This window comes from Drosophila miranda, chromosome 2 (assembly GCF_003369915.1).
Source record: "Drosophila miranda strain MSH22 chromosome 2, D.miranda_PacBio2.1, whole genome shotgun sequence".
Taxonomy (NCBI): domain Eukaryota; kingdom Metazoa; phylum Arthropoda; class Insecta; order Diptera; family Drosophilidae; genus Drosophila; species Drosophila miranda.
This window is the reverse complement of record NC_046675.1, coordinates 31,339,321-31,616,738: the sequence shown is the minus strand read 5'-3', so window position 1 is coordinate 31,616,738 and position 277,418 is coordinate 31,339,321. Positions and strand designations below refer to the sequence as shown.

General features: G+C 42.9%; 33 protein-coding genes and 1 pseudogene across 55 annotated transcripts in view; 17 read left to right on the top strand and 17 right to left on the bottom strand.

Annotated features, from left to right (window-relative positions):
* LOC108157600 (hexosaminidase D) overlaps positions 1–14,867 on the bottom strand; it is a 21,604-nt gene extending 6,737 nt beyond the window's left edge. Inside the window, exon 1 of one of the 2 annotated variants that reach the window (XM_033389251.1) lies at positions 14,747–14,867. In XM_033389251.1, coding sequence (XP_033245142.1) covers positions 14,747–14,797 — 51 coding nt within the window. In that variant the 5' untranslated portion in view covers positions 14,798–14,867. Of the gene's footprint in view, positions 1–9,843; positions 9,992–14,746 lie in introns of those variants that run through there. The other variant, XM_017289728.2, reaches the window with a different exon arrangement.
* Positions 12,783–19,160, top strand: LOC108156472 (single-stranded DNA-binding protein 2). Its single transcript, XM_033389263.1, has 2 exons — positions 12,783–13,618; positions 15,146–19,160. The coding sequence occupies exon 2, from the start codon at positions 15,725–15,727 to the stop codon at positions 17,066–17,068; it is 1,344 nt and encodes a 447-aa protein (XP_033245154.1). The 5' UTR covers positions 12,783–13,618; positions 15,146–15,724; the 3' UTR covers positions 17,069–19,160.
* Positions 19,161–19,745: 585 nt separating this feature from the next.
* LOC108155617 lies at positions 19,746–21,757 on the top strand. Its single transcript, XM_017286546.2, has 2 exons — positions 19,746–20,802; positions 20,869–21,757. The coding sequence occupies exons 1-2, from the start codon at positions 20,530–20,532 to the stop codon at positions 21,001–21,003; spliced, it is 408 nt and encodes a 135-aa protein (XP_017142035.1). The 5' UTR covers positions 19,746–20,529; the 3' UTR covers positions 21,004–21,757.
* Positions 21,758–21,780: 23 nt separating this feature from the next.
* On the bottom strand, positions 21,781–24,026 carry LOC108155614 (mediator of RNA polymerase II transcription subunit 17). The gene is made up of 3 exons (XM_017286543.2): positions 23,870–24,026; positions 22,054–23,809; positions 21,781–21,990 (listed from the first exon to the last, which is right to left on the bottom strand). The coding sequence occupies exons 1-3, from the start codon at positions 23,956–23,958 to the stop codon at positions 21,907–21,909; spliced, it is 1,929 nt and encodes a 642-aa protein (XP_017142032.1). The 5' UTR covers positions 23,959–24,026; the 3' UTR covers positions 21,781–21,906.
* A 201-nt stretch (positions 24,027–24,227) lies between these two features.
* LOC108155616 (proteasome assembly chaperone 2) lies at positions 24,228–25,128 on the top strand. The gene has a single exon (XM_017286545.2). The coding sequence runs from the start codon at positions 24,312–24,314 to the stop codon at positions 25,053–25,055; it is 744 nt and encodes a 247-aa protein (XP_017142034.1). The 5' UTR covers positions 24,228–24,311; the 3' UTR covers positions 25,056–25,128.
* On the bottom strand, positions 25,044–27,196 carry LOC108155613 (actin-related protein 5). The gene is made up of 2 exons (XM_017286542.2): positions 26,599–27,196; positions 25,044–26,533 (listed from the first exon to the last, which is right to left on the bottom strand). Exons 1-2 carry the CDS (start codon positions 27,100–27,102, stop codon positions 25,082–25,084), a joined length of 1,956 nt encoding a protein of 651 aa, XP_017142031.1. The 5' UTR covers positions 27,103–27,196; the 3' UTR covers positions 25,044–25,081.
* A 27-nt stretch (positions 27,197–27,223) lies between these two features.
* Positions 27,224–28,788, top strand: LOC108155615. The gene is made up of 3 exons (XM_017286544.2): positions 27,224–27,344; positions 27,404–27,696; positions 27,753–28,788. The coding sequence occupies exons 1-3, from the start codon at positions 27,303–27,305 to the stop codon at positions 28,567–28,569; spliced, it is 1,152 nt and encodes a 383-aa protein (XP_017142033.1). The 5' UTR covers positions 27,224–27,302; the 3' UTR covers positions 28,570–28,788.
* A 132-nt stretch (positions 28,789–28,920) lies between these two features.
* Positions 28,921–32,802, top strand: LOC108155612 (importin-13). Its single transcript, XM_033389246.1, has 8 exons — positions 28,921–29,268; positions 29,396–29,892; positions 29,958–30,639; positions 30,701–31,300; positions 31,375–31,572; positions 31,642–31,779; positions 31,839–32,398; positions 32,458–32,802. The coding sequence occupies exons 1-8, from the start codon at positions 29,098–29,100 to the stop codon at positions 32,540–32,542; spliced, it is 2,931 nt and encodes a 976-aa protein (XP_033245137.1). The 5' UTR covers positions 28,921–29,097; the 3' UTR covers positions 32,543–32,802.
* A 2,198-nt stretch (positions 32,803–35,000) lies between these two features.
* On the bottom strand, positions 35,001–40,350 carry LOC117185911 (serine/threonine-protein phosphatase 2A 56 kDa regulatory subunit gamma isoform-like). Of its 2 annotated transcripts, none has more exons than XM_033389249.1 (7): positions 39,483–40,350; positions 37,114–37,648; positions 36,587–36,783; positions 36,190–36,524; positions 35,888–36,118; positions 35,405–35,797; positions 35,001–35,332 (listed from the first exon to the last, which is right to left on the bottom strand). In XM_033389249.1, exons 1-7 carry the CDS (start codon positions 40,329–40,331, stop codon positions 35,017–35,019), a joined length of 2,856 nt encoding a protein of 951 aa, XP_033245140.1. In that variant the 5' UTR covers positions 40,332–40,350; the 3' UTR covers positions 35,001–35,016. The 2 variants fall into 2 exon arrangements, with proteins under 2 accessions (XP_033245140.1, XP_033245141.1); XM_033389250.1 differs by having other exon boundaries at positions 35,405–35,794.
* Positions 40,343–42,280, top strand: LOC117187165 (importin-13-like). The gene is made up of 5 exons (XM_033389257.1): positions 40,343–40,778; positions 40,853–41,050; positions 41,120–41,257; positions 41,317–41,876; positions 41,936–42,280. Exons 1-5 carry the CDS (start codon positions 40,362–40,364, stop codon positions 42,018–42,020), a joined length of 1,398 nt encoding a protein of 465 aa, XP_033245148.1. The 5' UTR covers positions 40,343–40,361; the 3' UTR covers positions 42,021–42,280.
* Positions 42,281–48,456: 6,176 nt separating this feature from the next.
* LOC117187162 (serine/threonine-protein phosphatase 2A 56 kDa regulatory subunit gamma isoform-like) lies at positions 48,457–54,027 on the bottom strand. Of its 2 annotated transcripts, XM_033389253.1 has the most exons (8): positions 53,002–54,027; positions 50,860–51,091; positions 50,574–50,828; positions 50,046–50,242; positions 49,649–49,983; positions 49,347–49,577; positions 48,864–49,256; positions 48,457–48,791 (listed from the first exon to the last, which is right to left on the bottom strand). In XM_033389253.1, exons 1-8 carry the CDS (start codon positions 53,854–53,856, stop codon positions 48,473–48,475), a joined length of 2,817 nt encoding a protein of 938 aa, XP_033245144.1. In that variant the 5' UTR covers positions 53,857–54,027; the 3' UTR covers positions 48,457–48,472. The 2 variants fall into 2 exon arrangements, with proteins under 2 accessions (XP_033245144.1, XP_033245143.1); XM_033389252.1 differs by lacking the exons at positions 50,860–51,091; positions 53,002–54,027 and having other exon boundaries at positions 48,864–49,253.
* A 501-nt stretch (positions 54,028–54,528) lies between these two features.
* LOC117187172 (importin-13-like) lies at positions 54,529–55,745 on the top strand. The gene is made up of 4 exons (XM_033389267.1): positions 54,529–54,543; positions 54,613–54,750; positions 54,810–55,341; positions 55,401–55,745. Exons 3-4 carry the CDS (start codon positions 54,914–54,916, stop codon positions 55,483–55,485), a joined length of 513 nt encoding a protein of 170 aa, XP_033245158.1. The 5' UTR covers positions 54,529–54,543; positions 54,613–54,750; positions 54,810–54,913; the 3' UTR covers positions 55,486–55,745.
* A 14,358-nt stretch (positions 55,746–70,103) lies between these two features.
* Positions 70,104–75,566, bottom strand: LOC117187160 (annotated as a pseudogene).
* On the top strand, positions 75,559–77,529 carry LOC117187170 (importin-13-like). Its single transcript, XM_033389265.1, has 5 exons — positions 75,559–75,994; positions 76,069–76,266; positions 76,336–76,473; positions 76,533–77,092; positions 77,152–77,529. The coding sequence occupies exons 1-5, from the start codon at positions 75,578–75,580 to the stop codon at positions 77,234–77,236; spliced, it is 1,398 nt and encodes a 465-aa protein (XP_033245156.1). The 5' UTR covers positions 75,559–75,577; the 3' UTR covers positions 77,237–77,529.
* Positions 77,530–78,823: 1,294 nt separating this feature from the next.
* Positions 78,824–98,496, bottom strand: LOC117187159 (serine/threonine-protein phosphatase 2A 56 kDa regulatory subunit delta isoform-like). 3 transcript variants are annotated; one of them, XM_033389243.1, is made up of 8 exons: positions 97,627–98,496; positions 90,638–91,172; positions 90,121–90,317; positions 89,724–90,058; positions 89,422–89,652; positions 88,939–89,331; positions 88,593–88,866; positions 78,824–79,340 (listed from the first exon to the last, which is right to left on the bottom strand). In XM_033389243.1, exons 1-8 carry the CDS (start codon positions 98,494–98,496, stop codon positions 79,194–79,196), a joined length of 2,982 nt encoding a protein of 993 aa, XP_033245134.1. In that variant the 3' UTR covers positions 78,824–79,193. The 3 variants fall into 3 exon arrangements, with proteins under 3 accessions (XP_033245134.1, XP_033245136.1, XP_033245135.1); XM_033389244.1 differs by lacking the exon at positions 78,824–79,340 and adding an exon at positions 87,690–87,707; XM_033389245.1 differs by lacking the exons at positions 90,638–91,172; positions 97,627–98,496 and having other exon boundaries at positions 88,939–89,328; positions 90,121–90,286.
* Positions 79,346–84,389, bottom strand: LOC117187431 (serine/threonine-protein phosphatase 2A 56 kDa regulatory subunit delta isoform-like; the record flags this gene model as incomplete). Its single annotated transcript, XM_033390091.1, has 6 exons — positions 83,526–84,389; positions 81,102–81,612; positions 80,574–80,770; positions 80,177–80,511; positions 79,875–80,105; positions 79,346–79,784 (listed from the first exon to the last, which is right to left on the bottom strand). Coding segments are annotated over exons 1-6 (2,577 nt in total), but the record flags the coding sequence as incomplete, so codon positions are not given.
* LOC117187167 (importin-13-like) lies at positions 84,391–86,335 on the top strand. Its single transcript, XM_033389260.1, has 5 exons — positions 84,391–84,836; positions 84,911–85,108; positions 85,178–85,315; positions 85,375–85,934; positions 85,994–86,335. Exons 1-5 carry the CDS (start codon positions 84,420–84,422, stop codon positions 86,076–86,078), a joined length of 1,398 nt encoding a protein of 465 aa, XP_033245151.1. The 5' UTR covers positions 84,391–84,419; the 3' UTR covers positions 86,079–86,335.
* A 1-nt stretch (position 98,497) lies between the features above and the next one.
* Positions 98,498–100,445, top strand: LOC117187166 (importin-13-like). The gene is made up of 5 exons (XM_033389259.1): positions 98,498–98,943; positions 99,018–99,215; positions 99,285–99,422; positions 99,482–100,041; positions 100,101–100,445. The coding sequence occupies exons 1-5, from the start codon at positions 98,527–98,529 to the stop codon at positions 100,183–100,185; spliced, it is 1,398 nt and encodes a 465-aa protein (XP_033245150.1). The 5' UTR covers positions 98,498–98,526; the 3' UTR covers positions 100,186–100,445.
* A 1,539-nt stretch (positions 100,446–101,984) lies between these two features.
* LOC117187169 lies at positions 101,985–103,581 on the top strand. Its single transcript, XM_033389264.1, has 2 exons — positions 101,985–103,278; positions 103,349–103,581. The coding sequence occupies exons 1-2, from the start codon at positions 102,196–102,198 to the stop codon at positions 103,376–103,378; spliced, it is 1,113 nt and encodes a 370-aa protein (XP_033245155.1). The 5' UTR covers positions 101,985–102,195; the 3' UTR covers positions 103,379–103,581.
* Positions 103,582–107,714: 4,133 nt separating this feature from the next.
* Positions 107,715–117,822, bottom strand: LOC117187161 (serine/threonine-protein phosphatase 2A 56 kDa regulatory subunit gamma isoform-like). Of its 2 annotated transcripts, none has more exons than XM_033389247.1 (7): positions 116,922–117,822; positions 109,955–110,489; positions 109,427–109,623; positions 109,030–109,364; positions 108,728–108,958; positions 108,245–108,637; positions 107,715–108,172 (listed from the first exon to the last, which is right to left on the bottom strand). In XM_033389247.1, exons 1-7 carry the CDS (start codon positions 117,801–117,803, stop codon positions 107,860–107,862), a joined length of 2,886 nt encoding a protein of 961 aa, XP_033245138.1. In that variant the 5' UTR covers positions 117,804–117,822; the 3' UTR covers positions 107,715–107,859. The 2 variants fall into 2 exon arrangements, with proteins under 2 accessions (XP_033245138.1, XP_033245139.1); XM_033389248.1 differs by having other exon boundaries at positions 108,245–108,634.
* LOC117187168 (importin-13-like) lies at positions 117,815–130,980 on the top strand. 2 transcript variants are annotated; one of them, XM_033389262.1, is made up of 6 exons: positions 117,815–118,019; positions 129,248–129,478; positions 129,553–129,750; positions 129,820–129,957; positions 130,017–130,576; positions 130,636–130,980. In XM_033389262.1, the coding sequence occupies exons 1-6, from the start codon at positions 117,834–117,836 to the stop codon at positions 130,718–130,720; spliced, it is 1,398 nt and encodes a 465-aa protein (XP_033245153.1). In that variant the 5' UTR covers positions 117,815–117,833; the 3' UTR covers positions 130,721–130,980. The 2 variants fall into 2 exon arrangements, with proteins under 2 accessions (XP_033245153.1, XP_033245152.1); XM_033389261.1 differs by lacking the exons at positions 129,248–129,478; positions 129,553–129,750; positions 129,820–129,957; positions 130,017–130,576; positions 130,636–130,980 and adding exons at positions 118,325–118,522; positions 118,592–118,729; positions 118,789–119,348; positions 119,408–119,780 and having other exon boundaries at positions 117,815–118,250.
* LOC117187163 (serine/threonine-protein phosphatase 2A 56 kDa regulatory subunit gamma isoform-like) lies at positions 120,877–124,067 on the bottom strand. 3 transcript variants are annotated; one of them, XM_033389256.1, is made up of 7 exons: positions 123,826–124,066; positions 123,298–123,494; positions 122,901–123,235; positions 122,599–122,829; positions 122,116–122,508; positions 121,776–122,043; positions 120,877–120,890 (listed from the first exon to the last, which is right to left on the bottom strand). In XM_033389256.1, the coding sequence occupies exons 1-7, from the start codon at positions 123,989–123,991 to the stop codon at positions 120,888–120,890; spliced, it is 1,593 nt and encodes a 530-aa protein (XP_033245147.1). In that variant the 5' UTR covers positions 123,992–124,066; the 3' UTR covers positions 120,877–120,887. The 3 variants fall into 3 exon arrangements, with proteins under 3 accessions (XP_033245147.1, XP_033245146.1, XP_033245145.1); XM_033389255.1 differs by lacking the exon at positions 120,877–120,890 and having other exon boundaries at positions 121,588–122,043; positions 122,116–122,505; positions 123,826–124,067; XM_033389254.1 differs by lacking the exon at positions 120,877–120,890 and having other exon boundaries at positions 121,588–122,043; positions 123,826–124,064.
* A 2,021-nt stretch (positions 130,981–133,001) lies between the features above and the next one.
* Positions 133,002–155,015, bottom strand: LOC108155797 (serine/threonine-protein phosphatase 2A 56 kDa regulatory subunit gamma isoform). 10 transcript variants are annotated; one of them, XM_033389240.1, is made up of 10 exons: positions 154,892–155,015; positions 152,788–153,346; positions 151,889–151,927; positions 151,460–151,637; positions 147,807–148,003; positions 147,410–147,744; positions 147,108–147,338; positions 146,625–147,017; positions 146,285–146,552; positions 144,886–145,408 (listed from the first exon to the last, which is right to left on the bottom strand). In XM_033389240.1, the coding sequence occupies exons 2-10, from the start codon at positions 153,196–153,198 to the stop codon at positions 145,262–145,264; spliced, it is 2,199 nt and encodes a 732-aa protein (XP_033245131.1). In that variant the 5' UTR covers positions 153,199–153,346; positions 154,892–155,015; the 3' UTR covers positions 144,886–145,261. The 10 variants fall into 10 exon arrangements, with proteins under 10 accessions (XP_033245126.1, XP_033245130.1, XP_033245128.1 ...); XM_033389241.1 differs by lacking the exon at positions 154,892–155,015 and adding an exon at positions 153,949–154,041; XM_033389242.1 differs by lacking the exon at positions 151,889–151,927 and having other exon boundaries at positions 154,892–155,012.
* Positions 136,808–137,445, top strand: LOC117187429 (importin-13-like). The gene is made up of 2 exons (XM_033390088.1): positions 136,808–137,257; positions 137,332–137,445. Exons 1-2 carry the CDS (start codon positions 136,841–136,843, stop codon positions 137,443–137,445), a joined length of 531 nt encoding a protein of 176 aa, XP_033245979.1. The 5' UTR covers positions 136,808–136,840.
* On the top strand, positions 142,014–143,349 carry LOC117187171 (importin-13-like). Its single transcript, XM_033389266.1, has 4 exons — positions 142,014–142,122; positions 142,192–142,329; positions 142,389–142,948; positions 143,008–143,349. The coding sequence occupies exons 1-4, from the start codon at positions 142,054–142,056 to the stop codon at positions 143,090–143,092; spliced, it is 852 nt and encodes a 283-aa protein (XP_033245157.1). The 5' UTR covers positions 142,014–142,053; the 3' UTR covers positions 143,093–143,349.
* A 199-nt stretch (positions 155,016–155,214) lies between the features above and the next one.
* On the top strand, positions 155,215–155,848 carry LOC108155800 (ubiquitin-like protein 4A). The gene is made up of 2 exons (XM_017286881.2): positions 155,215–155,361; positions 155,427–155,848. Exons 1-2 carry the CDS (start codon positions 155,314–155,316, stop codon positions 155,769–155,771), a joined length of 393 nt encoding a protein of 130 aa, XP_017142370.1. The 5' UTR covers positions 155,215–155,313; the 3' UTR covers positions 155,772–155,848.
* Positions 155,849–155,904: 56 nt separating this feature from the next.
* LOC108155798 (peroxiredoxin-5, mitochondrial) lies at positions 155,905–156,940 on the top strand. The gene is made up of 3 exons (XM_017286878.2): positions 155,905–156,054; positions 156,258–156,392; positions 156,460–156,940. Exons 1-3 carry the CDS (start codon positions 155,950–155,952, stop codon positions 156,787–156,789), a joined length of 570 nt encoding a protein of 189 aa, XP_017142367.1. The 5' UTR covers positions 155,905–155,949; the 3' UTR covers positions 156,790–156,940.
* LOC108155799 (nuclear cap-binding protein subunit 2) lies at positions 156,924–157,685 on the bottom strand. Its single transcript, XM_017286880.2, has 3 exons — positions 157,554–157,685; positions 157,280–157,497; positions 156,924–157,207 (listed from the first exon to the last, which is right to left on the bottom strand). The coding sequence occupies exons 1-3, from the start codon at positions 157,599–157,601 to the stop codon at positions 157,009–157,011; spliced, it is 465 nt and encodes a 154-aa protein (XP_017142369.1). The 5' UTR covers positions 157,602–157,685; the 3' UTR covers positions 156,924–157,008.
* A 305-nt stretch (positions 157,686–157,990) lies between these two features.
* Positions 157,991–160,435, top strand: LOC108156979 (protein TAPT1 homolog). Its single transcript, XM_017288771.2, has 3 exons — positions 157,991–158,263; positions 158,323–158,933; positions 158,988–160,435. Exons 1-3 carry the CDS (start codon positions 158,065–158,067, stop codon positions 160,242–160,244), a joined length of 2,067 nt encoding a protein of 688 aa, XP_017144260.1. The 5' UTR covers positions 157,991–158,064; the 3' UTR covers positions 160,245–160,435.
* A 3,226-nt stretch (positions 160,436–163,661) lies between these two features.
* On the bottom strand, positions 163,662–164,553 carry LOC108157558. Its single transcript, XM_017289664.2, has one exon. The coding sequence runs from the start codon at positions 164,385–164,387 to the stop codon at positions 163,752–163,754; it is 636 nt and encodes a 211-aa protein (XP_017145153.1). The 5' UTR covers positions 164,388–164,553; the 3' UTR covers positions 163,662–163,751.
* Positions 164,495–166,107, bottom strand: LOC108157557. Of its 2 annotated transcripts, none has more exons than XM_017289661.2 (3): positions 165,986–166,107; positions 164,653–165,782; positions 164,495–164,584 (listed from the first exon to the last, which is right to left on the bottom strand). In XM_017289661.2, exon 2 carries the CDS (start codon positions 165,292–165,294, stop codon positions 164,671–164,673), a length of 624 nt encoding a protein of 207 aa, XP_017145150.1. In that variant the 5' UTR covers positions 165,295–165,782; positions 165,986–166,107; the 3' UTR covers positions 164,495–164,584; positions 164,653–164,670. The 2 variants fall into 2 exon arrangements, with proteins under 2 accessions (XP_017145150.1, XP_017145152.1); XM_017289663.2 differs by having other exon boundaries at positions 164,524–164,584; positions 164,767–165,782.
* A 3,334-nt stretch (positions 166,108–169,441) lies between these two features.
* On the bottom strand, positions 169,442–170,898 carry LOC108154348. The gene is made up of 2 exons (XM_017284614.2): positions 169,634–170,898; positions 169,442–169,582 (listed from the first exon to the last, which is right to left on the bottom strand). Exons 1-2 carry the CDS (start codon positions 170,816–170,818, stop codon positions 169,460–169,462), a joined length of 1,308 nt encoding a protein of 435 aa, XP_017140103.1. The 5' UTR covers positions 170,819–170,898; the 3' UTR covers positions 169,442–169,459.
* Positions 170,899–193,777: 22,879 nt separating this feature from the next.
* Positions 193,778–248,237, bottom strand: LOC108157195 (dendritic arbor reduction protein 1). 4 transcript variants are annotated; one of them, XM_033389158.1, is made up of 5 exons: positions 247,225–248,226; positions 247,003–247,137; positions 200,585–201,265; positions 196,579–196,719; positions 193,778–195,996 (listed from the first exon to the last, which is right to left on the bottom strand). In XM_033389158.1, exons 1-5 carry the CDS (start codon positions 247,919–247,921, stop codon positions 194,561–194,563), a joined length of 3,090 nt encoding a protein of 1,029 aa, XP_033245049.1. In that variant the 5' UTR covers positions 247,922–248,226; the 3' UTR covers positions 193,778–194,560. The 4 variants fall into 4 exon arrangements, with proteins under 4 accessions (XP_033245049.1, XP_017144614.1, XP_017144615.1 ...); XM_017289125.2 differs by having other exon boundaries at positions 193,778–196,719; positions 247,225–248,237; XM_017289126.2 differs by lacking the exon at positions 247,003–247,137 and having other exon boundaries at positions 193,778–196,719; positions 247,225–248,231.
* An 18,983-nt stretch (positions 248,238–267,220) lies between these two features.
* On the bottom strand, positions 267,221–268,717 carry LOC108157267. The gene has a single exon (XM_017289255.2). It carries the CDS (start codon positions 268,647–268,649, stop codon positions 267,300–267,302), a length of 1,350 nt encoding a protein of 449 aa, XP_017144744.1. The 5' UTR covers positions 268,650–268,717; the 3' UTR covers positions 267,221–267,299.
* Positions 268,718–277,418: the final 8,701 nt, after the last annotated feature.

Below are 277,418 nucleotides of genomic sequence, written 5' to 3'. Positions count from 1 at the left end.
GCTAGACTCGTATTTAGTCAAAAAGAAAGAAGCTCCATCTACCTTAAAAAGAATTTCGCAAACAATTTACAGAGTATGGATCCATGGTCTAGCATACACTGGCAGCAGGCCATTCATCGTGGCTGCTCCTGGCTCATGCTCCTGGCTTCTGGCTCTCCCACTGCTGTTTCAGCATTCCCATTCACTGGCTCCAGTGCTGGCTCCGCTTAAATTGCATTCCCTGCATTGCATTTTCAGGCAAGGGAAAACTTGCTCCAACGCAACAGGGGGGCTCAAGGGCAGAGCAGAGCTGGCTTACCGTGGCTTTAAGCGTAAAGCAGCAGGCCGTAGTTGGGCCATAGAATACCCCAACGGAAAGCCAGAGCGGGGGAGTGGAGGTCGATTGCATGGGCATGCAAAATATTGTGTTTTGGGGCCGGCTAGCCCTCTTCAGACCTATCGCAACGAGAGCCATAATCGGCAATTAGGCAATTTAACGCCTTATTAACGTCCATTAGCCAGTGCGCAGCCGACTAATGGCCGACGAGCTGAGGGCCAAACATGGGCCGATGGGATATGCATACCTTTTATCCCCACTGCAGCCTCAAGATGGAGCTCGATGGGCACTCAAATATATTTCACCAACTCGCAATGCAGTGCGCTCTGGGGGCAAGAACAGCTGGGGCACGGAACGGCACGGCGCGGCCCGGATGGAGTGCTTGCTCTGCTATGCATGCTGATGATGCTGATGCACATAGCCGGAGTTCATACCCATTCCCATTCCCATAGCTTCTGGTTAGCGCCTTTAAATTGCCGGCAAAGGATCCAAATGGATTTTCCAGTTGAAGGCAGTCAAGAGAAATAGTCCAATTACACTAGGCAGCAATATTTTTCCATTTACCCATTTGGGAGAGTTTAAGTCAAGTAACCACCATGAAAACCGCTTGAAACCAGGCAAATATTCACTTCTGTTCGGGGGGTATTATAAAGCGCTCAATAACGAAGAAAAGCCCAGAGTTTGAACTCTACCTGAACTCTACCTCTGCCGCCCACACAGACAAAAGGCCCAAAGCCCATACAAAAAAGTTTTCGCTATTGACCCACTTTGAATGCCATAAACAAATTTAATTCCGGCCATAAATGCATTTTGTTTTGTTGCCAAAAAAATTGGCAATAAAATGTATGCCTTTTCCCCCGTCTGTCCCCCGTTTACCCCCCCCCCCCCCCCCCCTTCCCCTGAATAACAATATAATTGGCAAAGCAAATGAAAAATCTAGAGAGGGTAGAAAATATAAAACAAAAGTTGTCGCCGTAATGGTTCGTGCCTGGCATCTGGCATGAGGGTCTATATATGTACATCCTTGATGAAATAGTTACTGCCAGGCCCCACTAGGACCTTCTTCCTTCCCCCCTTCTTAGTAATTTTCCTGAAACTTCCCTTGCTCGTTGGGGGAAGGGGAAAACTTAGCAAAGCTTCAAAATTGTCTGCATTCCGTTTTTTGCTTGGGTCTCTCTGGCCAGGCTTAATAAAAACGTTGTTACCTACTTCATAAGTAGATTATAACTGCAAAAGTTTAGAGCGAAAAAAGCAAAGCATATCATGGAAAATGGAGAGACAGAGAGAGAGCCACAGACCCAGACCCGGACACAGAACGCGTGAAAGGGGGAGTGAGAGAACATCAGGTCTATAACTATGCAACACTTACTCGTAGTTTTGTGCGCTGCAAGGCGCTAAACAGTAAAAAGCAGAAACTGTCACAGCGTCTGCTACCAGCAGCACAAATGGGGAAAACGACAAAAAGGTGCAACGATCGAGGGGCACGACTGCTGTGATACCCCTTAAGGTAAGCCCACCACAAAGACAGGAAAGTCAAACGAAGCTTTGGGCTCTCCACTGATGCTACCTATGGTCATCTCACTTGCTCTTTTGTGTGTTGTATGGCAAGGATATCAGCTGATCTAGTAATTTTCTATAGCCATCCTCTTTGCTCCTATTGCAAGAACTGTCGCTTTAGCTGTTTGACAATGCTGTCGATTACTCTCCTTGATGGAAGGTTCTTTCGAATGACAATGCTCTCGATTACTTTCTTGCGTGTGAGGTTCTTTTGCATGGCAATGCTCTCATTTACGGTCTTTCATAGGAGGTTTTTTAACATGGCAATGCTCTCATTTACGGTCTTCATAGGAGGTTCTTTGGCATGGATATGCTCTCGATTGCTCTCTAACCTAGAAGTTTCTTTGGCATGGCAATGCTTTTATCTGATTTTTCTCTTTTTCCTATAACGATCTCTTGCTTGGCAATACCATTTCGTTTGCTCTGTGCAACAGAATTCCATTTCATTATATACTTCTTCCTTCGGTATAATGTCTTCCTCATGGCAATGCCTCCTCTTAATATTACAGCCTTTCCGTTTGCTTTATTTACCAAAATATTTCTTGCACTACGTTAACAGGAACTCGGGGTCTGTTTGTTTTTGGCCATATTAATTACAGGATGCAACATGCCCCAAGTGTATCGGGGTATGAAAATCACGACAAGGCCACGTAGCCAGAGAGTCCTGCTTGAAAAGGGACACTCGGCAGCTTGGTGTTTATAATTTGAAATGATTTTTTGTACTGCAAACAGCACGGATAAAAGAGCACACAAAAAAGGAAAGCCAGGCAAAAAGAGGGGGAGATTGGACATGAAACGTGTTTGCTGCTTGTCACACAGATTTCTAGACAGAGATTCCTCGAGTGCTATATCATACAAGAAAGGATGCTGCAGAGCAGATATAGGTAGATCTAAGATTGTTCTGTGGCTGATTGCTGGGGAGGCATGGCAATGACTAAGCTCCGCCTTTGGCTGTGGGTTTTACAGCTGGAAATTCAATCAGAACATGTACAAGAATGTTTGCACTGACATATGCTTCGGCGAATCGATTTCAATTGCATTATGGGCATTAGAGTGATTTATGAGTCCTAGAGTGTGTGGAAGACAAATTGATTGAAAAATGGTAAAGTGGAGCAAACAGATGGAAAGGAAACTGCTCTCTTGATTCATTTTCCCCTTGGGTGAGAAGAAAGGAACTGCATTTAAGGCTGAGGGCTGCCTTCGATATTTGTTTAAAGCCAATCGATGGCTTACCATTTCTGTGGGGATGCATTTTCCATCAGTTTTAATCACTTTGGCCTGGCCCAAAAGTCAATGCACACGAATGGATGCAACAGTGCGTATGCGTGATATTTATTTAACGATAAGAATGCAGCAACCGCAGCAAACATTATGCATCATTAAATTCGAATGTCAGCGTAATGTCATGCATATTTATATATATGTATATGCAGAGCAGCTTATGTATTTAAATTCCCCTTTACATATATTTCCGGTCTGTAATTTGTGGCTCACACAAAAATTCGACCACTTTCAACGCCTTTTAATTCCAGTAAAAGCCATTAAAGTCTTTTGTTTCACAGGCAGCAAAATGCCGACTAGCCTGGGAGATACTCACTCGAGTGGAGCACTACCCCCACACCCCAACACGCCACACTTACTCTCTCTCTCTCTCTCTCTCTGGAGTGCATCCGTCTGCCTGCTGTGTGACTGTTGACTCCTTCGTCGCCCTGATGACAGCAAATGACGAACGTTGACAACAAAATGTTTACTAATGCAGACAGACCCAAAACAGTGACAGCCGACTGATGGAGTGGCGCTATATACGAGGAAGTGTTGGCCCACATAGGCAGGCAGGCAGCAGAAGGGAAGGGGAGAGGCCAGAAGAGAAGCCCACCATATGGAGGAGCCCACCTAACAAGGCAGGCTGGCTGGTGGAATGCACTCTGGAACTGAAACTGGGGCCTCGACTACGGGTCGGGTCGAGAGCTCTGATTGATGTTTATGAATTATTAAGTAACTGCACGGAGATCGAGATGAGCCAGAGCTCCCCATTCACGGCATCTATCCCCTCTCCTCTATCTACTGAGTGCATGCTGTTTGATGAACGGCAAACCAGGAAACGCTTTTCCAGAAACCAATCTAAAACCGGATGATAGCTTCAAGACCAAAGAAGGGTCTTACTTAAACAGTTCTAAGGGTATTTGGTGTTAGAGAAGCTGACTTTTGGCCTTACTAAGCCAATAAATGGTCACCGGTTGTTTGTAGGATTGGGCAACGTCTCTACATATTACAAAAAAGGTACAGCGATAGCTTCCAGAAGGACTGTATTACTGTTTCTATCTATATGTTTCATTATTTCCATGGATTCTAGGTAGAAGGCACAATTAGAATTTTTTTAAACTGTTTTGGATTCCAAAAATATAATTTTTTCCATTGTAATGACCCCAACTTTCGGCATCGTTTGTGCAGGTAACAAAACCACTTTTTTACCATTGAAATTGATAGATCATAGCAGAGCTCCCATAGTATTTATCAGTGATTTTTTCTCCCGCAAAAAAAAATGCTTAATGAGCACCCGAAATTCACTTTTTGTCCTCTAATTTCTGTAAGGCACAAACAAAATGGCGCAGCTTTTTCAAATTTTTGACAGGAATCAAATGACAGATGCCTTGTGACAGATGCAGTGTTACCCTATCAAAGAACAAGCGGGAAATTTAAAAGGCTACGAGACAACAAATATGAAGCCAATAATATATCCAGAATTTAAAACAAAGATTGCACTCTTAACAATCTCATCCTTTATAACCTTTTCTAACCTTTTCTTGACACAAAATTCTCTTCTTGATTTTGGAAGTACACCAATATTAAATGAAATACCCCACATACACTTGGGAAATAGTTTAAACTTCAGTTGCAAATCAATTCGAAAGTCAACAAAGTTCAAATGAAACAGGGGAAACGTGTGAGTGTACCTGCACGATTCCACCTTCTACGAAATCTCTTCTCCCTCCACTTGGACCCCCCAAATGCAATTCTAACTTTGCTGCCAATTTTCTGTGTATTTGCGAGTGTGTGCCAAAGGCTAACCAGAACATGTCAAACACTTGAGTCAAGCCAAAAACTTTTGGTCAATTGTTTAACTGGCTGCCGCCAGCCGGTTGTATTTGGTCATGGCTTTGGGGCATTAGTCAAGAGTTGAATCCAGGATTGAGGTGGCCAAAAGTGAGGCAAACTTTTAAGCCAATTTAGAAAATGCTACCATGTATGCCTCGCCCCCGCTTCAATGCTTCATTTTAAACCATTTTAAGCTCTTCTTCGGGGAACAAGTGCCGCAGCTAGTAATTAATCTTTGAGTGGCGCAGAGGCAGAGCCACATAAATCACTGTCTGACGGGGCTGCACGTTGCAGCATGCAACATCTGATGTTGTCGCGCCATACGCTCAACTTTAGTGGAGCCACTGTCGCGCTGTCACTGTCCCTGGCATGTTCTAGGGTTTCACTAGTCGAGTGCTTGTTTTTCTTGTTGCTTCTAATATGTCTTAAAAATTAATTAAGCGCCCGCTGGCTGCCGGAACAGAACAGAAGAACACACAGCAGGGCCGAGAAACAGACACAGCAGGACCGAGAGACAGGCAGGAGATTAGCTGCCAGAACAGAGGCAGAGAGACAACTAAGTCGCTTCAGAAGGAAAGCCATTCTAGCCAGAACCAACACAAAAACCGAGTTTGTTAGATTTTTCATTGAAATTTCCATATTTTCTTGCAGCTTTGGCTTCAGACCGCATTTGCATGAGCCCCTCCTCTCCCGCCCATCATCCCCATTCCATTCCATTCTGCAGTGCAATTAAAATATTTTCACTAATTTAATTTTGGACCAAGCAAACGGGCGGGGGTATTATCATGCAAATTATAACAATTTATACGCATTAAATGCAACAGCGAATAGCCATTCTTTTCTCCTCTGCCCCATTTTGCATAATCACCCCACTACCCACCCCTCTGCGTACATATATATCTTCCTGCCGCTTGTATCCTTCATTGTGTGGTCCCCCCTTTTGGCATTCTGTAAATGCAAATAGAAATGCAAAACTTTTCACATCAAAAAAACACAGCAACAAAACAAACTGAGGAATTCAATTGAAGCACGTCGAAGGGGAAATGCACTTCCTTTGAAGCTAAGCCTATTGAAATATTCAGATTGTAATCATTAATCATAAACCACTCCACACAGGCTTTGGTAGATATTTCACGGGTACAGTCAGAACAAACAACAGACCCAGGAACGCAAAGGAAAGAAACAGCTATAAGGAATTGGAATAGTGGATATGAAACAATGGATTGGATGACATTCAAGTGTTCAAATCTCTGCTTTAAAAGTCCGGGTACAGTCTGAACAAACAACAGACCCAGGAACGCAAAGGAAAGAAACAGCTATAGGGAATTCTAATGAATTGAAATAGTGGCTATGAAACAATGGATTGAATGATATTCAAGTGTTCCAAACTCTACTTTAATTTGTACAACAACTCAAATATTATTCAAACTATTTATTTTCGAAAGGCTTCAAATAGAAAAACTCATTTTGTATGTGCTTTACTAATTACAGCAGAATTTTTAGCAAAACCATAAAATGTTGTAGAGTTTGTTTTAGGAACTTTTGTGGGGCGAACATTCCTTAAACTTAATTACTTACAAATGGCTCGCTTTGTGAGAGCAAAAGAGATTACAAAATGCCAGCAAAATGTAGTCGGAAACTAAAGATTCCTTTCGTTTACCTGACAAACATTATGGCCAAGTTCTAATACCCCCAGATAAAGTTTAAAAACCGAAATGAAACGAGACTGTTCGGGCTGTTAGAGGCATGAAATGAGCCTGGCAAAACTTATGTCTGCGGTCCCAAGGACCAGCAGCTGCAGGAATCCTGCCTATCCTGCGTCTGGTTCTGGCTCTGGCTCTGGCTGTGGCTCTCATTTTGCATGCGAGAAATGTGGCACTGCTTGCAAATGAGATTTCTTCTGTTGTTGCACGCTTAATGCCATTGTTGCACGTTGCACGTATCCTGCGCATCCTGCTGCACGTACCCATTGTTTACATTGGGAATGTTTTCGTTTTGCTTGTCACCGTCTGCTCAGTGGCCCCAACACCCTCCCACACAGCACACACCGAGGACAAACAGGATCTCCTGTCTCCTCCCAGCACAAGGTCTGACTTCAATACGCACTCATGCAGATATAATTTGTGCAAACGCACAGGCACACGCACATACATCCCTTATTCCGCATTCCGCATTCCGTACCCCTCAATCCGCAGACCATATACCCCAATGCGACGTCATCAGCAGAACTCTAAATAACTTTCAAATGAAGCACTATGCAGTGCTGGTATTCGTGACCGCCAAACAAATGGACACCGGAGCGCAAAGGGGGTTCCCAAAAGGAATGCCATCATGGTAATGGAATATTAAAGGATTTGGATTACAAATAAATAAATGAAGAGGGGATATGGCTAATATACTCTTCCTTTATGATCATCCGATCATAAATGCAAATCTTGTATGGCTTATCGTTTCATTTAGTTGTTCCAAATTCCCATATAGTCCGCCGGATGGAGAATGGATCGTAGGTAAACTTACTCTCCCATTCGTTCCCCTAGCATCATTTAGATCTCTCTTTCCTGAACTTTTTCTGGTACTATCACTTCTTCACCCAAATCCTTTCCATATATTCCATTCTCTGAATGGAATTCATTCCATTCCAAACCGATCTAAGTGTCCCTTTCCTGATCTCCACCCAAAAGCCTTCGCTCATTACCCATTTCTGCTCTGTTCCATCCTTTAACCATCTCGGCACTCTATTTACCCCTGCTATTCCCCTGCTTATACGCAGATTGCGTTTCACGCATGGCTGCCAGCGCTCAAAAATGGGCCTCGACGGACCCTGGAACTGGGCCTGCCCACTGGGAAATGTGCCATTGTTTTTAAACTATAAATACACTCACGTATATATGTATGTATGTATTTGGCAAACTTTTTCGTGTTTCTTGTCCATACGTTTTATGAACATTGTAAAATTGTGCTGCCTGATTTTTTGCTCGTCCTTTTCGTCTTTTTGTTTTGTTTTTGTGTGCGGTTGCGGTGGCCAAAGTGTGAATGTGTGAATAAGTGAGTGTGGCTGTTAATGTGTGTGTGTGTGTGTGTGTGTGTGTTAATGAAAAGTTCCCCCAGTTTCCACATGGCTAATGAAATATTTAAATGTAATTTTGGTGCGTTTATCAAAACGACGTTAATTAACTGTGGCAAAATGTTTTAATTAGGACATATAAAATGTATATGGTGCAGGTCCCCCCCCCCCCCCCCCCCCCCCCCCCCCCCCCAAGGAGGAGATCCCTACACAAAAACCAATACTCTTCTGTTCTAAGAGTGGGTCTGACTGGAATTGAAATAAACGTAGCCTACTTTTGCGGGTCCGAACCGAACATGAATCAACGTTTTTCGGTGGCATGGCCGTTTTTCAGGGCAATTGAATTACAAGTGCCACTGCTGCAACCTGCAACGACGACCAAGACTTGCAAGACGGACACCAAAAGCGGAAAAGGCAAAACGGAAACGGAAACGGAAACGCCTGCCATGTGCAGCGGTAGTGGGTAGTGGAGCGAAGGGAGATGGCTTCATAAATCCGGATGGTTGGCAACACCGCAGTAAGCACAATCCCCTTTTGAACTCTTGTGAAATATATGCTTGCCAAAAACCCAGATGCTGCTTCAGCCAACGATACATGCGTGTGGGTTTACGGTGCGGTACGGTTGCGGGGGGTGCGTGGTGTGAGGTGCCGGTGTTCATGTGAGTGACAGAGAAAAATACATGCTCCCTACTTCACTCTTGTTCGCTCTTCCGCTCCGCTTAAACCGCAAGGAACAAAAAGAAAAACAATTTAAATGATAAATCATAACGCTCTCTCTTCGCTATACGTTTGGCGTGGCATAAGGACGTACTCATGCAAGGATGAGGCTGCATGAAAAACCCTTGCGCAAATAAATGCATTAAATTGTCAAGCAATTAGTAATGTGTATGATAGGATAATGTAATGCCATTAATTGAAGCTTAATTCAATTACTCAGAGAGTTATGCGTGCTGTCAGATAGTTTACAGTGCTACAAATGTTTATTAATTCTGATTTGTGGCCCATCTGGGACACACGCAGTCGAATCGCAGTCAAGTCCTTGTGCAGCAACGGCCCCATTCATGCAATGTTCGAAATGTTTTTAATTGAATGCCCAACGCACATGTGGAACGTGCAGTGGGATGCTGACAATTCTGCTGGCATGGCAAAAAAAAAAGGTAATGTTTGGTAGCCAAAAGTCAACAGCATGGAACAGAGCCAGAGAGCCAAAACCCAGAACAGCGTCAGCATCAGCATCAGCCTTAAATCCGTTTTCGATTCCCATTTAGACGGGGATTCACACAAGCACACACATACACATACACTGGAGGATACGGGCACAACAAATGTTGCCCTTGGGAGCTGTCAATGGGTTGGAGAGCCCCTGCTCAAAATGTCGCCCTCAATTTTAACAAAATTAGAAATGCAAAAGGATTACCATTACGATTTGTTCAATAAAATGTGTCAAATAAAAATTGACAAAAGGGAATTGAGAGAGCAAACAAGACAGGGCCTAAGCCCCCCTATACCCCCGCCGTAAAGCGACATTATTCATTTGGTAAACGATGGCCCACAGGAGGCAATCGACTGGGGGACAGCCGTCACCAGTCTGTTCCGTTTGAATGGAGGGCTCCAATATGCAAAATCAGCAAAGTTTTTTAACTTTCAAAAAGGGGTAGGGGAGCGGGAAGTAGATGCCGCATGCAACGCTTAGAACTCGGTCATCACGTGCTCGATAAATGACAAAAAAAAACCCAAAAACCAAAAAAGAGGAATTAGGTATGTTTATTTATAGTGCATTTCTTGGAACGTAACCATTTTGAAACTTAACTGTTTAGGCCGGTGTAGTCACACTATAATTAACTGCATGGCGTATTATAAGTCGCGTGTCGCAAAGCACGAGAATTGCGAAATTGCAGTTCAATAGTCGAGCAAATTGAAGCGCCGCACCACGCACAGCTTTCTCGAACAGTTGCAGTTGCACTAATGTTTATGCCCCAAGACACAGACTACTTTCATTTGGCGGCAAGCTAAAGTTCTTGCGCACTAGACTTGTTTCAAACCCCACCATGTTCCCGCGCACGAGCTCGTTTTTTCAATCTGGCAATAATGGTACTTTTTACAAACATCTGGCTGCATCAATACCTGCAAGGTCTATTAAATGTGGGGTAAGGCAGGCGCCCTCTTTATTGCTTTCTTTGTGTCTCCTTACTTTCCATGTAATATACCTTGGGACATTGCAGCGAGCATTGGCACATCGGCTTTTGGTTATGTTAAAATTTGTATTAGACAAGATCCAATAAAAGCAGTTATTTAAAATAGGCCAGTAAATTAGAAAATAGGTTCATTAATTGGGTAAAATTATGTGAGCATGGCTAGATAGCTAGAAATATTTAATCGAATCTAAATCGAGGATATACAATCATTTATTAGTATATTTATGGTATATTTTGAAAATTAAACCTTTTTTTTGGTATTTATTTGAATTTAGCATGGCTATATGTTCTATATAGCTGGTATTATTCGACGGAAGATCAAAATTGAGGGAATCGTCGTATTTGTTGAATCGGTAATGGCCCGGTTGACAGCATTTAAATCCTTGTCGCTCACATTCAAAAAAAGTTCGATTTGGCGCGCACCACTCGGTATATTTTTCAAATGAGACCGTATATTTCGGTGCTGTTCTGAGGGTCATACTGTAGAAATACTGGTTTTCGCCGCGCTCCCATGGCATTTTTGTAAATTTCATCAATTCATTAATTTAATTTTCAATTTTATATAGAAATCCAATAAAAGGAAGTATTTCGAATAGGCCAATCATGTATAGAATTGATTCATCAATCGAACAAAATTGAGTGGGCATGGCTAAATGTTCTATATAGATAGTATTATTCAACGGAACAAAGAATTGGTCGTTTTTTGAATCGAATTTGAGTTCGCCGCAGTTCGCCCCAGTTCGCTTTTGCAACAATGAGTCTCATTCCATACACAAACATGTTGCTAATTCCATGCACACATACCCTGGGGGAAATGAATGTTATAGAATTGTGAATACGTTTGTCTTCCAAGGCTCAGTAGGTATCAGGATCGACAGAAATATATACAAGATACTAATAATGTACTTGAATATGTCTAAAGAATATCAATTTGAGACAAGGTCTTAATAAATTGCGTTTGATCTTCATATAAAATGAGCGAAATAGGGTGTACAAAGGGCTATACACGCATCACGTCTTCAAATACCAGCAACATTGCGACTGTTTTTTTTTGTTGAACTATTTTGTTTAAACCTTGTTTTAGTCAAAATACAATAAAATCAAGGACTAAAAACTGGCCAGTTAAGTAGAAAATTGATTCATTAATCGTATAAAATTATGTGGGCATAGATAAAGGCCCGGTTGACAACATTTAAATCCTTGTCGCTCACATTCAAAAAAGTTCAATTTGGCGCGCACCACTCGGTATGTTTTTCAAATGAGACCGTATATGAGGGTCATACTGTAGAAACTGGTTTTCGCCGCGCTCCCATGTGGTGTTTTTTAGTGCTAAATGGTATTTTTGTCATTTATTAATTTAATTTTCAATGTTATATAAAAATCCAATAAATGCAAGTATTTCGAATAGACCAATCATGTATAGAATTGATTCATCAATCGTACAAAATTGAGTGGGCATGGCTAAATGTTCTATATAGATAGTATTATTCAACGGAACAAAGAATTGGTCGTTTCTTGAATCGAATTTGAGTTCGCCGCAGTTCGCCGCAGTTTCGCTTTAGCAACAATGAGTCTCGTTCCATACACAATGTTGCACATTCCATACACACTGTTGCGGCAACATTTACTTGAAAACCGTATTTTAGTCAAAATAAAATACTTTAAGATAATTAAAAGAAGCAATCTTGTAGAAAATGCATTTATCTATGGGATAAAGCTACGTGGGAAAATCTATAGCTTGAAATATAGGCAATACCCGATTCGCCGCAGTTTCGCTATTGCAACAATGAGTCTCATTCCATACGCAAACATGTTGCCAATTCCATGCACACATACCCTGGGGGAAATGGATGTTATAGAATTGAGAAAATGTTTGTCTTCCAAGGCTCAGTAGGTATCAGGATCGACAGAAATATATACAAGATACTAATATTGTACTTGAATATGTCTAAAGAATATCAATTTGAGAAAAGGTCTTTATAAATCACGTTTCATCTTCATATAAAATTAACAAAATAGGGTATACAAAGGCCTACACGCAAAATAGTGACTCTTTTTTGGTTGGACTTTTTCGTTTAAACCTTTTTTTACAATAAATACAATAAAAGCAAAGATTAAAAACAATCCAATCTTGTAGAAAATTTATTCATCAATGGGATAAAATTATGTGGGCATTACTGAAAGATTTAGTTTGCCAGCATTATTCAATGGAATATTAAAATTGAGCAATATGAACGAATTTCCCTTTTCGTTTGTTTTGATTGACCTATTTCGCTACTTGTTTTTCGTTTGACTTATTTCGCTAAAACCTCTTTTCACGCAAAACGCAATAAAAGCAAGTATTAAGAATACACCAGTTAAATAGAAAATTGATTCATCAATCGTATAAAATTATGATGGCATGGCTAAATGTTCTATTTAGCTAGTAATATTCAACGGAATATCAAAAATGAGGAATATGTAAAATATAACTTGAATTCGTCAGTATATTTACGGTATATTTTTAAAACCGTCTCGGTATATGTCGGTATATTTCTGAGGGTCTTATCGACAAACCGGCGGGCACACTGCTCTACAACTTGTAGCAAAAACTTGTATTTATACGAAATTTTTGCTGTGTAAAAAGGAAAATTTAACGAATTCAATATTTTAATCGAAGTGAAAATGTGAACGTTGTGTTTGCTTTTGAAATGAAATCCATTTAAAATGCATTTCAACACACAAACTCGCTGTGAAAATTTCGTACAGGCAGAAAAGAGCCGATTTTTAGTGGAAGAAGAAGCAGCACCATCAGCAGCAGCCGAACGGGCAGTAAAAGCAATCGTCGAATACACGGACAAAGCGCAAGGCGAATGAAACTCGTGTGAAGAGAAAACTTGCAAAAATTACAGCAACAACAACAGCAGCAGGCGAAAAAGTGTGTTTAGAAAAGAAATTAAAAACACTCACATATACATACCCACATAAAAACACACGAATACAAGTACACCCCGAAGAGAATTGGTGCAAAAAGCAACAAAAATAAAAACGAAGTAAAATAGCGCGCGGTTTAATAATAAATAATTATATGTATGCGCGCAAAACAAATGAAGAGCCGGGGAGCCGCAAAGACAAATACGAATACGAAAAATCAATGAGATTGTAATAAAATTCCGTATTTTTGCTCCTCCTCCTCCTCTCTCTCTCTCTCACTCGACTCACTCTCTCGCTGTCGTTGTCGTTCTCGCTCTCTTGTCCGCACGAGCGGAGCACTGCCACAGCAGCCTCTCAAATTGTGTGTCTGTTTGTGTTTCTTGTTGATTTTGTGATAAAATTGCAATCAACAACATACACGGTACAACAAAATAAGTGTATTTAAACAAAAGTATTAAAACAAAATAGTAACGAAAGGTGCGTATGCAAGAATAACAAACAACCATCTGTGAGTTTGTGACAGTGTGCAGTGTGTGTGGCAAAAAGTAGAACGTGCGAGAGAAAACCCGCGTACCAAATTTGATGACGTCTCCAACCTAGACACAACGGCAAACCGAATCGACAACAACAATGGTGAAATATCGGTAGTAATGTAGTTTTTTGTCCTACTACTGTTTGCGGGGACCCAGGGACAGAGGAAACGGCAGGGCAGCTCCAGCGACAGAAACGCCAGCAGCAGCAGCGCCAGCAGTGAAGCAAGCAAGCATCAGCCGTTGTAGAAGAAAAGAGAGAGATGGACCGGTATTTTGTAGTCAGTGCAAGCCAGAACAGAACCGAACCTCGGGCTTGGCCCTGCCAGAACAGAACCTCTTCTCTGCCGTCAGTTGTTGGATTTTTAGAGCCCTGGGAACTCACTCTCGAGGTTGATTAACAGCCCGAAAAGGGGAACAGAACAGAACAGCCAGCCATCACATCACAAAAAAGTGTAGCCACTTTGCATGAAGAGCTAGAAAGAAAAAGGTGTACTTGCCTTCCCAGTTTGCTCTTAGATAGCTCTCTGGGTATGGTATGGGTAAACCTTATTTGGTTTCATAATAGATTTCTGATAACATCTGGCCAATGATAACAGCTGACAGTCTCCCAATAAACACCATAAACTATATTCGAGTGAGTTAGAGTGCATGGCTGGAGGCATGCATGCTATTTCACACATGCGAGGCTCACTTCATACGTATTTAATGACTATATTTAAGAGGTTCTGTGGAGTCTCCATTAGATATTCGATATTCGTGGCCCTGGGCCTAGTAACGGATGCACCTGCCTTGTAAAGCCAATTGGCCTTATCGCCACGCGCCCTGTCTCTCTCTCGCGGTGCTGTTGTCACCCATTCAGTCACTCAGTCACTCACAGTGGTGTGTTAATAAAATGGGGAGCAGCAGCTCCCTAGACGAATTTTGATTTGAATAGCCATTTGACAGCGGGAGCCTCATACAGTAGACAGACAGATTACGTTGCCTGCTGCTGCTCTGGCCTGGCCTGGCCTGGCCTTTTGCTACCTACGAAACGACCAAACGGAGCAGCCAAGAGCATCACTCACTCACTCACCTGGCGACGAACAGCGACGCACAAAAGTCTGTGCGAAAAGTTCGCGTACATTTAAAAAGATTCTATCAACTATATTTAAATCGTGCGTGTTTTATATTATTAAATTAACAGTGTTTTCTTTGACAATTTAGAACTAAACGTAAAATATTAACTAAAACTTCAACAATAGATAAGCCAAAGTGAACCATAATTGTTGGCAGTCAGTGTAGCACTTGTGCCGTTTTGTCGACAATGCGCGCGCTCCCTCTCTCGTACTCACGCAAGTACACACACTCATGCACGGACACGCATATAAATACATATATACAAATTTGCAACACACATACATACAATGTCGCTCATTTTGCCCTCTCTCACTCACGCTCTCTTTCTCTCTCTTTGGTTTTTTTCTGTTTTTAGTGGTTGTGCAAGAAGAAGCAGCAACAATCAGGCAAAAAAATACCTGAAAAAAAAATAAACGGTAAAACGAAGAAGTGGCGACACACAGCGGAGAGCGCGCTGAAAGTTTATTGTAAAAAAATCGCAAAAAATTAAAAAGCACAAAGTGTGTTTTATTTTTCATTTGCAAAGAAATACAATAACAACAATTATATTAAAAATGGTGGAAGTAATAGAGCGGCAGAGAACGGCTGCGTGAGCTCAAAGCGCGGCCAATTAAAAAACAACAACAACAGCAGCCGCAGCGAGCACCAGCAGAGCAGCCACTGAATCCAAAAGCAGAGGCAGAAGAAGAGAAGCTGCAGAAGCAGAGCAACAGCAACAGCAAGAGCAGAGCCTCGAAAAAGTACATAAAAATATATAAATTTAAATAAAGTGGAAGTTGGTAGAAGCCAACCACCAGCGAAAGAGCGAAAGCAAACGAAGAAGCAGGCGAAAGGAAAAGCAAAGAAAACCACCTTACCAGCGAGCAGCGACCAGCAAGCAGCAAGCAGAAACATCACATAAACATAAACCACCAAAACCGAAGAGACCAACAAAATGTACGGCAAATCAAAGACATCCGCGGTCCCCTCAGATGCCCAGGCACGGGAGAAGTTGGCCCTCTACGTCTACGAATATCTACTGCACGTGGGCGCGCAAAAGGCGGCGCAAACATTCCTCTCCGAGATCCGATGGGAGAAGAACATAACGCTCGGCGAGCCGCCAGGATTTCTGCACACCTGGTGGTGCGTCTTCTGGGATCTGTACTGCGCGGCGCCCGAGCGTCGGGATCAGTGCGATCACAGTTCGGAGGCCAAGGCCTTCCATGATTACGGATTCGTCAGCTCCGGCTATGGCGTGAATGGCATTGGACCCGGCGGACCACACAACGCCGGCGGTCCGGCGCCGAGCCCTCTGGGACAGATGCCTCCCGGCGGCGATGGCGGTCCCATGGGACCCGGCGGACCTATGGGTCCAAACTTTTTCCCAAATTCAACAATGCGGCCGTCGCCGCCAACGCATGCATCCAGTCCACAGCCGCCGCCGTCACAGATGATGCCCGGCCAGCCGCCCTTTATGGGCGGACCCCGATACCCTGGTGGCCCGCGACCAGGCGTGCGCATGCAGGGAATGGGTAACGAGTTCAACGGCCCGCCCGGACAGCCAATGATGCCGAATAGTATGGATCCGACAAGACCTGGCGGCGGCATGGGTCCCATGAATCCACGCATGAATCCGCCACGTGGTCCCGGTGGCATGGGACCTATGGGCTATGGCGGGCCCGGCGGAATGCGTGGCCCAGCACCCGGACCCGGCGGAATGCCGCCCATGGGCATGGGCGGAGCGGGCGGAAGACCGCCGCAATGGCAGCCCAATGCGTCAGCGCCTCTAAATGCGTATTCATCATCATCACCAGGAAATTACGGACCCGGCCCCGGCTCGAACGGTCCACCCGGACCAGGAACGCCCATAATGCCCTCGCCGCAGGATAACACGCAAGGTGGTCCTGTCGGCGGACCCGGCGACAGTATGTATGCACTTATGAAGCCAGAATTCCCCATGGGCGGCGGCCCAGATGGCGGGGGCGGCGGAGGAGGGCCCGGCGGCATGGGTCCAATGGGTGGTGGCCCCAACTCGATGGGTCCTGTACTTAATGGCGGCGGTGGCCCCGACGGCACCGGTCTGGATGGCATGAAGAACTCACCAGCCAACGGGGGACCGGGAACGCCACGTGAGGACTCTGGCAGCGGCATGGGTGACTATAATCTCGGCGGGTTTGGCGGCCCCGGCGAGAACGATCAAACCGAATCGGCGGCCATACTGAAGATCAAGGAGAGCATGCACGAGGAGGCCAAGCGGTTCGAGAAAGACTCAGATCATCCGGACTACTTCATGCCATAACAACATCATCAACATCATCATCACCAGCAGCAGCAGCAACTTCACCAGCAGCAGCAGCAACAACAGCATCTCAATACGGTGGCAGCCGCTGTGGCAGCTGTTGTGGCAGCAGCTGCATCGAATGGCACGGCGGGCAGCCCCTCGGCGGCATCCATAGCAGCGGCAGCCCTTGGGGCGGCAGCCTCCAATCTGCTCAGTAGTGGCAACAACAATTTCTAAAAACAAAAACAAAAAACCAAGCATAAAACAAAAGCGGTAGTAAAAATCCTTGATACATAAGCATAAAGTAATTAAAATTAATACATGTATGAGAAATAGAGAAACCCTTAAATATAATAGACTAAAAGGCAAACAACAATTTGTAAAATGTAAAACTGTATAACGATAAAAGGATCAAACGGACAAATCTGTTCCCAGTTCCGGTTCCGGTGACTGTACCGCACCCCCACTGCACTGTAATTTCCACTTCTATTACTCGCTGTTGATTTTAGATAAGTTCGTTTTGTTGTTGTATTCTATTTTTAATATTATTTGTCGTAAATTCAACTTGAAAATGTCCCAGAAATGCAGGACAGGAAACAGTGCAGTGAGGTTAGGGCAGAACGAATGACGAGCAGATTGACGTCTGGCAACGCTGTCAGAGCAGCAGAGCAGGAAGCAAGCCCCCTCCCCACCCAGAAAGGGAACGAACAGGCACAGAGAAACCCAGCCGGGAGTAATCATAAAAAGAGAGAAACAAAAGCAAAAATACTTAAAGTAATGTTAAAATATGCAACAAGTCTAGCAAGTCTTCTGTTTAGTTCACACTCTACTCTCTACCCCTCGAAACAGCCGCTCAAAACTGTCTCTCAAGCATCCCTATCCTATCGCCCACTATTTATACCAATTTACTTGCTTACTAAACGAAAAACCCATAATCGCAAATGAATTTTTTGTTAAGCAAGGCGCAACAAAAGATCGCTTATGGCATAAAATGATTGAATGAATGAATGGAATATTTATAACGATATGCATAATACACATAGTTGAGTATATAGCTAGCATTATTGGACATGTATTTGTATAGATTGTAACACACGTTCTTATAAATGCTCTCCCCCAATTGATTTTTGCACAATGGGCACAGTGTCTAGCAGATCGGTTCTTCGCTCGTTCGGCCCCGTTCCGTTCTTGCCCCAAATAATATTCTCTTCTTTAATTCTCATTGTACAAATTGTAAACTTTGCACTTTGCTGCCGCTATTTATTTTATGCTTTCATTCTTTATTCTGTATCTTGTCTGTCGATCTGTTGGTTCGTTTGTTTGCTTAAGGTTTTGTTGTATTGTTTTTTCTTTGCGTTTGCTCTTTCTCTCATGTGTATGGGTATTTATAATTTAACCAAACAACTAAAACGAAAACTGTTATTTAAGTTCCTTTTAACAGCGAGCAATACCATATTTATATATATGCGATATGATATAATATGATATGTGTGACTTCCCCCCTCAGTTTTTGGAGATCGGCAACAGTTTGCACTCGTTTCGATTTCCTCACGGCATTGTGTGCATTAGGACACCATAAGAAACTTATATAGAAATCTATATATACATCAGTATATATATATATATATACATATAGACCAGAAACCGATACAGATTGTAGCCTATTGTATGCACTAATTTATTGCAGAATAGCTACGCGCATAACTATAAGATTTAGCTGTTTAATATGCATATGCAAATATATATATTATATATATTTCTTAAAGGCAGCAAAGGCAACCACAAATGTAGAAACCTAAAAAACCTAACCCCAATGCAACGTTTAATTCAAAAATATCACATTCAATTCAAAAACAAAATGAATGCTGTACAAAACAAACAATATTTATAAAGTACATAGAATATATATAGATATATATATATACATATATATTGTATATGTCTGTGCTTGCATCTATATCCCCGATACAGCACATCTCGCATTCATAATGATGGATGCTATGATGGAGGAGCAGTAGAAGGGAAAATCCACCCGTATAATAGCATTAGATTCGAGGATAATTTATAAGCCCCAAATCAAAAGGAATATAAATAAAGAAAATACATTACATTTCTTTATAATACAACAAACACCACACACATACTAACACCTTCACACACACACACACACGAAACACACGCAAATCAATTGATAAAATAATTTAAAGAAAGAAAAACAAAAAAAAAAAAAATGCGAAAAAAATCTATTTTAAATATTGTATATGTTTAATGTGTCGGAATTTAAAAAAAAAAATATGTACGAGAGACAATTTATAGTATGTGCTGCATTGATTTAAATCTAAACGATGTGGCATGCCGCATCCATGATGCGTCAAGCGAGAAAAACTTAAATAGTAATTAAGTTAAATTTATTTTCTAACGCTTACGGTTTAAGCGTTTCAATTGCTGGATCTATATTAAAAGAATAAAACGAAACAAAACAAAACAAAAAAGCAAGCAAACATATATGTATAATGGCGCGGAATTATAAGTAAAACAAAAGTATAAATGCCCCCCAATCCTGTCCCCCTCCCCCCACCCAAAACAACAAATGAGAAAAACAAAAAAATGGCAAAAACGTAACCCAGAAAAAAAATCAAAAAAAAAAAAACGAAATGAATACAAAACAAACCGATTGAATATGGAAATATGTTTAAATAAGTATTTTAGTGTTAATTATAAAATTTACAAGTACACAACACAAACAAAAACAACAACAATATAATATAAAATGAAATAAAGTTTTAAAACAATATTTGTAAAAAGTAAAAAAAAGAAGATCTAATGTGGTTTTAATTTGTTTTCGAATTGGAAAGCAATCAGATCAATAGATATAAGAAAAAAGAACCCAGACTCTGTCCGTCTGCAACTGTTTTCTCCAAATAATAATGGGCTTTGGAATGGTACTATTTATGGCATTTTCCACTCTTGTAGATAATGGTTTATTTGTTCATTGCAATCACAGCTGGAAATCTGGCGGGGCCGATCTCTTGGAAAAGTTGTCTGTTTTTGTTATAATTGAACAATTTGGCAGCAAAGTGCGTGCGGCATGTTATCAGGCCCGTGTCTCGGTAACCACAGACAGACAGGGCCAATTGGCCCGGCACACGAACATGGCTAATGAATGGACAGTGCAGTTTAGTGTCGGAGGAGAGTCGGGTGGCCAGTCGAGGAATACATTGGGTTGTCGGGGCAACCGGCCCGCTCGATGGGGGCCCATACAAATTGAGCAGTTAATTACACTTTCAGCGGACAGTGGTCAGTACTGATAGGAGCGTTGCGGCTAATGCTGCACAAGGCAAACAAATCGATAAAGCAGCGGCCAGGGAAGGCAAGGAAAAATGCATGTCCATCAAATTGCACTGAAGAAATCAGGCCTTGCAACTTGCAAATACTCGCATTAATGCAACAAAGTGGCGTCGTCCTGTTTCCACACTTGCATGGGACTGGTGCGCACTGCTGTTGGCGCCGCAGGGGACAGACAGCCGCCGGCGGAGACTGTAGCCTCGGTGAACCATTGCCCGACCTATCGACAGATTGCTGGTGCCACAACTGGAGCCGGTTCGGCGCCGGCCAAGCGAGTTCCCATTCTGTTCTCCACCAATCGTGGACTCTATCTGCGTGTCGCCCAACCTGTTGGGGATCAGGAGGTGCTGACACTGCAGCCACGGGGCCAGAACTACAACATCAGTTTCTGTGACCTGGAACGCTGGGTGAGCCAAATAGCCAAGCTCCTGCAAGGCAATCCAGAGATTAACGATTCTTCTGTCTTCTTGCAGAGCACCAATCGGGCCAATGTTGTGAGCCTCGAGGACACCTTCACCATCACGCATCAGCGGAATATGACACCGGAGGTGCACTTGTATCAGCCGAGGCTATGGAACAATCACGTCAGCTACAGCCTGATGCACTGATCCCGACGGAAGCACCTCTCTGGATATAACTATATATTTATTTAACAAATGAAGTCTAATCTACAATACTGAATCTATTGAATTTAAGGAGTACTAGCTGCTGGGGCCTTCGACCGGAAACATGGGGATTTTTTGTTTAGTTTTTAGCAAATTTGTTTTCTTGAGAGGGGTTTCTTAAGTAATCTGTTGGGCGATTTGTTCCAAAAACTGGCAACCTATATAAGAGACTGAATGTATCCAGGAGGAGGCAGGGGGTCCACGTCGTGCCCGTGAGGATGAACGAATGAACGTGCCGGTAGTCTGATGTTGTCAGTTTGGCTAAAGAGTGCCAATTCCGAGAGTTTCTTTTCGTCGAGGTGTAGCCAGATTCAATTTTGTATTCCGTTTGCATTGAAAGAGGTTGGTAAAGAGGATATTGCAAGTCTTATATCTTGGTGGCCTTGTCTGCGAGTTCGTTTCCATTGATTCCTTGGTGGCTGGGAGCCCACAGTATGGTGCTTTTTGTTAAGTGTGAGCTTTTGTCTTATTTCCTGGATTGTGGGTTCGTTGTGATCCCACTTCCGTAAAGAGGATGTTGACGATTGGCTGTCCGTGCAGATCAACAATTTACAAGCATTTTTGGGAGCGAAATGGCAGGGTTTCGGCCGTGAAACTGCGAAGGTCGTTGAGTCGTCTATTGGTAAAATTCTAAACTGCATGTCTTGTTTTTGGCGGCGATGTAGATTTTCCTTTTTTTTGTGGTTGGTTTTTTATAGGTCCAATAAATTAATATAAATATTAGATCGATAGATAACCAATTTATATGTAGCCTTAATTATAATTCTTTTACTATTATAATTCCTTAAACAGAGAACTAAATCGAGTTACGAACAATATTTATAAGTGTTAGGCCCTATTGCCTCCTTAGGCCGTATTGCTGGTGAGTGAGGCCATCAGAAATTCCATTTTGTTCAGGAAACTCTTGCCCTCGATTTTATCAAACTTCACCTGACAAAGATTGAGAAAACATTAGCAAATATTAGAGAATATGAGACTAGAGCTGAGACCTACCTCTTTGAAATTGCCACCCAGATTCTCCCACAACTTCTCCGGCACCAAAGGACTGGGAAAGAAGTCCTGTCGCGGACTTCTCGCTATGTAAACCTTAACATCAATTTGAGGATCGCAGCGTATTTGAACGGCTATCATGCGATCACCATTCGGGGAGGCCAGAAGGCAGGAACTGGCATTGCCCAGAGGCTCCACCTTGCCAATGCCCAGATGATTGCTATTCGAGAGCACCGTCCAGGCCATGCAGCGGGCCAGGCTGACCAAGCAGGAGATTTGATGAGAGTTTATTTGGCAAAGTATCAGGTCACGCAGCTCCTGCGGCTCATAGGACAAGCGCATGACGCGTCCGTCACGACAGATGCACTTCAGTGAACGCTCCTTGACATGGATAACGAGCGAAGTTCGCCCAATGGCATCGTAGCCGTGGGTAACTATGTTGATCTTCACACAGGACATGGTAGGACTGTTCATGGCATTCCAGTGGGAAACAATCTGGGGATCCTTTACATCCCTCGCCAGCGTATCCAGCACGTACTGAGTGCGCTTGCGCATGAAGATATGCTGCGCCTGGGCAATGATCTGCTCCAGTATGGTTTGCGATTTGGTCATGTCCAGGAGCGTTTCACGATCAGCAGCCATGGGACCGGCCAGCATGCGCTTCTTCGTTGGACCCAGTGGAGCACTTGCCGGATGGGGGAACGGATGGTGCGAGTTCTTGTAGTGAACCTCACGCAGCAGCTGGTGAAGGGAATGCTCCAGCACATGATCGTGATCGTTAATCGGAGCCGGTTGGTTGGAGTCAAAGGTGGTGGAGTGGCACAGGGAGATGATCAGTTGAATATTGGGCAGCAGGGTGGCTCGTATCTGATTCCCAATGACCACATGCGGAATAGGCGCCTGCAGCTGAATGGCCTCGCGTGCCAGCTGTGCGAAGAGCTCCTTGCAGAAGAGAACGTTCTGGGCAAACTCCAGCGTCTTCTGCCAAACGCCAACCTGAGCGGTTATGTTAGGACCGTGTCCCATCAGATTCACCTGTGCTGTGCATAGATCCTCTTGGTCTTTTTGCGTGATGACTTTAATGTAGGCTACACCTTGCAGCTCAGCCGGTACAATTACCCTCAGAGCGGAGCTGGCCTTCATCTGCATGCCATTGTTGGTGGCTGTGCTGCTGCTGGTAGTCGAGGTGCTGGCACTGTCGTCGTCGGATGCCTCCTCCGCCTTGGTTACCTCGAAGGTGCCGCTCATTCCGAATTTCGATCCCGCTGTGCGGTAGCTGAGATCTCCTATGATAGCATTGGATACCTTCTTCAAGCGCCAGTTTTGACGCAGGCGCAACAGTTCTATGTGAAAGTCGGATACGTTCCGGCTACGCTGTTCGCTGTGGGCATTGCGAAGACGCTCGGCGCCACTCAGCAAAACCTGGGCCGCTTGTGAGATAGCCTTTTTCCGACTATAAACCTGAACAATGGGCTTTGTATCGTCGCCCTCCTCCAGCAGAGGATCTAGCACCAAATATCGCTTGTCCTTGGCTATGGAAATCACATCGGATAGCACACAGATTTCGGTCAGGGCATCTTTGAGCTTGTTCCGCACGGCATCCCAGGGCCAAAGGCTCTCCTGGAACTGAGTACCATCTTTGTTCTCTTCCTCAGCAGCAGCGGCTGTCTTCTCCTCCTTCTTCAGATCGTCCAGCGATGTTTTGCTGAAGTCTATGCGGGCCGCACACTTGGCCAGGCTCTCGGATAGAGTCGGCGGTCTGAAAAGTTCATCAACAACTTGTTGAGAAAAGCCAGTTTCACTCAAATCGAGCACTTACGGTTGGTACAACTCGGTGCCATCATATCCAATCTCCCGTATCTGGTTCTCGCAAGTGGTTTCCACCGATATATTCACAGAATTGGACATTTTTGTTGACGAATTTGCCGGAAAACATTGGCAAAAAAATGCAAGCAAGAGGTAGAGTTGCCAAGCGTCTGCGATTGCCAATCGATAAGGGAGACTATTAGTAATCGGTTTATTTCAATGATATTGATATTAAAAACATTGAATGGAAATAATGCAATTAAATTATTCAATTTGCGACGAATATTATGCGTAGTTTTTAAGCTTGCAAACCATTTATTTTAGAATAGTAAGCATGCGGTAGAGTTGCCATCAGGTTTATCGTTTCAGTCCGGAACATTTTACAATACTAAAACATTACTTTCATATTTTTTGACTTCTCATTTTGGACTCCAACCGAAATAAATAATATTATTATGTTGTTTCTAAAGAGTAAGGAAGAGACGTTGGATGTGACTGATTACACTGTCATTATACCCAGCATATGTGTGGGAAATGCGGCTCAACTCGCCTGCGACCTGTTGATTGCCTCCAAACAGCTCAAGCGCATTGGATCCGTCACCCATCCAGCGCTCATACCGGTCTTCGGTCCATCTGCCTACCAGCATGAACCCAACGAGAAGGTCTCATCGTGTGAGCTGTACGAGGGAGTCGAGGACAAACTGCTAGTCATACAGTTCCGGGCACCGTGGATCGCGCGACACACACGCAACTTCCAGCAGCAATTGGTGGAGCTCATCAAGAGTGCCAAGCGAGTGATCATTCTCAGTGGCAGCTTTGGCTTTGAGAAACGGGTTATTGAGGAATCGCCCTGGGCCTACCGTGCCAGTGAGAATTTTAAGCTGGCCCACGCTGCCCAGCTTGGTAATCCCGATCTCATCAAGTGGAAGGAGCACACAGGAGAGGCTATCTATGGAGGCGGTAACGCCTTGCAGTTGTTCAAAGCCTTCGATGAGGCTCAAGTGCAAGTCATGCTGCTGTTCCGCTACCTCATAGAGGGCGACAACTCCACAGATGCCAGTCTGATCGTGAGAGAACTGAACGAACTGTGCGAGGACTTCCTTCAGCTACGCGGCGGTGGCGATGGCAGCTTCAAGCTGACCGTCCCCAAATCCTGGAACTTGCTCTTTGGCAACGATGTAACAGAGTTTCTATTCTAGTTGTGTATATTTTGGACAAATAAATGTTAATCTTTCGGTGTAGGATAAAAGAGATTGCTAGCACGATGCTCCCTGAAGTATTCACTGCCGTGTTCCTGGTAATCCTTGCGCGTTGTCAGCGTCTGACCAAAGTTGGGCTGACTGGCCTGGACGCAGGCACCTAGCCAGGCGTTCAGCGTATGATCATCCGATTCGTAAATGGAAAACTTCGACTGGAAAGGACGCATTTCCAGAAACTCCCTGGCCAGACGCTCTTTGAGACCACGGAATTGAGCACAACCGCCGGTTAAATAGACGTGCTCTACCATGCGCTGCTGTTCCTGGGCGGTGAAGAGCTTCAGCACAAAGGCTATCAGCTCCGCCAGGCCCGCCTCCGAGGACCCAATCATGCTTGGCTGAAAGAGAATCTCAGGCACACGGATATCCTCGACACCGAAATGCAATTGATAGTTTTCCGCTGCGCTCTGGGTCTGCACCGCATTGCCATCATCAAAGTTCACGTCGTAGTGGCTGAGAATTTTCTCGAATTCCAGCAACTGCTCGTTGTCGGCATCCGAATCGCTGTCGTCGTTATAGCGATTGATGCGCTTGTACACGTCCCAGTCGTTGTCGTTCATGCCAAAGCCATCGTCCTCCTCCTCGCCATTGGCCTTGCGACGTTTCTCGCTGCGCGCCAGCGTCGAGATGATACGCATCCGCTCCTGTGCGGCATGCGTGTGCCGTTTTCCCTGCTCCTGTCGCTGCTGCTGGCGGGTCTGTTTGCGCTGCAGTAGCTGCTCACGCTTGCTCCGTAGCTCGGCCAACCAATCCGCCTGGGATACGCCCTCGGGGGCCTTTGGCATTTTGTCAATTTTTTCCTGCTGCTTGCTGGGCTTCGGTGAGCTCAGGGGACGTTCCTTGATGCGCTTGATGCGATTACTAATTGTGCTAATGAGCGAGTCCAATTCATCCAGATTGCCAATCTGTTGCTGGGCCAGAGCCAGCTCGAACTTCTGCAGCTTATCCTGCTCATAGAGCTGTCGAAGTTTGTTGTACACAAACAATTGTTGCTCATCCTCGAGCAGCTTTTCGCCCTCCCTGCGATTCTTAATCTCCAGCAGGCGCATCGCCAACTCGCGACGCTTCTCCAGCTTCTGCTCGGCTGTGAGCAAAGCGTTGGTGGCCGTGACCGGATTGTATGGCAGCTGGATCTTCATGATGTGCTCCTCGTAATAGTCCATTTGTCCCCATTTGAGCAGCTCCTCCCTGTAGTCGACAGCAATGTGGCAATGCTCGTGGACCAGCTTCTCCATTCGGCTAATGGAGATGGCATTCAGATGCACGGGATACTTCATTTGCATCAGACACAGCAAATATGTGATAATGTGATAGCCTCCGACATTCAGGCGACGCACATGCTGCAGCTGGAGCTTGCCATTCAACACTGGGATCACGTGGGTGGTGCTGTAGCCAAAGGAGATGATGAGGGCATCCGATACCTGCAAATATAACTCTTTAATCAATCAAATCACACATTTTTGACGGTGGCTGTGGGTGGGTCAACCTTCTTGCGACGATTTTGATAGTGCTCCCAACTGTAGAGGGCATCGATGCCATATGAAACGGCTGGAATGCCATAGCATTCAAAGAGCAGTTCGCTCATGTTCTGGCGGCAGAAGTTGGGATTGGCCAGCGCCTCGGTCAGCACAATCGGATTTGCTATGCTCTGCTCTCCCTCGAAGCCCATTTTGGTGAAAATATAATCAAAGATCTGCTCCTGATGGTTCCAGTTGGTTATGATGTTCCTCTCGAATGGCGACTTTAGATGAGCCCGCACTGCTTCGATGTTGGTTATGTCATTGCCGACTTGTATTTCGGCTGGTACCTCAGCTGCGACTGGAGTCGGGGCACCGTCTGTGGTGTCCGGAATTGCTTCCTTCTTTCTATCTTTGCGAGGTTTGGTCAAGACGTTTCTGAATCGTAGCGCTGGCTCCTTGGTGTTGTTCCAGCCTACACGGCATTCGTATGAACCATTGTCGATAACCAAAACGCGCTTCGGCGAACCCATTTCGATGCTTTTATAAAGGAATTAGCAATTTCAATATGCGGTACAATCAAGGTAAACAAATGCGGCAAACTCAAGTGTTGGAAGGTGCACTTAGCTTCCGACACCATACAGAGCCAATCTTGCTTGCAAGGCATGACAACCCTGAACTATAACTGTAAGTGCAAAATTTTCCGCGTGCATTCTTTTAATTTATTTAAAAAATGTACGTAAAACTTAAGTTGGAGACTGAGGGAAACTCAACGGTGAGCAATAAATAATACTGCATATTTGACACAGTATAATGCCAATAATTTCTTCGCAGCTGCCGCTACTTTTGGCAATAGATGACGATGCGACAGTTTATGAGCTGAAGCAGCTACTGGAGCCGTCCATAGGCATCCCAGCAGATCTGCAGCAGATTTACTCGCTTGGAAAAACCATTGGCGACCAATGCAAGTTGTCTGCAGTCCTGGATTATCAAGTGGCTGAAATCAACGGGACGGCTGTCTCGCTGTACAAAATGAAGGAATTCGTGTGCTTTCTGCAATTCCAGTGCTACAATCAGAAGAAAGGAGAACCGGAGACTAGAAATTTGACCATAGAGAAAGAAAAAAGGTAATTAAACCATTCTCTCTAAATAGAAACGAATGTGTCTAAAATGTAATACTCAGGGCGCGTCTTTCCAAGGAGAATTTGGACTTGCATCGTATGCGACTCGTATGCGATCCAGTAAATACGACAATTGTACCAGAGACAGAGAAAGCTACATGTTCTTCTGGGTGTATTAGAAACGAGCCTCACGGGTCTTATATCACCCAACCTGGAATTGCTAAGGACACCGCAGGTGTGAAGGATACAGCCGAAACAGTAGTTGCATGTAGCGCAAAAAAAAGACTGAGCGAAGATGACGAACTTATATATGCCGGTGTAATGCCAGAAAAGCGTAAATTTGTTTTGGTGATCAATGAAACCGACTCAACGTCTGGATTCGACTCTCTTATGGACCATTTTCATGGGCTCTTTGGCAAATTCGAGGACTGCGATACCCTCCAGTTCAGCGAGAGCGACTCTGTAAATGTATTTGGTAATAATTTAATGATTATATCTGAGGATAAGAAAACCTGTGAGTGGATAGCCAATGGTACAAGCACCATTTATCCCCGTTACAAATGCTTCAGCATTATCGAGTTTTTTGGCTTGATAAAGTGCTCTTTTATACTGCCCATCGTTGGAAAGGACAAGGAATTGGGCACTATTTTCAAACTTTTCGAGCAGCAGAACGTTGGAATAGTGACAGATAAGTGGATTGTGACGGATCGAACTATGTTGGATCCCAAGAGCTATGATTTCGACGAAAAAGCTGCTTCAATCATATTGGATAACCAGGAAGTTGTGCTCTACGTTGATCGTGAGAGTAAAACATCTATTTCCGAGCAGGGCTTCAAGCTTAAATACTGCTTTTGGCGCCTACAATTTACATTCTTTTAAATGTATTTGTTTAAAACCTCCACTTCGTGGTTTAAAAAATTAAATCCGAAAAATAATTAAGGAACGAACAAAAAAAAAACTAACAAAAATAATTTATACAATTTATATTTTTGTAATTAATGCACTGCTTGCTACTTGTTAGTTGGACTACTTGCCTTGAAATGTTTTGACAGATCTTGTATCTTAAATCAATAAAACTTTTAAACTACGATTATTGGATTTTACAAATTGGATTAATAAAATAAGATTTAATTCCGTTTAAATTTTTTTCCCCCTATAAATGCACATTGTGTGTTTGTTTTGTGTCATACCAGAATATCAGCGGCAAGAATTTGTTATGTTGGCAACCCTAATATTCGGTCAATAAGCAAAGAAGAAGCAGCACAAAAAAAACTTCTTCGTGACTAAAAACCGAGTCGCAAAATCCTGGCTAAAAGTCTGGGCCCTGGGCCTTCCTCAGGCAATATCAAAACAAAAAACCAATCAATTGTAGCTAATCGATACCCGGGACAGTTCTAAAACGGCAAAATGGAACGAATCAATTTGGAAAACATTGATATTGCACGTCTGGAGGAGGCTGTTGTCGTATTCTATCGCTCAAACTCCCATGAGCAGGCAATTACGCACGAATGGCTTACGGAGGCCGAGGGCAGCCCGCAAGCCTGGCAATTTTCATGGCAGCTAATGCAACTGGGCAAGGTAAGATATGTACATAGACCTGCGCATCAATTAATTCAATATGTATACTCGTGCATGCAAATGCATACACATGCCACGATGCTTGCACCTACTCAACTCTACTCTAAACTACTCTCTTCCCTCGCAGAGCCAAGAGGTGCAGTTTTTTGGCGCAATCACCCTTCACGCCAAGCTGATGAAGCACTGGAATGAGGTGCCGCCGGAGAATCGCGAGGAGCTCAAGCAAAAGATTCTCGAGAAAATTGTCCAATTTGCTGGCGGACCAAAGATTGTCCTCAATCGCCTGTGCATTGCACTGGGCGCATATATTGTCCACATGCTCGATGAGTGGCCCAATGCCATTGAGGAGGTGATTGATACCTTTCAGAACCAGCGCATACCCAATGTCAAGCCCGACGTCCAGCTCTGGATTATGCTGGAGGTGCTGACGGCCATACCCGAGGAGGCGCAGGTCATACACACCTCAGTGAAGCGGGTAACGTTGCGAGCGGAGGTCGGCAAGCGCGTTCCTGTCATTCTGCAGACGATGGAGGCATATCTGAGGCAGCAAATGAACCGCGTGTGGGATGCAGAGGCCTACAGCAACATGATACGAGCTGTCAAGTGCGTTGGCACTTGGATCAAGTGAGTGAAATGCACATTTCCCTATTGCATGCGGTAATTGTTGACTTGACTCTCTCGCACCGTAGGAACATTGGCTATTCCCTGGAGGCTTGCGTGACCATTACGGCTGTCCTTCTGGAGGTGGTCAACAAGTGCTACTGGCCCGCCGTTCAAACTGGCGATGGCTGCATGTCCGCCGATGAGAATGAGCTGGCCGAGAACTGTCTCAAGTCCATGGTGAACATCATGATCCAGCCGGAGAGCCACAGCTATCCGAAGACGGCCTTTGTTCTGCTGCGAATGTATCTGGACTCGCTGTGTGAGATCACAAAAATGGAATGGAAGCGGGATAATGACAACGAGGACATCATTGTCCACATTTACATGCTGTTTGTGTCCGCCGTGGAGCGCCACTCCTCGCTGCTGCTGAGTGGCGTCATCTCGCCGGATCCGATTCTACCGATTACAGTGAATCGCATGGTGCAGGAGATTTTACACTGCACGGACAAGCCGGGCATCTATCCGGTTGAGGAATCCTGCAGCACCATGGCCCTGGCCTTCTGGTATATGCTGCAGGACGAGGTCTTCGCCATGACAAACGAGGAACACAAGCGCCGATGCTGGGAGTACATAAAACCGCTGTACGCACACTTGACCAGCATTCTGGTGAGGAAATCGGAGCAGCCCGATGAGAAATCACTGGACAGATGGAGCTCTGATGATCTGGAATGTTTTCGATGCTATAGACAGGATATATCCGATACCTTTGTAAGTGCTTACTGAGTCAAATTCAAAGAAACATTGCTCATGCCTCCCCTCCTGTTACTAGATGTACTGCTATGATGTCTTGCACGATTACATATTGGTGATCTTGTCGGCGATGTTGGACGAGGCCATAGCCGATATGCAACGCCATCCGACGCACTGGACCAAACTGGAGGCCTGCATCTATTCGTTTCAATCGGTGGCCGAGCACTTTACCAACGACACTTCGAGACAAATTCCAAATTTGATGCGTGTCCTGAACGAGATACCATACGAGAAGATGAACGTTAAGCTGCTGGGCACGGCCCTGGAGACAATTGGTTCCTATTGCAATTGGTTAATGGAGAATCCCACCTATATACCGGCGGCCATAGATCTGCTGGTGCGCGGCCTCAACTCGTCCATGTCGGCCCAGGCCACGCTCGGTCTGAAGGAGCTGTGTCGCGACTGTCAGCTGCAATTGAAGCCATACGCCGAGCCGCTGCTCAATGCGTGCCATGCCTCGCTCAACGCCGGGCGCATGAAGAACTCGGACTCGGTCCGGCTGATGTTTAGCATTGGCAAATTGATGAGCCTCTTGCCGCCCGATGGCATACCCAAGTACTTGGACATAATAGTCAGTCCATGCTTTGAGGAATTGCAGGCCATTTGCCAATCTGATGGGGTAAGTGCAACCAAAATCAACTGCCCCTGAAATGTATGATTACAAAAAGGTTTCTCATATTCGCATTCCTATAGAAAACTCCCACGGCACGGATTCGCACAATTTTCCGTCTCAACATGATCTCCACTCTGTTTTCTTCATTGAATACCGATTTGAGTGAAGAGGACAAGGAAATACAGATTGTCCAGCCCGTTTTGTTGGTCATGCAAAGAACAATGCCAATTTTTAGGCGCATTGCCGAGATGTGGGTGGAGGAGCTAGATGTTTTAGAGGTATAAAGATTGGTTTAACCCATATGCTGGATGCACATGCTATAAACCATACTCGTTCTTAACTTATAGGCCGCCTGTAGCGCCATGAAGCATGCCATTATGAACCTAAGAAGCAGCTTCCGACCCATGCTGCAGGATCTGTGCTACTTTATTGTGGCCAGCTTCCAGACACGCTGCTGTGCACCAACGCTAGAGATATCCAAGACAGTGCGTAATCTCTCTATCTCTCTATTGGAAATCATTTATTTTAATTTTCTCTTCCGCAGACTATTGTCATGTTTTACAGGGAAGAGGGCTGTAAGCCCTATATGCAAGAACTTCTGCGGGAGTTTATCAAGCACAGCTTCAAGCTATTTGAGAACACGCCACAGCAGAACTTCTCGAATATATCGGACACCATGGAGGCCTTCTTCGGCTGCCTGGCTCAGATTGTGAAGAAAATACCTCAGGCATTGGAAGACAAGACACTGGCCTACGATCGCCTCGTCTACTACGGCCAGCGTTGCATGACGCTGCCCGAAAGCGGTGCCATACGCTGCGGCATACAGTTCATGACACACTTTACGATTCAGTCGCGCAACCACGAACACATCACCGAGGTCGTGTTGAAAACTGGCGAACAGACCGTGTACTTCATCATGATGTGTGTGGGATATTTGACGCCACGCTCGCAGGTGGACAAGTTTGCCGATATCATATTGGCCCTTAACAAAAAGTATCCTGCGGAGCTGGCCATCTGGCTAAAGACCGTGATGTCCGTCCCCCATTTCCCCACACCGCTGTTAAACGATGCAGAAAAGTCGCGATATGTTTCTTTGATTATCAAGTGAGTGTGGCCTTAACATTGATGCAGCAAAGTGATTATAAACGACTTCTGCTTTACAGGGAAAAGGTGAACAAGCGGCTGCTGCAACAGCATCTGTCGGAGATGGCCATCAAGTTGCGCGGACTCACCGAAAAGTTCCAGTAAATATGGAAGCCTGAAGCTATTTAGAGGCCAACCAAATCGCGCACCTTTGCTTTTCAAAACTGGATTCTAAATGTGTTTCTGTCCTGTGTCCCATGTATTTAGACTGTAATTTAGGCGACTCTGTAAATGTTCCTCGACCTTAAGTTGTTGTTACCGCACCTCCCACACCCGCCACCGCCTTAGTTTTTAACATCTCCAAAAACTCTCGACAAGACAAACTTTTATTTATAATTTTACAAAAATTACATGCTTTCATTTACAATTTTTTCCATAGGGTGTATAACTCATTTATATTTATTGTTTGTTTTATATTTTTTTAAATTTTTTTTATACATAAATATTTTATTATTCTTAAAATTTAGAAAGTTTCGATTTTTCACCATTTCCTCGTGTATGAAAAAAATCTGCCTTTCAAATTTTTATGAATCTTTAATCCCCAGTTTTTTTCTAGACCTTGCCATTATTATTATTGTTTTGCAACTTTTCCCCATATCGTGTATGTATCTATAATGCCAAAAAATATGTAAATACATCTCTTTATATAATATATATATATATATATATATATATATATACATATATATATATATATGCGTATGTGTGTCTATAGCTAAACTGAAGCCTTTCGTTTTCTTGGCCTGTGTACAGCACTTGGTAGTGGTAGCAAAACTTTTTTTTGATCCAGCAGCTCCCTGCAACATGCAATCAATATCTTCTCATTTCATTAAGAATCATTTGAGAATGTCCATCCGCTTTTTAGAGACAATGACTATTAAACCAAACAAATGGCTGACACGGATCCAGTATTATATATTTAGATTGATATATAGTATAGAAGTAGTAGCTACGACCAGCAATAGTCCAAGTCTGTTGTTGTTGTTGTTGATGAAGATGATGATGTTGATGTTGCGATGTGGATGATAATATAGAGGGTATTCACTGTGCCTGGGACGCTTAGAAATTGGCACAATCTTTGGGTGGCAGCTCTCCCGATCCTCCTTTTCTACACTCCTGCTCCGAGCATCCGGCGGTGTCACAGTAAATACCTCCCCCCAAAAAAGAAACTACACCAAATCTCTGGGCATTCCTGGGATCAATAGGAATACGATTATGGATACCCGTACCCCCACATATATATATATAAACATATATATATATATATATATATATATATATATATATATATATATATATGTAATACATACAAAAATACACTCATTTACATACATATACATATATGATGTATGTATGTAACGCATCATTCTTTTTAGGCTTTCATTGTTTTAGGTGTGTGTGTTTATCGTACATGTATGTATGGATAGGTAAGCTGCTAATTGCTAGGCTACTCATATAAATCGCGTATATTATAAACTTTAGCTGTGGAGAGAGCAGAGCTATATGCGCCATGTATGCATTGTAGTTAAAGATATATGTATGTATGTATGTATATATTTGTATATGGTTTGTGTGGTATGGTATTATGGCTACATATGTAGCTATATGTAGGTCGAAATATGCAGTAGATGCTCAATCATGGTGGTAAACACAGCTACGCCTTAAGTTACGACAATTCAATTCAACTGTACATTTATATATATGTTTTTTGCTTAGTTTTCGTTTTTTTGTTTCACGTTTTCACTGAAATGGTAAGAGCACAAATTGGATTCTAATATTATTGTATATGTTCCGTTTGTTAAACACTAGGCAAACAGCAACAACAACAACAGCAAATTCATGCAAAATAAAACAGTATAGAACTAGTAATCATTTCTTCCCTTCGGGCATGCTCGAAATAATATTTGTATCATTCGCAATCAAATATTCTGGGATTTGTCTGATCTTTATTGGTACTATGCATTTTTCATTATAGATAAGTATTTTATATTGTATTTATATAAAGAAATTATGTATTTAATCTTGTCCACGCGCCCTCGCACTAAGCCCCAAGCGTGTGTATGGTTGTGTTTCTAGTGTGTTAGAGCGTAGGCACAGTGGTTCAATCCGGTATGGTAGTTGAATATTAAAATGGTTTCCATTTCAGTTCAGAAGTATTTGAATGCTTGATATTTATACAAATGTTGGTTTGAATATGGAACTACACTTCGCTAAATATTTATGTATATTTTTCCCGCCCAATTTCGATGAGTTTCTGAACCACTGTGCGTACATATGTTTGCTCAGAATTAAAGCCGTATAGACAGAGCGAGAGAGGAGAGAAGAGTATTTGTTGTGCTTATGAATTCGAGTTTAAAGACAGTGAGAGAACCAATAAGAGATAATAAATAAATAGACAAAAGTTAAAGATATACAAATATGTATTTTGTTTTTTTTTTGTTTGTTTGTTGTTTAAATGACATGAGTGTGATTAATTTTAACAGACATTCGTTCGATTAGAATTAGAGTTAAATTAGAGTAGGTGTTCGCTGGGCACAGCTCACAGCAGACGCCATGGATCAGATCACACATTGGCGGGATTAGTAGTTGTTTAGTGTGGTTAGTGTGGCAAGTGCCTGTCTCACCTCTCGGGGCTCCTGCAGCGACGACTGTTTCTGTGGTGGTAGCGGCGGCGGTGGCTGGCGCGACTGCTGCAGTAGCTGATCGTACGTTAGATCATTCTCATTGTTTTGATCGTACAGATTTTGACTATCGGTTAGCTGCTGCTGCTGCTGCTGCTGCTGCTGCAGGCGGCTGTTATTGAAATAGCTCGACCTGGACCACCCTGGATTGGTCCTGGCCAGGCTCTCCACCTGCTGCCAAAGCTCCTCCCGGTGCGACAGCTTCTCCCGCTCCCTGTCGAAAGACAACAACAATCATATGATTAGATATACAATATTAGGAGGTGTAGTAGTGTGCTGTCCGTACATCTGCTTATCTTGCTTGTAGTTCTTGCTGCACTCGTCGAACAACCGCTGATCCATCTCCATGAACAGCTTGAGCGCATTGTAAATGAGACCGTGTATGGTCTTGTTCCAGTGCGTCTTGGAGTTGCGATTCAACGCTGGGAACATTATTGGCAGTATAACCGCCGAATTGTCCGCTATTAGGGACATAATGTACTCGTTGTTCCAATAATACAACGCCCGTTCGGCCACCTGAAAGTGCGGCGAGGAGACACACTTGGCTATCTGACGAAACAGCGGCACCATCACCTTCTGGAACTCGGCCGGCTCGATCACATCCAGCAGCTCTTCCACCTCATTCAAGAACATCACCTCCTTGGGACTGTGCGTCTTCGGCCAGAACTTAAGCAAACTTCTGCATGGGATGGGGACAATAAATCAATTTTAATGTGTTTTACATCTCATGCTCACGGCATGTTGTGCGGAAGTTGGGCTCAACACTCACTTGATGACCGCCTCGGACAAACTGGGATCCTTCTCGAGGAACTGCACCACACAGTAGGTCAACTGTGGATGATAGACCGAGAGGCTCTTGGCTTTGTTCAATGGCAGCAATACCTTAAGTAAAAATTGTTTATGCTTCTCTTTGAGCGGTAGAGCAAAACCATTGATAATGCTGCCCGATATCTCCAATAATTCGGCTATGCCATTATGATGTTCCGTCTCATAAATAAATCTAAATAAAACAAAAAAGACAATGGTTTAGAGAGGATTGGGATAGGATCGGATATACGGGGGGCGAATCACCTGTAAAAGACATTGTTGATCTGCTTTCCAATAAATGCTCTCAAACCCAAGAATTTTCCATAGATGCGATGTAAAACAGTCGATAGGAAATCACGTTCACGTGGATCCTCCGAATCGAATAAATCCAATAATTGTAATACAAATTGATGATCAATATAACGCTTAGCAATATTTGGTTGGAAATCCGGTGACTCCAAGAAACGCAAAAACAGCTCGTATACCAATTGAAGGTGTGGCCAAGACGACTCGAGCGTTGGCTCATCCTTTTCGGGATCAAATTCGGCACCATTCGGATTTGATGATGGCGGCAGTGTCCGGAATAGATTCACAGAAAACTACACAAAAATGTATTTATTATGGAGAGGATAGAGTTTGGTATGGTATCCTAAATACTAACCATATTGATCGCCTCCGGATAGATAATTTCGGTAATGATGCCATTTTGGTTTGTGAGAAAATCGACCATCTCGTGCAGAGCCGCACGCTTCACCTCCTTGAATTTGAGGTCGCTCAGCGGCTCGGAGAAATCGAAAAGCGTGCAACATTGTCGTATCTTTTGGATGAAAAGCTCTTCCCGTTCACTGGCGGCCGTCTCTGCGAAATCCACAATAAAATTTATCAAAATATTTTACGTTTTTGTTATATATGCTGCTCTATCTACACATTGAATAATAATGAAAAATATTATAATCCTACGAAAAACGTCAAAGAAATCAACAGCAAATCGATCAACAAAAAGTAAGGCAAGGCGAAACTCAAAATGTATCAAAAATTCAATGAAGATCAGATAAAGGATCAAATTCTATGGGCCACCAAACCGAATGGCCATGTCGACCAGGTAGATGTGGTAGGTGCTTCTATCACTTTATCTGCGTGCCGCATGGCCATTGGCTTGGAATTAGCTGGAGCTGGAGAGATAGCAACCTCGCAGTGCAGGCAGTGCCAAGGCAACCAAAGCAGTGGGCGGCGAATGAAACAGATTCCGATCGCGTGCACGTCCTGGACTGCCCGTCAGCTGTTGCAACGTTTGTGGGGATTTGAGGCCCTGATGATGATGATGTTGCGACGAATGACCAATAATTCCAGCCATTCCGCCACCGCCTGTGACATCACCATTCTGATGTATGCCCAGCGTAGTCGTTGGCAGAATAACAACTGCAGATGTGGATGTGGTTGTTGCTGTCGCTGTTGCTGTCACTGTTGCTGTCACTGTTGCTGGTGCTGTTCCACTGCCATTGCGCTGGCCAATGCCCAGGGAGATGCTTATGCCTCCCACCAGATTCTGTGCCACCGTTGGACGGAGCTCCTCGGCTGGCGGCACGGGCACCTCCTGGCCTTCGGCGGCAGCCGATGGCAGGGTCGAGGATGCTGCTGCCGCTGCTGCTGCTGCAGCACTATTTCCCACACTCTTGGTGGCATTCAATATGTTCTTAATGGCTGCGGCCGCACTCACGGGTGACTTGGAGGTAGATGAGGTAGCGATGAAATGAGAGTAGATTGATTTTTTTTTAACATTTTTTGTTTTGTGAATCAGATTCTGTTTGTGTCTGTGTGGGTGTGCAGAATATTTTTTTTTTTTTCTATATTCATATACTTATTTATTTGCTCTATAATATATACTATACAATTTATATTTAACTAAATTTAACGGACAAGAGTATGTTGGGACTAGGGGCCCGCGGACTGCGGTACTGCCGCAAAGCATTGCTTCGCAGTGGCGTGGACACCTACTCCGTCTGCTCCTTCCGCCTTCTCTCCAAGGACCTAAGCGTTCGCATCACGCTAGAGGCGAACTCCGCGGCCGCTTCCCACACCTTCGGGTCTGCCAGCATCAGCGGCACCAGAGTCTCGGTGCTGACCCTAGACCCTGCTGCTGTCTCCAATGTCTGACGCTCGAGGTCAAACCTGTGGCAGTCGAAGAGGACGTGGCGAGCGTCCTCCTCTATGCCTGTGCCACACTCGGGGCACCAGTCCTCTGTCTCGTGGCCGAAGCGCTTGAGGTAGCCGCGGAAGCAGCCATGTCCGCTCAGTGCCTGGGTAAGGTAGAAATCCACCTGGCCGTGCTTCCTTTCAACCCAGCATGCTATGCTTGGGACGAGGGTGTGGGTCCATCGGCCTTTGGGTGAGTGGTCCCATCGAGTCTGCCATCTGTCTATGCTGGTCCTTCTGGCGGCGTCCTTAATTTCTGCTTTGGAGCGTACCTCGGCTGCACTGTCCGTCATAGCATCATGGATCTCCTTCCTCTCCCTTATCAGCTCCCTGAGCGGAACTTGCCCGGCAATGACTAACGCGGCTTCTTCTGAGATGGTCCGGAACGAGCACGCGATCCTAATGGCGCACAGTCTGTACGTTGCCTCCACTCCTCGCATGTAGCTCCTCACCTTCGCGGCTTCTGCCCACACCGGTGCGGCGTAGAGCATCTGCGACGTCACGACGCTCGTCAGCAGTTTCCTCTTTGCCTGCTTTGGCCCTCTGGTGTTTAGCAGCATCCTGGATAGCGCTCCCGCGGTCCCACCGGCCTTCGTGTGGACGTATTCCAGATGCTCTTTGAAGGACAGGCGCGTGTCGATGAGGACTCCAAGGTACTTGATGGACCTCTGCGATTCGATCGCGGTCCCACCAACCTGCACTCTGGCGGTCTCGACCACTTTACGGCTGGATATCAGGACCGCCTCCGTTTTTTGGGCCGCCAGCTCCAGCCACGCGGCGGCTAGCCACGCCTCGACGGCTTGTATGGCGACGTTGGCAAGCTCCTCCACTGCGGCAAGTTCCTTCGCTACCGCCATTATTGCGACGTCGTCAGCGAAACCCACCAGGTTAGTGTTGGCTGGCATCGGGAGCCGTAGCCTAGAGCCCTGACATGTGTCCATTGTCAGCACCCTATTGCTGAAATAGCTGCGCGCTATATTCAGTAGGTAGCCCGGGATGTTGAAGGACCTCAGTGCCTCCAGCGTCCGGGTCCAGTCGGCCGAGTTGAAGGCGTTCCTTATGTCCAGTGTCACCACCAGACAATAGGACTTGGTTCCGCCTCTCCACCTAGTCCCAGCAATGGCTTCCTCCGCCGTTTGTACGACCCTCAAGATGGCGTCCAGCGTCGACCTCCCTTTCCTGAACCCGTATTGGTTCTGGGAGAGACCGCCTGCTGCTTCGATGGCTGCGCTCAGCCTCGCACCGATCTCACCCTTTCGAAGACTTTTCCCATGGAGTCCAGAAGGCAGATGGGCCTGTAGGAATGGGTGTGCAGAATATGTGTGGATGTGTGTGTGTGTGTGTAATAACGGAGCGCTGCAAACCTTGCTGGCCGCAATTGAGCCGCCTGCATTATTGGTGGCAGATGATGAAGCAGATGATGAGGACGCGGACGATGCTGCTGAGGCGGCTGCTGTGGCCGCAGCTGCTGCTGCAGCCGATGTGGCCGCCGAGAAGTGTTGCGCCAATGTGGATACAAGCGAATTTCCACCACTGGCTGTGCTTCCTGCCGCTGCCGCTGCCGCTGCTGTTGTTGCTGTTGCTGGTGCCGTGTTCTTCGACATCCCTGCATTTGAGGACAGCGACAACGATGATGTGGAGGACTGTGAGCCAAACGGCGACGAGGCTATCAGAGCGGCGGCTGCTGAATTGGCTCCACCACCATAGGTGGCCGCTAAGGATGAGCACGAGGCCGAGGAATTGGCAGCGGCCGAGGCCAACGAGGAAGAGGCCGCCTGCGAGAGCGAGGACAATGCCGATGCCGACGAATTGGAGCTGGTGGACGAGGACGATGGCGACGAGGATGTTGTGGTGGTTACTACTACTGCGGCTGCCTCTGGCGGCGACAGGGGCATCTTTCGACCCTCGAACTTGGCCTTCAGTTCCTCCACGCTGCTGAATTTGAATTTACTGCTACCCTGCGCAGACGATTCCAGCGACTGTTGGTGGAACGATGGCGACTTGGGTAAGCGTATGCCCAAGGCATAATATCCAGCGGCTGGTGGCTGATCCTGTTGCTTCTGTTGTGGTTGCTCTTTGCTGGAGGAGGAAGCAGAAACAGATTGGGATGATTCCTCCTGCTGTTGCTGCTGCTGCTGTTGTTGTGACTGCTGCTGCTGCTTCTGCTTGGGTCCGTTGAGGTTACCCGTCAGCAACATAGCACCGAATACCATTTCATTAGTGCCCCACAAATTCCAAATTTGATGCGTGTCCTGAACGAGATACCATACGAGAAGATGAACGTTAAGCTGCTGGGCACGGCCCTGGAGACAATTGGTTCCTATTGCAATTGGTTAATGGAGAATCCCACCTATATACCGGCGGCCATAGATCTGCTGGTGCGCGGCCTCAACTCGTCCATGTCGGCCCAGGCCACGCTCGGTCTGAAGGAGCTGTGTCGCGACTGTCAGCTGCAATTGAAGCCATACGCCGAGCCGCTGCTCAATGCGTGCCATGCCTCGCTCAACGCCGGGCGCATGAAGAACTCGGACTCGGTCCGGCTGATGTTTAGCATTGGCAAATTGATGAGCCTCTTGCCGCCCGATGGCATACCCAAGTACTTGGACATAATAGTCAGTCCATGCTTTGAGGAATTGCAGGCCATTTGCCAATCTGATGGGGTAAGTGCAACCAAAATCAACTGCCCCTGAAATGTATGATTACAAAAAGGTTTCTCATATTCGCATTCCTATAGAAAACTCCCACGGCACGGATTCGCACAATTTTCCGTCTCAACATGATCTCCACTCTGTTTTCTTCATTGAATACCGATTTGAGTGAAGAGGACAAGGAAATACAGATTGTCCAGCCCGTTTTGTTGGTCATGCAAAGAACAATGCCAATTTTTAGGCGCATTGCCGAGATGTGGGTGGAGGAGCTAGATGTTTTAGAGGTATAAAGATTGGTTTAACCCATATGCTGGATGCACATGCTATAAACCATACTCGTTCTTAACTTATAGGCCGCCTGTAGCGCCATGAAGCATGCCATTATGAACCTAAGAAGCAGCTTCCGACCCATGCTGCAGGATCTGTGCTACTTTATTGTGGCCAGCTTCCAGACACGCTGCTGTGCACCAACGCTAGAGATATCCAAGACAGTGCGTAATCTCTCTATCTCTCTATTGGAAATCATTTATTTTAATTTTCTCTTCCGCAGACTATTGTCATGTTTTACAGGGAAGAGGGCTGTAAGCCCTATATGCAAGAACTTCTGCGGGAGTTTATCAAGCACAGCTTCAAGCTATTTGAGAACACGCCACAGCAGAACTTCTCGAATATATCGGACACCATGGAGGCCTTCTTCGGCTGCCTGGCTCAGATTGTGAAGAAAATACCTCAGGCATTGGAAGACAAGACACTGGCCTACGATCGCCTCGTCTACTACGGCCAGCGTTGCATGACGCTGCCCGAAAGCGGTGCCATACGCTGCGGCATACAGTTCATGACACACTTTACGATTCAGTCGCGCAACCACGAACACATCACCGAGGTCGTGTTGAAAACTGGCGAACAGACCGTGTACTTCATCATGATGTGTGTGGGATATTTGACGCCACGCTCGCAGGTGGACAAGTTTGCCGATATCATATTGGCCCTTAACAAAAAGTATCCTGCGGAGCTGGCCATCTGGCTAAAGACCGTGATGTCCGTCCCCCATTTCCCCACACCGCTGTTAAACGATGCAGAAAAGTCGCGATATGTTTCTTTGATTATCAAGTGAGTGTGGCCTTAACATTGATGCAGCAAAGTGATTATAAACGACTTCTGCTTTACAGGGAAAAGGTGAACAAGCGGCTGCTGCAACAGCATCTGTCGGAGATGGCCATCAAGTTGCGCGGACTCACCGAAAAGTTCCAGTAAATATGGAAGCCTGAAGCTATTTAGAGGCCAACCAAATCGCGCACCTTTGCTTTTCAAAACTGGATTCTAAATGTGTTTCTGTCCTGTGTCCCATGTATTTAGACTGTAATTTAGGCGACTCTGTAAATGTTCCTCGACCTTAAGTTGTTGTTACCGCACCTCCCACACCCGCCACCGCCTTAGTTTTTAACATCTCCAAAAACTCTCGACAAGACAAACTTTTATTTATAATTTTACAAAAATTACATGCTTTCATTTACAATTTTTTCCATAGGGTGTATAACTCATTTATATTTATTGTTTGTTTTATATTTTTTTAAATTTTTTTTATACATAAATATTTTATTATTCTTAAAATTTAGAAAGTTTAGATTTTTCACCATTTCCTCGTGTATGAAAAAAATCTGCCTTTCAAATTTTTATGAATCTTTAATCCCCAGTTTTTTTCTAGACCTTGCCATTATTATTATTGTTTTGCAACTTTTCCCCATATCGTGTATGTATCTATAATGCCAAAAAATATGTAAATACATCTCTTTATATAATATATATATATATATATATATATATATATATATACATATATATATATATATGCGTATGTGTGTCTATAGCTAAACTGAAGCCTTTCGTTTTCTTGGCCTGTGTACAGCACTTGGTAGTGGTAGCAAAACTTTTTTTTGATCCAGCAGCTCCCTGCAACATGCAATCAATATCTTCTCATTTCATTAAGAATCATTTGAGAATGTCCATCCGCTTTTTAGAGACAATGACTATTAAACCAAACAAATGGCTGACACGGATCCAGTATTATATATTTAGATTGATATATAGTATAGAAGTAGTAGCTACGACCAGCAATAGTCCAAGTCTGTTGTTGTTGTTGTTGATGAAGATGATGATGTTGATGTTGCGATGTGGATGATAATATAGAGGGTATTCACTGTGCCTGGGACGCTTAGAAATTGGCACAATCTTTGGGTGGCAGCTCTCCCGATCCTCCTTTTCTACACTCCTGCTCCGAGCATCCGGCGGTGTCACAGTAAATACCTCCCCCCAAAAAAGAAACTACACCAAATCTCTGGGCATTCCTGGGATCAATAGGAATACGATTATGGATACCCGTACCCCCACATATGTATATTTAAACATATATATATATATATATATATATATATATATATATATATATGTAATACATACAAAAATACACTCATTTACATACATATACATATATAATGTATGTATGTAACGCATCATTCTTTTTAGGCTTTCATTGTTTTAGGTGTGTGTGTTTATCGTACATGTATGTATGGATAGGTAAGCTGCTAATTGCTAGGCTACTCATATAAATCGCGTATATTATAAACTTTAGCTGTGGAGAGAGCAGAGCTATATGCGCCATGTATGCATTGTAGTTAAAGATATATGTATGTATGTATATATTTGTATATGGTTTGTGTGGTATGGTATTATGGCTACATATGTAGCTATATGTAGGTCGAAAAATTGCGTCAAATTCATACTAATAGCGCGTCCTTTGATTTCGATGCCATCGCGTTTACCGAAACCTGGCTTAACTCCTCTGTCAATGATCATGAAATTTTCATTGATAGTTACACTATTTATAGAATGGACCGCCCATCTTTTGCAGGTGGGGTTCTGATTGCAGTTAAATCTGTTTTCTCATCTGAGTTATTCCCATTCAATAACATTCATGGAATTGAATTTGTTGCAGTCAAAGTTCGTGTTGGCTCCGCATTTTTCTATTTAACCTGCTCTTACATTCCTCCCAGGTCTGATGCTGAGCTTTACTTACACCACCTCTCAGCAATTAATAATGTTGTTTCTGCATTAGGGTGCAATGATCGAATTATTGTCATGGGGGACTTTAACCTCCCATTTCTTTCTTGGCTGCCTTGTAATGACGCTAACCTGTTGTTTCCCAATTGCCATAATGACTTTATCAATGGGCTAACGGATAATTCCCTTGTCCAAATTAATGCCGTTAAAAACATTAGGGACAGACTTCTTGACCTCGTTTTTGTTAATGATGGTTCTCTTTCTACGGTATCTAGAGCAAGCCCAATATCTCTCCCTGAAGATCCTTACCATCCAACTTTGTTGATATCACTGGAGTGTACACAATCTGGAGGTGCTGACAGTTCCATGGCTCCTTGTCACATAAAGTGTTTTCGCAAAACAAACTTTATTGATTTAGATCTACATCTCTCGCGTGTTGATTGGTCGTTTCTTTATTCATTACCGAACATAGACGCAACTGTTAACTCGTTTTATAGTTCTATTTACTCCGCCCTTAATACGTTTGTTCCAGATATCACTGTACCTGTATCGTCCAAGCCTCCCTGGTTCTCCAAGTATTTGTCATACTTAAAAAATAATAAATCCCAGCTCTATAAAAAGTACCAGAAGTCGGGCTCCACGTCGGCCTTAGCTCTATACTCCTCCGCTCGCTCTCTGTTCCTTGCCGTCAATAGTCAGTGTTATAATCATTACCTTTCACAATGTAGTAGTAACTTTCGTAGTGATCCTAAAAAATTCTATTCGTTCGTTAACTCTAAGCGCAAGTCAAACGTTTTTCCTCCGTCCCTTCATTACCAGAACAAAAGAGAAGCTTCTGCTGTTGGTATTGCAAATTTATTCGCTAACTTTTTCCAAACAACGTACTCGTCTCATATTTACAACGCATCCACTCCGTATCCGTACCAGCTACCTCAAGCTAACAGCATTTTTCTGCCCTTTTTCGAGGAAAGCGTTGTTCTGGAAGGTTTGTCATCTATGGACATATCGTTTTCTGCGGGTCCAGATAAGGTACCAAGTTGCATCTTAAAGCACTGTGCCCAGTCCCTTTTCAAACCCTTGACCTTTCTCTTCAACCTCTCCTTGGAACAGTCTTGTCTCCCAGTAATTTGGAATGAGTCCTACATCATTCCGCTTCTCAAAAAAGGTTCAAGATCAAACATTGAAAACTATCGTGGTATCGCAAAGCTTTCCGCCATCCCGAAGCTTCTTGAGTTCCTGGTCACCCGGCAACTGCAACATCTTTGTTGCAGCTTGATATCTCCGTCGCAACACGGTTTTTTCAGACATCGTTCAACATCGACTAACCTTCTTGAGTTTTCTAACCTAATCCACCGTGGTTTTCAAATTGGTTTGCAGACGGATGTAGTTTTTACGGACTTCAGCAAGGCATTCGATTCTGTGAACCATGCTCTGCTTATTCAAAAGCTCTCTTTATTAGGGTTCCCAACGAATCTTCTAGATTGGATTTTGTCCTATCTCTCTAACCGTACTCAACGTGTTTTGTTTTCTAACGTGTTGTCAAATACTGTTAATGTTACTTCAGGTGTGCCACAGGGAAGTCATCTGGGCCCGCTTCTGTTTATTTTATTTGTGAACGACCTTCCTCAAGTTATAACATACTCTACTACACTAATGTATGCTGATGATGTCAAAATCTGTCTTTCTTACTCTGATTGGTATTTGCACACACGCCTTCAACTTGATCTAAGTGAACTACTATTGTGGTGTTCAACTAATCTTCTTTTTCTGAACCTTTCCAAATGCAAACTTATGACATTTTACCGTCGCGCTCCTCATTTTGTCTCATATGTTCTAGGAAATCATGTCCTTGAGCGAATTTCGAGTTCAAATGACCTCGGAGTCCTTTTTGATCATAAGATGTGTTTCAACACCCATATAGCTGAAACTGTAAATAAAGCTAAGGGTGTTTTAGCGTTCATCAAGCGTTGGTCCAAGGAGTTTGACGACCCGTACGTTACGAAACAACTGTACATCTCGTTAGTCCGTCCTATATTGGAGTATTGTTCTTGTGTGTGGAGCCCGCAGTATAAAGAGCAGCAGGCTGTTATTGAATCCGTGCAAAAGCAATTTTTAATTTTTGCCCTTCGGAACTTTAACTGGGACTCGGGTAGAATCTTGCCACCCTACCGGTCTAGGCTAAATCTTATTGACCTGCCGTCGTTGCACCATCGCAGAATATGCAATGGCGTAATGTTCGTGCACAAGCTCCTTCTTGGGACTGTTGACTCCCAAACTGTCTTGGGTCAGATTGACTTGGCCGTTCCATCTAGACCTACCCGTACTTTTAGGCCTATCCGTCTACCCATATGTAGGTCTAATTATGCTGATCATGAACCTTTTAGGGTTTTATGCCATAATTATAACTCCCTCTGTCAAACCCTATCCCCTGAACTGTCTCTTAAACTAATTGCATGCAATATTTATAATCATTTAAATTTAGCTAACTTTTAACTTATCTTTTTCCGCCTTTAGTAACTAAGCACCATTATTAACAGATAATTTGTTAATTTAATAAATAAATAAATAAATAAATATGCAGTAGATGCTCAATCATGGTGGTAAACACAGCTACGCCTTAAGTTACGACAATTCAATTTAACTGTACATTTATATATATGTTTTTATACCCGATACTCAAAATGAGTATTGGGGTATATTAGATTTGTGGTAAAAGTGGATGTGTGTAACGTCCAGAAGGAATCGTTTCCGACCCCATAAAGTATATATATTCTTGATCAGCATCAATAGCCGAGTCGATTGAGCCCTGTCTGTCTGTCCTTCTGTCCGTCCGTCCGTCCGTCCGTCCGTCCCCTTCAGCGCCTAGTGCTCAAAGACTATAAGAGCTAGAGCAACGATGTTGTGGATCCAGACTTCTGTGATATGTCACTGCTACAAAAATATTTCAAAACTTCGCCCCGCCCACTTCCGCCCCCACAAAGGACGAAAATCTGTGGCATCCACATTTTTAAAGATACGATAAAACCAAAAACGCAGAATCGGTGAGGATGACCATATCTTCTACAGTGCAAAATCTGAACCAGATCGTATAATGATTATAGCCAGAATCAAGAAAACAATTTCATTCTTTCTCGCTCTGTCTCTCTCTAACACACAGGTTTCATGGTCGGTTTTGTCAATTGCAAAATATGAGTTCAAGGATCTCAGAACCTATAAGAGCCAGAGCAACCAAATTTGGTATCCACACTCCTGTGATATCGGACCTTGACCGTTTCGTGTCCAAATTTCGCCACACCCCCTTCCGCCCCCGCAAAGGACGAAAATCTGGGGCATCCACAAATCTCAGAGACTATTAAGGCTAGAGTAACCAAATTTGGTATCCGCACTTCTGTTAGATCTCACTATAAGACGTATATCTCCGAATTTCGCCCCACCCCCTTCCGCCCCCACAAAAGACGAAAATCTGTTGCATCCACAATATTGCACATTCGAGAAAACTAAAAGCGCAGAATCATAGATAATGACCATATCTATCAGATTGCTGAATCTGGATCAGATCGGATCATTTTTGTAGCCAAAAGCAAGAAATCAATTTTCAGTGGCTACGCAGCGCCCGACGTCACGCTCAGACTGATTTTCTGTCTCTCTCGCACGCACTCCTTGTCGTGTCGTTTAATATTAGCGGCGTCTGCCGGAGGAGAGCCATACTGACTTAGTATCGGGTATAACTGTAGAGTTGCGGTCTCCGCAGCAACTCACAACGTTCCCCCTCGTTTGTTTAGTTTTCGTTTTTTTGTTTCACGTTTTCACTGAAATGGTAAGAGCACAAATTGGATTCTAATATTATTGTATATGTTCCGTTTGTTAAACACTAGGCAAACAGCAACAACAACAACAGCAAATTCATGCAAAATAAAACAGTATAGAACTAGTAATCATTTCTTCCCTTCGGGCATGCTCGAAATAATATTTGTATCATTCGCAATCAAATATTCTGGGATTTGTCTGATCTTTATTGGTACTATGCATTTTTCATTATAGATAAGTATTTTATATTGTATTTATATAAAGAAATTATGTATTTAATCTTGTCCACGCGCCCTCGCACTAAGCCCCAAGCGTGTGTATGGTTGTGTTTCTAGTGTGTTAGAGCGTAGGCACAGTGGTTCAATCCGGTATGGTAGTTGAATATTAAAATGGTTTCCATTTCAGTTCAGAAGTATTTGAATGCTTGATATTTATACAAATGTTGGTTTGAATATGGAACTACACTTCGCTAAATATTTATGTATATTTTTCCCGCCCAATTTCGATGAGTTTCTGAACCACTGTGCGTACATATGTTTGCGCAGAATTAAAGCCGTATAGACAGAGCGAGAGAGGAGAGTGAGAAGAGTATTGGTTGTGCTTATGAATTCGAGTTTAAAGACAGTGAGAGAACCAATAAGAGATAATAAATAAATAGACAAAAGTTAAAGATATACAAATATGTATTTTGTTTTTTTTTTGTTTGTTTGTTGTTTAAATGACATGAGTGTGATTAATTTTAACAGACATTCGTTCGATTAGAATTAGAGTTAAATTAGAGTAGGTGTTCGCTGGGCACAGCTCACAGCAGACGCCATGGATCAGATCACACATTGGCGGGATTAGTAGTTGTTTAGTGTGGTTAGTGTGGCAAGTGCCTGTCTCACCTCTCGGGGCTCCTGCAGCGACGACTGTTTCTGTGGTGGTAGCGGCGGCGGTGGCTGGCGCGACTGCTGCAGTAGCTGATCGTACGTTAGATCATTCTCATTGTTTTGATCGTACAGATTTTGACTATCGGTTAGCTGCTGCTGCTGCTGCTGCTGCTGCTGCTGCAGGCGGCTGTTATTGAAATAGCTCGACCTGGACCACCCTGGATTGGTCCTGGCCAGGCTCTCCACCTGCTGCCAAAGCTCCTCCCGGTGCGACAGCTTCTCCCGCTCCCTGTCGAAAGACAACAACAATCATATGATTAGATATACAATATTAGGAGGTGTAGTAGTGTGCTGTCCGTACATCTGCTTATCTTGCTTGTAGTTCTTGCTGCACTCGTCGAACAACCGCTGATCCATCTCCATGAACAGCTTGAGCGCATTGTAAATGAGACCGTGTATGGTCTTGTTCCAGTGCGTCTTGGAGTTGCGATTCAACGCTGGGAACATTATTGGCAGTATAACCGCCGAATTGTCCGCTATTAGGGACATAATGTACTCGTTGTTCCAATAATACAACGCCCGTTCGGCCACCTGAAAGTGCGGCGAGGAGACACACTTGGCTATCTGACGAAACAGCGGCACCATCACCTTCTGGAACTCGGCCGGCTCGATCACATCCAGCAGCTCTTCCACCTCATTCAAGAACATCACCTCCTTGGGACTGTGCGTCTTCGGCCAGAACTTAAGCAAACTTCTGCATGGGATGGGGACAATAAATCAATTTTAATGTGTTTTACATCTCATGCTCACGGCATGTTGTGCGGAAGTTGGGCTCAACACTCACTTGATGACCGCCTCGGACAAACTGGGATCCTTCTCGAGGAACTGCACCACACAGTAGGTCAACTGTGGATGATAGACCGAGAGGCTCTTGGCTTTGTTCAATGGCAGCAATACCTTAAGTAAAAATTGTTTATGCTTCTCTTTGAGCGGTAGAGCAAAACCATTGATAATGCTGCCCGATATCTCCAATAATTCGGCTATGCCATTATGATGTTCCGTCTCATAAATAAATCTAAATAAAACAAAAAAGACAATGGTTTAGAGAGGATTGGGATAGGATCGGATATACGGGGGGCGAATCACCTGTAAAAGACATTGTTGATCTGCTTTCTAATAAATGCTCTCAAACCCAAGAATTTTCGATAGATGCGATGTAAAACAGTCTTTAGGAAATCACGTTCACGCGGATCCTCCGAATCGAATAAATCCAATAATTGTAATACAAATTGATGATCAATATAACGCTTAGCAATATTTGGTTGGAAATCCGGTGACTCCAAGAAACGCAAAAACAGCTCGTATACCAATTGAAGGTGTGGCCAAGACGACTCGAGCGTTGGCTCATCCTTTTCGGGATCAAATTCGGCACCATTCGGATTTGATGATGGCGGCAGTGTCCGGAATAGATTCACAGAAAACTACACAAAAATATATTTATTATGGAGAGGATAGAGTTTGGTATGGTATCCTAAATACTAACCATATTGATCGCCTCCGGATAGATAATTTCGGTAATGATGCCATTTTGGTTTGTGAGAAAATCGACCATCTCGTGCAGAGCCGCACGCTTCACCTCCTTGAATTTGAGGTCGCTCAGCGGCTCGGAGAAATCGAAAAGCGTGCAACATTGTCGTATCTTTTGGATGAAAAGCTCTTCCCGTTCACTGGCGGCCGTCTCTGCGAAATCCATAATAAAATTTATTAAAATATTTTACGTTTTTGTTATATATGCTGCTCTATCTACACATTGAATAATAATGAAAAATATTATAATCCTACGAAAAACGTCAAAGAAATCAACAGCAAATCGATAAAAAAAAAAGTAAGGCAAGGCGAAACTCAAAATGTATCAAAAATTCAATGAAGATCAGATAAAGGATCAAATTCTATGGGCCACCAAACCGAATGGCCATGTCGACCAGGTAGATGTGGTAGGTGCTTCTATCACTTTATCTGCGTGCCGCATGGCCATTGGCTTGGAATTAGCTGGAGCTGGAGAGATAGCAACCTCGCAGTGCAGGCAGTGCCAAGGCAACCAAAGCAGTGGGCGGCGAATGAAACAGATTCCGATCGCGTGCACGTCCTGGACTGCCCGTCAGCTGTTGCAACGTTTGTGGGGATGTGAGGCCCTGATGATGATGATGTTGCGACGAATGACCAATAATTCCAGCCATTCCGCCACCGCCTGTGACATCACCATTCTGATGTATGCCCAGCGTAGTCGTTGGCAGAATAACAACTGCAGATGTGGATGTGGTTGTTGCTGTCGCTGTTGCTGTCACTGTTGCTGTCACTGTTGCTGGTGCTGTTGCCAATGCCCAGGGAGATGCTTATGCCTCCCACCAGATTCTGTGCCACCGTTGGACGCAGCTCCTCGGCTGGCGGCAAGGGCACCTCCTGGCCTTCGGCGGCAGCCGATGGCAGGGTCGAGGATGCTGCTGCCGCTGCTGCTGCTGCAGCACTATTTCCCACACTCTTGGTGGCATTCAATATGTTCTTAATGGCTGCGGCCGCACTTACGGGTGACTTGGAGGTAGATGAGGTAGCGATGAAATGAGAGTAGATTGATTTTTTTTTAAAATTTTTTGTTTTGTGAATCAGATTCTGTTTGTGTCTGTGTGGGTGTGCAGAATATTTTTTTTTTTTATATTCATATACTTATTTATTTGCTCTATAATATATACTATACAATTTATATTTAACTAAATTTAACGGACAAGAGTATGTTGGGACTAGGGGCCCCGCGGACTGCGGTACTGCCGCAAAGCATTGCTTCGCAGTGGCGTGGACACCTACTCCGTCTGCTCCTTCCGCCTTCTCTCCAAGGACCTAAGCGTTCGCATCACGCTAGAGGCGAACTCCGCGGCCGCTTCCCACACCTTCGGGTCTGCCAGCATCAGCGGCACCAGAGTCTCGGTGCTGACCCTAGACCCTGCTGCTGTCTCCAATGTCTGACGCTCGAGGTCAAACCTGTGGCAGTCGAAGAGGACGTGGCGAGCGTCCTCCTCTATGCCTGTGCCACACTCGGGGCACCAGTCCTCTGTCTCGTGGCCGAAGCGCTTGAGGTAGCCGCGGAAGCAGCCATGTCCGCTCAGTGCCTGGGTAAGGTAGAAATCCACCTGGCCGTGCTTCCTTTCAACCCAGCATGCTATGCTTGGGATGAGGGTGTGGGTCCATCGGCCTTTGGGTGAGTGGTCCCATCGAGTCTGCCATCTGTCTATGCTGGTCCTTCTGGCGGCGTCCTTAATTTCTGCTTTGGAGCGTACCTCGGCTGCACTGTCCGTCATGGCATCATGGATCTCCTTCCTCTCCCTTATCAGCTCCCTGAGCGGAACTTGCCCGGCAATGACTAACGCGGCTTCTTCTGAGATGGTCCGGAACGAGCACGCGATCCTAATGGCGCACAGTCTGTACGTTGCCTCCACTCCTCGCATGTAGCTCCTCACCTTCGCGGCTTCTGCCCACACCGGTGCGGCGTAGAGCATCTGCGACGTCACGACGCTCGTCAGCAGTTTCCTCTTTGCCTGCTTTGGCCCTCTGGTGTTTAGCAGCATCCTGGATAGCGCTCCCGCGGTCCCACCGGCCTTCGTGTGGACGTATTCCAGATGCTCTTTGAAGGACAGGCGCGTGTCGATGAGGACTCCAAGGTACTTGATGGACCTCTGCGATTCGATCGCGGTCCCACCAACCTGCACTCTGGCGGTCTCGACCACTTTACGGCTGGATATCAGGACCGCCTTCGTTTTTTGGGCCGCCAGCTCCAGCCCCGCGGCGGCTAGCCACGCCTTGACGGCTTGTATGGCGACGTTGGCAAGCTCCTCCACTGCGGCAAGTTCCTTCGCTACCGCCACTATTGCGACGTCGTCAGCGAAACCCACCAGGTTAGTGTTGGCTGGCATCGGGAGCCGTAGGACCCCGTCGTACATGACGTTCCAGAGCAGAGGTCCCAAAACGGAGCCCTGCGGGACTCCGGCTGAGACTTCGTATGCCCTAGAGCCCTGACATGTGTCCATTGTCAGCACCCTATTGCTGAAATAGCTGCGCGCTATATTCAGTAGGTAGCCCGGGATGTTGAAGGACCTCAGTGCCTCCAGCGTCCGGGTCCAGTCGGCCGAGTTGAAGGCGTTCCTTATGTCCAGTGTCACCACCAGACAATAGGACTTGGTTCCGCCTCTCCACCTAGTCCCAGCAATGGCTTCCTCCGCCGTTTGTACGACCCTCAAGATGGCGTCCAGCGTCGACCTCCCTTTCCTGAACCCGTATTGGTTCTGGGAGAGACCGCCTGCTGCTTCGATGGCTGCGCTCAGCCTCGCACCGATCTCACCCTTTCGAAGACTTTTCCCATGGAGTCCAGAAGGCAGATGGGCCTGTAGGAATGGGTGTGCAGAATATGTGTGGATGTGTGTGTGTGTGTGTAATAACGGAGCGCTGCAAACCTTGCTGGCCGCAATTGAGCCGCCTGCATTATTGGTGGCAGATGATGAGGCAGATGATGAGGACGCGGACGATGCTGCTGAGGCGGCTGCTGTGGCCGCAGCTGCTGCTGCAGCCGATGTGGCCGCCGAGAAGTGTTGCGCCAATGTGGATACAAGCGAATTTCCACCACTGGCTGTGCTTCCTGCCGCTGCCGCTGCCGCTGCCGCTGCTGTTGTTGCTGTTGCTGGTGCCGTGTTCTTCGACATCCCTGCATTTGAGGACAGCGACAACGATGATGTGGAGGACTGTGAGCCAAACGGCGACGAGGCTATCAGAGCGGCGGCTGCTGAATTGGCTCCACCACCATAGGTGGCCGCTAAGGATGAGCACGAGGCCGAGGAATTGGCAGCGGCCGAGGCCAACGAGGAAGAGGCCGCCTGCGAGAGCGAGGACAATGCCGATGCCGACGAATTGGAGCTGGTGGACGAGGACGATGGCGACGAGGATGTTGTGGTGGTTACTACTACTGCGGCTGCCTCTGGCGGCGACAGGGGCATCTTTCGACCCTCGAACTTGGCCTTCAGTTCCTCCACGCTGCTGAATTTGAATTTACTGCTACCCTGCGCAGACGATTCCAGCGACTGTTGGTGGAACGATGGCGACTTGGGTAAGCGTATGCCCAAGGCATAATATCCAGCGGCTGGTGGCTGATCCTGTTGCTTCTGTTGTGGTTGCTCTTTGCTGGAGGAGGAAGCAGAAACAGATTGGGATGATTCCTCCTGCTGTTGCTGCTGCTGCTGTTGTTGTGACTGCTGCTGCTGCTTCTGCTTGGGTCCGTTGAGGTTACCCGTCAGCAACATAGCACCGAATACCATTTCATTAGTGCCCCACAAATTCCAAATTTGATGCGTGTCCTGAACGAGATACCATACGAGAAGATGAACGTTAAGCTGCTGGGCACGGCCCTGGAGACAATTGGTTCCTATTGCAATTGGTTAATGGAGAATCCCACCTATATACCGGCGGCCATAGATCTGCTGGTGCGCGGCCTCAACTCGTCCATGTCTGCCCAGGCCACGCTCGGTCTGAAGGAGCTGTGTCGCGACTGTCAGCTGCAATTGAAGCCATACGCCGAGCCGCTGCTCAATGCGTGCCATGCCTCGCTCAACGCCGGGCGCATGAAGAACTCGGACTCGGTCCGGCTGATGTTTAGCATTGGCAAATTGATGAGCCTCTTGCCGCCCGATGGTATACCCAAGCACTTGGACATAATAGTCAGTCCATGCTTTGAGGAATTGCAGTCCATTTGCCAATCTGATGGGGTAAGTGCAACCAAAATCAACTGCCCCTGAAATGTATGATTACAAAAAGGTTTCTCATATTCGCATTCCTACAGAAAACTCCCACGGCACGGATTCGCACAATTTTCCGTCTCAACATGATCTCCACTTTGTTTTCTTCATTGAATACCGATTTGAGTGAACAGGACAAGGAAATACAGATTGTCCAGCCCGTTTTGTTGGTCATGCAAAGAACAATGCCAATTTTTAGATGTTTTAGAGGTATAAAGATTGGTTTAACCCATATGCTGGATGCACATGCTATAAACCATACTCGTTCTTAACTTATAGGCCGCCTGTAGCGCCATGAAGCATGCCATTATGAACCTAAGAAGCAGCTTCCGACCCATGCTGCAGGATCTGTGCTACTTTATTGTGGCCAGCTTCCAGACACGCTGCTGTGCACCAACGCTAGAGATATCCAAGACAGTGCGTAATCTCTCTATCTCTCTATTGGAAATCATTTAATTTAATTTTCTCTTCCGCAGACTATTGTCATGTTTTACAAGGACTTCTGCGGGAGTTTATCAAGCACAGCTTCAAGCTATTTGAGAACACGCCACAGCAGAACTTCTCGAATATATCGGACACCATGGAGGCCTTCTTCGGCTGCCTGGCTCAGATTGTGAAGAAAATACCTCAGGCATTGGAAGACAAGACACTGGCCTACGATCGCCTCGTCTACTACGGCCAGCGTTGCATGACGCTGCCCGAAAGCGGTGCCATACGCTGCGGCATACAGTTCATGACACACTTTACGATTCAGTCGCGCAACCACGAACACATCACCGAGGTCGTGTTGAAAACTGGCGAACAGACCGTGTACTTCATCATGATGTGTGTGGGATATTTGACGCCACGCTCGCAGGTGGACAAGTTTGCTGATATCATATTGGCCCTTAACAAAAAGTATCCTGCGGAGCTGGCCATCTGGCTAAAGACCGTGATGTCCGTCCCCCATTTCCCCACACCGCTGTTAAACGATGCAGAAAAGTCGCGATATGTTTCTTTGATTATCAAGTGAGTGTGGCCTTAACATTGATGCAGCAAAGTGATTATAAACGACTTCTGCTTTACAGGGAAAAGGTGAACAAGCGGCTGCTGCAACAGCATCTGTCGGAGATGGCCATCAAGTTGCGAGGACTCACCGAAAAGTTCCAGTAAATGTGGAAGCCTGAAGCTATTTAGAGGCCAACCAAATCGCGCACCTTTGCTTTTCAAAACTGGATTCTAAATGTGTTTCTGTCCTGTGTCCCATGTATTTAGACTGTAATTTAGGCGACTCTGTAAATGTTCCTCGACCTTAAGTTGTTGTTACCGCACCTCCCACACCCGCCACCGCCTTAGTTTTTAACATCTCCAAAAACTCTCGACAAGACAAACTTTTATTTATAATTTTACAAAAATTACATGCTTTCATTTACAATTTTTTCCATAGGGTGTATAACTCATTTATATTTATTGTTTGTTTTATATTTTTTTAAATTTTTTTTATACATAAATATTTTATTATTCTTAAAATTTAGAAAGTTTCGATTTTTCACCATTTCCTCGTGTATGAAAAAAATCTGCCTTTCAAGTTTTTATGAATCTTTAATCCCCAGTTTTTTTCTAGACCTTGCCATTATTATTATTGTTTTGCAACTTTTCCCCATATCGTGTATGTATCTATAATGCCAAAAAATATGTAAATATATCTCTTTATATAATATATATATGCGTATGTGTGTCTATAGCTAAACTGAAGCCTTTCGTTTTCTTGGCCTGTGTACAGCACTTGGTAGTGGTAGCAAAACTTTTTTTTGATCCAGCAGCTCCCTGCAACATGCAATCAATATCTTCTCAAGTCTGTTGTTGTTGTTGTTGATGAAGATGATGATGTTGATGTTGCGATGTGGATGATAATATAGAGGGTATTCACTGTGCCTGGGACGCTTAGAAATTGGCACAATCTTTGGGTGGCAGCTCTCCCGATCCTCCTTTTCTACACTCCTGCTCCGAGCATCCGGCGGTGTCACAGTAAATACCTCCCCCCAAAAAAGAAACTACACCAAATCTCTGGGCATTCCTGGGATCAATAGGAATACGATTATGGATACCCGTACCCCCACATATGTATATTTAAACATCTATATATATATATGTAAAGGACAGTGTATCAAGCAGTTAGCACTATCCCATCTAAATTAACATTTGAACTTAAGATACCATCGATAAGACCTAACCGATATAACCAGACTTAACCGATGTTTAAAAGACCTAACCGATAAGGGGTTATCGATACGGGAGTCGGTTGTTGGAAGTAGAAGCAGAAAGTTGAACAAAAAGTCGGAAGAACAGACTCATTAATTGCACATCTTAAATCATACACTTTGTACTCTTTTTCGAAAAACACTATTAATAAACGATACATTATTATTAATCTTACATTTGGGGGCTCGTCCGCGTCGAATACAGAGCTCGGAGTGTGTGAAAAAGAAAAACAGAAGAAAGCAGAAGCTGATGCAAGAAGAGGATTGTTGAAAAGTTGTTAAAGTTGTTGTTTGTAGCTACATAAAGTTGTAAAGTTGTTGTTGGTGGCTATAAACATTAAGTTGAACAATCCAAATTCTGTGAGCCTAACAGTAGACACGGAGTTTAATAAAAGATCGGTCGTTTAATTCGGTTGGAAAATTGTGAAATTCATTGTCGCGCCGCAGCGTCGCCTTGTCCGTGCGCAGTACGTACACAAGCAGAAAAAACACGCACAGACACGTTGTGTGTGATACACACTTATAAACAGAAAAGACAAGCACTCGTCGGGTACACAGACACAAGTCGAAAAGAGCCGCAAAATGATGCAAACACCGCCGCCGTTGCACTGGAAAGAGAGAGAGAAGGAAGAAGCTGTACCAGGAACGTCGCGCCCGAGTGCAAACGAGATGGAAGATTTAGAAAATGCAGAAAACAATACTGATGACAAGATTGATCAAATGATCAATGCTAAGTTTGAAACTGCTTTGCGATGAGCAACGAGAAATGAAGATCGCTCCAGATAATTTTACAAAAGTTGTGAGCGATTGTGATGGAAAATCGGTTCCCATAGAAAAATGGTTTGAGATATTCGAAAAAAATGCCGACGCATATGAGCTTACTGAAAAGCAAAAGTATGTGCAGGCCAGAGGAAAAATGACCGGTGCAGCTAAGCTTTTCCTTGAAGCTGAATGCGTGTGCACCTATGAGGAACTCAAGAACGTATTATTGGATGAATTCACATGTAGCTATAACAGTGCAGACATTCATAAGCTGCTGCAAGAAAGAAAGAGGAAGAGTAGTGAGTCGATGCACGAGTACTTGCTGCAGATGAGAAAAATAGCAGCAGTCGGACATGTTGAAGACGCGGCTGTTATAAGCCATATTGTGAACGGTCTGGACATAAGAAACGAGTATAAGTATGCCATGTATCGCTGTAAGACCTTCAGGGCCTTGAAAGAAGAGTTCGATATCTATGATCGTTTGAACATATCGGAGAAGAAGGGCAATAACGAACAGCATAAAACGAGTTTCAAGCAGCAAAGTGGGCAAAGCGGTAAAAAAGAATATTGCTATAACTGTGGATCAGGAGAACACAAACGCAAAGACTGCAAAGCCGAAACGAAGTGTTTTAAGTGCAATCAGAATGGTCACATTTCGCGTAACTGTCCTTATGAAGCTGATAAAGTTGATAAAGTTCGCGTCATTTTGGATCGCAGTCGCATGAAAAAAATTCAAATAAACGGCATTGTTGTTGACTGTCTTGTGGATACAGGGTCAGATGTAACCATAATCAAAGAGAGTATGTTGAAGACCATGAAAAACGTTAAACTTTTGAAGTGCACAACTATGTTGCGCGGTCTGGGTCAGATATCAACAAAGCCTGTTGGATACTTTAATGCAGAAGTTACCGTGGATAAGTTGCAGACCACACAGAAGTTTTTAGTAGTCCCCAGTAGCCAGATTGATTTCGACGCACTTTTGGGGCATGATTTCATTAAAAAGTTCCGTTTCGTCGCTGATATGCAAGGATACACGTTTTTGAAGCATGACGCAGATCCTGTGCCAACAGATGAGCATGCTCTTATATATAATGTAACTGAAGAGTCATCCTTTGTAGCTCCGCCGCAATATCGAAAAGACGTTGAACAGATGATAAGAAACAGTTACCAAAGGCCCACAGAAGTTGCAAAGCAGTCTCCAATCCAACTGAAGATAGTTCCCGACGGAGTAATCAAGCCGTTTAATCACTCACCGAGTCGTTTATCAACAGACGAAGCCAGTGCCGTAAAGAAGCAAGTCGAAGAATGGATCGAGCAAGGAATCGTGCGCAAGTCGTCTTCAAATGTAGCGAGCAGAGTTGTCGTCGTGAAGAAAAAAGATGGTACACTTAGAGTTTGCGTAGACTACAGGAAGTTAAACAGCATGGTATTGCTGGACTGCTTCCCAGTCCCGATCATGGAGGAAGTCTTGGAAAAGCTGCAGTCGGCTAAGTGGTTTACCATAATGGACCTTGAAAACGGATTTTTCCATGTGCCTATGGAAGAGCAAAGCAAGTCGTATACGGCCTTTGTTACAAAGGAGGGATTATTCGAGTTTAATAAAGCGCCTTTCGGATTCAAGAACTCGCCAGCTGCGTTCATTCGGTTCGTAAGCTATATTTTTCAAGAATTAATCAACTCTGACATTATGCAGCTTTATATGGACGACATAATTGTTTACGCCGCGTCGCCCGAGGTATGCATGAGGAAGACAAAGTTGGTCCTGGAGACAGCTGCGCAGTTTGGCCTAAAGATCAAGTGGAAGAAATATAGCTTCATGCAGCCACGCATTAGCTTTCTGGGCCATATCATTGAGGACGGGAGAATCTGGCCCGGCAAAGAGAAGACAGCAGCTGTCAGTCGGTTTGCTACGCCCAAAGACATTAAAGCAGCTCAAGCATTTCTGGGACTCAGGCTTTTTCAGAAAGTTCATCCCTGGCTATGCACAAGTTGCCCGGCCGCTCACGAATCTACTCAGGAAGGAAGCAGTTTTCAACATTGGCGAAGCAGAGCAACAATCGCTACAAACCTTAAAGAATCTGCTTGTAATCGCACCTGTATTACATTTATACTCACGAGAAGGGCCAACGGAACTCCACACGGATGCATCCAAAGAAGGTTTCGGAGCAGTTTTGTTGCAGCAGTTTGATGGCAATTTCCACCCGATTTACTATTGGAGTAAAAAGACTACACAAGCCGAGTCCAAACGTCACAGTTACTATTTGGAGGTCAAAGCTGTATACCTCGCACTCAAGAAGTTTCGTCACTACCTGTTGGGGATCAAATTTGATCTTGCCACTGACTGTGCGGCGTTTAAGCAGACAACAACGAAAGCAGATATACCCAGAGAAGTTTCCCAGTGGATTCTGTATATGGAGGACTTTACATTCAAAGCAGTACACCGCCCAGGGGACAGAATCAGACACGTGGACTGTCTCAGTCGTTTTCCGCAGACATGCATGTTCGTGACGACGGAGCTAACAGCTCGGATAAAGAAAGCACAGCAGGATGACGATTTCATCAAAGCCACAGTTGAGATCCTGAAGCAGCACCCATATCAAGACTACAAGCTTAAAGGAGGTCTTCTCTTCAAATCTGTAAATGGCAATGACGTTTTGGTGGTTCCAAGGCTGATGGAAAGGGAAATCATTCAAGGATCGCATGAAGTTGGTCATTTCTCCACAGCGAAGACAATGCACTCAGTTCAGCAGCAATACTGGATTCCGCACCTTGAACGGAAAGTAAATAAGTTGATTACTAATTGTATCAGTTGTATAATTTTCAGCAAAAAGTTGGGCAAACAAGAAGGCTCTATCTATCTTCATTGCATTGACAAGGGTGACACACCACTATACACGCTGCACGTTGATCATTTAGGACCAATGGATGCGACAGCCAAGCAATACAAGTACATTTTTGCTGTGGTATGTAGCGCTTGTAGCAGGGAATGCTGAGTTTTTTGTGGCGCCATCTAGTGCTCAGAGTGGCAGGCGAACGACAGGTCAAGGGAAAACCAAAAAGACGGTAACAGGTCAAAACGTCAGGCTATCTCTGTTGAAAATGCATCCAGGGACCTGTTAGAGGATTTGCCGCCAGAACGTTGGCGTCCCTATCGGCTATTCCCTCGTGAAAGTCAATTGAGTCGGTTGCGTATCGGTCCGACGGAAAGGAAAACCAAGAATTTAGTGAAGAGAAAAACTCTAGGGAATCTAAATATCTAAATCCAAGATTCGACTGCGAGATTCTTGGTTGAAGGCGAGTGGGCTATTCAGTCGTCAGAAGCCGTATAGCGCTGAGTCCGGTTGGGGTAAGTGCTGCGGGAAGAGAAGAGAAGGGCTAAAGGAGAATAAAGAGTTGTCCCATTTGTAGTCTTGGCGCTTAGTAAATCGAGTTAATCAGTGCGGATTCGATCGTCCAAGGAAGCCAGCCAGCAAACAACAACAGCCGCAAGCCTAACAAAGTGGCGTTTAAACCTTTGGGATTGTCTGGAAAGCGCTCAGCCATCGGAGAAGCGAGCGTGGAAGCAGAGGGAGAAGACATTTGGGGAACGCTCGGTCCCCCCAAGCGGCTAGCTTCCCGAGGCGTTGGCGTCGGCACTTTAGTAGTCGAGCGCGACGCGGCAGATAAGGAGGGCCCGTCCCTTGGTCGCGAGCAGATCGGCGGAGAGAAAGTGTTAATCTAGCACCGTCGGAGATTGGCCGTTTGGCCTTTTTCTTTGCTTTCGCGTAAATTTCACCTGCAGAAGCAGGGGAAAGAATTTGAGCTGTTCCCGTTCGCCCAGGAGGTGGAAAGGAAACATAGATAACAGTCGGGAGAAAGAGAATAGAAAAAAAAGAGGAAGCAACGGATTGACGGAGTAATTGTATTCGTGTTTGTAAATGTGTAATTAATTATGATTTCTGTGCGGAGTTAATTAGGAGAGATTTAGATTTGATTCCGGTAGTGGCTTCTCGTGACTCTCGCCGATCTGCAAATATGATTTCCCCCAACCTTGTGCCCATTTAAGTGTTCTTCCACCACAGCAGCTTTAGGTATTCATCGAGGAAAGCGCTTTCGCCGATGGAGCCATAAACTGGAGAAAAGGTATGAGTGGACTTAAATTCTATTATTAATAAATACAACTTGAAACAAGGGAACTAGGGCCGGTCGGTGAGTGAGAGGGAGAAGTGCCCACTCGAATTGGTTTCGTAACATTACGGAGTCAGCAAGCAAGTTAGTTTGTCCATTTCGGACTTATTTAGTATATCGTTGGTATGACACATAGCCAAGTATTTGTAGGAATTTTATACATATATTTCATTTAGCTACTCTTTTAATGTGGGTGATTATATTATGGTATTTGCGGGTAATGTTAGTGTTTTAGCCAGTAAGTGAATAAACTTTATAATGTATTAATCTACCGATTTGCTTTCGCTGGCAAATTCCCCATGTAGGACGCCCCGGACAAAGGGGCCATTCCATCATTAAATCGAACGGTTTGGAATGGCCATGGTAGGGTGGGCGACACGACCTCGACAACACCAGAGGCGGAGTTGAGATACCTTTCCAGCACACATCCACAATTCTATTCAGGGATAAACAGTGTCTCCCGGTTAAGCATTTTCGTCGTGACACGCTACTTCATTCGCGGTATAATGCGTATAGGCCACCAGCAGGAGGGGGGCAAGAACATCACTCCAATAGCCGACGAGCAGAGGCCGGAAACCCAAAGCGTGTGCTTCCCTTCGCTGAATGACAGCTAGCCTGGCAGGATTTATATACACAGACGTGCGTAGATGACACGTTACAGGTAGATGCATTCTCCAAGTTTGTGTGGCTGTTCCCAACTAAGTCAACAGGTCACGAAGAAGTTGTGAAGAGGCTGAGAGATTGGTCATTTGTGTTTGGTTTTCCCAAGCGCATAGTCAGCGACAGAGGAGCAGCGTTTACATCCAACGCATTCAGCGAGTTTCTTAACGAGAACAAAGTCGAACATGTGTGTACAACGACAGGTGTGGCGAGAGGCAACGGTCAGATTGAGCGGGTGAACCGTTCAGTTTTGGGTATCATCGCAATGCTCTCAGCTCAGGAGTCAACGAAGTGGTACAAGCATGTGCCACAGGTCCAGATGGCGATTAATTCGCATGTGCATTCTACGTTGAAGTCGTCGCCATTCGAGGTCATGTTTGGGACAAAGATGCACAGACAAGCTGAAAGTCGACTATTGGAGGTGCTCAACGAGGAGTTGGTTACGCAGTTTAACAACGAGCGCCAAGAACTGCGTGACCAAGCGAAACAAAACATTGAGAAGGCGCAAGAGGTGTACAAGCGCTATTATGATAAAAAACGACGACCTGAGCACGGCTACAGACTAGGAGACATGGTCGCGATCAAGAGGACGCAGTTCGTCGCAGGACGCAAGTTGGCCAGCGAGTATCTAGGCCCATATGAAGTCACCAAGGTAAAGCGGAACGGTCGCTACGACGTCAGAAAGGTTGCTCAAGTCGAGGGGCCAAATATCACAGCAACGAGCAGTGACAATATGAAGCTATGGCGTTTTGTCTCAGAGAACGATGATATATTATCATCTGGGACAGATGAAGATGAGCAGGAGGGCCGAATGTAAAGGACAGTGTATCAAGCAGTTAGCACTATCCCATCTAAATTAACATTTGAACTTAAGATACCATCGATAAGACCTAACCGATATAACCAGACTTAACCGATGTTTAAAAGACCTAACCGATAAGGGGTTATCGATACGGGAGTCGGTTGTTGGAAGTAGAAGCAGAAAGTTGAACAAAAAGTCGGAAGAACAGACTCATTAATTGCACATCTTAAATCATACACTTTGTACTCTTTTTCGAAAAACACTATTAATAAACGATACATTATTATTAATCTTACATATATATGTTTTTTGTTTAGTTTTCGTTTTTTTGTTTCACGTTTTCACTGAAATGGTAAGAGCACAAATTGGATTCTAATATTATTGTATATGTTCCGTTTGTTAAACACTAGGCAAACAGCAACAACAACAACAGCAAATTCATGCAAAATAAAACAGTATAGAACTAGTAATCATTTCTTCCCTTCGGGCATGCTCGAAATCATATTTGTATCATTCGCAATCAAATATTCTGGGATTTGTCTGATCTTTATTGGTACTATGCATTTTTCATTATAGATAAGTATTTTATATTGTATTTGTTTGTACACGGAGCGTTTTCCGCATTAATGTTAATTCACGGATGGGGGTGTGTTAGTTTTTTCTGCAAACGAATCAAAGTCTATACAAGAAAGAGAAAAGTCGATCGATCCAGTTGAGTATTAGGGAATAACTATTTATTACAAATCTTAGTGCTTGAGTACTGGGCATAAGAGAGAGAATACAGTGGTGAATTTAGTACAATTATGGTGAGTAAATACAATAAGTGAGCGTAGGCTCTCTATTTTACGAGGGTCATTTGAATACTTGTTCCTTAAAGGAGTTTGACCGAACATCCCGGCCCCGTTGAAAGGACTGCTTTCAAACCACCGGAAGAATTGCCAACTTGTGTATTGGCCTGCAACATGTTCCATTTGCAGTGCGGAGGTGCACCACCCGTACAAGTCCATCCTTCCCAAGCACAGTAGACTGCACTCGGCCTAGTTTCCAGCGTAGCGGTGGCAGGTTGCCCTCATGGATGATGACCAACGTGCCCTCGGTGAGGTTCGTTGAGGGTGCTGTCCACTTCGTGCGCGATCGTAATTCGTTGACATAGTCAGCAGACCATTGCTTCCAAAACCGTTGCTTGACGGCCGTAATCGCATCGTAGCGGTCCATACTTGACAGCTTGATATTCTCGAGGGACCTTTCAGGTAGTGATCGCAATGATTCGCCAACCAAGAGATGACCAGCCGTGAGAGTGCTATAGTCATTTGGGTCTGACGAAAGCGGCGATAGCGGGCGCGAGTTGAGGATCGATTCTATCTCGACGACGACAGTGCTCAACTCTTCGAAGGTGAACCTGGTGTTGGCCAGCGTACGATTTAACAGCCCCTTTGCACTCTTGACTGCCGCTTCCCAAAGGCCTCCGAAATGAGGTGCCCTGGGGGAATAAAATGGAAATTAATAAAGTCAGATGCGCAAAATTTATAGATTGCATCTTGGGTCTGCTTTAAAAACATAAACTTTTTTAGTTCCTGCAGTTGATTCGATGCCCCTACAAAGTTAGTGGCATTATCGCAGAAGATGTCTGTCGGCAGCTTGCGACGACCTCCCATCCGTTTCAATGCGTTTAAGAACGCCTTTGTTGACAAATCAGAGACTACTTCGATGTGAACGGCCTTGGTGAGAAGGCAAACGAACACGGCTATGTATGATTTGTAGGTCCCTTTCCTCGAATGCGTAGATATGTGTTGATGGGTCCACAAAAGTCAACTCCACAGCGTTCAAAGGGTCGAGCCGGAGCGAGTCGCGTAGGCGGTAATGAGCCCATGAGTTGTTGTAGCAGCTTCGGTCTGTAGCGAACGCAGTGTACACAGGAGCGAACAATTCTACGTGCCAAGTCTCTGGCGTTAACGATCCAATACTCCAAACGAATGAGAGCGACTAGGGCTTTAGGTCCAGCGTGATAGTTCCGAAGATGCAAATGGCGAATATAGTTCCATACAAATTTGGACTGACTAGGCAGCAGCAACGGATGTTTTTGACCGTCTTGTAGGTCTGAGTATTCCAAACGTCCACCAACCTTGATAAGTTCGAATCCGTTCACGACTTCTAAAAAGGGAGTAAGAAACTTTAAGCTGCTTTTTAATGGTTTTTGCTTCTGAAGTAAACGGATGTCCTCTACAAAATGAGTTTGTTGAATGTTCCAAATAAGGCAATGTGAAGCAAAACGAAGTTCATCTGGCGTCGGTGAGGTTGTGGTAAACGTCGATTGCTTCCGACATCTCCTTATGAACCTAATCATCCAAGCAATGAGACGCAGACTGTGAGTGTACGAGCTGATATTATCGACGATGTTGAGGATATTATTTGTCTCGTGTACGGCAGCAAACAAACTTTTCCGATTCTCCGAGTTAACCACGTCCATGTCAATATCAAGTTTTCCACCAGTGGCGGGCCAGCTTAGTGAATCTTCGACTAGAAACGTAGGACCCGAAAACCATGGAGACTTAATCAACTCGCTCACGTTACAGCCTCGCGACAGAATATCAGCAGGGTTTTGATGTGTTGGCACATAGCGCCATTTTCCATCAGACGTTAAATCCTGAATATCGGACACTCGATTTCCAACAAAGGTCGATAAGGTGACTGAGTGTTGTTGCAACCAATGCAATACGAGCTGTGAGTCGCTCCAAAAATAAGATGTGATAGTGTGTTTACTGAATATGGCCTTGACTTTGTTATACAACTGAGAAAGTAGATGTGCGCCGCATAGTTCAAGCTTCGGAAGAGACTGTATCTTCACTGGTGCTACTCTAGACTTAGAAGTGAACAATTTCACTGTGACCTGTCCAAGCGAATTCTCCGTGCGCACATAAACACAGCAGACGTATGCATGTTCGTTTTGTGGTAGTGGGATAGACTTCCTTTGGATTAAATGTGAAACTAAATGCATCTCTTCGTTGATGCCAAGTTAAGCCGAGTGTGCTGCTGACTGAGTTTTCTGAAATGTTTAATTCCTTGGTAGATTCGTCTTCCATCACGCCTGGATGATTTGAATGCCACTTGCATAATGGAAACTGACCACGAGCGAGAGTTGATGTGATTTCAGTTTTTAGTTTGAAGAGTGTATCTATATCACCAGCCCCACACAAAAGGTCATCAACATAAAATGCAGTTTTAACAGCAGCAGCCCCTAATGGCCATGCATCCTTACAATCCTCAGCCAAGTAATGCAAACTACGAGTTGCGAGAAATGGGGCAGACGCAGTCCCATATGTCACTGTATTGAGTTGGTAGGTTTGAAGATCCGTATTTGGAGATGCTCGCCACAAAATGTACTGGAATTTTCTATCCTTCTCACTCACAAGTACCTGCCTGTACATTTTTGTGACGTCGGCTGTGATGCCGAACCTATGCATGCGGAACCGCAGCAATTGCAAGTACAACTCATCCTGAATGGTAGGGCCGACTAAAAGTAGATCGTTAAGTGACCTTTGAGATGTTGTACGGCAAGAGGCGTCAAAGACAACTCTGAGCTTCGTCGAGGTACTGCTTGGTTTCAGAACGAAATGGTGGGGTATATAATAATGCGGTTCTTCCAAGTTAGGATTCAGTACGAGGGACATATGGCCGAGACTTTCATATTCCTGCATGAACGAGATATACTGCGAGCGAATTTCCGGTAGACGAGCGAGACGTCTCTCAATGGCAAAAAATCGAGTTCGAGCTGTATCGAAGGAACTTCCAAGACAACTTGGATCTTCTTGAAATGGCAAGCGAACGACAATCCGCCCACTGGCATCCTGATGTGTTGTGTCCCTGAAATGGTCCTCACAGCGACGATGATTTGTGAGCATTCTAGCGCTTGGATCGACAAATGAGTCCACTTTCCATAATTGCTGCAAATTCTTGTCGATCGACTCTTCTACAGTCGCCAAGCACAATGGTGGCTGTCTGTTATATTGCCGCTGGTACCTCCCAGCAACAACCAAACCAAAAAGAGTCTTCTGCAAAGTGGGACGATTTGGACCAATGCGAATCTGGCCAACAGCTAGAGCTCCATAGAAGGCTTCGGTCCCCAGTAACAAATCAATACGTTTAGTCCTATAGAACGATTCGTCAGCCAATAGAGTGTTAGCTGGTAGGTTCCAATTCGATATGTCGATCTCACTATCTGGCTGGTAGGCAATATGGGATGTGATTCCAAGCTGGAGAGTGAGCTGATAGCCGGAAATACGTGACTTAATAGAGGTAGTCGTACGAGCCTTCAAACTAGTAAGGGAGTCTCCTATACTGCGAATTCCAATGTGGTGTTTTTCACGACGAAGGCGAAGCTTTTGTGCAAAGGTTTCGGTTACAAAATTAACCTGAGAGCATGAATCAAGCAACGCTCTACCGAGTTTGTATTCACCTGTGGCATCCTTTACCAAAACCATAGCTGTTGCCAACAAAATTTGATCATCTGCTGCGATCTCCATATGAGAATGTGAAGCAGCTTGATGAGCTGTTTGCCAGGAGGGTTGCGCTGATTGGAGTACCGGTTCAGTAGTTGAAGATTGTCCTGCTGATGATTGGGGTGGCTGTTGCGGCTGAGAGTGATGCAAAGATGAATGATGGTTCCGATTACAGGATTGGCAACGATGAGTCGATGAACATTGCGCCACTCTATGACCATTTCCAAGACAATTGATGCAGAGACCGAGGCGTTTTGCATTGTCGTACCGTTGGTTGCTGTTCATAGCCTTGAACTGAGCGCAATTAGAGATCTTATGGCCAGAACTAGAACAAAGTGTACAAGACGGATTAGTGATAGCAAACGACGAGTTTATTTGGTGATTAGAATGACGATTTGACTTATTGGATTCAGCCTTTCGTTTTGACGAAGTAGCAGCCGAGTTTCCAGACGAATGGAGAAACTGACAGTGGCGTTCCAAAAGCTGTGTGCATGCTAGCCAGGTTGACAGAGTTTTGTAGTCCTGCGATTCCTTCCACTTGTTCCGAGTTTGCTGATCACACTTTTCCATTATAATATATATAACCATAGCGTGAACAATATTCTCAGGTTTGCCGATGGACTCAGCGAGCTTAATATAGCGGATGCCTTATCCACTAGGCTGTGAAGCTGCTGACTGTTTGACCTTTCCACAGGTTGTAGTGCAAACAATGCCTCAATACCTTCTAAAAATATAAGAGTAGGATTATCAAAACGGCCTTTGAGTTTTGCTAGGGCCTTCGGATAGTTTTCGCTTGTAACCTGGAATGCCTGAATTGTATCTAATGCCGGCCCCGTGAGGCAGGTCAGCAAATAATTAAACTTTTCTATATTAGACAATCCAGACTCACGCACAACAATTTGCTCGAACGAGTGAATAAAATTCTTATAGTTTGCATATGTTCCGTCGAAAGTGGGTAGCGACAACCTTGGTAACGATGACTTCACTGGCGGTGGGTGGTAGTCCGGCGCAACAATGCTGGCGTTCAGATCTCCTCCCATTTTTTCCCTTATGGCTAGCTTGATTGCTATGTATGTATCCTCCAAATCTGCCCGTCCTTCATCATTCGGACTAAGGTCTTCAATATTAGCTTGGACATTTAAAACATTCTTGAAATACGTTTCTAAGATGTTCAACCGATAGCGAAGCTCATCATTGCATATCGGGGTTTCCGATTTAGCATCTACCACAGATTTGATCCGAGTTATATTTCGTTTTATATTGCTCCGTTGGCGTTTTAAGTCTTCGAGCGTCATCATTTTGTTGTGTAGTGTAATTACGCTGACACAGAACTAGAGCTTCCAAAAATAACAACAACAAAAAAACGCAGCAAGCAGCAGCAGCTAGAGCACAAAACCAACGGTGAAAGCAAAAGCAAAAGTTCCAGCAGCGGCAACGAAAGCAAAACGAAAGTGAAGCGGTGGAATTCCAATAGAAAGAATGCGTTGATCGATGGACCAAAGCAGGTAGCTGCAAAGCGAACGAACCGAGAATGCAAGCGCCGTTGAATGCGTTGTGGGTGACAAGCGAATGATAAAATTAAGCGAGAACGGCGAGAGCAAGGCGAGGACAACGATCCCGCGATCTAGACGAACAATTCTGATACGGTTTTCGGAACTTTCGATTGCAGCTGCGAGACGAGCGAATGTTGTAATTGTTGCCTTTGTAGATTGCGATTAGTTTAATTGTTCACAGAAGAATTAACATAACACACATGCCTCACGTTGGGCGCCAAAATGTTTGTACACGGAGCGTTTTCCGCATTAATGTTAATTCACGGATGGGGGTGTGTTAGTTTTTTCTGCAAGCGAATCAAAGTCTATACAAGAAAGAGAAAAGTCGATCGATCCAGTTGAGTATTAGGGAATAACTATTTATTACAAATCTTAGTGCTTGAGTACTGGGCATAAGAGAGAGAATACAGTGGTGAATTTAGTACAATTATGGTGAGTAAATACAAAAAGTGAGCGTAGGCTCTCTATTTTACGAGGGTCATTTGAATACTTGTTCCTTAAAGGAGTTTGACCGAACAGTATTTATATAAAGAAATTATGTATTTAATCTTGTCCACGCGCCCTCGCACTAAGCCCCAAGCGTGTGTATGGTTGTGTTTCTAGTGTGTTAGAGCGTAGGCACAGTGGTTCAATCCGGTATGGTAGTTGAATATTAAAATGGTTTCCATTTCAGTTCAGAAGTATTTGAGTGCTTGATATTTATACAAATGTTGGTTTGAATATGGAACTACACTTCGCTAAATATTTATGTATATTTTTCCCGCTCAATTTCGATGAGTTTCTGAACCACTGTGCGTACATATGTTTGCTCAGAATTAAAGCCGTATAGACAGAGTGAGAGAGGAGAGAAGAGTATTTGTTGTGCTTATGAATTCGAGTTTAAAGACAGTGAGAGAACCAATAAGAGATAATAAATAAATAGACAAAAGTTAAAGATATACAAATATGTATTTTGTTTTTTTTTTGTTTGTTTGTTGTTTAAATGACATGAGTGTGATTAATTTTAACAGACATTCGTTCGATTAGAATTAGAGTTAAATTAGAGTAGGTGTTCGCTGGGCACAGCTCACAGCAGACGCCATGGATCAGATCACACATTGGCGGGATTAGTAGTTGTTTAGTGTGGTTAGTGTGGCAAGTGCCTGTCTCACCTCTCGGGGCTCCTGCAGCGACGACTGTTTCTGTGGTGGTAGCGGCGGCGGTGGCTGGCGCGACTGCTGCGGTAGCTGATCGTACGTTAGATCATTCTCATTGTTTTGATCGTACAGATTTTGACTATCGGTTAGCTGCTGCTGCTGCTGCAGGCGGCTGTTATTGAAATAGCTCGACCTGGACCACCCTGTTTTGGTCCTGGCCAGGCTCTCCACCTGCTGCCAAAGCTCCTCCCGGTGCGACAGCTTCTCCCGCTCCCTGTCGAAAGACAACAACAATCATATGATTAGATATACAATATTAGGAGGTGTAGTAGTGTGCTGTCCGTACATCTGCTTATCTTGCTTGTAGTTCTTGCTGCACTCGTCGAACAACCGCTGATCCATCTCCATGAACAGCTTGAGCGCATTGTAAATGAGACCGTGTATGGTCTTGTTCCAGTGCGTCTTGGAGTTGCGATTCAACGCTGGGAACATTATTGGCAGTATAACCGCCGAATTGTCCGCTATTAGGGACATAATGTACTCGTTGTTCCAATAATACAACGCCCGTTCGGCCACCTGAAAGTCCGGCGAGAAGACACACTTGGCTATCTGACGAAACAGCGGCACCATCACCTTCTGGAACTCGGCCGGCTCGATCACATCCAGCAGCTCTTCCACCTCATTCAAGAACATCACCTCCTTGGGACTGTGCGTCTTCGGCCAGAACTTAAGCAAACTTCTGCATGGGATGGGGACAATAAATCAATTTTAATGTGTTTTACATCTCATGCTCACGGCATGTTGTGCGGAAGTTGGGCTCAACACTCACTTGATGACCGCCTCGGACAAACTGGGATCCTTCTCGAGGAACTGCACCACACAGTAGGTCAACTGTGGATGATAGACCGAGAGGCTCTTGGCTTTGTGCAATGGCAGCAATACCTTAAGTAAAAATTGTTTATGCTTCTCTTTGAGCGGTAGAGCAAAACCAATGATAATGCTGCCCGATATCTCCAATAATTCGGCTATGCCATTATGATGTTCCGTCTCATAAATAAATCTAAATAAAACAAAAAAGACAATGGTTTAGAGAGGATTGGGATAGGATAGGATATACGGGGGGCGAATCACCTGTAAAAGACATTGTTGATCTGCTTTCCAATAAATGCTCTCAAACCCAAGAATTTTCCATAGATGCGATGTAAAACAGTCGATAGGAAATCACGTTCACGTGGATCCTCCGAATCGAATAAATCCAATAATTGTAATACAAATTGATGATCAATATAACGCTTAGCAATATTTGGTTGGAAATCCGGTGACTCCAAGAAACGCAAAAACAGCTCGTATACCAATTGAAGGTGTGGCCAAGACGACTCGAGCGTTGGCTCATCCTTTTCGGGATCAAATTCGGCACCATTCGGATTTTATGATGGCGGCAGTGTCCGGAATAGATTCACAGAAAACTACACAAAAATATATTTATTATGGAGAGGATAGAGTTTGGTATGGTATCCTAAATACTAACCATATTGATCGCCTCCGGATAGATAATTTCGGTAATGATGCCATTTTGGTTTGTGAGAAAATCGACCATCTCGTGCAGAGCCGCACGCTTCACCTCCTTGAATTTGAGGTCGCTCAGCGGCTCGGAGAAATCGAAAAGCGTGCAACATTGTCGTATCTTTTGGATGAAAAGCTCTTCCCGTTCACTGGCGGCCGTCTCTGCGAAATCCATAATAAAATTTATTAAAATATTTTACGTTTTTGTTATATATGCTGCTCTATCTACACATTGAATAATAATGAAAAATATTATAATCCTACGAAAAACGTCAAAGAAATCAACAGCAAATCGATCAAAAAAAAAGTAAGGCAAGGCGAAACTCAAAATGTATCAAAAATTCAATGAAGATCAGATAAAGGATCAAATTCTATGGGCCACCAAACCGAATGGCCATGTCGACCAGGTAGATGTGGTAGGTGCTTCTATCACTTTATCTGCGTGCCGCATGGCCATTGGCTTGGAATTAGCTGGAGCTGGAGAGATAGCAACCTCGCAGTGCAGGCAGTGCCAAGGCAACCGAAGCAGTGGGCGGCGAATGAAACAGATTCCGATCGCGTGCACGTCCTGGACTGCCCGTCAGCTGTTGCAACGTTTGTGGGGATGTGAGGCCCTGATGATGATGATGTTGCGACGAATGACCAATAATTCCAGCCATTCCGCCACCGCCTGTGACATCACCATTCTGATGTATGCCCAGCGTAGTCGTTGGCAGAATAACAACTGCAGATGTGGATGTGGTTGTTGCTGTCGCTGTTGCTGTCACTGTTGCTGTCACTGTTGCTGGTGCTGTTCCACTGCCATTGCGCTGGCCAATGCCCAGGGAGATGCTTATGCCTCCCACCAGATTCTGTGCCACCGTTGGACGCAGCTCCTCGGCTGGCGGCAAGGGCACCTCCTGGCCTTCGGCGGCAGCCGATGGCAGGGTCGAGGATGCTGCTGCCGCTGCTGCTGCTGCAGCACTATTTTCCACACTCTTGGTGGCATTCAATATGTTCTTAATGGCTGCGGCCGCACTCACGGGTGACTTGGAGGTAGATGAGGTAGCGATGAAATGAGAGTAGATTGATTTTTTTTTAACATTTTTTGTTTTGTGAATCAGATTCTGTTTGTGTCTGTGTGGGTGTGCAGAATATTTTTTTTTTTTTTTATATTCATATACTTATTTATTTGCTCTATAATATATACTATACAATTTATATTTAACTAAATTTAACGGACAAGAGTATGTTGGGACTAGGGGCCCCGCGGACTGCGGTACTGCCGCAAAGCATTGCTTCGCAGTGGCGTGGACACCTACTCCGTCTGCTCCTTCCGCCTTCTCTCCAAGGACCTAAGCGTTCGCATCACGCTAGAGGCGAACTCCGCGGCCGCTTCCCACACCTTCGGGTCTGCCAGCATCAGCGGCACCAGAGTCTCGGTGCTGACCCTAGACCCTGCTGCTGTCTCCAATGTCTGACGCTCGAGGTCAAACCTGTGGCAGTCGAAGAGGACGTGGCGAGCGTCCTCCTCTATGCCTGTGCCACACTCGGGGCACCAGTCCTCTGTCTCGTGGCCGAAGCGCTTGAGGTAGCCGCGGAAGCAGCCATATCCGCTCAGTGCCTGGGTAAGGTAGAAATCCACCTGGCCGTGCTTCCTTTCAACCCAGCATGCTATGCTTGGGATGAGGGTGTGGGTCCATCGGCCTTTGGGTGAGTGGTCCCATCGAGTCTGCCATCTGTCTATGCTGGTCCTTCTGGCGGCGTCCTTAATTTCTGCTTTGGAGCGTACCTCGGCTGCACTGTCCGTCATGGCATCATGGATCTCCTTCCTCTCCCTTATCAGCTCCCTGAGCGGAACTTGCCCGGCAATGACTAACGCGGCTTCTTCGGAGATGGTCCGGAACGAGCACGCGATCCTAATGGCGCACAGTCTGTACGTTGCCTCCACTCCTCGCATGTAGCTCCTCACCTTCGCGGCTTCTGCCCACACCGGTGCGGCGTAGAGCATCTGCGACGTCACGACGCTCGTCAGCAGTTTCCTCTTTGCCTGCTTTGGCCCTCTGGTGTTTAGCAGCATCCTGGATAGCGCTCCCGCGGTCCCACCGGCCTTCGTGTGGACGTATTCCAGATGCTCTTTGAAGGACAGGCGCGTGTCGATGAGGACTCCAATGTACTTGATGGACCTCTGCGATTCGATCGCGGTCCCACCAACCTGCACTCTGGCGGTCTCGACCACTTTACGGCTGGATATCAGGACCGCCTCCGTTTTTTGGGCCGCCAGCTCCAGCCACGCGGCGGCTAGCCACGCCTCGACGGCTTGTATGGCGACGTTGGCAAGCTCCTCCACTGCGGCAAGTTCCTTCGCTACCGCCACTATTGCGACGTCGTCAGCGAAACCCACCAGGTTAGTGTTGGCTGGCATCGGGAGCCGTAGGACCCCGTCGTACATGACGTTCCAGAGCAGAGGTCCCAAAACGGAGACCTGCGGGACTCCGGCTGAGACTTCGTATGCCCTAGAGCCCTGACATGTGTCCATTGTCAGCACCCTATTGCTGAAATAGCTGCGCGCTATATTCAGTAGGTAGCCCGGGATGTTGAAGGACCTCAGTGCCTCCAGCGTCCGGGTCCAGTCGGCCGAGTTGAAGGCGTTCCTTATGTCCAGTGTCACCACCAGACAATAGGACTTGGTTCCGCCTCTCCACCTAGTCCCAGCAATGGCTTCCTCCGCCGTTTGTACGACCCTCAAGATGGCGTCCAGCGTCGACCTCCCTTTCCTGAACCCGTATTGGTTCTGGGAGAGACCGCCTGCTGCTTCGATGGCTGCGCTCAGCCTCGCACCGATCTCACCCTTTCGAAGACTTTTCCCATGGAGTCCAGAAGGCAGATGGGCCTGTAGGAATGGGTGTGCAGAATATGTGTGGATGTGTGTGTGTGTGTGTAATAACGGAGCGCTGCAAACCTTGCTGGCCGCAATTGAGCCGCCTGCATTATTGGTGGCAGATGATGAAGCAGATGATGAGGACGCGGACGATGCTGCTGAGGCGGCTGCTGTGGCCGCAGCTGCTGCTGCAGCCGATGTGGCCGCCGAGAAGTGTTGCGCCAATGTGGATACAAGCGAATTTCCACCACTGGCTGTGCTTCCTGCCGCTGCCGCTGCCGCTGCCGCTGCTGTTGTTGCTGTTGCTGGTGCCGTGTTCTTCGACATCCCTGCATTTGAGGACAGCGACAACGATGATGTGGAGGACTGTGAGCCAAACGGCGACGAGGCTATCAGAGCGGCGGCTGCTGAATTGGCTCCACCACCATAGGTGGCCGCTAAGGATGAGCACGAGGCCGAGGAATTGGCAGCGGCCGAGGCCAACGAGGAAGAGGCCGCCTGCGAGAGCGAGGACAATGCCGATGCCGACGAATTGGAGCTGGTGGACGAGGACGATGGCGACGAGGATGTTGTGGTGGTTACTACTACAGCGGCTGCCTCTGGCGGCGACAGGGGCATCTTTCGACCCTCGAACTTGGCCTTCAGTTCCTCCACGCTGCTGAATTTGAATTTACTGCTACCCTGCGCAGACGATTCCAGCGACTGTTGGTCCTCCTCCTCGTCGTCGGCCAGCTGGTCTAGGCCGCTGTGGAACGATGGCGACTTGGGTAAGCGTATGCCCAAGGCATAATATCCAGCGGCTGGTGGCTGATCCTGTTGCTTCTGTTGTGGTTGCTCTTTGCTGGAGGAGGAAGCAGAAACAGATTGGGATGATTCCTCCTGCTGTTGCTGCTGCTGCTGTTGTTGTGACTGCTGCTGCTGCTTCTGCTTGGGTCCGTTGAGGTTACCCGTCAGCAACATAGCACCGAATACCATTTCATTAGTGCCCCACAAATTCCAAATTTGATGCGTGTCCTGAACGAGATACCATACGAGAAGATGAACGTTAAGCTGCTGGGCACGGCCCTGGAGACAATTGGTTCCTATTGCAATTGGTTAATGGAGAATCCCACCTATATACCGGCGGCCATAGATCTGCTGGTGCGCGGCCTCAACTCGTCCATGTCGGCCCAGGCCACGCTCGGTCTGAAGGAGCTGTGTCGCGACTGTCAGCTGCAATTGAAGCCATACGCCGAGCCTCTGCTCAATGCGTGCCATGCCTCGCTCAACGCCGGGCGCATGAAGAACTCGGACTCGGTCCGGCTGATGTTTAGCATTGGCAAATTGATGAGCCTCTTGCCGCCCGATGGTATACCCAAGCACTTGGACATAATAGTCAGTCCATGCTTTGAGGAATTGCAGGCCATTTGCCAATCTGATGGGGTAAGTGCAACCAAAATCAACTGCCCCTGAAATGTATGATTACAAAAAGGTTTCTCATATTCGCATTCCTACAGAAAACTCCCACGGCACGGATTCGCACAATTTTCCGTCTCAACATGATCTCCACTCTGTTTTCTTCATTGAATACCGATTTGAGTGAAGAGGACATGGAAATACAGATTGTCCAGCCCGTTTTGTTGGTCATGCAAAGAACAATGCCAATTTTTAGGCGCATTGCCGAGATGTGGGTGGAGGAGCTAGATGTTTTAGAGGTATAAAGATTGGTTTAACCCATATGCTGGATGCACATGCTATAAACCATACTCGTTCTTAACTTATAGGCCGCCTGTAGCACCATGAAGCATGCCATTATGAACCTAAGAAGCAGCTTCCGACCCATGCTGCAGGATCTGTGCTACTTTATTGTGGCCAGCTTCCAGACACGCTGCTGTGCACCAACGCTAGAGATATCCAAGACAGTGCGTAATCTCTCTATCTCTCTATTGGAAATCATTTAATTTAATTTTCTCTTCCGCAGACTATTGTCATGTTTTACAGGGAAGAGGGCTGTAAGCCCTATATGCAAGAACTTCTGCGGGAGTTTATCAAGCACAGCTTCAAGCTATTTGAGAACACGCCACAGCAGAACTTCTCGAATATATCGGACACCATGGAGGCCTTCTTCGGCTGCCTGGCTCAGATTGTGAAGAAAATACCTCAGGCATTGGAAGACAAGACACTGGCCTACGATCGCCTCGTCTACTACGGCCAGCGTTGCATGACGCTGCCCGAAAGCGGTGCCATACGCTGCGGCATACAGTTCATGACACACTTTACGATTCAGTCGCGCAACCACGAACACATCACCGAGGTCGTGTTGAAAACTGGCGAACAGACCGTGTACTTCATCATGATGTGTGTGGGATATTTGACGCCACGCTCGCAGGTGGACAAGTTTGCCGATATCATATTGGCCCTTAACAAAAAGTATCCTGCGGAGCTGGCCATCTGGCTAAAGACCGTGATGTCCGTCCCCCATTTCCCCACACCGCTGTTAAACGATGCAGAAAAGTCGCGATATGTTTCTTTGATTATCAAGTGAGTGTGGCCTTAACATTGATGCAGCAAAGTGATTATAAACGACTTCTGCTTTACAGGGAAAAGGTGAACAAGCGGCTGCTGCAACAGCATCTGTCGGAGATGGCCATCAAGTTGCGCGGACTCACCGAAAAGTTCCAGTAAATGTGGAAGCCTGAAGCTATTTAGAGGCCAACCAAATCGCGCACCTTTGCTTTTCAAAACTGGATTCTAAATGTGTTTCTGTCCTGTGTCCCATGTATTTAGACTGTAATTTAGGCGACTCTGTAAATGTTCCTCGACCTTAAGTTGTTGTTACCGCACCTCCCACACCCGCCACCGCCTTTGTTTTTAACATCTCCAAAAACTCTCGACAAGACAAACTTTTATTTATAATTTTACAAAAATTACATGCTTTCATTTACAATTTTTTCCATAGGGTGTATAACTCATTTATATATATATATATATATATATTATATATAAAGAGATGTATTTACATATTTTTTGGCATTATAGATACATAAACAATAAGCTAACAATATGCGTATGTGTGTCTATAGCTAAACTGAAGCCTTTCGTTTTCTTGGCCTGTGTACAGCACTTGGTAGTGGTAGCAAAACTTTTTTTTGATCCAGCAGCTCCCTGCAACATGCAATCAATATCTTCTCATTTCATTAAGAATCATTTGAGAATGTCCATCCGTTTTTTAGAGACAATGACTATTAAACCAAACAAATGGCTGACACGGATCCAGTATTATATATTTAGATTGATATATAGTATAGAAGTAGTAGCTACGACCAGCAATAGTCCAAGTCTGTTGTTGTTGTTGTTGATGAAGATGATGATGTTGATGTTGCGATGTGGATGATAATATAGAGGGTATTCACTGTGCCTGGGACGCTTAGAAATTGGCACAATCTTTGGGTGGCAGCTCTCCCGATCCTCCTTTTCTACACTCCTGCTCCGAGCATCCGGCGGTGTCACAGTAAATACCTCCCCCCAAAAAAGAAACTACACCAAATCTCTGGGCATTCCTGGGATCAATAGGAATACGATTATGGATACCCGTACCCCCACATATGTATATTTAAACATCTATATATATATATATATATATATATGTAATACATACAAAAATACACTCATTTACATACATATACATATATGATGTATGTATGTAACGCATCATTCTTTTTAGGCTTTCATTGTTTTAGGTGTGTGTGTTTATCGTACATGTATGTATGGATAGGTAAGCTGCTAATTGCTAGGCTACTCATATAAATCGCGTATATTATAAACTTTAGCTGTGGAGAGAGCAGAGCTATATGCGCCATGTATGCATTGTAGTTAAAGATATATGTATGTATGTATGTATATATTTGTATATGGTTTGTGTGGTATGGTATTATGGCTACATATGTAGCTATATGTAGGTCGAAATATGCAGTAGATGCTCAATCATGGTGGTAAACACAGCTACGCCTTAAGTTACGACAATTCAATTCAACTGTACATTTATATATATGTTTTTTGCTTAGTTTTCGTTTTTTTGTTTCACGTTTTCACTGAAATGGTAAGAGCACAAATTGGATTCTAATATTATTGTATATGTTCCGTTTGTTAAACACTAGGCAAACAGCAACAACAACAACAGCAAATTCATGCAAAATAAAACAGTATAGAACTAGTAATCATTTCTTCCCTTCGGGCATGCTCGAAATCATATTTGTATCATTCGCAATCAAATATTCTGGGATTTGTCTGATCTTTATTGGTACTATGCATTTTTCATTATAGATAAGTATTTTATATTGTATTTATATAAAGAAATTATGTATTTAATCTTGTCCACGCGCCCTCGCACTAAGCCCCAAAAAAGGATTTCCTTTTCTTTTCCTCGTTTTGTGCCTTTGTACGTGTGCGTGTGTGTGTGTGTTTGTGTATTGTGTTTGTGGATCGTGGACCTTGTTTGGGTTCATCTCGAAAGCCTCAAGCTTTGCTTCAAAACTTTGTGCAACGCCAGCGTTTTTTTGAGATTTGTTGTTCGTGGTGGATTTTGGTTGTGTTCTTGACCAGGGGATTTGTATTTGTTTGTTCTGTATCTGTTTCTGTTTTCTCAGTAATTGCTTCCGTCTGGCGGCGGCGTTGTTAAGAACTCATCTTGTCGCTTGTGCTCGATTAGGGCTCGCACAGTGCCGCTGTCCGTGGGCAGATCGGATTTTCGCCTCAGCAATGGCTTCTCCTTGTTCCGTTCGCCGCGTATCTGTGAGTAACGGAAGTGGGGTAGGCCAAAATATATGTAAAGTGCCCGCTACAACAGGTACAGCATACGTGTTTCGCAACACGGACAAGTGACGACAAGTGATCCATCTCCATGAACAGCTTGAGCGCATTGTAAATGAGACCGTGTGTGGTCTTGTTCCAGTGCGTCTTGGAGTTGCGATTCAACGCTGGGAACATTATTGGCAGTATAACCGCCGAATTGTCCGCTATTAGGGACATAATGTACTCGTTGTTCCAATAATACAACGCCCGTTCGGCCACCTGAAAGTCCGGCGAGAAGACACACTTGGCTATCTGACGAAACAGCGGCACCATCACCTTCTGGAACTCGGCCGGCTCGATCACATCCAGCAGCTCTTCCACCTCATTCAAGAACATCACCTCCTTGGGACTGTGCGTCTTCGGCCAGAACTTAAGCAAACTTCTGCATGGGATGGGGACAATAAATCAATTTTAATGTGTTTTACATCTCATGCTCACGGCATGTTGTGCGGAAGTTGGGCTCAACACTCACTTGATGACCGCCTCGGACAAACTGGGATCCTTCTCGAGGAACTGCACCACACAGTAGGTCAACTGTGGATGATAGACCGAGAGGCTCTTGGCTTTGTGCAATGGCAGCAATACCTTAAGTAAAAATTGTTTATGCTTCTCTTTGAGCGGTAGAGCAAAACCAATGATAATGCTGCCCGATATCTCCAATAATTCGGCTATGCCATTATGATGTTCCGTCTCATAAATAAATCTAAATAAAACAAAAAAGACAATGGTTTAGAGAGGATTGGGATAGGATAGGATATACGGGGGGCGAATCACCTGTAAAAGACATTGTTGATCTGCTTTCTAATAAATGCTCTCAAACCCAAGAATTTTCGATAGATGCGATGTAAAACAGTCTTTAGGAAATCACGTTCACGTGGATACTCCGAATCGAATAAATCCAATAATTGTAATACAAATTGATGATCAATATAACGCTTAGCAATATTTGGTTGGAAATCCGGTGACTCCAAGAAACGCAAAAACAGCTCGTATACCAATTGAAGGTGTGGCCAAGACGACTCGAGCGTTGGCTCATCCTTTTCGGGATCAAATTCGGCACCATTCGGATTTGATGATGGCGGCAGTGTCCGGAATAGATTCACAGAAAACTACACAAAAATATATTTATTATGGAGAGGATAGAGTTTGGTATGGTATCCTAAATACTAACCATATTGATCGCCTCCGGATAGATAATTTCGGTAATGATGCCATTTTGGTTTGTGAGAAAATCGACCATCTCGTGCAGAGCCGCACGCTTCACCTCCTTGAATTTGAGGTCGCTCAGCGGCTCGGAGAAATCGAAAAGCGTGCAACATTGTCGTATCTTTTGGATGAAAAGCTCTTCCCGTTCACTGACGGCCGTCTCTGCGAAATCCATAATTAAATTTATTAAAATATTTTACGTTTTTGTTATATATGCTGCTCTATCTACACATTGAATAATAATGAAAAATATTATAATCCTACTAAAAACGTCAAAGAAATCAACAGCAAATCGATAAAAAAAAAAGTAAGGCAAGGCGAAACTCAAAATGTATCAAAAATTCAATGAAGATCAGATAAAGGATCAAATTCTATGGGCCACCAAACCGAATGGCCATGTCGACCAGGTAGATGTGGTAGGTGCTTCTATCACTTTATCTGCGTGCCGCATGGCCATTGGCTTGGAATTAGCTGGAGCTGGAGAGATAGCAACCTCGCAGTGCAGGCAGTGCCAAGGCAACCGAAGCAGTGGGCGGCGAATGAAACAGATTCCGATCGCGTGCACGTCCTGGACTGCCCGTCAGCTGTTGCAACGTTTGTGGGGATGTGAGGCCCTGATGATGATGATGTTGCGACGAATGACCAATAATTCCAGCCATTCCGCCACCGCCTGTGACATCACCATTCTGATGTATGCCCAGCGTAGTCGTTGGCAGAATAACAACTGCAGATGTGGATGTGGTTGTTGCTGTCGCTGTTGCTGGTGCTGTTCCACTGCCATTGCGCTGGCCAATGCCCAGGGAGATGCTTATGCCTCCCACCAGATTCTGTGCCACCGTTGGACGCAGCTCCTCGGCTGGCGGCACGGGCACCTCCTGGCCTTCGGCGGCAGCCGATGGCAGGGTCGAGGATGCTGCTGCCGCTGCTGCTGCTGCAGCACTATTTCCCACACTCTTGGTGGCATTCAATATGTTCTTAATGGCTGCGGCCGCACTTACGGGTGACTTGGAGGTAGATGAGGTAGCGATGGAATGAGAGTAGATTGATTTTTTTTAAACATTTTTTGTTTTGTGAATCAGATTCTGTTTGTGTCTGTGTGGGTGTGCAGAATATTTTTTTTTTTTTTTATATTCATATACTTATTTATTTGCTCTATAATATATACTATACAATTTATATTTAACTAAATTTAACGGACAAGAGTATGTTGGGACTAGGGGCCCCGCGGACTGCGGTACTGCCGCAAAGCATTGCTTCGCAGTGGCGTGGACACCTACTCCGTCTGCTCCTTCCGCCTTCTCTCCAAGGACCTAAGCGTTCGCATCACGCTAGAGGCGAACTCCGCGGCCGCTTCCCACACCTTCGGGTCTGCCAGCATCAGCGGCACCAGAGTCTCGGTGCTGACCCTAGACCCTGCTGCTGTCTCCAATGTCTGACGCTCGAGGTCAAACCTGTGGCAGTCGAAGAGGACGTGGCGAGCGTCCTCCTCTATGCCTGTGCCACACTCGGGGCACCAGTCCTCTGTCTCGTGGCCGAAGCGCTTGAGGTAGCCGCGGAAGCAGCCATGTCCGCTCAGTGCCTGGGTAAGGTAGAAATCCACCTGGCCGTGCTTCCTTTCAACCCAGCATGCTATGCTTGGGATGAGGGTGTGGGTCCATCGGCCTTTGGGTGAGTGGTCCCATCGAGTCTGCCATCTGTCTATGCTGGTCCTTCTGGCGGCGTCCTTAATTTCTGCTTTGGAGCGTACCTCGGCTGCACTGTCCGTCATGGCATCATGGATCTCCTTCCTCTCCCTTATCAGCTCCCTGAGCGGAACTTGCCCGGCAATGACTAACGCGGCTTCTTCGGAGATGGTCCGGAACGAGCACGCGATCCTAATGGCGCACAGTCTGTACGTTGCCTCCACTCCTCGCATGTAGCTCCTCACCTTCGCGGCTTCTGCCCACACCGGTGCGGCGTAGAGCATCTGCGACGTCACGACGCTCGTCAGCAGTTTCCTCTTTGCCTGCTTTGGCCCTCTGGTGTTTAGCAGCATCCTGGATAGCGCTCCCGCGGTCCCACCGGCCTTCGTGTGGACGTATTCCAGATGCTCTTTGAAGGACAGGCGCGTGTCGATGAGGACTCCAAGGTACTTGATGGACCTCTGCGATTTGATCGCGGTCCCACCAACCTGCACTCTGGCGGTCTCGACCACTTTACGGCTGGATATCAGGACCGCCTCCGTTTTTTGGGCCGCCAGCTCCAGCCCCGCGGCGGCTAGCCACGCCTTGACGGCTTGTATGGCGACGTTGGCAAGCTCCTCCACTGCGGCAAGTTCCTTCGCTACCGCCACTATTGCGACGTCGTCAGCGAAACCCACCAGGTTAGTGTTGGCTGGCATCGGGAGCCGTAGGACCCCGTCGTACATGGCGTTCCAGAGCAGAGGTCCCAAAACGGAGCCCTGCGGGACTCCGGCTGAGACTTCGTATGCCCTAGAGCCCTGACATGTGTCCATTGTCAGCACCCTATTGCTGAAATAGCTGCGCGCTATATTCAGTAGGTAGCCCGGGATGTTGAAGGACCTCAGTGCCTCCAGCGTCCGGGTCCAGTCGGCCGAGTTGAAGGCGTTCCTTATGTCCAGTGTCACCACCAGACAATAGGACTTGGTTCCGCCTCTCCACCTAGTCCCAGCAATGGCTTCCTCCGCCGTTTGTACGACCCTTAAGATGGCGTCCAGCGTCGACCTCCCTTTCCTGAACCCGTATTGGTTCTGGGAGAGACCGCCTGCTGCTTCGATGGCTGCGCTCAGCCTCGCACCGATCTCACCCTTTCGAAGACTTTTCCCATGGAGTCCAGAAGGCAGATGGGCCTGTAGGAATGGGTGTGCAGAATATGTGTGGATGTGTGTGTGTGTGTGTAATAACGGAGCGCTGCAAACCTTGCTGGCCGCAATTGAGCCGCCTGCATTATTGGTGGCAGATGATGAGGCAGATGATGAGGACGCGGACGATGCTGCTGAGGCGGCTGCTGTGGCCGCAGCTGCTGCTGCAGCCGATGTGGCCGCCGAGAAGTGTTGCGCCAATGTGGATACAAGCGAATTTCCACCACTGGCTGTGCTTCCTGCCGCTGCCGCTGCCGCTGCTGTTGTTGCTGTTGCTGGTGCCGTGTTCTTCGACATCCCTGCATTTGAGGACAGCGACAACGATGATGTGGAGGACTGTGAGCCAAACGGCGACGAGGCTATCAGAGCGGCGGCTGCTGAATTGGCTCCACCACCATAGGTGGCCGCTAAGGATGAGCACGAGGCCGAGGAATTGGCACCGGCCGAGGCCAACGAGGAAGAGGCCGCCTGCGAGAGCGAGGACAATGCCGATGCCGACGAATTGGAGCTGGTGGACGAGGACGATGGCGACGAGGATGTTGTGGTGGTTACTACTACAGCGGCTGCCTCTGGCGGCGACAGGGGCATCTTTCGACCCTCGAACTTGGCCTTCAGTTCCTCCACGCTGCTGAATTTGAATTTACTGCTACCCTGCGCAGACGATTCCAGCGACTGTTGGTCCTCCTCCTCGTCGTCGGCCAGCTGGTCTAGGCCGCTGTGGAACGATGGCGACTTGGGTAAGCGTATGCCCAAGGCATAATATCCAGCGGCTGGTGGCTGATCCTGTTGCTTCTGTTGTGGTTGCTCTTTGCTGGAGGAGGAAGCAGAAACAGATTGGGATGATTCCTCCTGCTGTTGCTGCTGCTGCTTCTGCTTGGGTCCGTTGAGGTTACCCGTCAGCAACATAGCACCGAATACCATTTCATTAGTGCCCCACAAATTCCAAATTTGATGCGTGTCCTGAACGAGATACCATACGAGAAGATGAACGTTAAGCTGCTGGGCACGGCCCTGGAGACAATTGGTTCCTATTGCAATTGGTTAATGGAGAATCCCACCTATATACCGGCGGCCATAGATCTGCTGGTGCGCGGCCTCAACTCGTCCATGTCGGCCCAGGCCACGCTCGGTCTGAAGGAGCTGTGTCGCGACTGTCAGCTGCAATTGAAGCCATACGCCGAGCCTCTGCTCAATGCGTGCCATGCCTCGCTCAACGCCGGGCGCATGAAGAACTCGGACTCGGTCCGGCTGATGTTTAGCATTGGCAAATTGATGAGCCTCTTGCCGCCCGATGGCATACCCAAGTACTTGGACATAATAGTCAGTCCATGCTTTGAGGAATTGCAGGCCATTTGCCAATCTGATGGGGTAAGTGCAACCAAAATCAACTGCCCCTGAAATGTATGATTACAAAAAGGTTTCTCATATTCGCATTCCTACAGAAAACTCCCACGGCACGGATTCGCACAATTTTCCGTCTCAACATGATCTCCACTCTGTTTTCTTCATTGAATACCGATTTGAGTGAAGAGGACATGGAAATACAGATTGTCCAGCCCGTTTTGTTGGTCATGCAAAGAACAATGCCAATTTTTAGGCGCATTGCCGAGATGTGGGTGGAGGAGCTAGATGTTTTAGAGGTATAAAGATTGGTTTAACCCATATGCTGGATGCACATGCTATAAACCATACTCGTTCTTAACTTATAGGCCGCCTGTAGCGCCATGAAGCATGCCATTATGAACATAAGAAGCAGCTTCCGACCCATGCTGCAGGATCTGTGCTACTTTATTGTGGCCAGCTTCCAGACACGCTGCTGTGCACCAACGCTAGAGATATCCAAGACAGTGCGTAATCTCTCTATCTCTCTATTGGAAATCATTTAATTTAATTTTCTCTTCCGCAGACTATTGTCATGTTTTACAGGGAAGAGGGCTGTAAGCCCTATATGCAAGAACTTCTGCGGGAGTTTATCAAGCACAGCTTCAAGCTATTTGAGAACACGCCACAGCAGAACTTCTCGAATATATCGGACACCATGGAGGCCTTCTTCGGCTGCCTGGCTCAGATTGTGAAGAAAATACCTCAGGCATTGGAAGACAAGACACTGGCCTACGATCGCCTCGTCTACTACGGCCAGCGTTGCATGACGCTGCCCGAAAGCGGTGCCATACGCTGCGGCATACAGTTCATGACACACTTTACGATTCAGTCGCGCAACCACGAACACATCACCGAGGTCGTGTTGAAAACTGGCGAACAGACCGTGTACTTCATCATGATGTGTGTGGGATATTTGACGCCACGCTCGCAGGTGGACAAGTTTGCCGATATCATATTGGCCCTTAACAAAAAGTATCCTGCGGAGCTGGCCATCTGGCTAAAGACCGTGATGTCCGTCCCCCATTTCCCCACACCGCTGTTAAACGATGCAGAAAAGTCGCGATATGTTTCTTTGATTATCAAGTGAGTGTGGCCTTAACATTGATGCAGCAAAGTGATTATAAACGACTTCTGCTTTACAGGGAAAAGGTGAACAAGCGGCTGCTGCAACAGCATCTGTCGGAGATGGCCATCAAGTTGCGCGGACTCACCGAAAAGTTCCAGTAAATATGGAAGCCTGAAGCTATTTAGAGGCCAACCAAATCGCGCACCTATGCTTTTCAAAACTGGATTCTAAATGTGTTTCTGTCCTGTGTCCCATGTATTTAGACTGTAATTTAGGCGACTCTGTAAATGTTCCTCGACTCCTTGTTGTTACCGCACCTCCCACACCCGCCACCGCCTTAGTTTTTAACATCTCCAAAAACTCTCGACAAGACAAACTTTTATTTATAATTTTACAAAAATTACATGCTTTCATTTACAATTTTTTCCATAGGGTGTATAACTCATTTATATTTATTGTTTGTTTTATATTTTTTTAAATTTTTTTTATACATAAATATTTTATTATTCTTAAAATTTAGAAAGTTTCGATTTTTCACCATTTCCTCGTGTATGAAAAAAATCTGCCTTTCAAGTTTTTATGAATCTTTAATCCCCAGTTTTTTTCTAGACCTTGCCATTATTATTATTGTTTTGCAACTTTTCCCCATATCGTGTATGTATCTATAATGCCAAAAAATATGTAAATACATCTCTTTATATATAATATATATATATATATATATATATATATATATATATATATATATATATATATGCGTATGTGTGTCTATAGCTAAACTGAAGCCTTTCGTTTTCTTGGCCTGTGTACAGCACTTGGTAGTGGTAGCAAAACTTTTTTTTGATCCAGCAGCTCCCTGCAACATGCAATCAATATCTTCTCATTTCATTAAGAATCATTTGAGAATGTCCAGCCGCTTTTTAGAGACAATGACTATTAAACCAAACAAATGGCTGACACGGATCCAGTATTATATATTTAGATTGATATATAGTATAGAAGTAGTAGCTACGACCAGCAATAGTCCAAGTCTGTTGTTGTTGTTGTTGATGAAGATGATGATGTTGATGTTGCGATGTGGATGATAATATAGAGGGTATTCACTGTGCCTGGGACGCTTAGAAATTGGCACAATCTTTGGGTGGCAGCTCTCCCGATCCTCCTTTTCTACACTCCTGCTCCGAGCATCCGGCGGTGTCACAGTAAATACCTCCCCCCAAAAAAGAAACTACACCAAATCTCTGGGCATTCCTGGGATCAATAGGAATACGATTATGGATACCCGTACCCCCACATATGTATATTTAAACATCTATATATATATATATATATATATATATATATATGTAATACATACAAAAATACACTCATTTACATACATATACATATATGATGTATGTATGTAACGCATCATTCTTTTTAGGCTTTCATTGTTTTAGGTGTGTGTGTTTATCGTACATGTATGTATGGATAGGTAAGCTGCTAATTGCTAGGCTACTCATATAAATCGCGTATATTATAAACTTTAGCTGTGGAGAGAGCAGAGCTATATGCGCCATGTATGCATTGTAGTTAAAGATATATGTATGTATGTATGTATATATTTGTATATGGTTTGTGTGGTATGGTATTATGGCTACATATGTAGCTATATGTAGGTCGAAATATGCAGTAGATGCTCAATCATGGTGGTAAACACAGCTACGCCTTAAGTTACGACAATTCAATTCAACTGTACATTTATATATATGTTTTTTGCTTAGTTTTCGTTTTTTTGTTTCACGTTTTCACTGAAATGGTAAGAGCACAAATTGGATTCTAATATTATTGTATATGTTCCGTTTGTTAAACACTAGGCAAACAGCAACAACAACAACAGCAAATTCATGCAAAATAAAACAGTATAGAACTAGTAATCATTTCTTCCCTTCGGGCATGCTCGAAATCATATTTGTATCATTCGAAATCAAATATTCTGGGATTTGTCTGATCTTTATTGGTACTATGCATTTTTCATTATAGATAAGTATTTTATATTGTATTTATATAAAGAAATTATGTATTTAATCTTGTCCACGCGCCCTCGCACTAAGCCCCAAGCGTGTGTATGGTTGTGTTTCTAGTGTGTTAGAGCGTAGGCACAGTGGTTCAATCCGGTATGGTAGTTGAATATTAAAATGGTTTCCATTTCAGTTCAGAAGTATTTGAATGCTTGATATTTATACAAATGTTGGTTTGAATATGGAACTACACTTCGCTAAATATTTATGTATATTTTTCCCGCCCAATTTCGATGAGTTTCTGAACCACTGTGCGTACATATGTTTGCTCAGAATTAAAGCCGTATAGACAGAGCGAGAGAGGAGAGTGAGAAGAGTATTTGTTGTGCTTATGAATTCGAGTTTAAAGACAGTGAGAGAACCAATAAGAGATAATAAATAAATAGACAAAAGTTAAAGATATACAAATATGTATTTTGTTTTTTTTTTGTTTGTTTGTTGTTTAAATGACATGAGTGTGATTAATTTTAACAGACATTCGTTCGATTAGAATTAGAGTTAAATTAGAGTAGGTGTTCGCTGGGCACAGCTCACAGCAGACGCCATGGATCAGATCACACATTGGCGGGATTAGTAGTTGTTTAGTGTGGTTAGTGTGGCAAGTGCCTGTCTCACCTCTCGGGGCTCCTGCAGCGACGACTGTTTCTGTGGTGGTAGCGGCGGCGGTGGCTGGCGCGACTGCTGCAGTAGCTGATCGTACGTTAGATCATTCTCATTGTTTTGATCGTACAGATTTTGACTATCGGTTAGCTGCTGCTGCTGCTGCTGCTGCTGCTGCTGCAGGCGGCTGTTATTGAAATAGCTCGACCTGGACCACCCTGGTTTGGTCCTGGCCAGGCTCTCCACCTGCTGCCAAAGCTCCTCCCGGTGCGACAGCTTCTCCCGCTCCCTGTCGAAAGACAACAACAATGATATGATTAGATATACAATATTAGGAGGTGTAGTAGTGTGCTGTCCGTACATCTGCTTATCTTGCTTGTAGTTCTTGCTGCACTCGTCGAACAACCGCTGATCCATCTCCATGAACAGCTTGAGCGCATTGTAAATGAGACCGTGTATGGTCTTGTTCCAGTGCGTCTTGGAGTTGCGATTCAACGCTGGGAACATTATTGGCAGTATAACCGCCGAATTGTCCGCTATTAGGGACATAATGTACTCGTTGTTCCAATAATACAACGCCCGTTCGGCCACCTGAAAGTGCGGCGAGGAGACACACTTGGCTATCTGACGAAACAGCGGCACCATCACCTTCTGGAACTCGGCCGGCTCGATCACATCCAGCAGCTCTTCCACCTCATTCAAGAACATCACCTCCTTGGGACTGTGCGTCTTCGGCCAGAACTTAAGCAAACTTCTGCATGGGATGGGGACAATAAATCAATTTTAATGTGTTTTACATCTCATGCTCACGGCATGTTGTGCGGAAGTTGGGCTCAACACTCACTTGATGACCGCCTCGGACAAACTGGGATCCTTCTCGAGGAACTGCACCACACAGTAGGTCAACTGTGGATGATAGACCGAGAGGCTCTTGGCTTTGTGCAATGGCAGCAATACCTTAAGTAAAAATTGTTTATGCTTCTCTTTGAGCGGTAGAGCAAAACCAATGATAATGCTGCCCGATATCTCCAATAATTCGGCTATGCCATTATGATGTTCCGTCTCATAAATAAATCTAAATAAAACAAAAAACAGAATGGTTTAGAGAGGATTGGGATAGGATAGGATATACGGGGGGCGAATCACCTGTAAAAGACATTGTTGATCTGCTTTCTAATAAATGCTCTCAAACCCAAGAATTTTCGATAGATGCGATGTAAAACAGTCGATAGGAAATCACGTTCACGTGGATCCTCCGAATCGAATAAATCCAATAATTGTAATACAAATTGATGATCAATATAACGCTTAGCAATATTTGGTTGGAAATCCGGTGACTCCAAGAAACGCAAAAACAGCTCGTATACCAATTGAAGGTGTGGCCAAGACGACTCGAGCGTTGGCTCATCCTTTTCGGGATCAAATTCGGCACCATTCGGATTTGATGATGGCGGCAGTGTCCGGAATAGATTCACAGAAAACTACACAAAAATATATTTATTATGGAGAGGATAGAGTTTGGTATGGTATCCTAAATACTAACCATATTGATCGCCTCCGGATAGATAATTTCGGTAATGATGCCATTTTGGTTTGTGAGAAAATCGACCATCTCGTGCAGAGCCGCACGCTTCACCTCCTTGAATTTGAGGTCGCTCAGCGGCTCGGAGAAATCGAAAAGCGTGCAACATTGTCGTATCTTTTGGATGAAAAGCTCTTCCCGTTCACTGGCGGCCGTCTCTGCGAAATCCATAATAAAATTTATTAAAATATTTTACGTTTTTGTTATATATGCTGCTCTATCTACACATTGAATAATAATGAAAAATATTATAATCCTACGAAAAACGTCAAAGAAATCGATAAAAAAAAAAGTAAGGCAAGGCGAAACTCAAAATGTATCAAAAATTCAATGAAGATCAGATAAAGGATCAAATTCTATGGGCCACCAAACCGAATGGCCATGTCGACCAGGTAGATGTGGTAGGTGCTTCTATCACTTTATCTGCGTGCCGCATGGCCATTGGCTTGGAATTAGCTGGAGCTGGAGAGATAGCAACCTCGCAGTGCAGGCAGTGCCAAGGCAACCGAAGCAGTGGGCGGCGAATGAAACAGATTCCGATCGCGTGCACGTCCTGGACTGCCCGTCAGCTGTTGCAACGTTTGTGGGGATGTGAGGCCCTGATGATGATGATGTTGCGACGAATGACCAATAATTCCAGCCATTCCACCACCGCCTGTGACATCACCATTCTGATGTATGCCCAGCGTAGTCGTTGGCAGAATAACAACTGCAGATGTGGATGTGGTTGTTGCTGTCGCTGTTGCTGTCACTGTTGCTGTCACTGTTGCTGGTGCTGTTCCACTGCCATTGCGCTGGCCAATGCCCAGGGAGATGCTTATGCCTCCCACCAGATTCTGTGCCACCGTTGGACGCAGCTCCTCGGCTGGCGGCAAGGGCACCTCCTGGCCTTCGGCGGCAGCCGATGGCAGGGTCGAGGATGCTGCTGCCGCTGCTGCTGCTGCAGCACTATTTTCCACACTCTTGGTGGCATTCAATATGTTCTTAATGGCTGCGGCCGCACTCACGGGTGACTTGGAGGTAGATGAGATAGCGATGAAATGAGAGTAGATTGATTTTTTTTTAACATTTTTTGTTTTGTGAATCAGATTCTGTTTGTGTCTGTGTGGGTGTGCAGAATATTTTTTTTTTTTTTTATATTCATATACTTATTTATTTGCTCTATAATATATACTATACAATTTATATTTAACTAAATTTAACGGACAAGAGTATGTTGGGACTAGGGGCCCCGCGGACTGCGGTACTGCCGCAAAGCATTGCTTCGCAGTGGCGTGGACACCTACTCCGTCTGCTCCTTCCGCCTTCTCTCCAAGGACCTAAGCGTTCGCATCACGCTAGAGGCGAACTCCGCGGCCGCTTCCCACACCTTCGGGTCTGCCAGCATCAGCGGCACCAGAGTCTCGGTGCTGACCCTAGACCCTGCTGCTGTCTCCAATGTCTGACGCTCGAGGTCAAACCTGTGGCAGTCGAAGAGGACGTGGCGAGCGTCCTCCTCTATGCCTGTGCCACACTCGGGGCACCAGTCCTCTGTCTCGTGGCCGAAGCGCTTGAGGTAGCCGCGGAAGCAGCCATGTCCGCTCAGTGCCTGGGTAAGGTAGAAATCCACCTGGCCGTGCTTCCTTTCAACCCAGCATGCTATGCTTGGGATGAGGGTGTGGGTCCATCGGCCTTTGGGTGAGTGGTCCCATCGAGTCTGCCATCTGTCTATGCTGGTCCTTCTGGCGGCGTCCTTAATTTCTGCTTTGGAGCGTACCTCGGCTGCACTGTCCGTCATAGCATCATGGATCTCCTTCCTCTCCCTTATCAGCTCCCTGAGCGGAACTTGCCCGGCAATGACTAACGCGGCTTCTTCTGAGATGGTCCGGAACGAGCACGCGATCCTAATGGCGCACAGTCTGTACGTTGCCTCCACTCCTCGCATGTAGCTCCTCACCTTCGCGGCTTCTGCCCACACCGGTGCGGCGTAGAGCATCTGCGACGTCACGACGTTCGTCAGCAGTTTCCTCTTTGCCTGCTTTGGCCCTCTGGTGTTTAGCAGCACCCTGGATAGCGCTCCCGCGGTCCCACCGGCCTTCGTGTGGACGTATTCCAGATGCTCTTTGAAGGACAGGCGCGTGTCGATGAGGACTCCAAGGTACTTGATGGACCTCTGCGATTCGATCGCGGTCCCACCAACCTGCACTCTGGCGGTCTCGACCACTTTACGGCTGGATATCAGGACCGCCTCCGTTTTTTGGGCCACGCTCCAGCCACGCGGCGGCTAGCCACGCCTCGACGGCTTGTATGGCGACGTTGGCAAGCTCCTCCACTGCGGCAAGTTCCTTCGCTACCGCCACTATTGCGACGTCGTCAGCGAAACCCACCAGGTTAGTGTTGGCTGGCATCGGGAGCCGTAGCCTAGAGCCCTGACATGTGTCCATTGTCAGCACCCTATTGCTGAAATAGCTGCGCGCTATATTCAGTAGGTAGCCCGGGATGTTGAAGGACCTCAGTGCCTCCAGCGTCCGGGTCCAGTCGGCCGAGTTGAAGGCGTTCCTTATGTCCAGTGTCACCACCAGACAATAGGACTTGGTTCCGCCTCTCCACCTAGTCCCAGCAATGGCTTCCTCCGCCGTTTGTACGACCCTCAAGATGGCGTCCAGCGTCGACCTCCCTTTCCTGAACCCGTATTGGTTCTGGGAGAGACCGCCTGCTGCTTCGATGGCTGCGCTCAGCCTCGCACCGATCACCCTTTCGAAGACTTTTCCCATGGAGTCCAGAAGGCAGATGGGCCTGTAGGAATGGGTGTGCAGAATATGTCTCTTAATTTTATTAAATTTTATAAGCCTGGGACTTAACTAAAGCTAGACAGGGAGCTGTATTGAGTTGGAGAGACCGGCAAGAAGTTCCGGGTCTCTGCGGGACGGCCGCGAAGCATTGCTTCGCAGGGACCATGGTTCCTCCTAGCCACTCTCGTTCCTTCGGCGCTCGCACCTACGCAGCTCCTTCATGGCGCCGGCTGCAAAGTTGCTCCAGGCCGACCATACCATGGGGTCTTCCACAATCTTCTCGATCAGGTTGTTCGGCGTGATCTGCCCGCCGGCGGCTCGCCACAACTCCTCCCTAATAAGTGAGAAGCGCCCACATTGAAAAATGATGTGCTCAGCGTCTTCAGTGGCGTCGCCGCGCCACGAGCAGTTCGGCGAGTTCTCGTGGCCGAACCTCCAAAGGTAATGGCTGAAGCAGCCGTGTCCGCTCAGAAGCTGTGTGGAATGGAAATTGACCACACCGTGTCGCCTGCCGATCCAATATCGGACATCCGGAATCAGGCGGTGTGTCCACCGTCCTTTATCAGAGCCGTCCCAGCGGCTTTGCCATGCTCTGAGGCTTCCTTCACGGGCCTGCTTGCGCGTGTCTCTCCTTGCCGCGCCGGCCCGGATGGCCTCGGCCACGGCCCTCTCCTCAAGCACCAGAAGGTCAATTGGAAGGACACCCGCCAGGACTAGGGCAGCGTCGTCGGATATGGTCCGAAAGCCGCAGCAGATCCGGAGCGCGCAGAGGCGATGAGTGGCTTTTACGCCCCTAGCGTAGCTGGCAACTTTAATTCCATCCGCCCATACGTCTGCTGCGTAGGTCATGGCTGAGCGGACTACACTGGTCAGCAGAATCCTCCTCTTCTGCTTCGGGCCACGGGTGTTCAGCAGTATTCGGAACAGCGCCCGACTCGTGTTTGCCGCTTTCTCCTGGACGTAGCTTAGGTGTTCACGGAAACTGAGCCTGGTGTCGATCATCACGCCCAGATACCGAATGGCTCGTTTCGACGATAGTCTCTGGTCGCCAACCCTGATGTGAGCGGTCTCCACAGTCGAACGGGTGCTCACCAATACTGCCTCGGTTTTATGAGCGGCTATCTCTAGTCCCGCAGAGCGGAGCCAGTCTGCAATCAGCTGGATTGCGGTGTCACAATTTGCTTCGACAACGTCCAGGTGCTTGGCCACCACCGTCAGGGCGACATCATCTGCGTAGCAGGTTAGCTGACATCCGCCTGGAAGAGCTAATCTCATGACTCCATCGTAGGCAATGTTCCATAATAGGGGACCCATCACTGATCCTTGGGGAACTCCTGCCGTTATGCCGTGAGTCTGCGCGCCGGCCTCCGTATTATACTCCAGCAGTCTCCCCGCGAAGTAGCTCCTTACGATTGCCTGAAGGTATTGGGGTACACCGCGCCGGTTAAGTGAGTCCAGGATGCACTCCCACTTCACCGTATTGAAGGCGTTCCTGATGTCTAGGGTGACAATCAGGCAGTATTCCTTCTTGCCGCCCTTCCATCGAGTTCCCTCCACTGCCTTGGAGGCTATGTCAACTACCCTGCCTATGGCGTCCACCGTTGACCTCCCACTCCTGAAGCCGTATTGGTTTGGTGAAAGTCCCCCAGCATCCTCGACGGCGTTGTCTAGTCTTCTACGGATTATCTGTTCCAGAGTCTTCCCCAGCGGGTCGATTAAGCAAATCGGTCGAAACGAGGAGGGATCGTCCGGCGGCTTTCCTGGCTTTGGCAAGATCACCAGGTGTTGCAACTTCCACTGCGGCGGAAATAGTCCTTCCCGCAGGCACTGCGTGAATGCTTTAGCAAACTCGTGCGGGTTGTATGCCATCGCCAGTTTTACCGCACGGTTGGGGATTCCATCAGGGCCTGGAGCCTTCTTGGCCTTTAAGCTTTGGGCCAGGGCGACGATTTCGTCCTCCGTGACCGGTTCGACCGAGTATGCAGGCTGGTGTGCGACGGCACTGCTGGCAAGACCGTGAGCCCCGGATGGGAACAATGCCTCAACAATCGTCCGCAACTGGTCTGGGTCAGACGGCGACCCCGCGTTGCTGCCATGAATTCGCTTCATTACCGTCTTGTAGGCACGTCCCCACGGATCCTTCTCGGCTGAGTCGCAAAGCTGCAGGAAGCACTCCCTCTTGCTCTCCTTGATGGCGTTCTTTAGGGCTTTTCTAGCTCCGCAGTACTCCGCCTGTAGCCTTGGCCAGCTAGTGCCACTCCTTCTGCGAGCCCGTTGATATCGCCTTCTAGCTGACAGGCAAGTGCGTCTGGCCTCCTGGATCTCGTCATTCCACTAATAGGTCGGCGATTGCTTACCCTTGAATGGCCTCTTGCGACTCATACTGGCATCGCATGCGAGCAGTAGGGACTCCAGAAGCTGGTTGACCATCTGTTGAGCTGAGCCTCCGACCTCCATATTCCTCAGCGCCTCCAAGAACCTTGGAATCCGCATTGATTCGGGATTGTAGGCTGCTCTCCGGCTTGTCTGCGTTGCCCTGGTCAGTCTGCAACCACCTTCTCCGCCTATCGAGAACACCACTGCCTCGTGGTCGCTGGCCGTATAGTGGTTCCCCAGGCGCCAGGTGGACAGAGGGGAAAGGCTGCTAGAGGCGAATGTAAGGTCGATGACTGACCCAGAGCCACCCCTGTTGAAGGTATTCGCGGTCCCCTGATTCAACAATGCTACGTCCAACGCAGCGAAGGCCTCAAGCAGTGCGTGTCCCTTGTATATGGCGTCCGAGCTGCTGCTTCTGGAGATGTCACTGCCCCACTCCTGGGCCCAAGCATTGAAGTCGCCAGCAATCACATTTGGTTTGTGGTGCCTGGCGTCGTCGGCCAATTCGTCCATCGCCGCAGCGAAGCTATGACGGCTCAAGCTTGGGGGGAGATAGCAGCTGTAAATCCATAAGTTCCCCAGTTTTGCCCTGACGAAATGTCGGAACTCAGCGCACACTGAGGGCCGCAGAGGAGGCTTACCGCAAGCCCATATTGCTGCTTTTCCTGAGGAGCTTTGGACCCAGAATCCATCCTCGGGGGAAATGTATGGTTCGCTAATTATTGCAACGTCCGATCTCATTTCACGCACCGACTGAGAGAGCAGATCTGTGGCAGCCTCGCAATGGTTTAGGTTTATTTGGTAAAACCTAACCATGTCCAGCGTTTTGACTTGCCTTCTCTTTGGGTGCCATGGGGCACCTGTGGCTACCAGCTACGTGTGAGTGGGGCTTGCCCTTTCCGACACAAAGGAAGCATTTTGCCTCATTGTGGCAGTCGCTTATCTTGTGCACCTCAGACCCACAGCGGAAGCACCACCCGCTTCTGTCTACAGAGCTTTTGCAATTAAGTGCAACGTGGCCGATCTCAAGGCACCTGAAGCACTTTAACGGCAGATTTCGCTCCCGTATGCGGCAGACGGACCATGCCACTTTAACCTTACCAACGGATAGCGCCTTCGTCGCAAGGGTCGCCGGCAGGCAAATAATAGCCCGCTGGGTACCACCAAAGCCTGGGCGCAAACTCTTAATGGCGTCCACATCGAGTGTAATCCCCATTTGCTCGCTGAAGGCCTTCCTCACGTCCTCCGAGGTAGCCATCTCATCCAAGTCGAGCATCTCTAGCCTCGTCTGCTGGGTGAGTGCTCGCGCCTCCGCCTTGCCTCCTAGGACAGTGCCTATGTCCTCGCGAAGCAGCTGCGCGGTCTCCTTCGAGGCGTCTTTGAGCTCCAATAGAAGAGCACCTTTGGCTGTTCGCTTCACTCTGCTCACACTCTCGCCGACCTTCTTCATCTTCTCGCTCTGGTTGCGGGTGACGAGGTTAAGGATCTCCGCGTAAGTCATTTCCCCTTTTGGCTCGATGATAATAACATCCGGACGGGGACTTGGCTTCCGGGCGTGCGCTCTGCTCTTAACCTTCTCCCATTCACCTTCGGTAGGTGCAGCTGATTCGGTCTTCCTTGCCGGTTGTTCGCGGGACTGCAACGTGGGATGGCCACTCATATTGTTTCTCCGCTTCGGCGAGCTCCTCGTCGGCTTGTCCAGCTTCCTTTTCGGCGCATCGTGTTGAGGGGAGCACTGCGTCTCCTGATCACGCCGCTCCACCCTCTCCTTCCTCTGAAACTTTGCGTCGAAGCTGTGAAGCGCGGACTTTTGCATCCTCACCACGTTCTGCGCCAACTCTTTCATCTCCTTGTTGAGATAACGGGCGTCCCTCAGCATCTTCGACAATTCCGTCGACTTTTCTACCAGCGAAGCCAGGATCGACCGCAGATCTCCGTCGGCCTTTGGTCCTGTACCGCTTTTGTCTGTGGAAGCACTGCTGAAGTCAAAGGGATTGACAGGGACTTCTGCTGGTGCAGACACAGTCAGTGCTGGCAGCACTCTAAGGGGCGCCTTAAGTGGAGTTCCGGTACCAAGGCTTAGCTGGGCCGGCTTCTCAACTGCCTGCTCCCTGGGCCAAATGCCTCGGGGCGTCTGCCACTGTGGTGGGGAACGCTGCAGGCTAGTTCTCCTCTCAAAGACCCGCTTTTCCTCCTCCTCCATTCTTCCTGTTTGTAACTGCCAAATACTCGATTTTGAAATTAGAAATTTAAAATTTAAAATTTGTGCAGAATATGTGTGGATGTGTGTGTGTGTGTGTAATAACGGAGCGCTGCAAACCTTGCTGGCCGCAATTGAGCCGCCTGCATTATTGGTGGCAGATGATGAGGCAGATGATGAGGACGCGGACGATGCTGCTGAGGCGGCTGCTGTGGCCGCAGCTGCTGCTGCAGCCGATGTGGCCGCCGAGAAGTGTTGCGCCAATATGGATACAAGCGAATTTCCACCACTGGCTGTGCTTCCTGCCGCTGCCGCTGCCGCTGCCGCTGCTGTTGTTGCTGTTGCTGGTGCCGTGTTCTTCGACATCCCTGCATTTGAGGACAGCGACAACGATGATGTGGAGGACTGTGAGCCAAACGGCGACGAGGCTATCAGAGCGGCGGCTGCTGAATTGGCTCCACCACCATAGGTGGCCGCTGAGGATGAGCACGAGGCCGAGGAATTGGCAGCGGCCGAGGCCAACGAGGAAGAGGCCGCCTGCGAGAGCGAGGACAATGCCGATGCCGACGAATTGGAGCTGGTGGACGAGGACGATGGCGACGAGGATGTTGTGGTGGTTACTACTACTGCGGCTGCCTCTGGCGGCGACAGGGGCATCTTTCGACACTCGAACTTGGCCTTCAGTTCCTCCACGCTGCTGAATTTGAATTTACTGCTACCCTGCGCAGACGATTCCAGCGACTGTTGGTCCTCCTCCTCGTCGTCGGCCAGCTGGTCTAGGCCGCTGTGGAACGATGGCGACTTGGGTAAGCGTATGCCCAAGGCATAATATCCAGCGGCTGGTGGCTGATCCTGTTGCTTCTGTTGTGGTTGCTCTTTGCTGGAGGAGGAAGCAGAAACAGATTGGGATGATTCCTCCTGCTGTTGCTGCTGCTGCTTCTGCTTGGGTCCGTTGAGGTTACCCGTCAGCAACATAGCACCGAATACCATTTCATTAGTGCCCCACAAATTCCAAATTTGATGCGTGTCCTGAACGAGATACCATACGAGAAGATGAACGTTAAGCTGCTGGGCACGGCCCTGGAGACAATTGGTTCCTATTGCAATTGGTTAATGGAGAATCCCACCTATATACCGGCGGCCATAGATCTGCTGGTGCGCGGCCTCAACTCGTCCATGTCGGCCCAGGCCACGCTCGGTCTGAAGGAGCTGTGTCGCGACTGTCAGCTGCAATTGAAGCCATACGCCGAGCCTCTGCTCAATGCGTGCCATGCCTCGCTCAACGCCGGGCGCATGAAGAACTCGGACTCGGTCCGGCTGATGTTTAGCATTGGCAAATTGATGAGCCTCTTGCCGCCCGATGGCATACCCAAGTACTTGGACATAATAGTCAGTCCATGCTTTGAGGAATTGCAGGCCATTTGCCAATCTGATGGGGTAAGTGCAACCAAAATCAACTGCCCCTGAAATGTATGATTACAAAAAGGTTTCTCATATTCGCATTCCTACAGAAAACTCCCACGGCACGGATTCGCACAATTTTCCGTCTCAACATGATCTCCACTCTGTTTTCTTCATTGAATACCGATTTGAGTGAACAGGACAAGGAAATACAGATTGTCCAGCCCGTTTTGTTGGTCATGCAAAGAACAATGCCAATTTTTAGGCGCATTGCCGAGATGTGGGTGGAGGAGCTAGATGTTTTAGAGGTATAAAGATTGGTTTAACCCATATGCTGGATGCACATGCTATAAACCATACTCGTTCTTAACTTATAGGCCGCCTGTAGCGCCATGAAGCATGCCATTATGAACCTAAGAAGCAGCTTCCGACCCATGCTGCAGGATCTGTGCTACTTTATTGTGGCCAGCTTCCAGACACGCTGCTGTGCACCAACGCTAGAGATATCCAAGACAGTGCGTAATCTCTCTATCTCTCTATTGGAAATCATTTAATTTAATTTTCTCTTCCGCAGACTATTGTCATGTTTTACAGGGAAGAGGGCTGTAAGCCCTATATGCAAGAACTTCTGCGGGAGTTTATCAAGCACAGCTTCAAGCTATTTGAGAACACGCCACAGCAGAACTTCTCGAATATATCGGACACCATGGAGGCCTTCTTCGGCTGCCTGGCTCAGATTGTGAAGAAAATACCTCAGGCATTGGAAGACAAGACACTGGCCTACGATCGCCTCGTCTACTACGGCCAGCGCTGCATGACGCTGCCCGAAAGCGGTGCCATACGCTGCGGCATACAGTTCATGACACACTTTACGATTCAGTCGCGCAACCACGAACACATCACCGAGGTCGTGTTGAAAACTGGCGAACAGACCGTGTACTTCATCATGATGTGTGTGGGATATTTGACGCCACGCTCGCAGGTGGACAAGTTTGCCGATATCATATTGGCCCTTAACAAAAAGTATCCTGCGGAGCTGGCCATCTGGCTAAAGACCGTGATGTCCGTCCCCCATTTCCCCACACCGCTGTTAAACGATGCAGAAAAGTCGCGATATGTTTCTTTGATTATCAAGTGAGTGTGGCCTTAACATTGATGCAGCAAAGTGATTATAAACGACTTCTGCTTTACAGGGAAAAGGTGAACAAGCGGCTGCTGCAACAGCATCTGTCGGAGATGGCCATCAAGTTGCGCGGACTCACCGAAAAGTTCCAGTAAATGTGGAAGCCTGAAGCTATTTAGAGGCCAACCAAATCGCGCACCTTTGCTTTTCAAAACTGGATTCTAAATGTGTTTCTGTCCTGTGTCCCATGTATTTAGACTGTAATTTAGGCGACTCTGTAAATGTTCCTCGACCTTAAGTTGTTGTTACCGCACCTCCCACACCCGCCACCGCCTTAGTTTTTAACATCTCCAAAAACTCTCGACAAGACAAACTTTTATTTATAATTTTACAAAAATTACATGCTTTCATTTACAATTTTTTCCATAGGGTGTATAACTCATTTATATATATATATATATATATATTATATATAAAGAGATGTATTTACATATTTTTTGGCATTATAGATACATAAACAATAAGCTAACAATATGCGTATGTGTGTCTATAGCTAAACTGAAGCCTTTCGTTTTCTTGGCCTGTGTACAGCACTTGGTAGTGGTAGCAAAACTTTTTTTTGATCCAGCAGCTCCCTGCAACATGCAATCAATATCTTCTCATTTCATTAAGAATCATTTGAGAATGTCCATCCGCTTTTTAGAGACAATGACTATTAAACCAAACAAATGGCTGACACGGATCCAGTATTATATATTTAGATTGATATATAGTATAGAAGTAGTAGCTACGACCAGCAATAGTCCAAGTCTGTTGTTGTTGTTGTTGTTGATGAAGATGATGATGTTGATGTTGCGATGTGGATGATAATATAGAGGGTATTCACTGTGCCTGGGACGCTTAGAAATTGGCACAATCTTTGGGTGGCAGCTCTCCCGATCCTCCTTTTCTACACTCCTGCTCCGAGCATCCGGCGGTGTCACAGTAAATACCTCCCCCCAAAAAAGAAACTACACCAAATCTCTGGGCATTCCTGGGATCAATAGGAATACGATTATGGATACCCGTACCCCCACATATGTATATTTAAACATATATATATATATATATATATATATATATATATATGTAATACATACAAAAATACACTCATTTACATACATATACATATATGATGTATGTATGTAACGCATCATTCTTTTTAGGCTTTCATTGTTTTAGGTGTGTGTGTTTATCGTACATGTATGTATGGATAGGTAAGCTGCTAATTGCTAGGCTACTCATATAAATCGCGTATATTATAAACTTTAGCTGTGGAGAGAGCAGAGCTATATGCGCCATGTATGCATTGTAGTTAAAGATATATGTATGTATGTATATATTTGTATATGGTTTGTGTGGTATGGTATTATGGCTACATATGTAGCTATATGTAGGTCGAAATATGCGGTAGATGCTCAATCATGGTGGTAAACACAGCTACGCCTTAAGTTACGACAATTCAATTCAACTGTACATTTATATATATGTTTTTTGTTTAGTTTTCGTTTTTTTGTTTCACGTTTTCACTGAAATGGTAAGAGCACAAATTGGATTCTAATATTATTGTATATGTTCCGTTTGTTAAACACTAGGCAAACAGCAACAACAACAACAGCAAATTCATGCAAAATAAAACAGTATAGAACTAGTAATCATTTCTTCCCTTCGGGCATGCTCGAAATCATATTTGTATCATTCGCAATCAAATATTCTGGAATTTGTCTGATCTTTATTGTGTAGCAAGGTAATAATTAGTGAGGCATTCAACTAGTATTTAAAATAGCATACAGCGCGCATTGGTATTTACCGCACCATCGATACACTCGGTGGGAAATACCAATAGTGAGATATCGGATAAGAAACATCGAGAAGAGAGTGAGGGCACTTTGTAAATGGCGATTGTGAGAGACGGACGCGCAGCTAATAAAAAAGAGTTACATTAAATCACCGGGTTTGTGTTTTTATACCTATACCGTTCACTCACGCACCGATATTGGTCACTACAATTCCCGGGTTAGACGGCCTACAATTTCAGAAGTGGGATACGATCAATCGCCGCCAGTGAAAAATAGCGAAAATTTTTATTATCTCGTCCGTCGAAGACGCCATCGCTGAAAAAAAACATGTCGGACTTGGTCGGCACGGAGGAGTTCTCGGCCGCCCAGCTGCGCGAATGGCTGGAGTACCTCAATCTACCAAAAGGTGGAAGCAAAGCTGCCATGGCAGCGAGACTTAACGAAATACCAGTAGAGCTGCGGGGACAGGGACCACCGGCAGCCGAAACATGCGAGAACGAGAGGGAAGATGAGGCGGCCGCAGATCAAGACTCGACGAAGAGCGAACGCAAAGAGAAGAACGAAAAAGCACCGCAAGCGCCTGGGCACAACAACAACCATGGCGAATATCGAGCAGAGGTTGAAATGTTAAAACTGCAAATCGAGCTGCTGAAGCTGCAGAGCGAGAGGGAGAAGGAAGGGAGAGGAGAGAACACAACACCAGCCGCCAGCAATGACGCTGGCGTCATGTTGCTAAATGCCGCCAAAGACATGTTGCCAACATATCATGGCAACATTTCTGGAAACAACGATGACGTCACAACTTGGATCGCGCAGTTTAAGGCCGTCGCAAAAGTGAACAAACTGAAGGATGAGAAGCTACTAATGCTGCTAATGTCGAAGCTTAAGGACAAAGCATTGGTGTGGCTGCATTCGAGTCCGGAGCACATGTCGCTGCCAATCGATCAATTGTTGAACGTCATGGAAGACACTTTCCATCCCAAGGAAAGCAAACTGTTGCTCCGTCGCAAGTTCGAGTCCCGTTCATGGGCACGTGGCGAGGAGTTCTCGATGTACTTCAACGCCAAAGTGTCGCTGGCATCCCGCATAGTCATTGACGACGAGGAGTTTATTGACGGAGTCATCGAAGGTATCCCAGATGTAGGCCTGCGTAGGCAAGCCCACATGCAGTGCTTTGGCGCTCCATATCAACTACTCAAGGCGTTCGAGAAGATCATGCTGCCAAAGAAGTACGGTTCAACTGAAGGGGCAAACACTGGAGCCTCGCCAACACCCATTCGCTGCTACAACTGCAACTCTTTGGGCCACGTGGCAGGGGAGTGCCGCAAGCCCAAGCGCGAAAGAGGAGCGTGCTACGGATGCGGCAGCATGAGTCACCAGGTGTCACACTGTGACGAAAAGAAGTACAAGGTACATAACGATTATATATACAAATTTAATATATACATTAGCAATTACAATAACAAATGCTTGTCCTTAAATTGCCTCATCGACTCAGGGAGCCCAATAAGTTTTATGAAGTTATCGTGTCTAGAGCACCAGTCGGAAAATAACCTAAATAAAGTGGAAGAGCGCTCACGATTAAGTTCGAACGAAATCAAAGAAGATGATTTAAGTTTATATAAGTTTAACAAAGACAAGAAAAACAGAGAAATTGAATTTATTTTGAATAAAAATGCGGATTACGCTTATGTTGGACTAAATAATAGCAAACTTAACATCTTTGGTAAAATACCCAGTTTTGTAATTATTAACAAAAATCGAATCAACTTTGAATTACTAGTAGTGGCAGACGAGTCGATGGGCTATGAGGCTGTGTTAGGTAGGGATTTTATGAATTTATGCAAATTTAAAATTGTAAGTGACATTTGCAAGGAGAAGGAGAGTGAGACAAAAAACGAGTGTGAAATAAAAAATGAGTGTTTAGAAAAAAATGAGTGTTTAGAAGAAAATGAGTGTTTAGGAGAAAATGAGTGTTTAGAAGAAAATGAGTGTTTAGGAGAAAATGAGTGTTTAGGAGAAAATGAGTGTTTAGAAAAAAATGAGTGGAAAATAGAGAATGAGTGTTTAGGAGAATATGAATGTGAAGTTAAAGATGAGGGTGTTAAAGAGAATAAGCATGAAGTAGAAAGTGGAGGCAAGGTAGAAAATGAGTGTTCTGCAATGGTTGAGTGTCTGGAAGACAGCGATACCTGCGAGAGCGTAAAAACCAATTTCAACGAACTACCAAGCCAGTATCCAGACAAAGAAAACGACTGGGAGTTGAAAGTAGGGACAGATTGTAGCCAAGAACTCGCAGGACGACTTAAATACATGTTTAGGACAGCGTATGTAAACGCAGAAAGACCAAACTTACCACAAACCAAGTGGGAAATGAAGTTGAATTTCGAACACGAAAAACCGTTTCATTGCCCACCTAGAAGACTGTCGTATAGCGAAAAAGCCCAAGTACAGAAAATGATAGACGAATACACAGAAAAAGGTTACATCAGAACCAGTGAGTCAGAATACGTTTCGCCTATAGTACTGGTAAAAAAGAATTCGGGAGAGTTGAGACTGTGCGTCGATTATCGCACACTTAATAAAGGTATGATAAAGGACAATTACCCAACACCTCTGATAGACGACCTACTAGATAAACTGTCAGGGAAAAGACTTTTCACCAAGTTAGACCTGAAGAATGGATACTTCCACGTATTTATGCATAAAGATTCAGTTAAATACACATCGTTCACGACCCCCATGGGACAATACGAATGGTTGAGGATGCCGTTCGGGTTACGAAATGCATCGGCGGTGTTTCAAAGATTCACAAACAACATTTTTGCAGATATGGTAAAGGAAGACAAAGTTATAATATACATGGACGATATTATGGTAGCAACTAAAGATAGTGATAGTCACATGGAAATTTTACAAGAAGTGATGAGACGATTGGTAGAGAATAAACTTGAATTAAGGATTGATAAATGCGAATTCTTACAGTCAGAAGTTAAGTACCTGGGCTATTCCATATCGGGTAACGGAATTAAACCAGATACGAAGGGATTACAGGCAGTAAAAGGGTTCCCAGTCCCCACGAAAACGAACGAAGTGCAGAGTTTCTTAGGGTTATGTTCTTACTTTAGACGGTTCGTAAAAGATTTTTCTACGAAAGCTAAGCCCCTTTATGATTTGGTCAAAAAAGACAGGAAGTTTGAATTCGGTATCGTAGAACTAGAATGTTTCGAACAACTCAAAAGTAATTTGTTGGAAGCACCGATCTTGGCACTTTACAATCCCAGAGATCCGACAGAATTACATTGCGATGCAAGTTCGTTAGGTTTCGGGTCAATTCTAATGCAGAAGAAGGGTGATGGCAGAATGCACCCGGTGTTTTATTTCTCCAAGCGGACAACAATTACCGAAGCAAAATACCACAGCTTTGAACTGGAGACACTAGCGATAATTTATGCACTACAACGGTTTAGAGTATACGTGCAAGGCATACCCTTCAAAATAGTGACAGACTGCAACGCGCTAACTATGACTCTAAACAAAAAAGAACTCAATCCACGCATTGCCCGCTGGGCGTTAGAGTTACAAAATTATGACTACAAGTTAGAACACAGGTCAGGAAGTAGAATGCAACACGTAGATGCGCTAAGCAGAGCCGTTCAGATACTCACGGTAGACACAAACACCTTTGAAGAAAATTTAATTATATGCCAAAACAGGGATAAAAAACTGATGGAGCTGAGAGAAACGTTACAGAAATCAGAACACAAACATTATGAGATGAGAAACGGAATAATATACAGGAAAAAAGATAACAATACTATCCTATTCTGCGTACCCGAGGAAATGGAAGGCCACGTACTCTATAAGTACCACGATGAACTAGGGCACGTCGGTATAGACAAGATGACCGACGCTATATCGAAAAGCTACTGGATCTCAAACGTAAGGTATAAAGCCAAGCGACACATTGAAAACTGTCTAAAATGCATAGCGTACTCAGCAAAACACGGAAAAGAGGAAGGGTTTTTACACAACATACCAAAAGGGTCAGGACCATTCGAGGTAGTACATATCGACCATTTCGGGCCAGTCGACAAAGGCAGGGCCAACAAACATGTTTTAGTAGTAATAGACGCGTTCACCAAATTCGTAAGACTTTATACGACCAAAACCACTAGCACAAAGGAAGCAGTAATTGCAATGAAAGATTATTTCCGAGCTTACAGTAGACCCAGATGCATTGTGTCAGACAGAGGAAGCTGTTTCACGTCAAAAGAGTTTGAAGAATTCTTAGAACAGAGCAATGTTAAACACGTAAAGATAGCAACAGGGTCGCCACAGGCCAACGGGCAGGTAGAAAGGGTGAACAGAAGTTTGGGACCCATGATTGCAAAGCTTGTTGACCCGGAAAAAGGATTACATTGGGATATGGTAGTGGAAACAGTAGAACACGCGATGAACAACACAATTCAAAGAACAATTAATGAACACCCGAGCAGAATGTTGTTTGGGGTCGTACAAAAAGGAAAGGTTTCAGATTTACTAAAAGATCATCTAGACGAACTAACCGAACAGCGGGCAACAAGGGATATAGAAAAGATTAGAGCAGTAGCAGGCACTCATCAGGAAAAAATACAGTCTTATAACAAACAAGCAACAAATTCAAAGCGAAGGGAGCCACACGTGTACGTAGATAATGATCTAGTTATGGTGAGAAATTTCGACACTCATACAGGGGTGTCTAAAAAGCTTATCCCGAAGTTCAAAGGACCTTATAAGATATCAAAGGTGTTAAAAAATGATAGGTATTTGCTAGAAGATGTAGAGGGGTTTCAACAATCAAGGATCCCGTATAAAGGAGTTTGGGCGGTGGCAAATATGAAGCCGTGGATTGAAAATGGTAATAATGCAAATGTCACAGGGAATCAAAATGAAGAAAATGATTGTAACACGTAAACTTAGAATATTAAGAGTAAACCACACCCAACTGTAATAAATCAACCTATCTAGAAACTAAATTAAATGTAAGGAGTTCAGGAGCACTCCGGTCAGGATGGCCGAATTGTAGCAAGGTAATAATTAGTGAGGCATTCAACTAGTATTTAAAATAGCATACAGCGCGCATTGGTATTTACCGCACCATCGATACACTCGGTGGGAAATACCAATAGTGAGATATCGGATAAGAAACATCGAGAAGAGAGTGAGGGCACTTTGTAAATGGCGATTGTGAGAGACGGACGCGCAGCTAATAAAAAAGAGTTACATTAAATCACCGGGTTTGTGTTTTTATACCTATACCGTTCACTCACGCACCGATATTGGTCACTACAATTCCCGGGTTAGACGGCCTACAATTGGTACTATGCATTTTTCATTATAGATAAGTATTTTATATTGTATTTATATAAAGAAATTATGTATTTAATCTTGTCCACGCGCCCTCGCACTAAGCCCCAAGCGTGTGTATGGTTGTGTTTCTAGTGTGTTAGAGCGTAGGCACAGTGGTTCAATCCGGTATGGTAGTTGAATATTAAAATGGTTTCCATTTCAGTTCAGAAGTATTTGAATGCTTGATATTTATACAAATGTTGGTTTGAATATGGAACTACACTTCGCTAAATATTTATGTATATTTTTCCCGCCCAATTTCGATGAGTTTCTGAACCACTGTGCGTACATATGTTTGCTCAGAATTAAAGCCGTATAGACAGAGCGAGAGAGGAGAGTGAGAAGAGTATTTGTTGTGCTTATGAATTCGAGTTTAAAGACAGTGAGAGAACCAATAAGAGATAATAAATAAATAGACAAAAGTTAAAGATATACAAATATGTATTTTGTTTATTTTTTGTTTGTTTGTTGTTTAAATGACATGAGTGTGATTAATTTTAACAGACATTCGTTCGATTAGAATTAGAGTTAAATTAGAGTAGGTGTTCGCTGGGCACAGCTCACAGCAGACGCCATGGATCAGATCACACATTGGCGGGATTAGTAGTTGTTTAGTGTGGTTAGTGTGGCAAGTGCCTGTCTCACCTCTCGGGGCTCCTGCAGCGACGACTGTTTCTGTGGTGGTAGCGGCGGCGGTGGCTGGCGCGACTGCTGCGGTAGCTGATCGTACGTTGGATCATTCTCATTGTTTTGATCGTACAGATTTTGACTATCGGTTAGCTGCTGCTGCTGCTGCTGCTGCTGCAGGCGGCTGTTATTGAAATAGCTCGACCTGGACCACCCTGGATTGGTCCTGGCCAGGCTCTCCACCTGCTGCCAAAGCTCCTCCCGGTACGACAGCTTCTCCCGCTCCCTGTCGAAAGACAACAACAATCATATGATTAGATATACAATATTAGGAGGTGTAGTAGTGTGCTGTCCGTACATCTGCTTATCTTGCTTGTAGTTCTTGCTGCACTCGTCGAACAACCGCTGATCCATCTCCATGAACAGCTTGAGCGCATTGTAAATGAGACCGTGTATGGTCTTGTTCCAGTGCGTCTTGGAGTTGCGATTCAACGCTGGGAACATTATTGGCAGTATAACCGCCGAATTGTCCGCTATTAGGGACATAATGTACTCGTTGTTCCAATAATACAACGCCCGTTCGGCCACCTGAAAGTGCGGCGAGGAGACACACTTGGCTATCTGACGAAACAGCGGCACCATCACCTTCTGGAACTCGGCCGGCTCGATCACATCCAGCAGCTCTTCCACCTCATTCAAGAACATCACCTCCTTGGGACTGTGCGTCTTCGGCCAGAACTTAAGCAAACTTCTGCATGGGATGGGGACAATAAATCAATTTTAATGTGTTTTACATCTCATGCTCACGGCATGTTGTGCGGAAGTTGGGCTCAACACTCACTTGATGACCGCCTCGAACAAACTGGGATCCTTCTCGAGGAACTGCACCACACAGTAGGTCAACTGTGGATGATAGACCGAGAGGCTCTTGGCTTTGTGCAATGGCAGCAATACCTTAAGTAAAAATTGTTTATGCTTCTCTTTGAGCGGTAGAGCAAAACCAATGATAATGCTGCCCGATATCTCCAATAATTCGGCTATGCCATTATGATGTTCCGTCTCATAAATAAATCTAAATAAAACAAAAAACAGAATGGTTTAGCGAGGATTGGGATAGGATAGGATATACGGGGGGCGAATCACCTGTAAAAGACATTGTTGATCTGCTTTCTAATAAATGCTCTCAAACCCAAGAATTTTCGATAGATGCGATGTAAAACAGTCTTTAGGAAATCACGTTCACGTGGATCCTCCGAATCGAATAAATCCAATAATTGTAATACAAATTGATGATCAATATAACGCTTAGCAATATTTGGTTGGAAATCCGGTGACTCCAAGAAACGCAAAAACAGCTCGTATACCAATTGAAGGTGTGGCCAAGACGACTCGAGCGTTGGCTCATCCTTTTCGGGATCAAATTCGGCACCATTCGGATTTGATGATGGCGGCAGTGTCCGGAATAGATTCACAGAAAACTACACAAAAATATATTTATTATGGAGAGGATAGAGTTTGGTATGGTATCCTAAATACTAACCATATTGATCGCCTCCGGATAGATAATTTCGGTAATGATGCCATTTTGGTTTGTGAGAAAATCGACCATCTCGTGCAGAGCCGCACGCTTCACCTCCTTGAATTTGAGGTCGCTCAGCGGCTCGGAGAAATCGAAAAGCGTGCAACATTGTCGTATCTTTTGGATGAAAAGCTCTTCCCGTTCACTGGCGGCCGTCTCTGCGAAATCCATAATAAAATTTATTAAAATATTTTACGTTTTTGTTATATATGCTGCTCTATCTACACATTGAATAATAATGAAAAATATTATAATCCTACGAAAAACGTCAAAGAAATCAACAGCAAATCGATCAAAAAAAAAGTAAGGCAAGGCGAAACTCAAAATGTATCAAAAATTCAATGAAGATCAGATAAAGGATCAAATTCTATGGGCCACCAAACCGAATGGCCATGTCGACCAGGTAGATGTGGTAGGTGCTTCTATCACTTTATCTGCGTGCCGCATGGCCATTGGCTTGGAATTAGCTGGAGCTGGAGAGATAGCAACCTCGCAGTGCAGGCAGTGCCAAGGCAACCGAAGCAGTGGGCGGCGAATGAAACAGATTCCGATCGCGTGCACGTCCTGGACTGCCCGTCAGCTGTTGCAACGTTTGTGGGGATGTGAGGCCCTGATGATGATGATGTTGCGACGAATGACCAATAATTCCAGCCATTCCGCCACCGCCTGTGACATCACCATTCTGATGTATGCCCAGCGTAGTCGTTGGCAGAATAACAACTGCAGATGTGGATGTGGTTGTTGCTGTCGCTGTTGCTGTCACTGTTGCTGGTGCTGTTCCACTGCCATTGCGCTGGCCAATGTCCAGGGAGATGCTTATGCCTCCCACCAGATTCTGTGCCACCGTTGGACGCAGCTCCTCGGCTGGCGGCACGGGCACCTCCTGGCCTTCGGCGGCAGCCGATGGCAGGGTCGAGGATGCTGCTGCCGCTGCTGCTGCCGCTGCTGCTGCTGCAGCACTATTTTCCACACTCTTGGTGGCATTCAATATGTTCTTAATGGCTGCGGCCGCACTCACGGGTGACTTGGAGGTAGATGAGGTAGCGATGAAATGAGAGTAGATTGATTTTTTTTTAACATTTTTTGTTTTGTGAATCAGATTCTGTTTGTGTCTGTGTGGGTGTGCAGAATATTTTTTTTTTTTTATATTCACATACTTATTTATTTGCTCTATAATATATACTATACAATTTATACTTAACTAAATTTAACGCACAAGAGTATGTTGGGACTAGGGGCCCCGCGGACTGCGGTACTGCCGCAAAGCATTGCTTCGCAGTGGCGTGGACACCTACTCCGTCTGCTCCTTCCGCCTTCTCTCCAAGGACCTAAGCGTTCGCATCACGCTAGAGGCGAACTCCGCGGCCGCTTCCCACACCTTCGGGTCTGCCAGCATCAGCGGCACCAGAGTCTCGGTGCTGACCCTAGACCCTGCTGCTGTCTCCAATGTCTGACGCTCGAGGTCAAACCTGTGGCAGTCGAAGAGGACGTGGCGAGCGTCCTCCTCTATGCCTGTGCCACACTCGGGGCACCAGTCCTCTGTCTCGTGGCCGAAGCGCTTGAGGTAGCCGCGGAAGCAGCCATGTCCGCTCAGTGCCTGGGTAAGGTAGAAATCCACCTGGCCGTGCTTCCTTTCAACCCAGCATGCTATGCTTGGGACGAGGGTGTGGGTCCATCGGCCTTTGGGTGAGTGGTCCCATCGAGTCTGCCATCTGTCTATGCTGGTCCTTCTGGCGGCGTCCTTAATTTCTGCTTTGGAGCGTACCTCGGCTGCACTGTCCGTCATAGCATCATGGATCTCCTTCCTCTCCCTTATCAGCTCCCTGAGCGGAACTTGCCCGGCAATGACTAACGCGGCTTCTTCTGAGATGGTCCGGAACGAGCACGCGATCCTAATGGCGCACAGTCTGTACGTTGCCTCCACTCCTCGCATGTAGCTCCTCACCTTCGCGGCTTCTGCCCACACCGGTGCGGCGTAGAGCATCTGCGACGTCACGACGTTCGTCAGCAGTTTCCTCTTTGCCTGCTTTGGCCCTCTGGTGTTTAGCAGCACCCTGGATAGCGCTCCCGCGGTCCCACCGGCCTTCGTGTGGACGTATTCCAGATGCTCTTTGAAGGACAGGCGCGTGTCGATGAGGACTCCAAGGTACTTGATGGACCTCTGCGATTCGATCGCGGTCCCACCAACCTGCACTCTGGCGGTCTCGACCACTTTACGGCTGGATATCAGGACCGCCTCCGTTTTTTGGGCCACGCTCCAGCCACGCGGCGGCTAGCCACGCCTCGACGGCTTGTATGGCGACGTTGGCAAGCTCCTCCACTGCGGCAAGTTCCTTCGCTACCGCCACTATTGCGACGTCGTCAGCGAAACCCACCAGGTTAGTGTTGGCTGGCATCGGGAGCCGTAGCCTAGAGCCCTGACATGTGTCCATTGTCAGCACCCTATTGCTGAAATAGCTGCGCGCTATATTCAGTAGGTAGCCCGGGATGTTGAAGGACCTCAGTGCCTCCAGCGTCCGGGTCCAGTCGGCCGAGTTGAAGGCGTTCCTTATGTCCAGTGTCACCACCAGACAATAGGACTTGGTTCCGCCTCTCCACCTAGTCCCAGCAATGGCTTCCTCCGCCGTTTGTACGACCCTCAAGATGGCGTCCAGCGTCGACCTCCCTTTCCTGAACCCGTATTGGTTCTGGGAGAGACCGCCTGCTGCTTCGATGGCTGCGCTCAGCCTCGCACCGATCACCCTTTCGAAGACTTTTCCCATGGAGTCCAGAAGGCAGATGGGCCTGTAGGAATGGGTGTGCAGAATATGTCTCTTAATTTTATTAAATTTTATAAGCCTGGGACTTAACTAAAGCTAGACAGGGAGCTGTATTGAGTTGGAGAGACCGGCAAGAAGTTCCGGGTCTCTGCGGGACGGCCGCGAAGCATTGCTTCGCAGGGACCATGGTTCCTCCTAGCCACTCTCGTTCCTTCGGCGCTCGCACCTACGCAGCTCCTTCATGGCGCCGGCTGCAAAGTTGCTCCAGGCCGACCATACCATGGGGTCTTCCACAATCTTCTCGATCAGGTTGTTCGGCGTGAGCTGCCCGCCGGCGGCTCGCCACAACTCCTCCCTAATAAGTGAGAAGCGCCCACATTGAAAAATGATGTGCTCAGCGTCTTCAGTGGCGTCGCCGCACCACGAGCAGTTCGGCGAGTTCTCGTGGCCGAACCTCCAAAGGTAATGGCTGAAGCAGCCGTGTCCGCTCAGAAGCTGTGTGGAATGGAAATTGACCACACCGTGTCGCCTGCCGATCCAATATCGGACATCCGGAATCAGGCGGTGTGTCCACCGTCCTTTATCAGAGCCGTCCCAGCGGCTTTGCCATGCTCTGAGGCTTCCTTCACGGGCCTGCTTGCGCGTGTCTCTCCTTGCCGCGCCGGCCCGGATGGCCTCGGCCACGGCCCTCTCCTCAAGCACCAGAAGGTCAATTGGAAGGACACCCGCCAGGACTAGGGCAGCGTCGTCGGATATGGTCCGAAAGCCGCAGCAGATCCGGAGCGCGCAGAGGCGATGAGTGGCTTTTACGCCCCTAGCGTAGCTGGCAACTTTAATTCCATCCGCCCATACGTCTGCTGCGTAGGTCATGGCTGAGCGGACTACACTGGTCAGCAGAATCCTCCTCTTCTGCTTCGGGCCACGGGTGTTCAGCAGTATTCGGAACAGCGCCCGACTCGTGTTTGCCGCTTTCTCCTGGACGTAGCTTAGGTGTTCACGGAAACTGAGCCTGGTGTCGATCATCACGCCCAGATACCGAATGGCTCGTTTCGACGATAGTCTCTGGTCGCCAACCCTGATGTGAGCGGTCTCCACAGTCGAACGGGTGCTCACCAATACTGCCTCGGTTTTATGAGCGGCTATCTCTAGTCCCGCAGAGCGGAGCCAGTCTGCAATCAGCTGGATTGCGGTGTCACAATTTGCTTCGACAACGTCCAGGTGCTTGGCCACCACCGTCAGGGCGACATCATCTGCGTAGCAGGTTAGCTGACATCCGCCTGGAAGAGCTAATCTCATGACTCCATCGTAGGCAATGTTCCATAATAGGGGACCCATCACTGATCCTTGGGGAACTCCTGCCGTTATGCCGTGAGTCTGCGCGCCGGCCTCCGTATTATACTCCAGCAGTCTCCCCGCGAAGTAGCTCCTTACGATTGCCTGAAGGTATTGGGGTACACCGCGCCGGTTAAGTGAGTCCAGGATGCACTCCCACTTCACCGTATTGAAGGCGTTCCTGATGTCTAGGGTGACAATCAGGCAGTATTCCTTCTTGCCGCCCTTCCATCGAGTTCCCTCCACTACCTTGGAGGCTATGCTTCCACCGTTGACCTCCCACTCCTGAAGCCGTATTGGTTTGGTGAAAGTCCCCCAGCATCCTCGACGGCGTTGTCTAGTCTTCTACGGATTATCTGTTCCAGAGTCTTCCCCAGCGGGTCGATTAAGCAAATCGGTCGAAACGAGGACGGATCGTCCGGCGGCTTTCCTGGCTTTGGCAAGATCACCAGGTGTTGCAACTTCCACTGCGGCGGAAATAGTCCTTCCCGCAGGCACTGCGTGAATGCTTTAGCAAACTCGTGCGGGTTGTATGCCATCGCCAGTTTTACCGCACGGTTGGGGATTCCATCAGGGCCTGGAGCCTTCTTGGCCTTTAAGCTTTGGGCCAGGGCGACGATTTCGTCCTCCGTGACCGGTTCGACCGAGTATGCAGGCTGGTGTGCGACGGCACCGCTGGCAAGACCGTGAGCCCCGGATGGGAACAATGCCTCAACAATCGTCCGCAACTGGTCTGGGTCAGACGGCGACCCCGCGTTGCTGCCATGAATTCGCTTCATTACCGTCTTGTAGGCACGTCCCCACGGATCCTTCTCGGCTGAGTCGCAAAGCTGCAGGAAGCACTCCCTCTTGCTCTCCTTGATGGCGTTCTTTAGGGCTTTTCTAGCTCCGCAGTACTCCGCCTGTAGCCTTGGCCAGCTAGTGCCACTCCTTCTGCGAGCCCGTTGATATCGCCTTCTAGCTGACAGGCAAGTGCGTCTGGCCTCCTGGATCTCGTCATTCCACTAATAGGTCGGCGATTGCTTACCCTTGAATGGCCTCTTGCGACTCATACTGGCATCGCATGCGAGCAGTAGGGACTCCAGAAGCTGGTTGACCATCTGTTGAGCTGAGCCTCCGACCTCCATATTCCTCAGCGCCTCCAAGAACCTTGGAATCCGCATTGATTCGGGATTGTAGGCTGCTCTCCGGCTTGTCTGCGTTGCCCTGGTCAGTCTGCAACCACCTTCTCCGCCTATCGAGAACACCACTGCCTCGTGGTCGCTGGCCGTATAGTGGTTCCCCAGGCGCCAGGTGGACAGAGGGGAAAGGCTGCTAGAGGCGAATGTAAGGTCGATGACTGACCCAGAGCCACCCCTGTTGAAGGTATTCGCGGTCCCCTGATTCAACAATGCTACGTCCAACGCAGCGAAGGCCTCAAGCAGTGCGTGTCCCTTGTATATGGCGTCCGAGCTGCTGCTTCTGGAGATGTCACTGCCCCACTCCTGGGCCCAAGCATTGAAGTCGCCAGCAATCACATTTGGTTTGTGGTGCCTGGCGTCGTCGGCCAATTCGTCCATCGCCGCAGCGAAGCTATGACGGCTCAAGCTTGGGGGAGATAGCAGCTGTAAATCCATAAGTTCCCCAGTTTTGCCCTGACGAAATGTCGGAACTCAGCGCACACTGAGGGCCGCAGAGGAGGCTTACCGCAAGCCCATATTGCTGCTTTTCCTGAGGAGCTTTGGACCCAGAATCCATCCTCGGGGGAAATGTATGGTTCGCTAATTATTGCAACGTCCGATCTCATTTCACGCACCGACTGAGAGAGCAGATCTGTGGCAGCCTCGCAATGGTTTAGGTTTATTTGGTAAAACCTAACCATGTCCAGCGTTTTGACTTGCCTTCTCTTTGGGTGCCATGGGGCACCTGTGGCTACCAGCTACGTGTGAGTGGGGCTTGCCCTTTCCGACACAAAGGAAGCATTTTGCCTCATTGTGGCAGTCGCTTATCTTGTGCACCTCAGACCCACAGCGGAAGCACCACCCGCTTCTGTCTACAGAGCTTTTGCAATTAAGTGCAACGTGGCCGATCTCAAGGCACCTGAAGCACTTTAACGGCAGATTTCGCTCCCGTATGCGGCAGACGGACCATGCCACTTTAACCTTACCAACGGATAGCGCCTTCGTCGCAAGGGTCGCCGGCAGGCAAATAATAGCCCGCTGGGTACCACCAAAGCCTGGGCGCAAACTCTTAATGGCGTCCACATCGAGTGTAATCCCCATTTGCTCGCTGAAGGCCTTCCTCACGTCCTCCGAGGTAGCCATCTCATCCAAGTCGAGCATCTCTAGCCTCGTCTGCTGGGTGAGTGCTCGCGCCTCCGCCTTGCCTCCTAGGACAGTGCCTATGTCCTCGCGAAGCAGCTGCGCGGTCTCCTTCGAGGCGTCTTTGAGCTCCAATAGAAGAGCACCTTTGGCTGTTCGCTTCACTCTGCTCACACTCTCGCCGACCTTCTTCATCTTCTCGCTCTGGTTGCGGGTGACGAGGTTAAGGATCTCCGCGTAAGTCATTTCCCCTTTTGGCTCGATGATAATAACATCCGGACGGGGACTTGGCTTCCGGGCGTGCGCTCTGCTCTTAACCTTCTCCCATTCACCTTCGGTAGGTGCAGCTGATTCGGTCTTCCTTGCCGGTTGTTCGCGGGACTGCAACGTGGGATGGCCACTCATATTGTTTCTCCGCTTCGGCGAGCTCCTCGTCGGCTTGTCCAGCTTCCTTTTCGGCGCATCGTGTTGAGGGGAGCACTGCGTCTCCTGATCACGCCGCTCCACCCTCTCCTTCCTCTGAAACTTTGCGTCGAAGCTGTGAAGCGCGGACTTTTGCATCCTCACCACGTTCTGCGCCAACTCTTTCATCTCCTTGTTGAGATAACGGGCGTCCCTCAGCATCTTCGACAATTCCGTCGACTTTTCTACCAGCGAAGCCAGGATCGACCGCAGATCTCCGTCGGCCTTTGGTCCTGTACCGCTTTTGTCTGTGGAAGCACTGCTGAAGTCAAAGGGATTGACAGGGACTTCTGCTGGTGCAGACACAGTCAGTGCTGGCAGCACTCTAAGGGGCGCCTTAAGTGGAGTTCCGGTACCAAGGCTTAGCTGGGCCGGCTTCTCAACTGCCTGCTCCCTGGGCCAAATGCCTCGGGGCGTCTGCCACTGTGGTGGGGAACGCTGCAGGCTAGTTCTCCTCTCAAAGACCCGCTTTTCCTCCTCCTCCATTCTTCCTGTTTGTAACTGCCAAATACTCGATTTTGAAATTAGAAATTTAAAATTTAAAATTTGTGCAGAATATGTGTGGATGTGTGTGTGTGTGTGTAATAACGGAGCGCTGCAAACCTTGCTGGCCGCAATTGAGCCGCCTGCATTATTGGTGGCAGATGATGAAGCAGATGATGAGGACGCGGACGATGCTGCTGAGGCGGCTGCTGTGGCCGCAGCTGCTGCTGCAGCCGATGTGGCCGCCGAGAAGTGTTGCGCCAATGTGGATACAAGCGAATTTCCACCACTGGCTGTGCTTCCTGCCGCTGCCGCTGCTGTTGTTGCTGTTGCTGGTGCCGTGTTCTTCGACATCCCTGCATTTGAGGACAGCGACAACGATGATGTGGAGGACTGTGAGCCAAACGGCGACGAGGCTATCAGAGCGGCGGCTGCTGAATTGGCTCCACCACCATAGGTGGCCGCTGAGGATGAGCACGAGGCCGAGGAATTGGCAGCGGCCGAGGCCAACGAGGAAGAGGACGCCTGCGAGAGCGAGGACAATGCCGATGCCGACGAATTGGAGCTGGTGGACGAGGACGATGGCGACGAGGATGTTGTGGTGGTTACTACTACTGCGGCTGCCTCTGGCGGCGACAGGGGCATCTTTCGACACTCGAACTTGGCCTTCAGTTCCTCCACGCTGCTGAATTTGAATTTACTGCTACCCTGCGCAGACGATTCCAGCGACTGTTGGTCCTCCTCCTCGTCGTCGGCCAGCTGGTCTAGGCCGCTGTGGAACGATGGCGACTTGGGTAAGCGTATGCCCAAGGCATAATATCCAGCGGCTGGTGGCTGATCCTGTTGCTTCTGTTGTGGTTGCTCTTTGCTGGAGGAGGAAGCAGAAACAGATTGGGATGATTCCTCCTGCTGTTGCTGCTGCTGCTGTTGTTGTGACTGCTGCTGCTGCTTCTGCTTGGGTCCGTTGAGGTTACCCGTCAGCAACATAGCACCGAATACCATTTCATTAGTGCCCCACAAATTCCAAATTTGATGCGTGTCCTGAACGAGATACCATACGAGAAGATGAACGTTAAGCTGCTGGGCACGGCCCTGGAGACAATTGGTTCCTATTGCAATTGGTTAATGGAGAATCCCACCTATATACCGGCGGCCATAGATCTGCTGGTGCGCGGCCTCAACTCGTCCATGTCGGCCCAGGCCACGCTCGGTCTGAAGGAGCTGTGTCGCGACTGTCAGCTGCAATTGAAGCCATTCGCCGAGCCGCTGCTCAATGCGTGCCATGCCTCGCTCAACGCCGGGCGCATGAAGAGCTCGGACTCGGTCCGGCTGATGTTTAGCATTGGCAAATTGATGAGCCTCTTGCCGCCCGATGGCATACCCAAGTACTTGGACATAATAGTCAGTCCATGCTTTGAGGAATTGCAGGCCATTTGCCAATCTGATGGGGTAAGTGCAACCAAAATCAACTGCCCCTGAAATGTATGATTACAAAAAGGTTTCTCATATTCGCATTCCTACAGAAAACTCCCACGGCACGGATTCGCACAATTTTCCGTCTCAACATGATCTCCACTCTGTTTTCTTCATTGAATACCGATTTGAGTGAAGAGGACATGGAAATACAGATTGTCCAGCCCGTTTTTTTGGTCATGCAAAGAACAATGCCAATTTTTAGGCGCATTGCCAAGATGTGGGTGGAGGAGCTAGATGTTTTAGAGGTATAAAGATTGGTTTAACCCATATGCTGGATGCACATGCTATAAACCATACTCGTTCTTAACTTATAGGCCGCCTGTAGCGCCATGAAGCATGCCATTATGAACCTAAGAAGCAGCTTCCGACCCATGCTGCAGAATCTGTGCTACTTTATTGTGGCCAGCTTCCAGACACGCTGCTGTGCACCAACGCTAGAGATATCCAAGACAGTGCGTAATCTCTCTATCTCTCTATTGGAAATCATTTATTTTAATTTTCTCTTCCGCAGACTATTGTCATGTTTTACAGGGAAGAGGGCTGTAAGCCCTATATGCAAGAACTTCTGCGGGAGTTTATCAAGCACAGCTTCAAGCTATTTGAGAACACGCCACAGCAGAACTTCTCGAATATATCGGACACCATGGAGGCCTTCTTCGGCTGCCTGGCTCAGATTGTGAAGAAAATACCTCAGGCATTGGAAGACAAGACACTGGCCTACGATCGCCTCGTCTACTACGGCCAGCGTTGCATGACGCTGCCCGAAAGCGGTGCCATACGCTGCGGCATACAGTTCATGACACACTTTACGATTCAGTCGCGCAACCACGAACACATCACCGAGGTCGTGTTGAAAACTGGCGAACAGACCGTGTACTTCATCATGATGTGTGTGGGATATTTGACGCCACGCTCGCAGGTGGACAAGTTTGCCGATATCATATTGGCCCTTAACAAAAAGTATCCTGCGGAGCTGGCCATCTGGCTAAAGACCGTGATGTCCGTCCCCCATTTCCCCACACCGCTGTTAAACGATGCAGAAAAGTCGCGATATGTTTCTTTGATTATCAAGTGAGTGTGGCCTTAACATTGATGCAGCAAAGTGATTATAAACGACTTCTGCTTTACAGGGAAAAGGTGAACAAGCGGCTGCTGCAACAGCATCTGTCGGAGATGGCCATCAAGTTGCGCGGACTCACCGAAAAGTTCCAGTAAATGTGGAAGCCTGAAGCTATTTAGAGGCCAACCAAATCGCGCACCTTTGCTTTTCAAAACTGGATTCTAAATGTGTTTCTGTCCTGTGTCCCATGTATTTAGACTGTAATTTAGGCGACTCTGTAAATGTTCCTCGACCTTAAGTTGTTGTTACCGCACCTCCCACACCCGCCACCGCCTTTGTTTTTAACATCTCCAAAAACTCTCGACAAGACAAACTTTTATTTATAATTTTACAAAAATTACATGCTTTCATTTACAATTTTTTCCATAGGGTGTATAACTCATTTATATAATTATATATATATATATTATATATAAAGAGATGTATTTACATATTTTTTGGCATTATAGATACATAAACAATAAGCTAACAATATGCGTATGTGTGTCTATAGCTAAACTGAAGCCTTTCGTTTTCTTGGCCTGTGTACAGCACTTGGTAGTGGTAGCAAAACTTTTTTTTGATCCAGCAGCTCCCTGCAACATGCAATCAATATCTTCTCATTTCATTAAGAATCATTTGAGAATGTCCATCCGCTTTTTAGAGACAATGACTATTAAACCAAACAAATGGCTGACACGGATCCAGTATTATATATTTAGATTGATATATAGTATAGAAGTAGTAGCTACGACCAGCAATAGTCCAAGTCTGTTGTTGTTGATGAAGATGATGATGTTGATGTTGCGATGTGGATAATAATATAGAGGGTATTCACTGTGCCTGGGACGCTTAGAAATTGGCACAATCTTTGGGTGGCAGCTCTCCCGATCCTCCTTTTCTACACTCCTGCTCCGAGCATCCGGCGGTGTCACAGTAAATACCTCCCCCCAAAAAAGAAACTACACCAAATCTCTGGGCATTCCTGGGATCAATAGGAATACGATTATGGATACCCGCACCCCCACATATGTATATTTAAACATATATTTAAACATATATATATATATGTAATACATACAAAAATACACTCATTTACATACATATACATATATGATGTATGTATGTAACGCTTCATTCTTTTTAGGCTTTCATTGTTTTAGGTGTGTGTGTTTATCGTACATGTATGTATGGATAGGTAAGCTGCTAATTGCTAGGCTACTCATATAAATCGCGTATATTATAAACTTTAGCTGTGGAGAGAGCAGAGCTATATGCGCCATGTATGCATTGTAGTTAAAGATATATGTATGTATGTATGTATATATTTGTATATGGTTTGTGTGGTATGGTATTATGGCTACATATGTAGCTATATGTAGGTCGAAATATGCAGTAGATGCTCAATCATGGTGTTAAACACAGCTACGCCTTAATTTACGACAATTCAATTCAACTGTACATTTATATATATGTTTTTTGCTTAGTTTTCGTTTTTTTGTTTCACGTTTTCACTGAAATGGTAAGAGCACAAATTGGATTCTAATATTATTGTATATGTTCCGTTTGTTAAACACTAGGCAAACAGCAACAACAACAACAGCAAATTCATGCAAAATAAAACAGTATAGAACTAGTAATCATTTCTTCCCTTCGGGCATGCTCGAAATAATATTTGTATCATTCGCAATCAAATATTCTGGGATTTGTCTGATCTTTATTGGTACTATGCATTTTTCATTATAGATAAGTATTTTATATTGTATTTATATAAAGAAATTATGTATTTAATCTTGTCCACGCGCCCTCGCACTAAGCCCCAAGCGTGTGTATGGTTGTGTTTCTAGTGTGTTAGAGCGTAGGCACAGTGGTTCAATCCGGTATGGTAGTTGAATATTAAAATGGTTTCCATTTCAGTTCAGAAGTATTTGAATGCTTGATATTTATACAAATGTTGGTTTGAATATGGAACTACACTTCGCTAAATATTTATGTATATTTTTCCCGCCCAATTTCGATGAGTTTCTGAACCACTGTGCGTACATATGTTTGCTCAGAATTAAAGCCGTATAGACAGAGCGAGAGAGGAGAGTGAGAAGAGTATTTGTTGTGCTTATGAATTCGAGTTTAAAGACAGTGAGAGAACCAATAAGAGATAATAAATAAATAGACAAAAGTTAAAGATATACAAATATGTATTTTGTTTTTTTATTGTTTGCTTGTTGTTTAAATGACATGAGTGTGATTAATTTTAACAGACATTCGTTCGATTAGAATTAGAGTTAAATTAGAGTAGGTGTTCGCTGGGCACAGCTCACAGCAGACGCCATGGATCAGATCACACATTGGCGGGATTAGTAGTTGTTTAGTGTGGTTAGTGTGGCAAGTGCCTGTCTCACCTCTCGGGGCTCCTGCAGCGACGACTGTTTCTGTGGTGGTAGCGGCGGCGGTGGCTGGCGCGACTGCTGCGGTAGCTGATCGTACGTTGGATCATTCTCATTGTTTTGATCGTACAGATTTTGACTATCGGTTAGCTGCTGCTGCTGCTGCTGCTGCTGCAGGCGGCTGTTATTGAAATAGCTCGACCTGGACCACCCTGGATTGGTCCTGGCCAGGCTCTCCACCTGCTGCCAAAGCTCCTCCCGGTGCGACAGCTTCTCCCGCTCCCTGTCGAAAGACAACAACAATGATATGATTAGATATACAATATTAGGAGGTGTAGTAGTGTGCTGTCCGTACATCTGCTTATCTTGCTTGTAGTTCTTGCTGCACTCGTCGAACAACCGCTGATCCATCTCCATGAACAGCTTGAGCGCATTGTAAATGAGACCGTGTATGGTCTTGTTCCAGTGCGTCTTGGAGTTGCGATTCAACGCTGGGAACATTATTGGCAGTATAACCGCCGAATTGTCCGCTATTAGGGACATAATGTACTCGTTGTTCCAATAATACAACGCCCGTTCGGCCACCTGAAAGTGCGGCGAGGAGACACACTTGGCTATCTGACGAAACAGCGGCACCATCACCTTCTGGAACTCGGCCGGCTCGATCACATCCAGCAGCTCTTCCACCTCATTCAAGAACATCACCTCCTTGGGACTGTGCGTCTTCGGCCAGAACTTAAGCAAACTTCTGCATGGGATGGGGACAATAAATCAATTTTAATGTGTTTTACATCTCATGCTCACGGCATGTTGTGCGGAAGTTGGGCTCAACACTCACTTGATGACCGCCTCGGACAAACTGGGATCCTTCTCGAGGAACTGCACCACACAGTAGGTCAACTGTGGATGATAGACCGAGAGGCTCTTGGCTTTGTTCAATGGCAGCAATACCTTAAGTAAAAATTGTTTATGCTTCTCTTTGAGCGGTAGAGCAAAACCATTGATAATGCTGCCCGATATCTCCAATAATTCGGCTATGCCATTATGATGTTCCGTCTCATAAATAAATCTAAATAAAACAAAAAAGACAATGGTTTAGAGAGGATTGGGATAGGATCGGATATACGGGGGGCGAATCACCTGTAAAAGACATTGTTGATCTGCTTTCTAATAAATGCTCTCAAACCCAAGAATTTTCGATAGATGCGATGTAAAACAGTCGATAGGAAATCACGTTCACGTGGATCCTCCGAATCGAATAAATCCAATAATTGTAATACAAATTGATGATCAATATAACGCTTAGCAATATTTGGTTGGAAATCCGGTGACTCCAAGAAACGCAAAAACAGCTCGTATACCAATTGAAGGTGTGGCCAAGACGACTCGAGCGTTGGCTCATCCTTTTCGGGATCAAATTCGGCACCATTCGGATTTGATGATGGCGGCAGTGTCCGGAATAGATTCACAGAAAACTACACAAAAATATATTTATTATGGAGAGGATAGAGTTTGGTATGGTATCCTAAATACTAACCATATTGATCGCCTCCGGATAGATAATTTCGGTAATGATGCCATTTTGGTTTGTGAGAAAATCGACCATCTCGTGCAGAGCCGCACGCTTCACCTCCTTGAATTTGAGGTCGCTCAGCGGCTCGGAGAAATCGAAAAGCGTGCAACATTGTCGTATCTTTTGGATGAAAAGCTCTTCCCGTTCACTGACGGCCGTCTCTGTGAAATCCATAATTAAATTTATTAAAATATTTTACGTTTTTGTTATATATGCTGCTCTATCTACACATTGAATAATAATGAAAAATATTATAATCCTACTAAAAACGTCAAAGAAATCAACAGCAAATCGATCCAAAAAAAAGTAAGGCAAGGCGAAACTCAAAATGTATCAAAAATTCAATGAAGATCAGATAAAGGATCAAATTCTATGGGCCACCAAACCGAATGGCCATGTCGACCAGGTAGATGTGGTAGGTGCTTCTATCACTTTATCTGCGTGCCGCATGGCCATTGGCTTGGAATTAGCTGGAGCTGGAGAGATAGCAACCTCGCAGTGCAGGCAGTGCCAAGGCAACCGAAGCAGTGGGCGGCGAATGAAACAGATTCCGATCGCGTGCACGTCCTGGACTGCCCGTCAGCTGTTGCAACGTTTGTGGGGATGTGAGGCCCTGATGATGATGATGTTGCGACGAATGACCAATAATTCCAGCCATTCCGCCACCGCCTGTGACATCACCATTCTGATGTATGCCCAGCGTAGTCGTTGGCAGAATAACAACTGCAGATGTGGATGTGGTTGTTGCTGTCGCTGTTGCTGGTGCTGTTCCACTGCCATTGCGCTGGCCAATGCCCAGGGAGATGCTTATGCCTCCCACCAGATTCTGTGCCACCGTTGGACGCAGCTCCTCGGCTGGCGGCAAGGGCACCTCCTGGCCTTCGGCGGCAGCCGATGGCAGGGTCGAGGATGCTGCTGCCGCTGCTGCTGCTGCAGCACTATTTCCCACACTCTTGGTGGCATTCAATATGTTCTTAATGGCTGCGGCCGCACTTACGGGTGACTTGGAGGTAGATGAGGTAGCGATGAAATGAGAGTAGATTGATTTTTTTTAAACATTTTTTGTTTTGTGAATCAGATTCTGTTTGTGTCTGTGTGGGTGTGCAGAATATTTTTTTTTTTTTTTATATTCATATACTTATTTATTTGCTCTATAATATATACTATACAATTTATATTTAACTAAATTTAACGGACAAGAGTATGTTGGGACTAGGGGCCCCGCGGACTGCGGTACTGCCGCAAAGCATTGCTTCGCAGTGGCGTGGACACCTACTCCGTCTGCTCCTTCCGCCTTCTCTCCAAGGACCTAAGCGTTCGCATCACGCTAGAGGCGAACTCCGCGGCCGCTTCCCACACCTTCGGGTCTGCCAGCATCAGCGGCACCAGAGTCTCGGTGCTGACCCTAGACCCTGCTGCTGTCTCCAATGTCTGACGCTCGAGGTCAAACCTGTGGCAGTCGAAGAGGACGTGGCGAGCGTCCTCCTCTATGCCTGTGCCACACTCGGGGCACCAGTCCTCTGTCTCGTGGCCGAAGCGCTTGAGGTAGCCGCGGAAGCAGCCATGTCCGCTCAGTGCCTGGGTAAGGTAGAAATCCACCTGGCCGTGCTTGGGATGAGGGTGTGGGTCCATCGGCCTTTGGGTGAGTGGTCCCATCGAGTCTGCCATCTGTCTATGCTGGTCCTTCTGGCGGCGTCCTTAATTTCTGCTTTGGAGCGTACCTCGGCTGCACTGTCCGTCATGGCATCATGGATCTCCTTCCTCTCCCTTATCAGCTCCCTGAGCGGAACTTGCCCGGCAATGACTAACGCGGCTTCTTCTGAGATGGTCCGGAACGAGCACGCGATCCTAATGGCGCACAGTCTGTACGTTGCCTCCACTCCTCGCATGTAGCTCCTCACCTTCGCGGCTTCTGCCCACACCGGTGCGGCGTAGAGCATCTGCGACGTCACGACGCTCGTCAGCAGTTTCCTCTTTGCCTGCTTTGGCCCTCTGGTGTTTAGCAGCATCCTGGATAGCGCTCCCGCGGTCCCACCGGCCTTCGTGTGGACGTATTCCAGATGCTCTTTGAAGGACAGGCGCGTGTCGATGAGGACTCCAAGGTACTTGATGGACCTCTGCGATTCGATCGCGGTCCCACCAACCTGCACTCTGGCGGTCTCGACCACTTTACGGCTGGATATCAGGACCGCCTCCGTTTTTTGGCCCGCCAGCTCCGCCCTGGCGACGTTGGCAAGCTCCTCCACTGCGGCAAGTTCCTTCGCTACCGCCACTATTGCGACGTCGTCAGCGAAACCCACCAGGTTAGTGTTGGCTGGCATCGGGAGCCGTAGGACCCCGTCGTACATGGCGTTCCATTGCAGAGGTCCCAAAACGGAGCCCTGCGGGACTCCGGCTGAGACTTCGTATGCCCTAGAGCCCTGACATGTGTCCATTGTCAGCACCCTATTGCTGAAATAGCTGCGCGCTATATTCAGTAGGTAGCCCGGGATGTTGAAGGACCTCAGTGCCTCCAGCGTCCGGGTCCAGTCGGCCGAGTTGAAGGCGTTCCTTATGTCCAGTGTCACCACCAGACAATAGGACTTGGTTCCGCCTCTCCACCTAGTCCCAGCAATGGCTTCCTCCGCCGTTTGTACGACCCTCAAGATGGCGTCCAGCGTCGACCTCCCTTTCCTGAACCCGTATTGGTTCTGGGAGAGACCGCCTGCTGCTTCGATGGCTGCGCTCAGCCTCGCACCGATCTCACCCTTTCGAAGACTTTTCCCATGGAGTCCAGAAGGCAGATGGGCCTGTAGGAATGGGTGTGCAGAATATGTGTTTTTTTTTTTTTTTTTTTTTTTTTTTTTTGTTGTTGTGTGACTACATGAAAGCTTCATGCCGACTCAGCCGAAGCCGAAGTGAGGGACTCTAACCGCTCTAAAACCAACCACACCTATCCCGGATCCCGGCGGTACTGTCGCGAGATATTACTTCGCCGGGGGGAGATGCCCGTAGGGCTCTTCTCTTAATAATCTCCTTTATCTCCTTGCATTGCGTGCTCTTTCTTCGCGACGCAGTTTGGTAGCCATAGTTACGGCCATGAATCTAATCGAGGCCCAGTTTCCTTCCGACTCCAGCAGGCATTCTGCCAGGTTTGACACCGCTGGCATTCTTCCAAGCTTGTTGCTTAGATCCTCTCGTTCTTGCCGAAATCTTGGACATTCGAAGAAGCAGTGCTCTGCGTCTTCGATGACCCCTGCGCAGACCACGCAGAAGGGGTCGTCCTCGTGCTTAAACCTATGCAGGTAGGCTTTAAAGCAACCGTGTCCTGTCAGCAGTTGTGTCAGGTGATACTCCACTTGTCCATGGCTACGGTTCAGCCAACTCTTCAGGTCTGGGATTAGCCTATGGGTCCATCTCCCTTTTCTGCTGTTATCCCACGAATCTTGCCATTGCAGGATTGTGCGCTGCCTTAAGGCACCTCTGGTGTCCTGGTCCGTAGTCCCCAGGGTTCGCTGTGCCCTGATTCCTGCGGCTTCTCTTGCCAGCAGATGGATGGGAATCATTCCTGCTACCACAAGTGCGGCGTCTTGGGATACCGTTCTGAATGCGCAACACACCCTCAGGGCACACAGCCTCTGGACTGCGTTGCATTCTCGGGCATAAGTTTTATGCTTCATTGCATCAACCCATATTGGTGCAGCGTACATTAGCGTTGAGCCAACTACGCTCGCTAGTAGCTTTCGCCTTGGCTGTTTCGGGCCTCCGGTGTTGGCCATGATGCGGGATAGGGCCACTGCCGTCTTTCCTGCTTTGCTGCTTGCATACGCCATGTGATGCTTGAAGCTGAGTCTGTGGTCAATCATGACCCCCAGGTACTTCAGGCTTGGACTGGAGCTAATAGTGCAGTCTCCTACTCGGATCGTGGCCGTCTCCACTACTTTCCTGCTGCTTATGAGCACCGCCTCCGTTTTGTGGGTGGCTAATGAGAGATCCCTCCCTGATAGCCATGTTCTGGCTCTCTCTACCGCGTCGTTGCAGATTTCTTCCGCCGCTTCTTTCTGTTTTGCCACTACGACTATTGCTATGTCGTCGGCAAAGCCTATCACCGTGGCGCCCATTGGCATATCCATCTTGAGGATTCCATCATACATGATGTTCCACAGCAGCGGGCCGAGGACCGATCCTTGGGGAACTCCTCCAGTGATTTGGTGCTCACGTGTCCCTTTATCCGTCTCATATATTAGCACTCGGTCTCTTAGGTAGTCCGCGATGATATTCTGCAGATACGGCGGTATTTGAAAGTTTCTCAATTCTTCTAGTATGTGATCCCAATTGGCAGAGTTGAATGCATTTTGGACATCGAGTGTTGCCACTATGCAATACTCTTTGGTCCCGTACATCCATCGGGTGCCATCGATAGCTCGCTTTGCTATCTCACATACCTCGCCGATTGCGTCCACCGTGGACCTGCCTTTGCGAAACCCGTGCTGTCTCGGTGAGAGCTGACGCGTTACTGCCTTCTCCAGCCTGGTGTGGATTATGCGCTCGAGGATCTTACCCACTGTGTCGAGCATGCAGAGTGGTCTATAGGATGATGGCTCCTCGGTCGGCTTGTTCCCCTTGGGTAAGAGGACTAGCCGCTGTCGCTTCTATGGTCTGGGGAAGGTCCCTTCGGACATGCACGCATTGAATAAATCCACGTACATTTGTGGATTGGTCTCAATAGCCGTGCGGAGAACGGCATTTGGGACCCCATCAGGTCCTGGTGCTTTGCCGTTCTTGATCCGTTGTAGAGCTTCGAGGACTTCTGCTCCCGTGGTGGCTTCTATTTCAGGTGGCGGTATTCTATCCATCACCCTCTGGGCTGCCACTTTCTCTGGAAATAGGGTTTCTACTATGTTAACATAGCAGAATATGTGTGGATGTGTGTGTGTGTGTGTAATAACGGAGCGCTGCAAACCTTGCTGGCCGCAATTGAGCCGCCTGCATTATTGGTGGCAGATGATGAAGCAGATGATGAGGACGCGGACGATGCTGCTGAGGCGGCTGCTGTGGCCGCAGCTGCTGCTGCAGCCGATGTGGCCGCCGAGAAGTGTTGCGCCAATGTGGATACAAGCGAATTTCCACCACTGGCTGTGCTTCCTGCCGCTGCCGCTGCCGCTGCCGCTGCCGCTGCTGTTGTTGCTGTTGCTGGTGCCGTGTTCTTCGACATCCCTGCATTTGAGGACAGCGACAACGATGATGTGGAGGACTGTGAGCCAAACGGCGACGAGGCTATCAGAGCGGCGGCTGCTGAATCGGCTCCACCACCATAGGTGGCCGCTGAGGATGAGCACGAGGCCGAGGAATTGGCACCGGCCGAGGCCAACGAGGAAGAGGCCGCCTGCGAGAGCGAGGACAATGCCGATGCCGACGAATTGGAGCTGGTGGACGAGGACGATGGCGACGAGGATGTTGTGGTGGTTACTACTACTGCGGCTGCCTCTGGCGGCGACAGGGGCATCTTTCGACCCTCGAACTTGGCCTTCAGTTCCTCCACGCTGCTGAATTTGAATTTACTGCTACCCTGCGCAGACGATTCCAGCGACTGTTGGTCCTCCTCCTCGTCGTCGGCCAGCTGGTCTAGGCCGCTGTGGAACGATGGCGACTTGGGTAAGCGTATGCCCAAGGCATAATATCCAGCGGCTGGTGGCTGATCATGTTGCTTCTGTTGTGGTTGCTCTTTGCTGGAGGAGGAAGCAGAAACAGATTGGGATGATTCCTCCTGCTGTTGCTGCTGCTGCTTCTGCTTGGGTCCGTTGAGGTTACCCGTCAGCAACATAGCACCGAATACCATTTCATTAGTGCCCCACAAATTCCAAATTTGATGCGTGTCCTGAACGAGATACCATACGAGAAGATGAACGTTAAGCTGCTGGGCACGGCCCTGAAGGAGCTGTGTCGCGACTGTCAGCTGCAATTGAAGCCATACGCCGAGCCGCTGCTCAATGCGTGCCATGCCTCGCTCAACGCCGGGCGCATGAAGAACTCGGACTCGGTCCGGCTGATGTTTAGCATTGGCAAATTGATGAGCCTCTTGCCGCCCGATGGCATACCCAAGTACTTGGACATAATAGTCAGTCCATGCTTTGAGGAATTGCAGGCCATTTGCCAATCTGATGGGGTAAGTGCAACCAAAATCAACTGCCCCTGAAATGTATGATTACAAAAAGGTTTCTCATATTCGCATTCCTACAGAAAACTCCCACGGCACGGATTCGCACAATTTTCCGTCTCAACATGATCTCCACTCTGTTTTCTTCATTGAATACCGATTTGAGTGAAGAGGACATGGAAATACAGATTGTCCAGCCCGTTTTTTTGGTCATGCAAAGAACAATGCCAATTTTTAGGCGCATTGCCGAGATGTGGGTGGAGGAGCTAGATGTTTTAGAGGTATAAAGATTGGTTTAACCCATATGCTGGATGCACATGCTATAAACCATACTCGTTCTTAACTTATAGGCCGCCTGTAGCGCCATGAAGCATGCCATTATGAACCTAAGAAGCAGCTTCCGACCCATGCTGCAGGATCTGTGCTACTTTATTGTGGCCAGCTTCCAGACACGCTGCTGTGCACCAACGCTAGAGATATCCAAGACAGTGCGTAATCTCTCTATCTCTCTATTGGAAATCATTTATTTTAATTTTCTCTTCCGCAGACTATTGTCATGTTTTACAGGGAAGAGGGCTGTAAGCCCTATATGCAAGAACTTCTGCGGGAGTTTATCAAGCACAGCTTCAAGCTATTTGAGAACACGCCACAGCAGAACTTCTCGAATATATCGGACACCATGGAGGCCTTCTTCGGCTGCCTGGCTCAGATTGTGAAGAAAATACCTCAGGCATTGGAAGACAAGACACTGGCCTACGATCGCCTCGTCTACTACGGCCAGCGTTGCATGACGCTGCCCGAAAGCGGTGCCATACGCTGCGGCATACAGTTCATGACACACTTTACGATTCAGTCGCGCAACCACGAACACATCACCGAGGTCGTGTTGAAAACTGGCGAACAGACCGTGTACTTCATCATGATGTGTGTGGGATATTTGACGCCACGCTCGCAGGTGGACAAGTTTGCCGATATCATATTGGCCCTTAACAAAAAGTATCCTGCGGAGCTGGCCATCTGGCTAAAGACCGTGATGTCCGTCCCCCATTTCCCCACACCGCTGTTAAACGATGCAGAAAAGTCGCGATATGTTTCTTTGATTATCAAGTGAGTGTGGCCTTAACATTGATGCAGCAAAGTGATTATAAACGACTTCTGCTTTACAGGGAAAAGGTGAACAAGCGGCTGCTGCAACAGCATCTGTCGGAGATGGCCATCAAGTTGCGAGGACTCACCGAAAAGTTCCAGTAAATGTGGAAGCCTGAAGCTATTTAGAGGCCAACCAAATCGCGCACCTATGCTTTTCAAAACTGGATTCTAAATGTGTTTCTGTCCTGTGTCCCATGTATTTAGACTGTAATTTAGGCGACTCTGTAAATGTTCCTCGACCTTAAGTTGTTGTTACCGCACCTCCCACACCCGCCACCGCCTTAGTTTTTAACATCTCCAAAAACTCTCGACAAGACAAACTTTTATTTATAATTTTACAAAAATTACATGCTTTCATTTACAATTTTTTCCATAGGGTGTATAACTCATTTGTATTTATTGTTTGTTTTATATTTTTTTAAATTTTTTTTTTACATAAATATTTTATTATTCTTAAAATTTAGAAAGTTTCGATTTTTCACCATTTCCTCGTGTATGAAAAAAATCTGCCTTTCAAGTTTTTATGAATCTTTAATCCCCAGTTTTTTTCTAGACCTTGCCATTATTATTATTGTTTTGCAACTTTTCCCCATATAGTGTATGTATCTATAATGCCAAAAAATATGTAAATATATCTCTTTATATATAATATATACATATATATATATGTATATATATATATATATATGCGTATGTGTGTCTATAGCTAAACTGAAGCCTTTCGTTTTCTTGGCCTGTGTACAGCACTTGGTAGTGGTAGCAAAACTTTTTTTTGATCCAGCAGCTCCCTGCAACATGCAATCAATATCTTCTCATTTCATTAAGAATCATTTGAGAATGTCCATCCGCTTTTTAGAGACAATGACTATTAAACCAAACAAATGGCTGACACGGATCCAGTATTATATATTTAGATTGATATATAGTATAGAAGTAGTAGCTACGACCAGCAATAGTCCAAGTCTGTTGTTGTTGTTGTTGATGAAGATGATGATGTTGATGTTGCGATGTGGATGATAATATAGAGGGTATTCACTGTGCCTGGGACGCTTAGAAATTGGCACAATCTTTGGGTGGCAGCTCTCCCGATCCTCCTTTTCTACACTCCTGCTCCGAGCATCCGGCGGTGTCACAGTAAATACCTCCCCCCAAAAAAGAAACTACACCAAATCTCTGGGCATTCCTGGGATCAATAGGAATACGATTATGGATACCCGTACCCCCACATATGTATATTTAAACATCTATATATATATATATATATATATATATATATGTAATACATACAAAAATACACTCATTTACATAAATATACATATATGATGTATGTATGTAACGCATCATTCTTTTTAGGCTTTCATTGTTTTAGGTGTGTGTGTTTATCGTACATGTATGTATGGATAGGTAAGCTGCTAATTGCTAGGCTACTCATATAAATCGCGTATATTATAAACTTTAGCTGTGGAGAGAGCAGAGCTATATGCGCCATGTATGCATTGTAGTTAAAGATATATGTATGTATGTATGTATATATTTGTATATGGTTTGTGTGGTATGGTATTATGGCTACATATGTAGCTATATGTAGGTCGAAATATGCAGTAGATGCTCAATCATGGTGGTAAACACAGCTCCGCCTTAATTTACGACAATTCAATTCAACTGTACATTTATATATATGTTTTTTGCTTAGTTTTCGTTTTTTTGTTTCACGTTTTCACTGAAATGGTAAGAGCACAAATTGGATTCTAATATTATTGTATATGTTCCGTTTGTTAAACACTAGGCAAACAGCAACAACAACAACAGCAAATTCATGCAAAATAAAACAGTATAGAACTAGTAATCATTTCTTCCCTTCGGGCATGCTCGAAATCATATTTGTATCATTCGCAATCAAATATTCTGGGATTTGTCTGATCTTTATTGGTACTATGCATTTTTCATTATAGATAAGTATTTTATATTGTATTTATATAAAGAAATTATGTATTTAATCTTGTCCCCGCGCCCTCGCACTAAGCCCCAAGCGTGTGTATGGTTGTGTTTCTAGTGTGTTAGAGCGTAGGCACAGTGGTTCAATCCGGTATGGTAGTTGAATATTAAAATGGTTTCCATTTCAGTTCAGAAGTATTTGAATGCTTGATATTTATACAAATGTTGGTTTGAATATGGAACTACACTTCGCTAAATATTTATGTATATTTTTCCCGCCCAATTTCGATGAGTTTCTGAACCACTGTGCGTACATATGTTTGCTCAGAATTAAAGCCGTATAGACAGAGCGAGAGAGGAGAGTGAGAAGAGTATTTGTTGTGCTTATGAATTCGAGTTTAAAGACAGTGAGAGAACCAATAAGAGATAATAAATAAATAGACAAAAGTTAAAGATATACAAATATGTATTTTGTTTTTTTTTTGTTTGTTTGTTGTTTAAATGACATGAGTGTGATTAATTTTAACAGACATTCGTTCGATTAGAATTAGAGTTAAATTAGAGTAGGTGTTCGCTGGGCACAGCTCACAGCAGACGCCATGGATCAGATCACACATTGGCGGGATTAGTAGTTGTTTAGTGTGGTTAGTGTGGCAAGTGCCTGTCTCACCTCTCGGGGCTCCTGCAGCGACGACTGTTTCTGTGGTGGTAGCGGCGGCGGTGGCTGGCGCGACTGCTGCGGTAGCTGATCGTACGTTAGATCATTCTCATTGTATTGATCGTACAGATTTTGACTATCGGTTAGCTGCTGCTGCTGCTGCTGCTGCTGCAGGCGGCTGTTATTGAAATAGCTCGACCTGGACCACCCTGGTTTGGTCCTGGCCAGGCTCTCCACCTGCTGCCAAAGCTCCTCCCGGTGCGACAGCTTCTCCCGCTCCCTGTCGAAAGACAACAACAATCATATGATTAGATATACAATATTAGGAGGTGTAGTAGTGTGCTGTCCGTACATCTGCTTATCTTGCTTGTAGTTCTTGCTGCACTCGTCGAACAACCGCTGATCCATCTCCATGAACAGCTTGAGCGCATTGTAAATGAGACCGTGTATGGTCTTGTTCCAGTGCGTCTTGGAGTTGCGATTCAACGCTGTGAACATTATTGGCAGTATAACCGCCGAATTGTCCGCTATTAGGGACATAATGTACTCGTTGTTCCAATAACACAACGCCCGTTCGGCCACCTGAAAGTGCGGCGAGGAGACACACTTGGCTATCTGACGAAACAGCGGCACCATCACCTTCTGGAACTCGGCCGGCTCGATCACATCCAGCAGCTCTTCCACCTCATTCAAGAACATCACCTCCTTGGGACTGTGCGTCTTCGGCCAGAACTTAAGCAAACTTCTGCATGGGATGGGGACAATAAATCAATTTTAATGTGTTTTACATCTCATGCTCACGGCATGTTGTGCGGAAGTTGGGCTCAACACTCACTTGATGACCGCCTCGAACAAACTGGGATCCTTCTCGAGGAACTGCACCACACAGTAGGTCAACTGTGGATGATAGACCGAGAGGCTCTTGGCTTTGTGCAATGGCAGCAATACCTTAAGTAAAAATTGTTTATGCTTCTCTTTGAGCGGTAGAGCAAAACCAATGATAATGCTGCCCGATATCTCCAATAATTCGGCTATGCCATTATGATGTTCCGTCTCATAAATAAATCTAAATAAAACAAAAAACAGAATGGTTTAGAGAGGATTGGGATAGGATAGGATATACGGGGGGCGAATCACCTGTAAAAGACATTGTTGATCTGCTTTCTAATAAATGCTCTCAAACCCAAGAATTTTCGATAGATGCGATGTAAAACAGTCGATAGGAAATCACGTTCACGTGGATCCTCCGAATCGAATAAATCCAATAATTGTAATACAAATTGATGATCAATATAACGCTTAGCAATATTTGGTTGGAAATCCGGTGACTCCAAGAAACGCAAAAACAGCTCGTATACCAATTGAAGGTGTGGCCAAGACGACTCGAGCGTTGGCTCATCCTTTTCGGGATCAAATTCGGCACCATTCGGATTTGATGATGGCGGCAGTGTCCGGAATAGATTCACAGAAAACTACACAAAAATATATTTATTATGGAGAGGATAGAGTTTGGTATGGTATCCTAAATACTAACCATATTGATCGCCTCCGGATAGATAATTTCGGTAATGATGCCATTTTGGTTTGTGAGAAAATCGACCATCTCGTGCAGAGCCGCACGCTTCACCTCCTTGAATTTGAGGTCGCTCAGCGGCTCGGAGAAATCGAAAAGCGTGCAACATTGTCGTATCTTTTGGATGAAAAGCTCTTCCCGTTCACTGACGGCCGTCTCTGCGAAATCCATAATTAAATTTATTAAAATATTTTACGTTTTTGTTATATATGCTGCTCTATCTACACATTGAATAATAATGAAAAATATTATAATCCTACGAAAAACGTCAAAGAAATCAACAGCAAATCGATCCAAAAAAAAGTAAGGCAAGGCGAAACTCAAAATGTATCAAAAATTCAATGAAGATCAGATAAAGGATCAAATTCTATGGGCCACCAAACCGAATGGCCATGTCGACCAGGTAGATGTGGTAGGTGCTTCTATCACTTTATCTGCGTGCCGCATGGCCATTGGCTTGGAATTAGCTGGAGCTGGAGAGATAGCAACCTCGCAGTGCAGGCAGTGCCAAGGCAACCGAAGCAGTGGGCGGCGAATGAAACAGATTCCGATCGCGTGCACGTCCTGGACTGCCCGTCAGCTGTTGCAACGTTTGTGGGGATGTGAGGCCCTGATGATGATGATGTTGCGACGAATGACCAATAATTCCAGCCATTCCGCCACCGCCTGTGACATCACCATTCTGATGTATGCCCAGCGTAGTCGTTGGCAGAATAACAACTGCAGATGTGGATGTGGTTGTTGCTGTCGCTGTTGCTGTCACTGTTGCTGTCACTGTTGCTGGTGCTGTTCCACTGCCATTGCGCTGGCCAATGCCCAGGGAGATGCTTATGCCTCCCACCAGATTCTGTGCCACCGTTGGACGGAGCTCCTCGGCTGGCGGCACGGGCACCTCCTGGCCTTCGGCGGCAGCCGATGGCAGGGTCGAGGATGCTGCTGCCGCTGCTGCTGCTGCAGCACTATTTCCCACACTCTTGGTGGCATTCAATATGTTCTTAATGGCTGCGGCCGCACTCACGGGTGACTTGGAGGTAGATGAGGTAGCGATGAAATGAGAGTAGATTGATTTTGTTTTAACATTTTTTGTTTTGTGAATCAGATTCTGTATGTATCTGTGTGGGTGTGCAGAATATGTGTGGATGTGTGTGTGTGTGTGTAATAACGGAGCGCTGCAAACCTTGCTGGCCGCAATTGAGCCGCCTGCATTATTGGTGGCAGATGATGAAGCAGATGATGAGGACGCGGACGATGCTGCTGAGGCGGCTGCTGTGGCCGCAGCTGCTGCTGCAGCCGATGTGGCCGCCGAGAAGTGTTGCGCCAATGTGGATACAAGCGAATTTCCACCACTGGCTGTGCTTCCTGCCGCTGCCGCTGCCGCTGCTGTTGTTGCTGGTGCTGGTGCCGTGTTCTTCGACATCCCTGCATTTGAGGACAGCGACAACGATGATGTGGAGGACTGTGAGCCAAACGGCGACGAGGCTATCAGAGCGGCGGCTGCTGAATTGGCTCCACCACCATAGGTGGCCGCTAAGGATGAGCACGAGGCCGAGGAATTGGCAGCGGCCGAGGCCAACGAGGAAGAGGCCGCCTGCGAGAGCGAGGACAATGCCGATGCCGACGAATTGGAGCTGGTGGACGAGGACGATGGCGACGAGGATGTTGTGGTGGTTACTACTACTGCGGCTGCCTCTGGCGGCGACAGGGGCATCTTTCGACCCTCGAACTTGGCCTTCAGTTCCTCCACGCTGCTGAATTTGAATTTACTGCTACCCTGCGCAGACGATTCCAGCGACTGTTGGTGGAACGATGGCGACTTGGGTAAGCGTATGCCCAAGGCATAATATCCAGCGGCTGGTGGCTGATCCTGTTGCTTCTGTTGTGGTTGCTCTTTGCTGGAGGAGGAAGCAGAAACAGATTGGGATGATTCCTCCTGCTGTTGCTGCTGCTGCTGTTGTTGTGACTGCTGCTGCTGCTTCTGCTTGGGTCCGTTGAGGTTACCCGTCAGCAACATAGCACCGAATACCATTTCATTAGTGCCCCACAAATTCCAAATTTGATGCGTGTCCTGAACGAGATACCATACGAGAAGATGAACGTTAAGCTGCTGGGCACGGCCCTGGAGACAATTGGTTCCTATTGCAATTGGTTAATGGAGAATCCCACCTATATACCGGCGGCCATAGATCTGCTGGTGCGCGGCCTCAACTCGTCCATGTCGGCCCAGGCCACGCTCGGTCTGAAGGAGCTGTGTCGCGACTGTCAGCTGCAATTGAAGCCATTCGCCGAGCCGCTGCTCAATGCGTGCCATGCCTCGCTCAACGCCGGGCGCATGAAGAACTCGGACTCGGTCCGGCTGATGTTTAGCATTGGCAAATTGATGAGCCTCTTGCCGCCCGATGGTATACCCAAGCACTTGGACATAATAGTCAGTCCATGCTTTGAGGAATTGCAGGCCATTTGCCAATCTGATGGGGTAAGTGCAACCAAAATCAACTGCCCCTGAAATGTATGATTACAAAAAGTTTTCTCATATTCGCATTCCTACAGAAAACTCCCACGGCACGGATTCGCACAATTTTCCGTCTCAACATGATCTCCACTCTGTTTTCTTCATTGAATACCGATTTGAGTGAAGAGGACAATCTTTCGTATCTTTCGTAGTGATCAGACGTGTTTTTGTTTTGCGCTCCGCATTTTTTCCTTTTGTTTTGAATAAACAGCCGGTGTTTTCCTAACTAAATTCTTATTATACTTCCTAACCAGACAACAATCTGGAAACCTATTCTATTACGCGAGTGCATGCCTTTTGATTTGTGTTAAAACATTATTTAACTTTTTATTTTTCGGCGTCGGCTTGTGTTTGTGCTTGTGTTTGTGTTGTTGCAGTGAGTGAGTACGCATTACATTGCATTGCAGTCCGCTCTCGTCTGGTAGCTTTTGTTGTTTTATCACTCTCTCGCTATCACCTCAACTTCAATAACTGTTCTTTCTCTCTCGCTCTTTAAACTTTCTGAGCAATAGCGCTCTCTGCTTAGTAGCTCTCGCTATAACCGCTCTCCACTCTGCTCTCTTTTTTTTACCAATTCCGCTTTGAGCGTTGTCTGGCACATTGGTCTGATACCAATTTGTTTTGCAAATAATAGTATATATATAAATAAATAATAAAATAAAATGGAATACGCTGTGGTCTGTGCCAAAAAAAGCTGTAAGAAGCAGATCACCCACGATCAGCCGAATGTCCCCTGCTGGCTCTGCGACAGCGTAGTGCACGCAAAATGCGCTGGATTTTCTGGCCTCGTGAGTGATGCTATAGCCAAACGTAATGGCTTGCATTACAGTTGCGAGGCATGCCGTGCGGTGGAGAAAGACATGGTGGCTTTCATGAGGCAGACGCGGAGTGGCTTTAAGGAGCTGACCGTTGGTTTTAAAAACCAATACGATCGGCTCCTAGCCATGGAGGCTCAGTTTAGCGGTTTAAAACTGCTGAATGAGTCTCCGAGGCGCAAAAAGGTCACTCCGCGGGATCTGCAATTGCCAACCGTCACTCAGCCGTGCGCCGCCGAAAAACTGACTCCGACCACTCCAAGTGTGCAGCAGTTGATCTCGTTTGCCACTCCAAGGGCAACGACAGCTGCTGGCGACGCAGATTCGGTAGCCGAATTCATCGCCTCGGAGAATGTGCAGCCAAGTACGTCTGCAGCGTCCGTGTCCGTGGTGTCCGCAAGTTCGCTAGTTGTCCCGTCTATACCGATCCCACCAGTAAATAGACGTTCCGGACCTCCGGATATTGCCACCACAGGTACTAGGCCTGTGGTGACTAAACCACTGGTGGGAGTCCCACCAAAACGACAAGTTTTTGTTTCACGGCTGGCCCCTGACCTCACATCTAATGATGTAATTGCTTTTATTCAAAGCAAAATAAAAGCCGTGGGTTTAAAGGTGGAGAAATTTAACTTCTCTTATGCCAGGGAGATAGCCTCGTTTAAGATAAGCATCTCCCCAACTCAATTTGACACCATTTGCTCCGCCAAATTTTGGCCGGAGCATTTGGTGGTGAAGGAGTTTAAGGCTAAGAAGAAGAATAGGCCCCCCATATCCCTTCCAAACCTTTCCAGTGTGCCACCCTCAACCTCAACCTCAACTTCCTCTTCCTCAACTTCCCGTCTTGCTTCCACCTTTCCAAAAAACTAACTTCTCTTTTAGTAACCTATCAGAATGTAAGAGGCTTGCGTAGTAAGCTCAGCATTCTTTTCCGGGATAGTGTTGCATTTGCTTCCCACGTTATTGTGTTTACTGAAACCTGGTTAAAGCCGGACATTCTTAGTTCCGAGGTTTTGGCAGGTCGGTACACAACTTTTAGAAAGGACCGTTCGTCTCGACGGGCAGGGGGGGTTCTAATTGCAGTGGACTCTTACTTCACGTCGGAACACTTCACAGTCCAAGTTCAACAGGAACTGGAATTCCTGTGTGTAAAACTGATTCTTCCCGCTTTCGCTATATTCATTACTTGCTCGTATATCCCACCTTCTTCGGATATTTCAATTTATGAGCAGCACTTGTCCGCTTTAACCGCTGTTTCTTCCGCGCTATCTGATAAAGATCGTATGATAGTTCTTGGTGACTTCAACTTGCCAGGAACTGTTTGGTCTTCGGTAAACGAGTCTAGTATCCTAGTGCCCATGTCACGACATGACTTTGTTGACGGCTTGCTTGACCTATCCCTGTCTCAAGTCAACCATGTGAAAAATTCCTTGGGTCGATTGCTTGATCTGTGCTTTGTATTGGATCCGACCATAGTGTTGTTAACCCGAGCCCTTCCGCTCACTATACCTGAAGACGCCTACCACCCTACTTTCGAGGTGTCGCTAGATATAGGACCAACTGTATTGGATCGGTCGAGTAGGCTGCCCGAACGTGTCCGCTGCTTTCGTAAAGCCGAGTTTGCGAAGCTTAATAACCTCATTAGGGATTTTGATTGGTCCGCTTTGTACTTGTGCACTGATATCATAAAAGGCACAAACATTTTTTACAATGCTCTTGGCACATTTTTCGATTCTTGTGTCCCGCTTTCTTGTCCGACTAGATCTGGAAAACCCCCTTGGTTTACCAAAGAGTTATCCAGTCTAAAAAACTTAAAATCAAGACTTTATAAAAAATTTCAAGAAGTGGGTTCTCCTACTTCTCACTCTCGCTATGTATTAGCTCGGTCAAACTTTTCAGTTCTTAATGCTCAATGCTATAAGAACTACCTATCTCGATGCAGAATACGTTTTTCTCAGGACCCTAAACAGTTTTACAGCTTCGTAAACAGTAAGCGTAGAACGTCCGCACACCCATCCTCGCTATCATTTTGTAATACGTCGGCAAATAATGATCAGGCAATTGCCGATCTTTTTGCCCAATTCTTCCAAACCACCTATTCTGAGGAAAGCTACTCTGGTCATCCGTACCCATACGGTTTACCGAGGTCGAACGGCATTTTCAGTCCCTTGTTAAATGAATGTTCCCTACTTCATGATCTTCGACTAGTTAAGCCGGTGTTTTCACCGTGTCCAGACGGGGTTCCAGGTTGTGTACTCAGGTACTGCGCCGAGGCTCTGTGTGGACCTTTGCTTAAACTATTCACCCTATCCATTGATTCTTCTTGCTTCCCCCCGATCTGGAAGGAATCGTTTATAATTCCTCTCCATAAAAAAGGTAGCAAGTCTGATGCAAAAAATTATAGAGGTATAGCAAAGTTATCCGCTATTCCTAAAATGTTTGAGAAGGTTTTAACTCCGCACTTGCAACATCTCTGCAAGTCACTTATATCTCCAACTCAGCATGGATTTATAAGGCGGCGATCAACCACCACGAACTTGTTAGAGCTTACCTCTTTCATTGTTAAAGGCTTTCAAGGTAACTTACAGACGGATGTTATTTACACCGACTTTAGTAAAGCATTCGACTCTGTAAACCATTCCCTTTTAGCGCATAAACTTGACCTTTTAGGGTTTCCGCCCAACCTCCTGAGATGGATTTCTAGCTATCTTTGTTCTAGGTCTCAAAGAGTCCTCTTCAAAAACTCCCTCTCTTTCCCAGTAAAGGTTTCTTCGGGAGTACCACAAGGCAGCCATCTAGGCCCCTTACTCTTCACACTCTTTATTAATGACTTACCTTCAGTATTAACATACTCTCGAGTACTTATGTATGCGGATGATGTTAAACTCTGTGTCCAGTACAAGGACATTTCATTTCATTCTCGCTTGCAATCCGATCTCAATATCTTTCAGTCATGGTGTTGTGCAAACTTGTTACACCTTAATGCCTCGAAATGCAAAGTTATGACATTTCATCGTTCTAGCCCTTTGTTGGCTCCCTACACCCTATTTGGTGGTTCTCTTGAGAGAATTACCCTGGTGGATGATCTGGGTGTTATGTTAGACCCCAAGTTAAAGTTTTCCGAACACATTTCTACCATGGTAAATAAGGCCATGGGCGTGCTTGGGTTTATAAAGAGGTGGTCAAAGGAATTTGACGACCCCTATATAACAAAGACTCTCTATACCTCGCTTGTTCGTCCGATCTTAGAATACGGCTCCTGTGTATGGTGCCCTCAGTACAAAGTACACCAGGACCGTATAGAATCAGTACAGAAAAACTTTTTACTCTTTGCTCTGCGGGGCCTTAACTGGGATGCGGGTGTAAGACTCCCATCTTACTCTAGTAGACTACTATTAGTAAACCTCCCATCCTTAGTTAACCGTAGAAAAATGCTTGGTGTGATATTTATGCACAACTTGATCAGGGGTGACATAGACAGCCCTGATCTGTTGAGCCGCATAAACTTCACGATTCCTATTAGACTGACTAGAAATTTTATACCGTTGTTCCTTCCACTTTGTAGATCGAATTATTTCTTGCATGAACCGTTTAGGGTCTTATGCTCGGATTATAATTCCCTCTACCATATTATATCCACCACTAATTCTCTTCCTCTTATTAAATTATTAATCCTTACACACCTTTCTATTAATTAGTAACTGTAGTGGTATTTGTACTTTGATTGCATGCTTAGTTTCTTAGTAAGTTTAGTACTAATTTTCCTCGAATGTTAGTCTAATAGCTATCTTTCTTGCATGTTCGCGTTTGGTTCGGCTACGCACCGCGCGTCATGCGGCAGCGCCCCTCGGTCGGTTGGGCGGGAGGAGGGCTGCGTTTTGCCTGGGATCCGCGCGTAAAAAAAAAAAAAAAAAAAAAATACAGATTGTCCAGCCCGTTTTGTTGGTCATGCAAAGAACAATGCCAATTTTTAGGCGCATTGCCAAGATGTGGGTGGAGGAGCTAGATGTTTTAGAGGTATAAAGATTGGTTTAACCCATATGCTGGATGCACATGCTATAAACCATACTCGTTCTTAACTTATAGGCCGCCTGTAGCGCCATGAAGCATGCCATTATGAACCTAAGAAGCAGCTTCCGACCCATGCTGCAGAATCTGTGCTACTTTATTGTGGCCAGCTTCCAGACACGCTGCTGTGCACCAACGCTAGAGATATCCAAGACAGTGCGTAATCTCTCTATCTCTCTATTGGAAATCATTTAATTTAATTTTCTCTTCCGCAGACTATTGTCATGTTTTACAGGGAAGAGGGCTGTAAGCCCTATATGCAAGAACTTCTGCGGGAGTTTATCAAGCACAGCTTCAAGCTATTTGAGAACACGCCACAGCAGAACTTCTCGAATATATCGGACACCATGGAGGCCTTCTTCGGCTGCCTGGCTCAGATTGTGAAGAAAATACCTCAGGCATTGGAAGACAAGACACTGGCCTACGATCGCCTCGTCTACTACGGCCAGCGTTGCATGACGCTGCCCGAAAGCGGTGCCATACGCTGCGGCATACAGTTCATGACACACTTTACGATTCAGTCGCGCAACCACGAACACATCACCGAGGTCGTGTTGAAAACTGGCGAACAGACCGTGTACTTCATCATGATGTGTGTGGGATATTTGACGCCACGCTCGCAGGTGGACAAGTTTGCCGATATCATATTGGCCTTTAACAAAAAGTATCCTGCGGAGCTGGCCATCTGGCTAAAGACCGTGATGTCCGTCCCCCATTTCCCCACACCGCTGTTAAACGATGCAGAAAAGTCGCGATATGTTTCTTTGATTATCAAGTGAGTGTGGCCTTAACATTGATGCAGCAAAGTGATTATAAACGACTTCTGCTTTACAGGGAAAAGGTGAACAAGCGGCTGCTGCAACAGCATCTGTCGGAGATGGCCATCAAGTTGCGCGGACTCACCGAAAAGTTCCAGTAAATGTGGAAGCCTGAAGCTATTTAGAGGCCAACCAAATCGCGCACCTATGCTTTTCAAAACTGGATTCTAAATGTGTTTCTGTCCTGTGTCCCATGTATTTAGACTGTAATTTAGGCGACTCTGTAAATGTTCCTCGACTCCTTGTTGTTACCGCACCTCCCACACCCGCCACCGCCTTAGTTTTTAACATCTCCAAAAACTCTCGACAAGACAAACTTTTATTTATAATTTTACAAAAATTACATGCTTTCATTTACAATTTTTTCCATAGGGTGTATAACTCTTTGTATTTATTGTTTGTTTTATATTTTTTTAAATTTTTTTTATACATAAATATTTTATTATTCTTAAAATTTAGAAAGTTTCGATTTTTCACCATTTCCTCGTGTATGAAAAAAATCTGCCTTTCAAGTTTTTATGAATCTTTAATCCCCAGTTTTTTTCTAGACCTTGCCATTATTATTATTGTTTTGCAACTTTTCCCCATATCGTGTATGTATCTATAATGCCAAAAAATATGTAAATACATCTCTTTATATAATATATATATATATATATATATATATACATATATATATATATATGCGTATGTGTGTCTATAGCTAAACTGAAGCCTTTCGTTTTCTTGGCCTGTGTACAGCACTTGGTAGTGGTAGCAAAACTTTTTTTTGATCCAGCAGCTCCCTGCAACATGCAATCAATATCTTCTCATTTCATTAAGAATCATTTGAGAATGTCCATCCGCTTTTTAGAGACAATGACTATTAAACCAAACAAATGGCTGACACGGATCCAGTATTATATATTTAGATTGATATATAGTATAGAAGTAGTAGCTACGACCAGCAATAGTCCAAGTCTGTTGTTGTTGTTGTTGATGAAGATGATGATGTTGATGTTGCGATGTGGATGATAATATAGAGGGTATTCACTGTGCCTGGGACGCTTAGAAATTGGCACAATCTTTGGGTGGCAGCTCTCCCGATCCTCCTTTTCTACACTCCTGCTCCGAGCATCCGGCGGTGTCACAGTAAATACCTCCCCCCAAAAAAGAAACTACACCAAATCTCTGGGCATTCCTGGGATCAATAGGAATACGATTATGGATACCCGTACCCCCACATATGTATATTTAAACATCTATATATATATATATATATATATATATATATGTAATACATACAAAAATACACTCATTTACATACATATACATATATGATGTATGTATGTAACGCATCATTCTTTTTAGGCTTTCATTGTTTTAGGTGTGTGTGTTTATCGTACATGTATGTATGGATAGGTAAGCTGCTAATTGCTAGGCTACTCATATAAATCGCGTATATTATAAACTTTAGCTGTGGAGAGAGCAGAGCTATATGCGCCATGTATGCATTGTAGTTAAAGATATATGTATGTATGTATATATTTGTATATGGTTTGTGTGGTATGGTATTATGGCTACATATGTAGCTATATGTAGGTCGAAATATGCAGTAGATGCTCAATCATGGTGGTAAACACAGCTACGCCTTAATTTACGACAATTCAATTCAACTGTACATTTATATATATGTTTTTTGCTTAGTTTTCGTTTTTTTGTTTCACGTTTTCACTGAAATGGTAAGAGCACAAATTGGATTCTAATATTATTGCATATGTTCCGTTTGTTAAACACTAGGCAAACAGCAACAACAACAACAGCAAATTCATGCAAAATAAAACAGTATAGAACTAGTAATCATTTCTTCCCTTCGGGCATGCTCGAAATCATATTTGTATCATTCGCAATCAAATATTCTGGGATTTGTCTGATCTTTATTGGTACTATGCATTTTTCATTATAGATAAGTATTTTATATTGTATTTATATAAAGAAATTATGTATTTAATCTTGTCCACGCGCCCTCGCACTAAGCCCCAAAAAAGGATTTCCTTTTCTTTTCCTCGTTTTGTGCCTTTGTACGTGTGTGTGTGTGTGTGTGTGTGTGTTTGTGTATTGTGTTTGTGGATCGTGGACCTTGTTTGGGTTCATCTCGAAAGCCTCAAGCTTTGCTTCAAAACTTTGTGCAACGCCAGCGTTTTTTTGAGATTTGTTGTTCGTGGTGGATTTTGGTTGTGTTCTTGACCAGGGGATTTGTATTTGTTTGTTCTGTATCTGTTTCTGTTTTCTCAGTAATTGCTTCCGTCTGGCGGCGGCGTTGTTAAGAACTCATCTTGTCGCTTGTGCTCGATTAGGGCTCGCACAGTGCCGCTGTCCGTGGGCAGATCGGATTTTCGCCTCAGCAATGGCTTCTCCTTGTTCCGTTCGCCGCGTATCTGTGAGTAACGGAAGTGGGGTAGGCCAAAATATATGTAAAGTGCCCGCTACAACAGGTACAGCATACGTGTTTCGCAACACGGACAAGTGACGTTACATGGTGACTGGTGTGACGTTACGAGTGAGTTACGTTACGTTAACGATATAGGAAGTGCGTAGAAGAAGTTTTTGGCTTTTGGTGCCCCCCTTACAGATGGAACAACACAACTACGAAATGTACACCCACTAACTGATGAAAACTCCTCTTTTCGGTTTCATATGTTACAAAGTCCAATTCGAGATCGTGTGGGTGGGGGTGGGGGTGTGTATGGTTGTGTTTCTAGTGTGTTAGAGCGTAGGCACAGTGGTTCAATCCGGTATGGTAGTTGAATATTAAAATGGTTTCCATTTCAGTTCAGAAGTATTTGAATGCTTGATATTTATACAAATGTTGGTTTGAATATGGAACTACACTTCGCTAAATATTTATGTATATTTTTCCCGCCCAATTTCGATGAGTTTCTGAACCACTGTGCGTACATATGTTTGCTCAGAATTAAAGCCGTATAGACAGAGCGAGAGAGGAGAGTGAGAAGAGTATTTGTTGTGCTTATGAATTCGAGTTTAAAGACAGTGAGAGAACCAATAAGAGATAATAAATAAATAGACAAAAGTTAAAGATATACAAATATGTATTTTGTTTTTTTTTTGTTTGTTTGTTGTTTAAATGACATGAGTGTGATTAATTTTAACAGACATTCGTTCGATTAGAATTAGAGTTAAATTAGAGTAGGTGTTCGCTGGGCACAGCTCACAGCAGACGCCATGGATCAGATCACACATTGGCGGGATTAGTAGTTGTTTAGTGTGGTTAGTGTGGCAAGTGCCTGTCTCACCTCTCGGGGCTCCTGCAGCGACGACTGTTTCTGTGGTGGTAGCGGCGGCGGTGGCTGGCGCGACTGCTGCGGTAGCTGATCGTACGTTAGATCATTCTCATTGTATTGATCGTACAGATTTTGACTATCGGTTAGCTGCTGCTGCTGCTGCTGCTGCTGCAGGCGGCTGTTATTGAAATAGCTCGACCTGGACCACCCTGGTTTGGTCCTGGCCAGGCTCTCCACCTGCTGCCAAAGCTCCTCCCGGTGCGACAGCTTCTCCCGCTCCCTGTCGAAAGACAACAACAATCATATGATTAGATATACAATATTAGGAGGTGTAGTAGTGTGCTGTCCGTACATCTGCTTATCTTGCTTGTAGTTCTTGCTGCACTCGTCGAACAACCGCTGATCCATCTCCATGAACAGCTTGAGCGCATTGTAAATGAGACCGTGTATGGTCTTGTTCCAGTGCGTCTTGGAGTTGCGATTCAACGCTGGGAACATTATTGGCAGTATAACCGCCGAATTGTCCGCTATTAGGGACATAATGTACTCGTTGTTCCAATAATACAACGCCCGTTCGGCCACCTGAAAGTGCGGCGAGGAGACACACTTGGCTATCTGACGAAACAGCGGCACCATCACCTTCTGGAACTCGGCCGGCTCGATCACATCCAGCAGCTCTTCCACCTCATTCAAGAACATCACCTCCTTGGGACTGTGCGTCTTCGGCCAGAACTTAAGCAAACTTCTGCATGGGATGGGGACAATAAATCAATTTTAATGTGTTTTACATCTCATGCTCACGGCATGTTGTGCGGAAGTTGGGCTCAACACTCACTTGATGACCGCCTCGGACAAACTGGGATCCTTCTCGAGGAACTGCACCACACAGTAGGTCAACTGTGGATGATAGACCGAGAGGCTCTTGGCTTTGTGCAATGGCAGCAATACCTTAAGTAAAAATTGTTTATGCTCCTCTTTGAGCGGTAGAGCAAAACCATTGATAATGCTGCCCAATATCTCCAATAATTCGGCTATGCCATTATGATGTTCCGTCTCATAAATAAATCTAAATAAAACAAAAAAGACAATGGTTTAGAGAGGATTGGGATAGGATCGGATATACGGGGGGCGAATCACCTGTAAAAGACATTGTTGATCTGCTTTCTAATAAATGCTCTCAAACCCAAGAATTTTCCATAGATGCGATGTAAAACAGTCTTTAGGAAATCACGTTCACGTGGATCCTCCGAATCGAATAAATCCAATAATTGTAATACAAATTGATGATCAATATAACGCTTAGCAATATTTGGTTGGAAATCCGGTGACTCTAAGAAACGCAAAAACAGCTCGTATACCAATTGAAGGTGTGGCCAAGACGACTCGAGCGTGGGCTCATCCTCTTCGGGATCAAATTCGGCACCATTCGGATTTGATGATGGCGGCAGCGTCCGGAATAGATTCACAGAAAACTACACAAAAATATATTTATTATGGAGAGGATAGAGTTTGGTATGGTATCCTAAATACTAACCATATTGATCGCCTCCGGATAGATAATTTCGGTAATGATGCCATTTTGGTTTGTGAGAAAATCGACCATCTCGTGCAGAGCCGCACGCTTCACCTCCTTGAATTTGAGGTCGCTCAGCGGCTCGGAGAAATCGAAAAGCGTGCAACATTGTCGTATCTTTTGGATGAAAAGCTCTTCCCGTTCACTGGCGGCCGTCTCTGCGAAATCCACAATAAAATTTATCAAAATATTTTACGTTTTTGTTATATATGCTGCTCTATCTACACATTGAATAATAATGAAAAATATTATAATCCTACGAAAAACGTCAAAGAAATCAACAGCAAATCGATCAACAAAAAGTAAGGCAAGGCGAAACTCAAAATGTATCAAAAATTCAATGAAGATCAGATAAAGGATCAAATTCTATGGGCCACCAAACCGAATGGCCATGTCGACCAGGTAGATGTGGTAGGTGCTTCTATCACTTTATCTGCGTGCCGCATGGCCATTGGTTTGGAATTAGCTGGAGCTGGAGAGATAGCAACCTCGCAGTGCAGGCAGTGCCAAGGCAACCGAAGCAGTGGGCGGCGAATGAAACAGATTCCGATCGCGTGCACGTCCTGGACTGCCCGTCAGCTGTTGCAACGTTTGTGGGGATGTGAGGCCCTGATGATGATGATGTTGCGACGAATGACCAATAATTCCAGCCATTCCGCCACCGCCTGTGACATCACCATTCTGATGTATGCCCAGCGTAGTCGTTGGCAGAATAACAACTGCAGATGTGGATGTGGTTGTTGCTGTCGCTGTTGCTGTCACTGTTGCTGTCACTGTTGCTGGTGCTGTTCCACTGCCATTGCGCTGGCCAATGCCCAGGGAGATGCTTATGCCTCCCACCAGATTCTGTGCCACCGTTGGACGCAGCTCCTCGGCTGGCGGCAAGGGCACCTCCTGGCCTTCGGCGGCAGCCGATGGCAGGGTCGAGGATGCTGCTGCCGCTGCTGCTGCTGCAGCACTATTTCCCACACTCTTGGTGGCATTCAATATGTTCTTAATGGCTGCGGCCGCACTCACGGGTGACTTGGAGGTAGATGAGGTAGCGATGAAATGAGAGTAGATTGATTTTTTTTTAACATTTTTTGTTTTGTGAATCAGATTCTGTATGTATCTGTGTGGGTGTGCAGAATATGTGTGGATGTGTGTGTGTGTGTGTAATAACGGAGCGCTGCAAACCTTGCTGGCCGCAATTGAGCCGCCTGCATTATTGGTGGCAGATGATGAAGCAGATGATGAGGACGCGGACGATGCTGCTGAGGCGGCTGCTGTGGCCGCAGCTGCTGCTGCAGCCGATGTGGCCGCCGAGAAGTGTTGCGCCAATGTGGATACAAGCGAATTTCCACCACTGGCTGTGCTTCCTGCCGCTGCCGCTGCTGTTGTTGCTGTTGCTGGTGCCGTGTTCTTCGACATCCCTGCATTTGAGGACAGCGACAACGATGATGTGGAGGACTGTGAGCCAAACGGCGACGAGGCTATCAGAGCGGCGGCTGCTGAATTGGCTCCACCACCATAGGTGGCCGCTGAGGATGAGCACGAGGCCGAGGAATTGGCAGCGGCCGAGGCCAACGAGGAAGAGGCCGCCTGCGAGAGCGAGGACAATGCCGATGCCGACGAATTGGAGCTGGTGGACGAGGACGATGGCGACGAGGATGTTGTGGTGGTTACTACTACTGCGGCTGCCTCTGGCGGCGACAGGGGCATCTTTCGACCCTCGAACTTGGCCTTCAGTTCCTCCACGCTGCTGAATTTGAATTTACTGCTACCCTGCGCAGACGATTCCAGCGACTGTTGGTCCTCCTCCTCGTCGTCGGCCAGCTGGTCTAGGCCGCTGTGGAACGATGGCGACTTGGGTAAGCGTATGCCCAAGGCATAATATCCAGCGGCTGGTGGCTGATCCTGTTGCTTCTGTTGTGGTTGCTCTTTGCTGGAGGAGGAAGCAGAAACAGATTGGGATGATTCCTCCTGCTGTTGCTGCTGCTGCTGTTGTTGTGACTGCTGCTGCTGCTTCTGCTTGGGTCTGTTGAGGTTACCCGTCAGCAACATAGCACCGAATACCATTTCATTAGTGCCCCACTTGGTTTAATGGCCACCCAATCGAACCGCATTTGTCTACCCCCGCGAATTGCCGCTGAGAGACCGACACCGACAACGAACGACAAAACACACACAAATTGTTACACACTCTATGAAATATGAACGTGAAGAGGACTTTAAGCATGAATGTTTAGCATCTGTAATGGAACTGTAATATAGATAATGATAAGGATTAATGCCATGTGCGATCGATTATGAGTGTGGGGCCGGGGGGGACAAACACAAGACAACACGCACGCACACACACACACAAAATGAATATGAAAATGGAAATGAAAACCAAGTGCATGTCAAAAAAAAAAACAAAAAATGAAATGCGGCAACGCCTCCACCGCCGACAATTTTCAGGGAAATTATTATTTTTTTTGAGACACCACTTACAGTGCTCCGGTGGGCAGAGCAGGGCGGAGAGGAGAGGCAGAGGAGAGAGTAAAAAAAACGTAGAAAAACACAAATATATCCAACTAATATCTAAAATTGTTGCTGCTCGCCGGATGAAAGTCTGGAAACGTAAATTATCTTCTTTTTTTTTTTGGAAACTGCTGGCTGGCTGGCACGACGCAGAGCTGCTCGTCGACTGCGCGCTGCCGGGCTATCGGAAAAATCAATAAATTTGTGGGTGGGACGGAACGGAGCAGAGCGGAGCGGAGCGAGAGTATAATGGGATACCGACGCAATGGCAATGGCAACAGTGGCCGCTGAACAACACTTTTGCCACAACAGCGCACAGCAACAACAACCACAGAAAACAATAATATTAACCAACACACACGAATTTGTTTATACGATTTGTATGTCAACAGGCGGGCAACAACCGCCCAAGCAATTAGCAAAAAGGTAAAGTCAATAACAATTTGATGAAGGCTACGCACAAGACAGACAGACACACACACACGCACAGAGCAAGCAGAGCATGAGACAACCAGAAAAGGAGAGCTATAGAGAGTGAGAGAGACTTGGCGCAGCAAGAGCGTGGAGACATTCACTGGAGTGCGCGGCGCGCACACATCAAAGAGAGATGAGATGTAATTGAGAGCTGTCTGCAAAAGCTCTATACATGCGTGTATGTGTGCCTGTGTGCGGGTGGTTGTGCGTCAGTGTTGCCACCCACCTAATCAGACGGCAATGGCACTCCCTTGACCTTTAACGTGGTACGTACGTGATTAATAAATAATAAACCAATTGCAACAGCTGAGCAAAAACAATTAGAAGAGAAACAAAAAAAAACCATAACAAAGCTGAGTTTCGTTTTCGGTGTGACCGAAGTCTGGTGGCCAGAGACTTGCTGGATTTTTTTCTTTTATAGAGAGTACGACTAACTTTATTTACAGTGTGCGATATGTGTATGGACATGTGATACCTAATTCCATTGGACTGCATACATTTAATCAGCACCTGCCCATAAAAGTATGCTACATCCCCAGGATATTTTTCAAGGTTAAAACTCAAAAAAAAAATCTCCAAGCTCTGTGTCACTAGTAACACTAATTAAAACTAAGTTATGCCCTTAATTTACTCACTCTCGTTTAGGTAGCTGAGTGGCGTCAATTCACAATTTTTGGACACATTGTAACGGGAGCTGCCTTGGCGTTTCTCCTTGCGCACCAGCGGCGTGCCGGTGGTTAGGTTTAGACCCTTGGTGATCTGCGTTGGCGGTGGCGCATCACGCGGGGGCGTACTGTCCCTGTCTTTGTTAGCCTGAAAGAGTGTACAGCATTAGCAAATCGTGGCTACATAAATCGTATGGTATATTGGTAGTAATTTGGTTTCCTTACTGAATAAAACAAACAAAGAAAAAAAACTAGGTAACAAAAGAAAGCAAAATGCATCAGATATTAAATATTTAATTCTTAACATAGCACTTGCAAAAATTACGAGTACGCCTAGAGTAGATATCATCCGTTGAAGTCACCGTATCACCGTCATTTTTTTTTTTTAAGAGCATTTACCTTGGTCTTCGCGAATCCTTGCCGCCTAAGTCGCGCTGCCTGTGGGTGTGTTTTATTCTGAGTTTAGTAATGCCAAACAGATAAATGTGCACACGGGTTTGGGGGGTCGGAAATTGGTTGGCTGCTGGTAGCTAACACGGTACTACGTAAGGATCATATTTGTGTGTTATTTTTACAAACATTTAGAAGTCAGTCACAAAGTATTTTCGTTGCTTCTAAGGATACCTTTTCTATTTAAATGTGGGGAGAGGTGGCTTCTTCTTAATCCGATATTATGCTAAATATACTCTTCAGGATTGTAGTAAGGAGGGTGTCCACTGATGATCTAAAAGCACGCAAGGGTCCACTCTAAGGCAACTAAAATTTCCCCCTATCGATTTCCATGCATGTTTCTATAATCGATTATTAATATTTGTGATCCCCGCGATTGATGGCGCTTTTGATAGATTCGATTTTGATTTTGATTTGTTATCCAACAGCATTTCCACAATTGGCAACCTTTTGAGAGGGCTAATTGGTGTCTTGGTCATTTGGCTTGTTCGGTGGGCGGGAAGAGGTAGGGGGTGGCTTAACACACATCATTTTTCAGCGATAAGATTAGATATAGTTTGTTAAGGTTTTCGACTTTGCGGCACAAGGAAGTATTGTACTTTATGGAGTGGGCATAACACATACATATGTACACAAACACATCCATATATATATATATATATATATATATAATATATGTATTTACATTGATTTTATAATGTTTTATAATTTACGTCAAATAACTGTTAGGCACAAGGCATGCGTAGAGGTAAGGTGACGATAGGCGATAGGCAATAGAGAGAGAGAGAGTCAGAGAGTAGGTGGTGGTGGTGGTGGTGTAGACAATGCATTCGCTAGACACGACTCACCTCGCTGCTGATGGGTACACCGCCGCTGGTCACCACAAGGGGTATGGCTGACGTTGTAGTTGTTGTTGTTGTTGCTGCTGGTGTTGGTGCTGCTGCTGCTGTTGTTGTTTCTGTTGGTGTGGCTATTGTTGCTGTTGTACTAAAGTTACTGTTATTCTCTTTGATACCGTTAGTGGCCGATGTCGCTTTGACTATGCTACCGCTGCTATCGGCGCTGACACCGACGCCGACGACGCCGCCGCTGCTGCTGTTGTTATTGTTATTTGTGACTTTCGGCGTAGCTGCAGATGATTCTGCTGACGATGCTGCTGCTGCTGCCGCTATTGTCGCTGCTGCCGCCTCTGATGTGGTTGCTGCTGACGATGCTGCTGCCGCTGTCGTTGTTGTTGTTTCTAACGCCTCGTTATCCATAATACGCTGCTGTGTCAGCTTTAGCTCTTCCGATATTCCTTATAGCTCTTACCAAAAACCAAACCAACCGAAAAACATAAAATAACAAACAAATATGACAGCTGGGCCGGCCGGATCAATTGATTGCTATCTGAAAATTATATTTGCACTGTGAAGTGTTGGAAAGAGAGAAATTAACGTAGCAATTAACCAAAAGAAACGGACAGAAAAAAAACAATAAAATATCATGCTACAAAATTCATGACACACACGCATACACATACATACATACGCTTTTGGTTGATTACCAATAAAGAATCATGGCAATCGGTTTTTGGAACTTCTTATTCGAAACGCAAAAGTTTCTCTGCTAACTGGATCACTGTCCAGCACAAATGGCGGAAAACCGCTTCGAATCAGATCAGAACAGAACAGAACCCAAAGTTGTCACAAGAAGTCCCCACTGTGGCCGCAAATTAATGCCCATGCCATGCCATGCTATGATTTTCTAGCAAACAAAAATCCGGTTCTAAACGGTAATAAACATGTTCTCAAGCTTCTTCCACACACAACATGCACTTGGCCCCCGGAAGAGACGAGACTCCACTCCAATCGACTCCACCAAAGAGGGCTCTGCTGGCTCTCCACTGGCTAAGAGGGCAGGTGTCGCCTCCGGGGCAGAGCTGAATCATTAGCTTCTGTCTTCTGTCCCTTCTCCGAACACAAACAACACAGTAATGAACAGACATTTTAATTTTTTGCACAACTTACAGCAAAACGGAAATAAATAACAAAAATTCCATAACACACAGGCAAAACGTCAGAATGAGAATCAGAAAACAGAGAAACAGAGAGCGATACGGACGAGCAACAAGTTGCGAAGCAATGGCCGTCGTCGAATCAGAGTTGCCAGACAGAGTTGTCATGCGAACGAGCGTGAAGAGCATTTTTTGGGTGGTAGTGGTGGTGGTAGTGCTGTTGGTGTGCGGAATAGCGGGCGGGGGATTGTGGGTTGGTGGGGGGGTCGGGGTGTGCTGGGATGGCATTCTTTAACACAAAAATATTGTTAAGCGCAAAGTTTTCATATACTCATACTTTTAGTGGTCCCCCTTTAACCCAGAGCGAGAGAGAGAGAGATAGCAAGTGAGAGAGCGCCGCCAGAGAGTAAAAATAAAATTAATGTGTACTATGCATAATTAATAGTTTGTGTTGCATCAAGACTCGAAACTCAATTAATAGATGGGTGCAAAAAGCAAATGAGGGGGAAATATATACTCAAATTGTGAATGTCAAGGGTTTTTTTTGGGATGGTATGGTATGGTGCTCTTGGACGAGCAGGAAATCAGGGGATCGGCTCTATTTACCGCCAGAAGCTGCAAGAACTTGTTCAATTTGCCCCTGCTGAGATTCAGGCTCGAGAACATCAAACTTATCGCTGATAAAAGCCGTTTCTTTACGTAAAAATGCGAATTCTAACAAAACGCACGCACACACACACACTCGCAAACACACGTACGCACACACACACTTGCTGCTGCTGCTGGTACTCTCGCGTTAATTCACTCGAGGCTATGTATTATTTGCGCTTCACTTTTTCATTTGGTGCGCTGCAATTTCTTCTGATTGTGATTTTCACATGCGAATTTCACAAGCTCTCTCGCGAAATATCGCACTTCACAGCACGGCGTACTATCAGCAGCGGGGTCAAGTTCACCTTTTCTTCAAGAACACACAACATCAACGGCTTGTTTAACTATATTTAATATTTTATGTAAACTGTTTTATTCACGCAACGTTGTCGAGCCTGCTCAATAGAAAATAGAGGTGCCAGGGCTGTGCACTCTAGATCGGGCTGCCAGAGGGTCACAAAATTCGATAATATCCGTGTCAATTGTTTTCCCAGCTTTCACATAAATAATACTATGCATTAAAAAATGTCCCGAGCTAGTTGCAGTGATTAGACTTACATAATTTAACTAGTTTTTGCCATCAAACCAGGGCGGCAACAACCGCTGCTCAGAGGCAACTCTGAATGTGAAACCAGCTGGCAGCACCGTCAAATTATTGTTGCTATTGGCTGTGGAGGCGATGTGTTTATTTTTAATTAATAAGTTTTAATTAATTAAACCTTTTGAAATGCAGATAATAATTAAAGTTCTTACGGGCAAGGACTGCACGCTCGAGGTGAGTGACGAATAATAAATACGAGTACGCATGAATTTGCCCTACTTTTCGTAATTTTTGCACAGGTCTTGCCCACTAACACCATTTTGGAGGTGAAGCAACAAATTGAGACAGAACTAAAAATAACTGCGGCAAATCAGAAGCTACTCCTGATGGGACGTCCCCTGAACAATGATCTGACAATTTCTTCGTATGCAAACATCAAGGAAGGCACCAAGATCAATCTGGTGGTGATGAAGCCCAGCCTGCGCGACTGCATCCTTCGCGGCTTTCGCAAATTCTACAACGAGCAGCAGTCGGAGCGCCTGACCAACGAATTCATGGCCGATTTCGAAAGGAAACTAAAGGAGCACAGCCTAGACGACCTGGAGCGTTTTGCCGAAAGCACAATAGGCAAAGTGGAAACATAAACTTGACCCCCCATTCCTCAAACCCCATGTATATTTATTTCAAATGTGTCAGTAAAAACACTTGACTGAGAAGAATATTTCCTTGTTTTTACTCCCGTCTGGCAACCCTGATTCCGGCCTGCAGCGGAACCATTGACAGCAGTGTGCGAAGGTAGAGCGAAGAAGAGCAGAAAAGAGAATGCGAGTGCTGTCGTGCAAATTTCTTGGCAGAGTTGTTAACTCCACGCTGTCCACCGTCAATCCAGTGAGATCTTTTTCCAGAAATCTTCCAGCCATGGTGAAAGTAAGTTGTTGCCGCAATCAAATCATCCCTCTTCCCACACAGATGTGGGGCCGGGGTTCAATTACATAAGGCAGTACCCTATCCTTAAATATTGATTCGATGCGGAAGCAAGAATTGCACGAATGTGCAGCGCTGCGCTTCAAGGTTACGCACGCTAACATTTCTTTCTCTCGATGTGCGTGTGTGTGCGGCTGCTATTTTAGGTTGGAGATGCTCTTCCCGCAGTGGATCTGTTTGAGGATTCCCCGGCCAACAAAATCAACACCGGCGACCTGGTAAATGGCAAGAAGGTGATCATCTTTGGTGTGCCCGGAGCATTTACACCCGGCTGCTCAAAGGTAATAACACATTGGCCTTTTGCCGAAAATTGGCAAGCATCGAATAATCAATATCATTAAATCACAGACACATTTGCCGGGCTATGTGAGCTCCGCCGATGAGCTGAAATCCAAGCAGGGAGTCGACGAAATTGTCTGCGTGTCGGTGAACGATCCGTTTGTGATGTCTGCCTGGGGAAAGGAGCACGGCGCTGGCGGCAAAGTGCGCCTCCTGGCCGACCCAGCCGGTGGCTTCACCAAGGCTCTAGATGTTTCCATTGATCTGCCCCCACTGGGCGGTGTTCGCTCCAAGCGTTATTCGCTGGTCGTTGAAAACGGCAAGGTCACCGAATTGAATGTGGAGCCCGATGGCACTGGTCTCAGCTGCTCCCTGGCCAACAATATCGGCAAGAAGTAATCAGAGAGAGAGGAAAACCAACTATTAACGCTTCCAAAAATACTTGCAAAAATCACTCAATTAGTAGGACTCTGGGCCTAGGGGAAACGATATCAATTCTATCTTGGAAAGAACTATGTAGAACATATAATATATGCGATTAGACAAGTTATATCCTAAAGTGTTTGCTTTAATATCTAGGGAGGGGGGGGCTCTTAGTCTTATCTCTATATCTTAGGGCTAGCGGTTGTCGGTGTTGGGTGCAATCTTTAGCGAGAGCAGCTTGCCATAACCGCCACGTCCGGCGTCGTAGTCTGTGCGATATTCGTCTCGCACCTGGCCGCCGGTTTTGCCGCGGCCATATTGACGGCCCTCAATGAAGCCGGCATCCCAGTCGACACGAATCAAGCGATCGTCCAAGCGAGTTCCATTCACAAATCTGCAAGAAAGAGAAAACACACTCATTCCATGCAATTTCTTTTGTTGTTGTTTTCAACAGACGCCTGCCTACCTCATGGCGGACTCCGCTTCGCTTCGGATGTAGTACTCCACAAAACAGAAGCCGCACGGTGTCTTCTTGTATTTGTCCAGGCCCATTACGATTAGCCGCACATCGCCGCAGCGGGAAAACAGTTCGTGGATTTGTTCTTCAGTTGTGTAGAAACTCAAGTTTCCCACGTACAGTGTGCAAGAATCTTTCAGAGAACGCTCCTGCTCTGAGCGTGAGCCCTGTGGATTGGCCAAATATGTGAGAAACGGTTCCATGCAACGCAAATAAAACCCACCTTAAAGTGCTGATCACGGTAAGAGCTCAGTTCTACAGAGGTCGCCATATTTGTGAGTAAAATTAAAAATTAAAAAAAGTAATATTTTTTGTGCCTGTCTTTAGAGCAGTGTGACCGCGTCCGACCCTCAGAAATATACCAAAATATACCGTCTCATTTTCAAAATATACCGTACATATACTGACGAATTCAAGTTCTATTATACATAGACAATTGTATACCCTATTTCGTTAATTTAATATTAATATTAAGACCTTATCTCAAATTGATATGTCTTAGACATATTCATGATTAGTGTCTTGTAAATATATCTCGATCCCGATACCTATAATTGGTTTCTGTAAAAAGACAATAAGCTGTAACGTATCGTTGACATAGCTTTCAAACAGAGACTGAATGTTGTGGTATTCTTTGGTATTTTGAAAAACGCGCTAGAGTATTTTGTCATCTATTATTCTCCCAGTTCTTGGCTCGTTGTTATTATTAAATATATGGATATACTTCGTACTTAATGCAAAATTCAATCAATTCGGTAGGCAACAAGCGACAGCTGCGATTCCGTGGCGATGTCAGTGCCAGCTGTCGCGTGGAGGAGCTCCATCAGCTCCAAGAAGAGAATAGACAACAGAAACCAAAGCAGCTGCCGCTCTCCCAGGATGACGTTGCAGCGGCGACGGCGTCGTCGGCGGCCCAGCAGCGACTCCAAAGTGGTAAAAACCATTCATATTCTTGCAATTCTCATACAAACTGATCCTTGTGGATGTTTTAGGACCCACAGAGACCGGTACGACAACCTTTCTGGACTTTTTCAAAGTGGAAATGACACGCGGATACATGCTGGAACACGACGAGGAGCGGTATGCGGCTCGACGCCAGAAGATCTACAGTTTCATGAGGATACCGCGCGACCTGGAACGCTTCATGATCTATGGGATAATGCAGTGTGCCGATTCTTTTTTCTACATACACACATTTCTGCCCGTCCGCTTCCTGTTGGCCGTCTGGGCTTTGGTCACAAGGACAGCGGCACGGATTTGCCGGCTACGCAGCAGCGGACAGCGTTTATTGTCACCCGCCGAGATCTGTGATCTGCTGAAGGGTGCCATCTGGATAGTAGTGACGCTAATCATGCTGCTCGTGGACACGAATCGAGTGTATCACATCATTAAATCGCAATCGATTATCAAACTGTATATATTCTACAATATGCTGGAGGTGGGCGATCGTCTGCTGTCGGCCTTTGGCCAGGATACCATGGATTCTCTTTTCTGGACGGCAACTGAACCAAAGAACTCCAAGCGGGAACACTTTGGTGCCTTCACGCATGTTCTATTGACACTCGCCTATGTGCTTCTGCACAGCGTTCTAATCATGTTTCAGGTGGGTTCTGCACAGCTCTACTTATATATATATTTATAGATTTGTTTCTTATAGGCAACCTGCCTGAATGTGGCTCTCAATTCGAACAACAAGGGCCTGCTGACCATTATGATATCGAATAATTTTGTGGAGCTCAAGGGTTCGGTTTTCAAAAAGTTCGACAAGAACAATCTCTTCCAATTGACGTGCAGCGATGTCCGGGAGCGTTTCCATCTATCCGTTCTACTGTTTATCGTGATTATTCAGACCATGAAGGAGTTCGACTGGAGCTTCACGCAGTTCTATGTGATGGTGCCCGACTGCATAGCGGTGCTCTTCACGGAGATACTCATTGACTGGGTGAAGCATGCCTTTATCACGCGTTTCAACGAGCTGCCCGAGGGCATATATCGCGAGTATACGACAAGTCTCGCGTATGACATGACCCAGACGAGGCAGAAGCACGCCTTCTCGGACCATTCGGACTTGGTGGCACGCCGGATGGGCTTCATACCATTCCCGTTGTCTGTGGTGCTCATCAAGGCCATCTATACGGCCGTATCGTTTCACAATCTGGCTGCGTGGCTGCTCTTCCTGCTGGCCTATCTGTTTGCCCTGGGCCTGAGGATCTGCCTTACGATCTGTGCCCTGGGCAAGGCCTGCAAACTGATGAAGGAGCATCAAACGGAACGCAATAGTTCCACGCCAAGCAGTATGACTAATATGCCTTTTGTTGGCGGTGCAGGCAGCGGCAATTCTGTGACTGGACAGCCATTCCATCACCCTCATCCGAATCACAATAACAACAACAACAACAGCACTGCTACCAAGCCGCCGGCGTCAGCCAACGCGACGACAAGCGTCATTACATTGACCCCACCAAATGCTGCCACACATCCGCACGACATGAGCCTTAATTTCTCGCGTTCATCGGTGCAGTCCACGTCCACACCCAAGAAGGCCGTCAGCGAGGAGGAGCTGGATGTTACCAACTCACTGGAGCTGTGGGCCACAGTTCTCTTCTCCAACAGCGATGTTGATCTGGACGATGTGTGCCTCAACGAGCAAGTGACCAACACCAATGCCGGTTCCGCCGTCCAGGAAGTCTACCAGGAGCAGGATCTGGCACGCAGCCAGCCGGATATGCAGCAGCTGAACGATTCTGGATCGTCCGGCGATGCCAGCAGCTCAATGGCCACCAAGCAGGCGGCCAAGCGTCCGCCCAAGCGCACACACAAACGCTCCGAATCGGAGCCGCTCATCCCGAGTCTGGCCGAAAAGCCGGGAGCTTCTGGGGGGATGGCTGGCAACAATCAAACGACACAGCTCTAGCCATAAATCGATGCTAAATTATTAACTTTTGATTTTATCGTGTGTTTAATTGCGTTTTTGATTTTTTTTGTAAAACAATTTAGTTGCCGTTTTGTAATAGAATACGTAAGGATAAGAGAAATGGATTTAGTTATAGTTTTATTAAGGAAAATATGATTGAATATGATTAAAAATATGATGAAGCAACACAAGGCGCCCTAGAAACATTTTTTGTTCCCAGGATTTGTTCCCTAAACCAGTTTTCCCAGAAAGTACATATATAAATGCCTTGTTCTGGGCGAGTGAGTTTTTGGAACTGCCTAAGGCGGATTTGAAATTGACTACTGCGAGATATCGTTGCCTGATGGATCCATTCGATCCATTCGAGCTTCTGGCTTGCCGTTTGTTGGATAAATCCGATTTAGGTCTAATTTTTCAGTCATCTTTTGAGGCCCTGCCTGATTGCAAGGGGGATGAGCAGAAGGATTCAAGAGCGCTTTAAGGAACGCCCTCCCACTGGAAAAGATGATAAAAAGCAAGTGGATAAGTCTGGTGATCAGAAGCAGGGCATACTTTAAAATGAAAGCATTTTTTGGGTCTGGAAATTTGTATTTTTTCTGCATAGGGATTGTTTTTGGTATATCGATGCTGTATCGATTTATACATAATAAATTGAAAAAGTGTTTCGATTTATTTATCGTTTGAGTGTACGCTTTCGATTAAAAGGTTTCTGATATCGTTTAACGCTTATCGAGGAAATAGCTTGAAGAGTTTATCCATTTATTTATCGTTTAAGCGTAAGATTTCGACGAAAGGCTTCCGATATCACTTATCGCTTATTTAGGAAATAACTTTTTTTTTCCATTTGTTTATCGTTTAAGCGTAAGAATTTGATAAATGGTTTCCGATATAAATAAAATGAATTGTTAAGCGTTTATCGATTTTCCTCGCTGGTCTGTAAGGTTAGGATACATTTTTTGGATATTCTTATATCATTTGATGATAAAATCTGACAAAATATAGAAATTTCCCTGGAACATAGACGTAAAACATCAAAAGGAATATAAATACTTCAAAGAAAGACACTGATTTATGTATCGTTTTTATATAGGCCTTTGACTATCGCTTATCTAGGAAATAAAGAGATTTAATCGATTTTCTAATCGTTTATGATAATAAACACTCTCAAAATAATCAAAAGGAGTCTACATAGAAAGGAAGACATCGATTTATTTATCGTTTATATCTAAGCTTTCGATAAAGCTTTTTAATCGGGTATTCCCGAATCATTCTAGAACTATAGAATCGACCCTCTCATATCCAAGCAAAACATCAAAAGGAGTACCATATCGATTAATTTAATTATTCACGGCTCTCAGAAAAGTTTTGTGCTAATATTTGATTGGCATTCCTGGCAACCTTTGGCCTTATACTAAGCTCCACTCCCACCCACTGGCCTGGCGTTGAACAACAAATGGATAAGTTTACCCACAGAAATCCTCAGGGCGAAAATTGCTTTCAGCTTAGCGAGAAATTGTTTTCTGGATTTGGCTAAAAAAAAAATGGCTCTCTGTGTGATGGTGCGGTTGGGGGGGGGTTTGGGTGCTCGTCTTGGTTTTCATGAATGAAAATGGTTTCTCGCGTTGTTTGTGTTTGCACGCGTAGAAAAATCAACAAGCTGCAAAAAAGGGAGCGAACGGTGGGCACCCCCCGAGCCCCCCGTCCCCACCGGCTTTCAAAAGATTACACGCGCGTGCACGCACAAGGGCGCTCCATACATCTGAGGAGAGGGCGATGGGCTAGAGCGTAGCTAGCTGGGAGGCGTTTCGTTTTTATGAATGAAATTTTACGCTGACCTTGGATGAGCGCATCGCGCGGTTGCGTCAGTGCCCTGACAAAAAGGGGAACACTTTCGAAAAGCGGCCCCCCCACTGCCTGCAGGCCAGGCGCATGCTCACCAAAACGCTCGAAAATAATTCCCCTGATATCCCCTGGCTAGGCTTTTTTTCATTCATTCATGAAAACTCCTGCTTTCTTTTCATGAATGGCTCTGGCTCTCGCTCTCCGTTTCTCTTTGGCCTTCAAGGACACGCCGCTCCCACAACGATGGCGTCCTTATTGATTTTCCCTTTTGCATTTCCACATTTTTCACATTCGCTTTCTGCGTAGGCGATCCGTGCGCCGCGGCGCACGGGTTTAATGTAACATTTTCATTTTTTATGGGCTTCCTCGCATTTAAAGTCGGGCGCCCTGTGGTCTGTGGGTTGAAAACCTGAGCAAATTGCCAATGAATTATTGTGGTCATTAGGTGGGATTTCTTGCATAATCCTTAGGGGGGCGGCTGTGGCCCGGAGTAGGGTAGCTTGGGCATCTGCTTTGTTAGGGAATTTGGTGGCATTTCTAAAGGAATTTATTCTCTGGCTGACAGGGCGGATGCTTATTATTTTTTTTACAAGATGTGGGAAGTTTTCAAATAGCATGGCAATAATTTAATCCTTTTTCAAGTTCTTTCAGATGCTCCGAAGCTATGGAAATTATGTACTTATGAATAAGAGCTCATCATAGAGCTGCTTAAAAGCCATTATGTACCTCATTATGGACAAGAAATTGTGTTAACCTTCAGGCACAAGCCTGTACAAAAATACCTTATGAAAATTAGAACTTAAATAATTTCAATATTGGCTTTTTGGATTGCTATAAACGGTTTCTAGAACTGCAATTCATTAGTTAATAATTTCTTAGATTTTACAGCTTTTAATATTTCATATAAAATTTCCTTAAAAGTACAACTTAAATAATTTTTAAACATCTTTTTAGCGTCTATATTGTATTTTTCGATTGCTATAACTGTCTCTAGAACTAAAATTCATTATCTAATAATTTCTTAGATTTTAAAGCTTTAAATGTGTTTAATAATCCTATATGCTTACTCTCTTAAATCCTGCTCCCCCAGGAGCTGTAAAAACTTTGGCAAACTTGACGCCTGACGTCTTGATTGCATATCAAATGTGTGAGTGTGTGCCTTGGGTCAATAAGCATAGTTTTGTGGTAGAGCCAGAGCCGGAGAGAGAGAGAGAGAGTAAGAGAACCTTCAATAATATCCGGCCGGCAGCCGGCAGCTTCTTGGCATGCGTTAAAAATAGCCTTGAGAAAGTCAAGAGCAGGGAGAAGAAGAGTACAACCCAAGCAAAGGAAAGTGAACGCGTTGTTTTATGAATGAACGAAAGGCCAGGCAGGCACCGCTCCCAATGCTTCACCTTGCTCTTGACTGCCGCTTTACCCCATAATTTATTGATTTTTCTTTTGGAGGGGGCATGCGCACTGGGGGCAGCTCCAGCTTCAGCCAGCCATCCAGCCAGCCAGCCAGCCAGCTGCTTATCTGTGACACATTGTCGTCAATGGAGCGCCCTCTCTGCACGATGCACCCCCAAAAAAGACTGTTGCTTCTCCACTGACGTCATAGGAGCAAGGAGGCAGGCTTTAATCAGACACAAAGGAACAGAGAAATGAATGGTGTGGGCATTAAGATTAGATATGGATGCGGCGATCATGGGAGAATTCACGGAACCAGTGATAGCGCTCGAGGTGCAACTGCACCGACTCCCCAAACACATACAAGTGTACGGGCATAAAGTCGTTCTGCTCATCGTCGTCATTCTCATTTTCGTCATCATACAGATCAGCTTCATCGTCCGAGTACTCCTCATACGATAGCAGGACATCGACAACAATCAGGCAGTGCAGCAGGAAGATGACACTGCAGACCAGAGAGCACACCGCCTGAGCGCGCAGATAATCAAAGAAGGGATGCACTGGCTTCTCTGGCATATTGGGATCATCCATGTGAATATACATCATGTGGAAGTCCTCTTCGGCATCCTTCAGCGTCAGCAGCGAGATAGTCACGTACAGTATGCAGCCGGCCATTGACCGCAGGATTTCCTCGATAGCGCTGGCCGGGTTTCCAGTGCATATATTTATGCTGGCAAAGAGTACCAGCACGGTGAAGGCATAGAGTATGACCGTGTAGAAGTAGTGCGTCACTTGGTCCATCACCGGAAGGAAGCTCAGATCGTGGACCATGAAACCACTTATATGGAAGCCCATCAGAAAAATGTTGGCCACCGTCTCGGCGGTATAAAATACGAAGAGTAAAGGTCGCATGGTGGATCGATTTGTATGGGCCAGACACAGGGCCTGACAGACATCGCACGGCAAGCTTTCATCCCAAAGGAAGGCAGCTCTGATGCTCCTTGGATGTTTGTCTGCTTGGCTGCTCCTGCTGACACATCCACAGCTGGTTGGGTAGGTCTGTCGCTGACAGATTTGTCGTCAATAGGCGGCTCGCGTCATGGGCACAGCTGCAAGAACACAAAATCATGTATAAAAAGGGGCAAGAGGACCTCCCCATCCAAGTACAAGTACATACAAATACAATGGAAGGAGATTAGAGACTCATGCGTCCACCACTCGAGAACTCACGAAACCAGCGATATCGTTCGAGGCGCTCCTGTACATATGCACAACAAAAATACAAACGTACGGGTATATAGCCCTCTTCTGAATCATCGGATGCGTCATACACCTCCAAATCATAGTCCGCCTCCTCATGCGACAGCATAACGTCAATGACAATGAGACAGTGCATCAAGTAGATGATGCAACTGACCAGGGAACACACCGCCTGAGCGCGTAGATAGGCAAAAAATGGATGCACAGGCTTCTCCGGTAGATTGGGATCCCCCATGCCAACGTACATCATATGGAAATCATTCTCCACATCCTTTAGTGTCATCAGCGACATAATCAAGAACAATATACAGCCGGCCAGTGAGCGTAGGAACTCCTCCAGCAGGACTGCCTTGTGGCCAGTGCTCGCACTAATGCTGGCAAATGCTGTGATCACGGTGAAGACATAGAAGGTCACCGTATAGATGTAGTATGTGGTCTGATCCTTCAGTGGCAGGAAGCTCAGATCCAGCGACATGAAGCCGCGTATATGGTAGCCCATCAGTATTATGTTGACCACCGTCTCGACGGTATAGAACAGGAAAAGTACTGGCCGCAGCATCGTACGTCTAGCGACTTCTATAGGCAGTATTGCAGGGCACTCCTCTGACAGATCTCGCACAGAATGTTTGACAGGGTCCGACACGGCACGACACGACACGCTTTTGTGTTTTGTGGGTCCGTCTCGTCTCAGTTTGAAAGTGCTGCCAGCCTGGGCTCATCATAAAAAAAAACCCACTTCACATTTGCTGCTGCTTCTTGGTGCTTCTGTTGTTGCGTCTGTCTCCAAGTGCCGCGCTGCCGTTTGCCGTCGTGGTTTTGCTGGAAACAGTAGCAACATTTTCTTGGCAGTTTGATGCTGTTGACTGCTGTTGACGGCGATTATGTTGATGACGCGAGAGACCGCAACGAATTTACGCGCAATTCTCCACCGTGCTTCAGCTCAAGTGTCGAGTAAGCATTTAAATATACGTCCATACAATACTGGCGCCAAAATGTTAGTATGCCAAGGCTTATCTTCTGAATTGAATCGTCCCCCATCATCGATATCTGCAACGGGAAATCTTTATTAAGACTTGTTTATGATATTTCGTACGCTTTACTAGTAGTTTCTTTATATTTTTTCGTATCATTTGTAATTTTTAGTCCCGAAACGGTTGTTGACATCTTACAAGCGCTGCACATCGTTGAAATGTACTAATGCCTTTTGTACCAAATACCAATTCTATTTTCAGTGCCAGGTCCACTTGTACCTTAATATTGGCCCATTTTTCTTCCTAATTTATTTACGGCTTGTCAAAAAGGCGTGCTTTTGATCTTTCATACAAGCTTTTGCTCATATTTTCTTCCCTTAAAGCTCTGCTTGTTTATTAACTAGTGCTGTGCATTCCTAGAAATACTACACCCTAATTAAATACCAGTTCTATTTTTGGTATTGTTGAAAAGGGCGCGTAGTCCGCGTGGCGATCCGTTTAAATTTGTTCCGAAATTCGAATATTTTCGCATTGGGGTAAATTAATCTTGGCCAAAAACACAGAAGCCACACTTGCAGGCAGCAAAGGAACACAGTGGCTGCTGCAATTTTGACAAGCGAACAGCGTTAAGCGAGTTTAAGTGGTTGCCGAGGAGAGCCACAAAGGCTTTTTCGTTTTTGCCTTTATCCCCCAGTCAAAATTCCAGGGATCACAAATGAGAGAGGGCCCAGCCCCCCTGCCCCCATTTCATTCCCTGCACAGTAGTCACTTCTCCGCCGTCAAGTTGAACTTAAGCGCGTGTGTGCCCCTGAATGTGTCCCTCGCCGCAAAGTCGTTTTTTTTTCGAGTGATTTAGTGAGTGCGTTCGACGGCCATCTTGAAAATGTTGTGCGTGTAATTAGGCCTAGAACTAAACGTAACCCAAAAATGTGAACCCCAAAATAGAGGAAAGAAGGCCCAAAAATGTAAGTCTGAAAACACACAAATCTTAAGAATATTTAAATGCGCCCTCCCCGCCCCTCGCTCTCACAATTAGGAGAGCCCAAAATCTTATGTAATCTGCAAATTGCTCGCGTTACGCCCCTGCCAGGAGGGGCATGGCAGTCGGCAAATGCGCCATTACATACAGTTAAATGCAAGTGCATAAATAACAATTATTGCGGCGCAGCAACAATAATAGGCCCGGGCAGCGCTCTCAGGTGTCAATTGTGGGTCTCTGAAACGTGACCGGCGGCCATTTTGCCGCGGCCACTGCACCGCTGATCGCCATACATATGTATATCGGCGGCATATAATGCCCGTTGATTATTATGTTTACACTTGGCTTGCAGTTATGCGGGGCCGCAAAACGCTGGCCAAGATCTGCCTGGTGCTAGTGTAGTCCCCCAGTAATGATCCCCGCCCGGCCAAAAAAGAAATCTCAATGCAAATCAACGGCAATTAATAATTCATCGCCCGCTGGGGCCTCCTTCCATGGCGCGTCATGGCAATTATGCGGCCCAGGTCGTGAGAGCGGCGGAGAGAGTGGGACACACATAGAAGCTGCGAGCACAAGGAAACGGTAACACAATGCAGGCTAGAAAATTGTATGTGCAAGCGAGAGGGTGGATATACAACTTACACAGCCACACACCCATACTGATTGAAGGAGAAAGAACCGTTTATTTAGAGGTGACAACTTGTTGCGAATTTTGGTATTTTCTTTTTTTTGGCATAATGCGTGGGTGGTATTTTTACTGATCGATTGTCAAACGGTGCTGTAAAGTACAAGAATTCAATATCAACACAAGATAAAGCGGGCTAATGCATTTTTTTGAAATTAATAAATTTATATAAACTAACTTAATAACTTTACAATCCCCCCTCGCATATCAAAGTAAATCTATTCCTATATTCAATAAAATAAATTTAATATGCAAAACAGCCGGACAACAGCTACAGCAGCAGCAGCAGTACAAACTGCTCCAGTGGCCCGCCTGTCGTCCAATATCAGCATATTTGCAATAAAATATTTGTCTGGCGTCGCTTTCCGTTTGCTATGAGAGTGGTACTGGGTCCGCATATATGTACATATGTATGTATCTATCGTACGAGTACAAGAGGTAGGCCAAACAGTGGGTCGTCCAGTGGCCGCCGCCTGGTGGCCGTCGCGGCTACTGCAAATTATTTATTTGCACCTTTCGCCGCCATCGTCTGACTGGCCTCAACTCAACTCTCCACTACTTCCTCTTCCCTCCTTCTTGGCTCCTCATCGAACCACTGCGAACTGCATTTCCATTTGCTTATCAAATCGCTTGCAATCGAACGAATGAGAAATGCAGGGCAAATATAAATATTAGCTGGCTGGAATCGGCTGCCACAAGGAGACGTTGCTGCAACGGGGAGGGGATCTAAGACTGGCGTATGAAATTAGGCGCTGCCAATGCGCCGCCAGCCATTCCCGACCTGTCCGATATATGAAAAGTGTGAAAACGAATTAGTGGCCGAGCTCAGTGGAACTGCAAAGGCGCGCCCCAATAAAGGGGAAATTGAGGGCCGAGTGCCCAGAAAAAGTGGTCGCAAACGTTATTCAAGTTTTGTGTCTAGAGATTTCTTATTGAGGGGCAAGGAATTTTAATCTTTAAACTATTTAGAAGTCTAAAGATGCAATATCCACCGAATCATCGAAAAGATTCCGATAGGCATCGATGAAAAGTCTCCAAAGATTGAATTTCCAGTTGTTTTCTGGAATTTCAATCCTTAAACTCTCTACGTTATTCAACACTCTTTCACTTCTCGTTAAGTTATCGAATCACCGAAACAAGTTTGATAGGCATCGATTATAAGTCTCCAAAGCTCGAATTTCTCGTTTTTTCAGGAATTTCAATCCTTAAACTTTCTACCTTATTCAACACTCTTTTACCACTAGTAAAGTTATCGAATCCAATAACAGATTCTTTTCATATCGAATATTTCCGCAGGGATTTACTGTCGCTCTACCATCAGATCTATTTTCAGGAATTTCTATCCCTAAACTCTTCACGTTAATCAACACTCTTTTACCGCTTGATAGGCATCGATTATAAGTCTCCAAAAGATCGAATTTCCAGTTGTTTCCCAACTTTTCAAATCGAATATTTGTGCCCATTAATTTATGGCCGCTCTTCGATCACAACTCTTTTTTATATGCCCGAAACAGCTGTCTTCGAGCAACTTTCAACACACATGTCGCTGCGTCGTGCCCCACAAATGCCAAACCAGAGAGAACCAGAGTTAAATTGTCACTTGCACATGGGCGCCGAATAATTATAACAATGGGTGGGCTCCCCCCTCCCCCCTTCCCCCCCCTCAAACGATAGACGCAACATTGGAGCTGTAAACTGCATCGTGTTCACAAATTTGTTTGGCATTCCGCCGCCCAAACCCAAACGCAGCCTAGACGCCAGGCCGTATCTTGTTTTTTTTTTGGACATAGTCCGTCCGGGTCCATCGTCACATATGACAAATTTTGTTGTTGAAAATCGTGTAGAGCCGTGTGTTGCGTGTGTGGCTTTTGTGGGGAGTGCGTGGCGTGGCGTGGCGTGGCGTGGCGCATGCGTGGAGTCGGTGACTATGACAAATCGCCACATGGCAGGCGGCCAATTAGCAAACCAGAGAAGAGAATTACCAACTCCATAGAAGAGAGAGAGAGAGAGAGAGAGAGACTGGTTTCGGTGGTGCCACCTGATAGACTTAAGATAAATGATACCCCCAAGGCACACGGTCCAAGCTCCTTTATTCCGTTCTGGCGATGGGTGGCGTCTTGAACGTGAACTGAACGTGCTGCAATGGTCGATAGTCGGTCTTGAAGAGCTCCACCTGAAGGACATTCCCGCGGTCGGACCAAAAGTTGCGATACTACAAAGAAAATACACATCAGAAATCTCCAAAGAAGCTGGGGGCACACACATTTTTCTTATATGCCTCCCAGATGTCGGGGGAACCCTTGAATTTGATCTTCAAAGGATATGAACTCTTGTCACGGCGTCGCAGCTTGTAGACACTCTGGAGTAGCTCTACTGTCAGATAGGGGCAATGGATGAACACGAGCTGCTTCAGTTTGGCATTGGCCTGGACAAAGTCCAAGACGTGTTCGTTCAACAGATTCGGACAATGGCAGAATACGGCATGTTTGTGGGTCACAGGCAGTCCCAGATCTAACATTTCCAGATTGCCAAAATTGCAATCGATCAGCTCCAGGCCGTCCATGAAACGACAGCGCGATAGCTCCAAGGGTATCAGCTCCTGGGCGCTGTTGATGAAGCTACAATTCAGGCGAAAGATACGCAAATAGTCCTCCCACTGGCGAATGATGTCCATCAGGGTCTTCATTGTGTCCTTGGATTCGGTGAGCTTCTTAATCTCCAGAATATGCAGCTTTGGCAGCCTAAAGATCTCCCCTTTGTTGTCCAGAAATACAGACTGATTCACCATCAGGTTTTCCATATGCTTGCACTGTGAGATGCCCACGAGATCGGGCGAATGAGAGCCCACAAAGTGTAGCAACTTCAGGGGCAGGTCACTCGACAGAATGTCCTTTAGGACCCAGGTCTCTACCTCGCCGTGGAAGCGCAGCTCCTCCAGCATCTTGAACTGTTCAATGAAGCAGACCTCCAGCGGCGAATGAATCTCCAGGGAGCGGAGATTTTTCATCAGCGCCGGCAGGGCATAAAACGGCCACTGGGGGAATGTGGTGGTGCGGCGCTGCACGGCCGTGCCCCACGTTATCTGGCAACGCTTGACGCTCGGCAGCTCCCTGATGCCCGCCTGGTCCAGGATATTCATCTCATGCTGCAGCTGTTGGCTGCGAAAGTGAGCACTGCGAAAATCCTCAAACATTTGCTGTATAAACGTCTGCAGCGAAGAGCCACGCATCTTCAGTTCGAGCTTCTGCAGATCCAGACAATGGTATTGCCGCCTCCAGATCGCATTGCACGCATCGGGCACGTTCTTGTAGACCCTCCCGAGGATCACCTGCTTGCTGACGTCCAGCTTTTTGATGATCGTCTGAACCTCGGCCAGCTTCTGTTGATCCGTCGTCGATTCGCTGGATAGTCTTTTTTTAAACTTTGGTTTAGTGCCAGTCGGTGCCATCCTTTGGACCAACAACAAGTGTGACGTTTTTTGTGTGTACTACTGCCCCAGACCCTGATTATCATGTGAATTAACACAGTATTTGAGTGGAAAATATATTGCTTACTGGGTTTCGTTCGCTGATCTCCATCTCTCTCGATCTACAAGGCCGGTCTTTTAGGAGCCTTTTCCTTGACGATTTTCAAAAGAAAAATACCCTTTCCCTCTGGAGTACCGCAGTTTCGGCTTACTGCTGTTTTTAATAGCTTTTCCTTGACGATTTTCAACAGAAAAATACTATTTTCTGATAAATTATTCAATTTTCTATAAGATTGTCTACCTTTTTGAAACGTGACTTTATGGCCCTTTTTTTTACAATTTTATAACATCGAAATGGTCTCTCCTAAAAACTACACGTCTCTGTGTCTCCCATACTACCGATATTATTCGTGAGAGCTGCATATAGCAGTATTTTTTCCAATAAAATACTAACAATTTTTATTTTTAAAATAAAATACTAAGAATTGGTATTTTTCCAATCAAATTCTAAGAATTGGTACTTTTCAAATAAAATACTAAGAGTTGGTATTTTTCAAATAAAACTCTAATTGGTATTTTTCAAAAAAATACTATGAATTGGTATTTTTTCAATAAAATACTAAGAATTGGTGTTTTTCCAATAAAATTCTAAGAATTGGTATTTTTCAAATAAAATACTAAGAATTTATATTTTTCTGTTATCTTCTAGGATTTTCCAAATATTTTCCAGTATTTTTCTAAGAAAATGATTAGAAAACCAAAAGAACATTTAATTTCACTAAGAAATCAATGAAATGTGATAATAATTTCAACCAAAATTGTGGTATATACAAAAAAAAAAACCCGCACTCAGATATTTGATGCATTTTTTACTTCTCCTAAAATCTAATCCGATTCGTCTAATTTTTTTTTTTTTTTGTGTCCATTAATCAATTCCCAATAAAAGTAAATACTAAATTTTTTTGATGTCATATTCATAAAATTAAAAAAAAGATATATATTTCCAAATAGTAATTTGATCAAACAAAGGAAAAAAATTCAGTAAAATTATAAAAACGATTTCTTCAACAAAAACTAAATGTTTTCCAATAGTTTATATTGTTTTCTATTGACTAATAATAAACAATATTAGTGAATAATTTTTGTCTCTTATTGTTTGTATTCCCAAAATTGCCTATCAGCTAGGCCGAAATCCTGTGCCCCCCACACTCACATTCTGCCCGACAATCTGGTCTATTGCTACAATTTCCCTACTCGTACGATATATCGTTGTAGTTCTAAAGGGGGGGAGGTGTGTGGGGAGGGGGGATTGGATTGCTTTTACCACCCTGCTGCGATCAGGCAACTAACGAGCCATGGATATGTTTTCATTTCAAACTGATTTTGTTTTATGGCACCCCAGGCATGGGGTCGCCTCCAAACCCGAACCCGAACCCGCACCCGACCTGAACCTGAACTGATCGACGGGGACACCATCCACTTCCAGGTGCTTTTCCAGGTGCTGCTGCGGCACTTCTTGAAGCTCTCTCTGTCGCTGGCTTTCCACCAAACCTCTCTCTCGCTGGCTCTCTGCTAATGAGCCGCCAAGTTGCTTGGGTTCTTATTTATGGCTCGTATCGCGGGTCTTTTGTTTCCAAAATATTTTGCTTTGGCATCAATTAAGAGATTACCAACAAAAAAACAAGTTTCACCAACGAAAAACTAGTTAAAAAAATAAATATGAAAATTGAAATGTTTTATTAATATTTTTCAACAGCCTGGACGCCAGTTAATTAAATTTTTGTCTCGGTTTTTGCTGACACTTTGGACACTTTGCTTGGCCATTGGGTGGTTCCACATCCCAGACGTAGATGGGATTAGATTTGGATGGAGGGGATCTCTGACTTGAAATACAGGCGACAAAATGTTTCGCTAATGAAGTGGCTAGCGGCTTGCGGGATTTATAGAAACCTGGGAAATATCCATTCAACAAGCGCTTTACATTTTACAACTCTCAACAGAAACAAAAAACATTTATGGCCTTGTCGGGTGGGACTAAACTGCAGAAACATAGCCACAGATACAACAGCATAAACATAGATACATAGCTACAGATACAGATACGAATACGGATACGGATAGTCTTGCTGCCTGCTGCCCGCATTTTGGGGCGTTTACATTTGCGTTTTTTTTCGTGTCTTGCTTTTTGCTTTGAACTCGTTTAAATGTCGGAAAGTCTTTTTTTTTTGTTTTTGCTTGTGGTTGATTTTTCTGCCTTTTTTCCTGGCATTTGTGTAAATATTTTAATTATTTTTGCGAGGAAACGCCCCTTGAAATACTTGTAGATTTCACAAGTTCTTGATGTGATTGAGGATTGCAGAACTTTTTCGAAGAAACGATAGCTTTATTCTCTCTTGAGATAATAATAAAAAAATAATAAAAAATGTACTTAATTAATTAATAATAAATGAAACAAATAAATCATAATATTAAATACAAAAATAATATTAAAAACAAAATAATTAATTAAAAAAGTATAAAAATAAAAAAGATCCAAAACAATTAAAAAATTCTCCAAATAAAAAATAAATAAATACAAATAAAAGATATTTATATAAATACAAAATAGAAAAATACAAAAATAAATATAAATTAAATTAATAAAAATTCATAGAAAATTAAATTGATAAAAAAGAACTACAAATAAATAAAAATTACATTAAAAATATAAAAGGAAAAATAATAAAAAATGAATGCAAATTAAATAGCAAAATAAATAAAAAACTAAAAAAAAAAATAAAAACTAAAAATAATAAATAACAACTAAAAAAATTAAATAAAAGCTAAAAAAAATATAACATAAAAATAATTATATAAATTTAAGTTAAATTAATACAAAAAAAATTTATAAAATTCTCATAAAAATACTAAAAAGATTTTAATTTTTGTACCTTTTTCAACGATAGATTATTAAAATGAATAAATTAAATACGAACCGATTCTGTTTCACTGAATTTTCTGTCCCTAAAATGCCTTCGGTTTATTTGTCGATGAAAAAACATCTCGTGTGACGCCATTCTTCTTCTTGGAGGGACCTGCAACGATGCTTTCTCATTAGCGGCTCATTAGTACGGCCAATTGACGCCTCCATGCCCCCCACAAAGTGGCATCCGTTTGCGGAAAGAGAAGGGACACCTCGTTTGCGATTGAGGGGGATTGAGGGGGCAAGGGAGTGGAAAAGCTGATTACAATGCGCAGCCAATCACCCAGAGAATCCCTCTGGCCGGTCGACGTTCGGGGCTGCAATTATTTGCACGCAAATAAACAATTCAAAACATCTCTGGGGCGTTTATCACTGGCCTCTCTTGATGGCCTGGCTGGCTCTGTTGGCGTTTAATTTTACGGCTTTATTAGCAGGGGCCCAACCGCTCACTCGGTCGCTCAGTCGGGTCCATGCCCGGTAATTTGACGGCCCCCAGGGCTACCACCTGCATTCAACAATTTTGAGCTACTGTCCGACGAGCCATCGGTGCAGCGATGGAAGTGTGTCTTCAATGGAGGAATGGGGGACGATTGGGGGGAATTGTGTGTTTTTTGGTTTGTTAAAATTAAGAGAACTAGAATCTGATTGAGATGTGGGATAATTACAGCCGAAATGTTTATTTTTTGCAGAGGAAATCTTAAGCTGAATTTAGTGGAATTTTCTACCCACTTTAAGGACATTTTTTCTGGTCATTGAACCCTTTTTTTTGGCAATGACTTCTTGAGACTTGATCGCACATTTTCCTTATCAATCACGTGGTATCTACGGACATTTCGTTTGCTCTTCATTCCATGCCCCTCGTTAAGTTTTGATTTATGCACTCAATTTCTGTGCAGGAATGTTTATCCCCCCGATTATTGCTGGGCATTCAATTGCGTTAGTTTATGCCGAAAGCAACATTCAATAATAATAATAATGATAGCAGCTCCATGGATTTTATGTGCAAAAGGAAGACACTCGGTAAACCGGACTCTGGCGGCGGCGGCGGCGGCCCCCACAGTCGGTAGGGGATTGTCTAGCAGGCGTCTGCGTGTGGCATTTATGTCCAACTGTCAGGCGTACAGATGACAGGCCTTAAGACTGGGTGACAATGTTGCCCTGAAAGACACGGGACAGGGTCTTCCTTTTAGTCCTCCCCTACTCTTACTCCTTTCCTGATCTTCCTTCGTTTGGGGCTTCCCTACTCTCTCCCCTTTCTTGATCTTCCTTCTCTTGAGGCCTTCCTTTTCTTGAGGCCTCTCTACTCCTTCTCTTGAGGCATGTCTACTCTCCCCTCTTCTGATCTTCCTACTCTTGAGGCTAATTGCCATTTACACCTAAAAACTGCAATCAAATGGGATACCTTTCTGAGGCTTTAACTAATTTGGGAATGAAATCTAGTGAAGAAAACTCTTGCTAGACTTGGTGATGCCCTGGAAAAAGGTTTGAGCTATTAAACGATCCATTTTGATTAATAGAGCATTAATTTGTAGTACCTTTACTTGAAAAAAGAGATCAGAGAGCCCTCTATCAGTGTTTGCTATTCTCTAGAGTGACTAAGGGCTAAATTTCGCCAAAATTCAAAAGCTGTAGACCTGAAAATGTGTAGAAATCTTCCTTTTTTTATATAAGAATATTTAAATGATATAATTTTTCTCCAGATCCATATTAAAGATATATTTTCAGGGATTAATATACAAAAAAAATTTAATTATTGCCCTAAAAACGTATTAGGGTAACAACTGTCGGTTCTAAGACTTACGCGCCATGCAGCAGCGCCCCTCGGTTGGGAAAAAAGCTTCGTGTGAATAAAAACCAAACTGCAGAACATTTCTAATGGAACTTCTAGACATACCCCCCTCTGCCACCCTATAAATCGTTTTAGAGATATGTATATAGACATCATCAAAAAGTGGACTTTAAAAAATAAAAATAAAAACTAAAAAACGTATCTCATTTGTGTAGCATTTACCATTTTTGATGGGTTTCGAAACAAAAAAACCCATTTTTATGGGCCATGTCCAATAGGGCTTTCAATCGTTAATTTTTTTGGGGTGTGGGGGGAATTCACCAATAACAAAATACCAGAAAAACGTTTACATACGTTATAAAAATTCCTTACATTTTTTTTTTTTTTTTTTTTTTTTGGCTTGGACATAAAACAAAAGAAAAATTCTAAAGCGAAGACAAAGGCCGGACCTCGATTAATAACTAATTTGCGATCAATATCGATCAACGATAGTAAATTTTATCGTTCGATTGTAAAAAATCAACGGCCTGCTGTGTTATTGGATCAATTATTCCCAGAGGCAGACGCCTAGAGAATGGAAAGAGGGGGGAGCCCAGAGCGGAGCAGTTCTCTAATGAACACATTACATAAAATGTTGAGTTTTATGCCCCACTTGGAGATCTTTTTACTCCACTCTTGTTTTTTACGGGGACGCGCCAATTAGAAGGGAAGGGCTTGGAACGCAGAGAACGGAATGGGGGTCGGGTCTCCCTCTTGTTTTTAATGGTCAATGTGCCCGGGCCATGTCTGGGTCTGTGGCTTTTATTGTCTACCGGGCTACTGATCTGTATCTGTATCTGGGCTGGCATTACTCATGTTACACCCAGCACACAGACACACACATAGAGACAAGAAATTGTGGCCGCCTGATCTGATGATCGAACCTGGTCATTACTTGATTGAAGTTCAGTTTTTGCGGCCAGTGGAAAATCGATACGAGTAAGCGATACACACAGATCAGAGATCTGTTTTTCCATAGGAAAAACGTATAAAAGTTACCATAAATTTCCATTTCCACCTGCTTCATAATTTCACATTTTAGTGGATTTCCAATAATATTTGACAGCGAATGTGGGGAATGGTTTTCCCTATACAGAAGGAGGCAACATTTTCTCTCTTTCGGCAGATCCTAACCTCATCAATCATCCATCATCCATCACTGTGCTCCCCTAAAATATATCTATTCGCTAATAATCGCGCATGATCTTTGATTACTCATTTCCGGTCGCCTGGCAAAGCAAAGATTTACTCGATTTGTGGATACCCTTTGAAGGAATGTATTTCAACTTTATTTATCCGTTAGATACGTGTATCTTTCTAAGCCAAAAAAACCAAAAAGAAACTCAAGTATGGCAGCAAAAAATATGTAAGAAAAAGAAAAGAAATTGCGCTCAGTCATTACGCTAAAGCCGAAAGAGGCCCAGAGACGGAGAGACCCAGAGACGGGGAGGAGGAGGGACCCAGAGACGGGGACAGAGACCCAGAGACGGAGGGACGGGGAAGGAGAGACACAGAGAGGCCTAGAGATCGTCAAGTACTCAATAATTCATACAAAAAAATTGTAGAAAAAAAGCCGGAAAGATTTATAGCTTTGGTTGAACGAAGCTGCGGATGCCCTACAAGATGGTTATACGGAAGAAATTCGGATTATTAAAAAAAATCTGTTTTTGTGCCTCTTAATTATATAAATGGAAAAAAGTTTGAAAGTATTCTCGAAAAAATATAAAAAAATACAAAAATATACAAAAATATAAAAAAGTATAAAAAAGTCTAAAAAAAATATAGAAAAATTATAGATAATAATAATAATAATAAAATATATAAAAAAAAAATTTGTTCCTCAAAAAATTATAAGAAATCATGGAATTCAGAAAAAATACTGTCTCTTCAAAGGATGAAAAGATTCCTAGAGGGGTCCAAAATGGACTATGGAAAAGTGATGTCCCATTTTTTTGCCACGGGACAATCATTATACCCCCCCTCTTTAAAAGGGTATAACGTTGATCAATACAAGAGACACTACGAGACATCTTACGTATAGAGCAGAGAGGTAGAGATGGAGATAGAGGTGGACAGAGGACAGGGGACAGAGTAGGGAAGTCGACAAGTAAAAGAGCAAAACGCGCAACAACACAACAAGAAATTGAAAAGCCACAAGTCATCTCAGCTGGTGGCTTAAAAGGCGCGTGCTAAGCCATTCATATTCATAAAAAGAGCCACAGCGCGAGACCCGCAAGAGACCAAAAAAAAAGTAAAGAAAAAAAAAAGTAAGGATTGGCCACCAGACCCCCAGACCCCCAGACCCCCAGACCTCTAGAGCCACAGACCCCCAGACCTCCACAGACCCAGGGGGCGGGGAGGGGTTAGTGAGGAGGCTGAGGGCGTGAATGTGAGCCAGAGCGACAGCATCAGAATCCAGAATCCAAAGAGATCAAGCTTGAAACTGGACTGAAGACTGGAAGAACGAAACATAACGAAAGCAAACGGACCTCCAGAAGGTAGAGGACAGGGAACGCGATGTTGGTTCCAGTTCCGCAAATGTCGCCAGGCGACAGCATCAACCATCAACTGAAACATCAGCCTCCATATAGTACGATACTCGTTGTAGAAAGCAGCACTGAAGACTGGAAGACTGTAGAAAGAACAGAGATAGAAGACTGTAGAAAGAGCAGAGATGGAAGATTGAAGACTGTGGAAGGAACAGAGATAGAAGACTGGCAGACTGTGGAAAGAACAGAAAGACTGCAAATATATGTAGATGAAAAGACTACTCTTCTACTTTTGTGTCGTGTATTAATAATATTATTTGGTATACTCTCACAGAAAGCATAGGCATGTTCTTTGATTGGATAGTGAAAGATCGAAGTTTGGTTGAAGATCTCCCAAGTAGTTCATTATTTTAAGTGCGTAGTATAGTATTTTTCATAATATTTTCTAGTCCTATTCTGGTATTTTGACAGTATTTGTTTCTGTTATTTTCTAATGTTTTCTAATATTCTAATAATATGCTAGTATTATTCTAGTCATTTTCTTGTATTTTCTAGTATTATTCTAGTATTTTTCTAGAATTTGTCTGCCATTCTTTATAAATAAATCTATCCAGATATTAGAGATGTTCTAATTTTGGTTTATAACTTGAAGTATTTTTTCTGTTATTTTCTAGTATTTAGTATTAGTAAATTAGTATCTAGTAATCTGGAACTTTCTAGTATTTTCTGGTATTTTCCAGTATTTTTCTAGAATTTACCTACTATTTTTTATAAATAAATATATCCAGATTTGAGCGATTTTCTAGTATTCGCTTATAACGTATAGTATATTTTCTGGTATTTTTCTAGTATTATTTTAGTATTTAGTATTAGTATTTTAGTATATAGTATTCTATTACTTTCTGGTATTTTCTAGTATTTTCTGGTGTTTTTAGTATTTTTCCAGAATTTATCTGCCATTCTTTAAAAATAAATATAACCAGATTTAAATGATTTTTTAGTTTTTGTTAATAATTTTCAGTATTATTTTCTGGTATTTTCCGAGTACATATCCCAGAACTCCAAGCCGCCCATTAAGGGTATTCAAAGATCTCTTCTAAAATCTTTTGGTTCTCCTTTCATATTTTTGTGTGTCTTTTTTTTTTTCGTTGTATCTGTTTGCGTTTTTTTTTTAGGGATGGGCATATCCGATTTTTGTTACAGCTAAAAACTTAACGGACAGACGGACGGACGGACGACTGCTGTGACTGTGAGGCTGTGCCTCTGACTGTGGCAGTTGCTGTGCCTGTGTTGTGCCTGTGCCTGTGTTGTGATTGTTGTGGCTGTTGCCGTTGATGTTTTTATCTTGTAGTCAGTCCGTCACAGTGGTTTTTGTTGTTTCCACCGATTGTTGTGCCTCTCTGTGGCTGTTGTTTGAGTTGCCTTTTGGCGTTTGGTGGGGGAGAGGGATCTCTGATTTACCCCGTTTGATTGATTGGATTAGGTACTTATGTTATTAATTTACTTCTATTTATAAACAAGCAAACGGACAAAGGCCCAGCAGTCGAGTCGAGAGCCCACTCTAGGGCCATGTAGTTTTTCAATTTTCATTCAAAGAAACCCCATGAATGAATGAGCGAATGAATGGCTGAATAGTCGAAGCTTTTTGGCTTGACAAATTCGGAGGAGATTAATGCTTAATTTCCGGTGGAGAGACAGGGAAACTAATTTCTACACCGGGGTTTTCCTAGGCTTTTCCTGTGCCGTTCCTTTCTTTTTGTCAAGTGTAAAGAAATTAATATTTCATGGGTTTCGGAAGGGTTCTTATCAAACGTCTGCCAATCGGAAGACCAATCAAACAATCAAACAATCAAATCGTTTTCAACACTTTAACATAATTGTAAGTTATTTTCGCCCCACCGACCCTGCCCCTGCCCCGGCCAGCATTTGCATTAATCGATTGTTTCTTTTCGCGCGATAAGCATCGTCGCCCTGGAGAAAATTTTAATTTTCATTAATTGAGGCAAACGAGAAACGGTACCACAGAAAAACCAGCCAACTTGATGGCTGATAGGAGATCTTCTTGGACACAAAACAGCATCAGGGATCGCCATCGGCATCGCCAGCGGCATCTTCTCTCTGTCTCTCTTGTCGCTGATAAGCATCGCAGAGGAAACACCGAATTGTAAAAAGAAATCAACAGATGATCACACACTCGGCTGGTGGTCGTCGTACGCTCTGAGGGCCCTGGTCAAAATGTCAAACTACTCGGCTGCAAAGCGGCCTCATTAGCAGGCAGCGGCAGCAAAAGCAAAAGCAGCAGCGTGGCATGAAGTGTGGAGCAGCAAAGGCAGCAGCGTGGCATGAAGTGTGGAGCACCCAGAGAGAAGGAGGGGGAGCGACGCCTGAAACAGGTGTAAATGTAAATAATCTCGTGGACACTAGACATACCACATGGGGGCCGCTATATGGCAGATTGTCGTTAAATCGTTGTCGAGGAATTTCTACAAAATATTTATCACAAAATCAGAAATTGATTTCTGTCTATTGAGATCGAAGCACAACTGTTGCGTGTGGCTCCCACAAGACGCTTTCGATGCGGCCCGTAATGGCTAAGAAGACTGGCTAAAAGGAAGGCTGGAATCAGGCATGCTGTCTGGATGCTAGTCTTAGTTTTGGTGACGTGTCCGGGGGATGGGTTGCCGTTTGCCTGTTGCCTGATTATTGCCTTTGGCGTCACGCCTTTGGGGTCCAGAGGAAGGCAACGACATCCAGCAGCAGCAGCAGCAGCGGCAGCATCATGTCGTGTGGCCCTGTCCCTGTCCCAGCCAAACCCTTTTTCTATTTCCGCTTGGGTCTTGCTTTTGAAGGAGAACATTATTTATCGGCAAACCGAAGGAGAAGCAATCAGCAAGAGAAAAAAAAGGTAGAAAGGAAGTTGGCGGATGTAGATCTACGATTTTGGGATTATATTTTTGAGGATTATGAATGATGATTGGTATACGAAAATCCAAGAGAAAATTGGAATGAAAAAAAGGGAAACATTGGGGAGTATTTAGAGCACGTTTTGGGGTACATTTTTGTGGGTTTTTTTGGGTGATTTCTAAGGGAAATATAAATTCCTCCCTTTCCTACTCCTTGTCTCCTCTCTTCAGCAGTCTCTTCTCCTACTCCTTGGCTCCTTCTATGCCGCTCTTTTATCCTCTTCTCTGCCTCCTGCTTTACCTTTTATTCTATTCTTTTCTTTTGCTTCAGAAATTTGTAAATGAGACTCGAAATCGAGGCATAAAATTAAAGGAAAAAGGAACAAAAACAAGCCAACAAAAACGGCACACGGCAGTCGTAAAGTAAATGATCAGGGCCCCAAAAGGGGTGGGGGGACCGCGGAGGGGCTTCCACTGTAGAATGTAGGTCCCCCCTCCCCGTCAGCCAAGCAGCATCGATGCTGGAAGGGAGGAGGAGCGGCGAGGGGCGACCCTTTTGCGTGTCTGTTGCTTTGGTGACATTCTCGCTGTTGAATTGTTGTTATGGGTTTTTGCCTGTTCGGACGGATCCTCTTGTTATACCCTAAAAAAGGGGTCACAGTGGTTGTTTAGAATCAAGAAAGAGATGGATTTTCGACTGTTCTTAAGAGCATGGTTCTTATGCAGAGTGAAGCACTACTTTTAGAGCCATCTAGAGGAAATTTCTCGAGGTTGTCTTTTTTACCCAACGCGGAATTAGAAATTTTATTCTCTATTCTTTATTGTATTTATTGTTTATTGTATTTTATTTTTAGTAGTTTTAATTTGTAGCATTTTATTTGTAATATTTAATGTGTAGTAGAATTTTGTATATGTATTTTTTTTTGGTATTTTACTTGATACTTTTATTTTACTTAGTTTTTTTTTTAACTTTAAAAGTATTTTTTAGTACTTTCTTTTTAGTTTATATTACTTTTTAGCGTTTAAGGGTAATTTTTATTAGAATTATTATTATTTATTATTTTTGTATGGTATTTTTTAATGTTTTTTTTTTTCATTTTATTTAAATTGGTTTTATTAATTTACATTTTTTATTTTATTAAATTTTTGATATTTATTTAGTTTTTTTAATTTTATTTAAACATTTTTATTTTTTTGTTAATTTATTGTAGATTATTTAAATTTTTGTATTTTGTTTAAGTTTTTGTATAGTATTTTTTAATTTTTCATTAATTTTTTTTTTATTATTTTCTAGTATTTTCTTCTTAGTTTATTTTAATTTTTTAGTGTTTCATTTTAATTTCTTAGTCCTAAGTTTTAATTTTGTAGTGTTTAATTTATAAATTTTTAATACATTATTTATTATTTATTATTATCTCTTTAAAGTATTTTGTAAAAAATTTTTTTTACCATTTTATATTTAAAATGTAGAATATTAGTTTGTTTTAATTATTAAATTTAAAATTTTAAGAATTTTCTGAATTTCTTGAACTAATTTCGTATACGATCTTTAAGAACAATGCATTAAGAAGGGTATTAAAAGGTCCAGCTATCGCCTCCATTCTTATTGGTGTTCCTCCTGCTGTTGTTGCTGGTGTTCTTCTTGTTGGTTTTCTTGGTGTTGTAGATGCCGCTTGTCATTTTCAAAATTATATGTCACACTTTTGGCGTTAAAACAGGCACACGACAGAACCGAACCAAAGCGAACCCCGGGAGAGACGTCGAGAGAGATCCGCAAGCGACCCGTTTCAGAGTCCTGATTTTTATTGTCATGTTTTGATCTTTTCTTATTTCTTTTTTTGTGTGTAGCTGTCTCTCAGAATCGGAGTTGGAGTTGAACTTGAAGTCAAGGAATGCGCATAAAAGTTTTTAGTATGCTGTGGGCCACGACCCAAGCCGACTTCAAGCCCAATTTGAGGTTGAAGATCGGTAGATGGAAAATACTGGTACCTCTCAGGCCCAGGCCCAGACACAGGCCCAGGCACAACTCAATTGAAGCGTTAAATATATTTGTTTATTCAAAGAAATCATTCTTCAAGACAATGGAATCATAAATAAAACCTTTTGATCCACTTGTTGCATTTGGTTTAGTTTTTTTTCTGTTCCCAGTGGCTAATGAAGCGTTTAATTTGGAAATTAATCAAAGTCTCTGGGAAATGTCGAGGGAGGGCTGAGTGGGTGGTCTTTTGTCTTTGTCTTTAAGGCTGTCCATCAATTTGCCTGAGTTTTGACATTGATATGACGACGGGCCCCCGACATACAGGTTAGTTTTTGGGGTTTGGTCAGTCTGTTTATGCTGGTTGACCCACAAAAACATTTATATATACGACCCGTGGAGGGGAAACCTTTCGACAACTCGTTAAAGTTGTCAATAAGTGCACCATTTTCGGCTTCTTATCGCGCCCAATCGAAAAACCAAAACTCAATTTCCCCCATTCGAAAAAAAAACTTGGTCTCTCTTGGACAATTTAAATGCTAATTCCTCTTCGGCTGGGGAACCCTTCGTTTTGTTTTGGTATGTTGTGATAATTACCTCAAGTTATTTTTATTTATATTTCTCTAGATAATACTCATTTTCTTTGTGGAGTTTGAGGCTTTTTTTTTTTAGGGGGAAGAAGAGCAGATGAGTTTTGTTATCTTATGAGCTTTTACATTAAATACCGTTGGGAAATTTGTAAAGAAATGTTAATTTCCTTAAAGCGTCTGTGTGTGGTCCCCCGAACAAAACTAATTGGTTTCAAATGGCTGGAAATACTTCACGAAAGAAAGGGAAGCACTGAGAGTCGAAGATTTTGGTACTCTGTAAGTAGGATTGTTGGCTTAGCCACGCAGAAGGAAATACAAATCCAAAGGTTGTTTAAAATTTGTTGTATGAAGTATTTTCAAGAAAATACTGCCTTTCCACCGATTGTTTGCTGTAGAAATTTCCCATAAACAATCATACTAAGCATTCGTCGAATGGAAAATGTTCGCTCAAATTGTGTTTAGTATTTTTCTGATAAAATACTACAAAATACTAAAAAAATACCACAAGTATATACCAAAAATAATGTAATAATTTTTTAAAATTTAAAATGTTTCCATAAAATTCTCAAAATGAGTTTAGGATTTTTCTGATAAAATACTAAAAAATACTATAAAAATACTATAAAAATAATAAAACTAAATGCAAAAAATATGTAATACATTTTTTAAAATATAAAACTTTCCCATAAAATACTAAATATACAAAAAAATCTAAAAACACAAAAAATACAAAATAATAATTTAAAATATATAATATTTAAAATACCGATTTTCGATACAATTTTCCCATTAAATAAATACTCAAAAGTACTACAAAATACCAAAAATACTGAATAATCTTTTTTAATTTATATTAGAAAAATAAAGTTTATAAAATACCGTTTTTCCCATAAAATTTTCCCGTAAAATACTAAAAAATACCAAAAATAAAATTTAAAATTGCATATTACAAGAACAAATTCTTTTAAATACCGTTTTTCCATAGGTTTAAAAAAAATACTAAAAATACTAGAGGTCTAGACTTTAGCCAAAAATTAAAAAAAAAACACAACATTTTTTCTTAATTTGAAGTAAGTTTTTTGGAATTTAAATACAAATCTTCTTATATGTATCAGTGGGAAATTTGACATTTGGTAGGGAAATTGTAAATATTTTCAGCAAATAGTCCAAAGATTTATTTAAAGCGAACGATAAAAAATAAGAGATATCAGCGGAGGCACCATGATTCGCACTAAAACAGAAAATACAATGGGAAATGCTTTCATCTCTGTTAAAAAATCATAAAACCCTCTCAGCGCAGGGTATTTGAAAACCAAATTCCGTAAATAAATTTCTGCCTAAATGGTAGATAAAAATATAAGTAGCTAAAGCTAAAGCAAAAGCAACGATGCTCCCAGAAGAGAAGGAGGTGGAAGAGGAGGAGATGCTCCCAAAGGAGAAGGAAATGGAAGAGGAGGTGATGTTGCTCCAAAGAGAAAAAAGGAGGATGCTCCACCTTGTGGACCCCAAAAACCAGAGACCCAGACGCAGATGCAGATGCCGATCGGAGTGGAGTGGAGGCTAAGCAAGTTATTAGAATTCTTGTCACCTGGTGGCCGCAACAGAACAAATTTACATGGCTACAAATAATTGCAACAGCAATTTTCCATTTCCATTGCCACACAAATTGCCAAGGACGTGAGAGTGTGGCATCTCGAGATGGAAGGGAGGGGAAGGGAAGGGGAAATACTACGAGTAAATTGATTTTTACACTCGAGATTTCGAACGTTTCTTCGCCTAAGGACAAACAGAGAGAGAGAGAGAGACGGAGGCAGATTAGCACTGACCAACACATGTTGCCAGTTGCTGTTGCAAGTGTTGCAGTGGCAGTGGCTGTTGCTGCCGCTGCTCATCAAGGAACGACGCACGCAAGTTGTAGCTACAAGTTGTACATGGTAGCCAGCCAAAGAAGGTACTGAAAGAAGTGGCAGGAACAGGGACAAGGGACAAGGATTCCTTCCAGCAGCAAACACTTTTTCAATGTACCTTTGTTCAACGGCATGTTGCAATTTTAATTGAATCAGCCATTAATTAATTTTCATCACAAAAAGCAGAAGATGTGGCGAGGATTTCAGGGAGAGACCTTCAACAGAAGACACACATAAGATGGCGATAAAATGATCAAAGATCTGGCTTTTAGAGGATCCTAAATAACATTCTTTTTAATTATTCTTTTGGGGATACAAATATAGAAGTTCTTCAGAAGGAAATGCATCCAAAGCTGCCTGGAAAGGAATACTTAAGTATCCTAAAGCTTTGTATCCATCAGATTAGATTGCCTTTCATCTCAAGAGTACCTCTTCCATCTCGAGCTCTCTAGTTACCTTCTTTAATTCCTTCATAAGATTGATCTTTTTTTGATCTCAATTCGCAAAAGGTGAGAGATGCCTGAAATATCACTTGTGGAGCTCTTTCTCTGCAGGCATCTCTCTTTGGCCGAATGCAAATCCATGGCCCATGTAGCGGCAATAATTTCATGATTGATGGCCGCGTAGTTCAGTTAACGGCGCAGCGCGGCGGCTACCGATCGCAGAGACCCCGTCTCTGGGGGTTTCGATCGAAGAGAGGATAAATAATAATAGACTTGTGGGCCAATTGTGCTAACATGGCTGATGGTTAGCGTAATAATTCATTGGCTACTCCTCGCAGGAGGCCGGCATGGGTTGGAAATTGGGGGGGCCATCATTAGGCAGTCAAAACGGCTACTGAATTTGTGATCGCCACGAAAAAAAAAGAAACATCATCGATCTTTTCACAGAGAGAGAGAGAGAGAGAGAGATCAAGAAAGGCAGCAGGCCAGGAGGTAGGCATGAACTTGCTGGCATCTATCGCTGTGGATCTATCTATCTGTAAAATTGGGGCGTGTCATTCAACGATTGACGGCCACTGAGAGTCCAGACTCCCGACTCCTGACTCCGCAATCACGATAATCGAACATTAATTGTGAATCAATAAATGCACGCCTGCGTGGCCGGGGCGTGGCCCGTTGCCGTTGCCCCAATGGCTGGATAATTGGCTCAAATGTGCGCAAAATGCGTTGCCAAGTTTGTTTAAAACAACATTAATTAGTGATCCATAATTGCCACAACCAGAGAGCGACCCAACAGAGAGACCAGAGCCACAGCCAGATTTAAGATTAATTGGAATATGAAGATATGGCAAACGATTTTCAATGTGACAACCATTTCACCCCCCCTCTTCCCCCCTCCCCTACGCCATTCGGGAAAGTCTCGACGGTCGGACGGCCGGCGCTCAGATCATAAATTTTCGCAATTAAAATGCACATGCCACAATTTAGTGATGGAAGAGTGTACAATTTAAATTAATATCAAATATATAAAAAAAAATAAAACAAAATTAAATAGTTCTAAAAATAAAAAAAAGTATAACAACAATAATTTAAAAAAATAAAAAAGGTAACAAATATATGTAAAAAATAAAAAAAAATTAAAAATAAATGTAAAAAATGAAAAATATGAAACATAAATGTAATATATATAAAAAAAAATATAAAACACAACAAAATATAAAATAGAATACATACAAAAAATATATATATGATGCATAAATAATTTAAAAAAAAATTAAATATAAAATATACAATATATATATATGTATATAAAAATATTAAATATAAAACATACAATATATGCAAAAAAAAATATAAATATTATATTATAAATAAGTTATTATATTATTATAAATATTATATTAAAATAATAAATATTATTATTATAAAATATTAAAAACAATTAAATATAAAAAAAAAAAAAAAAATAAATATAAAATATAACAAAAATTAAATATAAAACATAAAAATAATTAAATTTAAATATAAAAAAAATATTAAAATGAATATATATATATAAAAAAAATTTTATAAATATATAACATATATTAAATATATTAAATATTAAAAAATAATTAAACACAAAATAAAAAAGTAAACATGTATGCACAAATATGGAAAATACTGTGTTAAAAACATCCTTTATTGTGGATCCATGAAGGGATGTATTCTATGATTCGATATTTCCCAACTATTGCGATAGTTAAACTTCCACCAAACTGCAACAATCGCCAAAAGGCTGATGATTCTTTTTTGAGAAGATTCAGGCATATTAAACCCCTTAACCATCTTTAAACATCGCCAAGAGACATAACTATCGCTATAGTTAAGCCCCGGCTCACGCACCCATCTCTAACCAACGCCAAAAGGCAACTGTAGATGGCGCTAGAGGAGGAAAAAATCACCAGGCTGAAGGCAGGAGGGAGGCAGGCGGCAGGAGAATTGTTAATTGCTGGGGTGTGGAGTGGTAGAGTGATGGCGGGGTATGGCGGAGTGCCAGAGTGATGGAAGGGGAGGGACTCTGGCTGGTGGCAGAGCGAGAGGAGCGTACAACCGATAGACCGAAACTTAATTGATGTCTGGGTGGACGCGCGACTTGCGGTATGTCGCGGCTATCTATTTAATGTTTCGATTTTAATTCTGTGCCACTTCCTGTCCGCCGTGCAATAATTACCCCAAAGGAGAGAGGAGAAGGCCGCAAACGTGCTGCAGCAGGAGCAGCAGCAGCCCCACAAATATATACGATATATCTCAATGTTGGGGCATTTCTTTTATGGGAAATTATTGCTATTTTTAATGCAAATGCGCTAATTACAAACACTGATAAGAGGAGAGGCCGTAGCCGAAGCCGAGGCCGAGTCCAGCCCCAAAGCATTAATCAGGCATACCAAAGAGTCGGGACTGCAGACCATCCCCATACCCATCTCCGATCCCCGATCCTAGTATCGAGTGTCTAGCGGCGCCTTTGGGCCTCTTTGCGAAACGAACGCCCGCGGCACAATGCGACCGGCGTGACAAAGTGGCACGCTTCCGCAAAAATGTGTCTCCAAAGTGGATCGGTGGCTCGCTCTGGAACGAGTCTCGAACAAAAAGAAGAACCGAAAACAAATTAAATTGATCTAGTTTCTTTATGGCCAAGAAAAGCTTCTGTGCATCCACCACCACCACCCCCCCTGTTTCCCCTTTACAGGAAAAAAGAAGACCCAGACGACAACGATGAGGATGAAATATGTGGCCATAGATACGCATACTCTGGAGAGGAGTATCTCTCTTTTTTTTAGGTAAAGGTAGAGCCGCAAGCAGGGCCCTTATGCAGGCAGCAGGCAGGCTGTTGCTGCTTCTGATGATGCCACTGCTTCTGCTACTAATGCATCGGCAGCACTCATGATGTATTAGTTTTGATTAGGGCCACAGATCTGGGCGAAGAGCAGACACCAGCCAGTAGTCCCCTGAGCGGAACTTTCGCTGATCGCCGGACCATAATATATTTTCGAGGGCTTTTCAATTAGTCAAAATGTCATAGACAGTGCGATATGGCGGGGTTTATTAATAGCCCAACGGGCTACTGACCAACGAACAGAGGTCCCTGACCTCAGGAAGTTACTGCCAGAGTTGTGGAATGCCTTTGAAGCTAAGAATTTGGATGGAATGATGGTAAATTACCTTCCGAAGGGAAGTTTCATTGTGGACTTAAGTTTTTTATTTTTTTTTCCATGTTTCATTTCGATTTAAACAAATCTAGCACTTATTAAAAAATGCTCCTATATTTTTGTTTAAAAGATTTAATTATTATATTTGTTTTAAATTCAATAAAATAAAATATATCTTTTGTTTTATTTTATCTTAAGTTTATAAGGATTTTTTTAGTAATAAATTTTGTTATTTTTTATTCGAAACTAGGAAGCAAGCCCTTCGTCCACTCCCACAAGACGACCCAAAACTTTTTAATATTATATATATTTTTAAATATATAAATATAAATATATAAATATATTTATTTTTTATTAATTTATTTCTTAGTTTATATGTACATAAATATGTACATATATTAATTTAAAAACTTATTTTTTTTAATGAATTTATTAATTTTTTTTAATTAACCATTTTTTTATTGTTTTCTTCATTTTTTACTGTTTTCTTATGAATTAATTTTTTAATTATTCGATTTTTTTTTTAAATTTTTAATAGAATTAATTTTTTATTTTAATTAATTTGCTATTTAATAATTTTTTTATTTCATTTATTTATTATTATATAATTTCATCATACCCTCTACATACGAAAACGATCAATTTATTTTCTTTTTTTTTTCGTTGTGCAACGCGTAAAAAAAAACCGGAAAACGAATTACCAGCAAAAAACTTTCGTCAGTACTGCGATATATTTAATTTGATTTTTGAGGGTGGGATCAGTGTGTCAGGGCACGAGCTCTGGCTGTCGCGTGTCGTGTTGTGTGTTGCATGTACCATGTGGCATGCAAAGTTTGAACTTGGCTTAACTGCTGGCAATTCTATTTATTTAGGAAATAAATCACACTAACGGCAACTCATTAGCAGTTAAGCAAAAAAGCAAAAAGCTGAAAAAAAAACCAAAAAGAAAAAGATATTGCTCGCAAGGCACTAGAGAGATTGTCTGCATGACATTCCCGGCGTAGCCGTCGATCGGCTGCTGGCAGTCCTTTATGCTGGCTCCATGCGGTCATGGAGTGGAGTCGACTCTCGGGGGGCTTTTGTAGAGTCCGGTTTTTGATAGTCAACAACTGAGTGACGGCGCGGTTCGGCGACACCTCTCGCCAGGTGATAGCCAGAGGCCACCTCTCTCTCTCTCTATCGCTCGCCCTCTCTCCCTCTCTCTCTGTCTGTCTGTCTGTCTGTCTGTCTGTCTGTCTGTCTCTTCTGTGGGGCAATCGAATGACTCTCTCTCTATCGAATGACAACTCAAATGCAATCGAATGACTCTCAAAATATTAGCGATAAAAAATGAAATGTTGCCGCTTATCAAAACGAAATCAATTTGGTGGCATATCTGGGATCGTGCCACATCTAAACACCTAAACATGTCAAATCGGTGGCACTTAAGACGACATCTACACAGATGCCACATGAGACGGTCGACGGTTCATCACCTGGCGGCCTAAAGGATGCAAAAATAATTTTGTTTGCGCCTGTCATAAGCGTTGCTGAAAGAAGACTGGGGCACACACACACTACAACAACAACTGTGGCATGCTTGGGGCTCAAATTGTACCGCAAGCACACAAATCACACAAGCCGTACCTCCAGCTACAGCTAGAGCTAGAGCTAGAGCTAGAGCTGGAGCTCCTCTGTTGATGATTGCCTGCGAAAGACAAGAATTTCTAGTTTCGGTCAAGGCAGAACGAACCTTAACTGTGGCAGCCAACCGCAAGAGGCAGAGCGGTGGGGCGGGGGCAGAGCATGAAAGCATTTTGCATTTTTTTTTGCCCTAAAGAAGAAGAGTCTTTGAGTTCCACTGGAAGGTGGCGAGGAAAGAACTGAAATTTCACGAAAAAAGAGTTAGTCATGTACATGACATGTATGTTGTAAGGCATCGCGCCCTAAAGAAGAAGAGTCCTTAAGTTCCAGTGGAAGGTGGCAAAGAAAGAACTGAAATTTCACGAAAAAAGAGTTAGTCATGTACATGACATGTATGTTGTTTGGGCAGCTTACGCCTAGCCATGGCGAGCGGGAGCATTGGAGAGCCTGCTGTAGAGCATTCCTCATTCCATAGTTTCTTTCAAGTTGATTTTCCTTTTTGCATTTTTACGATAGAATTGCGCTCATAACTTTGGCAGCGCGCTTCCCCGAGACATTGGCTGGCTGCTCGTCTTTTAGAAGAATTTTTAGACCCCGACATGCGCCTGTCGCTGCTGGCAGCCCAGTGCCAGAGCAGCAGCAGCAGCAGCAGGTGAGCGGCAGAGCAGCAGCTCTCCTAAATGAAAACAGAAGAGATCTGCGAAAAGGAGAGGCTTTTCTGGTCAATCGACTTTCCGCTTGGCGGCGGTGGTGGTGGACTTTGGGAACATTTCATTAGTTTTGAGTGCTGGCATATATCGTCCATGGCCATGTCCATGGCCATGTCCGTGTCCACATCGTTGTCCATGTCGTCGTCGTCGTCGTCGTCGTCTCCTCTGGAGCCACTGTGGCTATTATTTTCAATTTTATTGCGCTTTTTATTGGGTCTGCATTTCGATGGGTCCCAAACGAATGCCAAACTAATTTATATGACCAGCAAACAGACCCCAACAAGAACAGAAATACACACACAGTAGATCTTTTGTTTAAATTTTAAATTTAGTTTTCATTTAATTTGCTTTCAAAAAGTGTTTTCTGCCAAATTTATGCATATATTATTATTGTGTGTGTTTGTGTGTGTGTGGTATATAATTCGATTATTATTGTATATATCGAACTTATGCTAACTCCAGGATATAGATAATTATATAGAAAAAGAACTGATATATATCGTATATATAGAGAGAGGATCCTACATCTAACCCAAACAACATTCGATCTAAACACAAAGACAGTCTTAAACAATGAGAGAGCCTTAATGTTTAATGAATATAATATTCGTTTCGTTTATAGTATATTTAATGTGCACACACATGAGAAAAACATTCACTTTTATCTAATTTTTAACACACACCAAAAAATACACTTTTTGAGCATTTGAAATATATTTTTTTGTGTTTTTTTTGTGTTTGGCTTTCTGCTTAGCTAAGCGAATAATTGTTGTTCTAGCTAAATGAATGCATCAATAAAATACATTTATCCCAAGTGTTGAGTATTACATTTATCTATAAATATGGAAGAAAAACTGTCCATAAGCAACGGGTTTTTTTTCTTTCTTTAAGTTGTAAACACACACATTGAAATGTACATCTAAATGGAACTTTTAAGCGGTTTTTATTCTTTTTTATTTTTTTTTTAACACTGAACCATGCATTAAATCAGCGGTGGGTCTGCATTCTGGGTCCCTAAGATCTTTCTGCCTATTTTGTTTTTGCATTGTCGGTCCCGTGTCGTCCCACCGCTGCCTTAAATTAACAAATATATTTTTTTATATATGTATGTATGTAATCACAACGTTTAAAATTTCAAAATCCTTATGTGTGTGTATTTTTTTTAAGCTTCTTGGGTTTTTTTTTGTAATTTCTTAATGGCACATAAGTTTCACACATTTATTTGTTTGGTTTGTAGGCATTTTTTTTGTATGCGGGAATGAGGGGTATCAGAAACGACAAACTCTCAATACAAATATATATAGAACAAGATCTTGGCACTGCCCTTAAATCCACATATTTCTATAGAAATACTATTATCCTACATACCTTAAATTCTACACTTAATCCCCTTCTAATTTGTGTCTTTCAGTTAGCGGCTATGCAAGTATATATATTTTTCAATATAAATTGTTTTGCCTAAAAAATATATGTAGATTTCAAACCATTCGTTACATTCGTATTTCAGCACTCCCTCTTATATCTTATATTTAGCACAAGAGTTTCATTTTTGTAGTATTCGTTAGGCCTTATTTTCACAATAATCTGAACATTCAACATCCTAAATATATGTGTGTATACGTGTGTGCTACCGATGTGCGCTGCTGCATAACGCTTGACCAGGCTCAGCTTCATTTTCAGCTAGAAACTTATCAAAGATTCCTATTGTCTAACACTTATGGAGTTTTTCGATATTTAAAAAGAATGCAAAAACCAAAAATTAATTGCTTTTTAAAAAATTGTTATATATTTTGTCAAAATTAAATTTAAAACTAAATTGTATATAAAAATTAACTCAACTTATGATCCAAAAAATTGTAACAACTAATAAGAAATTGTTTTCTACAGTATATTGAACATTTATAAATTAAAAAATAATAATAATAAAATTAAATAAAATAATCATATCTGATAATTTTTTTAAATTGATTTCGAATCATTTTTTAGGAAGTACAATGGGCAACATTATGTCAAACAATGTTCGCTTTAATTTTGTAAATTTCTTTTAAATTTATAATGCTTAGAGGAAAGAAAATGATATGCTAAGATTTTTTATTTAGTTATTTGTTCGTGTGTTAAAACCTAAATCTATACCTTTAAGACAATAAGTTAATCATTATAATCGATATATATTTTGTATTTATAATTATTTTTAAAATGCAATAAATTAGTGTGTGTTTTTGTGTGTTAGCATTTTTTAAAAATGAACATTAGCTAAAGGCAAAAGGCGAAAGGATTATAATTTTTAAAATTATTTTGTGTTGTGTGTGATTTTTGTTTTTTGTTTTTTTTTTTAGTTATGTAAGGAAATTAAAATTAATAATTATTACACATGAGATCACAGTATTAGAGACATAAGTTAAATATTTTCCCATTTTTTTTTGTATATTTTATATTTTGTATTATTTTTTATATGTTTATTCATCAATTCGATTATTTTCGATAGTTTATCGATCACTTTTTCATCATAAATCCATCGAATAAATAATATTCGATAACATTTCGATCGAAATAATTATTTTTTCGATCACCACGTACTGTATTTTCGATATTTTGATATATCGATCGATATCGATATTTTTGATCGATAACTTTCGATCACTTTAAACAGCATTTTGCTTGTGTTTTTTTTTGTATGGTTAGTAAATCTGTGTGTGTTTTTTTTTCCATTGATGTGTGATATATATTAACTATCGTATGTTTTATCGTAGCATATGGTTTTTCTTTAAGATTTAATGTCTTGAAAATTGATTTCTCCATCTAGCACAACCCCTGGATTACAACTACAAACTAGTAAGATTATTCAGCATCAGTATCAGCGATTGATTGATCAGATCTCAGAGGATGGATTGTCCTTGTAGTACTCGTGATTGGCCCACAGATGATTGAATTTCAGGGGGCTCGATAGCGGCGATATGGTGCCATAATCGGAGGTCAACTCAAACGGGAATCCACTCTCATCGATGGCCAGCGATAGATCGAGATGGGGCTGCTGCAGGGACTGTAGATTCCCCGAGCCGGCGGCTGGTGGCTTCGGATCAATAGATGATGCTGAATTCTCTAGACTCTACATGCTCGCACTTGAGGTGACAATCGCCAGATCGGCGGCATGCAACAGATGATGATGCGGATGCTGGTATTGCTGCTGGTGGAGATGCTGTTGCTGCTGCTGTTGCAACTGTTGTTGCTGCTGTTGCTGCTGCTGTTGGAGCTGTGTTTGCTGCTGTTGCTGTTGCTGCTGCTGCTGCTGTGACTGCTGTTCGCCCCGTGACTTGGACTCCTTCTTGATGCGCTGCTTGAGATGGACCTTGGCATGGCGCTTCTTCTCGTCGGAACGGGCGAATTTTCTGCCACAAATGTCGCAGCTGAATGGCTTCTCGCCCGTGTGGGTACGTATGTGGGTGGTGAGGTGATCGCTGCGGCTGAAGCTCCTCATGCAGATGCGGCACTGGAAGGGCTTCTGGCCCGTATGGATGCGTATGTGGCGGGTGAGCTCGTCCGAGCGCGAGAACCTCCGGTCGCAGTTCTCCACGGGACAGGCATAGGGACGCTCATGGACGGGCGTTTTGCTCGGCCGATTCGGGTACTTGCGCGGCTTGACGGGCACCAGTTTAAGCGGCACAGTGCTCTGCTGATAAACCTGGGACAGTATCTCGTGCCCCTTGCTGGTGGAGGGACTATATTCGGCCAGTTGCACGGCAGCAGCCGCTGCTGCGGCGGCGGCGGCAGCAGCTGCAGCTGCGGATCCACCAGAGGCCCCAGAGTAGCCCGTCCCATTGGAATTGGGCTGCATGTCGGGATAGGTCTCCTGCTTGGGGATGAGCACACCCAGGGCGGCATTGCTGGAGCTGGCCGAGGATGTGGGCCCCGGCAGGACAAGATTCTGTTGCTGTTGCTGCACCTGTTGCACTTGCTGCACCTGTTGCTGTGGCGCATAGTCCGCCGGAGAGTCCAGCCATTGATATTTCGGCGTAGACACGCTCGAGAGCTGTGAGCGCACGGCATACTGCTGCTGCTGCTGTTGCAGCTGGTCGTGGCTGCTCTGGAGCTCAGCCAGGCTGGCGAATCCCGCCGTGGACACCGAGGGACCCGCATATGTGGGCGGCGGTTGCTTCAGCAGCAACGGTGTGCAATCCATGGACAAGCCCAGGAGTTCCGCATGCTGGGCGGCGGCAGCTGCTGCCGCTGCCCGTCCATCATCGTATGGCGAGGGTGTGGCTCCGGCAGCTTGTTGCTGTTGCTGCTGCTGCTGCTGCTGTTGTTGTTGTTGCTGTTGCATGGTGGCGTAGTGTGCGAACATCGGTGGCTGGAAGAGCGACTTGTCCGGCGAGGGGAGGCCCCAACTGTTGCCCAAACTATTTGATGGCGGCGACATCTGTCCGGGTAGGACACTCAATTGTGGGGAAGGAAGCTGTTGTTGTTGTTGCTGCTGTTGCGCCTGATGCTGCTGCTGTTGCTGCTGTTGGGCAGCCGCGGCTGCTGCTGCGGCATTCATTGCGTTTCCTGTTGTGGTGAAAATGCCACGATATGAGATTTTGCCAGTTTGTTGTTGTTGTTGTACTTGTTGTTGAAAGTGTTGGTGTTGTTGGAGTTGCTGTTGTTGTTGGTGTTGCAGCTGTTGCTGTTGATGTTGGTGTTGCTGTTGTTGCTGTTGTTGCAGCTGTTGTTGAGATTGTTGGTGTTGTTGTTGAGTTTGTTGTTGTTGCTGTAGATGACTATTATGATGATGATGATGGTGGTGATGGTGGTGATGATGTGGCAATTGTTGTTGTTGATTTTGTTGTTGGTGTAATATTTGGTGTTGTTGTTGGAATTGATGTTGCTGATGCTGCGGCGGGGAGCTGCTGTGTTGTGGCTGTTGTTGTTGTTGTTGGTGAGAGTTGTTGTTGTTGCTATGATGCAGCTGTTGTTGTTGTTGTTGGTGTTGTTGAGTGTTAACTGGCGAACCAACGCTCTCTGTTGTTGTGTGGTTGTTGTTGTTGCTTTCGCTTGTTGTCTGTTTTGTTGTAGTTGTTGTTGTTGCGGATGATGTGTTGTTGTTGTTGTTGTTGTTGTGTTGTGGATACATATTACAACTATTATTACTTGATTCTTCCTTAACGATAGTCAATGCTGGCGGCGTACTACGCTCCTCCTTCAACGGACTACAAACGGATGATAAAACAGGACTCCCCACCGATAGCGCCACTTGAGGTTCCAGCGAGAGATCCTCTGAAGCAATAGAGCCTGCAAAATGGATACAGAAGTGCAAGAAACGAATTAGTTTTGTTTGTTTTTGTATATATATTTTAAGAAAAACACTTCCTTGACAATCTTTTTTGGAATGGATGGATTGGCGGCTACTCCTCTTACCATTACCCCTGCCCCCGGGGCCTGCCCGCCACTGCCACTGCTGTTTCTGCTGCTGGATTGCATGGGTGCGATATCAATCACAGTTCGCTTGAATGGCATTGGCATTGGGTAGCTACTGGAATACTCGGGGAGTACTTTGCAGCTGGGCTGCGCTTTGATTTCGCGGAAATCGAACAACACGGGAGGTCGGCATCATCGCTCATCGCTCATCGTGCAGCAGCAGCAGCATCTTGGCCACAAGAAGAAGCCAAAGAGAGACACAGAAAATGTTGCACTTGGGGCAAGGCAAAAGTGTCGGGCGAGAAGACTAATTACGCGACTGCCCAGCACAGTTTTTTTTTGTTTTTCCTTTTTTTCTTCTGTGCTTCACGATTCTTGTCATTAATGCCGCCTGTGGACTGTGCGGCTTTAGCCTGGATATTGATTGAGTTGCAGTGTGCAGTGCGCAGTGCGCCTAATGTGCAGCGACATCAATCTGCTTGCAGTCCGGGGGGACTTAGAGGGGGCACTGGGGGGCCGGCTGGGGGCATTGTATGTGCGCTTGAATTCACAGAATTTTTAGCGATAACAAAATCATCCTATTGTTTTACGAGCACAACAATATATATTGCAAGCCTCATTAATGCTGTCAGGGCAAATTATTATTGTCCCAAAAAAAAAACTAAAGAAAGAAAGATTTCTGGAGCCAGACTTTCCCTCACATCTCTCTGTCTCTCTAGGGGCAGAGAGCGATCTATACATCTCTCTTTTTTGGACACATGACTAACTAATGCCCTCTTCTGTTTCAAGTCCCCAAATCTCTTGCCAATTTTGGCGATTAAAAGCCGCTCTGTCATTGTCATGCAAATTGTTTAATGGATTTTCATTTGAAAACTCAACCATGTCTATGATTTCTGTCTCTGTTTTATTTTTGTTTCTCTTTAGTTGTGTTTTTTTTTGTTTTGGCTTTGGTCAGCGTTTGTTTTTTTTTTGTGCGTGGGGGCACAGAATTTATGAGTGACATTTTTTTGGCTTCTGTCTTTATAACCAAAAACTTATTTTATTTCGAAAAAACATACGAAAGATATATGCGATTTTATGCATTTTCAATTGATGCAAGAAAATCTGTATAGAAAAATGTATCTAAGGAGTTGACTGTATAGAAAACTGTATCTTTAGAGTAAATTTGTCTAGAAAAGTGTATCTTTAGAGTAAATTTATCTAGAAAAATGTATTTTAAGAGAACATTTGTCGAGACAAATGTATCTTTAGAGGTAATTTGTCTAGAAAACTGTATCTTTAGAGTGAATTAGTATAGAAGAATGTTTCTTTAGAGTAAATTTGTCTAGAAAAGTGTATCTTTAGAGTAAATTTGTATAGAAAAATGTATCTTTACTGTTAATTTATCTATAAAAATGTATCTTCAGAGTAAATTTGTCTAGAAAAGTGTATCTTTAGAGTAAATCTATCTTAAAATATACATCCCCAATGAAAGCTTATCTCCACAGTAAATCTGTCTAGATACAAATTATTTTAGACTAAATCTAACTACAAAAATTTATCTTTGGAGTAACCAGGCTAGAAAATTGTGTCTTTAAAGTTAATCTCTAAGTCTGTCATGAAAAAATGTATCTCCAAAGTGAAAATCTGTCTGGCAAAGAATGTATCTTCGTACGAACGAAAGAGAGAACAATTAAACCCAATTGTTTTTGATAGCAGCAGCAAATCTAGTATACTTTATTTGCTTTGCCTTAATTCAATTAGAAATGCAGCGACATATATGTCTCTGGAAAGATACATATGTACATATATACATATAGTCGTGTGTGTGTGCGATATCCCTCGTATCTTGAGTCGCGTTTCGCGCGAGTGAGAAAATTGCTCTCGAAACATTGACACTGAACGGAAATGTTTAATACATGCGCTGCTATTGTTGCTATTGCCTTTTTGCTTTTATTGCTGTTCTAGAGATTAATTAAAATTGGTTGTTCCTATTACTATGCAGTCCCATCTATAAGAAATATCTGAGCGATGAGAATGAGGGAAAAAACAAAATGCAATAAAAAGTGCAAACAAAAGTAAGATAAATTATAAAATGATTAAAAGAGAAAGGAATAGAGACTAACTTTAGGGGAGATTAAACGGTTTTCATACACTAAAATATATGGGCATTTATGATCTTATGGGTTCCAGTCTATGTACTATGAAAAGAGGGACAAATTTGGGTTTGAAAGCTCTTCAAAGTGAAAGGAAACTATTCTGGAATTTTCTCATAATTTTTGTATATAAAATTAATTTAGTTTTATTTTTTGTATTATTATTTTTTTAATTGTTGTTTTTTTCTTAGTTTTCACGGAATTTTTTTCGAGTTTTTGTAAAGATTTGTTGTTGCTATTTTCGTCTTTTTGGACATTTTTTTTATACTTAAAAACATTTTTTTTATAATAATTTTTTTGTTTTTTACATAACTTTGTATTTTATTATAAACTTTTTTTTTTTTTGTAAAAATTGTATTATTGATTATAATTTTTTATATTTGTTAAATAATTGTATATTTTTATATGATTTTTTATTTGTTTTATATATATATTTTTTTTGTATTACATTTTTTCATTTTTTGTTATATATGTATGTAATTTATTATTTTAGTTAAATAATTTTTTTTTTAATTTATTTTTTTTTTTAATAATTTTTTTTTTTTATATTGTTTTTTTTTTTTATAATTAAATTTTTTTTCATATTCATATCCCTACAAAAGTCGTCTTCAAGCCACAATACCCTCTATTGAAAGTGTATCCCGAGACATTTATGACATAAATTCACTATAGTCTATATAGAGATATAGCCATTTGGGATGTCAACATTTTTATTAATTTATATTTACGGCCGCGTAATCAAAATGGAAAGAAACGATGTATAAGACTCTTGGAGACCGGAGACCTCTTAACATGCCCCATAATTTAATAATAACAACAACAAAATTATTAACACAAAAATAAAAGAGAAAAAAAACCAACAAAAAATGAAAAAATAAATAAATCAAATAAATCGAAAACAAAAAAAATCTCGAAAATTGGTACTTGACTGAAATTTTGAAATGTTTGCTTTAGATTTTGAACTTGTTTTTGCGGGGCGGAGGAAAGAAAGGAAAAGCCAAGAGAAAGAGAATTCAAGCCGAAAGATACGACAATTTTGCTTCTCTTTTTTTTTTGCATACTTCCATTTGAGGCTGATTTATGTTGAGTCTTAAGACTGACAACGGATTAGTTGGTGGACTCTAGACTCCCAGCAGCAGGAACTGCAACTGCAACTGGCTGTGCCACTGCCACATGTGGCAGCTGCTGCTGCTGCTGCAACAGCATCCATTAGCAGGCCGATAAAGAAACGAACTTCAAGGCGAAACAAACAAAAAAGGAGGGTCTATAAATGTTTTCGAGGGTTTTTTCGCTGAAGATTTATGCTTACAGATTAGGGTATATATATAGCCTATAGGTAATATCTGTTTAAACTATTTTATGGGCGAAAGTTTGGCCAAAAAGAAGGAATCTCTCAGCTGAGAAAAACTATGGTTTTGGGAGCCTTCAAGTGAAGCTTTGAAGTTTGTTTGTAGGACCTAGACTTTGCAAGCACTGCCTATCGGGGCACTCAACATTAGAAGCCCTAAAAATTGGCCTAAAGATAGCCCTTTTGGGGGGGGGGGGGGGGGGTTCCTTGGCTTCAAAGGCACTCCTTTCTCTCCCTGTCTTGGGCTAACACTTACCGGTTATTGGAGGCGGCTCCGCCACTGTGGATGGCCCAAAGAACGAGGGTATATCGCTGGATGTGGTCACCGGGGTGTTCAGATCGCCCGGCAGTGCCTCGATCAGATGCTTGTGCCCCTCCGTGTGATCGCCCGTGGTGGCTGTGACAGGACTGCCGCCGTGTTGGCTGGTATTCAGCAGGCTCAGATGCGAGGCCGAGTTGCGACCACTGCTGGCCGTGGCACTCGGTTGCACGGCCACGTTGCTGGGACTGCCGCCCTGCGTGGGTGTGGCCGTTTGATTGCGAGCCCGTAGAACGGAATTGTTGGGACTACTGTTGTGCTGTTGATGATGATGATGGGCAGCTGCAGCTGCAACAGCCGCCGCCGAAGCTGTGGTATAGTGTTGCAACAGCGACGACGATGACGATGATGATGATGTGGAGGCCGCTGCCGAGGTCTGTCCAAACTGGGCCGGACTCAGATACGAGGCTGAGGCAGTGCCCGCACCACCTGCCGATGGACTGCTACTCTGGGCGGCAGTGGTCGTCTTGTAGAGGCACGTGTCGAAGCTCAAGACATTAAAATGGGCCGCAGCGGCCGATTCGGTGAGCAGGAATGAGCAGTGATGGGTTGGCGTCACCAGGGTTTCAAGCCCTTCCATGATCATGGCCGCTGATGGAGTTCCAGGGGCTACGCCGCCTAAAAAGAAAGGGAAAGGAAAACCATTGATTAGTTAAGGAGATGGCAAAGAAATCAATTGATTTGCCATGACAGCTGTTCAATTGCATAACAGCAAAAAAAAACGATCGTCTAGCAATTGGAAAAAAAAAAGATACGTACTGTCACCCACGGTCGGGCAGCAATTAAATTAAAATCGATTAAGCACTTGCCCCGGGCCTGAGAAGTAGAACAGTTGTGGCTTTCCCACAATCTCCCACAGGGCGACTCCGGGGGTAAAAGTGGGTCATCTATGGGTCATTCGCTGCGTATGACCTTATGCAATCCCCCCCACCCCACCCCCTGCTTATGCAATCGCCAAAACTCCAACTTAATTAGAGAGGCTGATCATTTATCGTATGAAATGTCTCCATAAACTTGGCTTATAATTGTTGTATCTTATGGATGTTTATCACAAATAAACTAACCGAAAGATCTCTGTGAAACGAGTCGGCCAGCTCCTCACTCTGTCCATGGATGTGTGGCGTCATCGTCGGAGGAGACCGCGCCGCTCTCGAGTGTTGTTTGGCGAAGGCAAAAGGCTTGACCGCGTTGATTTGCATTACAAGTGCACTTGTGTTGACAGGCAGCTATGCGCCAAAATAACTACCGTGCCACAGCGACGAAGAAGATGCAGACAAGGCAGATACCCATTGAAGAAGGTCACCAGAGGTGCACTGCCACCTCTGTACAGGGTATGGGGCAGCCTCTAAAGCTTTTGGCACTTTTCCTTTTTTTATTTACATTTGATTTCACGCATAATTTCCATGGCAAAGAGTGCACTCGAGACACACAGCGTCCGAGTGAAATTACATTCAAAAAAAGCTAAAGCCACAGACAGAGATACAGAGACACAGAGACACAGATACACAGACACCCGCAGATACGTAGATACATTTGTGTTAAGCCCAGCGCGTGCTGTGCCGTATCTTTTGTGCGGCTCTCGAGTTCATTCATAAAATTATGCGCTGGAGTCAATAATTTTTACAGTCGATCAAAGATTTGTATCTGTGCCTCCTGCCACATGAATCATCCAGCCCGAAACGCCGAAAACAGAGACTGAAAACTGGTTGTGGGAGATTCTAAACTCCTTCTCCTGCTGGTTTCTGGGTTTTTTCTTGGTCTTTGTCTTGGTCGAAACTCTCCGGGTCTCTGGGCCGCTGGGCCGCTTAATAACTTGGCTAACAATTGACACTCCCTTAAATGAAATGAACAGAAAACAGAGAACCTCTGTATATAAACCAAAGCTGTGTAGATGCCACAGTGGGAATTGGCTAAGAGGGAAATGGAGTAAGAGTATCTGCTCTAAAGAGTATCTAAAGTGGCCTCTAAGACCACAAGAAGTGTAGGTTGGGCTTGGAATCGTTTAAGACCTTTTAGAGTATGTATTTTCCTGTTCAGAATCATATTTTTTGGGTTATCTTGAGGTTGCACCACGTGTGCTGCGATATTTGCACTGATTTGTGCCTGCAAACTCTCACTCAAGCGATCTTCAAGCGTCTAAAACTATAGATAATTCAAAGATGATCGTCTAGACCCCTCATCAGACCTTTTTCTCCCTTCCAGCCCCACTTCTTTTCATCTGGCAACATTTTCTCTTTCGATCTTTATGTTTTATAATCCGGATCTTGCTCTCAAATCTAAATGCCGCCTTCCCCTTTAGCCACTTGCCACTGTCTGTGTCTGAAGCCGAAGCTGAATCCGTATTTACGTTTATGTATATTGTAAATCTTGTGTGTGTCGCCCCCCAGCCCTCCCCCCCTCTCCGGAGACCGACTCTGTCGTGTCTTTTCTTTCACTCTGCATATTTTTGCATAGCATTTTTCTTTATTTTTGTGTAGTAGAACGGACGGACGTCAAGATCTTTTGCCCATGAATGAATATTGGCAGAGACAGAGCGAGGGAACAGCGAGATAGATGGATGTGTAGATACATTTAACGGCTCCGATGAGGAAGAAGAAAAAACAACAAAAATTTTTATGTTGATATTATTTTAATTAAGTTTCTGCGGAACCGGTTGCCACGGCGACGGCTACGGCTACGGCGACTCTTGGGGCCAGAAATATCTGTAGTTACGCGCTGGGGTTCTATGGTACGGCCGAGAGTGTTAACAATCCGATAGATGGGGCGCCAATTTGTTTGCTTTGGCAAATGAGAGGAGAGGTATCTCAGCCGAGGTAGGGAGTATCTTTCAGGGGAGAGGAGTATCTTTCAGGGGAGAGGAGCATCTTTCAGAGGAGAGGAGTATCTTTCAGGGGAGAGGAGTATCTCCAAGAGTACAGGCACGTATCTGTGAGGCCACAGCTGCTCTGTGTGACCCAGAGATCTCCCCTTACCGACACCCAAGAAGCTGCAAAGACGGTGTTGTGTTTTCATTGGGACCCCCCCTCCATTGGGGGATTAAAGACGCGTCAAGATGCCGCGACCTTTGGCTACTTAACGGCTCCAAAAATAAACTACAAACTATTATTTATTTTGCTGTGTTATGCCATATTTGGTGGATTTTGGCAACCTTGAGAATTTTTTAATATTAAAAAATAAAAAATAAAATAAAGAAAAAGAAATTTGAGAAACAGAGGGAGAGAGAAGATCATTAGTCAAATTGTATGTGTATCTGTGTGTTGGGGGTAAAAGTATCTTGCAGATACATAGATAGAAAACATGCAAGTTGCATGCGACACGAAAAAAAAAACGATGATGGAATGAGAGGAGAAGCAGGAGACGGAGGCGGCAACAAAGTCCATCATTCACACAGCGGGATACCCCTCATGCATCTCCCCCTTCCCCCTGCTCCGAGAGTCCAACAAGTTAACATGGAGAACAACAAAAACCATACGATGAAAATGTATCTTTTGCATGCGTAACACTTTGTCACACTTTTCATGCCAACAACACGGCCCTGGTTCGGCGGCGGCGGCGGCCGCGACTACGGGTTCGGGTTCGTCGCTTGTTGCTGTTTTCCTCATGAGAACAATTAATGAAAATAAACAGCCGCAGGCCCAGACACGAAAAAAACCAACAGATGAAGAGTATCTAAGGCGAAACGAAGCACCGAAGCCAGAGATACACTTGAAAGATACATTAAATATGCAAAAAAAGAGTAAAATGCCGCTATAGATACACAGGAAAATGTATCTTTTGTGGAAGAAATGTGAAAAACAACTGAAACTCCAACAGATTGTTGAGTTTTAAGGGAATGTCTTTAAGAACAACAAAGTTTTCACCGTAAAGGGTACTTTTTTAATTGATTTTTGCAGAATTTTTCCGATAAAATGTATCTTTTGTAGAAAATAAGTCAAAAACACCTGAAATTCCAACAGATTGTTGAGTTCTATTGGAATATCTTTAGGAACAGCAAAGCTTTCACCAGAAAGTATTCTATTTTCATAGATTTTCTTTTGTAGAAAATAAGTCAAAAACACCTGAAACTCCAACAGATTGTTGAGTTTTAAGGGAATATCTTTTGGAACTACCAATTTTTCACCACAAAGTATTCCCATTTAATTGATTTTTGTTCGATTATACCAATACACATGCCTTATGGTGTATCTTTTGTGGCAAAACAAGAGTATCTTTGAAGTTTAGTCACAAAACGTTAGACCCCCTCTCTCTGGAGAGTATTCCATGAGGGATTCTATGTATATTTTTATAAAGTTGTGTCTTTCGCTTGTTGAAAATCATTTTAGTGGGCACTTAAATGAAAATTGTCTTCTGTTTGACTTGGCAGCAGACGGAAACTCCCGACGGCCCAAAGCTTAAAGCCTGGCCACTTAGCGGTGGAGCGGGGGAGAGGCGTGGGGTGGTTGGGGGCATGTCAAAGTGCCATTTGGCGCAACCTGCGGCGGTGCGGCAACAAGTGTTAAATGAACTCTGGTGGCCACTCCCCCCACTCCACGCGCCACACTCTGATGTGTCGGCATTTTTCGTTTTGATCTCATAATTATTTTGTTAAATATTGCGGTAAAAACAAGGTTTTCTTCCTTTTTCGTTCGGTTATGGGCCAGAGCTGGCATGTAAATCATTTTGCTAATTGTTTTTCCATTTTCCAAACCAAAGAAGGAGTACGAAATCCATTAGTTGCTCGAACGGGAAAGGGGGGGGGGGGGCACGGTAAGGCATATAAAAGATACAAATACGAATACGGGACACGGAACACTGCATTATTTGCCATTAAATTGTAAAAGCAGCTGAAACGAGCAGCAGAGATTTGCTCTCTGTCTTTAATTGAGCGTCAACTTGTACGACAATAATTTAATTACAAAAATTCTGCACTGCACTTTAGATACATAGTTGCAGGCCATAAAGCTGTCTGTCTGTCTGTCTCTCAGGTGCAGATATTTTTATTATGCGTTAAATGAATTTTTATATATCTTTCAGCGACACAAAATCTAAGCAGAAAATAAAGATACACAAGAGGAAAAGAGCAGTGGCAATGGTTAGATACAAATATTATGAGATTTTTTTTTCGAAATGGAAGGCAACAAAATTTTTAAAATTTATGGAAAATGGTCTAGAAATTTTAATAATTTTTTTTTACAAAGTAAAATAAATATCAGATTTTTTTCTATACGAAAAATCACATCAAAAATGTATCTATAGCACAGATAAATTCCTAAAAAATCTAACACTTTTTATTATATTTTTTAAACCTTCAAACACACATATATTTCTCATAGTAACACTTTTCCACCAACAACTTGCCACCGAAAAATCATTTTCCCTACAATCTACCAAAAAATTATCTTTCCATCAGTTTTATTCCATAAAACACACACACATCACACATAAAATTTATGTGGCCTTTGAATTTCCATAAATTTAATTTGTTTTTCCTCATAATTCAATGGAAAATATTGTTTTAGACAAAGGAAAACCCACCTGGATCGCAATGGCACTTGCAGAAGAATTCAAAGGGTTTTTTTGTTTGTTTTTTGTCTTGCCCTCTTGACAAGCGGCTTTCCTACAGCTTTTCTTAGGCTTTCGCTTTTCCTTGGCTTTTCTTTGTTGCTTTTAGTTGCCTAGGCCCAAAAGGTTCTCAATTCTCTCACACGACACACACGAGGAGGCGGGCCAAGAAATCAATAAAATATTGCACATCTAAACATATTTTCATTCATGGAAATTATCCTTTCACTTTTACTTTTGATAACGACAATTTTCTCTCTCTTTTTATATATATATATTTTTTTTTGCGAGAGACACTTTTTTTTGCTTTCACTGCACAAAGAGATTTTATTTGATTTTATTTTATTGGATATTTTATTATTTGTGGGGCTTTTTTTTTAGATATGATTTTCCGTTGGATTTTTCTTGATGGAGCTTTTTTTTGTTTTGTTTCTTTTTTTTGGTATTCCCAACCGTCGCGTTTGCTTGTTCGAACACAACTGAGGCACGAGATGAGCCCTCTTTCGGTTTTTATGAATGAAAAACTCAACAAACAACGTACGTGGTACGTGGTACGTGGTATGCCTGCCTGCCCCTACTGGCGGCACGCGCCCCACAAAACAAAAATCGAACTCGAAACGGGAGAGAGCCAGAGCAACCGTCGGCTCGACCGACGTCATTGTAAATACATATAGAGCCAGCCGGCCGGTTTTCGGTGCCGGATCCAATCGTAGGTCTGGTTGCCTCCCTTTTGTTGCAGCCATTTTTCATTGCGCAGGCGCAGAACAGCCAATCAACAGTTTGCCAGGCCCGCTCTGTCGCTCTCTCGCACTCTTCCGCTCTCCCGCTCTCCCGCTCTCTTTCTGTGGTGGACTTTTGTGCGTGGTGAATTTTCGAGTTCGAAAAACCAGCAGCACGCTGCCTAGCTGTCTCTCTCTTACGCTTGGCTTTTGAGGTAAAAATAAAACAACAGGTACCCCCTCCCCACCCCCACACACACACACACACACACAGGAGTATCTGTATTTTTTGGCGGCTGGCAAATGTTATGATTTCCCAAAATACGTCATCACTGCGGCCCATTAGACACACGGCAGCACAATTTCTGCATCGACGTAAACACCCAAAAAAAAAAAAAAAAAAAAAAATCATCGAAGAATTGTGTTTTTGCATTCGGCTCCCAGACAGCGGCACAGGGTTATTTAAACAATAGTGATTCACTTGACCATTTATGGACACGGTTTTCTGGCAGGCAGCAGGCTGTCTAGAGGTCTGGAGGTCTAGAGGTCGCACTACCGGGGTTAGGGTAGGACCAAATGTTGACCCAGAGTTGTTGAAGAGTTCCTTGATGTGTGAAGTGGCTTTTAGTTGGTGGATTTTGTGCTAATTGAGGGCCTTGGCTTTCGCTGGGTATTTTCTGTTGATTTTGGCGCTGAATTTAAAGGTTCAAGGCCACGAAACGTCGTCATATGTTTCACTCTTGGCTGTTTTTATACATTTTCCATGTTTTAACTTAGTTTTAGTTGATTTTTTCAAGTGTTGAGGTACATTTTCCATGTTTGAAGTCTGTTTTAGTTGATTTTTGGGTGTTATGTATCTAGCAGATACTTATAGTGAGCTTAAAGAAGGCATTTGTTGGGAACTTGTTGCTGTACTTTTTTGTTTGATTTAAGGTGTTTTGGGGGGAGGTTTGGGCACCTTTTTAGGTGGTATGTGGCTTGGAGTGACCAAGAATTTGCCTCTCTAAAAATTCGATTAAAAGATATACAAGCTTAAGTTTCGTTTTCCGCTTGAGATACCAGAAAAATCTGGGATTTTTAGGGCCTTGTTTTGGTGTGATTCAGTCAATGTTCCGCCGAATGAGTTGCGTGGGAAATTGTTACAAAAAAAGAACAAAAACAGAGCCAAAATTAAGCGCGGGTTCAGTGCACATAAAAGGTCTTGAATATTATTGAATTGTTGTGGTTCATTAAGTCCCAAATTGATTGAACTTTCCACCTCTGAGACCCCCTTACCGGTTTGATATTCAGCAACGAAGATATTCTGATGGTTTGTGTTTAAATGTTTTGAAATAGAACCCAAAACTTTTATTTTAAACAATTTCTATATGATCTTGACCCATAAAATATATATTTTAATCATAGAAAAAAATGTATGCCTTTTAAACCTGTGTTTTCAATTTTTAAAAAGATATTCCTTTATCAAAAAAGCACTTCCGCAAAACCATAATTATAATTTGAATTTTACAAATTTGTAAACAATTTCTATATGATCGGGAACCATAAAAATATATATTTTAATCATCCAAAAAAAATTATTCATTTTTCCACAGATATTCCTTTACCGAAAATTATAATTTTAATTTTACAAATTTTTAGTGCCTTTTTGCTATATGCCTTTAATATTTCGATCTATATATTTGTATTTTTACCTGTATTTTTAATTTTCAAACAGATATTCCTTTACCGAAAAAAGCACTTCCGCAAACCATAATTTGTAATGCCTTTTTGCTCCATACCTTTAATATTTTCCCCTTGAAAATCTACACTACGAGCACTCGTAAAAGACTTCTAAGCTTTGGCCTTCCTTTTTTTATGATCTACTTTTTCGGATCATCATTTTTCACGCTCATAATCTGAAAACTGAAAAATATGCTCTAGAATTATGCCAAAAATATAGCTTCCTTGTTGGCCAGAAACCGCATTTTGCATTTGTCTAAATGCCAATTTTCCGTCGAAAAACTGCATTTTGACAGCATTTTGAGGAATTTTTGGAATTTCATAGACGTACTCGTATGTTTATTATTCGGGGCGCACATTGTAAATGGAAACAGCAGACAGACAGACAGACAGACAGACAGTAGTTTTTCTGGAGGTTAAGGACAAGGTTGCACATACAGATACGAAACATAAACAAAAGAGAGATTGTGTGCGAAAAAGAGAGAAGGAGGGTGTATTGGGGCATACGGCACGCGTGGTTCATCGGTCAGATGATCGAGATACAGATACATAACCCAGACACGGTTTTTTTTGAGGTGGGAACAGCACACGCCATGACCTAAAAATAAACACCTGGGAAACGTCAGATACAGATTCACAGCCACAGCCAAAAAATAGAACTTTGCCTCATTTTCGTGCAAGTTTTAGCCAAACAAAAAAGGAAAACGACTAGCTGTGGGTATATATGTATATTTTTAGCCCTCACAAAAATACTCGATAATTATACAGTGTCCAAGGGTTTGAGGTGCGATCGAGAGAATGGTCTGCCGTCTGCCACCTGTAGACCTGAAGGAAAACTCATTAGCCTATAAATAGATATATTCGCGTAACGATTTTCATCAACGATTCTGTTGTTCTTGTGTGACGTGTGAGAGGAGGCCCAGCCCCTGACGAAACACCCACAAAAATAGTTGAAAACAATTTTATAAATACATTTTTACTAGCAGTGGGCCAATTATTGGCCGACTGGCTGGCTGTCTTTCAGCCAAAGATGGACATGAACGGGGTTGGATCGAGGGTGGACTTAAGATCCGCAGGTGATGACTGGAAGCTGTCTCTGACTGCACCTCTTCCTCAATTTGGTAGCACAGGCAGCACACCCAAGACAGGCAGGGCATTAAATTTGCTTACATTTGTGGCTGTTGCAAAGTAATTGACGGAAAAAACGAAGGTACGATGATGGTGAGGGGTTTAAGAACGGCATAAATGAGGTACAGAATAGATAGATGGAGGAAGTACCTTTAAGGAGTGGAATCTTGGGGAATACTAAACAATATATCTTTGAAATTGTAGCTTTTTATTTGTATTTTTGAAGAAAAGGTGGAAATATATGCCCCTAATTGACATATAGCTTTAAGATGTGGCACTCAAATGTCTGTAAACTTATGAGATAAGCTCTGGAGAATCCTTGTACACCGTTTTAGAGGTATTTGTGTCCCCTAATTGACATATATCTCTAAGATATGGCACTCAAATGTCTGCAAATTTATAAGATATGCTCTACAGAATAATTGTACACCTTTTTGGAGGTATTTTTGTCCCCTAATTGACATCTATCTCTAAAATATGGCACTCAAATTTACGAGATCAGCTCTAGAGCATCATTCTGCACCTTTTTAGAGGTGTTTTGGAGGCTTTTTTACGTGCATTTGCCTCTGTAATAGCTTTAGATACAATTTAGGGATATATATGGTCTACATTGACCCACTTAAAGATGAAAAATGTACAAAAATTGAATCTTTTTCCTTGTAAGTTGTGTGTTTGCTCTTAAAAGATAGATTTGGATGAGTTTTTTCAACCCAAAAACTATTTTCGAACCTTTAAAGAGGGTTTTGGTATAGTATTTTCCTTAGAAACCCCTCAGATACACTCAAAAGATACTTTTTCTTTGGAAAATCCACCAAAAAGCCAATAAAATCTGCTTTTAACCTCATTTGTTCTGTTTTTTCTTGGGGCCTTAGATCTATATGAATATCCATTAATGTATTGATATCTCTATATCTGTCTATATGCCAATTGTATCTGTGTGTGTTTGTGTGTGTGTTTGGTGTGTTTGCTGTATCTTGTGTGGGTTTCCTCAGGCCGTGTGTTGTTATCTCATTGAGAACGTTGCCAGAGCCAATGCGTGGGTCAATGGGGAGACCAGACCGCAGACGACTGTTGCCTGTTGATGAGGCAGAGGCGTTAGATAGTCGCAAGTCGCAAGTCAGATGACACATGGCACGCGCCTAGCCACAGATACACAGATACATACAACAAGACAAACATTCGAGAGGGGCGCATCAATGCCAAACCAGAGTTCCACTTTGTCTGTCTCTCTTTCTCTCCCTCTCTCCCTCTCCCTCTCTGGGGTTTGTGTCTCTGTCTTTTAGCCAAGGTCCGTGTCTGTTGCCATAAATGGTGAAAAGTTTTTGTGTTTTGTTAGGGCAACTTTTGAGTTACAGCCACGGGGAGGGCGGGGCGGAGCAGGGCAGGGCTGGGGGGCATGGCGGCTCGCGTAGCGTAGGTTGTAATTAAAAGCGTATTGACTGTGGCAGCATTGCAACCTGTTGTCTCTCTCTATCTCTAGCTATAGCTCTCCCTCTCCCTCTTGCGCCTAGCTCTTATATACTTTTCAAGTATTTTTATACATAGATACACTCTGCAGAAGAGGGTATTTTCGTTTGCAAAGGCAGCACAGACCCGGTAGGATTTGTGACTCTGGAAAGTATGATATATGATTGATGGATTGACTGATTGGCAACCAGTTTATATACCAAACGGGCCACCTCCTCCAAGCTTTCTTTTATGGAAAAATTTATTCACTAACTGGCTTGCAAAATTTTATATTTCCTTCAAATTTACCTTTTTTATTTCCTTATATTTGACTTTTTTATTTTAATAATTTTTATTTATATTATAATTTTTTTTAAATTTGTAATTTTAATTTTCCATATATTTGACCTTTTTATTTTAATTTTCAATATATTTTTATTCTAATTTTTTATATATATTTTTATTTTTCGTATACATATTTTGTGTAAATTTTCATCTGATATTCCTGTTTATTTTTGTTTTTTTTTTTTAAATTTGTTATACTTTCTTTGAAACTTTTCTTTTCTTTGTATATAATTTTTTTTTATTTTTGTTTTTTGTCTTGTTTTCATTTTATATTAATATTATTTAGTTTTTTGTATTGTTTAATTTTTGATATAATTTTTTAATTTTATATAATAATATTTAATTTTTTTATTTAATGATTTCGTTAAATTTAAATATTTTTAAATTTAATTTTTATTTTTTAAAATTTTATTTGTATGTTTCTTTTTGATATAATTTGTATTTTCTTTTTATATAATGATTTTTTGTATATACATATATATATATATATATTGTATTCTTTTTTAATATTATTTGTTTTTTTTTTTTTATTAATTTTTATATTTTTTCTTTTGTTATATTCAAATTTTCACATAAATAGAAAAATTTGATCAATATCAGTAGAGGGAAAACTGTGTTTGCTACCAAAACTTTTCCTAATAAATGTCAAAAATTTGGAATTTCACGCTTGATGTTTTTCCAGTAATATTTTTATCGTAATAGTAAGTCCATTTTAAACCCCTACCATAGAAAAAAGTATCTCCAAGTTCGACTCTCGAAATCAGTTTATTTTTTCTGTATTTTTCGTTGTTTTTCTATCTATTTTTCCATTGGCAAGTCTTTGGGATTGCCTTCGGAAACACAAAAATACAGAAATTGTTTTGTTTTCAATTGCCAGTCAGCCAGCCACCAATCGGGGGCTTTGGGGCTCCCTTTTGTTGTTTTCTAGTGGATTGACGATTGAAAAACACTTGACTGCTGGCTGACGCTGCTGCTGCGCATTACGCAAGAAATGAATAAAAAAAACTTCATTTTGTTCGTCTATGGAGACGAGGTGAGAGCCATAAACCAATGGCCCCAAGTGGGCGTCCCCCCGGGAGTTGAGGTGTGAATAAATTTATATAGAAAAAAACAGTATATATATATGTGTATTTTTTGGGGAGGGGAGGGGGTTTTATATGTGCTGTGACCGTTTTGATAATGCTTAAATTTCACATCTTGTAAATTGTCAAAAAGTTTTTTTTTTTAAATTTTATTTGACTTCCATTTCGTATACGAGTATTTTCATAAATAAATTTTGGAATATTTCTATAGGTTTTATTTCATTTAATTTATGAGCATCATAATATGCTTTATGATCTTGGCATCTTGCCGTAAATTGTTGCAGTCAACAGCGGCATCATAAGAGACAGAGGCAGACACAAATTAGAAATTTAAACACAAAAAATATTCCATTGGTTGGAATTAGAGCAGATGCAGAGATACAGATACAGTGGGGATAGTGGGGACAGTGGGGGCAGTTTGCGGTTGCTGGTATGGAGACTCAATTCGTAATTCCAGACGCCATTTTTGAGGCCCGAAAATGAGGTTTGAATTTTATTTAATTTTTTTTGCGGTTCTTTTTGTGTTTTTTATTTTTTTACTGTGCATAAAATTTAAGTAATTATTGATTTAATTAGTCTAATTAAATATATTGCCACAGTTTTATGATGATTAGAGAGGCGGGATTTATGGGTCTGCAAATGGAAGTCAAGTCGAGCCGCAGATGCAGATATTTCGCGGGTCTATGGAATCTTTTAGAGTCTAATAAATGTGGGCTATTCCTATGCAATTTATTCAACGTTTTAGCACGTTATCGCAAGGCCGAAAGGTGTGTTTCAATCAAGAGATAGCATCTGGTTCAAGAATTTAGTAACAAACTGAATGTTTTATGTCCTCGAATAAACAATAAATCCCTATTTTGGAAAGGCAGTAGCTTTTCTTAACAGAACAAAATAGTATGAATGTGATAAATTTCATGAAAATTCTTAGATCCTGTCCTTTTATAAAGCTTTCTGCTCAAATAACTGCAGAGTGCTCTTAAAAAGGTGAAAGATTTAGGAGCGAGAGGCAACAAATGAAAGAGTAAGATATTTAATTAATTATAATTATTATAATATAATAATAAATATAATAATAAATATAATAATTAATACAATAATAATATAATATATACATAATTCTTTATCCTATTTGCCCATATATTTTTTTCCACTATTATCAAGAATTTCCTTCAGATTCTAGAGTTATTTAAGTTTATTTAAAAATATTTCCCATGGCAAAAGAAAATAATTTACCAACTCATTGAAATTCTTGAATGGCTTAAATTTAATTTAAGAATATTTTCCATGGCAAAAGAAAATAATTTACCAATTCATTGAAATTCTTGAAATTAAATTTAAGAATATTTTCCATTAAAAAAAAATAAATAATTTACCAATTCCTTGAAATTCTTGAACGGCTTAAATTTATAATTAAATTTAAAAATATTTTCCATGGCAAAAAAAAATAATTTACATTCAAAATATTACTAAAAATTGTTTTAAAAATATTTTCGCTTAAAATAAGTTGAAATATTTATTAAAATTACATTTTAGACTCAATATCCGCCTATTTTCCATCAAATAAAATATGGTTTAAACTTTCTCTGGACTCTGCACCTTAGCTATCCTCTTAACCATCTATGTATCTCTATCTTTTCCCTTGTCCATCTGTCGTAAGTATCTCAACATTTTTTTTTGGAAAGCCCCAAACGTCTGGCAATTGTTTAGCAGCTGCCTGCCCACAGGCCGAAGCCAGCGACTGACTGGGCTTTTGTCTAATTGCAAATTGTATGTATGAATATTCATAAATAATAACTCAAATCGACTCGAAGTCCGATCGGATATGTTCCCAAATAGGCATAAGCTGCTCAGCGGTGAAAGTGGGTCACGAATGTTTTCTCGTATGTTTTGAATGTTGTTTTCTCGGATAATTACGGGCACTCATTCGCAGTCATACGCTGATCTCCTGTTTCTAAATATAAAACGCGTGCCTCACTCCGAAAAACTAAATTTAAAAATCGCTTGCCAATCGAAACAAATTTAGCCAAAAACCAAAACAAATCAAAAATCTGTTCATCATTTTCCCGCTAAAGACGTAGAAACAATTTTCGCACTGAGATTGACAGCCACTGGTGTGTGTGTGTGTGTGCGTGTGTGTGGGGAAAATGTCTAATCAGCTGTCGGAAAAATCAGAGAGCAGGAAAATGCAGAGAGCAGAGCGGCAACTCGTGTGCCGCTGAGGGAAACAAGACCTAAATTGGCCAAAGTCAGCGCAGGGGGTCTATTCTATATCTATTTACATATCTATCTGTATCTGCGGGTGTGTACCCTGTTATGTTTTTGTGGTTACTAGAAGGTAGATTGGTTTTTTAAGGGCTGACAACTTTTTAGTCTTAAAAGTGCATGGATTTTGAGGATTATGGCATACAAAAGAAGCGCAATTTAGTTATAAATTTATCTGATAGTCTGATAGATACATATTGATTTAAATTACAGATATAGCCAGATTTTCTTGAGCTTCTAAAGCTTGTGGAGCTCATATTTTGCAAAATTAAAGATGATGCTGTGACCTATGGATTAACAAAAATTCATCTTGATTTGTTAATTTTTAAAGGGCTTTTTATAAGTTTTAAATTTAATTTTTAAAATTTTAATTTTGTTTAATTTTTTTTGTTAATTTAAATTTTTTTCTTTTTTTAATTTTAATTTTTTAAATTTAAGTTTTTTTAATATACATTTTTTGTATGTTTAATTTAAAATTGTTAATTATAATTTTTTTTAATTTTAATTAATTTTAATTTTAAAGGTGCCAGATGGTTTTTTTGGGCTGTATTGCCAAACATCTTTTACATAAAAAATAATTTATATAAATTTCCTATCATTCCATTTTTTTGTGTGGAATTTCTATGAAAATACCATATTTTTTTTAAACCTTTTGAGTTTTGTATAGTACAAGACATGAATTGTGTTCTTTTGCACATTATAGGGAAGAGGTGTCTATTGCACATTCAAGTAAAACATTTTCTAAACAATTTTCATAAAATATTCTTTAAAAAAATCTCTCTTTAAAAGGTATCCCCACAGTCTCCAAACCTCCCTGCTTTCCCTCTTTCGAAGAGGACGTCAGCAAACAATTAAAAGCCAAATTTTAATAGATCTATGGTACACATCTCACTCTCTCCCTCGCTCTTCCGTTGGCGCGTGAATGACGTGAAAAGCGCCGCGTGAAAATAGCGAAAAATAATTACATGTGTGTACTCGTGGTGTATACACTGTTTTTTCACGTCCAAGTTCATAAAATTCTGCGGCGCTTAATCAGCTTTTCCCGCTTTAGATGCTCACGTAGCCAACGATTGTGTTGTGTTTTGTGTCTATTTATAGGGGATTTAAGGTATATTTTGGGCACTACCTCGCCACGGCCCTGCCCCAGTGATGACGTTCAAGATCTCTCGCCCAAAAATAGCCAAAACAATGATTGGCAAAACTACAACAAATTGCAGGAATTGAAGGTGCCGTGTTGCATCTTTTTTCTTTGGGCTTTTCTCTCTTTTTTTGATGGATATTGCATTTTGTTCTTGTGCATTCATTGAATTCCATTTTAATGGTTTTATTTATGAGCCGTGTGAGGCATGGGCCAGCAAAGGCGAACGCTTTTCATTTTCCCCATTTCTCATTTGGATATTTATGTCTCTCTCTGTCGGCCACAAAAAGTTAATCCCACTAAATGCCGTTGATAGTTTATATTACGATTTGTTGTCGAGAGAAGCTGGCAGGGAGGAGGGTATTATTGGAGCATTTTCCTAATTTTAGAAATGTGACAAATGCGCAATCTTTTTATGCGTTGCATCTGCTCTTCCCCTCACCCGACACCCCCAAAAATTCTTCTTTAATTTTAATACTTAAATTTTATTTTATGATTGATTTTTCTTTATTATTTCGGGCTTTTTCGATGTTTTTTTGGGATATTTTCTTAGGAGTTTGGGGAGGATATAGTCATTGATGGTTTGAAAGGAGATTCGCTTATTTAAAGGCCTTTTTTATACTTTTAATGGGCTATAGATATAGTTTAGAGATATATATTTAATACTAGATGCATTCCAGAGGGGGTTATGGAGGATATATTGAGCAATATGATGGTTTAAGAGAAGATGCGCCTTTTTAGAATGTTTTGTATGCCTTGGAATGGCTTTATGTAATACTAGATACATTCCAGAGGGGGCTATGTAGGATATAGTCATGGGTTTACTGGGATTTTGGTACAATATGATGGTTTAGGAGAGATTCTAGGCTATAGATACAATTTATAGATACAAATGGAGGTCTTATGGAGGAAATAGTCACGAAAGATAGCTCTGTAAGTTTTTTTTGATGAGAAAATATCTTTTTTCTTCGGTTTTCCGACCCATAGAGATTGGAATGCCTTAAGATACAATTTGGAGATACATATTTGATTGTCATTTCTAGCTACAGATGAAGTTAATGGCAGACATGGTTAGGGCTTCATAAATTCATGGAAAACTATAAGAAAAAGTAGTGATTCGAAGTTGAAATAGTCTTGGAAATATATTTAAAGAGTTTTAGATATATGCCTCAGAGATACATCTAATCTTTGAGCCACAGAGGCAGCTCTTTTAAGGAACAGCAGCCTTTAGTTTCACTCAGTTTTCTATCTCCCCTTCTACCACAAATATCTATAGATTTCTCCACATAAAGATCTCCTTAAAAGAAGGCATCCTTGGACACTTTTTCACCGCTTGAATTGCAATTGTTTTATCTTTATCATTTGTCATGGACGTCACAGATCGATGGACTCCGCCAATAACCGATAATATAGGCACTTTTGGATAGATAACACAGATAACCCCCAAAAGGCAGCGTCACAGTTTGGCTGCCGCTCTTGTGCGTCAATCAAGCATAATCTACACGGATATTCCTCGGATATATACGAGTAGTAGATGTCACATGCCTAAATATAGACCAGCAGGGAAAGATATCGAGAGAGAGAGGGATATATGTGTCCCGGTTTTTGATTAAAACTATGGCAAACGGGGGGGGGCCTGGCAACCCGCCTATCGGGCCAAAAGCAAACCAATTTCCAATATGCCTTTAGCTGAAGGGCCGTGGCTGCCTCTGCTAATGAGCAGATTCTTTCCCTGACACACTTCCGTGTCACACACAAAGTTGCATCATTAATTTTTCAGTTTTTCGAGAGAAGTCGAAGTCGTCGTCGTATCTTTTTCGGGCTAATGACACGAAACTATGTATCTCTGGGTGACAATGGGACGAAAAGATACAAATTCGTGTCGTGTTTACGCTGCCAGATTGCCATTAATTTGTATATATATATATTCCCATAGATATATGGACACACTCTCTGGCTCTTGGGAGAGGACGGACATGACATTCCATGCCTGGGTTGTAGATCTTGTAATTTTTAATGTTTGCAGTCTTGTCCGAAAAAGTTTTTCAAAAGTTTTTATTGATTTAGTGTGGCCCCATTTCTCTGCTCTCTCCCCTCTCTCCTCTCTCTTTTCTTTGGATAATATTTATAGAACTTTTCCAATTCCAATGCCTAATCCTCCACCAAAAATTGCAATCCTATATTTAGAAGAAAAATAAGAAAATAATAAAACTACTAGAACATCGACCTATAGATAGATTTTGTTTATTTCTTTAAATCTTTCGCTCTCTCGCCTTTTGGATTTTTCCGTGTGGGTTTTTTGTTTAGCGACGTCATAGTTTTTCCTCGATTCTCATGAACTTGACGTCGTCGACGGAATAATTAGCGGAAAGTATTTCTGTTTGGTTTTATTGTTGTTGTTGTGCCAATAATCAACCAAAACAGCTAATATTCGTTACGTTAAATTTTCAAAATAGATTTTTTCTGGCAACTAAATTTAGACACAGATACAAATACATGAAAACGTTTTTCTCTATATTTTTTTTAAGCCAAACAAATTGGTAGAACAAAATATGTATAGTTTTTTTTGTCTCTGAGTCCCGTGTGTTTTTGGTTTTCGGTTTTTGTCATTTTTCATCCGTCAGGAGGCAGGTCTGCCATTTGGGGCCACATAAATCCCTTCAAATGCCATGACATGTAAATATTTTCCTCGTCTTTAAAGCCAGCCCCGAGAACTCTCTGGAGAGGCACCGGCAGAAGTGTAGCCGCTTTATAAAATATAATTTCATTCTATAAGAAAAATGCAAAGTGACAACATAATTCGCCAGTTTATCATAATCAAAATACGCCTACATATTGTTGATTCGCGCTCTTACAGTTCTTCTTGTTGTTGTCGTCGTGTGGCATGCAAACACTTTACCAGGCACACGATGCAACAACAGCTTGCAACAACTACTATACTTTCAACAATGACACAGACGAGTGTCAGGCCGGGGCCACAAAAATAACTTCAAATAGTTTTCTTTTTCTTTTTTGGATTCTTTTCTACTGCTTCCAGGTTTTTCGTCTGCTTTTCCTTTTTGCATTTGAAACATGAAATTTCTCTTTTGCCAAAGTGACATTTTTGCCTGCCCAAACGACCAAAAAATAGGGTATTTGGAATGTTATAGAAAAGGTGGAGTGTAGGGGTCAATTATGCCTGGTCTAGGTTTTAGGTGTAGGTGAAAGCTATTGCTTCAGCTGTTTCTCTATCTTCCAAAACGTATTACTTATTTTCCTATTTATTATTTTTATTTATTTATTTATTATTTAGTTATTATTAGTTAGTTATTACTTATATATTATTTATTTTTTATATATTTATTATTTATTTATTTTGTATTTATTATTTATTTATTATTTGTTTATTATTTATTTATTATTTAGTTATTATTTATATATTATTTATTAATTTATTTATTTATTTATTTATTTTGTACTCTTTTTTATATGTTATTTATTTTATTATTTATCTCCATTTATTTGTATTAATTAACTTATTTTCTTATAATTATTAATGCTTTATTTTTTATATTTTTTTCATACGGAAACAAGTAATACCCAAGAGATATGCCCAGATCTAAGGTATGAAAATTTTGTTGAAAAGAAAAAATCCAATTATTTTTTTAAGGCAAACGAATGAAACTTGGAGAATATTTGATTAATATATTTGTACATCAATTGAGCAAGTGGATAAAAATTGGCATTCTATATAACTTCATAAACATAGTCCTTCAATTATTTTTTAAAGACCATTTTTGGTTTTTTTTTCTAATTTTTTAATATTTTTTAGTGCTAATCCACGCTTAAATAAAAATTTTGTAAATAAATAAATAATATTTAAAAAAAAAATAATTAAAAAATAAAAAAATTGTGTTGGTTCATAGAATAATATAAAAAAAAGTTCCATTTATCAACTACTTTTCCTATGAAATCTACTTAAATAAATATTAAAAAAAATAGACAAAACCCTGGTAAGCCACACTGGAAGAGAAAGTTATTCCTATGCAACTCTCTCCCAGTGTGGCTAAGCAGTTATAGAGAGAAAAACGATTTTGAGCTGTGAGTTTCAGTTAAGTCTTCTTTTATTCTGGCAATAATTTCAAAAGGAACTGAAATTAATTATTATTTTTCTGTGATTTTGAGCCATTTTATTGGAATTCATATCCTTTAGAACAATATATAAGAATCGGTAGAGATTTTTAGGGCATTTAAAGCAACTTCTTTCCCTCCACACAACGTTCCTCTATTGTTTTTCTACAGATATTCCTCATGGCTTGTACCTCCAGAGAGTACACCTCGCCTCGAGACTCCAACCATTAGTCACCTACCTGATGCTGCATTTCCCTGATGATTTTTTTTTGTGACATGGGACACTTTTAATGCCTGTTCTAATGTCTGATAATCTCACGGCAAATTAATGCTGAACACGAAGTGGAAAAGTCTTAAAAACTGCGAAAAGCAGAATGAATCATTGTGGATGTTGTTGTTCTTAATTAACAGTGAATGTGTTGCATGCAGCACCTAGCCGCAGAGAGCAGAGTGTGGCACAGACAGACAGACAGGCGATATATAAAATCTGAATGTGTCTGAAGAAGCAGGCACTTCTCATTTCATTTCCCTGTCCATTCAAGAGACCATTCCAGACTCTTTCATGAAATGTCGGATACTTAATAATTTTTAATTTTTATATATTATATTTAATTTTTAAAAGCCGAGTCTTGAAAAACGGGTCAAGTAAGAAAATGAAAGATACAAAGATACAAAAAAGCGATAAATGCCACAAACCAAATTTGGTCAAAAGTAGGCATCACAAATTTTGTTTAAGCTTTTGCCATGCCCTTTTTAAAGAAGGGTATGGGGAGTTTCAGAAGAGGTTTGACGGTAAGAGGGGTTTCAGAAGAGGATTGCCCTGAAGAAATGGAAATATTTCCAATGAAGAAGGAAAGAAAAGGCAGACTTTTGGTAGCCCAAAAGTATTTGCTTTTGTCTTCAAGAGTATCTCCAACTTCGTTCTCCAAAAACCCCCTCGATCTCTTGCTTTTTTCGGCCTCATCATGCGATCATTTCTTTGGTTTTCGGTTGGATTCCCTTTTGGCCTTTTGGTCTTGTGACCAATTTTGGGCAAACTTTTGTGATTTGTGCTTAATTGCGGTTTTGCGCTTCGCTCCCTGCCTCTTGACGGGGCGCACACACCATTTATGGTAGCATTTGCGTCGAGAGCCGCACACAAAAACAAGTTAATACAAAGCTTCGCATCGGCTAATGGCTGCTGGCCGATGGCCGCTGACTTAATCATCGCCAGAGATATACTCGTACGAAACGGGGTGCTAGAGAGCCACGTCAGGTGCCTCTCAAACGTTCTGAGCCCCGACTATTTTTATAAAAACATTTCACCACTGAAGAACGTGTCTGGGAAGCAGCTTCCGCAGTTGATTTTTGAGTTTCTTAGGGAACTAAGTCAATGGGGAATGGGTGAAAATGGGGCTCAAAGGGTGGAAAAACGTTTTCTATGTTGATCAAAAATAAATAGAAGTTGCTTGGCATGGAATTAAAAAAATTTTAAGATTTGTAAAAGGTCTACAAATAGTTTAAAATAAGTAGGAATTGTTTTCTTGAACGTATGTTATCTTAGAATAATTTGGTTTGGTTTTAAAATAGTTGGAAAATGGTGCGGAGTGTTTGCTAGATTGAAAATATTTATATTTTTAGATAAATATTTATTTATTAATTTTTTTGTATTCTATATATTTTTATTATTATTTATTAGTTGTATACATATTTATTATTTTTGTTGTATGTTATATACATATTTATTATTATTTATTTTATGTATATATTATTATTTATTTGATATATTTATTTATTTTTGGTTTATTTCTCTATTAGTTGCATTTTATTTATTATTATTATGAAATTTTTTATTTATTATTATTATAATTTTTTTTTATTACTTAATGTTTAAATTATTGTTTAATATTTTATACAATTTTTTTTAGTATTTTGTTATGTATTTTTTATATTTTATTATACTTTTTTATGATTTATTATATTTTTTTTATATTTTATTATTTTTTTTTCTATTTTATTTATTTTTATGAAATTATTTATTTATTGTTATTAAGTTATTTATTTTTTTCTTTTATTTTTAGTTTTTATTGATTTTTATTATTATATATTATATAAGGAACTATTTAAAATATCAAAATTCTAATAATAGTAGTTTTTCTCCTAAAAAATATACTTTTCGATAAGAAAAATCTTTCAGTAAATACTTTATTCCAGAATTTCTCTCCCGCAAAAAACACGCTAAGCAACTATTTTCTTTTTAGAGTCTTCTACAACATTTTGTTAGCCACTTCCCTATTTTTACCTTTGATTCCCCTGCTGGGGAAAACACCCATTTTCCTGCCTTTTTTCCCATGAAAAACCCTTTTGCACTCCCTCAAGTGTGCAGGAAACTATTTTTAGCGGTCTAGTGTCAACTGTACAGCAATCTAAATGAAAATTTATTACTTGTCGCGCAACATTGTCGCCGCTCAAACTACGTCAACGGAAAAGGCAGGTGGGAGCGGGGAGGATAGGGCGGGGTGGAAAAGCACCCAAGCCCCCAAAAGCACGAGACAGCTTTAAAATGTCCACCTGTTGTTGTAGGAAAAAGCGATAAACTTTCCAGCAGTCAAGGACATGCGTTTGGGGGGGTGGGTGGCTTGGGGGCCTGGGGAGACCTTTGCTTTCGTCATAGGACAACTTCCGCTTATGCAGGCACACACGCACACACACAGATACACGCAGGCGCCCTGCAAAGTATGCTATAAATTGTGTGCCTTTTTTCATTCATAAAATAGTTTACGCCAAAGGAGAGCAAGGAGAGAGCACCCCGAGAGAAAGCGCAGCATGAGCATAACACCGGTAATATTTAGCTCTATCGATTTTCGGTCACAAAACAGAGAGGGATATACATATAAATAGAGATAGAGAGAGAGAGAGAATTGTGGGGAGAGATAGTTTGCTGGAGAGCTTTTCTCTCCTTGACTTTGAACTCTGGAAGCTACGTATATTATTTCTCCACCAGTTGACAAGTTCAAAGTTTATCTATAGCCTCGCATTAGAGAAGGAAATATATGAATGAAAAGCTTTCTTTTACTGACTTTTGAGCTTTGAAAGATTATATATTCCCACTCTTTTACACATTGTGATAGTTTTTACTGAAGGGAGAGGGAATGGGGAGTAATGTTTCATTCGGAATGTGGGGATTTTGGGACTTTGAGGGAACTTAAGGCATGATTTTCATGAATTCCCGAACAAAGTCAGGAATAGTACTCCTCTTCTTACGATTTCCATGACTTTCTTTCAGTCAGAGATGCTAGAAGTGTTTTTAGATAGAGCTTCGTCTAATAAGAGCTATCAAAGGATTTCCATCACTTTGTTTCAAACGGCAATACAGGGAATCGGTGCATCAAAGATAATATTGATACTGGTTTGATTTCTTATACTCAGAGACCCAACCAGGACTCGAAACAGAGACCTCAAATATTGAGAAATAATACTCCTTCCTCCTTGGGTTTCTCTTAATTTTATTTCATTGAAAAACTTCTTTAAATAAAATCTTAAAAAATTCACAAAAATTACAAATCTTTCTACCATTTCCAGTCCTTTCTTGAGAGATCTACCATTATGAAGTCTTCTTACGGGTACTCAAACATTCCCTATCCATTACTTTGTTTCATTTTCTTACCGGTTGACAAAGGGACGACAAACAAATTTGAAAAAAAACCGAAAAACCGGTAAACATTTATCATATTTTTTTGCCCGTAGCCGTCGCGCCAACCAACCAACGATCTGTGGAGCTCTTGGGGGGGGTAGGGGGGTAGGGGGGGAAACCTTGCCATAAGAAGGCGTTCAAAATTAAAAGTCGCTCAAAAGCAACAACAGCAACAAAAGTGCATTGCGCAAATGCGAAATGATATTAAAATGAAAAGTTTGCCAAGTAATAAACTGATAAAGAGGCGACGGACGGCTCTGCGTCGTCGTCGTCGTCTGTCTGGATCTGGATCTGTGGCTGTGGCTCTGACGTCGACATATCGCAAGAAGGTAACTTATTAAACAACATGGCGCTGGCTTTTGATACACTCACCAAAAAGATACGTAACCCAGGAATGGGGTTTGATTGAAACAAACAAAAACCACCTTTTATTTTGGAATATGCATGGTGGAAATCCAGAGGAAAGGAGGGAGAGGAAATCTGCTTATAAAATGAAAGCATTATGTCCTGGAATATTTGTAATTTTTCCAAGAAAGAAATCTGGTTTGGAACTCTTTGGCAATAGAATTCTTCGTGTATTCATATTTTGAATTATCAAAATACCTGAGAAATATAACACCATTAACAAATTAAAGTTTTAGAGCCCTTAATTGTTAAAAAATATTAGTTCTCAACCGCTTGCAATGCACCTTAGGGATTACTAGGTATAAAATTATCTTTTCCTATAATTTTATACGATTAAAAGTCATGAAATCATTTGAGAATCGAAACTCTTTAACAGGAAATCTCCACAGGAGAATTTATGATCTTAGATTTAAAAATGTTTTTCCTTGAAATCTATGGAAAAAACGTATTGGATTGCTTTAAAACATTTTTTTTATGGTAAGAACTGCCTTTAATTATAAATTTATAAAGATGCTAGATCTTTTGGGCCCTATAAATAGTTTTCCTAGGCTTTAAGGATTGATTTGAATATGATTTAAGTTTTAAATTAAAAAACTTTTTTTTTTAATTTTAATTCGGAGATAGCGAACTTCCATTAAATATTTAACAGATTTGCATACATATATATTTTTTATTTATTTTTATTAAATTTCGTTTAAGTAATTAATTTTTTAAGTTCGCTAAAATTATTTTTTAAACAAATCTTTTTTAAATTGTAATTGAGTGAAAGCGAACTTCCATTAATTATTTAACAGATTTGAATATATTTTTTTTTTAATTCGGAGAAAAGTAATTTCTATTAAATATTTAACAGATTTGTATACATTTTTTTATTTATTTTTATTAAATTTAGTTTTAATAATTAGTATTTTTAAGTTCGCTTAAATTATTTTTTAAACAAATTTTTTTTATTCCTCAAGCTATTTTTAATTTTTTTATTTAAAATTTTTGTTTGTTTTAGATTGCTTTAATTTTTTTAAAACTTTTTTTTACTTTAAAGTTGTATTTAGTATATTTTTTTTCTTAAAGGCATCCCATTTTTAAGTTTATTTTACATTAATTATTTAATTTCGTTCCATTTAAGGACATTCTCACTTCGACTTGTGAAAAGATGGCTTAGCTTATCCTTTTCTTGTTATGAAAACACTCACACACACGCATTCACACATTGGGTATCCAGTTTATGTTGTTGTTGTTGTTGCACTGTTGACTGCCTCGTTGCAGGCAGATAAATGTAAATTATTATGTCGTAAATTTGTTGACTGCCATGTTTTGTGGCGCTCACACACACTCGATACATGGGCCCAAAACCCGAAAGAAAAAAAAACAAAAAAAAAAACAAACCCCAACAATACGGCCCGTCCGATGTCCTTGCGTCCCGCCGTCTCTCCATCTCTCCGTCTCTCCATATTGCAAATTAAAACCTCGAAAATGCGTTAATAAAATGCCTTGATTGAGTCGCCGTTTGCATAATGCCAGATAAAAAATCAAAATAAATAAAAAGCGAAAATCTTGTGCATATAAGAAAATATTTTTGAGCCATGGGCGAACCGGATGCCTCCGAGAGATAGAGGCAGGCAGGCAGCCACAGTCGCAGCAGCCAGGCAACATGTTGTTGATTTATTTGCGGCGGCACACGACCGACCAGACACGACAATGACATCTACGCACCGGTAGATGCAGAACAACGAGAGAATGCTATCCCGACAATGGAGATACCCGTCTGCCGGAGGTAGATACAGCTCTTAGAACAGATCGTCTGTGGGTCTTTAAGGCTTACAGTTTTACAGGTTATATAGATTTTGGAAAGCACTGGGAACGGGGAACATGTTTTCTTTGTTTTACATACATTTCTCTACATTGACATTTTTATTCAATTTATTTTATAAAAGATTAAATTTTTTTTATAGATTTTTTTTTTTTTGTGTACATTATTTTTTGTATAAATACCTTTTTGTGTACATTATTTTTTGTATATTATTTTTAGCTATTTAGTTTAAAAAAATATATATTTATTATTATTTTTTTATTTATCTATTTATCTATTTTTTTTTTATCTATTTCTAATTTTTTTTTAACCAATTTAATTATTATTATTTTTTTTTTTCATTTTTTCTTCTATTTATTATTGTTTAAATTTTTTATTTTATTTAAAATTTCTTCTTGTCTTTTTATTTTTAAAATTTAGCTTATTCATTTATTTATCAGGCTTTCAACAGTGTTATTTTTCAATTTTTTATTTAACTAGAATTATTTATTTATTTCTGTTATTATTTTTACTGTTCTATTTTTTTTTTAAATAATTTAAAATTGTTTTTAATAATTGTTTTTAACTACGTTCTATTTTTGAATTAGTTTATATATTTTTGTTTTGTAATTTTTGAAGTTTATTTAATTTTTTTATTATTTATTTTATACAAAAACAGATGAAGAAAAGCCAATGAAAGGCTCTAAAAAATTCTGTTGATTGTTTTTGTGTAAAAAACTCATATTTTAAATTTATTTGCACCTGCAATGAAGCTATACGGGAAGCCATATCTCAATTAGAACCTTTTCTATCCATTAAAAAACACAACGTACCCCAAATAGATACGTATATACCCTCTATGGCTGCCAGGTATTAAAAGTGCAAGTTTCAGCCACAGCCGCAGCCGCAGCCCCACTTTGCAGCCCCAAAGAATACGTGGGCCAAAATGGCGACGAGGCGTTCCGCAGAGAGTGAGAGAAAGATTGAAGCGTGCCACAGACGCCTCCATGTGGTATCCACTGCTGTTTTGTGTGGATGTTCCTTTTGGCGTGTGCCAAAAGGTTTTTCTGTGCGAAGAACGCCCTTGAACTCGGCCTCAGAATTGGAATGCTTGTGGAATGACCGACATTTGGCAGATCTTTCATCCGGCTGCTGCGGCTGCTGCTGCTGCTGTTGCAGGTGGGTGGATGTGCCGGCTGGCCGGCGGGCCGGTCTCTCGTCTGACCAGCCTCTCTCGTTCTGTCGCTTGGTTGTGTGGGAAAAGCACAAACACAACGCAGAGCAACCCCCGCAAAAACACAATCGCGAGACGACCAGACATTACGTCGACGTCGACATCCACATCCCCCAAAAACGTATCGTACGTACACTTGTCGATGCCAAGAGCACGCAGAATTTGTGGAGGAGGACCCGCCACCGAAACCCGAAGCCAAAGAGAACCGAACGGGAGACGGGGTCCCACGTGATGTGGTGTGTTGTGGTCGCCAGTCGCGTGCCACATTGTCCTACACATGTGTGCCACGCGGGAGCGGGGGGGTGGGAGGGTCACTCAACTGAACTTGCTCCATAAAAACGTAACGTAACGAAACTGATCTCTCACCCACGATGGTGGTGGCAGAACCGAAGGCGTTTTGCCAATTTCGGACTCTCCATATGAAAAGTGGGTGCAAGATCAATTTTTGCTGTCTAGGCTCCGGGGGTGTGGGAACCGTACCGTATTGTACCGATCATCGTTTTAAATTATTGCACATAAATTTCACACACAAAGTAGTGTTTTTTTTTTTTTTTTTGGGGGACCCGCAACGCCACATGACACCCACCCAACATATTCGTCGTCGCTGTCGGACCTGCTCTGGTGATCGCCTTTAATTTAATTAGTTGCGCGTGTGGCAGCCTCTCACGATGGGAATGGGCCTGGGCCTGGGCCTGGGCCTGGGCCTGGGCCTGAGTCTGGGCCTGGGAGAGATCTTCTTCATGTTTTTGGTGCATCGCTGCGGATCGCTTTGGATCGCTTTGGATCGCATCAGTGGGCAACGCCTTGTGTTATTTATGCCGTCGCCTTTCTTTATGGCTTCCCATATAAATTCTCATCGCGCTTGTCATCATTTTCTTCTCTCATTCGAGGGTTCTTTCGGGTTTCAGTTGATGCGTTAAGTGCACGCGGATTTTTTGGTATTTATGTAGTTTATGGGCCGCTTTAGAATATAGTTTATACTCGTATATGGTTGGAGGAGGGTTATAGGAGGGTTATAGGAGGGGGCTCTCTATACGATTGAGTTGGGAAAGGGTGACTAGATGGTTTGGTTATCGATTGAGAAGGAAGAAAGGTTATTTCTATCAGAAATACCCACAAATGGACAGAAAAGTATACCCAAAGTCTTGTGTTTTAGGATTGCCGTGTCATATGGAGACAGATCTAGTACTTAGGGATAATTTTTGAAGGTTTAAAGCTTCTTAGGTTATGCTTGGGGCTTCATGAACCCTTGGAATATGTCGTATATGTATCAGAGATGCCGCAATATTCCAGTTATTTCATTAATCCTAAAATAATCTTTGCTTTCATCTGATGAATGAAATAGCCTACCTCTGGTCTTGATAAAGGTCTAAGTGGGTTATAAATCAGTGTTTACTGAGATCTTGTAGCCTTGAAACTATCCCTGATGTATTCCAAATAGATGGAAATAGTTCTCTGGGTTAAATGTACGAATTTAGATCATAATTTGATCAATAGATTGAGGGATAGTAGGAGAAATATAGAGATGGAGAGAGGCTCTATGGCTCGGAGCTTATTTTCTTCATTCTTATAAGTGATCTCATGATCATTGATGTGTAGAATCCCTAAAATATAAATGAGAAAGATATGACCCTTGAAAGATAAGGATATACTTTGAAAGAACATAGATTCTAGAAGAATCATCATCTAAATATCTATTAGATCTTTCCTATATCAATAAAAATGTATAATTCCATTTTTTTAATATTTTTCAAATGCTTTAAAATATGTATCTTATATCTTAACCAATTAATCTTCAATTGAACGGATCTTCAAGCATAAAATATTCCAGTTTACAATCACAAATATAGCCCGCCATAAAAATCAATAATTTACAATACTAAAGATAACAATTATCATAAATTTCCATATAAGAGTGAAATATCAATGGTTTTTTATAAGAATATAATCTTGATAAACATTAAAATCTTTATGGAAAATTCTCTTCTTATCTACAAGAAAAAACCCCATGTTATTCTGATTAACTGATCTCTAGACCATTTTTAGATTTCGATCGTTTTCTTTATAGGAAAAACTTGATTACTTATTTAACGAATGTTTTTGTGACAAGTTATTCCCTAGAAAGTATTCTGTTTGTGATTTATGGTTATAGAATTCATCGGGCGGTCAACCTTCGCCAATAACTGGATTCATTTCTTTTTTAATTGGTTCTCTCGATTGCTTTTATTGCTGTTCTTTCACTTATGACAGAGACAGGAAATATCTACTTAATGTACATAACTATATTTTGCCTTAACTCACGATGAATATAATTAAAAACGCATTGAAAACAAACACAAAAGCCAAAGCAAAGCCAGATCTGACAGCAGCAGCAGCAAACAGCATCGAACAGCCCACAGATCGCCGTAGATCGATGGATCGACTCCCTTCGAAGCGGCTCTATTCGAGAGTGTTCGTCTGTCTGTCTGTCTGTCTCTGTCTCTGTCCGAGTTGTTGTACTGCTCTCTCGCCCACCCAGTAAATGTCTTTTGCTGTAATAATTTATTATCACATTTACGTTGTTGCCAGCATCAGTCAGCAATTAATATGAAAAGTAAATGGTGGAGCAGAGCCACAGCCACAGCAACAGCAACAGCAACAGAAAATAGACAAATTAAATGAATGAATCAACAGAGAGGCAAAAAGAAGAAAATAATAGAAAATCAAGTGCTAGAGGAGATAGTAGACATTGAGATACTCTGGTGTTTTGGGGAGTATTTCTATGAGAACTATATCTAATGAAGATTTTTCTCTATGTTCAGTGATGGAGAGAAGAAAGACAGATCGTATTCTAAGAGCTTTAATAGATATCTTGAGATATTTATCTGTTTTAACTAATAGATAGATAGTCTCATTTATTAATTTATTGATTGAGAGAAATTAATAAAAATAACGAGGGAGGGAAGAGTACCCTTAAGAGTACATTTTTGGATTCTGGGGACCGAAACAGACAGACTCAGCGCTTTGACCAAGGCTTTGACGAACGAAGAGGAAGCCGAGGAATAGGCAATGCTGCCACGGCCAAAGGCGAATCACAGGAGAAAGGAGAATTGAAGTTCCAGTAACCCGACTGTTTTTATTGTCTTCGGTATAGTCTTCCCAACCCATTTTTTATTTTTATTAATTAATGTAATTTTTGTATTACCTTTTTTTTACTGTTTTTTTTTATAATATTGCTTTTTCTTATATATTTGTCTTTATGTATGTTTATTTTATTTATAACTTCGCATTATTTATTTTTTATTTTTAACTCATTTTTTTCATTATTATTTTTTTTGTTATTTTTATGTTTGTATTTAATTTATTACTTTGCATTATAATTTTTATTTTAATTTTCTTTTCTTTTTTATTATTTTTATATTTTTTATTATTATTTTTTATTTATTCTTTTATATATATTTTTTTTTGTTTTAAAATTTATATATATGTTTTCTATAGTATTTTTTTATAATATATTTTCTATATTATGTTTTTTTTGGTTTATATTATATTTCTATTTTTATTTATTTTTCTTTATCTATTGTATAATTTTTTTTTTTTTTAATTATATTTAATTTGTTTTGCTGTGTTACTTTATATATATTTTTTATTGTTTTACAATTTATTTATTTTTTTAAATTTATTTTTTTATTTTATTTGCTCTTTACATACAAATCAGCATCTTTAAACTTTTAGAAACCTGTTGCCTCCTCTAGGATCTATCTTTTCATATAAACCTTATACCGAAGGGTCACGTCCTCCTTTTCTAACATACCCTTCTACTCTCCTGTCACAGGGTACAAAAATCATCAATGAACACAAACCAAACAGTTGTAGATCCATCTTTTTATCTGTATCTCCATCTCCTTCGCTATCTATCTGTATCTTTTTGTGTTGGCGTGCCGAAAAACCGCAGAGAACCAAAAACAATCGACAAATGGCCATCGGCAGCTTTTGACTAGCGGAAAGCAGCGTTTTGGCCGAATGCTGAAATCAAATTAGCCGCAACACACAGTCGTCGCATTCAGACTGTATCTTACAGATAGTTGTCGCTGCCTGCCTGCCTGCTGCCTGCCACTTGTGTGGGTTGCCGCTGCTGGTGTGTCCAGTGCCTGTGCGTAGGTCGCGGCAGCCAGCAGCACCCTGTATCTCCGTCGCAGAATAATAAAATTTAACAATTTATTGCATTTGTTGCTTTAATTTGTTGTTGGCTCAAAACAGAAATAAAAACAACAAAATCTATATATTTTCATTCACAAAACGGCCGCCGTTGTATGCAAATTGATCGCTCCTGCCGTCCGGTCCCGTCTCGTCTCGTCTCTCCGATTTTGTTGTCTGTCGATGTTAACTTTATTTTTTGTTGTATCTGTATCTTTGTTGCTGTTGTATCTGCAGTTGCAGTAGCTGCTGCTGCTGCTGGTGCTGCTGCTTCTCCGCTGCCTGCTGCGGCGTCGACACACTTGGCAAGCGATGTTCGATGATTGCAACAGCAGCAGCAACAGTCGCAGATACAGATACGAAGCCGCCAAAATGAATGAATTGGTGATTGTGCCTTGGGCGAGGGCATGTTTCTTTTTTTGTTGTTTTTTTTTAGTTTGTTTGGGGCCTGTGCCAAAGCCAAAGCCAGTGCTGACTGTGTCTACGTGGCGGCTACGTGCTGGCATAAATTATATTATTAATACTCTATTTTTTTAACAAAGTATGCAGAAAGATACATTTTTTTAACAAAGAACACAGAAGAGTGTGGATAAATTTGTACTTCAAATTCACCTTAAAATGTTCTAGTTTTTTTTTTCAATATTCTTGTATTATTTTTTTATCATTTCATTGATATTATTATTGGAATAATCTACTCCTTCAATGAATTCTTTCACAATGAACTTCACCTCAGTTCCAAGCAGTAATACACAGCAGACCGAGGTGCGCTACTGCATGACGCACAATTTAACCCTGTATCATATCATTTCATAAAATTAACGAGAAACTAAGATGAATTTGACACAAAATATAAGTAAATATAAATACAAAAAAAGAAGATCAATATTATAAATATTAAAAAATAAGAAAAAGAATTAAAAAAATTATACAAGAGATGTTTCAAAAAATTTATAAAATAATATAAAACAAAAATTAATTAATTAAAAATCAATACAAATTAATTTTAAATATAATATAAAAAAATATGAATTAAATAATTAAGATGAATTTTATACAAAATATAAATAAATAGAACAAAAATAAAAAATATAAATATTAATAAATTTAAAAAAAATAAAATAATAATGTATTTTTTTATAATAAAAATATAAAATTTTCAAATTGAATTCAAATATTGAAATAAAAATAAATAAATAAAAAAAGTGTAAAACAAAAAAACAAGTTTTCCCTTTTCCTATAATTCAATTTTTTTTCATCAATTTTGATTTTTGATATTGATTTTTGATTTTTTTATCAATTTTTATCATGTAAAAAATAGCGTTTTCTGATATGCCTTGCTCTAGCTCTCTAAATTTAAATCGCAGACAGGTGCAGGTTTTTCGCATTTCTGCTTTAACCGTTTTCCCTTTCGTTATCTCTTCTCAGCGCATGCGTATCTCCATATCTTTCAGGCCCAAACTCAGCCTGCGCTAAACAGAAACTTCCACTAGATCTGTCTTAAGCGAAAATGACAACAACAACATCCTACATAACGGTACAAGTGAAACTTATTTTAATATACATTTTCTATTTGAAAGATTTTGTATTTTCCATTTAAGGGTATAGCCGCCATCGCTATCTTTTCTTTGCAATCAAATTTCTTATTCAGTTATTTTTTTGCGGCAGTTTTTCTGCATTTGCATTCACAATTTTATTTATTTAAAGCATTAAACAAAGACACAGACATATGTTCCACGAGTGGCTAGTGGTTGCTGCTCGTTGTTGTTGTTGTTGCTGTTTTCGACTGGCGACATGCAACAAATGTTAGACATTCAATTTGTTGTTGACACTTCATTAGCAAACAAAAAGAAGAAAAAGAAGCAGCAGCAGCAGAAGATACACATCAACAAAAACAACAACAACAACAAAAAACTGGGTTAAATGTTGCTAAAATTAAGCGAGGCACAACAGCAGAAGAAGAGGCGGTGGAGGAGGAGAAGGAGGAGGAGAGTGCAACCAGAAGCGACATAATATGGATAGATAGATAGATGCATAGATACATCTCTCAAGCTTAACCAAATAAAAGCAATCGATGCGTGAGAGAGCCGAGAGTATTATGTTACCTTTCCCCGCCCCCAACCCCCCCCGAAACGAAAAAGAGATTCAAAGATCGGTTGAGGGCTAGGCACGGGGGTTTTTTTTTATGAATGAATGTAGTAAAAGGCGCCCACGAAACCGCTCAATGATGAAATCATGAATGAAACGAAAACGAAACACAAAAACCTTAAGACCCCAGGTGCCAAAAAGGGCACGCGAGTCATAAAATGTGGGCAGCAAATGCAAATTGATGGCCGTGGCTGATGGACCCTAGGAAATCGAAGACATCGGCTGCTGCACACCGGAACCGCATTAGCATGTCTCTCTAACCAAAAGACCGGAAAACTTTACTTCTTTTTTGGAAACAAATTAACTGTCAAATGCTTCAGCATTCATTTGGCTGCATTCACGTATTGAGAAATCTTGAATTTTGAATGAAAAACTGAAAAGCTGAAAAGCACAGTGGGTAGGCGAGAGCTGAGCGCAGGGAGAACCGTTTTTCTTCGATCGGAACTATCATATTTCAGGCGTTTGTCAACGGCTGCCTATTGTCTCTACAAATCTGGAGATCTTGGGCAGCCATAAAGAGCAGCGCATTCACTAGAATGCATGTGAGAAAATTCCCATAAAAATCGTTAGGCCTCAAATCTAAAAGTATCTCTTTTGACCACTAAAGATATCTTGACCACTTGCGGGCACTAAAATCTCTTAGTGTCTTGGGCTTTTTCGTAATTAATTTGCACTTTGCTGGGGAAGTCGCAAAAAGTCTTATCCATGGAACGGGCCTATTTCCCACTACTCCTCCGCGTTTCCACTGCTGGTGCGGCTGCTGCTGCCTCGGCCATTATAGTTTTATGACCGGCCGCACAGCTGCCACGGCACAGTAACACCAGATACAAGATACAATTCGCCAGGCAGAAGCTAGAGATACTCTTAAAGCTAAAGATAAAGCTAAAAGATATATTTTTTAGATGGAAAAAGCTATAGATACTATTAAAGATATATATTTTTACGTACACATTTTAGCTGGTAAGAGCTATAGATACTCTTAAAGATACATATTTAAGATGGTAAAAGCTAAAGATACTATTAAAGATATATCTATAAGATGGTAAGAGCTGTAGATACTATTAAAAATATATCTATAAGATGGTAAGAGCTCTAGATACTTTTAAAGATATATCTTTTAGACGGTAAAAGCTTTATATACTCCTTAAAATATATCTTTTAGACGGTAAATGCTTAAGATACATCTAAAGATCATATTTTAGAGCGAAAAAGCTATAGATACTATTAAAGATACATATTTTAGCTGGTAAGGGGTATAGATACTCTTAAAGATACATATTTAAGATGGTAGAAGCTAAAGATACTCTAAAAGATGCATATTTAAGATGGTACAAGTTATAGATACTCTTAAAGATATATCTTTCAGATGGTAGAAGCTATAGATACTCTCAAATATACATATATCTTTTAAATGAAAAAAGCTTTAGATACTCTTAAAGATATATCTTCTAGATGGTAAAAGCTATAGATACTCTTAAAGATATATGTTTTAGATAATAGAGGCCATGGATACTCTCAAATATATATCTTTTAGATATTCTTCTTAGGTATACATCTTTTAGATGCTAAAATCTATAGATACTCTCAAAGATATACCTTTTAGATGGTGCCTACAAGATACAATCTTTCCTTATTCCTTTTTCAAGACAGAACAGACTGTTGATCGTGTCCCGCGTCATCCAGCAGTGCCCATCGATGCCCAATTTCAGCCCTGCTGCATTTGCTGCACCACAAACCCCTGGCAGCAATCGTTATACCCTCTCTCGTGAAGGTGCAACCAAACTGCTAACCACATCCCATGGTCAAAACTGGCTGACGTCATATGCAAGCTGGCGATGACATAAATTGCATTTGAATATTGGCCAACAGCACAGTGCAAAAATATTGTTAAAACGGCAACGGCAACAGCAACAACAAAATAAGCATAACATGCTCCGATCCCGCTTGACTCTTGGCTCGACTTTTGAGTTGAGTTTTGAGCTTTTGGGGCTTTGGTTTTTTGCCGCCTGTCACGATGCCTGACAGCTCTGGGGCATTGATCGATTTTTATTTTCAATCGCTTTTCGATTGTCGTTTCGTGTCCGGTGCAGGGTGGCCAGAGGCCAGGGAGTAGAGGGTGTGGATAGATTTTGGCACTTGAAAAATGGTTCATATTTGAGGGAAGTGGAGGGAGGGTTGTTTGCTTAGAGAGAACGGTTGGGGGATGCAGTTGTTGGAGAAAAGAGGGTCTACAGATGGTCTTGAAAGAGGGCTACAGATTGTTTTGAGGACAGACTGAAAAAGGGACTGAAGTAAAGAGTGGAAGATGGAGTCGAAGAGGTAAAAATGGAAGTGAAGAACGCGCAGAAATGGGAGGTGTCTTATGGCGATTGGGGGAGAACAAATGATGGAAAATAAAATATAGAAAATAGCAAGAAAAAAGTACTTTCATTTGAAACCAAACAACAGGAAAAACAATAGCTCTAGGCCCCCATTTGGAGGTGATAATCAGACCTTGTTCCCATTTGAATACTCCATATCATCAAAAAACACAGAATGGTAATCATTTCCCAACTAAAATCTCCTCTAAAATCTCTTCTCTCCTTGGGAACTATCTTCAATCAAAGCTAAAGCAATTTTCTGTCTTATTTTCTAGCCCAGAATCCCCAACCTGGCACCAAAAAAGTAGCTAATGAATGAGAAGCAGTAAAAGAACTACGACAAACACCACGGACTGCACAATATCCATCTGGCTGCAGTCGCAGCAGCTCCCAACGAGAGCCGCCTTGTGTTTTTTTTCTTTTTTAGTATCGAAGCGAAGTCGAAGTCGAAGCCAGCGCGTGGGTTGCTCCATTCATAACGACCCAACAAAATTTTCGCTGAATGAATTGCAGTTTTGTATCTTTTAGATACACACGCCACCACCAAATAACGGACCCAAAAAAAAAAAAAAAAACTGAAGAAGAAAGCCCCAACAACAAGTAGTGCAGCCAGAGAGGATTAGGGAGTGGCTGGCAGTGGGATAGGAGGGGCGACCAGCGGTAGCGGGTGCATTCAATACGCTGATTGGGAACCACAACAAGATACGAGAAGGAAAGCCAACGATTTGGATACCCTTTGAGATACATTTCCATACGATTTTGAATAGATTTCATTGGGATATGGAGGAGGTTGGAGCAGGTTGTTGGGTTCGGAGGGAATATCGTAAGGAAAGAAGTGGTTTTTTCGCACGATTTTTACGTGGATTGGAAAGACTCGTGGAGGGTCCTCTCTCTCTACCCGCCAAGCATCTCTTTAGGCCCATCATACCCTCTCTAAAAGGGTAGACGAAAAAGAAAAACGTTAAAATAAAAACTCGTCGTCGTTGTTGTTGGCGATTTACATAAATCAGCTGCAAATTTGTTCCACTGTTCAAATGCAATGTCGCTGTGTCGCTGTGTCGCTCGTTGTGTGTGTGTGCGAGCGAGAGGTCCGAGGAAGTAGCCAACAGCTTCCACAGAGACAGAGACACACACACACAGAGAGAGAGAGAGAGACAGCAAGAGACAGACCTAAGAGCTCCAAAGTCCCCAAAAGCCTCAATGCGCGTGTCGCAGTGCTGGAAAAACTGCTTGCTGCTTTTCGTGGCTTTAACTTCTTTTATTTTCATTTTACATTTAGGCTTCTCTTTTTTTTTGCGGGGGCTCTTGTTGCGCACAAAGTAAGTAGCTTTTGTTTGGCTAGAAAGATAGACAGATAGTCTCTAGGAGAAGACTCTCCTCGCCATACGCATAGGTGGATGGGATGGGAAAATGCTCATCCTAGAGTCTGAACCAAAAATCTCCCCCTCTCGTCGAAAGGCGACAACAAATGTGTGCTGATTGTGCTGGCACAAGATCTATCAAATATCGGCGAAAACTATGGAAAATCATTAAAGCCATTAACGAGAATGCAATTGTACTTAAAAAATACTAGAAAATTAAAAGGAAAAACGGAAAAAAATAAAAACTATTAGAAACTTTACAAAAATATTAAAAAAAATATATAAAAAAATATTTAAAAAAATATAAAATAATAAAAATATAACTAAAAAAAAAAAAATAATCAAAAATTTGTAGAAAAATATTTTAAAAAAAATTTGTTTAATATTTTAACAAATTTTTAAAAAATATTAAAAAAGTCAAGTAAAAATATAAGAAAAAATTTAAAAATTATACATAAATATAAAAAAAATACAACAACAAAATATATGTATACAAAAATATAAAAAAAAATATACAAAAATATAACAACATTATTTTGAAAAAAAAACAAAACTATTTAAAAATATACAAAAATAGAGAAAAATATAAAAAAATAGACAAGTAATCAAAGAAAACCTGCCTTAAATGTTAACCTAAGTGAAAGGATACGAATTTCAGAAATCCTTTCCTAAGGGAATTTTTTTTATAGAATAATTGCTTTATTTCTGCAAAATATATTTATTTTTTAAAGGAAAATAAAAAGATAATTGATTAAAAAAAAAAAAAAAAAAAAATATTTAATGCCAAATAATCTATAAACTCCCTCTACAATCCTCATGTGCCAGATACCTCTATACATTGAAAGGTCTCTATGGTGGGACCTATACTTCGATAGCAATCATTATACACTCTACTCCTTGCATTTGTCTCAGTGTGGAATAGTGATCCCACCCTCTCACTAATTAGCCGTCCTGTCTGATTTTCGTTTGGGCCACAAATTGTCGCATCTTTCAACATTTGACAGACACTTTTCTCTGCTCTCTCTTACGGGGCTATCCGGGGCTTTGTGCTAACGATATGTGTCGCCTTTCCAAGGCATCAGTTGGCACCAATTGTTGGCCGGGGCTCCGCTCCCCGCTCCCCGCTCCCCGCTTCCTCTTTCAAAACGTAGGTGCTAAGGGGTTGCTGTTCAACGCATAAATCTTTTTGGCCACCACCAGAGGAAAAAGACTTTTCCTTGTATTTTGTTTTTGGGTGTTTTCCGAACCGTGGCAATCTGTGCTGTGGGGGCATGCTTGAGCTCATTAGAAAATATGCGCGTAATTTGTGAGGTTTCGGTTTTTTTAAAGGCTATTTTTGATTTGTCTGCTTTTTTGTATGCTCCTCCTATTTTTGTTTTTTTTTTTGTTTCCATTGAAATGTGTCAAGTGGCATGCCTCTCAGAAATGCACAGAGAGAGGGAGAAGGAGAGAGAGAGCACTTGAAATCGCTGGCTACCACCAATCCAATCGAATGGAATCTTGGAATCGAATCTCTTGGACAAATCTTTCATTCACGAAAACAGAAACAAAAAACAGAAACAGCGGCTCTAAAAAAGGCAAAACCATTGAGTGTGAGTGGGCATCAAGGCGCGCGCGCGCTCCATCTCGCCCACAACTAGTGGGTATCCCATAGATACATTTAGAAGAGCAATAACATAAAACTTGAAAATCACGCAAACAACAACAATCATAAAAGATATAGCGACACAAGACAACAGGCAAAACGGGCAAACAGAACAATAAAGCAACATAACAAAAACTTGATGTAAATTATTTTTTCGGCTACCATATTTAGTTGGAAATCTTGTGATCTGTATGATCTCTGAATGATCTCTCATGGTGTGGTGATGACGATGATGATGATGGTGATGGTGATGGCGATGCCGTGCTGTGGCTGCCCCTGTTTATGACTGAAGTACCCTTGGATGCGAGTGTACAAGAGTTAGGGCATCAGAGGTACACCAAAATGGGAATGATGGATGGGTTGTGGGTAAGGTTTTGGTTGGTCTTCAAGGAAACAACAGTTGCACATATATTTTCTATGAATTAGTTGTATTTCATAGACAAAATGGAATATTTCTAATAAAAATAACGAAAAACACGTGGCTCTATACGAAGATACCCAAAATGAACTAGTTCCGATGTCTGAATTATCAGTTTTTCAGATTAAAAGTTGCTTTGTACTGAAAAAACGAGGCACACGTGGCTCTATACGAAGATACTCAAAATGAACTAGTTCCAATTTCAGTTCTATCAGTTCTTTTGCTTTAAAATTAAATGATACTGAAAAAAATAAAGCTCACGTGGCTGGAAACCAAGAAACCCTAAGTGAACTAGTTCCGACTTCAGTTCTTCAAGATTAAAATTACTTTTTTCCCTTCATGAAACCCTAAATGCATAATTCTTCTACAATTTGCAGAAATATCCCCAAAATTAGAATTTAACTAGCTCCAATTCCAGCTCACCGAACTAGTTCCACTAGAAAATCCAGAAATAAGTGCAGTAAGTGATATCCCAGCATACCTAGAACTATTACTAGTTCAAATTTGGTTCACTGAACTAGTCCGATTGGAAATTCTTAGCCAACTAGAGAGACTATCAGCATAGCTTTATTTCAAGGGCATTCCCTAGTCGTTTTCCCCAAAAACCAACCGAAACTTTCCTTCAAAAAAACTGTTGTATCTAAGCCATCTTTAGGGGCAACCCACGAGTGGTAATGGTGGATGGTAATGGCCGCTAACCACCCAAATCATCATACAGCAGCGGCAGCAGTGGCAGGCAGGCACCACTAGAGAGGCACCGCGGCTGTTGTGTTGAGGAGTTGACTGACATTTCGCTTCAAAATGTCAGATGGCCTGGAACTTGCTACAGCCAACCAGTCCGGGGGTCTGGGGGTCTGTGGGTCTCGGGTCTCCTTGTGGCATGACAGTTCAAATGTACAAGACACGGACCACGACGGACTCGCGTTGAGACCATTTTGTGTGCCATATTTGGGGCGCCCCAAACAGTATGCGGTGTCTCATGAAGTGCCTCAAGATTTTGAAGATTTTTATTTGGTGCTGCAACACACATTTGAAGCCCCCCCACCCCCCTTTCCTTTTTTTTTGGAGGATGAGATGGGAGAGTGGAACCGTACCGTTTTTTAGACGTTGTTAACCGGAAACCCCCAGCGACAGCCTATAATTTGCAAATTTAATTTGCAACACACGCCAACATGTGACCCCAAAACGGCAAAATGTTATAAATAATGTGCAGTTGCAGTTGCAAGCAGCAGCAGCGGCAGCAGATCGTAGGTGTCCAGTGGCTTACCTTAAACTAGAAATGTTTTGCGGCTCTAGAGACTCCAGCGGCTTATGAATGGATCGGAGTGGAGCGACTGCGACTCCGACTGCGACTCATGAATGAAATCAACTCTGGGGCTTGGTCGCGGTCTTGCTCTTGGTCTGTCCCCTCCCTCCCCCCCCTCCTTGTGCACTGTCTATCTGTCTGCCTCATGTTCGATTGCTTTGGCGTAGCAATTTTTTATGCAAATGAATAACGCGTTTCTGCGGTTTTTCAACGAAAATTCAACGAATTTCATTTGAACTCCTAGAGCATACAGTTTTTTTTTGTTTTTGCTTTATTTAAATGATTGTGGTTTTTCGTTTTGTTTTTGCGTGGGCTCTGCCACCAAGTTCCACCACCAAAAAAAAAAATACTGCGGACGGACGGCGCCAACAGGTTGACCCCCCGGATGTGTGGGCGAGTGGTAGAACCTCTAAAGGCGACACAAATGCAGAAAATAGCCAAATTATTGGTTCATTCATGGGGAATATGGCAAGCAAGGGAACTAGGGATGTTTTTGCAGGGATAATCGTAGGGGTTCTTTGGAGAAGAATTGATATTAGAGTAGAAAAAGAGCAAAAAGATGATATGATTTGTGGCTTTAGTTTAATTTTATTGTTTGGGAGGAAAAAACGAAGGAATAGTGCCATTAAAATTATATTTAAATAATAGATAATGTCACAAATAAGTCCTTAAATCGACGCAGATTCTGTATAGTGAAACATGGCCTTCAAATAGTAAGGGGAAAAAAGGTTTGCCAAGCAAAATGTGTTCATAGATTGAGGGATGGACCGAAGGATGGATAGATAGATGGATAGATAGATAGATGGACAGTTAGATGGATAGATAGCTAGATAGATGGATAGATGGATGGATAGATAGATAGATGGCTGGCTGATAGTATTACCAGATTATAGAACAACCTTTCTAACTCTTCAAACTTCTATGATTGAAAATTATTGGGCATAAGAACTCTTCCTCCAAGTCCTGCATCAAAATCATGCCTTTCTTTACCTTCAAAGGACCCTAAATGGTCTAGATAGACCCCTAAATATATATATACTAATATTTATATATAAAATACAATAAAATACCATCAATTGTTTACCAAATGACTTCCTCAACTTCCACTTCTAACCGCAATCAAAAGTACTCCGCTCGGACAGGCCTTCCTCTGAGCTCTGTCTCTATTTATAGCGCCATGATCTCGTCGCTGCCAACTTTATTTTGAAAGTTGTCGATACACAAATTATAACTTAACCACAAATGTAAAACCACAGACAAACAGCCCACATGCTGGCTGCCCCTTCGCTCATTTACGATTTCGATACGATTTGATTAGGCCGGGCCCGAGGCGCAGACTTGGCGCCAAAGACCATGCAGGTGACAATAATAATCAGGTTGACCTATACGTAACCATTTGTGGCACACTTTATCGACCCACACAAGCCACAAGAGCGAATTATGCTAATAATACCCGTTAAATGGTGGATCAGGGTTTTAGAAATTGAAGACATTGCAATTCATCAGCTGCATTGTGCCACCAATAAAGCCTGGCCCGGGAGCAATCTTTATCTCTCTCTCTCCCTCTCTGTCTCTGTGGCGGACTGTCCAAGTTTAGGCCACATGTAAATGGCAATTAAGTTGCCGTCGTCGTCGTCGTGAACTTGTGAACCATTCCATTCCCCCAAGCCAGGCATCATCATCATCATCAGCAACAGCAGCAGAAGCAGCAGCTGCTTGGGAGATCTAGGAGGAAGTTCAGTTCCCATTTCCATGTCTGAATGGTTCCTGCAATTAATCGCAGCTCAAGTGGCTCACTGATTGCAATTAATCTTCATTAAGGCTACTGCCCTGCCCTGCCCAGCCCAGCCCTGCCCAGCCCTGCCCTGCCCTGTCCTGCCCCTTTGTCCGACTGTCCAACTTCTTCTGGGTGGATATGTCCTTTGACATAGGTCTTTTAACTATACGTTTTTCCGTTTTTCCCTTCGTTTTGGGGCTTATCCTTACAAACCAATTTGGTGATCGTGAGGTGTTGTTGTCGCTCAGCAGCAGCAGCAGCAGCAGCAGCAAACATCGACAACGACTGAAACGACTGAAACGACGACGGGCCAGGTGACCGCACAGCAATCACCTTAATTAAACATTAGGCAAGCCTCGCTGAGTGCCAGGCTTCTGGAGATTGTGTGTGTTTGCTGTTTGCTGTTGGCTTGGCTTGGCTTTCCGTTCGATTCGATTCGACTATGGGCCTCTGTATTGCTCTGTGCTCTGCTCTGTGCTCTGTGCTCTGCTGTGGTGTAGTGTGGTGTGGTCCATGTCAACGATTTCCGTTGCACAAGGTAACAAAAGGTTGTGCCAGCATAGTGGTTCAAGAATGGAGGGAAATTGTTGAGTTATATCTTTGAGCCTTCCAGTCGCTACAACGACTAGGTTCTTTAGTCATGTTCCTGCTATTATTTTCATGAGATTATGCTAGGAGCTAGTATTTTTATAGTATTTTTTTTAGTATTTCCAGAACGTTTTTAAAGCATTTTTTACAATTTAATACCTAAATTCAATTATTTTATCTTGAACGTTAATTTAAAAAAGTTTCTAGTATTTTCTGGTATTTTTTAATATTTTAAGATCAGATTTGCTTCTATCTGTCTGGTATTTTTTCTGGGAATCTATATTATTATATGTTCTATGGTTTTTTCTGGTATTTTTCTAGTATTTCCTGGTATTTTTCTGTATTTAAATCCTAGTTTTGCTATGCTCTGTCTTGTATTTTTTCTGGGAATCTCTGTTGTTATATAAAGTTTTTTGTGGTATTTTTCTGGTATTTTTATGGAATATCCTGGTATTTTTCAGTATTTTAATATTAGTTTTCCTTTGCTCTATCTGGTATTTTTTCTAGGAATCTCTGTTATGTGTACATTTTACTGTTTTATGTTCTAGTGTTTTTTGTCTGGTATTTTTCTAGTATTTTTGAAATTTTTCAGTATTTTTATACTATTTTTTACTTTTACCTTTCTGGAATTTGTTCTAAGAATCTCTGGTATTTTTATATTATACTCTTCTTATGTATTTTTTTTTGGTATTTTTGTATTTGTCTGATATTTTTATAATATTTTTTCTTTCCTTTTTCTGGTATTTGTTAGAAGTTTTGTTAGGTATTTATTCCATCATTTTTCTTATATATTGCTAGTATTTTTCTGGTATTTATTCTCAATATTGTCGCGTATTTTTAGTATTTGTTCTAGTATTTCCCGATAAGTTTCTAGTATTTTTGTGGTGTCTTTTCAGTATTTTTTGTGGATTTTTCTCTAGTATTTTGATGGTATTTTGTAGTCGTTTCTGGTATTTTTATAGTATTTTTTCTGCAAGCTAATGTTGGATTTCCCTTCCGTAAACCATTGCCACTGTGCTCCCCATTGAGTGTTCGCACTCCGAGAGCCTGGATCGCGTTGCCTTAATTTTCTAGCCGTTTTTCTTGGCTGTTTGGCTTTCATTCCGTACCCGTTCGCCTCGGAGCCCCGGATCCCCGGATCCCTGGATCGTGTTTTGCTGTTGTCGGCGGTGTCAGGCGTCGCCTCTCGTTGACAAATGCTGAAAGGCTTTGTGTGTGTCGCGCCCCGTCTCCGTTTTTGTGATTTTTCATTGGAAAACGTGGAACGATCACCCAGGTTGATTTAATGACAAAGAAGGAGCAGGAGGAAAAACGGCAACGGGCAAGGGGCAAAAAAAAAAAAATAAAGTGAAATAAAATAAACGGGTCACGTTATTAATTGGTGAACCCTTGCCAAGAGATTTATGAATATTGATTGCAAGTGAAGTGCAACCAGAAGTGGCAGCAGCAAGCAGTACCTACTGCCACCAGAAGCGCGGCAGCTGCATTTGGCCCTGGCCTCCTCATAGGAGTGCTGCTGCCGTTGCTGCAGTTCTCTGAGAGATTGAGACAGCTTCCTGTCGATTAGGGTCACTCAGCTGTGTGGCAATGCGAATGCGAATGCGAATGCTTCGACTCCCTGCATCTGCCCCTCCCCTCTCCGTGTCCCTCTGTCGGTCAGTCGGGGTCATTTCCTGGCTAATTAGTTGCCATGAGAGATTTGCTTTTTTTTTTGCTCTCTGCATCTCCATTCAGCAATTAAGCGCCGTCGCGTATTTATGATATTAATTAATTAAGACAATTTGTGTGTCGTGTATCGCCATGTGGGAAATGCGAGCACTGCAATGGATTTTTGTTCTTTAATTTTACTATGGAAATCAGAATAAGAGACGATTGTATTTCAAGGAGAACATTCTACAGAATGAAAGCAGAGCCTATGATTTTGATTTGGAATTGATTAAAGCTGATTTAGGGGTTTATAGGGCTTATGGTTGATTAAAGTTGAGTAAGGCATGATTTAAAAAACAAATTTATTATTATTATTATTATATTTATTTATTATTTATTGGAAAATACATATAAAGAGGTTTTAAGGGACAAGAACTTTGGTAAATAAGCTTTTCCTTACTTTTCTAAGGCCATTTCTCTCAATAAATCTATGAAAGATCTTTAGGGAATATATTCTTGTAGATCTTTTCAGGCCCGAAAAATGTAGTTTACCAATTTTAGAATATGTATTTGTTTTCAGGTATTTATCTTATTATTTTTCTGGTATTTATTGTATTATTGTTCTCATATTTTTCCAGTATTTTTCTCAAATTTGTCTAGTATTTATTATATAACTAGAATGGTATCCCATAATATTTCAGGTATTTTTCTTATTATTTTTATATTATTTATCGATTTATTTTTCTCATATTAGTCTAGTATTTATTCTATAATTTTTATGGTATCCTATTATTTTGATGGGCTTAATCTTATTATTTTTCTTGTATTTATTGGTTTTTTCGTATATTTTTCCAGTATTTTTTCTGGTATTTATTTTATAATTTGTATGCTATCCTATTATTTTTCCGACATTTATTGTATTAATATTCTCATATATATGTAGTATTTTTTCTGGTATTTTTTTAAGCTTGTATGTTTTTTCATATTTTAAAGTATTTATTTTATTTTTTGATGTTTTTATAGTATTTTTGTGGAATTTGCATAGGGTTTTTTTTTAAGGTATTTTTATAGTATTTTTCTGGAATTTTAATAGTATCTTAAAAAACATCTATGATAAACTTTTCAAAATTTTAGCTATAGAAAAAAAATGACTTCAACCGAAGAATAGATAATTTCTACACAAAAATCTTCTATATATCATAAAATCTCAACCAGAAATGACATTTACACACTTGAGAGGCAACATTTTAATTGAATTTTGAGGCGGAAATAGCACCGTTAGGCCTCGATCGAAACCACAAGCTATATAATTTAATTTATACGCCCCACCCGCACTCGCTGCACCTCCTCCCATATCCCTTTACCGACGTGTTCGAACGCCGATGCCAACATTGACACACTTTGGGTGGTCTTGGCGGCGTCTCGAACTTAATTTTCAGTTTTTGGCAACAACCGCAAGAAAGAAGAGCGAAACCGAAACCAAAAACCAAAAACCATACCGAACCCGAACTCACGTCGGAATCTGAGGCGAGTAATCGATGAGACGTGCGGGCACACACCTGTTGCAGCAGCAGAGAAAGGGCGCAGCAGTGGCAAGTGCCGGACGATGCACTGCATCATTTGCAGCAGAAAAATTTCAATTTCAGGCTTTTGGCAACATTTCAAAAGAGCGACTGACACAGACTGCCTGGACGGAACGGACTTGTCTGTCGTCTGTATTTGAAACAGTCGTCGGGCGCCAGGCAGCAGTGCATTTGAAGGCGCCATCGAAAAATTGCCAAGCGAACGGCATTAAAGTGCGCGAAATATGTTATTATACACTTCCAAAAAGTGGGGTACTATACGCTGGAGGGAGAGGTTTGTTTTTGAAAGAAGGATCTTAAGATTTGAAGGCGTTTTCCTATCGGATATATGGCAGGGAATATTCTGTATTTTATATCTTAGGGTATCTACTATTTCGCTGGCAAAGATACCCTTTTTTGGGACTGTCTTGTTTTATTTCCATTTTATTTATTGAGCCATTAGATCGAGAGGGTAGCTTTATGGTAAGGCCTCTGTGCTGTGTGGAGGCAGAGGTTTTTTCCTTTTGGCTGTCAGCTCATTCACAGATTAATTTTGGCAATTTATAGCCGACGAGATAGTTTTTGAGTAACTGCAACATGGAGTGCGCGGAGTCTGTGAATTATGTAATGAGAGTGGGGCAGAGGCGAGTGGAAGCCCCCCAGACAGACGCCCCAAACTAGTGTCACAGATACCCTGGGAAAATCGCAAGTAAATTATGAATAGATGCCAGAGAAATCAGTCCTAAAGGTGGGCCAGGGTGAAGGATGAATGGTGGACTCACCTGTGCCATTGCTGCCAAACCAAAGGGCCACTAGGTCCTCGCTTGGCGGCGTATGATGATGATATGGATTGCCATACAAATATGGATTGGGATAATCAAGCAGGACACGACGCGTGCCAGGCGATGAGGATTCGGCTAAGAGAATGAAACGAGGATCACAAGACCGCGAGTGGGAGATACCATGACAAAGGGATGCAAAAAGGAGATGCTCAATACACTTACCTTGGGCTATGTGGGCCGCGTATTCCGTGGCCTTTTGTAGATTGATGCGTGGTCGTGGCTTTGCCACAATTTGTTGCTGCTGCTGCTGTTCTGTTGGCGTGGGATTCGGGGGATTTTGATTTGCTGCTGCCGCTGCGGCGGCCGCCGACGAGTCCAACAGCAGTTGTTGCACCTGCAATATGTCCACGTATTCGTCCAATTCCACCGAATGCTGGGGCTCAGTGGGTCCCGAGTCGCCCTTTGCCAGCCCCGGGGGAGGATGCTGTTGCAGATATGCCGGGCCGATGGTGGGCGTTGCTCCACCTCCACTCGGGCCCGGGGGTTGATGGTAGTAGCCAAAGGCCGGACTGCAGGCCGTGGGCGCAGCTGCAACTGCAGCGCCCTGCTGCACGGCAATGGGCGGTGGTGCCGGTGGGGCGGCAAACTGTAGAGGATTACGGCTCAGACCCAGCAAAGGGGTTGTGGGCGTATTGAGAGAATCCTGCTGGGAGCTGGAGGGCGGCACTAAGCTGAGACCTTGACCATTCAATCCGAAGGATGTTCCTGCTGCTGCTCCTGTCGCTGGTGGCGAGGGTGTGCCGCCATGTGTGGTGGCCGATGACGATGTCGCTGCAGGCGGATGTTCGCCCACCGATGCTGTACCTGGATGCTGCTGACTGCCTATCAATTCATTCTGTCGCCGCATTGTCAGCAACATTTTTGTGTTTGAACAGAACGCTGAACGTTAACCGGAACGAAAACAAAACAAAATTGTTGAAAAATAATAAAGAAAAACACAAGTTATTGGACAGAAACTCCATTTGATTGGTTTGATTCACTTTTCTAAAGAATTTGTTGGGTATTTCAACATTTTGTCGGCTCTTTAAGATCTCTTTGAATTTAATTTTTGATTGTTTTTCAATTTTGTTTACTTTTGACAGGTACGTTTATGTTTTAATCACTTGAGTTCTAATCTTTTGTTGCACTTTTTCACTTTTTGATTGGTTTTTTTCTTCAATAATTTTGTTGGTTTTTTTCTTGGAATTTTCCGTTTTAATTTTTGCACTTTTGGTCACTTTAAAATTTGTATTTTTCGTTTTCCTTAAAGGTTTTTCTTTTGTATTTTTTGATTGATTTTTAAGTTTGAATCAAATCAGTCTTTATGGCTTGAAATGATTGTTCTTTTTGATTGATTTGTTGATTGATTAAAATCTAAACAAAAATAAGAAAGAAAGAAATTTATTAGAAATATTCATTTAATTTTTAGAATTTGGATTTGTATATTATATTTATTTATATAAAAAGTTTAGGAATAATACTATATTTCCGTACGTTCCCCATTTGTACCCTTTTTTGGTTTAAATATTTTTTAAATTTTTTATTTTTATTTCCCCCAAAATAACATTGCAAGAAATTTATTAGAAATATTAATTTTATTTAAAAATGTTTGATTTATTTATAATATTTATTTATCAAAAACCTTACTATATTTTTTGCGCACATTCCCCCACTTTTACCTTTTTTTTAAAATAATTCTTAGATTTTGTATTTGGTTTTCCCAAAAATAAGATTGAACAAAACTTATTAGAAATATTATTTAATATAAAAATTTTCGATTCCCCAAAATAAGCTTAAAAGAAATTTATAAGAAATATTAATTTAATTTTAAAATGTTCGATATATTTATTATTTTTATTTTTGGAAAAAAAAAATTTTAGGAATTATATTATATTTTTTTTGCCCATATTCCCCCATTTTTACCTTTTCTTTGGTTTAAATATTTCTTAAATTTTTCATTTGATTTTTCTTCTACGGAAACTCTGTTTTTTTTTCACCTTTGCTTCCGCCTTAATTTATTTCTTAAAATTCGAACACGGAAAACATTTATAAAATGCTTTTTATATTGAGGACAACAGTAAAACCACACTACAGTAAAATTACGCTACAGTAAAATTGACACTACAGTAGATAAAAAGACACATCAAGACACTGAGAGTTTTCTTTCGAATAAAATCTACATCAAAAATACACGTTTACACATATGTATATGGGGGGTATTTAAAATGTATTTAAATATTTTTGTATTATATATTTAAATATTTCCATTTAATTGGAAAAACATTTAGCACAAAAAATATGCCTTAATTCTATAGAAAATTTCTCAAAAATGATTCCTAGTTTTCTTTCATTTTCATTTTGCCGGCGGCAATTCATTTTCGTTTTCTTTCACTTTTCTTTTGTGTTGATAATTATCTAGCACTTTTTCTTTCTGTTTTGTCACATTTTTCTTTTGATTTGGGGAGTTTTTTTTATAAATAATTTTTATAAATTTTTAAAAATTTTGTTTTAATTTTTCGTACGCGCGCGAAAATTTTGTTTTGTTGATTGTTTTGTGTGATTTTTGTGTTGGCCAAAATATTGCGAGACAAGCCGTTGAGCCGTCAATGCGCTACTGGCGCGAGCGGTGAAAATCGAAAATGAAAATGGGAAAACTCGGGCATCGGTAAAAACACAAAAAAACAACAACAACAACAAAAAGCAGAAGAAAACATGATGAAAACAGCGGCAAATCGGCTGCGCCGCTGCTGTACTTGTGCGTCGGCGTCGATGGCAGCAGCAGCAGCATCGGAGGCGTCGGAAATGTGTCGGAAAATGCCTGTGGAAATTGTATTTAGCTTTTGCCGAACTCTCTGTCGGTGTCTGTCGCTGCCACTGCCGCTGCCGCTGCCTGCGTGTAACTGTTGATTCTTTGCATGGGATTGCTCTCGCTCTCACTCTCTGTCTTTCTCTCTGTGGCTGTGTGGGTGGAAAACCAGCATTTCCGATTCCGTTGGCAGAGCAAAAGTCCACAACAATTGTGGGTGAGAGAGAGGGAGAGAGAGAGAGTGTGAGATGGAAAACTACGTAATAGTTGGGAATATCCTTATCTATCAGATAAGGCATTAGCTTTCACTCTCAGAACGAAAGAAAGCAAGCAACGACCACCGATAGGCGTCAATGGGTCGTATGCGTAATTTATGATTAATCATACGCCTCAATGTACGCCTGGAAATGTTTCCTAATGAAGTTTATATGTTGCAATCCCCCACTTGATATTTAATACGATGACTGACATTTTCGGTCACGAAATTCCCCCGAAATACCGAAAGGCACTTGCCGGCTGACTTTTCTGAAAAGTTAACTAAACAACAAACAGAGGAATATGCAAAGCATCGCCTAAAAACCGCCCACAGAAGCATAAAAAAATGGCAATTAGAGTGTTGCACACACTCACTCTCTCTCACTCTCTTTCTCTCCCTAGTTATGCTCTCTCTCGCGCTCTGTTTTCCCGGAATGGTATGACATTTAAAGGTTAGAGGTTGAGCATCAATCAAAAAGAGCAGCCAGCTAAATGCTACCGAAGAAAGGGCGAAGGTAGTTCTTGAGGCGAATGATGCGAGGGTTTTAATACGCTTAAAGATTAAGGGCACTTAAGAGGGGCTTAAGATATCATGGAAAGAATTATTAAGAAATAGAGTGGACTTTTGTTTACTTTTTCTTTGGACAGATATTATTATTATTATTAAAATTAATTAAAAAGAGTTCTAACGTCGTGGGATTCGAATTTGTATGTTAAGCCACACTGGGAGAGAGGGCGATAATTTAAAAAAATTCTATACAATTTTTAAGCAAAAAAGTTTTAAGATTTAGGGGAATTCTTAAGGCCACTGCCTTTATCCTCGCGAATATTCCAGAGATTTCAGAATATCTCTCAAGGAAACCCTCTAGAACAAACCCCCTTTAAAAACCAATATACCCTCTCTTCGGAGCCACAAAATAGCACCCAAAAACATTAACAGCAATAATAATACTCGTAATAATGAAAGAAAACCGAAATAAAGTGAGACGTGAGACCTCGACAGAGATGAGGACATGGACTGGCAGGTGGGCAGCAAATCAAAGAACAATAAGGACATTTTCGGGGTTCTTTAGGCCATTAAGTTTATCAAAAAACCCCCCCTCTCCCCATAAACTTGTTGCTTGTTTTTCGGTTTTCGGGTGCCTTTAAACGAAGCACAACTTTTTGTGTTGTTTTCAACTTCCAATTTTCTAGTGGAACGAGTGCGGGGGCGTGTAAGAAAACGCTCTCGACTACGATGCTAATAGATGCGATTAAACGCCCCCACATTGTCAGGGCTGCCATTGACTGAAGCGTTGCTAGCAGCAGGAGACAAGGAGGCGAACAGGGCGGCCCGGGAGCAGCGGCAGCCATAGTGGTGCATAGGAGGTTTTTAAGGGGAATTTAAAGGGAGTTTTTTTTTTGGTAAATGGGAATATGTACTTTTGGGAAAATCAGAAGAATTATTTCAGCTTTTAGTTATTTATATATTGATGTAATATCTAAGAAAATTCAATAAAAAAACCCCTTTAAAGTTTTGAAGAGGGTCTTATAGATCGCATATATATTTTAGCATAAGCCTGGAACTACTTTAGAACTTTTAAACCTCTTTAAAGTCATTTTTTTGTTTTGCAGATCCCTAACTATTTACATAATAAAATTATTTGTTTTATTATTATTATTTGTAAATATTTTATTATTATTTATATAATTTTTATTTAGATATATCTTATTATTATTATTTATTATTTTGTAAGGCTCTTTTTGCCCTAAAATGGTTTGCCATGTGTTTTTAAATGAATACAAAATTCCAATAAACCCACTTTCTTCTAAGTCATTTTTTTTTACTAAAAATCTCTAACTATTTACATAATAAAATTATTTTATTTATTATTATTATTTTTTTATTATTTATATATATTATCATTATTATTGATATATTTTTTTATTTATTATTTTTAATTTTTATATATATTATTATTTTTATTTATATATATTATTAATATTATTTATTATTTTTTAAGTCTCTTTTTTCCCTAAAATGATTTTGCCCATTTACTTTTAAATTAATAAAAAGTTCCAATAATCCCATCAGCAATATATTCAAAAGTCTTTCCAAATTGTTAATAAATTTTTGTGCCCATTTTCCTTCAACTCTTGCCCCACTGTGTCTTGGGTGGCCACTCGAAATTTCCACTTGACAGGACCCTCTGTCGGAAGCATAGATACAGGATGTTTGATACTTTGCCCTTTTCCCGGCTTCCACTTCCACTTCGTCTCTCTGCGGGGAACGGCACGTGTGTGGGTTGTGGGTTGTCAATGGTGGCTGCTGCCGCCGCAGCATCTGTTGCTGCCTCTGCTGCTGCCTCTGCCAGCGTAGGGACCGTTACATTTCGGCAGCCAATTCTTTCGAAGCAACTTTATGAATGAATGGAGCAGCAAGCTTATCAATGAAATGAAAGCTCAACCGTGACGTCACTGGCGGGAAAATGTGATTTTCCTCAAATTTCATTCATGGAAATGCTAAAGCTTCTGAGAGAGAGTTAGAGAGAGCGCATTTATTGTCCGTTTGAACTTTGATATTTGTTTTTTGCATCTGTTTCGGTCTGGACTGCCACCTTCTCCTCTGGGATTCTTTCAAATGTCACCTGCGACTCCTATTTTAGGAGCCTTCGTCCTGTGGCAGCGTTCAATTAGCCCAGAAAGTTTGTGACTTTTTGTAGCCATTTTGCCGGTTGACCTTTGCACCGCCACCAGCAAAAGAGCAACAGCCGCAGGAGCTGTCTGTGCGGCTTTTAACCTTTGAGTGTGGCCACGCGCTAATTGATTTGCTGAATGAATACATATGTCATGCCAGGTTGCCAGCAAGAGTCCGGTCTGTGTGTGTGGGCAAACGAATGGTTCCTGTTGCAAATGGCATTTCTGGTTTCATATTCGCCAAGAAAATGAGGACTATTGTGCGTTTATTGTTTTCAGATGCTTTATTTGTAAAGAGAGACCCCAGAAGTTGTTCTTTAGTTTGAAAAGCCATACAAAATCATTCTCTAGCTCTAAAAGTTTACCAACACTGGTTTAGTTATCGTTCTAAAGGCATTTTCTGACTCTTACTACAAGCCAAAATACTGTTTCAGCTTTTAAAATTCATCAAATAAGTTTTGTTTCATTTTCCAACCCTAAATTTTTACCAACACTGATTTAGACATAATTTAAAAGGCCTTACGAATATAATTTTCCAGCGCTTAGCGTTTACCCATGCAGGTTTATGCTTAATTTTTACATTTTCCTACACTAAAAATCAACCAACACTGAAATATTTTTTTTCTTAGCATGCTTTCCATTTGTAACTTCTAAAGAACTATCGGGATTTTCAAAGAGGGTTTTTTGCATGTTTTCTTATGTAATAAGTGCTAACCAACACTAGTTTTTATGTGGAAATTAAGTGTTAAACAAAGATAACCCCTGGAAGCCTTGAATCCCCGAAATCTTTGACCAGTTCAGCCTTTGGCAACATTTCAAGCATTTATCAACACTAGAAAGGACAGCAAAAACATTTCAACCATATATTTCTATGTTCCAATTGCTTAATTGTGCAATTTATATGTATATGATTTAATCTATGACCATATTCATAATTCCTTAATTAAGTTTTATGAATAGAAAATATTTTCAAAGCCTTTGCAACACTGCCGAGGGCTCACAATTTCCTTTGCCAAACAATACCCAATATTGACTGGAATTAAAACCCATTAGATGCAATAACCGCAGAGCCGCCAAACGAATGGCAGAGGAGCCCCCAAATCCCCCATTCCCCAATCCCCCCAGCTTAACCATTAATATACTTGTTTGGAAGATGTCGAAGTATAAGCCTGGGCAATAGAGGCGCAGAGCCCAGGCAAAGCTACTTACCAGCCATAAAAAGGCAATCAGATGTCGTCGATTCCAGTGTCGGCGCACGCAAGCCTCCAACGAGCCACAGAATCAAGATTTGGCCCAGAAGCGCAGAGTGGCGGTTGCTGGTGGTGGATTTTCCTCAGGAGTTGCCGAAGGAAAGCGCGGAACGCGCGACTGCGTTTGTAATTAATTACGAGGCGGGACCAAAAGGCAAAACGGCGACGCACGCGCGACCGACTGACTGGCAAGCTGGCAACTTTAGATGGCCAACAGGCGATAAGCCAGGGCTAGAACGTGGCTAGGCTCAAAGGAAGCGCGACTCGAAATCTTGGCGGCTACTGCGATTACGCGGCGACAACAACAGCAGCAGCAGCGGCGACAGAGCAGTGGTATCTCTCGGAGAACGCGAACTCGTTCCAGGATTTCCAAGATTATGCAATTTTGATTTGAAACACGCAATTTTGATGGCCAGGCCAAGATATTGGTGGTATCTCTGCTCTCCCTTTGGGGGTTTTTTTATTCCCTTAACGATCTCATGCACAGGGCGCGTAAATCTGGTGAGGGGTTCTGGGGAGGAGCTGCTTCTTGATAACTTATTAGACGATGATTTCCTTCCGGTTGCGTTTTTTTGCGATTCGACTCGTCCGACTGTCGGCGGTATAAAAAAAACTCTGGCTTTGGCTTTGGCTATGCCTTTGCTCTCTCTCGGCTGTTGCTGCTGCTGCTGCTGAGAGGCTTTGCTGTGCTGCCTGTGCTGTCTGTGTGTGTGCCTTGAAATCGTGGGCCGATCATCGCCTTACTTAGAGATCTGTCGCCCAGTCGAGATGTGTCTCTGCCTTGGTGTTGGCTTGTGTGTGGGCACAACTGTACATGCAGCTGGGGCAGCCACAGACTGTCTGTCCCTGTCGCACGCATGCGTGGCACTGAACCACACAACCCCCGCAATGTGTGTGTGTGTGTGTGTGAGCTTCTATCTACCAACACCTTTGGATTACTTTTTAGTTGCAGAATACCCTGGAACAAAAAGGGTATATAGGGGTTCGGGGAGGGCTAAACAGATCCCAAAACCAATGATATTTCCTGCTTTAAGCTTTATTTCCATAAGGGTAGGGCTTTTTTTGTGGTACAGTCCCACTAAAAGGTATATTTTTATTCGTTTTTTGTTGCAGAATACCCTGGAACAAAAGGGTATATAGGGGTTTTGGGGAAAGCTAGATAGTTCCCAAAACCAAAGATATTTCCTTCTCAAAACTTTATTTCCATAAGGGTAGGGCTTTTTTTTGTGGTACCGTCCCACTAAAAGGTATCTTTTATTCGTTTTCGCTTTTCCTAGGTAGAATATCTCTGTTTGTGCATTGTGTGGGCTTTTCTTCTAGGTGGAACCACCAGTCACAGCCCACACACACACAGACGTCTGATCACAGCCCGCCCCAAAGCTCACACCCACCCACCCTTGGGGGGGCAGGATTCTAGCCCTTAATGCACTTGCGTCATTTCGGTGCACTTTTTTTGGTGGGTTTTCCTTGGAAATAGCCAAGTCCTGAAAGCTTTGCAGCCAAACACAAAAAAGAAAGCTGCAGCAGCTAAAAATAACACCCGAACGAAAGCTGTCAAGTGCTACAAAAAGCTTTGGCACCTATAGGAATCATAACAAGAAGCTTTTACACCCACACACGCGTGCACACACAGGGGAGACCCACGCAGGCTGGCGAGAGAGAACCACACACACACACAGAGAGAGAGGTAGAGCGAGAGCCGACGCCAGAGCGAGAGCGTCACGTGGGTGGCTTCATTGATAAATTTTTCGAAGGTGCCTATGGCAATGCCTCTGCCTCTGCTGTCGTGCGCTCTCTCTCTCGCTGTTGGACTGCGAATTGAATGGCAAAATGTTGCAGCTGTACTTCCAAAAAGCAAAAGAAATTATTAAGGAAGAAGAGCAAAGATTAAGGAAGGTAAAGGAAGAGAGGAAAAGATAGAGGTGAAGGGAGGATTAAAGAAGGCAAGGAAAGAGGGAAAAGATAGAGGTAAAGGGATGCCTAAAGGAGCCAAGGAAAGAGAGAAAAGATAGTGGTAAAGGTAGACCCAAAGAACCCAAGGAAAGAGAGAAAAGATAGAGCTAAAGGTAGACCTAAAAAAGCTAAAGAAAGAGTGAAAAGATAGAGGTAAAGGAAAGGCCAAAGAAGCCAAGGAAAGAGAGAAAAGATAGAGGTAAGGTAGTCCTAAAGAAGCTAAAGAAAGACAGAGAAGATTGAACAGAAGGTAGACCTAAAGAAGCCAAGGAAAGAGAGCAAAGTTAGAGCTAAAGGAATGACTTCCCAGGCCAAAGAAAGAGAGCAAAAATAGAGCTAAAGAAAAGACAAAACAAGCTCAAAAAAGATAGCAAAGATAGAGCTAAAGGTAGACCCAAAGACAGTGAAAGAGACAGGCGTACAGCGTACCTCTGTACAGGCCTCTCTTAATTTTTTTTTGCTCCACTTTAGATGACATCGCACTCGCATGGCTTTTGGCGTGTGGGTGTGGATCATGCTCTCAGGCATTAGATTGTGAATGAAATGTATGGAACAAAGAAGGACAGAGACAGGCATACAACTGAATGGAGCCCAGAAAGAGACAGAGCAAAAGCTGGAAAACCGCCCACTAAGCCGTGATTTGCCGTGTGGATACACCCTCCCTCCCCTCCATTGGTTTCTAATCATATTCGACTTCCCCCCACTCCCCTTCAGCCCATAGCCAGCTTCATTCACAGAAAATGTTTAAATATGGAAACTTGTCAATTAGTTCCAAGTGCCTGGCCTGGACGTACACTGAGCGAAACGAAAAGCTATCCCCACCCGAAACAAATTAATTATACTTAGAGCCGTGCGGATCGCGCCCACACACCCACACCATTCGATTCTCTGACACTTTGGACTCTTATTAACTGTAATTGCTCATTCACAAACACCAATAACTAAAGTAGGGGGACAGAGCATTACCTTATAGAGATCATACATTCATACATACATATATTGTGTGCCAGAGAATTCACAAAAGAAATGAGAAATTTTAAGGAAAAAGTACAGAATTGTAACCCAAATTAATGCAAAAAAGTGATGGAGGTTTTTCGATGCTGGGAGCAGATTCTAGGGGGATCTTTTAAGGGTCTTTATGTAGTTTCCAAACTAAATGAAAGTAGAGCGTAAATCTGGAAGAAAATAGTTTAGAATTTTATTCAAATTGTTGTTTTAAAGACTTAAAACAACATTGGGTTCATATTTTTTCCAAAGTGGATGCATTTTATGGGGTAAATATCCAGAACGTAATGGATTTCTAGGAATTGAAACCATTCGTGGGTCTGGTTCTCATAAAACGGTTGGAAATGTTTTGTAGTATCCATATAGGTGTCGACATTTATCAATAACTGTCTATAATAGTCGACAACTCTCTCCAATTCCAACATGAGTCGATTAATTTCGATAAATATTGGGAAAACACGACAAACGTCTATGGCTATGTCGATGCATGTCTATAATTATTGATAACTCTCTCATATGTCGACAAGAGTAGATTATTTTCGATAACTATCGATAAATAAGACAAACGAAGATACATTTCAATAATTATCGACGCAAATTGATAACTAAATAATATATATATATATCGATAGCTCTCCAAAAGTATCGATAACTGGCGATAAATAACACAAAAGTCGATTTATTTTAAAAACTATTGATACAATTTGATAATCGTAGATATCATTCGATAATTATCGATATAATTCAATAACTGACTATAATTTTCGATAACTCTCCCATATGTCGACAAGAGTCGATAAATTTCGATGATAAATGTCGATAAATATCACAAAAGTAGATACACTTCGATAATTATCGATATAATTCAATAACTGACAATAACTATCGATACATATTGATATATATTGATAGCTGTCTATAAATATAGTATATCTATGGATATAGAAAATATTTGTGGATAAATATAGAATATTATCGATATCATCGACCATAATCGATAACAATCTAAATCATTTATCATCTTTTTTCACGTAATGCAAGTCAATTTTCCATAGAAACTGCACTTCTTCAACTTAAGTCTAATCAAAACCCTTTTTATTTCAACACTACCCCCAACCCCAACCCCAGCCCCAGGCAGACCCCAAAACCCCAACCAATCATTTAATTGAAAACTTACAACATCATTTAAGCAGCAATCGAGCAAAACCCTTGACTGAAGTGTACAAAAAACCCCCGATTCCTAGTGTAAGCCCCCCCCCCCCCCCCACCCGCACACCATCCACCAATCTCGTCTGATTGACCATGTTAAATCCTTCAGCACCAACTGACGGTGGCTTCCGTTTTTAACGCCATTTAAATGAATTAATGAGAGACGCTTAAGTCCTACACTGGAGAGTGTCCCCTCCCCCATGCCCGAACAACCAGTGGCCAAGAGAGAATACCTTTTTGGCCAGACAAACATCGTCTGCGGCTCTGGGCCTGCTACTGGCTTCTGTTGCTGCTCATTAAAAGGCAACTCCTCTGCCATTTGGCTGTCAGTCACTCATTTAGTCACTTAGGCATTCATTCGTTCCTTTCGTTCCTTTTGGTCGTTTGGCAGACAATTTACAAAACGCGTTCCATTCATTAGCATTGACTGCGAAGAAAAGGCCGTTGTTAAAGTCTGTGTTGCCACGACAACTCCTTTGACTTTTAAGCCTTTTCAGCCTCTGGTCAGGTGATGTTAACAATGTGTTTAGTTAGTTTTTAAAATTAGTATTTGTTGGGGCCACAGATTTCCCCACTAAATGACAATATTTTCTCTCTCTCTCTCTCTCTCTCTGTCTACACATTTTTTTCTTGTATCTTTTTCCCCAAAAATCATGCTGGTGGGTCTAAAAACATTTAATAGCTACGCTCAACGAAAATTTCCTTTTTCTAGTCATAAATATCCCAAAAAACATTTCAATTGGCGGTCAAGACTGTCTGCTTCGGTTTTCTAATAACCCCAGATACTAGATACATTTCGTTGACACTTTTATTTCGGTTTTCGCTTTTTTATTTTCTGGCTGCTTGATTTACGATAACGCGCTTCATTCAATTTATGCAAATTTTTGAAATATTTTACCTTTTTATTAGGCATTTTCTCAAATGCCACACAGGTCGAAGGGTCTACGATTACCTCTACTGCGGCTTGTATCTGGTAGATCTTTGAGCATCTCTCATAATAATCATAACCGAAGGAATCTCTACCGATCAAAAACTTATAATTCCTCAATTAATTAAAGTGACACCATGGCCGTGCCTGTGTTTATGAATTTATGAGCCCTCAAAAAACATACTGCATAATACTTGTATCAATTTTCCAGAGCGGAGCGGAGCGCAGCACATTTGCAATTTCAATTAGTGCAACGCCCTCGACTGGTGGGTGGGGGGGGGGGGGGAAACTATGTCACATAAATCATGGCCTTCCCTGGGATAATCCCCAGAGCCCCAACCAAACACCCAAACCGATCTCTGGCTCTGGCCTGGCGTCAACTTGCTGCTCAGTCACTTCCTGTGTGCAAAAAAAAACACAGCCAGCATATCTGAAATTTAAATAAATAAATTGAGTTACCACCTCAAAAAGGTGTCTTGTCAACAAGTTGGCATTATGCGAGGGTACGCCGGCTTTGGGGAGAGGATATGACTGTAGAGATCTGCCATAGAGCCAAGGTAAGTCTCTCTATTGTAGGGATAGGTGGTGGCAACTGTGAACAGGAACCACAGAACCTCAATGATCTTTCATATAGCAACGATTTAACGATGTTTTTGGAGGAAAAACAGCTTTTTCTACGAATATTCCAGTAAAGAATCTCCCCTTTTATGACTTTATTCAGTTTTTCTTCATTAATTCCCCTTTCTTTGAATGTTTTTGATCGGTTTGGCTATAGGGTTTGAGTGTCGTGCAGCAGCGCCCCTCGGTTTTGCCTTCAATGTCGAATTTTTGACCTTTTGAAAGGGCTGGCATTGCAGATCAATGGCCTGGAATTCTCTGGGATAATCTTTCCAGTAGAGAATCTCCCCTTGTATGACTTTATTCTTTTTTTTCCTCATTGATTCCCCTTTCTTTGAATGTTTTTGATCGGTTTGGTTATACGGCTTAAACGTCTTGCAGCAGCGCCCCTCGTTTTTGCCTTCAGTGTCGAGTTTTTGATAATTTCGGGCTATCATTGCAGATCAACGTCCTAGGGCTCCCTGGGTAAAGAAAAACTTCTGTTTCTAAGAATATTTCAGTAAAGTATCTACCTTTTTAGGAATTTTTCCTCATTGATTCCACATTTTTTGAGTGTACATGATTGATTCTGTTATACGGTTTGAGCGTGATGCAGCAGCGCCCCTCGGTTTGGGCTGCGTTTCCTCCTGCCTTCAGTGTCGAGTTTTTGACCTTTTGAAAGGGCTGTCATGGCAGATCAATGTCCCAAGGACTATATTCTGGGACTCCCTGGGATAATCTTAATCCCAATCCAACAATATACCTTCTAGGGCATCCAAATGTATACTTCTTCCTTTCTTGTCCCTTTTTTTCCCGCTTTTAGTGTAAAAGTAATTGCCAGTTGAGATGGCAATTACGAAAATTTCACTATTAACTCAATTGTTGGCTCTATGCAAATGTCTACCTTGAGTTCTCTCTCTCTCTCTGGATGTCTGGCTGTGGTGTCTCTGCCATAGATGATTGCCCCCCTTGCGGATTTCTCTATTAACCATAACCAGGGTAAATAGGCAATTGGCTTGAAATTGGCAATTATTTTCTGTATTCTTTTTTTGCACAGAGACACAGACCGGAGACGGGGCTCCTCAAAAGTTAAATGGTAAATAGAGAGCCCATCGAGCCACTCTGGCAGTCAGTCGTTCACATGTGAATGGCTGGTTGTTGTTGGGCTCACAAGCGCATTATGAATGAATAATGTATGAATGAAAATTGCATGCACGTGCCCTCGAGCTATTGAAAAATCTGGCACTCTTTGGTGTGTCTGCCACAGACAAAGAACTCCTTTGGATTGGTTTGGATTGGCTCTGGAAGTACTTGCACTCTCCAGTTGAAGGGGAAGGGGGAAACCTGTCGATGATCTGACCCAAGAGACTTTTGAACTCAACGGCAAATGATGTTTCTATTAGCTGAAAGCTAAGGGAATTTCATTATTTACAGATTTAAGGAGGTAAAATATTGTTAAGGGATATAGAAATTATGGTTATTTTAACTAGAAGGGGTCTCGAGGCTTTGTAAGGGCTTACGAGGGGTAGAGACCATGCTTTAGGCATTGAAAACCATATAAAGACCTCTTTTATCATCCTGGAAGTGTTTAATTGCACTGAATGTAGTGATATATTTGAGCTAGATCTCCAGAGATCTAGATCTAAGGAAGAAGATCTGAAGTAGAACCTTTTATAGTGTCTTAAAACTCTATGGCTCCGTGGTATATGGGTTCCTAAATGTAGATCTCTAAGCGACGAAAGGAAGAGTTCTCTAGTTGATCGAAAGAAGATCCTTGCACATCTATGGTAGCAGATTTCTTATGGTTTCTTTTGCTCATAATCCCATCTTGTTCGCCTTCAAAGAAGTTTTATTTCTATTCAAATCATAGATCGTCGTATAAGGAATGTTCCTAGAGATTTTGGAGATCGTTTCTTTTGCAATAAATAAACTCAATCCATCTTCTAGCCAACCCAAATCAATCTCTTAGCTTTTACCAATTATACAAAATATTTATGGCATTTTTTCTCGTAGTACCTTAAGTGCCACTACGGTTTTTCGGGTTCGTCACCTTAGTCTTTTGTCTGGCAGCGCCTTCGATGATGTCTTCATTAGCGCTGGCCGCTCTCGATAAGGCTTTGAAATCTGTTTTTAATAACACCCCCAGAGTCGAGAGAGTGGAACTATTTTAATTAATTGAGTGAAAAGAGTAAAAGCCTTTTACACTGGCAGTAGCCAGTGGAACAATTTATATGCAAATCTGCAAGATGCTGCCGCTGCCGCCTGCCGCCTGTGAGTGCATCGGATCGTAAAGATGCGTAGACTGGGAGAAATTCGATTCAATTTCGAAGCAGGAGCATTGTTGGGATGCAGTTATTAAATTTGACAGTTTACAGTTGGCTTAAGATAGGCTTTGAAGAGTAGCCGCTGCCGCAGCCGCTGCCGTCTGCCGCCTGCCACCGATACGATGCGGCTACTAAATTACTTCGGATGATGTTGGTAAAATGATCAGCAGGTTGTTTGATTTTCTGGTGCAGCGACGGCTATAGATGAAAGGCAGGCCAACGGGCTGGTTAAAGCGATTTCAATTAGCATTTTGATGGCTCTACAAATGAGCCGATAGAACAAAAACTCACCGCCATTGATAGGCCATTGATAGCACATCATAAAGCAGGCAATCGTTTGTCGTTCCGTTCAACCGTTCGTCCATTCGCTGGGTGTAGAGATAAGTTTTTCTCATTTCCATGGGAAGAGGCGGATCGAGTTACTTTATTTTTCAGGGACTGCAAACGATGAATTTTTCCTGTCGGTTATGTTTCACGCTTTAGAAAAATATAAGAAAATTACTAGAAAAATACCGTTTCTTAAAGTACATATCACTTTTCAGTATTTTAACGGAAAACTACCAGAAAATAGCAACAAAAATACTGGAAAAATACTGTTTCTTAGTAAAGGGATTTTTATTTTTGTTTAATTATAGAGCAAAACTAAATTTAAAAAAAAAAAACACAAAATACCAGAGAATATAGAAAATACTTTTTCTTGTATTTATACCATTAATTACCAATATCTTTTACATATAACAGTAATCATCTCTTCTATCACCAGAAAATACCGCATTTTAGTAAAGGGAATTGTATTTTTTTTTATCATACAGCACTTAGTATTTTTCTCAAAAATACTATAAAATACCAGAAAATACAATTTTTTAAAACGTCCTTTTATCAATGTACTAATCATTTCTTGATATTTTCTCGCAAAAATACTAGATAAATACGATTTGTTATTGAGGGGAATCGTATTTTCTCGACCTGATCTCAAGATGGGATCTCAATGATTATTATTTTCTGGTTGAAATACCATATGGTACCAGAAAAATACCATTTTTTGATGATATAACACGATTCTCTATCAAAGTACCAAAAAATACCGTCTTCTTGCGTGTCCAAGAGAATGATTATATTTTCCCGATGGGAAGATCGAAGGAAAGTGATCGGGGCTCCATTTTTCTTCGGCTAGAATCGCATTTAATACGAACTTGGCTTCATCGATGCCGTCGATGATTTTCCCCCCCTTGAGAACCATCGGTGAAAATCCAATCGTGTTACGGTCGTCTAAATCATATATTTTTTTTCGGAATTTATGAAAACGTCACGCGATTTTCGAAAGACAAGACCCAAAGAGCAACCGCCCATCAAAGTGGGCCTCCAACTGAGCGAGCGCCCAGCCATTGACAATCTTTTCGGTAATTAAGTTTTTCGCCAAGTGACAAATTAATCGAACCGCCGCCAAATGCCGCAATGAGCGTCTGGCTCTGAGACGCCTGGCATTAATCAATGAGATGTCAAATTTCAAACGCCACTCCATTTGTGGGGATGGATGCAATTTTTAGCATACTTTTGCCTGGCCAAAACCCATTGACAGCCAACAAACGAGCGGACAACACGTCAACTTCGGTTTGGCAATAAAATTGTAAGCATTTATCTTGTGTCGCTTGTCGTTGTTTTTTTTTTTTTTGGTCTTTTGTATACGAGTATCTGTATTGTGCGTAGACCCCAAAATAGGGTCTTACTTTTCTCTTTATTTTCTGTTTTTCCCGTGTGTCTTTTTGCATTACAAACGCAAAGAGTATTGAGTTACCAAACGATTTGTCAACGTTTAAGCTAGTTAGAGGGGGGTCCTACAGGGGGGATCCAAACATTTTGTTGCCTCGTTAAGATTTGTTGACACTTGTGTTAATGTTTTGTGTTTGTTTTTACCCCTACTTGGTGTCTCAGGCTGTTTTGTTTTTTTCTGTTGCAAATCAAGTTGCAAAGACCACCTGGAAAGCCGGCTGTCTGTTGGCTGGTGCGTTGAGGGATTCGTGGAAGTGGCATAGAGATCGATGGGCAGTGATCAACAGCTCGAGAAGGGAACCTCTAAGCTGAGGTAAAGACAGAACTAAAGACTGATTTATAGAGATTTCAAGCAAAAAAAAATATCAGAAAATTATAATTAATTATACACATTTTAAAAATATAAAAAGACTTAAAAAATTCTCATAAATATTTTGATATTTTCTAAGAAAATTAAATAAATCTAATATAAAAAATATAAATAAACAAATCTCTAAAATATTGGCTAAGAAAACAAATAAATAAAATTAATGAATTAAAAATTAATGAAAAAGATCTGAAAATAATTAATAATAATATGATAAATGTTTTTACAAAAATCTCTAAAATATTTAAATATTTTCTAAGATAATTAAATAAATTAAATGAATTTAAAAAAATCAACAATAATATAATAACATAAATGTTCCTAAAAAAAAACCTTAAACATTTTCCAAGAAAATTAAATAAAAAAATTAATTTAATAGTTTAAAAAATAATTTAATTAATTTATTTAATGTAATTTTAAAATCTCAAAAATATTGAAATGTTTTCTATAAAAATTAAATAAATAAATATTATAATAAATCTTCTTTAACCAAGTAGTAATTTAATTATTAAATTTCAGCCTTTCGCTTTTTTAGAAATTTTTAGGAGCTATCATGTGGCTCTCAACCCAAGATCTCTCCCCCTAAATATACCCACCTGTAGACCCCAAAGAGCCACTGCATTTCTCTCTCTCTCTCTCGAAGATCTCTCTCTGATCAAACGCCATGCCGCTTGTGGGTCTTATCGCCGTATTTATGGTCAAAGCCATGGATCGTATCCCCGAACATTATCCGGCACAGAGCACCACTTAAGAGAGCGGACCTTTTATGTTTAATTTAATTATGGTAAAATCCGTTTCAATTCCAATACGTTTAATTTGATTCGTTTCGATTCGAAGCCACATGCAAAATCCATATAACGAATCGTCTAAGCCTCCAGCTTCTGTTCCAATTTCCACATAGAAATTTGATACACTTTTTACACTGAACGGAGGAGAGGGCATGACGAATTGTTTGCCCCCCCCGTGTCATGTTAAATAAAATTAATAGAGAAATTAGGCAAAATGTTTAAAGAGTAGAGAGGACCGCCGCTGCCGCCTTTAATTGGTTGGCATTAGTTTGGGGTCTTAAGTGGTGCCCTTTGGGGGTCAGTGTGTGTGTGTTTTGTGCCCCTGCAATTAGTCAATTAATGAAAAACCCATAAATATGCAGCTAACATTCATCGCATAGATAGCCAAAAAAAAAAAAGAAAAAGGAAAAGGTCTGCCTCTGTGGAAATGGCAACTGCTGGCCATAAATTAATAGTCCATTATTTCTAAATTTTTGTCCACTTCAAACTGTCGTCGCCGAGTCGCCTTCGTTTGCATTTTAATCTCTCGATTGGTGCCCCACAAATTAGTCCCCCCACGGCCCCCCAATGGCCCCATAGCTCGACTTTGTGTTGACTTGTCAGTGCGACCAATAATTTAGGCCAGGAGACAGCCTCCGTCTTCGACTCTCATGGCTCACGTAATGCTGGGAAAACGAAAGCCAAATATATATATTTTTTTTTTTTGAGTGGTAGAAAATATTATGTAAATCATTTTGTGGCTAAAAATTGCTTCATTTCCTTTACCCAATCGAAAAACGAGGAGGATTTTTGGGTTTCGATTTTTGGGTATTTTAATTTTTAAGCTCATGTTTTTTCTTGTATTTGTGCTTAAAGTTGGTTTATTATGACAGAGAGTAGACTTTTCCTTAGACAAGAAGTTGTTTGCTTCACGCGTCATGCAGCAACGCTCTTCGGGCACGTAAATATCTGCCTTTTGGTACGCTGGAGCCGTTTGATAGGGCCACAATATTTGGCAAATGATCGAGAATCTAGGGTTTATATATAGGCCTATAATATCTATTGACTTTCCATCCCCTTTCCCTATTTTTCCACAGTCATTGCACGGAAATATCTTTAATAAATATTTGATAAATTATCGAGAATCTATGGGCTAAATATAGTACTAAAATATCTATGGCCTTGCCATATTTTTCAATTATTGTCCCCTCATTTACAAATTTTTAAATAATTTAATAATTATAAAACGTATTTTTCTTGAATCATTTCAGTCATAGAACTCAATTTTTAATTTTCTTAATTATTTAATATTCATTTCCTCAATTCCTTCCTTTTCTATTGCCTTTCTATATTGTTCCCCTCATTTGAGAGTTTTTAGATAGTTTTATAATTATCAAACGTGCTTTTCTTGAATCATTTAAGTCATAGAACTCCATTTTTCTTAATTATTTAATATTTATTTCCTTCCTTTTCTATATTTTTCCGTATTTTTTCCCACATTTCAGAGTTCTTAAATAGTTTTTTAATTATAAAACGTACCTTCATGGAGTCATTTCACTCAAAGAATGCCATTTTTATTTAACATTTATTTTTTCAGTAATGCTTCAAAAATTATTTAATAAATTTCTGCTTAATAAATTCTTCTGAAAATTGTAGAATTAATTTAATTTTTACAGCTAAATAAAATATATTTTAATTGAAAAAACTAAAAAAAAAATATCCATAATATTTCTGAATACTTAAAGAACACCTTTTACCCGTCAAACGGTTGTAATCTTCGTATTTGTGTATTTACAGCTGATCTTTAAAAATTTTAGAGGCCTACTGATTGCTCCCACACTTTCACGGAAATTTAAGGCCATATTTTATGGCTTATACCGAAGGCCATAGGGTATTAGTGGCCATAACTTCCAAGTACCGAAAGAAGCCAAACAATGCAGAAACCCTGAAAGTACAGAGTACCAAAAGCCAAAAACTTGAAAGGAGTGGGAGGAGGGAGGGAGCGTGTGTGGATCGTGGACGGCGACGGCGACGGCGAGGAAAAACGCTTTGGGCATTTTGCGAACTCATTTTCCGACTCAATCAAATCAAATAATTTATGCCTCGCAAAATTAACTTGGCCAAAAGAGTGGACTGGCCAAAAGAGTGGTCTGTGGCCCGTGGAGGTCATATGTGTGCAGAGAGGCCCATAAACTCTGTTGATTTTTCCATTTGTGAGACCCTAAAGCGCTTGGAAAATTGCTTTGAAAACGTTGAAGGAAACCGATGGCAATTTTCGAGATGCGTGTGATGTGTATTTACAATAATAAAAATGAAACAAAAATATGTACAATCTGAAGTGGGGGGCTTTTCTAAGCAAAATCGAACTCGAAACCATCCTCCTGGTAGTCGTATTCGCTGCCATCGCAGGTGGCCTGAACGTACTTGTCGGCGGACCATTTCTGGTACTCCTCGGGTATCAGAGTGGTCCACATGATGTCGCTGAAGACCTGCAGGGGCTGGGCGTTCTTCTCCTCCCTGCGTATCTGCACCAGTTTGCTCAGTCGGGCCGCATTGCTGTGGTAGCCGTTCAGGGCCAGATGCTGCAGACTTGTGCACTCGGCCACCATTTCCAGCAGCTGATATTCGCGCACTATCTCCCAGCCACTGAAGCTAAGGACCTCCATCTGGGGGCACGGTATGTGCTGGCAGTCCAGGAAGAAATCGTCGTGGTACCAGTTCTCGCACACCAATTTCCTCAGCTGCGGCAGTTCCACCAGCAAACTCTGATGCCAGCGCGGCGGCAGTTGCACCACCTCATTGTTGAGGGCTATGCGGCTGATGGACTCGCTTTTGGCCACAACAATCTGCTGGAAAATGGTCTCCTGATCGGCGTGCAGCTGGCGCGAGTCATCGAAGCGCACGGCCAGCTTTTTGAGTTTCGGCAACTGCAGTACGTCCGGTATCATGCACTCGACGCTGCTCAGATTGATCTTGAGCACCTCCAGATTCGGCAGCTTGATGCCCGTAAGGCGTACGCCGCTGTCGAAGTGATCGGTGATGTCCAGGACCCGCAGCTGGGTCATGCTCAGGCAGATCTCCTGTATCCAGCGACTGTCCAGCGGCAGCGAGTGGTACATCGAGTGGAAGACGAGCTCCTCGAGCTTCTGGAAACACCAGATATACCCACCCGAGATGTTCATGCAGCTGGTCAAACGCCGCAGATTGGGTATCATTAGTGTGAGATCTCGGATGTCATCGTCGATCACGGTATTGGGATTGCCGGCCAGCACACAGGTCTCCACGCCGGGCAAACATGTGACATTTACATCGTGCAGATGTCGTATATAGTCGAAGAACTGCGCAAACGAACCCACGCCATCCGCATGGACGTGCAGCTCTCTGAAACGATCGGCCATGTGATCCATAAAGAACACATAGTCCTCGATATCCAGCAGGCCCAAAAAGGCCGTATTCGGTCCGACAATCATGTCCAAACGCTTCTGCCAGATCTTGAGGATATTTGATAAGAACTGCGGATACGCCCGGGCCATGCGCACCTGATCGCTGAGGTTGTCGATCGTCTCGAAGATCTGTTCGAAGAATATTATATGCAGATTGTCCAAATAATTTGGTTCACGTTTCTCCGGTGGCGGCAGGAAGCACTCCTTGGCTCCCTCGATGATGATCTTCATGGCTGGATCGGCAAGTAGGAACTCCATATTTCACAAACAAATTGAATTAAATTTTTGTTTTGGTGGTGGTGGTGTTGCCCGGTCAAAAACTGCAACTTGAATGTGTCGTCAGTCGTTTCCGTTGTAGGGTTTTATGCAAAATTATAATAGAATTACCTAAAATCTTTGCGTACCTCTCTCCAGGCAGTGAGGGGGTGATAGACGATAGCTAGCAGCAGGTAGAGATTGAGATTTCAGGGCAATTTCATAAATTGTGGATAATCCTTATTTGACAGCTGACGCCCTGACACACACAATTTTCGTAGAGCGAGAGATAGAGAGGTGTACCTGCAATTTGTAAGCGACTCTGTCCCTGTCTCTGCCTCTGTCTCTGGGCTCCCTCTCTTATCTGTACAGTTATCGCTGCTGCCGTGGCTGCTGCTGCTGCTGGAGCTCGTCTCTAGTTTGCATATTACACGAGCACAGGCGTGTACCCCGAGGGCTGGACGAGGAGGCCGGATGCCGTTTGCAAGTTGCCAACAAAAACGTGGTCAGCATTTGGTTTGTTTTGCGGCCAGGCTTCTGGGAAATATAGACAAACAAATAAACACAAATAAAAAAAAAGAACAGAAACAGAAAGAATGGTTTCTTGGAGTGGAATTGTGATCTAATAACACTGGACCACATGTCAAAGGCTTGGAGTCGGAGGCACTTCAGTCAGAGTCTCTTTTTTACCCAATTTATACCCCAAATATACCACAATCCTTTTAATAAAGCTTTAAGGAGAGAAAGAAACACACAAAATGCCAGGGAGAAACGTTTATTTTGGCTACCAAATGGACAGAAGCGTTGATATACGTTTGCAAACCTTCAAAGACTTGGCTTAAAACACTCATCTGGTAGCTAAATGTTTCATTTTTGTATGGGGCCACGTTTGAGTGGATTTACTACAGAGTTATGGGGTGCAACGATGTGGATTTTCCAGGTCCCTGGTGTGCCTTTGGGTTCTTTTGTACCCCCAGGTCCCTCTTCCAGATTCTTCTGTTCTGAGGTGCCTCTTCAGATTCTGCTGTTCTACTGTCCCTTCAGATCCTGTTAGCCTCTCCGAAGCAGTCTGTTCTCCAAGACGCTATAGGGGCACATCAGTTCAAATAATATTCACCTTCCGAATGGCTAGAAATATTCTAAACAATGTGTTAAAAATGTCTAAAAAATGTTTGACATGTGTGTTTGACATTAGAATAACCGACTGCTCATTTTTCTAGAAATTACGAGTAAAAAATTGTCAAAAAATCAGTTAAAAATCGAAAATCGACAAAAATCTCCACATTGGGGGATTCCTTATTTTCTAAAAATCACGGGTTAAAATTGACTGAAAATCAGCTAAAAATCGACGCACACTTGTCTCGACATTAGGATAACCGATTCCTTATATTCTAGAAATTTTGATTAAAAATTGTTTACAAATTTTATGAAAATCGACGCACGCATGTTTTCACATTAGGATAACCGACTCCTCATTTTTCTAGAAAATACGGTTAAAAAAAAATTGACAAAAAATCAGTTAAAAATCGACTCACGCGTGTCTCGACATTAGAATAACCAATTTCGCATTTTTGTAGAAATTACGGTTAAAAATTGACCAAAAATCAGTTAAGGGGATTACTTATTTTCTAGAAATTTTGGGTAAAAATTGTCTACAAATTTGTGAAAAATCAAAGCACGCGTGTCTCGACATTAGAATAACCAATTCCGCATTTTCTAGAAATTACGGGTTAAAATTTACTACAAATCGACGCACACGTGTCGCGACATAAGGACAATCGATACCCTACACTCAAGATATGTGTTTTTTTTTCATGAAAAAACGGAGTAAAAGACCCCCACAAAAAGGTACAAACAACAGGTTTCCCCTAAAATAAGTTTCCTGCCACCAAAAGCCACAAAAAAAGGTGTAGTATATACTGTGTAGCAGAGTGTAATCAAAGTATGTGGCAGCTTAGGAAGCGATTAGTAGTAGAATCAGAATGAAAGCCGCGGAAGCAGAGGTTCACACTGGGGCTTAGAGTTTTCTTATTTTTGTGAGGGGTCGGGAGGGGGAGGGGGGCGAGCACCATTGATAATTTCCCCCTTCGTAGGGGCCTTTGTCCGGGACTAATGGCATTGTTGTCAGCCCTGTCTGTATTATGGCCTGTCAAAGCATAAAACTCGTAGACCAAACAATGCCAAACCTCCCCCCCCCCACCCCAAGAAAAGACATACCTAATGTCTATATAATGCACATTTATGTTTTTTTGGTTTTTTCGGGTGAAAATATTTTCCATTTGTTCATATTTTTCAACAAGTTTTATTCTCACGGAACGAGCGAACGACCTGTCTTTTTGGATGCAAATGCACTTGTCTTTTGGGGTCTCTCCGTCTGTCTTTTTTTGTTGTATTTTTATCTGAGATCAGTGTCGATCAATGGGGCAGGCAGACATGACATACGGTTATGAGGCAACAAGAAGCAATCGAGAGACGTCTCGACTGTTTTAATAATTTTGACATAATCACATCACAACAATCTACCCATTGAAGTGGCAAGACTTGGACTCCAACTCCATCTCTGATTTGTTGTTCATTTAAATGAATTACAAATATCATTATCTTTAGCCAGAGATCTGACTCTTTCGGGCAAGCTTTAAATATTTTGTGTATTTCCATCTCTTTGCAGGTAAGAGACAGCTGCCTCGAGAAAGAAAAAACCCTCAAAAAGGATCAACCAGCTGGTGCTGCCTCCAGGTAAAGCCCTTTTTTTGGGACAAATTACTTCACACCTCGCAGGCAAGGGGGGGTGGTGGCCGGCCCTGCACGTTTTCAAAATTCATTTGTTCTAAAACTTAATCAGCGAACGTCGTCGGCGGACAAGAAGTCGTGATTGCGCAACTCATAACTCACGAATAAAGAACCAGAGCAGAGCAGACCAACTTTAACTTGCTTTTGGCGGGTTTTTTTGGCGGAGAAAAGAGGGAGTGGTGTTGACTGCACTTCACACCGAGCTTTGTGGCTCGTCTTTTGGTACATTGTTTAATTAAAAACGTAGCTGCCGCCACGCTGCTGCAACACGTACAAAGATGATGACAACAACATGAGGATTGAGGAGGAATCTAGGGGGGGGGGGGGGGGGGGGGGGGGGGGGGGGGGGGGGGGGGGGGGGGGGGGGGGGGCAACAGGCCAGGCCGAAATCGTCTTAAGGGGCAGCCGCTCTTCAAGTGTCTCAAAAGGACGACACGTTTTGGCTTCTGTGTAGAAGTAGAAGAGCTGTTGTTGTTTGTTAGCTGATGTTGCAGTGGCAGTTGCAGAGTTTCTAGAGTCAAAAGCAGTAGCAGCGGGAGGGGAGGAGGCTGTAGAGGCGGCTGTAGAAGGAGAGGAGGATCTAGAGGCGGTAGCAGCAGAAGAGAAGACTGTAGAGGGAGTAGCAGCAGAAAAGGAGGCTCTAAAGGCTTTTGCTGGAGAAGAGGAGGCTCTAGAGGCAGTAGCAGCAGTTGAGGAGGCTTCAGTAGCAGTTGCAGCAGAAGAGGAGGCTGTAGAGGAGGTTGCAGCAAAAGAGGAGGCTTCAGTAGCAGTTGAAGCAGAGGAGGAGGCTGTAGAGGAGGTTGTTGATGGAGACGAGGCTGTAGAAGCAGTAGCAGCAGGCGAAGGAGGCTGTGGAGGAGGTTGCAGCAGAGGATCACTTTGGAGATCAGGAGAAGGCGAAGAGGGGCTTGCACTGGCAGCAGGAGATGGAGTAGAGGGGCTTGCAGTAGCAGCAGGAGAAGGCGGGGAGGTGCTTGGTGGCAGCAGAAGCAGGAGCAGAGGTGTTTGTTGGCAGAGGTGGCACCAGGAGAAGGCGAAGAGGTGTTTGCACTGGCAGCAGCAGCACGGAAAGCCGTAGAGCTGTTGGCAGAGATTTTGAGCCTTTGAGCAGAGCTGCTGCAGTAGCAGTTGCCGAAGTAGCAACCAGAAGAGCCAGCAGCGGCACCACTTGCCACAATTACTGCCGGCAGGGCCCCATCAGACTTTTTGACTTCATCTGCTTCAGAGATGCAGCTTCTGCTGCTTAATTTCCAGACAGCCAGCGATTATATTGCTCCAGAAATATACGAAAATGATGATTGCTATCCTTTACTATTGATGGAGTAAGAGGATGATGGGTTTTAGGGAAGGGTGAGCAAAGACTGGAGATAAAGACTTTGGAAGTAAGGAAAGAATCTTTGTGGGAATGACTTTAAGTGTCTTTAAATGTAAATTTTGTAGAAAGAAAATGGTTATGAATATTCTAAGGCAAGGTTTTAGAAATCTTGGAAGAAAAAACGAAGAAGATCGGGATCAAAAGAAGTTTAAATTAAATATAGGAATAGACTGGAATTTTTTAAAGCCATTTCTTAAGAAAAAGGTAAGTGATATTTATTTAAACCACACACAGACCGTATTTTCTTGAGATTTTAATTCTTTTAATTAGTTTTCCAGTGTTTAAATATGATGGGAATCTATATATTCCTTCACTTAAGGCTTAACTCTCGCTCTTTCAATCAACCAAAAGGCACTAAGACCTAGAAATTATTTAAAAACGAGGGGGAACGTTGTGAGTTGCTGCGGACACCGCAACTCTACAGTTATACCCGATACTAAGTCAGTATGGCTCTCCTCCGGCAGACGCCGCTAATATTAAACGACACGACAAAGAGTGCGTGCGAGAGAGACAGAAAATCAGTCTGAGCGTGACGTCGGGCGCTGCGTAGCCAGTGCAAATTGATTTGTTCCTTTTGGCTATAAAAATTATCTGATCTGATCCAGATTCAGCAATCTGATAGATATGGTCGTTATCTATGATTCTGCGTTTTTAGTTTTCTCGAATGTGCAATATTGTGGATGCAACAGATTTTCGTCCTTTGTGGGGGCGGAAGGGCGTGGGGCGAAATTCTGAGATATACGTTTTATAGTGAGATCGAACAGAAGTGCGGATACCAAATTTGGTTACTCTAGCCTTAATAGTCTCTGAGATTTGTGGATGCCCCAGATTTTCGTCCTTTGCGGGGGCGGAAGGGGGTGTGGCGAAATTTGGACACGAAACGGTCAAGGTCCGATATCACAGGAGTGTGGATACCAAATTTGGTTGCTCTGGCTCTTATAGGTTCTGAGATCCTTGAACTCATATTTTGCAATTGGCAAAGCCGACCATGAAACCTGTGTGTTAGAGAGAGACAGAGCGAGAAAGAATGAAATTGTTTTCTTGATTCTGGCTATAATCATTATACGATCTGGTTGAGATTTTACACTCTAGAACATATAGTCATCCTCTACGATTCTGCGTTTTTGGTTTTATCGTATCTTTAAAAATGTGGATGCCACAGATTTTCGTCCTTTGTGGGGGCGGAAGTGGGCGGGGCGAAGTTTTGAAATATTTTTGTAGCAGTGACATATCACAGAAGTCTGGATCCAAAACATCGTTGCTCTAGCTCTTATAGTCTTTGAGCACTAGGCGCTGAAGGGGACGGACAGACGGACAGACGGACAGGAGGACGGACGGACGGACGGACAGACAGACATGGCTCAATCGACTCGGCTATTGATGCTGATCAAGAATATATATCCTTTTTGGGGTCGGAAACGATTCCTTCTGGACGTTACACACATCCACTTTTACCACAAATCTAATATACCCCAGTACTCATTTTGAGTATCGGGTATAACGAGGCAAAATCCAAAGAAATTCAAGTGAAATTATCCCTAAAATGAAAAATTTGAGGTACTTTAAGCATTTCTTGCTTGCGAATAGGGAAATGCATGTGTTAAATGTTTGTGGATCATAAAAACTGCTTTACAAGATTTACCAAAACACCATTAATCCTACGAAACCCCAATAAAGCCACTCTCTATATTTCTACACCACATTTTCGCTACATGTAGTGCCTCCCCAGGGTATCCATCATTCGTGAGGCACTTCCCTCTTCAGCGCGCGGTGTTTATAATTCGCGAATCATGTTGCATTGTTCGGGGCGTCTGCTGATTCTGTTTCTGTTCTCTGGATGATGACGAGAGGAGCTTCACTTTTATGGGTCTTCCTCTCGGGGCACAGCCATGATGTGGCACATTTCCGCCAGTGAGACTTGAACTTGGGACAGGAGCTCCTGTATGCCTCGCCCTTGCCTTTAACAATGACAATTGTTAGTGTCGGGTGCTGCTGCTGCTGCTTGCTGCTTGCTGCTTGCTGCTGATTATTTTGACTTGATAACGAGCTAAACAATAAAAACAAGCATCTTCAGGCCCCGCAAACAAACCGAACAAAACTCTTTTCCGCCAGTCATGCACCAGACACCAGTCCTGCCAGTCTACACTCTTTCAGTCCTCCAATCCTCGTGTGTTGTAATCAATTTGAATGCCCTCGGACTTGAGGTTTTTATTGTACACTCTACATTGTGGCGGGTCCTGGGGCTAGAGTGGAGAAAGAGGGCCAGAAAGTATAGAGGATTTTCGATTAATATATTTTTTTAATTTATATACAACTTTGCTTAGATGTTGACCTGCAAAAAGGCTATAAAACAGCTCACCGAAGGGCGCTGCTGCATGACGCGAGAAAAAGATCAACAAAATTCTTCCTTCTACAATAAAACTTGCGTATAACCAAAGATATTTCTATCTAGCATTACTACTAATAGTTTTAAATGATTTTTCATCCACCTAAGATCAAAATTCTATCCCTATTTCATATATTTATCCCAGAAAATAGTCCTTATAATTCAGTTATAAATTTTCAAGTGTATCCCTCTCTTCGCCTCTTGCATTTTTCGTTGAATTTTCGTTTATTTTGTTGGTTGTTTGTTGTGATTTCTTAAGTTGTTGCAATTATGTTCTCGAGCTCTGCCTAAAAGTGAAAACAAATTGTGGATCGTGGAGGCATAGGGGACAGCCCAAAACTAAGACTCTTACCAGATGGAAACTAACGAGGTTTTTCCTTTTAATGCCTTTCGTTTCCTTCTTAAATATCGCTCGTAAATTGGCACAACAATACCCGCCTAACAATCGCTACAAGTCCCCAAATATCTAGAGCGTGATGATGATCTCCTTGTGGCTTCATCTTTTGTTCCAGAGATTTGCATAAGAATGAAATGAACCTGCTGCATTTAGTCACAGAAAATGTTCCTCGGGTCATAAATGGTGGAAAGATGCCTCTCCAAATGGACTCTAGATGGAGGGCATTGTGTGGGGCTCTATTGTGTTTTTCTATTTTGCTCTCTGGGAATTTTTTCGGTATTTATTTTAGTGTCATTTTACTGCAAATTGTTTTGCTTCTGAATGTCTTAACAATCTCTGGGTTGGATCTGTGTTTGATCTTATTTCAATAGTGGTTTGTTTTTGATTGTTTTGCTTCTGAAGGTGCTAATCAGATGTGGCCTATAGATGGTGGATTAATGGATGTTTAAGTGAGCACTAGAGACACCTGCTTTTGAGAGGGGTTTTTTTTTGAAGCTACTTTCTTAAAAAAGAAATACTAAAAGGCGTCAAATTTTGCCTTTAAATTGGAGATTAGTTTTTTAAGTATTTTTTACGAGTTTTGTGTTTTTTTTCCTGATTTTTTTGGGGGATTATGGTTCTGACATTTTTTATAAATAGAAAAATATTTAAAAAATTCGAAAAACTATGAAGATCTTTTATTATGGGATCCTCAAGTCATGTTTTGAGGTCTCTCTGGAGTATTCTCTGTTCAATAATTCTCCATAATTTAATTCTTTATAGTTCAATAATTCTGTAATATTCTTGGAGTATTTTCAGTTCAATAATTCTCAATAATTTAATTCTCAATAATTCTGTAATATTCTTGGGGTATTCATAGTTCAATAATTCAGTTCTAAATAGTTCAATAATTCTGTAATATTCTTGGAGTATTCTTAGTACAATAATTCTCAAAAATACCCTTCCAACCCATCTACCATTTATTCCCCCAAAAGATACTTCTGTAAAGAATTCCCTGAATATTTTTAAATAATTTAAAATCCAGAAACCAATTTTTTAGAATATTCCCATCGCAGTTCCATTCACTAACTTTTATTGGTAACCATCTTGTAGTTTCTACCACAAATCATCGGCATTCCCTAGCTCCCCCGATCAATGATTGTTCTCAATTACTCAACCAAGCAATTTCTCAAGTGAGACCGCACAGGCATTCACTCGCACTCCCTCTGCCCCCTCGCTAGAGGAGTATCTTCTCCCCTAGATGTCTGGCCGCCCTCGTTTATCATTGTACACTTGACTTGACCTCCCGATTCCTCAATTCATAAATCAACAAATCATTAATTTTTCACTCCTCCGAAACGGTGTAGAGACCTTTTTTTTTGTTGGTCTTTGGGTTCTGCTCGAGTTCGGTTGGGGGAGGGGGGGAACCCTTTTTCACAGTGGGAAATCTTGGCTCCCACAATTAATCAAAAAAGAAAAAACGAGGCAATGAAATGGAACACTCCCCTGATAATTTGTTTATTGATTTCATTGTAGAAATATTGTAGAAATAATTGAACATGCTAATTAAATGTGGATACCCCGTGTGCCCCACAGCACATGCCGTATCCTGTCGGTCCTTAAGATCGACATTTTTTCTCCTTTAGCAAGCGGCATGCCATGTAAGATCTCTTATCGATCGGTTCTTAATAAAAGCAGACAAAAAATATCAATGCAAAGGCGATAGCACAAAACATATTGTAGATTGGACTTGTGACTCGTGTGTGTGTGCTCTTATCGTTGCATATGATCTTGCAACACACAGACACACGCCGAGTGAGAGTCCTCCCTGTCGAGAGGAACGAG

Coding starts and splice junctions, on each gene's coding strand:
- LOC108156472 (XM_033389263.1), top strand. CDS start 15,725: ATGTACGGCAAATCAAAGACATCCGCGGTCCCCTCAGATGCCCAGGCA.
- LOC108155617 (XM_017286546.2), top strand. CDS start 20,530: ATGGGACTGGTGCGCACTGCTGTTGGCGCCGCAGGGGACAGACAGCCG. Junction 20,803..20,868: donor TCTGTGACCTGGAACGCTGG/GTGAGCCAAATA, acceptor GTCTTCTTGCAG/AGCACCAATCGGGCCAATGT.
- LOC108155614 (XM_017286543.2), bottom strand. CDS start 23,958: ATGTCCAATTCTGTGAATATATCGGTGGAAACCACTTGCGAGAACCAG. Junction 23,810..23,869: donor GGCACCGAGTTGTACCAACC/GTAAGTGCTCGA, acceptor TGAACTTTTCAG/ACCGCCGACTCTATCCGAGA. Junction 21,991..22,053: donor TGGGTGGCAATTTCAAAGAG/GTAGGTCTCAGC, acceptor AATCTTTGTCAG/GTGAAGTTTGATAAAATCGA.
- LOC108155616 (XM_017286545.2), top strand. CDS start 24,312: ATGTTGTTTCTAAAGAGTAAGGAAGAGACGTTGGATGTGACTGATTAC.
- LOC108155613 (XM_017286542.2), bottom strand. CDS start 27,102: ATGGGTTCGCCGAAGCGCGTTTTGGTTATCGACAATGGTTCATACGAA. Junction 26,534..26,598: donor ATCAAAATCGTCGCAAGAAG/GTTGACCCACCC, acceptor TTATATTTGCAG/GTATCGGATGCCCTCATCAT.
- LOC108155615 (XM_017286544.2), top strand. CDS start 27,303: ATGTACGTAAAACTTAAGTTGGAGACTGAGGGAAACTCAACG. Junction 27,345..27,403: donor AGACTGAGGGAAACTCAACG/GTGAGCAATAAA, acceptor ATTTCTTCGCAG/CTGCCGCTACTTTTGGCAAT. Junction 27,697..27,752: donor ACCATAGAGAAAGAAAAAAG/GTAATTAAACCA, acceptor TGTAATACTCAG/GGCGCGTCTTTCCAAGGAGA.
- LOC108155612 (XM_033389246.1), top strand. CDS start 29,098: ATGGAACGAATCAATTTGGAAAACATTGATATTGCACGTCTGGAGGAG. Junction 31,301..31,374: donor CCATTTGCCAATCTGATGGG/GTAAGTGCAACC, acceptor GCATTCCTATAG/AAAACTCCCACGGCACGGAT. Junction 31,573..31,641: donor AGGAGCTAGATGTTTTAGAG/GTATAAAGATTG, acceptor CTTAACTTATAG/GCCGCCTGTAGCGCCATGAA.
- LOC117185911 (XM_033389249.1), bottom strand. CDS start 40,331: ATGGTATTCGGTGCTATGTTGCTGACGGGTAACCTCAACGGACCCAAG. Junction 36,525..36,586: donor ATCCGGAGGCGATCAATATG/GTTAGTATTTAG, acceptor ATTTTTGTGTAG/TTTTCTGTGAATCTATTCCG. Junction 36,119..36,189: donor ATCAACAATGTCTTTTACAG/GTGATTCGCCCC, acceptor TGTTTTATTTAG/ATTTATTTATGAGACGGAAC.
- LOC117187165 (XM_033389257.1), top strand. CDS start 40,362: ATGCGTGTCCTGAACGAGATACCATACGAGAAGATGAACGTTAAGCTG. Junction 40,779..40,852: donor CCATTTGCCAATCTGATGGG/GTAAGTGCAACC, acceptor GCATTCCTATAG/AAAACTCCCACGGCACGGAT. Junction 41,051..41,119: donor AGGAGCTAGATGTTTTAGAG/GTATAAAGATTG, acceptor CTTAACTTATAG/GCCGCCTGTAGCGCCATGAA.
- LOC117187162 (XM_033389253.1), bottom strand. CDS start 53,856: ATGGTATTCGGTGCTATGTTGCTGACGGGTAACCTCAACGGACCCAAG. Junction 50,829..50,859: donor TGGCAACAGCACCAGCAACA/GTGACAGCAACA, acceptor CAACAGCGACAG/CAACAACCACATCCACATCT. Junction 49,578..49,648: donor ATCAACAATGTCTTTTACAG/GTGATTCGCCCC, acceptor TGTTTTATTTAG/ATTTATTTATGAGACGGAAC.
- LOC117187172 (XM_033389267.1), top strand. CDS start 54,914: ATGGAGGCCTTCTTCGGCTGCCTGGCTCAGATTGTGAAGAAAATACCT. Junction 55,342..55,400: donor TATGTTTCTTTGATTATCAA/GTGAGTGTGGCC, acceptor TCTGCTTTACAG/GGAAAAGGTGAACAAGCGGC.
- LOC117187170 (XM_033389265.1), top strand. CDS start 75,578: ATGCGTGTCCTGAACGAGATACCATACGAGAAGATGAACGTTAAGCTG. Junction 76,267..76,335: donor AGGAGCTAGATGTTTTAGAG/GTATAAAGATTG, acceptor CTTAACTTATAG/GCCGCCTGTAGCACCATGAA. Junction 77,093..77,151: donor TATGTTTCTTTGATTATCAA/GTGAGTGTGGCC, acceptor TCTGCTTTACAG/GGAAAAGGTGAACAAGCGGC.
- LOC117187167 (XM_033389260.1), top strand. CDS start 84,420: ATGCGTGTCCTGAACGAGATACCATACGAGAAGATGAACGTTAAGCTG. Junction 84,837..84,910: donor CCATTTGCCAATCTGATGGG/GTAAGTGCAACC, acceptor GCATTCCTACAG/AAAACTCCCACGGCACGGAT. Junction 85,109..85,177: donor AGGAGCTAGATGTTTTAGAG/GTATAAAGATTG, acceptor CTTAACTTATAG/GCCGCCTGTAGCGCCATGAA.
- LOC117187159 (XM_033389243.1), bottom strand. CDS start 98,496: ATGGTATTCGGTGCTATGTTGCTGACGGGTAACCTCAACGGACCCAAG. Junction 90,318..90,637: donor GGCACTGCCTGCACTGCGAG/GTTGCTATCTCT, acceptor TGGATTTCGCAG/AGACGGCCGCCAGTGAACGG. Junction 89,332..89,421: donor TTGTCCGAGGCGGTCATCAA/GTGAGTGTTGAG, acceptor CATCCCATGCAG/AAGTTTGCTTAAGTTCTGGC.
- LOC117187166 (XM_033389259.1), top strand. CDS start 98,527: ATGCGTGTCCTGAACGAGATACCATACGAGAAGATGAACGTTAAGCTG. Junction 98,944..99,017: donor CCATTTGCCAATCTGATGGG/GTAAGTGCAACC, acceptor GCATTCCTACAG/AAAACTCCCACGGCACGGAT. Junction 99,216..99,284: donor AGGAGCTAGATGTTTTAGAG/GTATAAAGATTG, acceptor CTTAACTTATAG/GCCGCCTGTAGCGCCATGAA.
- LOC117187169 (XM_033389264.1), top strand. CDS start 102,196: ATGTCGGACTTGGTCGGCACGGAGGAGTTCTCGGCCGCCCAGCTGCGC. Junction 103,279..103,348: donor GTGACGAAAAGAAGTACAAG/GTACATAACGAT, acceptor GCTTGTCCTTAA/ATTGCCTCATCGACTCAGGG.
- LOC117187161 (XM_033389247.1), bottom strand. CDS start 117,803: ATGGTATTCGGTGCTATGTTGCTGACGGGTAACCTCAACGGACCCAAG. Junction 109,624..109,954: donor GGCACTGCCTGCACTGCGAG/GTTGCTATCTCT, acceptor TGGATTTCGCAG/AGACGGCCGCCAGTGAACGG. Junction 108,173..108,244: donor TACAAGCAAGATAAGCAGAT/GTACGGACAGCA, acceptor GTCTTTCGACAG/GGAGCGGGAGAAGCTGTCGT.
- LOC117187168 (XM_033389262.1), top strand. CDS start 117,834: ATGCGTGTCCTGAACGAGATACCATACGAGAAGATGAACGTTAAGCTG. Junction 118,020..129,247: donor AGGCCACGCTCGGTCTGAAG/GAGCTGTGTCGC, acceptor ACGGCCCTGAAG/GAGCTGTGTCGCGACTGTCA. Junction 129,751..129,819: donor AGGAGCTAGATGTTTTAGAG/GTATAAAGATTG, acceptor CTTAACTTATAG/GCCGCCTGTAGCGCCATGAA.
- LOC117187163 (XM_033389254.1), bottom strand. CDS start 123,991: ATGGCTGGAATTATTGGTCATTCGTCGCAACATCATCATCATCAGGGC. Junction 123,236..123,297: donor ATCCGGAGGCGATCAATATG/GTTAGTATTTAG, acceptor ATTTTTGTGTAG/TTTTCTGTGAATCTATTCCG. Junction 122,509..122,598: donor TTGTCCGAGGCGGTCATCAA/GTGAGTGTTGAG, acceptor CATCCCATGCAG/AAGTTTGCTTAAGTTCTGGC.
- LOC117187429 (XM_033390088.1), top strand. CDS start 136,841: ATGCGTGTCCTGAACGAGATACCATACGAGAAGATGAACGTTAAGCTG. Junction 137,258..137,331: donor CCATTTGCCAATCTGATGGG/GTAAGTGCAACC, acceptor GCATTCCTACAG/AAAACTCCCACGGCACGGAT.
- LOC117187171 (XM_033389266.1), top strand. CDS start 142,054: ATGCAAAGAACAATGCCAATTTTTAGGCGCATTGCCAAGATGTGGGTG. Junction 142,123..142,191: donor AGGAGCTAGATGTTTTAGAG/GTATAAAGATTG, acceptor CTTAACTTATAG/GCCGCCTGTAGCGCCATGAA. Junction 142,949..143,007: donor TATGTTTCTTTGATTATCAA/GTGAGTGTGGCC, acceptor TCTGCTTTACAG/GGAAAAGGTGAACAAGCGGC.
- LOC108155797 (XM_033389233.1), bottom strand. CDS start 149,903: ATGGTATTCGGTGCTATGTTGCTGACGGGTAACCTCAACAGACCCAAG. Junction 148,004..148,333: donor GGCACTGCCTGCACTGCGAG/GTTGCTATCTCT, acceptor TGGATTTCGCAG/AGACGGCCGCCAGTGAACGG. Junction 147,018..147,107: donor TTGTCCGAGGCGGTCATCAA/GTGAGTGTTGAG, acceptor CATCCCATGCAG/AAGTTTGCTTAAGTTCTGGC.
- LOC108155800 (XM_017286881.2), top strand. CDS start 155,314: ATGCAGATAATAATTAAAGTTCTTACGGGCAAGGACTGCACGCTCGAG. Junction 155,362..155,426: donor GCAAGGACTGCACGCTCGAG/GTGAGTGACGAA, acceptor ATTTTTGCACAG/GTCTTGCCCACTAACACCAT.
- LOC108155798 (XM_017286878.2), top strand. CDS start 155,950: ATGCGAGTGCTGTCGTGCAAATTTCTTGGCAGAGTTGTTAACTCCACG. Junction 156,055..156,257: donor ATCTTCCAGCCATGGTGAAA/GTAAGTTGTTGC, acceptor CTGCTATTTTAG/GTTGGAGATGCTCTTCCCGC. Junction 156,393..156,459: donor TTACACCCGGCTGCTCAAAG/GTAATAACACAT, acceptor ATTAAATCACAG/ACACATTTGCCGGGCTATGT.
- LOC108155799 (XM_017286880.2), bottom strand. CDS start 157,601: ATGGCGACCTCTGTAGAACTGAGCTCTTACCGTGATCAGCACTTTAAG. Junction 157,498..157,553: donor ACCGTGATCAGCACTTTAAG/GTGGGTTTTATT, acceptor GCCAATCCACAG/GGCTCACGCTCAGAGCAGGA. Junction 157,208..157,279: donor GAAGCGGAGTCCGCCATGAG/GTAGGCAGGCGT, acceptor TCTTTCTTGCAG/ATTTGTGAATGGAACTCGCT.
- LOC108156979 (XM_017288771.2), top strand. CDS start 158,065: ATGCAAAATTCAATCAATTCGGTAGGCAACAAGCGACAGCTGCGATTC. Junction 158,264..158,322: donor CCAGCAGCGACTCCAAAGTG/GTAAAAACCATT, acceptor TGGATGTTTTAG/GACCCACAGAGACCGGTACG. Junction 158,934..158,987: donor GCGTTCTAATCATGTTTCAG/GTGGGTTCTGCA, acceptor TGTTTCTTATAG/GCAACCTGCCTGAATGTGGC.
- LOC108157558 (XM_017289664.2), bottom strand. CDS start 164,387: ATGCGACCTTTACTCTTCGTATTTTATACCGCCGAGACGGTGGCCAAC.
- LOC108157557 (XM_017289661.2), bottom strand. CDS start 165,294: ATGCTGCGGCCAGTACTTTTCCTGTTCTATACCGTCGAGACGGTGGTC.
- LOC108154348 (XM_017284614.2), bottom strand. CDS start 170,818: ATGGCACCGACTGGCACTAAACCAAAGTTTAAAAAAAGACTATCCAGC. Junction 169,583..169,633: donor GGGAGGCATATAAGAAAAAT/GTGTGTGCCCCC, acceptor TTTTCTTTGTAG/TATCGCAACTTTTGGTCCGA.
- LOC108157195 (XM_017289125.2), bottom strand. CDS start 247,921: ATGTTGCTGACAATGCGGCGACAGAATGAATTGATAGGCAGTCAGCAG. Junction 201,266..247,002: donor GTTTGGCAGCAATGGCACAG/GTGAGTCCACCA, acceptor CTTTCTTTTTAG/GCGGCGTAGCCCCTGGAACT. Junction 196,720..200,584: donor GGAGCCGCCTCCAATAACCG/GTAAGTGTTAGC, acceptor TCCATTTTGCAG/GCTCTATTGCTTCAGAGGAT.
- LOC108157267 (XM_017289255.2), bottom strand. CDS start 268,649: ATGGAGTTCCTACTTGCCGATCCAGCCATGAAGATCATCATCGAGGGA.